General features: G+C 40.0%; 1 protein-coding gene and 4 pseudogenes across 1 annotated transcript; 1 reads left to right on the top strand and 4 right to left on the bottom strand.

The window, feature by feature from the left end:
• Positions 1–77: 77 nt before the first annotated feature.
• On the bottom strand, positions 78–800 carry LOC118522756 (large ribosomal subunit protein uL22m pseudogene; annotated as a pseudogene).
• A 24,835-nt stretch (positions 801–25,635) lies between these two features.
• Positions 25,636–25,848, bottom strand: LOC118522757 (26S proteasome complex subunit SEM1 pseudogene; annotated as a pseudogene).
• Positions 25,849–35,520: 9,672 nt separating this feature from the next.
• On the bottom strand, positions 35,521–35,967 carry LOC144381545 (M-phase-specific PLK1-interacting protein pseudogene; annotated as a pseudogene).
• A 41,785-nt stretch (positions 35,968–77,752) lies between these two features.
• Positions 77,753–273,379, top strand: LRP2 (LDL receptor related protein 2). Its single transcript, XM_078070026.1, has 80 exons — positions 77,753–77,831; positions 79,986–80,051; positions 113,056–113,163; positions 115,434–115,556; positions 121,547–121,663; positions 133,662–133,772; positions 134,103–134,216; positions 135,407–135,523; positions 137,599–137,751; positions 139,024–139,143; positions 144,836–144,964; positions 146,629–146,798; positions 147,806–148,023; positions 149,088–149,294; positions 151,488–151,690; positions 153,507–153,647; positions 155,321–155,524; positions 162,094–162,286; positions 164,142–164,267; positions 165,339–165,469; positions 168,001–168,138; positions 168,508–168,789; positions 170,024–170,263; positions 171,404–171,523; positions 171,630–171,746; positions 173,496–173,873; positions 175,074–175,322; positions 176,531–176,742; positions 177,494–177,678; positions 178,822–179,050; positions 180,603–180,780; positions 182,872–183,000; positions 189,096–189,262; positions 190,288–190,431; positions 194,727–194,836; positions 196,531–196,708; positions 199,769–199,982; positions 201,123–201,356; positions 203,303–203,491; positions 205,812–206,732; positions 206,865–207,030; positions 207,410–207,568; positions 208,685–208,974; positions 209,723–209,926; positions 210,829–211,071; positions 215,154–215,279; positions 216,831–216,950; positions 219,599–219,730; positions 221,241–221,442; positions 225,114–225,409; positions 226,443–226,959; positions 227,496–227,648; positions 228,179–228,349; positions 229,480–229,703; positions 232,135–232,312; positions 234,721–234,917; positions 235,607–235,852; positions 236,545–236,667; positions 237,665–237,784; positions 239,048–239,164; positions 239,874–239,990; positions 240,858–240,995; positions 242,723–242,845; positions 245,461–245,589; positions 250,379–250,510; positions 251,627–251,758; positions 253,411–253,554; positions 255,009–255,174; positions 256,804–256,932; positions 258,065–258,285; positions 259,047–259,223; positions 261,478–261,597; positions 263,841–263,931; positions 264,922–264,989; positions 265,179–265,296; positions 265,799–265,928; positions 266,928–267,029; positions 268,574–268,681; positions 271,529–271,600; positions 271,790–273,379. Exons 1-80 carry the CDS (start codon positions 77,753–77,755, stop codon positions 271,946–271,948), a joined length of 14,004 nt encoding a protein of 4,667 aa, XP_077926152.1. The 3' UTR covers positions 271,949–273,379.
• LOC118522758 (large ribosomal subunit protein eL8 pseudogene) lies at positions 213,590–214,392 on the bottom strand (annotated as a pseudogene).
• Positions 273,380–288,358: the final 14,979 nt, after the last annotated feature.

Raw genomic sequence — 288,358 nt, 5'->3', positions numbered from 1 at the left:
GCCACGCAGGCACCTGACCATGAAAATCTTGATCTTGGGGTTGTGAGTTCAAGCCCCACGTTAGGCATAGAGATTACTTTTTTTTTTAAATAAGCATTTGTCTTTAATTTCTCTTTGTTTTTAAGAAATAAATGGCAAAATATATACACTGTGGAGTCTGAATCCCCAATCACAGAGTGTGAATAATGGTCCGGTTGCGGAGCTCCTGAAAATACTCCTTGGTGTGGGTGATGGCCGCCTTTGGTGCCTCACGCGGAGGTGGGGGGGGGCCTTCCACCAACTTCACAAAACAATAGCAAAAAACCTTCTCCATGATCCCAAAGCGACCTCTGCCATGGTATTGCACGCATTTCAGGTACTGGCCTCGCCCTGAGGTCGACTCAGCTATATATAAATTGGATCTGAATTCCACATTGTTGTCTCTCACTGCCATATCTTGTGCTTCTAAGAGAATCTCTTTAATTATTTGGGCCCCCTTTTTGTCCCTGAATTCCAGTTGAGCCAAAGCCTGGTCAATGGACATTCCTCGTAGCAATTTTGCCAAATACCACATCTTATCTTTGCTGTATTTTATTTGCCTTTGACAATGGTAGATTTCTGCTGGTGTCTGAGGTTCTCCAGGCAATTGTGGAGGATAAACAATTTTATTCTTCTTTTCCTATCTTTGAGAAATGTCGGGAGACCCACTCGTGTGGATATGTGATTGGGGTAAAACATTATGAGATGAAAGAAGCCCTAAGGCCAGCTTCCCCTTCAGATTCTGTATCCATAATGCACCCATATGTTCCAGTATTGCTGCTGCCATCTTTCTCCCTCCCTCTAGGCATAGAGATTACTTAATAAGAAAAATTAAAAAGAAAACAAAATTCAAGTTTGCCCTCTTTATTTATGTTTTAGGGAACAGCTTTTTTTTTTTTTTTTCTTGGAGTTCCTTCCTTCTGGAAATCTAAGCAGACTTCTAGGACTACAGGACCTAGTCCTCTTAAAGACAGTTGCTGTCAAAACCAATAATGGTAACCCACTGTTGCCATCAATCATCTTAATGGCCCCTTTGCTTTGGGATGTGGGCAGGCAAATATCTTCCTGGTCATTAGTTCATGTTATCACTTCATTGGCCTGGTTTTGCTTCTCTCTCTCTTTTTTTTTTTTTACCTTTAAATAACTCTTTTTATTGTGAAATGTAACACACTAAAAGTGTATAGAAATACGCTTTTTATAAATTTCAAAACAACCAAACCAAAAGTATATGCTATTAATAAATACATGTAAGCATAATATAATTACATCCAAAGGAAAGCAAGGCAACAATGAACTCAAGTTTCGAGGTGAGAGGCAGGGGGATAGGATTGCTTCTCTCTTTCTTGAAAGTGACAGTGAAGTTTTATTATTCTGCTTTTACAGTGATGTAAAAGAGCTCTTGCAGGAGGCAACCGCTCTCACACCCTTCTCTTTCATCCTTGTAACACGTACTATTGCAATGCAGGCCAGAGCTGTGGTATTTACATAGAGTGGGTGGGGAAATAAGGTGCGGCAGACATTGTCCGGAGTGTGAACAGGGTGGTACCACCAATGTGCTCAGTGCACCAGGCTTACACATTGAGAGACATCACCTTCTGCAGCACTGTCAGTTCAGCTCCGGCCCAGATCTCCTAACTCTGCAAGAATAGAGGGTAAGCATAGAGAGGCATGGTTTTTCATCAAGGTCAAGAACTTTAAATCTAGGCAAATCTGGATTCTAATAATAGTAATAGTTCATACTTTTAAAGGGCTTTTAATATGCCAGGCATTGTTCTAAGTGCTTTAGGTACTAACTTATTTGAACCTTACAACCTCCCAGTAAGGTATGCATTATTAGTATCCCTTCCTTACAGAGGCCCACTGAAGCACAGAGAGGTAAAGGAACTTGCTGAAGGTCACCCAGGTAGTGTGCTGTGGAATTCAAGATTTGAACCCAGATAGCTTGGCTCCTGATTCTGTGCTTTTATCCATTATTAAACACTTCCACATACTAGGCATGTAGCCTCCCTTGGGTAAGTTATTGAATGTCACTGAGTCTCATGTTCTCATTCTTATAGTACTTATCTCAGAATTGGTGGGAGGAAAATGCCTAGCACAATACCTAGCACGGTTTTCTCTCAAGAACCAGGCGGGTTCTTGTCAGCTCATTCTACACTGTGGGCCTGGGTGGAGGACTTGGGTATTTATTTAAGGATTAATTAAGAGAGATAGCGGAGCTTTATAGTTAGTTTTTCTTGTCTCCTACTTCAGAATATAAGATAATAGGTATAACTCTTAGCCCACATTCTCACGGACCCATACTTAAAAAGTAATGATTTCAGGGCGCCTGGGTGGCTCAGTTGGTTAAGCGACTGCCTTCGGCTCAGGTCATGATCCTGGAGTCCCAGGATCGAGTCCCGCATCGGGCTCCCTGCTCGGCAGGGAGTCTGCTTCTCCCTCTGACCCTCCTCCCTCTCATGCTCTCTGTCTCTCATTCTCTCTCTCTCAAATAAATAAATAAAATCTTTAAAAAAAAAAAAAAAGTAATGATTTCAGAAGATGACTAATTTCAGCCACTTTTGTCTTGAGTAACACCAATTTCACTTCAATTTGGATGTATTGTTGAACTAATTCCCCAAAGGAGTTCATGATGAATATTATAGGAATTTATAAATTACATATTGGGCACTACTCTAAAAGCACTTTTCTGGAAGCAGAAATCTACCCAAACTATGGTAGTTGGAATAGAGATCAAAGAATTGCTTTCTTTTGCCATTTACAAACAGTTCCTGTATTATGACTCCATTTATATGAAATGTCCAGTATAAGTGAATCCGGCAAGACCAAAAGTAGGTAAGTATAGCCAGAGCCTGGGGAAAGGGTGGGAGTGACTGATAGTGGGCGTGTGGTTTTCTTTTGGGCTAACAAAAATGTTGTGGCATTAGATAATGGTGATGATTGCACAATTCTCTGCATGGGCAAATTTTACAGTATGTGAATATCTCAAAAATGCTGTTATAAAACAAAACTGTTCAGGGCGCCTGGCTGGCTCAGTCAGTAAAGTAAGTGACTCTTAATCTTAGGATCCTGATTTCAAGCCCCACGTTGGGTGTGGAGCCTACTTAAAAAACAAACAAAGCAAAACAAAACTGCTCATCTGAATGTTGTCTCTTGTGCCATCAGTGGTGTCCAGAGGGAGGAAGGCACGGGCCAGGAGGATATTTTACAGGTGTCTGCTGCTCATTTTAGCAGTGATGGATGGATATTACCCCAGGCAGCACTATAGGATGTAGGACTATTACTACATTTTTCAGGTCGAGTAACCATGAGAGGCTATTTGGGATGACCAAATTCTCTATAGGTACCCTGAACCAAATCCCTATCCTATTGCTACCCTAAGCAGGGGTCTAATCACCCCAAGCTATTGTGAAAGTGACCAGATATGCCCAAACCTCTTGGCATACTATGATTTACATGATGCATATCACATAGCAGGTAATAAATCTTTGATGAATGAGTAAATGAGCGATTGAGACTCCCCAAGGATCCTCTGGGTTGGAGTAAACTTTCTGAACCCAAATAGTGCTTTTTAATTTTTTTTTACACCCTGGACAGCTGCTCAGTAACCCCAAATATGTTGATGCAACATTTTTATAGTGATAATTCAAATGCAATGAATTGTGTTAATATTAAATTTTTAAAAAGCTTTTAGAATACAAAAGTAATGCCCTTCCCTGCCCCCTCCTCACCACACGGCATTACTTAGTTTTTTAAATTAAGGAGGTTGGGGGGAGGGGGGCGCGGCATGGTGGGGGGAGCGAGGAGGAGGGGGTTTGTATGCTCTTAAGTTTTCTCTAGAACAATAGTGACACCCTGTGGCAAATTCTTGTAATAGACTATTTTAAATCGAGTGGGTATAGATTTCCTACTTGAGGGCCAGAAGTACTATTAACCAAATTAATCAGACTTCAGATTAAATGAGAATTTATTGAGTGCCTACTATGCACAGGAACTATGCTAGATATTATTTATTTATTATTTTATATGTCTCCCAGATGACCAGGTACTAAACTAATTATACCTATGTCATAAAGCAGCAGTGGCATTCAGAGTACCTAAAATTGTATGCAAAATGTGTTTATGTGTGTTTATAGAGAAATGGGCCCTTAGCTTCCACAACACTTGACACTGCTACCTTAGAGCATGTTTCTTTCTTTTTTTTTTTCAAGGTTTTATTTATTTATTTGAGAGAAAGAGAGAGTGAGCCAGGGGAAAGACACAAGCAGGTGTGTGTGTGTGGGGGCGGGGTGTGGAGAGGGAGAGAGAGAGAAGCAGGCTCCCCGCTGAGCAGGGAGCACACTGTGGGGATTGATCCCAGAACCCTGGGATCATGACCTGAGCGGCAGGCAGACGCTTAACCGACTGAGCCACCCAGGCACTCTAGAGTACATTCTTATCAATACTGTTGTGATAACCTTTGGACCAATTTCATCAATCTCTTTTTCTCTGGAAGTTGCCATTTCTTTTGGCAAACATGTTCACCCTAGGTTAAAAAAAAAACTTTCAAGAAAAAAGGAAAGAAAGGCAAAGAAAACAAAAAGGCAAGAAGAATAGAGTTAGATAGCGTTACAACATTGCATAATGGAATGTGTATTGGAGTATATCAGTCTCAAATCCATTACTTCTGCCCATGTGAGCTTAGTCAACTTCATCTTTGAGTCTTGGTTTCCTCATCTGCAAAATGGAGGTAATAATATCAGAGAATTATTGTAAGAATCAATAGATGGTGATGAATTTTTAGATACAACCGAAAGAACAATCCATGAAACAAAAAAGTGGTAAATTGGACTTTATTAAAATCTAAAACCTCTGCTCTGCAAAACAGACTGTTAAGAAAATGAAAAGACAAGCCACAGGCTGAAGGAAAATATTTGCCAAACTCACGTCTGATAAAGGATTTGTATCCAAAATATACAGAGAACCCACTGAGAAAACTTATGCTGGGATGCCTGGGTGGCTCAGTTGTTAAGCATCTGCCTTCAGCTCAGGTCATGGTCCCAGGATCCTGGGATCGAGCCCTGCATTGGGCTCCCTGCTCGGCGGGAAGCCTGCTTCTCCCTCTCCCACTCCCCCTGCTTGTGTTCCTTCTCTTGCTGCGTCTCTCTCTGTCAAATAAATAAATAAAATCTTAAAAAAAAAGAAAAAGAAAACTTATGCTTATAGGTTTGAAAGTGCTAATGTAATATACAAACATAAATATTTATAGCATATATTTTTTCTTGATTACAAAGTAGTATTCAATTACCATAGAAAATATAAAAATGGGAGAAAAGGACAAAGAAAAAATGCAATTCATCCCATAGCTCAGCAGTAAAAATTGTTAGCATTTTGATATATTTCTTTTCTTTTTTGCTAAATACACATAACTAAAAACATACGGTGTCATTAGTTAACTGATGTTTAAAGTTATCTTATTTCTTCCACCTCAGAGGTCTGGATTTCTACCAAGAGAAGGAGGACCCCCTTTCCAACACTGAGGAGTAGAATGTCAAATCCTGGTCTGTAGGATGACATGAGCCAAGTCCTGGAGTTGGGGTCAGGGCTGGGAAGATAAGGCAAAAAACCTCCTCTGGTCTGTGCTTGCGGCCTCTTATGCCTCTGCATAGATCTTGTTTGTGTCTGGGTGTGTGCACATGTATGAGTAAACATGTGTGAGCAGGCACACACACAGGGAAAGAAAGAAAGAGGGCTGAGAGTCCAGGGCTCAGGCTGAGTGATTACACTGCTGGCTACCCAGGAGCCAGAGTGCCCTCAGGAAGCTGCTGCTCAGGGCTTTTTCCCTATCTTGGGAACATTTTGATTGAAGTATAACATAAATACAGAAAAGTATGCAGATCATAAGTACACAACTAGAATTTTCAATCTGAATACACCTAGATCAAGAAACATTACCAGCACCCCAGAACCCCCCACTATGCTCCCTTCCAGTGATTACCTACCCCAGTGAGTGACCTGACTTCCTATACCATAGATTGTTTTTGTCTGCCAAACGGACTTTTAATTCTATTGGACCTGGAAAGGGAAAGATTGTACCCTCAGGAATACCCTGAAAAGAGTAAAGTTGTATCTGACATAAATAATTCAGAACTAAGAGTTCCACTAAGGGAACGAGGCCATCTAGGCAGGCCTGTGGACTCTGATGTGGGAAGGCATCATTATAGCCTTGGACTTGGACAGCAAAACTTGGCTCTCTTGGAATCATTGGGGTGCCACATGATGTCTGATTGAAGTCCTATCTAAGTCATGCCTGATCTACTGTTTTAAATCTTGCACTTCCAACCTCAGATATACCAATACTGATCAGTTGGCTTGATTCATATCCCGCCAGATAAAACTAATCTCCATACCTTCTCCTTGTCGCAATTCTTGTCAGCCTGATGGCTGCTAAACCTGCCTTGGTGTTACCCACTGTGGGACCTTAACTAGGCACTCTTACTCCTAATTTGTTGCCAGACTTTTGGAAGGTTTAGCCTTAGATAGTTCATACTGAGAAAACTAGAGAGTCAAATATAAAGAGTAATATTCAAATAATGGAAAAGAACAGGAAACAATAGGGATATTTCTTTCTGCCTTTTGGTAAATTTTAAGACATGGAACTTTTCGGTTTCCTTTTCTAGACTAGAGCAACGACCAGATCAGGGAAGTCAAAATACGTCTCAAACCTCATTTTAGTCCATTTTTAGGAAGATGCAATAACTCATCAAGCATAAATAGGGCAGGGTCAAACATTCCCTATATGCGATTAGAAGTTATCCATTCTCTGCTCGAGTTTAATTTTTTTCACTTGTTCCTCTGCATATCTTTCCTGTTGCTGGTTGGAAATCATTAAAACAGCCTAGAAGGCTGTTTTGGGACCGTCAGTGTTAGGAGGAGTCCAAGGGGATTTTGTGAGCACTCTGTATCTAATGTACAATCTAATGAATTGTAGGGAGTTGGAGATACATGTGGGGGGGGCGGGTGACTTATAATATCCTTTATAATTTAGAATACAGGAGGTGGAGTTCAAAGAGACCCAAGGGGTTAAAGAGATCAGTCTCCTACTTGGTGAGGTAATCCTTTTGAGGATAACCTTGACAGATGGTTATTTAATATCTGCTTAAACATGTTCAATGATTTCCAACGATGGGAAGCTCAGTGCTTATCTAAGCAGGTCATTTTACTTATTCACGACTTGAATTATCAGAAAGCTTTCCCTTATAGTTGTCTAAGGTCTGCCTTCTTGCAACTACTTCCCAGGGAGCCAGTTCCTTCCTGAGGAGTAATACAGAATAAGACTTAGTAAACAATTGAGCAATTTTTCTAACAGAATAAGACAATTACCATGTCATTCCTTTTCTTCTCCAGGCTAAATATCTTCTTTCCACCATTCCCTATTCATCCTGGTCTCCTTCCTCTAGATAGTGTTGATTTTATCAGTGTCCAAATAGAACAGAAAACTGCAAGTGTGGTCTGATCAGTTTAAGGTCCAATACATCTATATCTTTCTTTGATTTGGATTTAATTCTTCCATTAATGCAGCCCAAGATGGTTTTGCTTTTGTTTTTTATGGGTTTTTTTGGTGATCAAGTCACACTTTTGGCATATATTGAGCTGTGGCCAACAAAAACTGTCTTATCTTACTTTAAAAATTTATATAGTTAAACAAATTAACATACAGTAAAATTAGCATTTTTTAGTGTACAGTTCTATGAGTCTTTTTTTAAATTTTTTTATTGTTATGTTAATCCCCATACATTACATCATTAGTTTTAGATGTAGTGTTCCATGATTCATTGTTTGTGCATAACACCCAGTGCTCCATGCAGAACGTGCCCTCCTCAATACCCATCACCAGGCTAACCCATCCTCCCACCCCCCTCCCCTCTAGAACCCTCAGTTTGTTTTTCAGAGTCCATTGTCTCTCATGGTTCGTCTACCCCTCCGATTTCTATGAATCTTAATACCTGTATAGATTTGTGTCACCACCACCACAATCAAGATACAGGATAGTTTCATCATCTCCCCCAAATTCCCTCCCACTATATCTTTGTAATTATACCCTCCTCTGACTCCTAAGCCCCAGAAACTACTAGTCTTCTTTCCATCATATAGTTTTATCTTTTTAAAATGTTATATAAATGGAATCATTCAGTATGTAACTTTTTGAGACTGGCTTTTTTCACTCAGTATAGTGCTTTTTTGATTTATTCAGTTGTTGCATGTATCAACAGTTCATTCTTTTCTATTGCCAAGTAGCAATCCCTTTTATGGGTACACCATAGTTTGTTTATCCATTCACTTGTTTAAGGGTATTTGGTTTTTTCCAATTTTTGGCAGTTTTGGTAGAGCTACTGTAACCTGTCATGTGTAAGTTTTTCTGTGAACATGGACTTCATATCTCCTAAATACTTTGGAGTAGAATTGTCAAGATACATCTAATTTTATAAAAGACTTCCAATGACTTTCCAGAGTACTTGTACCATTTTGCATTTCCGTCAGTGGTATTTGAGAGTTACAGTTGTTCTGCATACTTGTCAGCACCTGGTATTGTCAATATTTTTTATTTTCGTCATTTTAATAGGCATTGAGTGATATTTCATCCAGGTTTTAATTTGCATTTCCCTACTGGCTGAAGATGTTGGACTACACTAAGTTGCCTTCTAAATATCCTCTTTGGTGAAATGTCTATTCAAGTTTTTTTCTCATCTTTTAGTTGAGTTGTTTTCTCATTATTGAGTTTTGAGAATTTATCTATCTATCTATCTATCTATCTATCTATCTATCTATCTAAGCTGGATACAAGTCCTTTATCAGACATATGATTTGCAAATAATTTGTCCCAGTCTCTAGCTTGTCTTTCATTCTCTTAACAGTGGGTATTTTTTGTCTTTCATTCTCTTAACAGTGAGTATTTTTTATAGAGTAAAAGCTTTTAATTTGGATTAAGTCCAATTTATCAATGTTTTTCTTTTATAGATTGTGTCTTTGGTGTCGTGTCTCAAAACTCTGACTAACCCCAGGCCATGAATCTCTTTTTATATTTCTTCTTTTAACCATTGTATAGTTTTATATTTTACATTTAGATCTATGACCCATTTTGAGTTAATTTTTGTATATGGTTCAGGTATGGGTTGAGGCTTTTTTTTGGTGTGTGTGTGTATGGATGCCCAATTGTTCCAACACCCTTTGTTGAAAAAACTACCCTTTCTTCATCGAAATGCTAGGTCAAAATTAATGTATGTGTGATTTTATTTCTGGGTTCTATTCTTTCCCATTGATTTGCGTCTATTTCTTCACTAATAATACACTCTTGATTATTGTAGCTTTGTAGTAAATCTTAGAGTAGTGTGATTCTTTCAACTTTTTTTTTTCAAATTTATTGTGGCTACTCTAGTTCCTTTGCTTTTCCATATAAATATTAGAATCAGATTGCCTATACTACCAAAAATATTGCTGAGATGATGATTGGAATTCCATTAAGCCTATAGATCAAATGACATCTTTACTATGTTGAGTCTTCCAATTCTTGAACATAGTATGTCTCTCCATTTATTCACATCTATTTTAAAATCAGTGTTTTGAGGTTTATAGTATATAGTTTTCTTAGATGTATACACTGATATTTCATTTTTTGGCGCCATTGTAAGTAATATTGTATTTTAAATTTCAGTATCTAATTGCTTATCACTGCTATATAAAAATATGATTGATGTTTGTGTTTGTGTTGGCTGTTTAGCCTGCAGTCTTGCTAAATACATTTATTAGCTCTAGGAAATTTTTGAAATAGATTTCTTGGGATTTTCTACATATTGTGAGACAGTTCTAATCTGTATGCATTTTATTTTATTTTTTTCTTGCTTTATTTCACTGGTTAGGAATTCTAGTATAATGTTGCATTGGAGTGGTGAGTGTAGACATCCTTGTCAAGTTCCTGACCTTAGAAGGAAAGCATTCAGTCTTTCATCAGTTAAGTATATGTTAGCTGTAGGTTTTTTTGAGGATGACTTTTCTCAATAGATTGAGAAAGATCTCATCTATTCTTAGTTTGCTGAGGATTTTTATCTGGGATGGATGTTGATTTTCATCAAATATTTTTTTTGTATCAGTTGAGATGCTCATGTGGTTTTTCTTCTTTAGACTATTGATATGGTGAATTACGTTGATTAATTTTTAAGATATTGAATGAGCCTTCTTTTCCCACCTAATCATGGTGTATTTTTTATATTGCTGGATTAGATTTGATATTTTTTGAGGATTTTTGCATCTTTGTTCATGAAGGATATTAGTCTATAGTTTTCTTGTACTATCTTTGTCTGGTTTTATCATCAAGGTCATGCTAACTTCATAAAATTAGTTGAGAAGTATTCCCTCCTCTTCTGTTTTCTGGAAGAGATTGTGTAGAATTTGTGTAATATCTTTTTTAAACGTTTGGTAGAATTCTCCAGTGAATCCATTGGGACCTGGAAATCTCTTTTCAGAAGATTTTGACTATAGATTAATTCTTTCATTAGTTATAAGGCAATTTGGGTTATCTATTTCATTTGGGGTGAGTTTTGATATTTTGAAGTTAAAGATTAAAAAAATTTTTTTATTATTTTATTTTTTTCTCCCAAGTTTTTATTTAAATTCTAGTTAGTTAACAAAACAGTGTAATATTAGTTTCAGGTGTAGCACTTAGTGATTCATCACTGACATACAACACCCAGTGCTCATCACAAGTGTCCTCTGTAATACCCATCACCTATTTAACCCATCCCCCCATCCACCTCCCCTCCAGTAATTCTGTTTTTTCTCTATAGTTAAGAATCTGTTTCCTGGTTTGTCTCTCTCTCTCTTTTTTTAACCCATGTTCATCTGTTTTGTTTCATAAATTCTACATATGAGTGAAATCATATGGTATTTGTCCTTCTCTGACTTATTTTGCTTACCATAATACTCTCTAGCTCTATCCACATCGTTGCAAATGGCAAGATTTCATTCTTTTTATGGCTGAGTAATATTCCATGTGTGTGTGTGTGTGTGTGTGTGTGTATATATATATATATATATATATATATATATATATATATATATATACACACATACCACCTCTTCTTTATCCACTCATCAGTCGATGGACATTTGGGCTCTTTCCATAATGTGGCTATTGTTGATAATGCTGCTATAAGCATCAGGGTGCATGTATCCTTTTGAATCGGTATTTTAGTATCCTTTGGGTAAATACCTAGTAGTGCAATTGCTGGATTGTAGGGTGGTTCTATTTTTAACTTTTTGAGGAACCTCCATACTGTTTTCCAGAGTGGCTGCACCAGTTTGCATTCCCACCAATAGTGTAAGAGGGTTTCCCTTTCTCTGCATCCTTGCCAACATGTGTTGTATCCTGTGTTGTTAATTTTAGACATTTGACTGGTGTGAGGTGATATCTCATTGTAGTTTTGATTTGTATTTCCCTGATGATGAGTGATGTTGAGCAACTTTTCATGTACCTGTTAGCCGTCTGGATGTGTTGTTTGGAAAAATGTCTATTCATGTCTTCTGCCCATTTTTAATTTTTATTTATTTATTTTTTATTAAAAGATTTTATTTATTTGTCAGAGAGAGAGAGAGCACAAGCGCACAAAAAGGGGGAGTGGCAGGCAGAGGGAGAAGCAGGCTTCTCGCTGAGCAGGGAGCCCAATGTGGGACTTGATCCCAGGACCTTGGGATCAGGACCTAAGCCGAAGGCAGACACCCAACCGACTGAGCCACCCAGGTGTTCCTTCTGCCCATTTTTAAAAAAATATTTTATTTATTTGAGAGAGAGGGCCATGCTCATGAGCAGCAGCGAGGGGTAGAGGGAGAGGGAGAAGCAGACTCCCCACTGAGCGAGGAGCCTGATGTGGGGCTCAATCCCAGGACCCTGGGATCATGACCTGAGCTGAAGACAGACGCTTAACTGACTGAGCCACCCAGGCACCCCTTCTGCTCATTTTTTAACTGGATTATTTGCTTTTTGGGTGTTGAGTTTTATAAGTTCCTTATAGATTTTGGATACTAACCCTTTATCAGATATCATTTGCAAATACCTTCTCCCATTCCATAGGTTGCCTTTTATTTTTGTTGATTATTTCCTTCGCTGTGCAGAAGTTTTTATTTTGATGAAGTCCTCATAGTTTATTTTTGCTTTTATTTCCCTGATATTTTGAAGTTTTTAAGGAATTGGTCCATTTTGTCTTAGTTGTTCTATTTATGTGCATTGAATTGTTTGTAGTATTCCTTATTATTCTTTTAACATCTCTGGGATCTGTAGTGATTCCCTCTTTCTTTCCTGATAATTGGTAATATGTGTCTTTTCTCCTATTTTTCTTGTTGGTCTTGCTAGAGGGTTTTCAATTTTAATGATCTTTTCAAAGAACTAGCTTTTGGTTTTGTTTTCTCTAGTGCACCTCCCCTCCTTTTTTGATTTGGTTAGTTTTAATCTCATCGATTTATGCTTTTATCTTTACTAATTCTTTCCTTTTGTGATATTTTTGTTTATTTTACTTTTCATTTTCAGTTTTTCTTTTAAGATGGACACTTAGCTTATGGATCTGAGACTGTCTTCTTTCCTAATATAAGTATGTAATGACACGATTCCTCTATAAACACTGCTTTAGCTGTACATTACATTTTTGTATGTTATATTTTTATTTTCATTCAGTTTAAAATATTTTCTGACTTCCTTTGAGACTTCCTGTCTGATTTATGGATTACTTAAAAGTGTGTTTTTAAATTTCCATATGTTTGAAACATTTTTCTTGCTGTTATTGACTTTAGTTTAATTCCTTTGTGGTCAGAAAACTTTATACGAGTTCAATTCTTTTATATTTGGTAGGGTTTATTTTATGAGCCAGTTCTCTCTTCTTCTTTTTTTTTTTAAAGATTTTACCCATCCATTTGACAGAAAGAGACACAGCGAGAGAGAGAACACAGCAAGGGGAGCAGGACAGGGAGAAGCAGGCTTCCCACTGAGCAGGGAGCCCGATGTGGGGCTCGATCCCAGGACCCTGGGATCATGACCTGAGCCGAAGGCAGACGCTTAACGACTGAGCCACCTGGGTGCCTATTCTCTCTTCTTTTTTATTTTTATTTTATTATTATTATTTTTTAAGATTTTATTTATTTATTTGACAGAGAGAGACACAGTGAGAGGGGGAACACAAGAAGGGGGAGTGGGAGAGGGAGAAGCAGGCTTCCTGGGGATCAGGGAGCCTGATGTGGGGCTCGATCCCAGGACCCTGGGATCATGACCTGAGCCAAAGGCAGATGCTTAATGACTGAGCCACCCAGGCACCCCTCTCTCTTCTTTTTTAAAAAAGATTTATTTATTTATTTTAGAGAGAGTGAGCACGTGTGCACAGGGTTGGGGGGGCAGAGGGAGAGGGGTAGGGAGAGAAATCTCAAGCAGACTCCCCACTGAGTGTGGAGCCCCATGAAGGGCTCCATCTCATGACCCTGAGATCATCAACTGAGCCGAAACCAAGAATTGGTCACCAAACGACTGCATCACCCAGGCATGCCACAATAAAATATTTTAAAATTAATTTTTTTAGACATAATGCTATTGCACACTTAATAGACTACAGCATAGTGTAAATAACTCATATGCACCAGGAAACCAAAAAATTCATTTGACTTGCTTTATTGTGATATTTGCTTTATTGCAGTGGTCTGGAACCAAACCCACAATATCTCTGAGGTATGCCTGTGCCCAGTAGAATTGCTAGATCATATGCCTTGTGCTTATTATTTTTTTTGTCTCATGCATTTTTTGAGTATAGATTTAGTGATACTAAATTTTGTCATATTGATATTGACCTATGTCCTTTTCACCCATTGTATTTCATCTATTCATTGTTTCAATGTGTATAATTGCAGTAACTGATAATCCCTTTTTTTAATATATCTTCAACCAAGTCATTGATTAAAACATTGACTAGGTTAAGACTAAGGAAAAAACTTTGTAAGAATGTTATAAAAGACCTATAGGTTTATTCGTTCATTCATCACATTTTATTAAGTGTCTACTGTATGCCAGGTATTTTCTAATCCCTTGGAGATATGAAGGTAAATAAAATAAAATCTGTTGACAGAGATCCAGAAAACAATGTGCTTTGGGTATTGCTTTTCAGTCATCAGAATGCACCTAACTTTACTAAATCAACACAAATATTTTGAACCTGGGTCAGGATCTGTGATGCATAGAGAAGATATAGCAGTGAACAAGTCAATGACAGTCCCTGTCATCATAAAGTTGTCAGTCTTATCTGTACTATCATCTTGTCTTGGTTTCTCCATTTTGCCTACCAGGCTATTATGAAAGACTTTGTCACATGACTTTCTAAAATCCCTAAGTCGTATCAGTGATCTCTCCCTGCTCTACCAATGCAGACATCCTATTAGAAAAGAAAAAGAGGTTAATTGCTCTGAGTTATCTCTAGTTCCTTTCTAAGTGCTAACCAACTCTATGTTTAAGCCACTTTATATTTTCTAGAGCCTGATATCAGCAAATCTGCAGAATCTAGAATCCAGTTTTCCCCTTTCAAAAAAGCAAGCTTTTTGTTTATCTTTAATCTTAACTACTCTGCCAACTTGAACTGCATTCAACCCATTTTCCCTCTTGGTAGACCTTCCTGTATCTTCTATTGTCCATGTTTGCTCTGTTATTAGACTTTACCTTCTTTTTCTCTGATTATATTCCCACTTACCTCTCTTAGAAGCTTCTCTAGAGGGAGGAAGTGGATAACCACAGTTAGAGCAATTGATCTTTAGAAAAAGTGCAGGAAAGAGAACCACAGAGATGATGAATCCCATTGCTATTATCTGTGCTTAGGTCTTACTTTGAATATAGATGTTTGGTATTAGACCAATATTCATTAGTGGTATACACTCTCTTGGTTTGACTGTGTTTCAAGGCTAGAAGAGTGGTTGCATATGGAACTGTTGGCAGAAAGGGTTTACTCCAGGACAGAATGAGTTAAATAGAAAATATTTATATTTTCTAGATATGGTAGTGCCTGTTCCTATTATGGGCACTTTCTCGGTGCCCCTGAAATCCAGGTAAAACTCTAAATATGAAAGAAGTCATTACTATTAAAGCCAAAATCTTCTCTTTCCTCTCTTGTAATGATAGCATGATAATCTCCGTACAATGAGGGTTGATTAATGCCTAATGTTGGATTCTAGTGTAGTGACTTCAAAGGCTCTGGTAAATATTGTGATCCAGCTACCTTTCCATGACAGATATAACTATTGCCTTACTATAGGACACTTTAAAACAACACAAACAACAGTAATAAGAACAATAGTGCAACAATAAAACTCAGTCTTTAGCAAAACTCTGATTCCACATCTATGCTGTGCAAACTCAATACTTCCAAATAATTGCCTTATACTGTCCTCCCTTTCTCTCTCATTTCACAATACAGGACTTTCCCACTAAAATCAATCACTCTTTGTCTCAGCTCATGTTTTCCTATGTACAGGAGTTAGAATGGTTCTGGACAGTTAATTAGTCATAAATCCATCTCTAAAACACAGAACACGTCAGCTGCTTTTGTAAACTCTCGATGTTCCATTTTGCTTCAGTGCCTTTTTTATAAACCTAATTGTATTAATGCACTGGCATATTTATTGTTCACCTTTTCACCCTTTATGCTGATCCCTGGCTGCCCACGGGGTCCTTTCAATCGATCAAAACCACAATCCCCTTGTGTAAGAAAGGTCACATTTACTCTAACAATGGGAGCCCACAGCCATGTGTTGCCTCAGTGTGGGTCACCAAGGGGCACATCAAAGCAAAGGCTGTGACTTGCATGGATCCCTTTTGAGTTTTTACTTTCCCAGTTTCAGACACAGAGGCACAGAAATGGTTTTTTAAAAACCTTGACTGTCATTTCACACTCATTATGAGTTCTGAGAGGGAAAGTGGGAAGTGCTTATTAAAAAGAAATACGTCTTTTCTCCACTCAGGCTTAGACCGGAATTTTTCTGAACATGACCCCGGACAAGTAAAGAACAGAGTGGGAGGATGGGGCAGCTAAGAGAATTCAGCTGTCAAGCTTCCTGGACAGCAGGACACATGTGGAGGATGTGAGTTTTGCCACATGCTACGTTAGTTTGTTCATTTATCCCTTTTTTCCATCCATCCATCATCCATCCATCCATCCATCCATCCACCCATCCATCCCTTACACTGTAGAGATGTTAGAAGCAGAGACCCCTTTGGGGCATGAATGAGGTTTAAAGACTATACAAGATGGGAATTTGGGGGAACTGGAGGACACAGGCCCCATCTTAAAGAGGTGGCCACTACTCAGCCCTAGCATCTTTTAAACAGGAGTACAGGTCCAGTGTGAATTGAATTCAGCCCAGAGTGATCAAAATTCTCAAGAGAAGCAGGAAACCCAGCTTTTTATGAGAAATCGCCCAACTTTTAAATGTTGACAACAACTCTTTGAAAGTTCTAAAGTCACAGGGCAAAATGGATCTGCAGTCTAAATTTGACTAGAACTTCACGATGTCCAAAGCTCCACTGTCTCCCTGAAGTTTAGAGGGGAGATGGGGAGGCCAGAAGTGATTACTCTACAAAGTAGTGGATGGTGGGGGCCAAATGGGAGAGAAAATAGTGATGGTTTCAAGGAGAGAGATTAAACTCAGCTGGGACAATCAAGGCTTCTTGGAAAAGCTAAGACTTGATCTAGGCCTTAAAGAATAGGGCTTGAAGACCTTGAGGAGTTTTGATAGGCTGTGATGAGAGAGGATTAGGAACTGGGGGAGAAGGCACATATAAAAGCACAGACAAAGGCAATCTTAGAGTGAGGGTAGAGTATCGTATGTCATCAAATTGGGAGTTTGTGTAAATCTGGAGACAGAGATTGAAACTAGATTATAGAGGGCTCTGAAACCAGATTCAGATATTAAATTTTATTAACATTCAACTGGCACTGAAGAGGCTTTGAAGGATTTCAGAGAAGTGAAAAAGAGAAAATGTTTTAGGAAAGTTATTTGATATCTGTGTGTAGGATAATAAGAAATGGGAGAGACTAAGCAGAAAACTAGAGACAATTGTAACAAAGCAGGCATAAACTAGGAAGAAGCAGTGGTAAAAGAAAAGAAGAGGTGGATGGAGGAAAATCCTGAGAAGAAAGTATGAACAAGACTAATTGGTGTTTAAAATATGCCAAGTCTATACCTGGGATGTTCCTACTTCCACTGGGTTTCTGGCCCTCTTCTAGCCAAGGAGGATGTGTGATGAGAGTTCTATGGAGTGATAGTAGGAGAATGGGGACACCTTGTAAGGTAGATGAGTAGATGGCTTCCTGGTCCATAATCTTACTAATTCATCTGCTACTGATGCTTGTCCTAGGGCTGGTGGGAGTCTTGTAGGAGTCCAGGATTGGTGCCAAGTAGGGGTCAGGAGTCTGATGGAAAGGTGGGTGCCCTTTCCTAACCAGCAGGGGCCACCGATCACAGAAGCCAGGATTGCAGGGTAGATAATGCTGGGACGCAATGCTTTATAGGTTTCTGTCCTTGCATTCTTGGATGGATGAGCCACAGGTTAATCATGAAAGCACTCTATGTACTTTTTTTTAGTGTTTTGAGGGCTTGATTAGTCAGTCAGATTTTGAATGGCAGATAACAAAGTCAAAATGCACTTTGATGTGGGAAGGTATTGAATAGGATGTTCTAGAAAAAGGAGACAAATTTATATGCTTGGTCTAATATTATCTTGTTCAAAACACTGTCCCTATTTTTTTGTCCTCTCTCTCCTGTTAAATTCACATTATCATTCACAGTATATAATTTACATTATGTCATAGAATTCACCCTCTTAAAGTGTACAATTTAGTGACTTTTAGTATATTCACAGAGTTGTGCAATCATCATACTAATTCCAGAACATTTTCTGAATGCCAGTGGCTAGGTCATAAGATAGCTCCGTGTCTAACTTGTTGAGGAACTGCCTGACTGTTTTTCACAGTAGCTGCACTGTTTTACATTTCCACTGGCAACGTATGAAGGTTTTAATGCTCCACATCTTTGCCAATGCTTGTTACTGTTCTTTCTCTCTCTTAAAAAAATTGTTATAGCCATTCTAGTGGGTATGGTAGTATGTCATTGTGGTTTTGATTTGTATTTCCTTGATGGCAGTGATATTGAGCATTTTTTTCATGTGCTTATTGGTTATTTGTATATCTTCTTTCAAAGAATATCTATGTAAATACTTAGGTTATTATTTTTTTTGTTGGGTTATTTGTCTCTGTATTCTTGAGTTTTTTTTTTTTTATTTATTTGACAGAGAGAGACACAGCGAGAGAGGGAACACAAGCAGGGGGAGAGGGAGAGGGAGAAGCAGGCTTCCCGCGGAGCAGAGAGCCCGATGTGGGGCTCGATCCCAGGACGCTGGGATCATGACCTGAGCCGAAGGCAGACGCTTAACGACTGAGCCACCCAGGCGCCCCTGTATTCTTGAGTTTTAAGTCTTCTGCCATTTTTGCAGGCTTTACTTTTGTGGAAAAAAGGGTGGTCCTCTTGCATATATTGCCTCTAAATCCTTTCTTTTTTTTTTTTTAAAGATTTTATTTATTCATTTATTTGAGAGAGTGAGAGAGAGAGAGAGCACATGAGAGGGGGGAAGGTCAGAGGGAGAAGCAGACTCCCTGCTGAGCAGGGAGCCCGATGCGGGACTCGATCCCGGGACTCCAGGATCATGACCTGAGCCGAAGGCAGTCACCTAACCAACTGAGCCACCCAGGCGCCCGCCTCTAAATCCTTTCTTATGGTGAATTGACCAGTCAAACTATAATTGGTGTATTATTTGGGGTCTTTACACCAAGAATAGCCATTGGTTCCAGCCTCAGAGGTAACCTGCACCAACTAGGCAGTCTCTCTTCTTCAGAGAATCCCAGATCTTGGGGTTCCTCTTCTGAGGTTTTTTTTTAAATTTATTTATTTCAGGGAGAGAGAGAGAGCACGAGTGGGGTGAGGGGCAGAGGGAGAAGCAGACTCCCCGCCAAGCAGAGAACCCTACGTGGGGCTCGATCCCAGGACTCCGGGATCATGACCTGAGCCAAAGGCAGACGCTTAATCGACTGAGGCACGCAGGTGCCTCCCTCCCCTGAGTTTTTGATTTTTAATGGCTCCACCCTCTTCCTTTTGTGCCCCCTCGCTTTCAGGGTGATAGCTGCTTCCTGACACTGTTACAGTCTATATTACTTCAAACTTCTCTGTTTGCTTTTTCAGTTTTCCAAAATCTGTTTAACTAATTCCATGTATTAAATTCTCTCTGTGGAAACAACTGGTGTGGTTTCTGGTTTCCTGACTGATATAATTGTTTAAATTTGTTAAGTTACTCTCCAATTCTAGGTCAAGATTCTAATTTAGCTTCTGCTGGGCTAAGCCTCTAGCTTTCTATCAATGGTTATTTTTTCACAAAGAAAGTCAGTTGATAGCTACACCCGTCTTTCTTCCCAAAATAAAACACATCTTTTTAAATTTATTTTGGACAAGAATGTACCTTAAAATAAGGAATGTCCATGTCTAACATTCCTTAATACTTAATTAGTATTAAGTTCTTATTAGGTACCAGAAATGGCTTTGCTTGGAATGAAAAAAACACAAAAAGGCTAGAATCCCACTTTCAGCATGGGTTTATCCCAGTGCAGTTGTGAAGAAGACATTTCTCAAAGCACTTGATAGTTTCCCTGACCAAGAAAAATTCTAGCCTTGGGCTGTCCCAGTTTTGCAACTATGAGCCTAAGACCTGACAAAGGAGATTCTAGACACTGGTTACTTGCTGGCATCAGCCTTTGTTGACTGATAATTCCATTAGATCTAGTGTTTGTAAGTGTCTTTCATATCGTTGTATCCTTAGGATCCAGTAAGATTCTTAGTATGCAGAACGTTCTCCTGGACCCTAGGAAGAATATTAAGTTGTGATAAACACATTTCCTTGGCCCTGATGAGGATTCTCATTAGCTGCACCCTGATCTTTCTGTTCATGTATAATAACACGGTCTCTGCAAAGATCCTCTCCCTCCCATCCTGCAGCCACATCCCTCTCTAACCAATCCCCAGCAGCTATTCCAACTCACTGGCTTGTAGTGTTAAAAAGGGTTTAGGTTATATACTCATTGCTAAATAGAGAAGGGCGGCCTAGTTTTTCCAGAGCCAAAGGCTCACTGCAGTATATATGACAGGATAAGCAGCTTTTCTAGAGAAGGAGAATGCTATTTCAGACATACCTGATAACCAAATTTATTCTGTACCTCACACATAAAGCTAACAGGGAGGGATTCCTCTGTGTATTAGGAAAGCATAGAACTTAGCACTTTCTCCTGGGAGAGACCAGCCCCACATGCACAGCCTAGAACCCCTAGCACTGACCCAGCTGATATAGAAATATGTCTAGGGATGAGGCTCCAGGAACCTGAGCAACCTTGGCTGGGGTCTCCTAGAGTCTCCACTTCTAGCTCCAGTACTATCCTCTGGCACCCCGACTCCTTTTAGGTACCGGAGGAATTCTCCTGGCCCTCCCTTTCTTTGGCCTCTGGGTTTCCTCCAGGTTTCTCCTCCAGCCCTCCCATGCACTCCCATGTTTCACCATGCCATGGTGGCCTGGAAGATATCCCCCAGCTTTCCCTGGTTTCCATAGTTTCCCTCAGAAGCCCTCTCTCTAGCCTGAGAGTGGGGGGTGGTGTCCAGGGCCATCGTGCAGACCTGGAGGTACTGCTAAGCCTTTCAGCAAACCCTGCCCTTCTGGAGGGAGGAACCTGGGAGGTGGCAGGGCAGGGTTGGGGAGACACACCGGGCCTCTGGGGTGGGCAGGTGGCAGACTGAGAAAGGACTGGCCAGAGGTGGGGATGGGGTGTGATTTCATGGTCAAGAACAGCCTTTGCTCTGAGTATTTTTTTTGCAAATTTTTATTAAATTCTAGCCAGTTAACATATAGTGTAATATTGGTTTCAGGAGTAGAATTTGGTGATTCATCACTTACATATAACACCCAGTGCTCATCACAGCAAGTGCCCTTCTTAATCCCCGTCACCCATCTAGCCCATCCCCCGCCCACCTCCTTTTAATCAACCTTCAGTTTCTTCTCTGTAGTTAAGAGTCTCTTAATGGTTTGCTTCCCTCCCTTTTTTTCCCCTTCCCCTATGGTCATCTGTTTTCTTTCTTAAATTCCACATATGAGTGAGATCATATGGTATTTGTCTTTCTCTGACCAACTTACTTCGCTCAGCACAATACCCTCTAGCTCTATCCACGTCGTTGCAGATGGCAAGATTTCATTCTTTTTGATGGCTGAGTAATATTACATGGTATACACACACACACACACACACACACACACACACACACACACCCCACATTTTCTTTATCCATTCATCAGTCAATGGACATTTGGGCTCTTTCCATAATTTGGTTATCGTTCATAATGCTGCTATAAACATCAGGGTACATGTGCCCCTTGCTCCGAGTGTTTTAAAGGCACAATATTCATGCTCCTGCCTAGCCCTGTGCCATTCCACCAACTCACCAACTCACTGACAAGCCTACCTCTGCGGTTCACTTCACGCACACAGGTCCTATTTCCTCACATGACAACTTAGCAGACCATCAGTTTTCACTGGACTTATATGGGTGGCTACCTTTGCAATCTATCTGAAAATCTGTAAAATATGATGTCATGTGATTGTGAGATGGCTTTTAGCAGTCTCTGCCCCACTTCCTGCTTGTTCCAGTACTAGGTTCTTGGTTGCACAACTGAGAACTGTCTGGTGGGACAGAATACATACTGTGGACTCTTAATTTATCTCATCTGATCAAAGATTTGTTTTTAAAAGTATTTCATTTGAGTTTAAGGAATTGTGAGACTATTCATGCCTTAAGGATTTTCAGAAAGAATGTGGCTTTTTTTAAGGAAGTAGATATTTTTTAAGCTTAATTGCTTAAAATGATAATCAAATTTCTTAGAACTTTAACATTTATCCATTTTATTTACTAGAATATCATTGTTTCAGTTCCATTTAAGAGTATCTGTTGTCTGTCTAAAATGGGTTAATTTTAGACATAGTAAGACTTTAAAAAAAAATATATCTGTATATGTTGCAAAATGATCTAACATTGTATTTTTTTTAAGTTTTGAATCATTTAAAAATTTTTTATTGAGTATATTTGACTTATAATATGTAATTTAAGGCATACAATGTGTTAATTTGATGCATTTATATACTATAATGTGATTGCCGTTGCAGTGATATTTAGCACCTTTGTCACATTGCATAATTATCCTTTCTTTTTAGTGGATGGGAAATGACGTTTAGTTTCTTAGCAAGTTTGATGATTGTAGTACAATATTGTTGTCTATATTCATTATACTGTGCATTAGATTTTTATGTCTTATTTACTACTCACTGCAAGTTTGTCCCCTTAAATATTGATCTTATTTCTCCCACTCCCTAAGGGCATTTTAAGTTAAGGCTACTGCCTTAACTTTGAGAAGACTGACGTGGCAGAATCAACCTTTGCTCTGTGCCTTTTCAGCCTGGTCAAAAACTTCCTAAATTTCTTAACATTTAAAAAAAGTTAAAAAATATTTTTTATGGGCAACCCTCTTGGGTCCTCTCTCTCTTTGGGAGCTTTGTACTATCACTTTACTATCACTGAATAAACTTTGCTTTGCTGCCCCCCAATATATATATTTACAACTGATGTCAATATAAAGTTTTTAGGGTGCCTGGGTGGCTCAGTCGTTAAGCGTCTGCCTTCGGCTCAGGTCATGATCCCAGGGTCCTGGGATCGAGCCCCACATCGGGCTCCCAGCTTGGCAGGAAGCCTGCTTCTCCCTCTCCCACTCCCCCGCTTGTGTTCCTGCTCTTGCTATCTCTCTCTCTGTCAAATAAATAAATAAAATCTTAAAAAAAAAAAAAGAAAGAAAATCTTAAAAAAAATAAATAAATAAATATAAAGTTTTCAATAATGGGAGCCTGGGTGGCTTAGTTGGTTGGGCCTCTGACTCATGGTTTTGGCTCATGTCGCAATTTCATGGGTTGTGAGATCGAGCCTTTACACTCACTGGCGAGTCTGCTTGAAGATTCTTTCCCTCTGCTCCTCAATCCACTCACTTGTGCATATGTTCTCTCTCTCTCAAATAAATAAGTAAATAAATAAATACATCTTTAAAAAATAAAGTTTCCAGGGCGCCTGGGTGGCTCAGTTGGTTAAGCGACTGCCTTCGGCTCAGGTCATGATCCTGGAGTCCCTGGATCGAGTCCCGCATCGGGCTCCCTGCTCAGCAAGGAGCCTGCTTCTCCCTCTGACCCTCCCCCCTCTCATGTGCTCTCTCTCTCTCATTCTCTCTGTCTCAAATAAATAAATAAAAAATCTTTAAAAAAAAAAAAAAATAAAGTTTCCATAGGTCAATAGGTCCATTTATACAGAAATTATATATATATTTTAAAGATTTTATTTATTTATTTGACAGAGAGAGACACAGTGAGAGAGGGAACACAAGCAGGGGGGAGTGGGAGAGGGAGAAACAGGTTTCCCACTGAGCAGGGAGCCTGATGTGGGGCTCAATCCCAGGACCTGAAGGCAGACACTTAACAACTGAGCCACCCAGGTGCCCCTATATAGAAATTATATGTTAATATTATTTAAGTGATATATTACAACCTAAAAATAAAGTGCTACAGTACCTTATACATTAATCAAACTAGGTAGAAGCATTCTTCCTGCAAAATTAGTGATCTTAATAAGATACTGCTCACCTTTTAACTTTTACTGGAAAATTAATGGCTTTAGGTGGAGGTAGCTAGAAATGTTTTAATGCATTGACATTTTCTTATTCAACAGCAAATTTTTGATGCCAGGTTATGTTATTTTGGTAACAAGTTTCCATATTCTTATGACAGTTCTGTGGCTCAGGTGTACTTACACTCTGAAAGCCTCATTCAGTTTGGCAGGAGTTTAGCTGAATGCATATGGTGCTTGGCAGTTCTCTCACTTGGATTCCAGGCATATGAGATATTCTCTCCCATGCTATGCACTTTTTGACTTGTAGTCTGATAAAATTAGATCATCAGCTATGATGGTGCATCAACTAGCCAACAGTTGTAACTGTCTCACATAAGTCTTATTTTTCTTAATAACATTTAATGTTAATAAGATTTCTTAATAGCATTTAATTTACTTTCTTAATTAACATTTTTAAAAATAACATTTAAAACTTAATTGGAATTTATTTCATAAAATAAATAAGCATTGTATAATTCTTATAAAATGCATGGTCATAGAAATTAAATTAGATTTATTATTATGAATGAATGAATGAATATGGCTCCCACTTCAAAAGAGAAATGTACCTTCTATATTAAATGAAGGTGATTAGCTTATAGCTACTTTAGAGACTCTCCTTAGCAGACATTTTTAAAAAATATTTTATTTATTTATTTGATAGAGAGAGAGAGAGAGAGCACAAGCAGGAGGAGCAGCAGAGGGAGAGGGAGAAGCAGACTCCCCGCTAAGCAGGGAGCCCGATGTGGGGCTCGATCCCAGGACCCTGAGATCATGACCTGAGCCGAAGGCAGATGCTTAACCTACTGAGCCACCCACGCGCCCCAGGAGACATTTATTACCTGTCTCTGTTTAGAAAAATTATTAGTGATATAAAAAGAGACTTTTATTTTAAACAGAGACATATAATAAACGTACATTAAGGAGAGCATCTTTTTTTTTTTTTTAAGATTTTATTTATTTATTCCAGGGAGAGAGAGAGAGAGACAGACAGAGGGAGAGGAGGAGCAGAGGGAGAGGGACAAGCAAACTCCGCACTGAGTGCAGAGCCTGACGCAGGGCTCGATCCCAGGACCCCAAGATCATGACCTGAGCCAAAACCAAGAGTCAGATGGCTCAACCGACTGAGCCACCCAGGCGTCCCCAGGAGAGCATCTTCAAAATAATCTAAATAAAAATTCAGTCATCTTACATATTTATAATTGCAAACTGATTAAAAGAACTAAGTGAAGGGGCACCTGGGTGTCGCAGTTGTTAAGTGTCTGCCTTCTGTTCAGGTCATGATCCCAGCGTCCTGGGATCGAGCCCTGCATTGGGCTCCCTGCTCGGTGGGGAGCCTGCTTCTCCCTCTCCCACTCCCCCTGCTTGTGTTCCCTCTCTCACTGTCTCTTTCAAATAAATAAATAAAATCTTAAAAAAAAAAAAAAGATCTAAGTGGAAAGACTATCTGGTCTAGAAAAATATTCCTTCAAGAATTAGATTTTTGGGGCGCCTGGGTGGCTCAGTCATTAAGCGTCTGCCTTCGGCTCAGGTCATGATCCCAGAGTCCTGGGATCGAGCCCGCATCGGGCTCCCTGCTCTGCGGGAAGTCTGCTTCTCTCTCTCCCACTCCCCCTGCTTGTGTCCCCTCTCTTGCTGTATCTCTCTCTGTCAAATAAATAAATAAAATCTTAAAAAGAAAAAGAATATATAAACATATTTTTTAAGGTGTCCCATCCTGGGTTCTCTGTCCTAGAATTTGGTAACCAGTTCAAGCTTAGGTTGCTTCAACAATTCTGGATGCTATGAGGTCTCCATCTTATAACCATGTTTCTCTGGTTCACCTCAGAACTGACTGGAGAAGTTACCTTCTACATTGTCATCATCCAGGTTATCCTCCCAGAGGTTTGCTTCTTCATCTTCATCTAAACCAGACCAATCTTCCTCAGGGAACTCCCTTAACTTGTTATCCTCCTCCCGGAGACCCAAGGCCACCAGCTGCTTTTTCTCTGACATTGCAACCCTCCATGCCAAAAACCTCTTAGGCCAGTGGCAAAGTTGAAACCCTCACTTTCCCTCACGACTGCTGTCTCCGAGGAGGCTGGCTCTACCTTAGAGATGTGGGATATTTAACTCTCTTTATTGTATGAGTTTAGGATTCTTTTCCTATTTAAGCAAAATCACCATGAACATCCTTGTAGAGGTGTCTTTGAATAGAAATGAAAGCATAATGGTAGAATAAAATTTTAGATGTGAAATTGTCAGGTGAAAGGGTATATGTATTTAAGTTTTGAAATATTTTGCTAAGTTTCTTCCAAAGAGACTGCCAACCTATAGCACCCCCAACAGGGGCCATCTGGCACACTTCACTCTTATCAACAACACCGTGTATTATCAAAATTTTTTAACTTTTCAGTTTGATAAGTAGAAAATAGCATTTTATTGATGTTTTCATTTTTATTTATTTATGAGTAAGGCTGAACATACTTTAATATGCATAAAAACCATTTGTTTCCCCTTTTCAATTATTCATCAAATATTTACTGACCATGTATAATATGCCATGCATTGTGCTAGGTAATATAAAACTGAACCAAATACACACAACCTGTGATTCATGGAACTTACTGTCTAGTAGGGGAGGCAGACATGAAGCAATTCATTACAGAAACAATTATTTGATTACTGTTGTGATAAGGGTAGGATGTTATAATAAGAGGATGTAACAGGGGGCCTATCCTAGTCTAGGAGGATAAAGAGGATTCCTAGAGAAGTAAACTGAGACCTGAAGGCAGGCTGGTATTAACAATGCTAATAGCAACATCTCAATGCCTTGGTCCCTCCTCCCTAACTCTTTCAGATCCTAGGGAATGACTGCACTTCCTTCTTAGAGCAGACTCAGACACACCTCACCAAGAGGTGACCAGGGAACAAGATGGGAAAGCAAATCTGACTCATTTTCATTATTTGATCTGGTGAAAAGTTTGGTGGCCAAGTGGCTGAAATCAGTGACAAGATTTTGTTTTAAAATGTTAATTTTAATATCTTATTTGTTAATTTGTCAAAGATCAAGAGATAAATAAATTGAGTTCTATTTAATAGAATGACAAATTTTTCCTCACTCCAAAATCTTACATTTCTGTTGTTCTTTGATTATCAAAAATCAGATTCCTGTACTATATGTTGGCTAACTGAATATAAATTAAAAAAAAATCAGATTCCATCATCTGACCTTAATGTTGTCTAACAGTTGTAAAATCTTGGAAGTTTGCTGAAAAGATCTTTTTTTCAGTTATAGCCCTTTAATATATTGAGAACTTGAGAGTAAAATTTCATATTTGAATTATAGAGAAATGAGAGCTGGAAGACATTTTTAAAATAATAATAAAAAAAGGGATGAAATTAGCTGCCAGCAAATAACTTGGGGAAAGAATACTGGGAAGTCATGTGACCTCAACCTAGCCCTCATCATGTAACCTTGTAATCATATCCTCTTGTTCTAATCCTGTCTGAACCTATCTGAGGATTGCATTATGTAATTAAAAAGATTCAGGTTGCTCTCCACTATGAGCCATTGGTACCTAGCACTGTAAGATCTATGTGGTTATGATTATTATATTAGCTTCTTGAAGACCAGCTGGTTTGGCTTTTGGGGGATGTCAATAGCTACTTTGATAGCTACATGAGGTGCTCAACCTTTCTGTACAGTTACCTTGGAAAATCACATTCTTTGTTTTTGTTTTGCATATTTATTTATTTATTGTGATTACTTTTTATTTTTATCAAAGTAATCATCCACTAATTAAATGATATTACCTCACTTCTCTGCAACTCTTATTCCTATTCCTGAAAACTACCCACTATCTACTATTTTATTTTTCATTTTTAAAAAAAAGATTTATTTCTTCATTTTGAGAGAGAGTGTGCATGAGTGTGGGGAGGGGGGAGGGGCAAAGGGAGAGGGAGAATCTCAAGCAGACTCCCTGCTGTGTGTGGAGCCCGATGTGGGGCTCAGTCTCACCACCCTGAGATCATGACCTGAGCTGAAATCAAGAGTCAGACACTTAACCAAATGAGCCACCCAAGCACCCCAACTATCTACTATTTTAACTGTTTTCTCTAGTATTTGCCTCTGTGTTTCTAAATGTGGAATTTATACTGCTCTACTCTATCTTGATTTAATAATTTTAGATAGTATATTATATGTGTCCTGTTAATGGTAGATGTGGATTTAGCAATTTAGTACTTTGAGTATCAGGCTGTACATTCCTCCCTCTGCTTCCCACCCCCCCCAAAAACCCCAAAACAATTAGAATGCTTTCAAGTGAGGATTACAGAAGACCCTGACTTTACTGGCTTAATAAGGACATTTATTATTTCCATTTAACAGAAATCTAAAGATATTATCTCTGGGTTGCATAACTCAGTGGCATCATCAAAACCTGAGTCTTCTGATCTTTGCTTTACTATCCTTGGGGTGTTCACTTTGTCTTTAGATTGCCCTCATGATTGCTGGATGGAGGCAGCAAATTTAGTTGTCTTTAACATATATCCACAGAAAGAAGAGGAGACTGACTCTTCCTTGCATTTCTGTTTAAGAAGCCCCTCAACAGAATTGGACGTATGCGTCTTCCTAAAACTTTCATAACTGAAGGGATGGATGGGATTATCATGATTGGGACTAAATAGATTTATCTTCTGGGGCTGGTATTGGGATCAGCCTCCCCCAAAGGACATTGCCAGACAGAAAATGGTAGATACCCGAACAAAACCTAGGTGGAAAAAGATGGGACAGGGAGGGAAGGAATACTGGCTAGATAGCAACACTCCACCATCATAATAGAGTTATAATTTTTAGTTCAATTGGTAGTCATAGATAACACTATACTATATAAATATTGTTTATTCCTATGACAAATAATGTATTATGATTTAATTTTCTTGCTTTTACAGTTCTTGTGCTTGTTTTTCCTGGAGTTGATGATTGTAACATTTGTTTTACTTGCATACCTTTCAGTATTTATCTTTAATTTTTTCCATGAGATTTGTCTAACCCCTCCCAATAATTTCCCCAATGCTAAGCAAGTCAAATAGTTTATTAACTTTCTTGTTTTTCTAGGAACTTTCCTCCCGGAGACCTCCAGACTGGTTGTTCTCTAGGTCAGCTGTTATCCTGCAACTATTCTTTGACTCATTCCTGAATTAGATACCCTGGTTTTTGGAATCCATGATTTCTCTTTTTCTTGACTTATTTACTTATTTTGCTGGACACATAGTAATTTTTATGAGACAGGAAGTAAATTTATTTAGCCTTTGTGTGTTGGCAAATGCTTTTTAGTCCACTCTAAAGCCTAACCACGTAGAAATTCTAGGTTGAAATTCTAGGTTGAATGTCATTATCTTTCAAAATTTTAAAAAACTTCTGATCTTTTGCCTTCTGTCATTTAGGGTCATTATTGAAAAGTTCAAGGCCATTCTCATTTCTTTTATTCTCTCTTCTGAAGACTTAAGGGATTTTCAGTTTATCCCCAGTAGTCACTAATTGTGTGATGCAGTCCTTGGAATGGAACTTTTGAAATTAATCCTGCTGGTCACTTGGCAAGTCCTTTCAGGCTACAGACTTATGTCCTCAGCACCACTAGTTGTCTTGAATTACTTCTTGATTATCATTCTTTCATTTTGTCTTTTTCTCTTCCTGGTATCCAGACCTATTAGATGTTCCATGGCCAGGACTGATTATCCAATTTTCTTATCTTTTGTGTCTTTCTTCTATTCCCCTGCTTTCTTTTTCTCTACTTTCTGGGAAGACTTTATTTTCCAACCCTTCTATTTAATTAAAAATTTTCTTAGTGTATAGATTTTTAAATTCCAAGAACTCTTTCCTGTTCTTTGATTACCTGTTTTCTTTGCACCTATTCTTTTTTACAGGATACACCTTCTCTTATTTCTCTGAGACTATTCTTTGTAAGTTTTTATCTCTTCTCTGTATTGTGTCCTTTTCCCTCCCACCCCTCAAAATTTTCAAGTTTTATTTCTCCCTTTCTTTGCATATTGTTTGCTTGTTTAGGTCTCTCTCTTCCATGTTGTTGTTGTCCAGAAATATCTGATAAGTCTTGGGTGTTCATTATATTTAAGGGTGGAACCCTAAGCAGCTGGTTGGCCACTTCTTCTATGAGGTTTTTCATGATTCCTCTAACCTATGTGTTTTTACCCTTTTAATCCCCAAAGCACTCTGAATCTCTTCTACAGCATTCACATTCTGCTTTACATCAGTTTCCTCTAAACTAGCCCTATAAATGTAAACTCTCCTATGAGATATGGATTCATTCCCCTGGGATAAAGACTTCAGCCGAGGCTGGATAGCCCCGGAGCATTTTGTGTTTCTTCCATTTCACTGTCAGTGCTGTTTATCACTGTCCATTCAGGAACATGGTTGAAATTCCTGGATTATCCTTCCTTGCATAATCTGGTAAAACCAAGCATAGAATAGTTTGGTAAATTTACAAAGTAAAAGTTACAGGTATTTTCTTTTTGTATTTTCATTGATCTCTGGGCAGGATAGTTATCCTTTGATGAGTCGCTGAGTTTGCCAATAATCAGGGAGCGGCAAATGATACTCCAAGAAGCCATAAAAGAGGGCTTGCTAAAAATTGGAGTGATTTGTGTGCATTCATTATATCAAATTGTGGTGTATAATACATGCCTCTCAACTCAAAATGAAAATATGATCAGAAAGAGTGTTTCTTTGAAGGATGATGAAGAGCTTCTAAGCAATATAGTACTTTCTAGCAACAGTTTTGGTCAGGGAAGGTATGGCAGTTTTAAAAAATTGGCTGCAATTTTTTTTGCCACCCCTCCTATCAAGAGGGTATTAAAGAAAAAATGTTTCAAAGTGAATACGTTTTTCTCAACTCCCTTAGCAATAGTCATTGTTTACTTGGTTATTAAGAATGTGTGTGTGTGTGTGTGTGTGTGTGTGTGTGTGTATTTAATATATATTTTTTATTTTATTTTATTTTTTTAAAGATTTTATTTATTTATTTGAGAGAGAGAGGGAGTGAGCATGAGAGAGAGAGCAAGCACCAGCGGGGAGAAGGCAGAGGGAGAGGGAGAAGCAAACTCCTCACTGATCAGGGAGCCCTACACGGGGCTGGGTCCTAGGACCCCGGGACCATGACCTGAGCCGAAAGCAGATGCTTAACTGACTGAGCCACCCAGGCACCCCAAGAATATATATATATATATATATATATATAGTATATATATAAGTATATACAATATAAATATATTTTAGAGAAGATAAGAATGATTTCAGTACTAATAGATTAAATACTTAACTTCTCTATGGACTAGAAAGAACATTTACCTTGAAACATTGTTCATATAATTATATATCATGAAACAATAGCTAGTGTGAAATCAATGATATTTTAAAAAATTGCATCAAGTGGTGTAAAGGAGTTGATAGGGGAAAGCTTACTAAGATTTTCTGAAAGATGAACAAAATGAAAGGTTAATCTTTTTGATGGTGAACAGTTCAAGATTTGCTTCCCTTTGCAGTGGGGGAAAAAAAAAAAGGAAAATCAACTCTGACAGTTTTCCTGAATGTTAATGTTCATTTGCTTAATTAATTCCCTGAAAACTGTGGTGTGTACTCAGTGAGTGAGTATGTATGCTTATGTGCTTCTGTGTGTACTTGGCCAGGTTGAGGTGATAAAAGGAGAGGCAAGCAGAGTGCTTTATCTCAGAGAAGCCTTACCTTACTCTGTCTGATAACTCAAAATGGGGAAATGATAACAAAAATAAAAATAGACATACACTTGGGATAGTCGTGCATGTATTCAAGTGTTGGTCAGGGAAGGTATGGCAGTTTTAAAAAATTGGCTGCAATTTTTTTTGCCACCCCTCCTATCAAGAGGGTATATTTCCCTTCCCTTTGAATCTCAGCTGGCTTGTGATTCATTTGACCAATAGATGCAGCAGAAATGATGCTGTGTGACTTCTGAAGCTAGGCCAGAAAGGTGATATAGATTCAGCTTTTGGAAACCTGAGCCACCATGTAAGTTTCCATGCTGCCATGCTGGGAGAAAATCCAGGTCACACAAGAGGCGATGGGTAGGTGCTTTGCACCAGCTAAGGTCTGACAGGCAGCACCACCAGCCAGATATCTGAGTGAATATACCTCCAGGTGATTCCAGCATTTCTTTCCCTCCCATACCCTAGAGTCAATCCTAGCTGTTGAGTCCTCCCATCTGAGACCTCAAATATCATGGAGGTGGAGGCAAGTCTTATTCACTGTGCCCTGTTGGAATTCCTGATCCACAGAACTCATGAACTTAATAAAATGGTTGTTTTAAGTTGCTAAGTTTTAGAGTAATTTATTACATGGCAATAGTAAATAAAATAGAAGGGGTCAAAGGGAGTAGATTCATTAGATTCCAGGGGAAGAAAGCTGGGTTGAGAGATGACTACTGAGTGGAAGCAAAATTTCTAAACACATGGATAAGCCATGAGCAAGGCTTCATGTGGCGGTCCTTAATCGTTCTGCTACAACCCTGGGAACTCTCCTTCATGTATATTTAACAGCAACCACAAGAGTGCAAAAGAATTAAAATACTAATGTTCTCTCATTCTGTCCAGTTTTTCATGAGTTCCTCCAGCTTTCGTAGAATATTGCTGGGTGGTATAGATCCCCTTTCCTAGTGCCTTTGGTGACATCTGAAACAGTGTTTTTATTTATTTATTTATTTTTTATTTTTTTAAAGATTTTATTTATTTATTTGACAGAGAGAGACACAGTGAGAGAGGGAACACAAGCAGGGGGAGTGGGAGAGGGAGAAGCAGGCTTCCCACTGAGCAGGGAGCCCGATGCGGGGCTCGATCTCAGGACCCCAGGATCATGACCTGAGCCGAAGGCAGACGATTAAAGACTGAGCCACCCATGAGCCCCTGAAACAGTGTTTTTAATACTAACATGAAGTTATGTTAAGAAGATTAATAAATGGAACCATATCAAATATTAGGGGTCTAAGTTCACACAAACTTTGTGGGACTCCAAGCTGTACAACTCATTTATCTAATTTGCAAATCATACCACTTAACTCCTCTTATAGGTGGGTATTTAAGCTCATGGGCACACTCAGTCTTTGCTGTCACCCAGTGTTTCCTGAGATGCCCAGCAAGCCACAAATCTTGTAAATCAGAATATTTTCTTTCAAGTTCACTCCATTTTTTAAAAGTTTTTTTCATTTATTTAATATCTACATGTAACATGTGGCTCGAACACACGACCCCGAGATCAAGAGTCCTGTGCTCTTCCAGCTGAGCCAGCCAGGCGCCCCAAGCTCACTCCAGTTGAACCATCATTTCTCTTTACTGTTGCTCCTGATTTGGCTGTCTTTGGTTTTTTTTTTTTTTTTTTTTTTTGGCTGTGAGCATTTTTACCTCTTGCTTTCATTGAAGATACAGAGGGAGCAGTAGGGTATCAACTCACTCAATTACTCTCCATACATCTTTCTGGGGTTGCAGACCTATGGGTACACAAACTATTTTGATGTTGATGGGGGGAGAGGACACCTGACCTTTTTGCAGACGGTTGCCAGCTTGTTTACCCCTTCATTCTATTGCTTTTTCTCCAGAGAGTTGCTTTCTGTTTCCATTGGGTTTTTTTTTGTGGACCCCTGTTTTCCAAGCCTCTCTTATTACATGCGTGTATTATACTGAGGGTAAATAAGAATCAAGGTGGGATAACATTTAGTCATAACTTAAATGTGTTAAAATTTAACTTTCTTTTTTTCCCCACTCTATACTCGAACCTATGTTGCTCATGAGTCGTTGTTTCCTCTAGTAGTAGAAATCGCTTGTGTTTTTTTTTTTTTTAAAGATTTTATTTATTTATTTCACAGAGAGAGACAGCGAGAGAGGGAACACAAGCAGGGGGAATGGGAGAGGGAGAAGCAGGCTTCCCGCCGAGCAGGGAGCCTGATGTGGGGCTCGATCCCAGGACCCTGGGATCATGACCTGAGCTGAAGGCAGACGCTTAACGACTGAGCCACCCAGGCGCCCCTAGTAGAAATCACTTGTAATAGGATCCATAAATGGAAGTTTAGGGTTGGGATCCTAAAATGACAAATGCCAGATGGCAGAGTAGATTGTGAGATCACAGAGTAGAATTTGAAAAATTTCAAAGGAAGTTTCTAAACTTTTTTGGTATTGAAGTTCTAAAAGGATAGCTTTGGAAATGGGAAGAGAGGATTGGATAGAGGATGTCTTTGAAAAGAGTTCTGTTGTAAGCTCTTCCTGCCTTGTTTTTCCTCATCTCAAACCTGGCGAGAAGAGTTCCTTAGAAACCTTGATATGTGATTCATGCAGTTTTGCGGGCAGGAGGGTGGCAGTGTGGACTGGTGTTTGACTTCTGACTGAAAAATGTAAAAGGCAGGAATGTGGACTATCCAGCTGATCCAAGGTGGGAGCAAAGGATGCGTGTGTGTGTTTACTCCAACAGATACGGTCATTGGGAGAAAGAACAGACCTGGGGCTCTTTTAAATCTTGTCTAAGCCTGGACCAAGTGATGGGAACCCAAGGGAGAGAATGGGTTGTGGAATGCTGAGGTGGAGCAGCTAGGCAGAGAAAAATGCATCCACCAGGACTAGAAATGAAACTGAATATTCCCAGTGAGGATTTCTGAAGGGGCTCATAAAAGGGCCTGTAAGAGCCAGCTTTAGACATCTGTCAGACCAGAGGGCAAGGACCATTGACAGTCTTAATCAAGTACTAACTTTCCTGTTCCCCCTCCCTGCTCCCCTTTCCCTTTTCTCTTCCTCCTGTTTTGACCCTGGAGGAGTCAGAAAACACAGCTAGCAAGATAGCAAGGTAGGTATTGAAGCCTATGGTGGGGAAATAGCATCATGTTCCATTCTTTGGGTCTACCTACAAAGACCCCAGTTGAAAGAGGGGAGAAGTTGAACTGTTAAATCAAATTAAATTGGTAATTACTTGAGGTCGCACACTTTTATTTCCTGAATTGAGACTTTGTTTGCAACTTGATGTAACCATTTGGGCTTTTTACTATCTAAGAATGACTGGAAAAGTCTGAGACTGCCTGAATTTCATCCAGGGTGAAGGGATTTTTCATCATATCAAGTATTGCTGATATTAGGGAAGATATACAGTGGAATAATTTGCAATATTTAGCTCTTTAGAAGTACCTACCACATTTTAGAAGATTTATAGTTTCCAAATATTTAATGTTCATGGTTATATAATGGACATTTTTGGTTTTCAATGGTTTTCCAGTGTTTTAAAATAAAATATTTTGTCTTTTTAGAAAAAAATTAAAAAGCAAAGGGACTAAGTTGCAAGTGCTTGATAAGGTACAGTGATTGTTGCTTTTTTTTTTTAATTGCAATAAGGTTTGACTTGCAAGATATCAGCCAAAGCACAAAAGATTAAGCAAAGAGTTTTATATTAGCCATAGCAACAGTTCCATATAGAAAGTAAGGGCAGATTTTTACCCCCACAAGGATTAAAGACCTTTCTCAGTTGGGGAAAGGAGGGAAGTTCAAATACCAAGAAGATCCAAATAATTTATTCAAAGTCACCATCTTAGGGTTCAACTTAATTACACAAGTAAAAGTTTTGTCCAAGATGTTCCTGACACATGAAGCTTTGGGTGAATTTCAGAAATGTTAACGAAAGTATCTTCCTGTTTTGCCTGTGAATGTTTGGATATTGCTCTATTGTTGGTTAATATCCACTATAGATACTGGTTGTAGGCTGGCCCAAGAGTCTTCAAGCACTGAAGGCTTCAAATAACTTTCCACCTCATTAGACATTCTTTTTTCTCTACCACACCCTGAGCCAAATGGTGTTGATGTCCTTGGCGAACCCTGGGCTAGGTCTGCTGCTGCCCTGGGGAGTAGCCAAATGATGGCTGGGACCCCGTAGGGGACTTGGAGTAGGAGCCAGAATAGTTGCCAGGGGAAAGAGACCCGAATCAGGCCCCCAGGGAAGCTGCCGCCATCTGGTGGAGAGTGGCTGCTCTGGAAAGGCCTAGACCTGGCCCCTACCGCAGGCAGGCGGTGTGTGGTAGGATGTCGTGGAGTCTGGTATTGTCCTGAGGGGAGTGCGGCCATGGTCCTCGTCTGCCAGGGTACCCTGGAAGCTGCTTCCCTTAGTCCCTTTGCTTTTGCTTTGAAACGTGTGTGTCTTCTGAGAGCTGATGAAGCAACTCAGTTGGCCTCTTTGTTCTAGGCTATAGGTAGGAAGCCTCAGGGAAACTAAGAATTACTAAGGGCTATGAGACCAAAACAGCATCAGTTTAATTTTTAAAAATATGATCCTGCCACATGCCAATATTAGGCAGGCCCATGGCATATATTTCCACTGGTCTTCATTTGGCTTATAATGTCAAGGAAGGGCATGACATTTGTAAGGTTATCTTTGAGCTATATGAACAGGTGTAGAAATATCAGCTGATTCCATTTCAGCAATTCTGACTGGAGGGGAATTATTGCTTCCTTCACTTTGTGGTGCTGTGAGATCTGGGTTGGTGGAGCTGAATAGAATAGACTAGAATAGCATAGAATAGAATAGAAGTAAGTAAAATCAAAGCCAAATGACACTAGAGGAAATGGTGGAGGAAAATATTTATTGTCATTCAATATGGCAATTCTAAACATTCATCTGAACTTGGAACATTGTACGTAAGAGTCATCATTATCTCAGTTATGGTCCAGGAGCCAGGAGCTCTTTTTTTGTTCAGTTCTAAAGATCCTACTCTTGTGGTAAAAAAAAAAAAAAAAAAAAGAGTGGAGTGTAGGTGCAGATAGAGCAATGTCTCAAACAGTTTTGGGCTGTAGTTCCTCAAGGAACATGGACTAAAATGGTTCAACCAGCATTCTGGAACTAGCTATATGTACCATTAATCACATAATAGTATTTACTACTCTTGTTGAATATGGAGTGACATATTAATGGTATGAAACTGGGAAGTCTTACTGGTCAGGGTCCTTGAAAGATCATTGATAATTTGTACCATTCTTTCAGACTGTTTACTTGGACAACAGTTCCCTATCTGTTAATCTCAAGTTGGTATAAATATAGATGTTGTAGGAGCAATTTTGTACTTCAGTGAAAAACTACGGCTATGCAGGGGACACTCTTCTATGTTATCTGATTCTGATTGTATAGGAGCTTTTTTACAATTCTATAAATTGTAGGTAACTGATAGTCATGTAAACAAAAATTCTTGTCTATAGACATGTAAATTCTGTCTTATCTAATAGAGGTTCCATCGACTATCCTCCACACAGAAGCTAGTTTTGCCTTCATTTGCTCATTCATTTCTCATTTCTTTACTCCATGTAAATGTGTGCTGTTTTTGACTTCTGCTTTGAATTGGTTGTAAAACCTCCTCAGTTTCCTCACTGAATTAAATAAAATCTTTAATACACATTCATTTTTTTTTTAAAGATTTATTTTATTTATTTGACAGAGAGATAGTGAGAGCAGAAACACAAGCAGGGGGGTGGGGGGTGGGAGAGGGAGAAGCAGGTTTCCCGCCCAACAGGGAGCCCTGATGCGGGGCTCGATCCCAGGACCCTGGGATCATGACCGGAGCTGAAGGCAGATGCCCAACTACTGAGCCACCCAGGCGCCCTACACATTCATTTTTGTATCTATATGAGAGTCATAGTTTTACCTTGTTTTGAAAACGATCTTTTAACAGTGAATTGTCAAAATACTAGTATCTGGTAATCCATGTGTTGCTAACCAATGACATGAAGCTGTGATTATTGTAGCTGAGGTTTGATACAGAACTATGAGTTGTTTTTATTTATTTATTTTTTAAAAGATTTTATTTATTTATTTGTCAGAGAAAGAGATAGAGGGAGAGCACAAGCAGGGGGGAACGGCAGGCAGAGGGAGCAGCAGACTCCCCGCAGATCACGACCTGAGCCGAAGGCAGATGCTTACCCGACTGAACCACCCAGGCGTCCCCAGAACTATGAATTTTTAATCGAAATTTAGTGGTCATTTGCCTTGGAAAATCAGTGGCTTTGGTGATTATGCTGTGCAGCCTGTTATTTATGGGCAACAGGGCAAAGATTGTGCAGGTCTGGGGGGCAAGAGAATTCCTATGACTGCAAAACTACTATGGGATCCCTGAGCAACTTCCTCCGCTCACTCTCCCATGACTGAACCAGGGGACAACAGGAGCACAAAAGAACCAAATATCAACATCAGATTACGATAGGCCAAGGGCACCTGTACCTCCCTGTGCTCCAGGACATCCAGAATGACTTCCCTTCCGATAACATCAGTAGAGACCATCTCCTAGGGGCTCAGGAAAATGGAAAGGCCAGTTTCTATATTTAATTAGAAGACTTTGATGTTTTTTGATGGCAAATTAAAAAGAATCAGAGTGGTTCCTTGGCATGCAAATCTTCTCTAAACACACAATATTATTATAGCAGCAAGTCATGAAAAAGGCCTGATACCGGTGGACATCCATGACCTTGTCAACATTGATGGGCACTTGTGTGGAAACCAACTTTTGTCTTCTTTGAAGTCTGAGGTTTTGAGTCCACTGTTGCTGCTTTGCTAGGGCTCTGATGCTGATTAGTTCTGATCTCTACCCTTTAAGATTCTCTTAGCAATTTAGCTGCCACACAAGTGCTGCCAAGGGCATGTCCTGCCGGTCCTCACAAATAGGGTAGAGCGCTTGGCTGTGCGGTTTCTGACCCTGAAGGAAACAATGCCAGCCAAAGTGAAACACTGTCACTTGTTGAAGTAAAAACATATTCTAAGGGAGTGTGTTACCCTCATCTCCCTGGTCTCATGGAATCACTCTGCCTCAGACAAACGCCACTTTCCATACTTGATACTGGGTCAGTTACCAGACAGGAATGGAAAGAGTGTGCGTCTAATTAGAGCAAAGGTGTCATATGGGTCTGGTACATTGCTCTGGACACTTTTTTGGTGATGGGAACAGAGTTATTCCCATCTAACCTTGATGATAGTTGTATAAAGAATTGTTGCACAGTTGCCTCAGATGAAACACATTCACATTTTATATTTGAATTTAGGAGTGGAAGCCGCTTGGCAAGAGCCTTGGGCTTACCTTGTGCTATGGGTCTGAATTTCGTTAAACTGTTTCCTAAATTTATATAATTGGATCATAGCTAAAGCCCCAACTTTGGAGATAGCTTTGTTCACTAGAGCATGAGAGTGTAGGATATTTCCTTTAAATCAGGACTTTAAAGCTACAGTAAAGTGACCTGTTGCAAATTATGGCATGATTGCCGTTCTGTAAAATTTGCAAGGCTAACTCTTACAATATCAGAGTTAATTTATGCTTTCCATATATCTTTTTAAAGTGCATATAAAAATGGCATTGTGGTGCTTTTTCCATTTCTCTGAACTTGGAGAATTAGGGTGAGCTCATTAAAATTTCATGTGGATTATTGCCCTCTATTGAGGCTTTATGTCAATGTCTCTGAATTTTACAAAGCAAGGGAGGGGGGGAGCATCATCCCATTCCAATCCCAGTGTATCTATAGAGATTAAAAAGATTTTTGCTCTCTTGATATTCACAGATGTTTTCAATTCAAATGACTGTTTTGTCATTTATTTTTTATTTATTTTTTCATTCTGTATATTCTATATTTTTAATTCAAAAAATCACCTTTTGGGTTTAACATGATTTCTGATTTTTATTTTTGAGTACAAAGAGGGAGATAAATGAAATAGAAGATAATCAGCATCAAAGGAATAGTGTTAGTAATTATCTTCCAGATTAAGTGTAAATCATATACATTATTTAATTTTTTTCCTCTTTTTAAAAAAAATTTTATTATGTTAATCACCATACATTACATCATTAGTTTTTGATGTAGTGTTCCATGATTCATTGTTTGCGTATAACACCCAGTGCTCCATTCAGTATGTGCCCTCTTTAATACCCATCACCAGGCTAACCCATCCCCCCACCCCCCTCCCCTCTAGAACCCTCAGTTTGTTTCTCAGAGTCCATAGTCTCTCATGGTTCGTCTCCCCCTCCGATATCCCCCCCTTCATTTTTCCCTTCCTGCTATCTTCTTCTTTTTTTTTTTTTAACATATAATGTATTATTTGTTTCAGAGGTACAGGTCTGTGATGCAGAAGGTATATTGGAGCAAATTATAGCAGAGAACTTCCCTAATTTGGGGAAGGAAACAGGCATCAAAATCCGGGTGGCACAGAGAACCCCCTTCAAAATCAATAAAAAAAGTCAACACCCCGACATCTAATAGTAAAACTTACGAGTCTCAGAGACAAAGAGAAAATCCTGAAAGCAGCTCGGGAGAAGAGATATGTAACCTACAATGGTAGAAACATTAGATCAGCAACAGACCTATCCACACTGGCCTGGCAGGCCAGAAAGGACTGGCAGGATATATTCAGAGCACTAAATGAGAAAAATATGCAGTGTTTTGTCATTTAAAAGATAGCCTAAGGGGTGCCTGGGTGGCTCAGTCAGTTAAGCATCTGTCTTCCGCTCAGTCGTGATCCTGGGGTCCTGGGATCAAGCCCCGCATGGGGTTCCCTGCTCAGTGGAGAGCCTGCTTCTTCCTCTCCCTCTGCCACTCCCCCTGCTTGTGCTCTCTCACTCTCTCTGTCAAATGAATAAATAAAATCTTAAGAAAAAAAAATAAATCTTTAAAAAATATATTAAAAAAAAAAGATACCCTAAATATCTGTTGGGTTTTTTTTTTCTTAATGGTGAATCACAATTATCCATCCAAGGAGCCCCTGGCTGGCTCATTCAATAGAGCATGAGACTCTTGATCTCAGGGTCATGAGTTCAAGCCCCATGTTGGACATAGAGATTACTTTAAAAAAAAAAGGGTAATCACAAATATCCATCCAAATGAAATGTGGTATTTTCCAAGGTAGTGAATAATTTGTTAGTTCCTAAGTCATTATTTTAGGGAGATAGTAGGGTGCTGTGTGTGTTGCAACTAAGGCAGGCTTAGATGTGAAACATGCTGGGACCTTAGGAACATGGGCTGGCATGAAACAGAAGGAAGCTGGGATTGAGATGAGACAGAAGTGAAAGTATGCCAGTGGGAAGGCCAAGCAACACAATGCTCTGGGTCTAAAGGGTGTAGCAATATGAGCTTGTCAGGCAGTTAGTGAATTGAGGTACATGCATGTGTAGGAGAGTGCTTCTGTGGGCTCCAATATATGCTCTACTTAGTAAGTCTAGAAGCAGGAAGTTGTGTATGCCAGGCCAGTGGTTCCTGGCAGGACTCCTGCAAGCTTATAATAAACAGGATCCAGAATCTAGGGATAGATTAGGCAGGAACTAGGCAGGGAACCAGGATGTGAAATATTTTAGAAAGAGCATGTGGTTTGGAGCCAGACTGAAATGGTTATCCAGGCATCGTCCCTTCTTAGCTGTGTGACTTTAGCAAGTTACTTAACCTCTCTGAGCTAAATCTGTAAAGTGGAATAATAATCACCACCTCACAGATTGTTATAAGGATTAGAAATGCCATCTGTAAAATACCCAGCACAGTAGTAGACCCACAATATGGCATCCATTCTTAATTGGCTCTAAACAGTTGAACCAAGGCAGATGCTCAGTCTTAAGGACTGAGATGACTTGGTCAGGGAGAAGTCAGGTAGGAAATGCTGTGACCTGCCTATGTGGGATTCCAGGGCTCATTCCAGGCAAACCATACATCTTGTCTACAGGCTGGAGGGCCCGGGGCTGCTGATAAAGAAGGGCTCAGAATGGGCCTAGGACAGAGGCCAGCCCCTGTAGTGGTCAGAGGACAAAAAGGGTGATCAGAGAAGGCAGAAATGTCAATGTTTTTTGTTGGTAAAACCTGTGGCCTATGGAGTAGTCTATGGTCTTTGTCTCTAAAGGGACCAGATCTTTCTTTTGCTCTGGGAAGATACTGAGTTCTCGTGTGTGTGTGTGTGTGTGTGTGTGTGTGTGTGTGTGTGTGTTGCAATTTTACTGTTGTAGGAGGAGAGGGCATTAGCAATAACGATTGTTATTCATAGAATCCTTTCACTAAAAATCTATATTATCATTTATTGTATGCTATCCTTGCAATAAGTGTGAATATTACCATTTTTGTTTAATACGTGAGGAAAATAAGGTATAGAGTGATTGATTTGTTCACATCACAATTGGAACTAGAATCTAAGTAGCGTTGCTTCTAGACCAGAGCTTTTCCCCTTGTATAGATTTTAAAAAATGTTTTGGAGGGATTTTTGGCACTGGTAATAAGACATAGTTTCCTCTCTGACTTGTGGGCTTTTTTTTTTTAGCCGTATAATAAGAGTATATTAGTAATTGTACCTTTAATTGTACCTCTATACAGATTACAGGTGGGTACAATTTATGGGGAATTTTATGGCAGAATTTAAATTGCCAATCCCAGAGGAAACTTGCCTGACAGCACACTTTTTGAGGTAGTTAACAGCTCATTAAAGAACAAGATGATTCTGGATTTGTCTGTAGCTAGCCGTGTGGCTTTTGGCGTCTCCCAGACTTAAAAATCTGGTGGACTGTGTCATCCTAGTGTTAGTCTCCTAAGTGACCTTTGAAAGCTTCTTTCACCTCTAATTAATGATACTGTGCTCCAAGCACTGTGTTTTATGGACAGTCTCATTTGTGGGTATAATCACCTTTCTTTGATAGAAGAGGACCTGGAGGCTCAAAGAGAGGAAGAGATTTGCCAAGGCCACACCAGCCATAAATGGAAGAGCAGTTTCCAATGCAGGAAAGGATTGGGTCTTCAAAGCCCTTGCTTGTTGCATTGTGCACAGTTAATTTCTGTCCCCTTTACTGGTGAGAAGTCAGAGAACTGTTAGGGTAATGGCCTCCAGAGTAGGGGGTACTCTCCCAGGCATGTGCAAAACACTCCATTGTGAAATAGAAAAGAATATCTCCACTTTGATTTGTAATTATCTCATACTTTAAACATGTTTTATTTCGGGCATATTTTATAATGTACATAAGTAGTCAATAGTATGTCTATATGATTTATAAATAATTTACATATATCATGTGGGGAGGTTTATATGATATGCACTACACTTGTTTTTTTCCTTAAAGGAGAAAAGTTTGGAGAGCCCTGGTTTTCAATTTCATTTAAATGTTTGATTTAAAAAGTGATTGTGAAGGTAAATAGGCCATAAAAGTATTGTGTAATAGAAATCCACTTGTAAATGATATTATTTGGATTATTTGATCATTTGGGTTGTTTATACTTTCAGATTATCTGGGGCCACTGTTCACCGGCATCGAATCAGGTAACTGGAAAATTGATTCAAGGAGAAATACCTGCTTCACGTGGGTTTGCCTTTAGTCACCTTGCTGTTTCTGGTATTTGATAATAGTAATAGATACTGTTATATGTTTATGTGCCAGGTGCCATGACAAGTATTTCAAGTCGTATCTCATTTAATCCTCACAACAGCCCCGCCAGGCAGGATTAATAGCTCCATTTTATAGACAAGGGATTTGAAGTTTAGCAAAATGCTGAGACTTGCCCAGATTGCCTCGGTAGAATTTGGACTTTGATCTTTCTGACTCTTAAATTCATGACTTTCTTGTTTGGTAATTTGTGTTAAACATGTCATATCTATTTGCTAAAATATTAATTTCCTAAAAATCAAGGTTTTTTTCTCTCTCTTCTTTAGAACCATTAAAATGGATACCACATACACATTTTATCTAAACTGTATCACAAAACTTCCAAAGTGCTCATGTAAGAGATTGCTCTATGAAATTATATATTTATTTTATGCATTTTTTTTTCTCCTCTTTAAATAGAGGTACAATTCAACTCTGATAGGGTTCCCTAATTAGCATATTTTGTGAACAATTATGTCACCCTCAAGATTTCAAAATTAAAATCATTAATGTTTAATTATTTATAAGTAACTTACTAATCAGAATAGGTAATTTTGCTATTTGATACAGAAAAAGTTAAGGATATAAATTATCTTGTCTAATTAGATTTGCTATATAATTCTAATTTGTTCCATTAGTTTCTACTAGAAATTGAATACACTGTTTTGTCAAGTTGCTTTTTTTTTTAATTGAAGTGTGTGTTACATTGGTTTCAGGTGTACAACTTAGTGATTGGACAAGTCTATATGTCATATTATGCTGCCCACAAGTGTAGCTACCATCTGTCATCATACAAAGCTATTAAAATGCCATTGACTATATTCCCTGTGCTGTACCTTTCATCCCTAGGACTTACTCACTCCATAACTGGAAGCCTGTATCTCCCTCTCCCCTTCACCCATTTTGCCCATCCTTCCACCTTCTCCCCCATTGCTTTTTAATGTTAGGTAAAAAAAATGCAGCAACAAAAAAAAAAGGAGGGTACAGGTATAAATCTATTAATTATATGGGAAATAAGACTAATTTAATCTGGCTTTATAAGATACAATACACTTTCAACAAACAAGTCATAGATTTCAATAACATTTTCAACTGGAAACAGATAAAGGGAGATTTTAGAAAATGGCTAATTATACAAGAGAATTTCAGTGGAAAAAAAAGAAAGGATTAAATTTGGCCACTGGGTGTCAATCTTGATCCGTATTCACAAGCAGTTAGGGAAAGAGAAATAAATCTTAAATGACTTCAGATTTTCTTTGTAATTCTCTCTCCAGAGAATAAGGGGAACAATTTTATTTAATAACTAACACAATAACACGCTTTCTCTTTCACCACAATGAAGATTTTAATCTTCAGAAAATTGAAGGAGAAAATAAAGACTAAAAGCAAAAGAAATGGGTTTATTGAAAATGGACTGACATTTGCACTTTTAAAACCTTCTTGGGCTGAGCTTGACTAGCTGTGTAAGAAATCATTGGATGACTATTTTTGCACAGTACTTTGTGTAAAATTTCAAAGTCCTATTGGTCAAATATTGGTCTGGAAAATATAGCTCTTAATTAAATGTTGCATTTTATTTCATTATTACCTTTTCAAACTAGAAAAAGGATAAAACTACAAAAGGTAAAAAGGTATAGTGTAGGTGAGTATCTCAGTCCCACGATCCCCTTATCTTTACCTTCTAATGTATCCTTCTAGAATCTAGACATATGTATGCAAACAAAAACATTTATGTATACCTACCTCCTCCCTTTTAAAAATAAATATACAAATGCCACAGTATACATGACATTCTGAAACTTTAATTTTTTTCATGTTTAATAATGTATCTTGGCAGTTACTTCATACCAATTAATATAGATCTGCCTCATTTTGAATTGAAACCATCCTTTTAAAAATATAATAAATAGTGCTCTGATGTTCTCATCTCTTAGGATTTTAAAAGTGGCACTGAAGGCAAGAATTTGGTCAGACATGCCAATCCAGATTAGAGGAAATGGAACGCAGAGAAGTTGGACTTCCTCACCTCTGATGGTGTGCAAGTCTTTGATGCCCCTTCTCCTCCTCCTTCGAAACCTGTCCAACAACTGCAAACATACCACTGACTTCTGTTTATCTTACACTCCCTGATAAATCTCCTTAGAAGCTGGTGGTTCCCTTAAGCCAACCCACGGCCATATTATGGCTCCTAAGACAAACCATAGCAATGTTAGGGCCCAGAATAAAATATACCATAAAATTAGATAAAGCTGGATATTTGTGAGTAACATTTTGAGAACCTCATTTGGATTAAAACAATGCAGCTTGATTTCATTCATTTCTGAGCTACTGACTTGGATTGTGCATTATTTTCATTTGTTTGAATTTAGTAGTTTGAGACTTAACTCTGTCATCCTATAAACAGAACTGTCTCAGATGAATCTCTATAATTATTGCGGATTGCTGTGGCCCCAAATTTACCCTTCCATTATGTTGGACTGACACTGAAACCATTCTGGACAAAATGCCAGTAATCTTTCTGAAACCAATGCAGTCATCACGTGTTGAGATATGGCTTCAAAGAGTAGTCCATGATCCCTAACTTTCTGGAGTTGTTGCATTCTGCTGTGGGGTTCAACTTCCCCTCCCATCCCAAGCACTGTGGGAGGCTGTACCCAGGATTTGAACTCATTTGGGTTTGAGCACTTTTAGAATGTTGCTTATAACCTTTGGAATCATTAGGCATTAGAGATGCCCTGGGGGTTAAGTGCTGGGAGATACCTGTTACCAAGCTCTGTTCTCTTTCTCAGCATAGTACTTAGAACCTTTGCTTAGTAAATAGACCTTTGAAAAGCCTCAGGGCTTTACAGTTCTACCAACAGTGTAAAACAGGCCCTTTGGAGTGTCTGCAGTATTTCCTTCTAAGAATTGGGAGACATGGTCAGTGCTTGTTTTCAGCGGGGAGTGTTGGAAGTTTTATGCCCTGTTAGGATGTTCAGAGGCTGCTCTTGATTTGTAGCCCAAGTCCCTATTAGCCTCAGAAGCTTCTATAACACGTTGGCTGGGAATGACTTTAAGTCAGGGCTGCCCAGCAGGTTGATCTGTAGGCCCCTGGGAGCAGTATTTCAATGTACTTTCAGAATCTTGTGGCTCTTTAACTTACCAGGGCCTTCAAAGCATTAATGCAGCTTCTGAACGGGTCTAGTACAATGGAGGAAGACCAGAGTTGCCAACAGCACAAAAAGAGTGGCTGTGTTTCCTTGCCTCCCAGGCCTTCACCACCAATGATCCAGAAGAGTGAATTCTCTTCCTGGTACTGCTCTGGGGAACTTTGGCCTCTACTTCTGCCTTTGGCTGCTAACTGCTGCCAAACCCAGGGTCAGACTGGCCTTTCAGAAAGGCAAATGTGGGTTTTAGTGCCATTTTTTTTTTTTAAAGATTTTATTTATTTATTTGACAGAGAGAGACAGAGCGAGAGAGGGAACACAAGCAGGGGGAGTGAGAGAGGGAGAAACAGGCTTCCCGCAGAGCAGGGAGCCCAATGTGGGGCTCAATCCCAGGACCCTGGGACCATGACCTGAGCCGAAGGCAGACGCTTAACAACTGAGCCACCCTTGCGCCCTTAGTGCCATTTTTTATGGGCTAGGTACTAACAGGGTTTCCATCTGTGAAATACAAATGATAATAATGTCTGTGGAAATAGATGATGTATATAAAGAGCTTGGCACAATGTAGGCTCATTGTAAGCACTCAATAAATAGTGGCCACTAATATTAGGAGAGAAGGTTGCTTTAATGGCTACCTGAATAGGGTGATTTTAGTCGTTCCTTGTCTCCTGACTCTCTGATACGTGAAATTCTGTAACCAGAAATTCACTCCTTAAAATCAAAATGTCTTGGTCAGTACAAACACTTTTGTGAGAGAGAATATCCAGGCTTGGCACATTACATTAATTTGCACATTAAGGAGAATAAATTAATATTAATATCAGGTTTTGATAGGGAGAGATAAGGGCACTGAGCCTTTGGGGAAGAGAAGAAGGTTTCACTGAGTAGAGAAAAAAACAAAAATCAAGGCTTAGGACACTATAGGTAATTTTTTTCTACTTTAGAGTTCTATGTAGAGCTTTCTTTCTTTTTTTTAAAGATTTTATTTATTTATTTGACAGAGAGAGAAAGCACGAGCAGGGGGAGTGGGAGAGGGAGAAGCAGGCTCCCTGCCGAGGAGGGAGCCTGATGTGGGGCTCGATCCCAGGACCCTGGGATCATGACCTGAGCCGAAGGCAGACGCTTAACGACTGAGCCACCCAGGGGCCCTCTATGTAGAGCTTTCTTATTTCCTTGAATTCTGTGTCCCTTTGGGAAGAAATGAATATGTATTTAGTCCCAGGGTTCCTTCTCTTTGTTATTAATCACTCATTAATTTCTTTGCTTAATTTAGAGTAAGACTGGGAACAGCATGAGAGCAGGGACCCTATATATGTTCTTATTATCCATTGATACTGCCATAGTGCCATAATAAATATGTCTTTGAAGTAAGGTAAATAAGAACAATATTTTATAAATCTCTCTATATAAAATTATAAGTTATATATATAATTATATGTAATTGAATTAAAGTATGTATTTATATATAGTCACATATAATTGAATATATGTTCAATTGAGTTTATATGAATATTTGAATATTTTATATATATTTTATATATAATATATTTATTATATATTTCTATATATATTATATATATATATACATATACACACACTTGAAAGTGATACATGTTGAAAGTATATATCCATATTTCCATTCTGATGAATATATTCTTTCAGAAGAGACCTTGTACCTTTTCTAGTTAAGTGTACTTACTTTACGAAGAGGAATTTAAGGGCCAAAGGGAAAAGTTACTTCCTCTAGATCTCACGACTAATTAGTGGCAGAGTAGGGATGAAATCTGGGGTTTTTTGTTCCAGAATGGTATTTACTATGTAGTACTCAGTGTAGCTGAGTAGTCAATGAATGCTTAAGATAGCTAGATTGGTTCAATACATATCTGCAGATTCTATCTGGAGCCAGGTAGTCAAAAAGGCATAATTTAAGTGCATTAAAATATATACTTATTAAAATGAACCTATGTGGTTAGAAATCAGAATAGTGGTTACCCTTGGGGATAGAGAGTAATCAAAAGTGTCATGAGGGAAGGTTCTGCGATGTTGATAATGTTCTGACTCTTGATCTGGTGCTGGCTACATAGATTAATTTATGAAAAATTCATCTAACTGTATACTTAATGATTTTTGTATATATTTTACTCTTTTAATTTAAAAAGTTTACTTAGAGGGATGTAGATTGGCTAGCTGCCATCTATATGTAAGACCTTGAAGTGATATGTTTTATGGATATTAAAGTAAGAGTTGAAGCAAGTAGTGATAGGGCAGGGGTTCACACTTTAGAATGGTCATATTTAATCCTCCACCTTTGTCCTTTCATTCTCTCCTGGTTTTTCCAAATAAGCAAATTTATTTAAGAAATGTCACAGATAAACATCTATCCTGCGGGTATTGCCCAAATTATATGGAAAAATACAGGGGTTTGTAGGTTTCTGATTATTGCCATGAGCCCAGGGTTAGAAATGCCTGTCTCCTGTTTGGTCACTCTATAACCTTTTTATGTGCCCTTATCTGATGTCCTTTCCACCCCAGGCAGTAAAGGGGATGATCATTTTTCCTTCGGGCTCTGCAAGGACATTGTCCGGGGATGGAGGCGGGTGACAGATGTACAGCCATGAGTTGAACAGAGCTATTTCAGATGTTCGGAATGTTTCTACACTTCTGCTCCTCTCAGTGTGCAAGGCAGGTCCAAGCATATTTTTCTAACATTTTCATGTTAGCACAGAAGGGAGTGGGAATTAATGGGTTTTTATCAAGAAATAGGAGGAGGTGGCTGAATGCTGTTGATGTAAAACTGACTATAGCCTGCCACCTTTTTCTCATCCTTTGATCTTTTGCCATGATTTTCACCTTTAGAAGTTTTATTTAAGGCTTTGCCATGGAAATAAGGCATTCTTATAGGTCCACCGGAGCAAGTACAGCTCCGGCAGTTTTATAGATTTTTAAAATCTAAAATAATTATAGAAAATCTGGGCCATTTAATATTTTAAATAACTAACAGCTTTCTATAAATATAGTGGTAGTTGTCCCAAGGTTCTGTATTCCCATTCATTAGCTACTATTTTTTTTTTTTTTTAGATATGACAACTCACCATGTGAAGCTGCTCTTTTTCTTTGCATCCAAAGTTGCTAAAAAATTCTTTTGAAGTGCAAATTCCTTTGATTTCACTCTCTCTTTTCTGGTTGAAATAAGAAAAACATTAATTTAAAAAAGTATATGTGCCAATTTTAGCAATGAAAAATGTTCTCCTTACATAGTTTGAAGCATTCAAAAATGGTAAGACCCTTGTCAGTATTTTAACTTGGTTCATATAATCATTCACTGCCTTTGGCTCCCTATTTTTTTTTTTTTTCAGCTTTATACGGTATAACTGACAAGTAAAATTGAAAGATAGTTAAACTGTACAGTGTGATGATTTGATATATATATATATATACATTTTGAAAGTATTCCCTCCATGGAGTTAATTAATACATCCCTCACCTCACGTATTAATCTTTTTTTTTTTTAGAATATTTAAATTATACTCAGTGGATTTCAGTTATACAATACAGTGTTATCAACTAAAGTGATCGTGTTATACATTGGATCATTAGATCCTCAGACCTTATTCATCTTATAACTGAAAGTCTGTATTCTTTTACCAACCTCTCCCTATTTCTCTTATGCCCCAGCCCCTGGCACCCACTTCTCTGCTTTGTTTTAATGAGTTCAACTCTTTTTTGGATTCCACATATAAGTGATTCCATGCGGTATTTGTCTTTCTCTGTCTGGCTTATTTCACTTAGCATACTGTTTGACTCCCTACTTAAGGTGTGCTAAAACTCCTAGGTCTCAGCTCTGTGCATTACAAGCCAGACCAAAGATACCTATGAGTAAATAAAAAAACGGAAGTTCAAAGAGTAAACATTTTGACTTAATACTGTTTAAGATTCAGATTTTACAAAATATTTGCTATATAGTTGGCCATATAGTTCAGCAATTCCACTTACGGTCTACTCATTATGTATCAAGCTCCATGTTGGGCATTACATAAAATAATGGCTTTCAGAGTTGCATTTGTGTAGAAGGGAGGTGATTCTTCCTTGACTTGAGAATGAAATCATTGTATTAGATATAAACCCAAAGAGAAAATGGGTCTCTGAAACTAATTTTGTTCTGCACTTTTACTGTTTTGATCTTTTAGTCTTTCAGTACATATTATTTGAAAGCCATGTCTTCACAAATGCAATGATGCATCCATGATAATTTGAATTACAAAGCTTCAAACACAGCCACTATTTAAAAATTTATATGAGCTGAGAGGGGGAAACAAGAAGAGACAAATGAAAATATTATAGTTACTAATGTGAATGGCTGATATAAATGAAATGGAGACACAAGTACTTGCTCAGTACTTATTTTGAGGCCCAGAGATTAAATTTTTTTTTTTTTTCCATTGAGTGATAATGGGAAACTTCTTTTAAAAATTTTGTGCTTAGAAGCACATCCATTGAAAAGATTCTGGCACTACTACTCCCATCAACATCCACATTCCAGCCCTATCTCTAGTTCAGAGATCTGAGAGTCAGAGTTAAAGAGAGATTTTAGAAAATAGGATTTTTTCTTTCTTTTTTGCTGTAATTCAACCTGAGGGCTTTTCATTTAAGTTGTTGTTCCTGGGGGAAAACAAAAACCTACCACCAAACCTGATAATGCTCTCTTGGCTGGCTGCAGATAAGAGAGTTTTTGCCATAAAGGAATGAGTTGATTTGGATTTGGCTTAACATTACTCCAGTGAATTTGTTGTCAAAGGAGATATGCATACATTTAATATAATTTCTATATTTCCAGTAATTGGTACACAACATTTTTATATGTTTACCCTTTCTGTCAAGGAGTAAAATCTGATTTAAGACCACTAAAGGTTATTTTCATGGTGTATATATATATATATATATAGAGAGAGAGAGAGAGAGAGAGAGAGAGAGAGAAACTCCAGTGAATTAATGAGCTGTTTTTCTACTACCATGTACTTGTGGGCATTACTCCTTTCTCTTACTGTGTTGTTTAGAAAGTCATTTACTTTTACCTAAATCAACTAATGTCTATTAGCAATCAAAAGGTAAGAATATTGAACAAGTCTTCCTTTTCTCCCTGAATCATGGTGCACATAGTTTAGCCTATGCGTATTGTCCCATGTAGTGTTCTTTTTTTTAATTAAAAAATTTCTGGGACGCCTGGGTGGCTCAGTCGGTTAAGCGGCTGCCTTCGGCCCAGGTCATGATCCCAGGGTCCTGGGATCGAGTCCCACATCAGGCTCCTTGCTCAGCAGGGAGCCTGCTTCTCCCTCTCTCTCCTTCTGCTTGTGCTCTCTCTGCCAAATAAATAAAATCTTTAAAAAAAAAAAATTTCTTTTATTTTTTCATTTAATGTTCTTTAAAAACAAGTACATTCAGGGCACCTGGGTGGCTCAGTCGGTTAAGCGTCTGCCTTCAGCTCAGATCATGATCTCAGGGTCATGGGATCGAGCCCCACATCAGGCTCTCCTTTCAGCAGCGAGTCTACCTCTCCCTCTCCCTCGGTGCTCTCTCTCGCTTTCGCTCTCTCTTAAATAAATACATAAAATCTTTTTAAAAAAATAAATAAAAACAAGCACATTTATTGCCAACATTTGAAAATTGGGGTGTTTTTCACAAAAATCCAGATTACTGGCTTCCATTACAAAATTAGGGACTGGTAATACTAGGAATAACTCCTCTTAAGACAATGATTGACTGAAGCTGAATAGTAGCCAAGATATATACTGTGGAACAGTGTGTTTTTTTCTTAAATATGACCCATATTAACTCACTGGTGTTACCAGCCTGGGCCCTGTAGACTTTGAGTTTGAGACTCCTGTTGAGGGAGGAATTGGGTTAGGTCAGGTAAGAGTTTAAAGAGAACAAAGGGTTTTTGGTGCTGTTGCTCAGAAAGCGGGACTGACCCTAGAGCTTTGCTACTGAGTCTAGGCTTTGGTTCAGACAGATACGGGCTCCAATCCCTGCCCTACCCTTTCCTACATCTCGCAACTTGGGGCAAATTCCTTAAATATTCCTAAGCTGCTTCCTCTTGTGTAAATGTAGCTAATAACATCTCCCACTTAAGGTTCTTGTGAGGAGTATTAGAGAGCGATTATTTCCAAAAGTTTGGCAAATCAAGACATCCCCTTGCTATTTTTTAAGAAATTGTCCACAGACCATTTACTAAAATTCTGAGAAGGGTGGTACATTTGCATATTTTAGATGCTCATCTAAATATTATCTATGTTATCTGATTATCCCTCTTAGTCTCCAAGTCAGAATTTTATTTTACTTAATTTTATTTTTTTTGAAGATTTTATTTATTTATTTGACAGAGAGAAACACAATCAGAGAGGGAGCACAAACAGGGAGAGAGGCAGAGGGAGAAGCAGGCTTCCTGCGGAGCAGGGAGCCTGATGCGGGGCTCGATACCAGGACCCTGGGATCATGACCTGAGCGGAAGGCAGACGCTTAACCAACTGAGCCACCCAGGCGCCCCACTTAATTTTATTTTTAAAAAAGATTTTATTTTTGACTAATCTCTGCACTCAGCGTGGGGCTCAAACTCAGAACCCCGAGATCAAGAGTCACAGGCTCTATCGACTGAGCCAGCCAGGTGTCCCTCCAAGTTAGAATTTTAAACCATTTCCCCTACAATATAATTCTTTCCGGAGAGTCGTAGTGTGGCTTTTAGGCTGAATAAAGTTTTCTGCATTGTTTGGCTAGATTTCTGCATTCACAATAGCCATGCTTAAAAGTCACTGTAACTTCAAAGGTCATTCCTAGAATGGATAATAAGAGAAATGTTAAAAACAAAACAAAACAAAAACCCCAAACAAACCCACAGGGTAAGAGTAAGAATCCTGTGTGTGTGTGTGGCTGGGTGCATGTGTGCGCGCATGCAGGAAAGGGTTAAATCAATTTCCCTGGACTAGAAAAATAGACTTGACCTAGAAAAAAACCCTTTCATAGGTACATATTTTACAAAAGAAACTTATTATTCCTAATATTCATAGAACTATTCTTGCTGGCGGCAATGAACTGAGCCTTCACTTAATCTGAGTGAAGAGAGAGAGAGATGACGTTGGGGCGAGTGGTTAGTCAACACTCCAGCAAGTCTATCCTAAACATGGCTAAGGGTATCTGCAACAGTATAAAAAACATTTGAAATGCCCTTCATACTTTACTTAGTATATCTCATTTGGTTATAACAAATATCTCTGAGATGGATGCTATTATTCCCACTTAATGGATTAGTAAAGGAACCTAAAACAGGTATGAGTTTTTCATAACAACTTATCACATTGTTTTGATATTTAAAATAATATTGAATCTATTTCTGAATTCCTATTTGCCAAGGTCAATAAACAATTCAGTATAAATCACTCACCTGCCATTGGTTTGCATAAGAACTCTGGCCTTATGGACATGATGGGGAGGGCTGAGTCTTTGGACTATAGTGGTCACCATGATCAATCCACTTTTTCTGCTACCTGATGCCTCTGTCACAACCTGGTCCTTCACTGTTTGGCTCCAGATAGACCACAGAGCAATCCTTCCCTGAGGTCCTCTCTAATTTTTGCAAACTTGGCCATGGAGATCCCCACTGCTATTCCCAAGGCTCTTGTCTTCCACAGGCATCCCTGTATCCATCCACCTCCTTCAACATCTAAACCACTGCAGAGAAGCTAGTGGAGGTTTCCTTTCCTCAGAGAACCCCATCCGTCTCCCAGTCTTGCAAGAATCAAATACTTGGGAGTCCAAGCAAACCTTTTCTTTCCCTTGGAAGCATAGAAGCTTTAATATCATTTCCTTGCATGGGCCAAGCCTTCCCAAAAGAAAGCTTAGGAAACACACAAAACAATGTTATCCCTCCTGGGGCAAAGGAACCTAAAACTCAAACACAAAGACTTGGCCATATTTCTAAAATAGAGAAAGGGAGCATTTTTTTTTTCTTTTTGTTGATGAATTCATAGCAGCCCAAAAGACACAAATGAATGATTTATAATTCACACTGGTGCAGTACTAGAAAGCTTCAAAAGCAAATGAGACTGCTTTCTGGGTGCTTCTCTTTTCATCAAGATTAATCCATTGACCCTAATGAATCTTGACATTTCATGAATCAAAAAAAAAACACCATAAAACAAAAAAAAAAACCCATTGGTGAAGATATTTGAAATTAGACACTGTATTAGGTCTTTGATAAGTAAAGACAACACTACCTCGATCTTTAATGAAGCTCTTTTGAAACAGCTGACTTTTCAGACAATTCTTTGACAACAACCACCCTCCACTCCCGCTCCCCACTCCTTTACTCTTTTAGCTTTGTTTTTATGAGATTTCTTGAGTACTGAAAGTTAGTGGCCTTTGTCCTTGATTCTGATTCTATGATTCTAATAGTCACATATCTAACTTTTGAGCCAGAGGAAAATCTTTAGTCAATAAGGGCTTACAAATTTTGGGGGACCCTTGGAAGATCTGAGGGTATTTTTGGCCCCACTCTCAGCTATAAATTTAATATAATTCAGATAGTCTGTAGCTTGACTATGCACTAATAAATGGAGACCTCTAATAATACAGTTCTAGCCTGCTCGGCCTTTTTGCAAATTAAAAGGGCAGGCCTTTTCTGAGGTTGATGTTGTTCCCATCTCATAAAGGACTTCAGTAGGTTCTGATGAATGGTGGTGAGAAAAGAAGGTGCACAGAAATGGAAGTTTATACTATATGGTGAAAAATGTAGGGCCATTAATAGAATGAACCCTGGGGAAGACTGAGGACTCTGATAGGAAGAGAAGAGCGAGTCTGTTGATTCTCTGGAGAACTCAAATGTGAGAGCCGTTAATAATAACTGAGTAGAGGTGGGATTTGAACCCAGGCAATGTAGCTCTTGATTGTGATGGTTGCCTGTGATAGGCTCATCGGCTTTATTATTGGGAGGATCTGGGGGAGCTTGCTGAACATAATGTTTCTGTAACCCCAGCAAGGCTTCCCTGTGAAGTGCTGGCCGCATGTTGTCTTGCAAAGCTTGCCCATGAAGCCCCCCAACACTCTGAATGTGTATGAAGGCAGCAGCAAGAGCTAAATATTTCCTTCTCTGACCTCCCCCATGGTTTATCAAGTGAAACAGTTACCTTAATCATCCAAGTTCCAAAGGTTGGAACTTTGCTTTTTCCTGAGATGATTTTCTGAGAAGATTCCTAACTAAGTAAACACCTTGGCAAAAGGGTAAAAAATTGACTACTTAGTGACCATCAATCCAGGGAGCTCAGGACCTTTGGATTACTGACACAGTTCATCTACTTTGGCAGTCATATAGGATTTCTAGGGACTAGCACATTTTCATTAACCATTGCTTGAGCCACCAGACATGCAGTTGTAGACTTGACATATTAAAAAAGTTATAAAATTCCGGGGCATTTTTTTGGGTGCAGTGACACATCTGAAGAACACAATCATACGAGTTCATGTCTATTTTGTTCAAATCACCAGTAGTGTGGCTATTGAAGAATCCAATGTAAGTCCTTCTATTTCTTGGAATATACAATTTTTTTTAGCACACTTTGCTCTAATAGTTCTTACAATACACTGAATTCCAGAGAAGAGTGTAGAGTAAGAATTAAAGTGCTACCATATTTAAAATTTGATGTTTGTGATTGTGAATGATTGTAATAAAGAGGGAGCAACTGCTAAGCTATTCACATTCTTCGTTCCCAGTAATTCTTTCTGATTATAGAGTTGTGGTGTCTTATCTGCAAAGCCTTTTTTTGACTCTATACACTCTTCCCTTTGTTTAGAATTTTTTCCCCCTGAATTATCACTTGCTATTCTTCAAGGACCAGTTTGAAAGCTGCTTCTGTCCTGATGTCTTCTTTGATCACCCTGCTCTCCTTTGCAAGCTCCCTGAAATCAGCACCCGGTGGGTGTCACTCACATGGTGTTTACCCCAGCCTGCCTGAACTTGCTGTTGTTTCCATGTGCATTTCATGTCCCCTTCTAGAGCAGGGGTTGGCAAACTCTTTCTGTAAATGGCCAGATAGTAAATATTTCATTCTGTGTGGGCTGTGTAGTCTGTCAGAGCTGCACAACTCCAGTACTGTAGAGTGGAAACAGCCATAGGTAGTATGTAAATGAACTAGTGTTCTAATAAACTTGATTTTTGGACACTGACATTTGAATTTCACCTGATTTTCACATGTCATGAAATACTGTTTTCCTTTTGATTTTTTTTCAACCATATAAAATTGTAAAAATTCTCCTTAGCTTCTGTGCTATACAAAAACAGGCATCTGGTAGATTTGGCATGCAATTTGAACTCTGTTCAAGATTCTGAGTCCCTGGACCTATACCTCTGAAACAAATAATACATTATATGTTTAAAAAAAAAGATAATAGGAAGGGAAAAATGAAGGGGGGACATTGGAGGGGGAGACGAACCATGAGAGACTATGGACTCTGAGAAACAAACTGAGGGTTTTAGAGGGGAGGGGGTGGGGGGATGGGTTAGCCTGGTGATGGGTATTGAGGAGGGCACGTTCTGCATGGAGCACTGGGTGTTATGCATAAACAATGAATCATGGAACACTACATCAAAAACTAATGATGTAATGTATGGTGACTAACATAACATAAAAAAAAAAAAGAGAGAGAGATTGTTAGTCCCTGGAAGGCAAAGACAACATTAGACAGTTTTGTGTCTATCTCATACAATGCCTGCCACAAAACCTTTGAATAGCCAAGTCTATGCTATTTGTGGAATTAATGTGGGATAAAAAGAAGGCATATCTACATCATTGAGAGAATCAGAAAACTTGGATGGTTTTATGACCATTTCATTTATTCTCTTATTCTCTCCGCTACAAGGAAGTTTGGAGAAACAAAAAAAGTGATCGATTTTGCTTGTGAAACTTGACAGAAGCAGAGTCAACCACCGAAATAAAATACATAAAGGGCCCAATGGGTAATGTGGCAATCCCTTCACCCTAAGGTTTATTAAAAAAAGAAACAACACTGAGTTCATTTGGAGTATACGTGCTTTCAATTACACACTTGCTTTTGAAAAGTGGGTGTGGAGAGGTTTGTATCAGTGTGCAGAAAAAGAGCAAGAAATGCTCTTGAAAACATTATGCATAGTGAGGCCCCTCAGGAGGACAAAAACAAGAATGCCTGGCTGGCTTAGTTGGTAGAGCATGCTACTCTTGATCTCAGGGTTGAGTTCAAGCCCCATGTTGTACATAAAGCTTACTTAAAAAAAAAATTAAATATAAGGAGGACAAAAACATGGAAAGTTCTAAAGGTACTTTTCACTATATGTTGATTGCCAAACAGATTTTTACAAAAAGAAAGTAGGGTAAACTGGCTCTTCATCATTGACTTTCATTTCTTTTTCTCTTATTGTTTGACTTTTTTTATTGTAGTAAAATATATTTAATGTAAAATTTACCGTTTTTAATAATTTAAAGTGTACAATTCAGTGACATTAAGTACATTCACAATGTTATACAACCATTACCACTATCCATTGCCGGGATTTATCATCATCCCAAACAGAAACTCTTACGTATTAAGCAGAAACTCCTCATTCCTCTCTCCTCACAGACCCTAGTAACCACCATTCTGTTTTATGTCTCTGTGAATTTTACTACTGTACATACGTATCTCATATATGTGGGATCATATAGTATTTGTCCTTTTGTGTCTGACTTGTTTCACTAAGCATAATGTTTTCAAGGTTCATCCATATTGTAACATGTATCAAAACTACATTCCTTTTGGGGTGCCTTAGTGTGGAGACTGACTGAGACTCTCTCTTCCTCTGCCCTCCCCCCCAGCTCTCTCTCTCTCTCTAAAATAAATAAATAAATCTTTTTAAAAAACTACGTTCCTTTTTGTGGCTGAATAATATTCCATCATATGTATATATCACTTTTTTTTTTTCATTCATCTGTTGATGGACACTTGGATTGTTTCCACTCTTGGGTATTGTAAATAATACAGAAGTGAACACTGGCATACAAGCATTTTTTTGAGTCCCTGTTTTCAGTGTTTTTGGTTATATACCCAGGAATGGAATTGCTGGGTTGTATTATAATTCTGTGTTTAGCATTTTGACAAACACCATACTATTTTCCACAGTGGTTATGTTGTTTTACATTTCTGCCATCAATGCACAAAAGTTCTGATTTCTCCACATTGTTATTTTCTGTTTTTGTTTTGTTTTGTTTTGTTTACTATAATCATCCTACTATGTATTGAAGTGGTATCCCATTATGGTTTTGGTTTGCTTTCCCCTAATGACTAATGACATTGAGCATTTTTTCATGTGCTTTTGGATATTTGGATATCTTCTTTGGAGACATGTCTATTCGCGTTCTTTTCCTATTTTTGAGTTGCTAGTCTTTTTGTTGTTGAGTTGTAGGAGTTCTTTATATATTCTGGGTACTAGACATTTATCACATATATGATCTACAAATATTTTCTCCTATTCTGTGGGTTGTCTCTTCACTCTGTTGAGTGTGTTCTTTGATGTACAGGAGTTAAAAAAATTTTTTTAATTGAAGTATAGTTGACCTATGGTATATTAGTTTCAGATGTACAACATAATGGTTTAACAGTTCTGTGCTCACCACTATAAGTGTAGTTACCATCTGTCACCATATGTTATTACAATATTATTGACTAGATTCTCTATGCTGTACTTTTCATCTGCATGACTATTTACTTTCATTTATAAAATAAATAAGAAATTACAAATTTTTTTTTAAAGATTTTATTTATCTATTTGACACAGAGAGAGAGACAGCTAGAGAGGGAACACAAGCAGGGGGAGTGGGAGAGGGAGAAGCAGGCTCCTGGCTGAGCAGGGAGCCCGATGCAGGGCTTGATCCCAGGACCCTGGGATCATGACCTGAGCCAAAGGCAGACACTTAATGACTGAGCCACCCAGGCGCCCCAAGAAATTTCAAAATTTTTGATGAAGTCCACTTTATCTATTTTTTCTTTTGTTGCTTGTGCTATTGGTGTCATATTTTATTTTATTATTACTTTTTATTTTTTTTAAAGATCTTATTTATTTATATGAGAGAGAGAAAGCATGAGATGGGGAAGGGTGAGAGGAAGAAGCAGACTCCCCGCTGAGCAAGGAGCCTGATGCGGGACTCGATCCTGAGACTCCAGGATCATGACCTGAGCCGAAGGCAGTCGCTTAACAACTGAGCCACCTAAATGCCCCTGCAGTTTTCAATGTACAAATGTTTTGTCCCTCCTAGTTAAGTTTATTTTTATGTATTTTATTCTTTTTGATGCTATTATAAGTAGAATTCTTAATTTATTTTGGATTGTTCATTGCTAGTGTACAGAAATACAAGTGATTTTTTTAAAAAAAGATTTTATTTATTTATGTCAGAGAGAGAGAGAGCACAAGCAGGGGGAGTGGCAGGCAGAGGAGGCAGAAGGAGAAGCAGGTTCCCCACAGAGCAGGGAGCCCGATGCGGGACTCGATCCCAGGACGCTGGGATCATGACCTGAGCCTTGAAGGCAGATGCTTAACTGACTGAGCCATTCAGGCGTCCCAAAATACAAGTGATTTTTATGTGTTGATTTTGTAGCCTGCAACTTTGCTGAAATCATTTATTAGCTCTAATAGTGTGTGTGTGTGCGCGTGTGTGTGTTCTTTAGGGTTTTCTATATACAAGATCATGTCATCTTTGAACAGATAGTTTTTCTTCTTCCTTTCAATTTGGACGCTTCTTATTTCTTTTTCTTGCCTAATTGTTTTAGTTACGACTTCCAGTACTATGTTAAATAGAAATGGTGAGAATGGGCATCTTTGTTTTGTTCCTGGTCTTAGAGGAAAAGCTTTCACTTTTTTCATCACTGAGTATGATATTAGCTGTGAGTTTTTCATATATGGTCTTTATCATGTTGAGGAAATTTTCTCCTACTCCTAGTTTATTGAGTATTTTTTCAATCATGAAAAGTTTTTGGATTTTGTCAAACACTTTTTCTGCACCAACTGTGATGATCATGTGGTTTTTTTTTTTTGTTTTTTTTGTTTTTAAAGATTTTATTTATTTATTTGAGAGAGAGAATGAGATAGAGAGAGAGCATGAGAAGGGGGAGGGTCAGAGGGAGAAGCAGACTCCCCGCCGAGCAGGGAGTCCGATGCGGGACTTGATCCCGGGACTCCAGGATCATGACCTGAGCCGAAGGCAGTCGCTTAACCGACTGAGCCACCCAGGCGCCCTGATCATGTGGTTTTTATCATTCATTTTATTAATGTGATTATATTACATTAATTGATTTTTTTTTAAAAGATTTTATTTATTTATTTGACAGAGAAAGACACAGCGAGAGAGGGAACACAAACAGGGGGAGTGGGAGAGGGAGAAGCAGGCTTCCCGCCGAGCAGGGAGCCCAATGCAGGACTCAATCCAGGGACTCCAGGATCATGACCTGAGCCGAAGGCAGCCGCTTAACCAACTGAGCCACCCAGGCGCCCACATTAATTGATTTTTATATGTTAAGCCACTCTTGCATTCTAAGGATAATCCCACTTGGTCATAGTGTATAATTCTCTTATTATGTTGCTGAATTCAGTTTGCTAATATTTTGTTGAAGATTTTTACATCTACATTTATAATGGATATTGGTCTATAATTTTCCTTTCTTATAGTATCTTTGTCTGGTTTTGGTATCAAGGTAATTCTGGCCTCATAGAATTAGTTAGGAAATGAGTCCTCCTATTCAATATTCTTGGGAGAGTTTGAAAATGATTGGTGTTAATTTTTCTTTAAAGGTTTGGTAGAATTCACAAGTGAAGTCATCTGGTTCTGGGCTTTTCTTTGTTGGGAGGTTTTTAATTACTGATTCAATTTCTTTACTTGTTTTAGGTCTATTCAGATTTTTTCTTTCTTTTTTTTTTTTTTTTAAGATTTTATTTATTCATTCAAGACACAGAGATACAGAGAGAGAGAGAGCACGAGCAGGGGGATAGACAGAGGGAGAAGCAGGCACCCCACTAAGCCAGGAGCCAGATGTGGGGCTCGATCCCAGGACTCTGGGATCATGACTCGAGCCGGAGGCAGACGCTTAACAACTGAGCCACCCAGGCGCCCCTAGATTTTTTCTTTCTTCTTGAGTCAGTTTTGGTAGTTTATATGCCTTTTGAATTTGTCCATTTTATTCATTGCATTTTGTTTTTTCTAGGCCTAAGAAAATCTCACAAATTTAGCTAGAAGCTAAAATGACCATGATATAAAATCTTTAGGAGTCTTAAAGTTTTCCAATAATTTTTTTTTTTAATATCTCTTGAAAAGGTAGACAGGGGGCGCCTGGGTGGCTCATTTGATTGGGCAACTGCCTTCGGCTCAGGTCATGATCCTGGAGTCCCGGGATCGAGTCCTGCATCGGGCTCCCTGCTCGGCTGGGGGTCTGCTTCTCCCTCTGACCCTCTTCCCTCTCGTGCTCTCTGTCTCTCATTCTCTCTCTCTCAAATAAATAAATAAAATCTTAAAAAAAAAAAAAAAAGAAAAAAGAAAAGAAAAGGTAGGCAGGTAGGTAAGTTTTTGTCTAAGTAACATGCTTAGTGCATATTTAGGATATTTCTAGATCACCCTTTTTCTGAGCTATCAATTTCTAAGACACCTTACCTTTTAGGGTATGTTAAATATCTAGTATGTACTTTTATCAGTGAAAGAATTTTTATGAGGGAATCCATAATTTTGCACTTCAAAAACATACCTAAGACAAGAACTTGGATATAACTAATGGAAAGGAGATCCTGAATAGATAAAAATACCTATCACATAAGGTTGTTGGGAATTATAATGCATCAATTAAAGGATTTTATTATATTCCTTCTTCCTCATTTCAGCTATATGAATTCCTTATTTTTCATTATTCAACTTATAGATCATTTTATTCTCCAAACTTTATTTTTCCCTCCCAAAGGAGAATTAGGTGTGCCCTCCTTTCGATTCTATAGAAATACTTTTTTTTCTCTTTTCATAAAGATAACATGTGTTCATTATAGATAATTTAAACAACATAGAAAAGCGAAAAAAAGATCATCCCAAATCCCACCATTTGGAGCTAAAGACTAGTACTGCTTGAGTGATCATTCTTTCAGAGTGGAGTTCAATCTTGGTGTTGATCTCATGCATCTCTCTTTCTTTCTCTCTCTCTCTACACACACACACACACACACACACACACACACACACGAGCCTATGCAGCTTAACAGAACAGCATATAAAATACATGTTACTTTGCAAACTGATTTCTAAAACATTTTTATGAAAATAAAAATAATGTTTAATGTTTAAAATAAGCTAATCCTTTAAATTTCTAATAACTGAAGTGACAGGCTAATTAAATTAGAATCAATTTACAAGTAATGGGTTTTATGGAAAGCAAACTTGTTTTATTAATTTTAATTTGTAAGGTCCTATTTATAATACCCTTTCTCTTCTGTTTTAACTGAAGCAATTATCTAATTGTTGGTTGAAATAACCATATGAACAAGAAGGTACGGGCACCTGGGTGACTCAGTCTGACTTTTGGTTTCAGCGCTGGTCATGATCTCAGAGTCTGGAGACTGAGCCCTGCCTAGCACTTTGCACTCAGCCTGGAGTCTGCTTGGGATTCTTTCTCTCCCTCTGCCCCTGCCCCCCCCCCCAAATAAATAAATAGATCTTAAAAAAAAAAAAAAAAAAAAAGAAGGTACAGTAGAGAGAAGCCTTCCCTTGGCTGGTGAGTGAAGATAGAAGCCCAGATGAAAACCAGCCAACTCTGAGGCAGCAGCGGCAAAGGTACTCAGGTATGGACAATACCCTTCTCTTTATCTGCCCAATGGAAGGGGCTGTATTGGAAGAAAAGAATTTGCAGTTCTCTTTTCTAAAACCTGCGTTACAAAGCACCTCCAATTTTCCCATTTGAGAAATAGTAAGGATTTTTATTATAAAGAGTCATATAAGTAGTAAATCAGTTTTAAAGAACAATTCTTGGAGCTGTTCGGTCAAAAAGTTTTCTGTCAATTTATCCATAATTACCAAGATCAGTGGAATCAGATGGGAGCAGGGTCGATGTCTCTCTGCTACTCACCCTCTCAAACATTATTAATGGTAGGTTTTATTTTTATTTTTATTTTTTATTTTTTAATTTTTTTAATTTTTTTAATTTTTATTTTTTTAAAGATTTTATTTATTTATTTGACAGAGAGAGAGATAGCGAGAGCAGGAACACAAGCAGGAGGAGTGGGAGAGGGAGAAGCAGACTCCCCGCTGAGCAGGGAGCCCGATGTGGGACTCGATCCCAGGACCCTGGGATCATGACCTGAGCCGAAGGCAGACGCTTAATGACTGAGCCACCCAGGCGCCCCTATTTTTATTTTTATCATAATTTTTTTTTTCAATTTAGGGAACTTCAGCTGACTTGGGGGATGGGTAAACAAGGTTCATTGCAATGTGTTACTTTCCAACTTGTTTCTCCCATCAGCTATCTGCTTCCGTGTCACAAAATTCAAGTGGACTTCATCCAAATATAACCAATGACAGTGTAATTTAAATGGATATGGGGAAAAGTAAATGGCCTTTCATAAGATTTCAAAAAGACTGTAAATAATTGCTATACTTTTACTATAATTTAAAAATTTTTTCTTAGACAATCTTCCTTTCAGTTTGAAGAATTTCTAGACTTAAATATTATTTTAAAGTTATCACCTTTATGATGACCAAGTGTACAAATTCTGGAGTATAAATACATTTTTATTTATACCTTTTTGATATTTCATCCAAATGTCTAACAATATATTCTAATATAGTGAGTTTTTATTTTTGTGACATATTTGTTACTAAAGTGGTTCCTGTTAAAACAGGAACAGGGTATACTGCAATTGTTAGGCACACATCTTATGCTTTGAATTGAAAAATTAGGGGCGCCTGGGTGGCTCAGTCATTAAGTGTCTGCCTTCGGCTCAGGTCATGATCCCAGGGTCCTGGGATGGAGCCCCACATCGGGCTCCCTGCTCAGCGGGGAGCCTGCTTCTCCCTCTCCCACTCCCCCTGCTTGTGTTCCCTCTCTCACTGTGTCTCTCTCTATCAAATAAATAAATAAAAATCTTTAAAAAAAAAAGAAAAATTAGAATTTTGGAAAACTGTATCTGCCATTGGGAATGTGATAGCTTAATTATACTCAAAGACTTTTTTTTGTGATCAGTTTTGTGGTCATTTTAACCAATGTGATTTAAAATATATTCTATAATGAAATACATCAACATTTAGAAGAGCTGCATAGGGCACCTGGGTGGCTCAGTCAGTTAAGCGTCTGCCTTCAGCTCGGATCATGATCCCAGGGTCCTGGGATCAAGTCCCATGTCGGGCTCCCTGCTCGGTGGGGAGCCTGCTTCTCCCTCTCCCTCTGCCTGCTGCTCCCCCTGCTTGTGCTCTCTCTCTGTCTCTCTGTCAAATACATAAATAAAATCTTAAAAAAAAAAAAAGCGCTGCATAACAGTGAACTAATTTTTCAAATAACTAGAGCATAATGTTACCAAATCCATTCAAAGTTAAAGACCAATGGATTTTAATATAATTGAGGATGGGAAGTTCATTGATATGGTTTCAAATTTCTTATTGTAATGAACTCTTAGGAACAACTTGTTGAGTTTTGGTGTAGTATCAGAGAATAGTTACAATTATATGAAAAATATATTTTAAATTTTAAAATTTGAAATAATGGTTTAAAGGCATTGGAGAATAACAGCACATTCATTTGAGAGATGAAGATCCAAGAAAGAAAGGGAAAACACTTGGGAAAGCTGGAAATTTTCTGCTACTTTTTTCCTTACAGCATTGCCAATTTGTAAGCTGCATTGATCTGAGAAGTATAATATAAAGTGGATACTAACATGTTAAGAGTTTAATCAGAGCTTTTAGGAGTATCACGGTCCTGCTGAGATAAACACTGGAATTCAGAGCCACTAAGGAGAAGTGTCCTGGAAAATGTTCCACATTTTCTATTGAGATATTTAAAGGGCTTCATGCTAGTAGTAGGACAAACCAGGATTGGTTCAGACCTCATAAAGACTGAAATCCAGTCTTGAGACCCCTCATTCTGGTTGGATCAAAGATTTACCCCTATTCTGACTGCCTACTTGAGGAAAATAAATTCTCTTTGGGGGAGATAGCATCATTTGTTATACTCACATAAAGTATTCAATTAAAATTTGCCAGGCATACCAGGGGCTAGGATGAAATGACTGAAAAACAAAAAAAGATAAACAATTGATAGTGTCAAAAGATATAATCTATATATTGGAGATGATGAAATATAATTTCATGTGAGAATGGGGCTCTCGAAAAAAGATATGAATGGAAATTTTCTGGAACTGAAAATATAATGATGGAAATAAAAAATGTAATAAATGAGCTTGACAGTATATAAAACCCAAAGTCAATAGGAAGAAGGAAATAGTAAAGAAAAACAAAGATATCAATGAAATGCAAAACAAAAATAAAAATATAATTGATTTAAAAACAAACCCAAAGTCAGTTCTTTGAAAAGACCAACAAAATTGGCAATACTAATAAGAAAAAAAGAGAAAAGGAAGGTAATAATGAATACAGTAATAAAAAGAGGGATAATACTGCAAATCATGCAGATTCCAAAAAGATAAGAGGATATAATGAACACATTTATGCCAATATATTTGAAAATATGGATGAAATGGAAAAATTCCTAGAAAAGCAAAATTGCCAACAATGACACAGAAAAAAAAGAAAAATTAGTCCCTTGGTGGCATGTTGATTACATTGTATGCTTTACATATGGGGGAGGAGAAGTGATTTGTTCTTTCTAGAATCCACTGGTACCCTGAATGTGTTTTTTTTTTTTTTTTAAGATTTTATTTATTTATTCATGAGAGACAGAGAGAGAGAGAGGCAGAGGGAGAAGCAGGCTCCCAAGGAGCAGGGAGCCCGATGTGGGACTCGATCCCAGGACCCTGGGATCATGACCTGAGCCGAAGGCAGACGCTCAACCATCTGAGCCACCCAGGCGCCCCTGAATGTGGGTTTTGCCTTCCTTCTCACAGTGCCTCTGTCAGCACCATCATTTGAAGGCTTACAAAATGCCGGATATACTAACATGGGATCTTGAATAGCGATGCCTTCAGAACAAGCAACTCATTTACAAGTGAAGGAGGTTTGATAATGGGTATTTGACCTTGGAATGCTTTAGTTTTAGTACGCAGATTGTCCCCGACTTATGATGATTTGACTCACGATTTTTCAATTTTATGATGGTAGAAAATAGATATGCATTCAGTAGAAACTGTATTTCAAATTTTGAGTTTTGATTTTTTCCTGAGCTAGTGGTATGTGGTATGATGCCCTCTTGTGAAGCTGGGCAGTGGCGCCTTCAGCCCCAGTCAGCCACACAATGCTGAGGGCAAACAACTCATACACTTACGGCCCTTCTGTACCCAAACAACCATTCTGTTTTTCACTTTCAGTAGTGTCCTCAAATTACATGCCATATTCGATACTTTATTGCAAAATGGATTTTGTGTTAGATGATTTTGCCCAACTGTAGGCTAGTGTATGTGTTTAAGGTAGGCTAGGCTAGGCAATGATGTTCAGTAGGTTAGGTGTATTAAATGCACTTTCAACTTATGATATTTTCAACTTCCGATGGGTTTATCAGGAGGACATAACCCCATAATAAGTTGAAGAAGATATGTATACCTCATCACACAGAAGGAGCTACCCTAATAGTACAGTAGAATGACCTATTAAATTTCATTTAAATTACCAGCTCAAGGACCAAACTGTGGGGTTGGGATATTATCTAGGATGTAGTATGTGGCAGATATATGATGCTCTGTCCCCATGGAGTGGAAGAAATGCTGGTGCCTCTCATCATCACCTTAAGAATTTGCTAAATGACAAGAGTGTCATTTAGGTTCTGCTGGATTAGAGATCTTGATTCCAAGACAGAATGATTCTACTAGGGGACACAGTAAAAGTACCAGAGAACATTGAAGTATGACATCTGCCTGGTCACTTGACTCCTTATACAGGCTTCATCTTACCTTTTACTGGAATCATTATGCTTCCGGTGTCTGTGGCATATCTTTTACTTTGTGCCCTGGAGCTTCTCCATTGCTGTAGACTCCGGTGGGTTCAGCAAGCACACATACTTACTCCAGGTGACAGAGAAGGTAATGCCCCTGATGATAACTTTTTTTTTTTTTGAGAGAGAGAGAGAGTGCGTGCGCGAGAGAGAGCGCGAGAGAGCGAATATATGTGCGTGGACAGCGGGAGAGGGTCAGAGGGAGAGGGAGAGGGAGAATCTCAAGCAGGCTCCACACCCAGTGAGATCTCACAACCCCGAGATCATGACCTGAGCTGAGATCAAGAATCTGACACTTAACTAACTGAGCCACCCAGGTGCCTGCCTGATGATAACTCTTAACCAACAGGGGATGGGAGCTGAAAGATAAATACTTCTCTTGGTTGATCCAGGTGGATAATTCTTTTTTTTTTTTTAAGATTTTATTTATTTGACACAGAGAGACACAGCGAGCGAGGGAACACAAGCAGGGGGAGTGGGAGAGGGAGAAGCAGGCTCTCCGCTGAGCAGAGAGCCCGATGCGGGGCTTGATCTCAGGACCCTGAGATCATGACCTGAGCCGAAGGCAGACGCTTAACGACTGAGCCACCCAGGCGCCCCAGGTGGATAATTCTGAGACTCGTTCTAAATTCTCCTTAGAGGATCATGGGAGAACTAAGTGCCAGATACCACAGTGGTGACATCAATATAGCACACCCATATAGTTTTCCCCTCTTCTCTATCTCACTCTATCTGGTGCCTCAGTATTGCTTCCTGGGGTTCCTTCGTTCTTTCTTTTTTAAAGATTTTATTTATTTATTTGTCAGGGAGAGAGCACAAGCAGGAGGAGTGGCAGGCAGAGCAGGCAGAGGGAGAAGCAGGCTTCCTGCTGAACTGAGCCACCCAGGCGTCCCTCTGGAGTTATTTATCTAATAAATTACATGTACTCTAGTCTTTATTTCAGGGTTCTACTTTCGGCAGAAGTATAAGCAAAGATACTCTGGAGCTGACTGGGTTCAAATTCCAGGTCTGCTACTAACTAGCTGTGGGGCCTTGGGGAAATCAATTTCTCTGGGCTCAGTTTCCTTACCAGTGATTATAGTACTTATTTCAAAGGGTTGCTGTGAGAATGAAATAAGTTGAGGGGTGCCTGGGTGTCTCAGTTGGTTGGCTGTCAGCTCTTGGTTTTGGCTCAGGTAATGATCTCAGGGTCATGGGATCAAGTCTCCAGCTGGGTTCTGTGCTCAGGGAGGAGTCTGCTGAAGGTTCTCTCTCCCTCTCCCTCTGCCTTTCCCCCTAACGCACTTGTGTGCATGCGCTCTCTCTCTCTTTCTCTCCCTCACTCTCTCTCCTTCAAGTAAATAAATAAATCTTTAAAAAAAAAGGTAAAAAGAAAATTTACTGAATACTCACTATGTGCCAGATTTGAGCTAAGAATCTTACCAACATCAAGTAAAACTCCAGATAAGTAGTATGCAACTACTGATACACTTTGTTTTTAACTAATTGCCTGGGGAAGTTATTTTTATTACATTTTATTTTCATAATCTTGGGATGGGAAAGCATGCCTAAGTAAGGCACTGAAGCCTACAATTCAGAAGGGAAAGAATTGATAGTTTGTTGACATGCAATATTATGTTAGTTTCAGGTGTAGAATATAGTGATTCAAAGTTTATATACAATAGGAAGTGATCACCACAATAAATCTAGCTACCACCTGTCACCATACAAAGTTGTTACAATATTATTAACTATATTCCCAATGCAGCACATTGCATCACCCTGTCTTATTTATTTTGTAACTGGAAGTTTGTACCTTTTAAAGATTGATAGTTTTGTGTATATAAAAATCAAATGATTTTTGTAAGGCAAAAAAACAATAAACAATTTTGAAGAACAAATTGGAGAGTACTTTTTACATCTATGACCAAAAAAACTAATATAGAAAAGTTCTTAGAAACTAATAAAAAGTTGAGTACCCCACTAGAAAAATTATCTTTGAACAAAATAATAACTAACATTTGTGTAGTGCTTATTATGTGCTAGATGCAGTTCAAAGTGCTTAATGAATATCAACTTATTTTTTTAAAGGTTTTTATTTATTTATCTTAGAAAGAGAGAGTGCGCAAGCAGGGAGAGGGGCAGAGGGAGAGGGAGAGGATCTCAAGCAGACTCTGCGCTGAGCACAGAGTCCAACTGGGGGCTTGATCCCATGACCCTGAGATCTTGACCTTGAGATCACAACCCGAACCGAAACCAAGAGTTGAAGGCTTAACTGACTGGGCCACCCAGGTGCCCCATCAGTAAATTGTAATTACTGTTTTCAGGTCAAAGGGACATATGGGTCAACTGAAAGAGCTCCCAAAGACCAAAGCTAGAATAATTAGAGCAATAAAATAATGTAGTATTGGATTATAACCCAAACTATAAAATAAATATCCATAATTCTATATTGATATAAATAAAACACTGAATAAATAAAGATGAATGGATAAATCTATCCATGTAGAAGAATTCCCTCACTTTGCCCTTGAGGAGATGGAGTATAAAATTCCCTACTCCTATAGTGGGGCTGTGCATAATGACTTTCTTCTAGAGAGTACAGAATGCAACAGGGGAAAAGGAGTGATTACTGTTGAGAAACATGGCAAACACTTCTTCAGCCAAGTGATCCAGATTAATATCAACATGGTAAGTCATGTCGATAGTATTTACTCCTCAAATGATGTGAGGAGAATGACCCTTTACCTCTGTCATCTCGCCTCCAAAACCCATAACCCCAGTCTAATCATGAGAAAAACATCAGCCAAATTCCAATTGAAGGGCATTACACAAAATACCTGATCAGTACTCCTCAAAACTGTCCAAGTCAACAAAAACAAAAACAACGTCTGAGAAATTGTCACAGTCAAGAGGAGCTTTGGGAGACATGATGACTAAATTTAACGTAGTGTCCTGGATGGGATCCTGTAACAGAGACTGCAAGGCTCTCTGTGGGCGGGGTCTTTCCTCCCCGAGGGAGCTAACACCTGGAAGGGCTATCTGGGCTCTGTTAGTTTCTGTCTAAAATAAAAAACAAAACAAAACAAAAAAACTCAAAAAACAACAACCCTCAGATTTCAAAATTAATTGTAGACCCTAAAGACAAGTGTTGCTAAGGAGAAGTTAAAACTCTGAAATACCCTGAGGACGCTTCCTATAGTGCAAGATCTCAAGAATAAGTTGCATCTTGGGGCGCCTGGGTAGCTCAGTCATTAAGCATCCGCCTTCGGCTCGGTTCATGGTCCCGGGGTCCTGGGATCGAGCCAGGCATTGGGCTCCTTTCTTGGCAGGAAGCCTGCTTCTCCTTCTCCCACTCCCCCTGCTTGTGTTCCTGCTCTCGCTATCTCTCTCTCTGTCAAATAAATAAATAAAATCTTAAAAAAAAAAAAAAAAGAATAAGTTGCATCTTGTAAGGTCTCATTTGAGTGGAATACCAGAAGCCAAATGCAAAGTTTATGCTGTTTTATTCCATTCATTCCCCAAACATTTTTTGAGGACCTGCTATGTATCAGGTCCAATGCTAGTTCTGGGGATTTGGTGGTGAGCAAGACAAATCCAGCTCCTTTAATGGGGAACCTGGTTGAATTCTGGTGCAGTCCCCATACTTTTGTATATTGAAGACTGGATTTATGTATAATTATGATCTTGAGTCCTGACTTTATATAGGCCTTTTCTTCATGCATATACTGCTTCTTATCACATATTTTTCTACAACCTCCAGCTCTTTCACAATCCCTGAGATAAGAGATGGACTGTGGGACTGATGGAATTGTATTGGGCTTCTGGCTCTCAAGAGTCATTATCCAGGCAGATGTTTGCACTGACCTTTACCTGCAGGAATTGCTCCTAAGAGAGAGGAATTTAAAAGCAGTGAGGCTAACCACTTTGACCCTGCTACTGTATTCCTAGCCTTCCTCACGAGGCCCTATGAGGTACCCCTGCACAGGTTCTTGCCTCTGCTGGCTTGATCAGAACATTTACATGCGATCAAGTCTTTAACTCCTAACATTTTCAGCAAAGTCCTAATTTTATTGAACCTTTTTTTTTTTTTCAATCAGTGAGACTTGCTAGATTCCGTGTTGTTTCTTTCAAGCTCTGCCAAGACTTTTCATGTGACTATATTTGCAAATCAGGAGGATTCTCCTGTCGTATTCTATCTGGTGTCTCCATGTTTGTTTTTGGATACCATGGCTCCTGCACTTGTTGTCCCTTTAGATCTTGCTGTGTCTTTCCTGGCCCTGGCTACCCACAGGCAGACTTACGACTCAGGACCTGGTCCTAAGGCTGGCAAGTCAAAAGTTGTTAAAAAAAAAAAAAAAGAAAGAAAAGAAAAAAAGGTGGGGGGAGGGTCATCAATACAGCGTTCTTTCCTTTTGGATTGTAGTTCTTACATCAGAAGCATACTGGTAGGTGAGCTACCTTAAGATGTCTTTTTGGCGCTTTTTGATGGTTTCAGTCTGGCTCTGTTTTGCATGTGGCAGAGATGCACTCAAGTTGCTCAAGCAAAAGGTAGGTTAGGAGCTAGAACTGGAGTGGAGTCAGGAATTTAGGCAGCTCCACGAACCTCTCCTATCTCTCTCCTAGGCCTCTTAATCTCACCCTTGAGGCTGGGAAAGCAGATAATATGTTTGAGGAACCAAGAGGAGGCCAGTGTGTCTAGACTGTCATATGAGAGTCAAGAGATTGCCAGGGGCCAGATCATGCAAAGGCTTGTAGATTATGCTAAAAATTTTGAATTTTATTCCAGAATAATGTGAAAACTACTGAAATGTTATAACCAAGTGATCGATACAGTCTGCATGACTGCAACATATTATTCTGGTTGCAGAGGGGGAAGCTTTGAGGCAGTCATGGGAATACAAGTGTGATGAGAGCTGGGCTGAGGGAAATAAAGAGAGCTATGATGACATATAGAAGGGACTCCTAAGTCACTATGGGGGGTTTTGGAAGGCTTCCTGGAAGAAGAGATATTTTAGATGAGATTGGAAAGTTGAATAGGCATTAACCAGATGAAGGGATGAAGGGAAAGAATGTTCTAGACATAGGGAATAATAGGAGTAAACACAGGGAGACGAGAGGAACTGTTGATGTGGAACTTATGATTTTTCAGTTTCTCAAGCTTAAAAAAAAGTCACTTGATTTTAATATCATTTCAAATTCACACAAAAGTTGTAAGAATAGTGCAGGAAACTCCCACATACCTGTGGCCCATTTGCGCTCTCTCTCTCTTCCAAACACACACATGCATACATACACATTTTTTTCTGAATTATTTCAGAATAAGTTGCAAAATCATGTTTCTGTACCCCTCAATACTATAGGATATATTTCCTAAGAACAAGGACATTCTCTTTCCTAACCAATGTCAGACAATTTAACACAACAGGATACCATTATCCAATCTATAGTCCATATTGAAATGCCTCTGCTTTTCCCAATAACGTCCTTCAGAGCTATTTTTCCCCAGTCCAAGTCAAACCCAAGGCTGTGTGTTGCATTTAATTGTCATATCTCTAAAAAGTTCCTCAGTCTTTCTTTATATTTCATGACCTTGCCATTTTTGAAGAATACAAGTTGGTTATTTTATAGAATGTCCCTCCGTTTGGGTTTGTCTGATGCTTTCTCATGACTAGGTTGCGCATTTTTGTCAGTAATACCATGAGGCATCCTCCATGTTTACCATGTCTCTAGCTTCTGTAATCTTAAAATGCTTTAACATCTGCCCTGCAGGCATATACTGGATACACCTTGTTCTGGACAACCTGATAATATGACCCAGTCACCTTGCCTTGACCTCCTTCCTGCCTCCCTTTGTTGCCTCCCTCCTCTGAGAGTTGGCCCAAGGGAGTGCTTTTCAAATACAAACTGGCCAATCCTAAGCCTGTTTACCCTGTCTTCCTGTTCCTTCCCTCAGAAACCACAGTAAAGGTGCTTGTGCACATTTCCCCCTCTCCCTCCGGCAGTGCTCACTCTGATGCTTCCCTCTGTGGCCCCCCAGTGGTGTGACCTGTATTCCCTCTCTTGGGAGCTGTAAGTTTAATAAATTATCTTTCCAATGGCAGTCATCTCCTGATCTATTGACCTTACTATACCTGAATAGTAATAAAACCTATTAAGATATCTGCCAGGTTTCTCCATGTCACTTACTATATTCTCTTTTTAATTAAGAAGTAATTTGTGGAGAGATACTTCAAGCTTTTTTGACTGAGATTTATGTAAGGTGACACAGCACACACACACACACACACACACACACACACACACACACGAGAACCAGGAGTTTTGTGAAACAATACATATCCTTTCCACATGAAACTTTCTATTCTGTTTTATTTAATTCTTGTCTGAACTACTAAATTGATTTCTTACCCTCTAATTAGTAATGACCTCTGTTTGAAAGCACTAGTCTAATGCAAATATCACTTTGGATCATCTGATTGCAGAATGGAAAAGAGATGGACAGACAGTAGGGGGCAAAACTGACAACAAGGAACTTGTGAAGGCTCTTGCCATAATTCAGGTGGGAGAGTCTAGGTGGCTACTGGCAGTGAGTTTGAGAGAAATGGGTGGGTTTGAGATAGAAGAAAGTGGATTTAAGTTAACAGAATGTTGCATATTAACAGATTGACTGCATATAGGAGTGGGGAAGAGGGATGGGTCAAAATGACAATTCAGACCTTGGCCCCTGGGCTGGATGGTGGTGCCCCTTTCTGAGATAAGGAACATGGAAGGTTTATGGTTCAGGCTCCCCCATGTTGAGTTTGAGGTATTAAGGACATTGGATTGGAGCTGTTCAGTGGGCAGTTGGCTCTATGGCTCTTAGGAAGCAAATCTGGGTTGGATTAATAGCAAACGGAAGTTGAATTTTACTCAAGGAGGGACACCTGGGTGGCTCAGTCGCTTAAGCATCTGCCTTCGGCTCAGGTCATGATCCCAGGGTCCTAGGATCGAGTCCCGCATCGGGCTCCCTGCTCAGCGGAGATCCTGCTTCTCCCTCTCACTCTGCCTGCCGCTCTGCCTACTTGTGCTCTCTCTCTGTCAAATAAATAAATAAAATCTTAAAAAAAAAAAAAAAAGAATTTTATCAAGGAGATTTTACAACTTCATGCCCACTGCAGGAATCAGAAGTTGGTTCAACATAGGAACATCATGCTCTGAAAATATTTTTAGTAGTTTGTTGTTGACGCATAAGTAAAATAAATATACACAAGTCAAAAATGTATCAAGGAAGTCAGTTAACATACATTTACTAGGATAAAGTTCACTTTTCAGCACTTTCCTCTCTGTCTCTGGTTAACAGTAAAGTCTTCTATGCATATATGTAGAGAGAAATGTCAAAAAGAAATTACACTTTTGCATTGTACAGAAAAAAGGCTGGCTTAAGTCACAACTGTGTTAACTTGGGTTTTCCCAGATGCTGGTCCTTAGATTTAATCCTCTAAAACTAGCATCGAGTTTTCTCAGGTATAGAAACTGCAGATAAACAGGTGCATGGTACGGGCTGCAAAAGATGCTTTGTTTTCGAACGACATGAATTTGGGATTGCATTGAGAAAATGAGATTTTCTAGTGGAAAAGAGTGTGGATGTGTGAGTTTACATCCGCAGTGCTGGGAATGAGGGACCGTACTCCGTTAGTGGTCCCTCATTCCCATCCCCACCCTTTATCTGCTCCCCTCCCTCGCGTTCTCCCTCCATTCTTTCCCCCTTCACCCGCGTTATTCTGGGATTAACGGCGGGGTCGGCCTCATACACAAACGCAGCTGGCTCCTACGGTCAGCCTGAGCCCTGCTGTGCAACCACGTCAGGAATTCCAGTAAGTTGGCAACACTGGAGCACAAAGACAACAACAATGAGGAAAACCCTTCAGTGCAGAAAGGAATGTTTGGAACCCTGGCCGCTACAGTGAAAGGACGCGCGCGCGCACACACACACACACACACACGCACACACACACAAGCACACCCACGCCCGCCCGCGCGCCGGCGCTCACCCTCTTGCACCCCCACGCGCCCACGCGCGCACTGGGCGCCCCCCAGCCCCTCCCACGCAAGCCTCCGCAGCGCTCGCCGCAGCTCTTTGTAACCCGCGGTGCGGGGACGCTCATTGACTATGCAGCGCGGCCTGGGCGGGCGTCAGAGCCGCCTGACCCCGGCGCGGTCTCGTACCATCGCCCCAGCCGCCCGGAACCGGCATAAATCACCCGCGGAGACTGAAGTGCAGCTTCTCGATCCCTCGCCGCTTCCCTCCTCCCACCCGCCTCATCCTCTTCACTTCCCAGACCCCCCTGCCCCTCCGGTCCCCAATCCTGCCTCCTCCTCGGCGCCGGACAGCGCCAGTGTAGTGCAGGGGAGGCTAATAACGTTCCAGTGACTTCGGTCAGAGCAGAGAACTCTGGATTTCCAAATCCAGAAATCCCGAAAAGAAAGCCACGAAGTGACTGTCGCCCTTTCTCACAGCCCTGGTCTTTTTAAGTCTTAAGTTTTCTCTGTGTCTATTTCTGTTTCTCTTTTTGTCTTTCTAAAATAATACCTATCTTCCCCCATCCTCTTCCCCGCAAAGCTTCACCAACCACCAAAGCCCACGGAAGGTACGCGATCCGTACTGCCAGGGGTCGATCAGCAGAGCCCCAGACAGTCGGTGCTCCGGGACAAGGGGTGGCAGTCACTGGCAGGTTCTCGCCCCTGGGAAGGGCGAGGCGGCGGGACCCTGCCCAGGTCTAAGTGCGCCCAGGGCTGCCGCCTCCACTGTCATGGCCCCTCTGGCTGGGGGAAAGGGCCCCTGGGGTCCTGCTGCCGAGTTAATCCAGAGCCCAGGACCGGAGATTTGGGGGTGACCTCGGCCCGGGAACGGTCCCTGCTCACAGGGATCCCAGGGCCAGGAAATAAGTTGCTAGGTGCATCACTTCTTTCTTTCTTTTCCTCCCTCCCTCCCTCCCTTCTTTTTTTTTTTTTCCTTCTGTTGGCTCCAGTGTCGCGTACCGCCCGAGGACGATGCTCTGAGGATGAGTGTAGGTTCATTAGAACGGCTCTTGGGGGCCGGAGCCCCTGGCAGTCTGTCTAACGTTGCCTTATAGGAGGGAGCTGCAGGACTTTCTGAAGCCCTTACGTGTCTCCCTCCTATAAAGGGGCACCAGTACGAAATAGAAGACGTTCATTCTTTTCAACTTTGCTTCAAATTGAAGAGATTTGTAAGAAATGCGATCTGGCGGTGACACGTGTGTATGTTCTGCTTAAGAAAAGCTAAAGAAGGATCCAACCCCCCACCCCCACATGGATCTACCCCCCTGCTTTTGTAAAAACACAGAGCATCCCATCTCAGCGTCTCAACTCTATGGGAGAAACCGGGGTGTCCGAGAAGCCTAGGGATTTCAGACTAGAGAATGGTCACAAATCTCTTCAGCACGCTCTTACTCCTTTCATTTCCTTTCCCCTTCCCTTCCTTCTCTTATTTTTCTTCCTTTTAAAAGACTGTATCAGTGGCAGATTTTCCCGCGGACTGCCTCGCAAACTTCTGTGGGGAGGCAAAGCCTGCGGAGAGGCTAGAGCGGATCACTCCCGTGCATGTGTCAGGCGAGTGTTCGCATTTGAGTGTGAGACTGCGAGGAGTGTGTAAACGTAGAATGTGTAACTGCGAGGTGTGCGTGCACGTGTCGGTGTTTGTGTGACTGTGGACTACGCGCACGCGTGTGTGACCTAGGAATGTGTGTGCCGGCGCGCGCGTGAGCGTGTGAGACTGTCAGTTTGTGTGACAGTGAGGAGTGTGTGCGACTGTGTGTGTGAGACTGTATGAGGACGTGTGTGAGTGTGCGCGCGCGTGTGGAGTGTGCATGTGTGAGCGCACGTGTGTTCGAGTCCCTACTCCTCCCAGCGCTGCAAAGTGCAGGGGGCGGGCCGGGCGGCAGGGGGCCTGCCCCGCTGGATTCCCGCATGCTAGTTCCGGGGCGGTCGGGTCTCCAGGGCTTTATGCACCGTCTGGAGGGTGGGGACTGGCGCGGGTAGAAAACGGGATGCCTCGGGCTCTCGGGCCGGCTTTCCGTCTCTAGGAGCCTGCCGAGGTGCAGGCCTACCAGAGCGCTCGCGGGCAGAGGCGCGGCGGGTGCTGTGTGCTACGCGCGCCCACCTCCCGGGGAAGGAACGGCGAGGCCGGGGCCTCGGACGGCGGCGGGGATGGAGCGCGGGGCGGCGGCGGTGGCGTGCACGGTGCTGCTGGCTTTTGCCGCCTGCCTGGCGCCGGCCAGTGGCCAAGGTAAGCGCCCGCTGGCCGGAATTCCGCGCAGAGCTCCGGACTTACCCGGCAGTGGCAGGGGTCGAGTCCGTGAGCGCACTGAGGGGACCACGGTCGGGGTGGGGGGGCAGGGCAGGGCGGCGGCACTGGAGCGGCTCCCGCCGGGGCGCTCAGGTTGCTCAGCGAGGGGCGAGCGGGAGCACCCCTCCTTCGCCCGCCCGGCAACTGAGCAGCAGCAAACTTGAGAAAGTAGCTCCGCCGGTTTCGGTGACAGCGCACCCCACGGGGACCCCGCCTTTGTTCCCACGGGACTTTCTCCCGAGCCTCTCGAAAGCACTCTGCGGTTGGAACCCGGAGACAGAGGTTCTCCCAGCCAGTGCGCAGTCTGCTCCCCACACTGATTCGTTCTCTGGGGGGCTGAGAGATTCGCCGCGCTTCTCCGTGCGCAGTTTTCCACCTGCAGCGCTTAGCGGGGGAGATCCCTTCGCGGGCTAGAGTACCCCCCCTTCTCCTCCTCAGCGAAACTTGGTCCCGCGTTGACCCTCAAGAGACCGCATCTCGATACAGATCATTTACGAGCCGAGATAAGGCCGGGAAGCGGGATTGGACGAGAGAGCAGCAGATATACCGGGGCATTTTCTTTGAAGGGTTTTCCTTTTCAACAGGGAGGTGGGGGCTTTTGTGTTGATGAATGAGGCCCCGTCTGCGCGGCCAGAGTTTTGAGGGCTCGAATGGAGAAAGTTTCTGCGATGAAGCACTTAAAAATTCTCTCAAGTTGCTAGAGTTTACATTTTTACAGAAACAGAAAGAAAGGAAGAAATGGAGGGGATAAAAACAGTAAGGGGGAAGAGGAGAGAGAAGACAAGTAGGAATGAAAAGGGAGAGAAGGAAGGGAGAGAGGGAACTTGAAGACAGAGAGTAGCGCGCGGAGTGGGGTGGGGGGTGGGGTGGGGTGGGGAGACTGACCAGGGATGAATGGGAAGGGCGAGGAGGAGGCAGGGGAACCGGCGAGCTCTCTCCAGGCTTTGCGTTGCTAGGTAGCAGCCCGGAGCTGCGTGTGACCGACCACCAGACAGACAGAACGGACGCTGCTGCCTCCACAGGGACTAATCTGTCTGTGGGGATGGGAGAGTTCTCCCCCCACCCTTTTCCCTTCCTGCTCCTTCCTTCCCGTCGGACAACTTAATTGCCCTACAATGAAAATGAAACCCCTATTGTTGTAGGATTAGCCAAAGCAATACATTGATTTCCCTGGATCACATATTGGGGTTGACGGGTGGGGACTGTAGAAGCCCCCATTTATGGCGGAGAGAGGGAAAAGCTTGTGGATGGGCCGTAGCATGTATTCAAATGGTTAATCTGCTTTTTTTCCTCAATTCTTAGCGTAAGCTCCTTAGAGGGAATCAACTAAGTAATTATACAGCAACTCCTAGCAGTACCCATTTCAGACTTCCTGAGAAGAAGTTTGGAAACGCCAACAAACCCCACTGGTCTTGTAAAAATCTTTGGAGAGGGAGGGGAGGCAGGGGGAGACCGCTAATAATTCTTGCTTTGAACACTTTTTCTCAGTTGGTAACACAGAAAGAGGATTTATTATTATTGTGGAGGGTTTGCCACAGCGCTTAGGGTGATATACATCTTATGTCCTAAATGCAGCCATAGGATTTAATATATGTTCCTGTCAGTGCCCGGCAAAAGGAAATCTAGTCCGGATTCATCTGGGATACATCTGGATTGTCCCCATACAATCAAAACAGATATTTTCTCCCCTGGATTGATGGTTTAGTCACCAAATAAACTGTACTTAACTCTTCTTGGTAGTTTACATCCATCCATCTTCTATAAGAATATATAGTAATATTATGTACGGTAAGAGTTGCATATCATACACTTACATATGTGGCAGACCCTGTTCTTAGTGCTTTATACTTATTGATATTTAGTCTTTATAATACCCCTTTGATGTAAGTATTCTTACTGTCCCTACTGACGGGAAATGGAGGCACTGGGCAATGAAGTAATTTGCCCCAGATCATACTGCTGGAAAATGGCAGTTGTGAGGCCAGTCCAAGAGATTCTGAGTCCGGAGGTTATAATTTCACTGCTATAGTATGTGACTTTCTCCTCTACTTCCCTGTCTCTTTTCTTTTGTACTAAAAATGTCATGCTCCCTAGGTTACTACACATGTGTGAGGTTACTAAAGAAGCTGAGTGGCATTTTACAAGTCTTTGCCACAGAAGGTAAAATCTACCTGCTGTGCCATAACTCTGGATATTTTTTCAGAGATTCCTTTCAGGTTTCTGTCACCTGACCCCAGGTATCGTTACTCCCAGTGTCATGCTCCCTAGGTTGCTACCCATGTGTGAGGTTACTAAAGAAGCTGAGTGGCATTTTACAAGTCTTTCCCACAAAAGGTAAAATCTACCTGCTGTGCCATAACTCTGGATATTTTTTTAGAGATTCCTTTCAGGTTTCTATCACCTGACCCCAGGTATCCTTACTTCCAGTCTTCCTACTTGCCCTCTGAATATCCTCAGCCTGGAAGGTTAAGGAGATTTCTAGATTTCTGTTGTATTGACCTATCAGGTAAAGTGTGATGACATTGTAAATGTCCTTATTTTAGCGCACATTTTAGGTAAGATCTTCTTGCAGGTTTGCATCATTAGACATTGGAAAAGAACTCTGAGTATTTTATGGTTAGTCTTTAAAAAAATTATAGCATATCTATAGCTAAAATTATTTGTATTTTCTTCATATTTTGTATTATGCCTTTAAGAAAAATTGGGAGAGCCTGAACTCTGGAGTCAAGCTGTCTGGGTTTCAGCAATGGCTTTACCACTTTCTGTCTGTGTGACCTCAGGGAAGTCATGAAACTTTCATGGCTCAGATTGCTTATCTGCCAAATTGATATGATAACAGGAGGAATCTGTTCCATGGCATTTTACTGACATAAAGAGATCAAAGTGCTTAACGTATCCTATAGACAGTGATCATAACTAGCAGGTATTACTATGTTGACCAATACTAAAGGTAACATTTTTTTGGCTTACTATTCATATTTCTAATTTCTAAGTGCACATAAGGAAGTCTTAGGCATTTTCCCCTAACATTTCTTTGAAGAATTCCCAGATCTCAGGATATGACTGGAAGTTTTTTTTGAGAAAATGGTATTGATCTTAAACAGTTATATTCTTTCCTCCAGTAGAAGCTTGGTAATGCCTTTTATAGTTAGTATCAGCTTTATGACAATTAGATCTTCAGGTAAAGTCATATATTTAAAAGGATTCTGGGGCTGGTAACAAGCAAGCAACATTTTGATTCTATCGCATCTCTGATATCGCTGCTGCTTTTATTTCCTAGCAGTTGGCTTCTTTTTCTCTGCTTGAAATTCTTCCTAGCCAGTTTTTATAGGGCTTCTGCTCAGACTCCCTTATTCAATCTTGTGCCTGTCCTGTTCTAATAGAAACTTAGACTTTTACAGATGGAGGAAATCTTAGCTATCAGCTGGTCTACTTGCATTATTTTATAGATAAGCAACTAAACCCTGGAGGCAAGGAGAGGGGCCTGAAAGGAGTGAAAGGGAGGTGGTGAAGCCCTTTGCCTGAGGGCATGTGGCCGAGGTCAGAGCTAAGATCGAAACTCGAAACTCGATGTTAGAGTAAACCCCGGCTCCTCTTTGTGTCTTTCTAATTGATCATTTTTAGATACATGTTACTTGGAATGTCCTCAGCCTGGTTGGTTGAGGAGGCCTCTAGATTGCTTTTCTGTTGATCCTGACCTGTCATATGAGAACAAGTATGATGAAAAGATCACCTTGGTCAATCCTCTTAAAAAAAAATTGGATGGGTCACATGTCTCAGGTCTAAGAGGAATCTCAAGTCTAAGAGGATAGGTTAATTACAGCCATGCTTTCAGCTTGATCCAGAACTTATGTCACGTCAGTGCCCCAACTTTCAAAGACTGTACCTCCGGATCTATTTTTCAAAATCTTGGGCCATCAAAGCACATTCCTAAGGTCTCCGGGTTTCATAGTACAGACTGCTACATGAATAGGTTTTTAGTCTTAATTCAAGGTAATTGTTAGGTCATTGTTAATCATTGTCCATGTTCTCTAAGCAGGCACTCTAAGAAACACTGACAGGTTTTATTTTATTAAATGAAAATATTTAATTAAAAAACTTAGAAACTAGAACGCTGGCCAGGATCTCACCAATGTTAGAAAGATTTGACATGTTTCAGCCTGAGTTTTGGGCTGTTTCTTTAACATGATCAGATTGGTTGTTGTTTTGAAAATCAGAGACATTTCTTTGATGCTCCATGTGTTCTGTTGGGGTCCATGCAGATGTTCCCTAAGCAATTTTTTCACAATCTCAGCATGGTGAAATGAAGTGGGAAGAGTGTGAGATTTTAGAATTAGAGGATCTGGGTTTACTGCCATTTACTATGTGGGAAATTCAGGACAATGTACTCAACTCTTCAGGTCAGTTTTCTTATCTGTAAAATGGGCACATATCTACCTTATAGGGTATTATGCCAGTTAAATGAGATGAGTGTGAAATGTTTTATGGATTGTGAGGTCTTACATACATATTTCTATCCATCTTTATTAACCTCTTCAAGAATTTAACTTCTTTTTCAAACTTGAGAGGATACTATAGTATCTTTTTTTTTTTTTAAACACTAGTGGTTCTTTGATGCATCTGTGCATGCTGGTATAACATATTCGTGGCTACAACTTTACATATTAGTTTAGACACTTATGTTTGTAAATGACAGAAATCTAAACTAAACTGCCTGGAGCCAAAAAGGAAGTTTATTGAAATACATAATTGAAAAGATACTGCTATTAGGTTGGACCATATGGAATTGCTGTTTCTCTAGACAGCCAAATATTGGCAGTTTCTTTTGGCTCAACCTAATATAAAATGGGGGCTCAGACTATGTCAGGCTGATCTGGTTTCTCTATCTCCTGACTCTGAGATGACTCTGTTCTCAGATGTGTTCTTTAATGTTCTAAGATGGCCGTCATGGCTCCTGGAGCTACATCCTTTCATGTCATGTCCATTGGGAAAGAGCAAGAGTTTTTGTCTTAATTTTTCCTAGCAAAAGTCTCAGTTGCATCTTGGGCTCTGCTTAGGTCACAAACTTCATTGGAGAACCAATCACTGTATCCATGGCATGAAGTGTGTCCATGGCTTAGGCTTGGGTCATATGCTTGGTCCCTGAAGTCATGGACTAAGGTTGGACTGCAGAGGGAAATTGGGGAGGGCTACCAGTGAACAGAGGCTGGGCTGCAAAAACAACATGGGTCTAGGACACCTTATCAGGTAAAACCAACTGATGTTATTTTTATTTTATACATGATGACAGACTTACAGGGCTATAGAAATTTCTCAAGAGCATGCAGTCCTGGGATAACTCAATGAATTGAAGGGGGTAAAGTATTGAAAATATTAAGGCAAAAGACATGATGCCCTGTGTTCATGTGATCATGTTGCAACTTTAAGTTTAGGAGAACAGGAGAAAGAAGGACTTCTCTAGAAGGTTTACTTGTAGCCTAAAGGATTCTTATTTATTTATTTATTTATTTATTTTTAAAGATTTTTTATTTATTTATTTGAGAGAGAGAATGAGAGAGAGCAAGCACATGAGAGGGGGGAGGGTCAGAGGGAGAAGCAGACTCCCTGCTGAGCAGGGAGCCCAATGCGGGACCCGATCCAGGGACTCCAGGATCATGACCTGAGCCGAAGGCAGTCGCTTAACCAACTGAGCCACCCAGGCGCCCTAAAGGATTCTTATTTAGACCAGACTTGTGATGGACAAGAAAGTTCTGGAAAATGAGCTAAAAGAACAGAGTACAGGAGCTCTTGAGTACATTGTATGATTTCATTTTTTAGCGAATCCTAGGCCCTTTTTCCTTTCCCAACTAACTCTGCTCTCTTGTTTATATTCTTAAGACTTTGTCCCTTTTCCAGGCAGGAGGCCTTGGCTATGAGAATGGGGTGGAAAGAAAGAAGAGAGGAAGGTTTGGAGACATATTAAAATGCTTCTATGGAGACAGACTACATCTTGGTGCAAATCCAAGGGTCTTTAGCATTTAACCTGAGGACTGCTTCTGTAAGTGGTAGAGCAGGTTCTTTCACACCTCCCTGGATTAATTCAGAAATGCCAAATATATGCGCACTCTGCCAATGGTTATTTTGCTGGCCTATAAGTCTTATTCTAATAGCATGTGCTGAGAAACTAGAAACATTGTCATTCCAAAAGTAAGATGGGTACTTCTGACTTAGGACAGTGCCAAAACACAATGCAAGGAAATAATAAGTCTTTCCAAGAAAAGTGACAGGTTAGACAATGTGAAGTTTCATGTTGAAAGCTCTATGCTTTTAGTCATTAGCCCTCAGGTCATGCCTGACCCCCAAGGTTATTGGGAACAGGGAGAAATGAATGAAAGGAGGAAATGTAATTACCATTCTGTGCATTGAAAAGTTAAGCCACTGTTACCATGGATACAATGGCTTGTTTATTGTCCAGATCTTGAGATCCAAGTTTGTAAGCAATACCAGAGGTCTCCTTTAAGTTTATGTACTCTCAGTCAATAACACATGAAGATTCTTTCTTAGTAACTTTGACAATAAGCCTTTACTCACTGATCTACTGATTGACATTAAGTAACAACATAACCTACTTTTGACGGTCCAACAGGTGTTAAGGAAACCTGAAAAAGGGGAAGGGGAAGAAGATAGTAGCTACAATTAGGTTATGCTAGACTTTCTTGAATTCCCATATAAAAACATCCTGTCCTGTTGTGTCAGAGATTTGCTTGTCACTTTGGGCCCAATTTTTGGTTTTTATCTCATTAACAAGGAGAAGCTTTGCTGAGTAAAGGCTGAAAAATCAAAATCAATTATTTAATAGGAAAATCCTCAAATAAAGTTGAATTTAAGAATGGAGGTTTTTTTTTTTAATCTGAAATATGTCAATCTTACCCACATTATAATCTCATTAAAGGAGAGGAGAAAATGTCAGCATGTGCTTCCACACTGGTTTAATTTTGATGTGGGGAAGGGTGTGGAGGATACTTTTTGTTGTGAGAAACCAGAAACCGAAAACCTACCTCAAACCAGCTTAAACAATAAGGGGTATTTATTGGCTCATGTTAAATAGAAAATTCTGAGGCAGAGTGGGGTTCAGGTGAGGTGCAGTCAGGGCTCCAGTTCTCTTTCTTTGTGTTTTTCTTGACTCTACTCTCTTCTAGGTTTCAGCTTTGTTTTTAGTCTGGCTTCCCCTATTGTTACATTATAGCTGCCAGAGCAAATGGGGCTACATGTTTCCTTGATCATATCTAGGGGCAATTCACCTGTGAGAAATTTGGTTATGTTCTCAAAAGCATTATTTCATTACAACTTAATTTCTAGAGACCCTAGATAGAAGTCAACCAGCTCACCCAACTTGGTATATCATCAGAATACCTAGGGAGCTTTAAAAAGTAGATTCTTCGACCAGAACCCGTACTTACTCAATCAGGAGTATGGGCATCTGTTTTTCAAGAGTTTCCAGTTGATTCTGAAGGGCCAGACAATTTGGGAACAACTGATCTAGGTAGCCTCTCATTTTTTTAGTTTTGTAACTAAAGGTATACTAACTGCCACTGTAAATTTCTTCCAGTGGTAGTTAAAGTACACTCTGTTAAATCCGTACTTTCTTTTGGATGGGGATGTTACAAGGTAGTAAAAAGGAAAACTAGTCTTTCACATCTAGTACTGCCCCCATTCCTGGCCATCTCCTTTCCTGGCCGACATGACAATCTCTCCCTAGAGCCACTGTTTGTGTCTTAATTGTGTTCTTTGCTCTTTCCCTGGACACCCTTGAAGTCCTTCCTCCCACTCTAAGAACCTTAGATTCTTTGAGCTGAAGAACCTTAGATTCTTTGAACTGAAGAGCTATTGGAGGTCTTCTAATCCTTTCTTACCCAAATCAGACAGATTTCTCTATAACCACTGTAATCTCTCTCCTCCAATTTATCCCAGAGTATCCCGACAGAGCCTGCTGGCATCTAAAGCAGGCATCTCTCCCATGGTTGGAATGTGAGTATCGGAAAAACTTGCAGCTCATTTCTTTTACATCCTAAGCCCAATTCTTTGTTGACCCCACTGGGACTTAGAGTCCGTGATCCTACCACCTTTACACTGTCCCTTAAATCCTGCATTTATTTATTTCCTCAGCTTGTATTTTTATGACTCATCATTAACATCACTTCCTTGCCTATACTGCCAGCAGTCTGGCCCCTTTGTCTTGCTCTCCTGTGTTCTGCAAAAGCCCAGTCTTGGTTAATCTTATAGGCCACATCTGCATTGCTGTAGCTGAATTTGGCAGGAGAAAAACACAAAACTATGTTGACTGGTCTCACCATAAATTGAAACTAATCTCAACCTCAGACTTGCTTCCTGGCTAGGCCATTTGCTTTCCTACTTCCTTACATCTTCTCTTTCTTCAAACTTCGAACACCACCTGCTCAGATGACATTGCTTCTTATAAATGTGAAAATAGAAGCCATCAGAAGAGAACTCCACAAGCTCCCATAACTCAGCCATCATCACCTGCATGCATTCTGTCCATATATTCTATCTTCCCTCCTGTTACTGTGGATGAAGTTTCCATGCTCTGAAGTTCAAGCAGTTCATTCATGTTTTAGATTGAATTCTGTCTCATCTCTCACTAATTGTCTCCTCTCTTTTCCCCACATTCCTTTCTATCACCCTATTTTCTCTGTTCCTCTTTACGGCAAAATTCCTTCCCAGATTTGTCCATATCCACTGCAGTTTCTCTCCAATTTTTCTCAAATCCATGCCATTCAAGTTTTTGCTCCCACTTTTGATAGTTACATCTTTTGCCATGGTCAATAATGATCTCCATGCTGTTAAATCCAATAATCCATTCTCAGTTCTTGTTTTATTTAACTGATAACAGCATCGGACCCAGTGTATCCTGCCTTCCTCCACGAAACACGTAATTTGGCTTTTAAGAAACCACATTCTCCCGGTTTCCATCTTCCCTTGCTGGCCTCTGCTTGCTATCTTTTTGGTATCTCAGGCTTGTTCCTGTCCATCTCCCTGACTGCTTTTCATTTCTATGTACACTACTTCTTTGGAGACTCATCCTGTCTCATGGCTTTACCATCTGTATGTTGACAACTTCTAAATTTATGAATCTAATCCAGACCAATACCCTAAACTCCAGACCCACAAATCCAACTGCTTATTTGACATATCCACCTGGCTGTCTAATAGTCATCTTAGACTACGTCCAAAACTGAACTCCAGATCTTCACTAATGCCCTAAACCTGCTTTCTACATAGACTTTTCAATCTTAGTAAATGGCTGGTCCATCCTTGCTCAGATTCCAAACCTTGGACTCTGCTTTGACTCCTCTTTTTCTTTTATACCTCACATCCAATCCATCAGAAAATCCCATTGTTTTAATCTTCAAAATGTATCTGGAATCCAATCACCTTTCACCATGTTTTTTGCTACCACACTGATCCAAGTCATAGTCAACTTTTACTTAGATTATTGCAATAACTTCCTTACTGGTCATCCTGCTTCCCTTCTGTCCATCTTCTGTCTACTCTCAACACCTGTTTAGAACATCAGTCAGATCATGTTACTCCTCTGTTCAAAAGCCCCAATGGCTTCTGTTACACACAAGTTTGGTTGTCCAGAAACAGACACTGATGTTCATTACGATCATTACCTTTGAAGAGAAAGGAGGAAGCAGGAACAGCAGAGGAAGAAGTTAAACTGTGAGAAGGCCTCAGTCAACCTAGTGGGGAATCTCTGGAGCAAGAGTTGGCTATGAGTGTTCTGAGTCTGGCTGAAATGGTCTTCTGTGGTTACTAGATGTCGCCTGCCCCAGTAAGGGCATGACCTTGGGCAAGGTGCCCTTCTATAACTGAGGTGGACCCCAATGGAGCTGAGTGAATGTAGAAAGTCCTTGAAGGGGACTTTTGATGACCTAGCTGTGGGTCTACCATCTCTTCCCATCTCAGAGTCAGAGTCCAAATCCTTATGGTGGCCTACAATTCCCTAACCATTTGGCCTTCACATCACTTCCCTGACCTCACATCCTTCTCCTCTCCCCCACTCACAGTGCTCTAGGCATGGTGATAATTTTTGCCTTCTCCCCCCCCCCCCACCAACATAGTACCTTACAGCTTCTGTTCTAGTTTTCTCTCTTTCTGAACATTCTTGCCTCAGATTGTGCATGACTTGCTCCTTGCCTCCTACAGGTCTTTGCTCCTAGGTCACCTTCTCATTGTGGTCTTCTCCAATTCTTTCCTGATTAACTCTCTTCATTGTGCTTAGCATCATCTGACATAATGTATGTGACTTATTTATTTATTTCCTTTTGTCTTTCCTTCTCTAATACCTCAATTTCATGAGGGCAAGGATTTTTTTTTTTAAATGTCTTTTGTTTATTGCTTTATTCCTAGTATCCAGAATCGGGCTAAATAAATAAATATAAGTTGAACAAATGGATAAATGTCATCATGGACTCTCAAGTTAAGAAGGGGCATTGTCAGCTCAGGCCATGTCCCTGGTATTGCCAGCTCTTAATTCCCCCAGGCTCCTGGGGGCCCCATCGAAGACCCAGTAGAGAAAAAAAATTGCTATCTCTATCAAAACAAGTGGCTTAGCAACGCTGTTTCTCTCCATTTGACTCTCCCCTTTCCTCCGTCTCGCTGACCCCCAACTACTGATGATTCCCAATGCATTTGAGAGTAGCTGATTCTGCATCAGTCTCCCTAACTTTTCTAACTTTAACTGAGACACTTGGTTACCCTGTGAGAATCCCCTGTACATACAGAATGGGTCATTCTGCTAGTTTTAGGACAGATTTGATACAGTAGCTTTTACACAAAGATAAGGCAAAGTTTTTAGACATTATGTTAGTGGACTGTCATTCTGTGTTTAACAACACAAAAGAAAGCTGTCTGAGACCACAGCACAGTGAAAACAGCCTTGATCAGACAAAAGGGCCTCTTTGAAGAGGGGAGTGGTTTCCCAACTCAGGGAGGCGGCATGGACTATGGTGGAAAGAACATCACATGTCAAGCCAGGACATTCATGGGTCTTGTTCCTGACGAATGAAGGAAAAATGGGCTCAACCAAAGAAGGCCCAGACTGCTGAAAAATGCCCATGGCTGCTTGTCTTGTGGGCACATTTCTCATTCCAGATCCCATTCTTTTGAGGACTCCATATGCCACCATGACCAAATAAGTTAGAGGCAGAGGAATGGCTCAGTTACATGCATAAATGGGTAGTGATGTTGCAGAAATGAGCTAAAACAATTATGGATAAATATTTTGGAGTGCTTACATGTCTGAAACTATCCTAAGGGTTTTATAGGTATTAATTTACCCACCTCTTCATTAACAATCTGAATTTATGGACAAAGGGCCAAGGCAAAGACAGGTATGATAATTTGCCTAAAGCCATCCAATTACTAGGTGGTGGAACCAAGATTTGAACCCAAAGCCCTTATTCTTACATATTGTGACTGTGGATAAGTAGGAGCAAGTAGAAGATAGTGCCTCTGTACACAAGCAAACAAAGCCTCTTTTAATGGTTCATGTTATGTTAAGATGACCTCATTTCGGAAGCTGGTACCTTTGCAACCCAAAAGTGGACATTTCTGTGTTACTTTGCAGTCATTCATTCAATACGTGTTGATCAAGCCTTCTGCTTCAGGCATGATGTAACTAGTTATATCAGAGGATATAGAGGGGCGCCTGGGTGGCTCAGTCACTTCAGCATCTGATTTCGGCTCAGGTCATGATCTCAGGGTCTGTGCTAGGCATGGAGCCTGCTTAAGATTCTCTCTTTCTCTCTTCCTCTGTCCCCACCTCCTGCTCACTTTCTTTCTTAAAAAAAAAAAAAAAAAAAAAAAAAGGAATGGAGAGATTCCTGTGACATAGGCCTGTCCAAAAGAGCTTACTGTTCAGAAGAGTACATTTCTATTTTAACCTACTTTTCCCTCTACTCTGTAGGTACCCATTGATTCTTGCCTGCTGGCTTCCTCCTCTGCTACCATTCCTTATCTGGCAATATTCTCTTCTCTTTAATTACTTATCTTTTAACTCAAAAGATGACACCCAATTAGAGAGTTCTATTCTAACTTCCTTTTAGGGATGGCAGTGAAGTACAGATTTAAAGGTTGCTGTTTTTTAATATCAATGGAAAAAATTCTTACTAAGGTCTCTTATTCAACATCCTAGAACAAAGTAATGAACAACCAAGTGAGAATGGAGTCTCTATATATCTGAGGAGGCAGCTCTTGTAGAGATGTGGAAGGCATTTGCCTACGGGCTCTGGAGGTGCTGAAAGGTCTCTTGGCCCCCAAGCATCTCTCACCCTGGCCAAAGATGTCTGCTCTGTCACCATTACAACCAGTGCTTTGGAATAAGACATTGTTTCCCCCCTGAAACTAATTTTTATCCCTGTAGGGTAAAGGACTTAGTTGAGATAGCAATGCACAGTAAAAGTTTGCTAGAGCAAGGTTCAGTGAGAACGAGACCCAGAGCTTGTATGTTTTGATGGGGGAGAAAGAAAGGAAGAAGCTGCCAGAAGGTGAGAGAGAGTCTTGAAATTCAGGAGTCAACTTCATCTCTTAATTGGGTTGCTTAAATCAGCTTTTCTAGAAAAAAATGTATTATTGCTTGTGCCTTTTCTTAGGATGACTTTATGGGGAATTTCTGCTGTGAAACTGTCAAATGGATTTCAAAGATAGAACTTCTTACCTTCTAGTATGGCTCTCCTTCCTCAAGTTAGCTCTAGTTGAAATAGGATTGTTAGGAAAAAAGAAGAGGTTGACCCTAAAAGCAACAAAGCTGTAAGACTCTATCAGTCATTCCTTAGGGATTCATCAGTGCCGGGTAAGATGGAGAGGAGGCTTTTGGGTTTAATGTACATGGTAGTTAAACTTTTTCTAGGCCATAATGATGAGTATTGATAGGAAATTCTGGTTTTGTTCTCAGTATGTAATTAATAAAAAGAATTTGCAAATGAGTGAGGTACAATACACATATTTTCTCAAGTCAAATTACTAAATGGTTAATTTTTATGTACCAAAACTCTGAATTTTTTTTTTCCAGTTCACTTCTGCCATAAAAATTTACCTCTTCCCTAATATTTGGTGCAGTGAGGTGTTGAAAGAATTTGCAAAGTAATCATTGGAAGCAGAGATTCTGGAGAAAAACAAAATGCATGGTTTAAAAATTGAACGTACTAACTGGAAGACAGTGAAAGTTAGATGATTCTCGCTGTAAATAATTAAACCCAGCAGTGCAGACAAGAGAAAATGTGGGACTTGAGCTAAGCAGGGTGCATCTTGTATTGAATGCTTTTACTTCCCTGTAAGGGAAATCAAAGAGCTCTTTAATAGTTGTTGCTGATTGTGAATATGTGCAACAAAATCCTACTGTAATCCAGATTTATTTTTCAAACACTTCACTATGATGGAAGGAATGAAAAAGTGAGGGAAGGGGAACGGTGTTTTGCTCTGTTTCCCTTTAGCAAGTCTAAGCGTGATTTGTCATGGTGACCTGGGACTTGGTTCCCTCCAGAGCCCTCTTGCACTAAGGGTGCATTGGCAGATCAAAGACAATTGCCCCCCTCCGCCCCCCAGCCCTGAGAGAAGCAGTGGATCTACTAATTGAGAACTGGATAGCCACAAGAAACATGGGATGTATTCTTTCTGATCTTCTCTGACAATGTTGGTTTTCTTAGACTCCTCCCGGCCCCCTTTTATATTGAGGTGTGTGGGGTGAGTGGTTGGCCTTAACTTTTCTATCTGTAAAAAAGGGGATAAGGTTTCACAATTTTCACAGAAGTGGGCTTGAATATTGGCATTATGAAGTGCTTTGTTTTATTTTATCTAAAAAATTAACAGACTAAAATGGACTTTGTGTAGTATACAGTTCTATCAATTTTGATACATGAATATATTTGTGTAACCACCACCACAATCAAGATTAGAACAGCTCAGTAATACCGTGCCCCCCCATTCCCTCACACTGTTTCTTTGTGATCACACCCTCCAAATACGTTTTGAAGTTAATTTTTTGAAAACTCATTTTCTCATAAGAAAGTTTCAATTGGCTTTGATTTGTTCATTTTTATTCAAAAAGTGTTCTTAGCTCATTTTTTGAAGTAATTCAAAATGACACTGATGGTAAGGTTGCGAGGCTGCTTTTTCTTTATTATCCTTTCATAAAAGGAAAAAACTCTGGAAAGATGGCAGCTCTCTCAGTGTAGCTATATTAAAAAAAAAACAAAAAACAACAACCAAAAAACCCAAACTTGGCTTGTTGCTAGATTGGAATCTGCAAAGAAAACATGCTCAAGAAATCTCCCTTGAAGAGGGAGAAAGAAGTTTATTTTTTATTTAACGATTTACCCTTGACACCTGGGAAATGATTAGTTGATGTTTTCAAAGAAGATTAAGTCAGTGTGGTTAATTAACTGTGGTAATCAGGTGACTCAAATCAATTAACTCCTTGTTAACAATTTCCATCAATTTTGTAAATAAATTACTAAATCAGTAAATTGTACTCTTGAGATTAAAGGCTATTTCCTGATTTATTTTACTGATGACAAATTAGAGATTTTCTCCTTCTCATCTCATTTTCTCCCTGCCAACCTTACTTTTACAAATGAGAACTCTCAACGTAGCTATATTTTGAGAGGAACACACCAGGGTAACTTTTAATATATGGCTTTAAAGAAAAATCAGGCTGAACGACACCTTTGCTCCTTCATCTTAGCAGATTTTGAAAGAATCATTTAGGGAAATTTAATAAGTAAATGTGTACATAATAACATTAAGGGAGAATGCGAGTAGCAAATGATCGAACTCACTTTAGGATAAGCTCTTACTTTTAAGTTCTTCAATGTTTTATTTTCATTCCTTTTTCTAAGTTAAAACTGAATGATAGGTATAACAAGATGAAACAATTTGGCTTTTAGCTAGAAGTAACTGTTAATGGATATCTTAGGTGCTCTATTTAAAGGGAATTTATATAAATATTGGGATTTATCGATTGTATAATCTGTAAAACTTGATTGCAGTTTTAAAATATAGCAATATACAACTAAATGTTGTTTTTAGAATCTTTATAATTGAAAATTTTCTTCCCCACTTTCATGATTTTGTTGTCTTGGTCTCCAGTGAAACAAATGAGCTGGAACATTAAAAAATGATCCCCCCCGTGCCTTTAAATATGCCATTACATTTTCTGAAAGGCGTTGAATATTCTGGGGATTTGCACTGTAGGACAGATGATGTAGGGTTGCTTAGGATCGCTTCAAAAAGGAATATTTAGCATCTTGAATAAGTTCTGAGGAACTAGTACATATTTGCAAAAATTCTATGCTAAAATAACCCACATTTTATAAAGAGAAAATTCTTACAGTTTCCTTGAAGGTAAAGAAGGTAGCCTAAATTGTGGGAATGAACTGAAGCCAGTGATACAAACTTAAATCTCTGGCTGCTAAGTAAAACTTTGGGCTCTTCTTACCACTATAGAAGCTCTCTGACCATGCCCCCACTGCCCCTTCTCCGCCTACCCAAGGATCCTTAATCTCAGGGGCCTACCCTGGACATGGTTACCTGTGGCCAAATCCTTTCTGGTGCTGGGACACTGCCTGGTGTTGGAGTTCGGAGATTTAGCTTGGTCACTTTCCAGATGTGTACCCCACTTGATGGCTCTGAGCTTCAGTTTCCTTGGACTATACAATAGGTGTTAATAATTTCTCTCCTGCAGGCTCCTGAGAATATTTAAAGGACATTGTGAACATGTAAGGTCTTGGCACTTGGTGAGCATTCAGTAAACATTTGGCCCCACAGGGAGCCTGGTGTGAAATCATTCATAGTTGACCAGCTCTTGGTTAGGTCAGTGCAGCGGAACAGCCACCATGCTGTGGTCTTTTGAAATAAAGGAACCACTTGTCAAATACTCTATCCGTAGAACTTGCTTTTTTTTTTTTTTTTTTTTTTTAAAGGAGGTGAAACTATCAGACAAGGAAGCATTAGAAGATAGGCCTTATAACCTGCCTTTCTACCCCCAAAATGTTTGGTTCTTCACTTCTCAGGTCTTCAAAGCACAGATTGAAAGTGTCATGTTACAGAAAATTTCAAACTTCTGAATGGATCCAATATTTCCATTTCATGTGTTCTGTATATGCTTCCTGCAAACCTGGTCCCATGCAGAGTTTACTGATAAGGTCTTATAATTTTGAGGATAGAATGATGGAACCAGGAGGCTAAGTAGAGTCAGGTGTGTCCTCTGGGCAAAGAGAAGAATTTCAAGGGGGAAGAGTATATTTTAAGGTGAACACTTGTCTTTGTGAGGGGTTTTAGGCAGAATGTGTAAGAATCACAATTAATGATGTGTTTTTTCTTTTATAATAGTTTTCTTTTTATTGCATGAAACTAGAGCAAGGTCAGTGAGAAGTTCAAGGGAGTGAGAAAGCTATTAGTCTATCTAGATTTGATTGATAATCGGTGAATATTGTCGTTAATATATTTATTCCACAGACATTTAACTGAGGTCCTATTGTGCCTATAAGTGGAGACACAGATGGAGAAAACATGTAAATAAACAATTGTGCTACATGGCAGCGACAGGTGCTATAATAGAGGTTTGGGAGCACAGGAAAGGAGTGATGAAGTCAAGTAGGCCTGAGGGGGCCAGGAGCCAAGGAAGATCACAAAGATTGCTCTTTGAACTGAGTCTTGAGGAGGCTGTGTCAGCAGGAGATGGAATTGGAAGAGTGGAGTCTTGTAAGACTGTGGAGGACTTCCTATGTCAAGAAGTTTGGTACCTTTGAAGAAATGTTAGGTGGGAAGTGCAATGATCTGACTTTTGTTCTGTAGAGATAATGCTCGCTGCAGTGAGGGAAAGCAGATCAACCAGCTAAGTTAGAGGACAGATGATGAGGGTGGAACTAAACTTGTGGACCAGGAGGTGATGAGAAGGGTAGAGAGCCACTATGGAATATAGAGAAAGCTTTTATTTGTGGCTCTTTTTGATAATTCCTATTATTTGTGTTATAAGTTGAGATGCTTTATCTATGGGAATATTAGACATGTCTTTTTTTTTAGATAGTTCTTTTTTATTATTATGTTATGTTAATCACCATACATCACATCATTAGTTTTTGATGTAGTGTTCCATGATTCATTGTTTGTGTATACCACCCAGTGCTCCATGCAGAACGTGCCCTCTTTAATACCCATCACCAGGCTAACCCATCCTCCCACCCCCCTCCCCTCTAGAACCCTCAGTTTGTTTTTCAGAGTCCATAGTCTCTCACAGTTCGTCTCCCCCTCCGATTTCCCCCCCTTCATTTTTCCCTTCCTACTATCTTCTTTTTTTTTTCTTGACATATATTGTATTATTTGTTTCAGAGGTACAGATCTGTGATTCAACAGACTTGCACAATTCACAGCACTCACCATAGCACATACCCTCCCCAGTGTCCATCACCCAGCCACCCCATCCCTCCCACCCCCCACCACTCCAGCAACCCTCAGTTTGTTTCCTGAGATTAAGAATTCCTCCTATCAGTGAGGTCATATGATACATGTAGACATGTCTTTTCAATGTACATGCATATTAAATACATTCATAACTACTTGATAGTATTTTCTTGAATCCCCGTGTCTTAAGCAGTTCTAGCTTATTGGCCATCTGGGCATGACACATGTGTATGTCTTTGGTTTAGCTCATTGATTCCTGGTTGGTACAGCTCCCTTAGGGAGCATCTGGGAATGTGTAGGCTTGGTTGTCATAATGCCTGAGTGTCACTGCTAGCATTTAGAGGATAGAGGACAGGGATGCTAAACCAGCTGTTATATATAGGACAGTTCCATGCTACAAGGAGCTGTCTAGCCCCAAATGCCAGTAGTGTCTCTATTGAGGGTCCATCTTGGTTGACAGGGAGTGAAGGAACGAATAATACTACTAATAAGGGCATTTACTGAAACTTACTATATCCCTGTGATGTAGTCATCATAGCTCTAGGGTTAAATCCTCAGGTCAGTCCAGGGAGGTTCTATCCCCATTTTACAAATGAGCAAACTGAGGCTCTGGATCTTGCATGCTTAACTCTAATACTCTATTATTTCCACATGCTTTACTCTCTTGATTCTGTAACTTTTATTGACTACATACTCAGTTTAATACAATAAATCAATCAATTATAAGAGGAAAAGGAGAAATAACATTTGTATTGTGTGCTTATAGTTTATTAAATCTCAGAATACATCTCTTGGAAACATTTCATCTAGTTTAGTAGAATACTGGCAAAGTATCACCTCCAAGTGTTTTTTAAAATGTGGAAAATGTTTGATCACATTTACGGATTAGGAGAAAACTCTTTATGAGAAACTCTTACTTGACGGCAAAACAGTTGGTGCTCTATAGATGTCTTGTGAATTGAATTGATTCCATGGAGGCACTAAGTGGCTTTACAGGGTGCTATGATCTTGCAAATTTGTTTTTTACTTCACATAAAAGACCTCAAGCACTCAAGATCTTTGTAATTTGAAGGCATGTGTCAGTGATACAGAATGAAGAATGCGTCTCTTTCTTGGACATGCCTTACCCTTTCTGGCCTCTGTGGCTGTTCCAGCTTGTTTCATCTGCCAGGCATTCCCTCCCCTTGGACCCACGTATTGTAGCTTCTATGCTCCTTCCTCCACAGGGCCTTTCTCTATCTCCACTGAATGTTATCTGAACCTCTCTTAGAGCACTTATCATCGTACCATGAATTATAATTATTTATGTATGTATTTTATCGCTTCTTCTAGAATAGGACTACTAATGCTGAGTTGTGCCTGCCTCCTCTGGTATCCTGTGTCTGGCACAAAGCCATATGGAAGCAGGAACTCGAGAAATCTTTGTTTTAGTGGAAAGTTAAAAGAACCACCATGAGTGTAGTAAAGCAACTCCATCACCTAGGGGAGGTGATAGGACTGTTGTTGTAGAGAAGATTTTGTTTGGCTTGAACAAGATAAACATTTGTTTCTCTCTTACCTAACTAGTCGTAGAAGGCTGGTTTGGTACTCCTGTGGTACCCATCTTCCTGCTGCACCATCCCGTGGTGGTGGCACCCATCCCTAAGGTCACCTCATTGTCCAAAACAGCTGCTGTGGCCACAACCATCCTAGCTCCATGCTAGGTAGTGGAGATGGAGGAGCAGAAGGAAGGGTGTGTTTTCGGTCTTTAAAAGAGACTTCCTAGAAATCCTGGACAATACTACTGCTTGCATTTTTACCTCATTGATTAAGACTCAGTCCCATGACCACACTTCGCTGAGGTCTGGGAAATGTAGCCTTTCAGCTAAAGGCCTGTTCACCTGAATAAAATTGATACTCTGTTCCTGAAGAGGAAGGGGGAATGAATCCTGGGATAGGCTACTTTGGTCCTAGCCATAGATGGTCAGGGGACACTGGCATTTGTTCAGCTTTGCAGATCACATTTTGGGAGGGACAGACAATTTGAACTGAATTTGGGGGAGAGAAACAAGGATGATGAGAGAACTGGAAGCTACGTTATAGGAGGAATGATGGAAAAACTGGGGCTGTTTCTTTTGGAGAGGAGAAGAATCAAGGGAACAATGGCTAGCTCTCTCCAAATATTTGAAGGACCATCATGTGGACGAAAGATAAGCCTATTTTATTTTATTTATTTATTTTTTAAAGATTTTATTTATTTATTTGACAGAGAGAGACACAGAGAGAGAGAAGGAACACAGAGAGAGAGGGAGCACAAGCAGGGGGAGTGGGAGAGAGAGAAGCAGGCTTCCCGCTGAGCAGGGAGCCCAATGCGGGGCTCGATCCCAGGACCCTGGGACCATGACCTGAGCCGAAGGCAGACGCTTAACGACTGAGCCACCCAGGCGCCCCAGGGTAAGCCTGTTTTAAATGATTCTAGGGGATAGGAAGGAAACTAGGCATATAGCAGGCACCACCAGAATGTTGGAATTCAACTTTAAGGTCTTTTTTAACCTTCAGCCTTACATAGTAGAGATCTATTACTGTGCATATTCATCCGTGAGTCTCTGATTTTGAGGTTAGAAATACTCTTGTTCTCTGGTTTCTTTACATCAGAATCCCCCTTTCTTTTTTTTTTTTTAAAGATTTTATTTATTTATTTGACAGAGAGAGACACAGTGAGAGCAGGATCACAAGCAGGGGGAGAGGGAGAGGGAGAAACAGGCTTCCCGCGGAGCAGGGAGCCCGATGCGGGGCTCGATCCCAGGACCCGGGGATCATGACCTGAGCCGAAGGCAGACGCTTAATGACTGAACCACCCAGGCGCCCCCAGAATCCCCCTTTCTTAATGGTTGTAGTGGTGATACAGCCAGAAGCTCAGGATTTTTCCTCTTGTCAGACGTGGCCTCTGTTTACTTCATGCTTGGCTTTTTTCAAAATGTCATTGAGTCAGAAATGATTTCCACACATAGGGTGAAGTGAGAATTCTTAGACTGTAGACACTTAGATTTAAAGGATCAGAAAACACTTGCCTAAAAATAGTAACAATGATGAACATTTGTTGAACACTTAGTAAGGCTAGGCCAGGCTCATACTCCTTTTTCTGTCTTCATATTAACCTTAGAAGTAAGAGCTCTTATTATCCTATTTTTAGATGAGGAAACTGAGGCATAGATAACATGCCTGCCATAGTGTTGGTAGAGAGATGGAGCTGGGCTTTGTACCCAGGCCGTATGACTCCAGGGGATTGCCTCTGGAAAGTTCCTTGGCTTCTGAACAGTCTTCCCTTCCTCCCTCCTTTTTTAGGGTACTTTATCAAGCACACTTCTATCTGGTTATTCCGACTTTGTCTCTTAACCTTCTAAGGAATAGCTGTTGGCTTTTAGACACACTGGGCTGAACGGAAGAAGGGAAATATATACTCTTAGATTGGATTCCTTCATTAGCCAGCTTTGTAACACTGGGCCTCCTTGTGTGTATGTACGTGTATGTGTACACGGGCACATGCACACATATGTTCCACATTGGTGGAACTGGTAAATCTTGCATTTCCAGTAGGAGTTCTTTGAGTTACAAACAGTAGAGTAAGGGGTTTCAGTTTACAAAAGAACCCAAACAACAGTATTTCAATAAATCATGCTCATTTGTTATTTGAGTCTCTCTAGGCCTTTGGAATCATTGCTTTTGTAATATTTCTTTAGGACCTTTTCTTCAGCCCGGAGTAATCTAAGACAAATTCACTGATGCAGAGATGTCCCCAGATTCTCCTGGGAAGCCCTTTGACTGTATGTTAACTGGCCTGTGCGTTTATGGGAAAATGCTATCTCACCACTGAGATTTTTGGCACCAGTAAAGCTGGCCGTGTACACGCGCCACCACCTGTGTGGTACCATGTTAGGAGCCCTGATAAGGTATTTTATCCTCCAAAAATCTGCCCCACCAAGCTGGAGAGGCAGGTATTTGCACCATTAGAGAATACTTAAAATGCCACAGTTAGAAAATTCATTCCTTGAGGGCTTCCTACTTTCTGCTGAGAGTGCAAATACCCACGGAAGGGCTTTAAAAATCACTTAAACTTTGCTGTTAATAAGTCACTGGGAGCAGATTTGGGGGGTCAGGGTCGAGAACCATGAAAACTCTAGCCACATTATGGGGATCCAAGGGACAGAGAAGGAAAGGATTTTTAGACAAGAGTGCGGGAAATGAAGCAGAGGCAGGACCATTGAACTAGATAAGGCCCTAATTGCCTCATTCCTGGACTATCAGAAGAGCCTTTCAAGTTTAAGTTGCTTTTCCCCCTTTGTAACTTTACCCACCGAACTTAGTGAAGTGTTGAGTGCTCTTAGTAAACAGTGAACATAACGCTGCTCAGGAAAGAACTGGCTTCACTTAGTTTCTGGCAGGAGATGGGATGGTTGTGTTGGTTCGCTCGAAGAGAGCCAGATTGTTATGGGCTTGTTGTCTTTATGGTGGTGTCCGGACAGTTATGCTGCCTCCTTAAGAGCACACAGATTAATGGTCTACCAGAGCTTCAATACACGTTTGTTGGCTTGAGTTGAGTTTGGAGCCTCTGCTCTGTGAGGTGGAGAATACTTCGGAAGGTGGTAAGGTCTCAGGGAAGCCTAAGGATGGGGTCATGACACGGGGATATTTTATTCTTTTTTTTGGAAGGGTCAGATATCCAGCTTTATCTAAAGCCTTTCTCATTCAACTGGAAGGTAACAACTTTATCATCTTAAGTTTTCCTTTGAATGTAGTGTAAAGGAATGATCACAAATTATTTTAGTCAAAGAGTATATTTGCATTTTGTAGCATTTTCTATTATACAGGAGAAAGTTTAGAGAACTAGGATAATGAATATTTTAATACTTTTAGGAAGAATTTGAAAGATCCTTCTTTTGAACCTAGGACCTGGAGAATTTCTGAACTTTTAAATGGAAAGCTTTTTAGCTTAGTTTCAGTTGATTAAAATTCTGAATTTCTTTACGTCTTCAATTTCTTTATGTCCATATACAGAGGCATAAACTGAGGTCAGTAGGAAAGCTTGTATGACTCTGAAAAGGTAGGTCAATGTGTAGTATAATGATTCAAGGTCCACTCTGGGAAATCCTTTATTTTATTCATTCATTCATTCATTCATTCATTCATTCATTTATTTATAAAGATTTTATATATTTATTTGACAGAGAGACACAGTGAGAGAGGGAACACAAACAGGTGGAGAGGGAGAGGGAGAAGCAGGCTCCCTGCTGAGCAGGGAGCCCGATGCGGGCTCAATCCCAGAACCTGGAACCACGACCTGAGCTGAAGGCAGATGATTAACGACTGAGCCATCCAGGCGCCCCCTGGGAAAGCCTTTATATTTATCATCAAGTGTATGTATGTGTGTGTGTGTGTGTGTGTGTGTGTGTAAATTATACACTTAATAGTATTCCACATACAAACTCCAGAGGATCACCTGAAACAGAGTGATTTTTTTTTTATTATGTTATGTTAGTCACCATATAGTACATCGTTAGTTTTTGATGTAGTGTTCCATGATTCATTGTTTACGTGTAACACCCAGTGCTCCATGCACAACGTGCCCTCCGAGTGATTTTATTATTTTTATTATTTTTTAAAGATTTTATTTATTTGACAGAGACACAGCGAGAGAGGAAACACAAGCAGGAGGAGTGGGAGAGGGAGAAGCAGGCTTCCTGCTGAGCAGGGAGCCCGATGCGGGGCTCGATCCCACGACCCTGGGACCATGACCTGAGCTGAAGGCAGACACTTAACGACTGAGCCACCCAGGTGCCCAACCTCCAAGTGATTTTAAAATAGAAGAAATAATAAAAAAAAAATGCTCATTGTAGGAAAACAAAGATGCATAAAGAAAAACAGTGGCAGGCTTGGTTTTGGGTCTACCTTGACCTTTGTTTCCTAGAATAAATCTTGATTTTCAGTCTTGCCCTTGACTCCAGACTGGGCCAGTGGATGATTTGTTCTTGGGCAGGAGGCAAGGCAGCCACCATCCTCCCTTGCTTTCAATGCTGAGCTTCCTATAAGCAAGGTGGATCAGGGTTTGGAAGGTTTCTCTCAATCAGAACAAAGATCTCTTATCTGGTGGAGGTATTGATCCCTGAGTATTCTATTGCTTAGACTGTTTGAGTTGGATGATGGGTGGGAGTACCCAGGAGGGAACCAGCCTTCATGGAAGGACGGCTGTACCTCTAGCATTATGCTGGTGGTTTACAGGACCTCTTTAGTCCTCACCAGAACCTGATTTGTGGGTCAGAAATTTTGCAGGGAAGGAAACTGTGTATCAGAGAGTTTAAATCCAAGTCCACCAAGCTAAGCCAGTTAAGCAACAAATATTTATTGAGTGAAGAGTCAATAGTAAGACAAATAGTTCCTGCCCTCACGGAACTTAAAATGATGTGGGGACAGTCAGTACTATTGCAAGGGTTGAAACCCATGTGTGTCTGTTGGCTCTTAACCTAGTGTTTTCTCCATTAATACCTTATTTTAGCTCTTTTTGGTAAAATCTGAATTTCTTATTAAATTTAATTGAAATATTCTTTAATTATGGCAGTATCTAAGGAGTTATTATGAATATCAGCTCATTCATTGTCTCAGGACTGTAACCATAGATACCCATTTTCTAGAATTGAGACAGTCAACTAAAAACTGTTATTTTTTGACCAAATCCCTAATACCAGTTTTATTTTTTTGTGATTGCCTTTTAAAAAAGTGTAATATAGACAAAAATCCAATAAATGATGGTTTTAATTACTTGTATATCAGTAAAGGTTTTATTGTATGTACTTTCTAGTATAGTTTATTACTGGAACCATTACTTTTTTCCAGGATTAAAATTCTAAGATTTTATTTTAATGCATAGTTAAAAATTTATAATGACAGTAGGTTTTTTACTGTCATTACTTATGATATTTATCATACAGATTAGGTAAAATCTTAGGAAATACACTCCTCATTGTTTTTCCTGCTTCTGACAATCAGTGCAGATGGACTTATAATTTTACTTAAGCTGCTCTTAATATTAGGAGATTATAAATTCATCATATGTAGTCAGAAACCCGGACACAATTTTATTACACACAAGTATCAGTTGGAGACAATATAATAATGTTGGTTCTGTGTCAATAAGCTATTGAGTTGTTTCAAGTCATCGTAATCACATAATAACACAAAGTGATGACATTTATAGAGCCTGGAAGTGATTTGGAGATCTATAAATGCTCCTTGAGCCCAGGCATAACAAACCAGGGCCAGGGGACTGCTAGTATAACAGATAATCTGCTGGTGAGGCATATCCTGAAATTCTTTTTGCTCAATCTTTAAGATCAATATAGCAGAGGAGACAGGAAGTTTAGTTAATTCAAATGTGAAAGTCTTTGCAAATATAATAGATCCTATTTTATAGATTCCCAAGTTAACAAAGTCAGCCCTACCTTTGATTCTGTGTAGGGAGACTAAAATCATGACTCTGTTGTGTTAGCAAATCTTACAAGAAAAATTACAAATTTTGATTTGTGGAATCAGATGTTCTTACAGCCTTTTTTTTGGGGGGGCGGGGTGCAGAGTACTTTTTCCACTCCAGAGTAGTGCTGGATATAAATGTATGTTTTGTATAATGCGGGGTCCCATCCTTTACTGAATAAGCAGAGAATGACCCAAACATATGCATAGGCTCCCAAGGATTTGGGGTTAACTTCGAGTCTTTCTGGTCTCTCATGCCAGGTCAGTATGGGAGATGATTGTTGAATTGTTAACTAGACCAGAAGAAACAGTGACTCCAAACAGCAGGATCCATTATCAAAGGCCACAAATCATCAAGACTTCAAGCTTTTATCATTTTTTTGAAATCATCTTGGCTTTACCCATATATTCTAATGCGTCACATACTGTTAATTCATTGAGCATCATCTGGGTACTAGCAGGTACTGTACTGGGCACTAGGATTAAAGGCATTTTTTCCTTCCATTAGGAACTCACAGTTTAGAATAAGGGCTCTGTTCATGGTAGAATCTTAATCTAATCCTGCCACGTTGCCATCACTCTTCTTTCGGTCACTTAATCTCATCTACTTCTTCTGTTCTTTAGTTTTCATATATCAGGTCATGGTGGGAGAATTTTGAACTTCCGCTTATAAATTTCTTTCTAAGCTGTAACTTGTCACTAAAAGGGAAAAAATACAAAAATACTGTGTAAAACATCAACAAAACCATTTTTTTAAAAAAAGATATATTTTTATTAAAAATGTTGACTTCAGTTTACCAGATGATTAATTATCAGTACTTATTGCCTAAGAACAGGCTTTTAAACTTATTGGTAGAATTATTTTCACATTCTTGCTGCACAGTATTTAAGAGTTTAAGAAAATTCTTCTTGGCAGAAACCAGACATGCCCATAGCTAAGTCATCAAGGTTGAGTTATACCTGTGTGTACCCCAGGTGGTCTCCTAACATGTGAACTACGATAAAAGTCAGTGCTTGTGTAAATAACAGTGTAATGAGCCCTACAGTAAGCATCAACATTCCTGATCAGAGTTGTCAACACACTTGCTTTTTGACCTGGAAGCATTGGTTGCTTCAGCGTAAACTTTATATAAACTGATCTGTACTTTCTGAAAATGTACACATTTAGAATGAGAGGTTATTTAGTTCCTAGCATGAAATTTGTGACCTATAAACCCACTTAGCAATTATGTACTAGTCCAGTCTGGATTTGGGCCATAGCTAAATAATAATGAGTTCCATTTTGTACCAAATTGAGATTAGGGTGCAGGATGCTAGGTCTCATTAAATTCACTGTCTGGATGCTGATTGTTAACCTTAACACCCCTCCTCAGTGTTCCTAAATAACATGGAATAAGGGAGAAGGAATACAGCAAAATGTTTGTATGCTTCAGTCAAGAAGACCTATGTAGCAGTTAGAACTAATTCAGTCTGTGACTTGGAGAATCACTAAATCCACCAACTGGGAATCAATTTCTCCTTCTGCTGCTATTGTCATAATTTCCAGTAACAAGCCATTGTTCATTTGATAACCTGGTGATCTCATCTGCTTGTTAAAATGATGAAATTAGCATTGATGCTTGCAGCTTTAACACATCTCTATCAATTTGATTTATGGTTCAACACTTGGGCCTAATGAGTCAGAAAAACCCTGGTTTCCTGGTGTGATGCTGTCTATAAACGGTGGTGTTTGGGTTGAGAGCGGGTCTGTCACACCGTTTATAAGCCTTAGGCAGGAAAGCTGCCTGCCTGCAGGTGTGTGTAGTCCCTTATTTCTCACAAGTGCTTATTTTCTTTTTTAGTGTTTGATTCCATTCAGCCATTTTCCAGTAATTTACATTTGCTAGTCATGAAGCCATATAGGAATACTTTGGGCAATTGGGGTTGGAAATCAGCACTTAAATCAGGGTGATTTATAGGTTTTGTACAAGGCCTGTTAAATTATTAAGTGCTGAAGTGTGTTTTACTCTTTTCTTATGTATAGTTTGATTCATTAGTTCCTTACTTACCCGAGGAGACGACTATTTTAAATTTTCTTCTGTTTGGATAGTGTTCTTTATAGCATCCTGTAAGTGTTGCTCTTTGGCCAATAAAGAGGTAGATAACCAGTCAGTCCCTTGGGAGGGAGTGGGGATGAAGGTCTTAGGCTTAGTTTTCTTCCAGGTGGGGGAGGAGTCCATCCACAGGAACCTCAGTGACTTAGCTGATAGCGAAAGTACTACATGAATGATGTGGGGAAGTACAGAAAAGTGTAACACCAACACAGGGTCTGGGTTTTGGTACCGGCTGACAACAAGTTTTCATTGCTGAGTGTTCTTGGTAAAAGCTTGGAGATTCTTTTGAATGTTTTAGGCACTCATGTGATTGCCAGTTTATATTTTATTTAAAAAATTTTAAGTGTATGTGGCAGGGATTGGGAGAGGACATTTGAAGAAATTATTTTTTGTTATGAAAATTATACCAGTGGGGAAAGTTTGCCCCATAAACACGTGGGTCTATGACTTTTGTTTTTCATGACAGCGATCCTTTTACATTAATGAAGAACTGCTTGAGGCTTTCAGATTTTTGGCTTATTTTTTTTCTGTGGGACTCCCCCCACCCCTGAATGGATAAGCCTGTGGACCCACCGTGGAACATTCCAGGGTGAAGCAGGCCTCCCTGGAACTTAGATTCTTTATCACACTCCCAGGGGAGTTCATTTCAAGTTGCTGGTACTAGGAGCTGCAGCATGCTATTGCCCAATCCCAGGCTGTCTTATTGCTGGGTGGGAGGGAGTGGGATTGCTGTTTAAGAAGTTTTATTATCTTTAGAAGGAAAGAATTTATTATAGGAGTTTTCTTAGAAGATCTCTTTCATGTGGGTTAAGATGTTTTGAGCTCTGAATCTCCAAGCTGCTTACAGGTTCTAAGTTGTTCTCAAGTGGGAGTGGTACCGCCACTCTCAAGGGATGTTTGGACATGTGTGGGGCTGTTCTTTATTGTCACAGTAACCCCAGGGAAGGGCACTACTGGCATTTTACATAAGGGGGCCAGAGATGCTATACATCCTGCTTTGCCCAGGGCAGTTAAATACTTGTCCCACTCTAAATGCCAACTGTGTCCTCTCCAGAACCCCTGAGAAGTGTGATTTTATTTGTAATGCTCTGCAGTGTTGATGGTTAGTCCGATTGTCAGGACAGAAGGGGCTCAGTGAAAATGAAGTGGAACGTGAGAGACTAGAGGGCAGGGGAGGAAGGCAGGTAGCTCATGTTTACATGAAAATGGGGAGTTGCTCAGTTAGAACAGGTGGAAACAATTTCCCACTTCTCAGATTGAGAGGCTACTCTGATGGTGCATTGCATTATTCTGCTGGCTTTCGGTCATTGAAAAGGAACTTTTTAAAAATTATGAAGCAAATATTTCTAAATTCTGTAGGTTGCATGCTCAGAAACATTCAGCTTGGTGGGGAAAGGACGCTAGGCTACCTGTAGAACCTGCTGGTCATTTGTCATGCAAGTGGACCAGGCCTGGGCAGCTGGAGGGGCTGCAAGATGAGACCCATCTTTGCTAGCAGCTTCTTTTTTTTCTTGCTAAGATTTATTTATTTGAGAGAGAGAGAGAGCATATGAGCAGGAGGAGGGGTAGAAGGAGAGGGAGAGAATCTCAAGCCAACTCCCCGCTGAGCGTGACGGGAGATGGGGGCTTTTGACGCGGGGCTCGATCTGATGACCCTGAGATCAGGTCCAAAATCAAGAGTCGGAGGCTTAACCGACTGAGCCACCTGGTGCCCCATCTGCTAGCAGCCTCTTGGTGAACCACTGACCAGCTTACTCACTGAGCTCATTCATGCTGGGGCTCAGTTTCTGGGGAATGAAGTGGAGCCCCAAACCCTTCTCATGACCAAAGTCTGTACCCTCGTCCAGGCTTACATCTACCCAGAGCCACCTTTAGTTCTAACACAGGTACTGGCGTGAGCTCTAAGCTTTCCTACAGTCAACTCATTTGATCACCTCACTTTTTTGCTTGACACTTATGGTACTTTATTCTCCATCTCCCCAACCTTGTACTCCACTCACAAGAGGTACCTTGCACTTGTCCTGCGGAGGCCTGCCCATGAAGCCCTCACCTATGTTGGGCTTTCCTCAAATTGTTTGGTCCCTCCTCCTTGCTTACCCTGCTCATCCACAATGGCCCAGTGCAGTCTTACTCTCCATCATGAAGCCTTCTCTAATTACTCCAGTTTGTGGTGTTAGCTTTTTTCTCCTTGAGATGAGTTGATTTTTACTGTCTGTGCTGCATATTTGGAACCAAATCATCTACAGTCATATGGCAAAGCTTTGGAGCCAGACTACCTAGGTCTGAATCCCTGTTCCTCTGCTTACTAGTTAGTTGAGATTTGGTCAAGCCTCAGTCTCCTTATCTATGAAATGGGGCTATTAATACTATTTCACAGAGTTGTTGTGATGATAAGTGAGGTAATCTATGGAAAACACTTAAAATACATGGCTAATTTATATTATATAAATAACTTTTATTCCCAATAAATTAGTAAGCTCTATTAAAAAAGGACCGTATCTTAACTTTCTTTGTTTCTTCCACAAGACCTAGAACCATGTTCTGCACATAGTAGGTATAAATTTTTTTTGTGGCATTAGTGAGTCAGTGAATCTGACATCATATTCTTTTGGTTCTTTTTTTTTTTTTTTTTTACTGCACTTAAATGATGTGTGTACATGATCACTCATCAAGTGGCTTTGTGAGTTTTGCTTCAAAGTCCTTAAATTCCTGAAACGTCTTCTTAATGTTGGTTTGCTTTAATCAGACATCAGGGCTCTGAAACAGTAATTTGGAAAAAACAGTCAGCTCAGTGGTTTGTAAACTGGGTTAAAGAAAAATAAAAAAATTCTGGCCTCCTATTTGACAACCTGTTAGGAAAACCAGGCAGCTAGAATGTTGCACAGAAAGAGAATAGTAGGTTGGTTTGCTGCGTATATCTTGTTTCAGTTCCATCAATCGAGCCCTTGACTATTCCACCAGTTGGTATTAGGCAGAGCAGGGTTCCGCACAATTTGTCACGCTTGGCTGTCATGACTGCAGTGTAAAGTTTTGGAAATAAGCAAGTGACTCTCAGTCTTTGAAGGTAACAGGCCTTGTTGGTGTGGATAAGGTGTGAGAATTGTAGGGAATCATCACCCAACTTAGAAACATCAAAAGTATGTCAAGGGAATAAAAATCAAGTACAGAAAAAGTAAAGTAAGAATTATGGATGAATTAAGGAATTGCCTCATGTTACATTTGCTTCTTTGAGCTCAGTGAAGGCAGGACTATTAAAATGTTAGGTAATTTAATATGACATATCTTTAAAAAGAGCACATGCACCTCCTCAGGTAGACCAAGTGTCTGGGAGGACCAGCACATGTTAAGAGGATCTAACAGGAAAATAGGATTTGCCATCGAAATTACCTTACTCTGTTAACTTTGGACAATGTTCCATTGACTACGACTTGCCTTTCTCTTTTGAGAAAAGAATTTATGAGAGAAAAAAGAAACTCTCACTAGAAAAGGGTAAAAGAATCAAACCTTTAAATGTGACTCAGTAATTTTCTTCTTTTTTAAACTTCTGGGCATTCCTCTTTCAAGTAATTTCAAATTATTCCAGATTTCATTTTCCTTTCTGTGGATTTGAGATAGCAGACAAAGTCTTAATAAAGTGTTATAGTTTGCCTTGATGGTTTTATGTATGTAATGGTTTTATATATATAATGATACCAAGAGGCTGAATTTTAGGAAGAGGAATTTTCATTACCTGATGAATATGCATTGACTATCCCACATGTGCCTAGCACTGTGCTAGAGGCTGTAAAGAATACAGAAGTAGTGTACTTAATTCAGTACTGTTCCCTGTACTGGAAAAACAAATGACTTCTTCCTTCCTGTAGGCATTAACTGTTTCTCTAATATCTTAACACATTCTTAGTCCAACACTTAGACCAGGAAGCTTGGGATATGGCTCTTTACGAAGAAAAGATTACTCTTGTTTTTCTCCAGTTTGGGGCTTTAAAAGGTTGGAAAACAAGTTTATTCCTATGTCTAATATAATTTTTCTTGAAGAGATTGAACCTCTTTTTTTGATGTCCCTGGGTTGCTTTGGATTGTAGCAAATTTTCCTAAGCCCAAGAATTTTTTTTTTTTAAAGATTTTATTTATTTATTTGACAGAGAGAGAGAGAGAGACAGCGAGAGAGGGAGCACAAGCAGGGCCAGAGGGAGAAGGAGAAGCAGGCTTCCTGCTGAGCAGGGAGCCCGATATGGGGCTCGATCCCAGGACGCTGGGATCATGACCTGAGCTGAAGGCAGATGCTTAACAACTGAGCCACCCAGGCGCCCCAAGCCCAAGAATTTTTATGTGAATTATATGAGCATATGGGGTGGTATGGATTCCACACGAGCCCAGTTCACGAATTCAGTTAATGTGGATAGCAACTTCGGAAAAAAGTCAAATTTTTACATTCATTCTTGAGCTTCGTGAAATAATTTTTTTCTTTTCCTTTTTGCTTTCTCTTTTTTGTTTCTTTGGTGTAAGGGAAACCAGAGCAGTGGTCATTATAGCACAGGTGCCAGAACTAGAACTGTTAGGTCCAAATCTTTGCTTTGCACGTTTGCTGTTTGATCTTGGGCAAGTTACTAAACTGCTCTGTGTCTCAAGTTCTTTGTGAAATGTTCATAATAAGACATCTATCTCATAGGGTTGTTATGGAAGTTAAATGACTTGAAGTTGGCAAAATGCTTGGAATGGTGCATGCCATTTATGTGCCACATGAGTATTTTTCATCTTTGCACCATCTGTTTTGATTCTTGGAAAAGGCCAGGGCTAATGTGGAGGAAGTAGGGTGTTCATTTGGTCTTAATGGTTTCTTGTCAATGGCTGCCTGGTTCTTAACAAAAGTTTTTTTTTTTTTTTTAGGGTGGTGGGGGAGAGAGACAGAGAGAGAGAGAGGGAGAGAGAGGGAGGAGGGGCAGAGGGAGAGAGAGAATCTTAAGCAGGCTCCACTCCCAGCATGGAGCCTGATGCAGGGCTCGATCTCACAACCCTGAGATCATGACCCGAGCTGAAATCAAGAGTTGGACACTTAACTGAGCCACCCAGGCATGTTTGCAAAATTATCTCTAGGTTAAAACTGGATTGATTGGATATGGATGTTTAGAGACCATTTGTTGAAAAAAAATGTTAATTTTGCTCTATTTAGATTTTTTTTTTTCTCCACAAACTGTTTAGCTCCAGTGTATGAAATCCCTCTCCCTGCTTTTTTGGACTTCAAATTATTAAACAATAAGGTGTAGATACCTTTGGTGGGGTTGAGAGTAAAGGCTACTTATTTAAAACAAAACAAAACAAATACAGTGCATACAGCTCAATTGAAATCAGGGGCACCTGCAATTGTTATTAGATGTGACCCAGAGCTTTTTACTAGTAGTTGCTTTTAAATAGCACATACTCCCTTTATAATAAAATGAATGACAGGCTTCTGACACCAGTGGAGCATTTTGCTTGATTGCTGGGAGGCCACCCAGCAATCAGTTTGTTTTTTCTGGAGAGGTATTTCCAAACAATAGTCATTTGGGAGTTATAACAGGCATGGAAGGGAATATTGAAAAGGTGAATTTGACAGATGAATTATCATGGATCTGTTGATACATTGAATAAATTGAGTTTGATATATTACTATAGATAATTGAATATCTGGGAGATCAAATGTGAAAAAACACTAACTAGGAAGAGTTAATTGAAAAATTTCCCTTATCAGTTTCATTTTTTATGTGTTTTATGTAATTGACTTTGAAATAATTTAAAAAATGACTTTTGGGTATCTATTTTGTGTTCTTTTTATGATGTGTTTAACTTCATATTTTAGCAAAAATAAAAAAGAAAATTTGACTTGTAATAAAAGTTGCTTAAGAATTGAACATATGTTATAACTGGCAATAAGTTGTTTTGAGAATTTATTTTCTTCTCTCTACTCAGTTTCTAAGTTTATGCTTTTCTTTTTTTCATAGCAATATGAAACTCTTTGTAAGTAGACTGACCTGTAGATTGTTATAATTTTTCAACCAGAAATTATTCGATACTAAGGGAGACAAAGGTACTGAACTTACAAATGTATTATGTGGATTACTAACAATAGACCTAATTGATAAAAGTGATTTAATATATGTTGTGTTAATAGCTAAACCTCCAAAGCCCCTAATCTCCCATGGAAATATTGCTTTGTAGAACAAAATCCAATGAGAAGTTCTGGGATTCCAGAGTGAATTTGTACATTCCTTAGGGGCATTTTTGCAAGGGAGGTTGTTGTGTTTTAAAGGTAGTTGATAAGAGACCTGCACCACCAACCCCAGACCTGCACCACCAACCACCATCGTGCATTAGTCTATAGAAGGTATTTGGGTGTACGTATTCCTGTACCACTCGGTACCACCATTTAGCCAAGGGAAGTTTCTGACCATTTGCAGCATACATTATAAATCAGGATGTCACTACCAGACAATCAGATTTGAACATTCCATGAACAAAGTAGCCTATATCCCCTAGGAATAGATCACTTAACTATGTTTATGTCATGGTGTTGATATGCCTGCATTTACACAAGTCAGGATAGCACATTGTTTATTTATTTTAGGAGTAGATAATCGATCTGTATATTTACCTAATTTTGGGTTAATTAGCCAATAACTGAAATAGGTAATTTAGCATGATTGCTTAAATACATGGGGAAAATAAGTGTATTCTTCCAACCCCCCAGATTACTCCTCTACCACGTTGGGCTTGTGAAAGAATAATTTTGAGTCTTCTCCAAGTTGGGCTGATGGTTGGCTGCTCTCTTTAAAAAAATTTCCTACTTGGCACATAATACATGGGGAAGTCACTGGTCAAATATTTGGGGAAACTTGGAGGATTTCCAACTGCCAAATTAGTCCCCTGGGGAGACCTAGGAAAATTGCTGGATATATTGGTTGAATGAAATAAACGTATTTAAGTTATGTTCTCTTTCTGGTATCACTAGGAGATATCACTGCTACTTGGGAATGTAGTAACTTTGGGGGCCAAATTTGTGCACTCCGGTTGGGTGCAGAGATTTTTTTGTTTGTTTTTTTGGCTTAAAAATTTTTTGTTTGTTTGTTTGCAGAGATGAGCTGACAGATCTGGTATCTTACAGAGTAGTTAAACAAAAAGCCAAAATATTGGTCTGAATCTAAGAATGAAGAACTATAAATTGCTATATATGACTTAGTAATAAGAGGGCACTTAAAAAAATAAAGGGCAGGGAACTGAAAAAAATGAAAAAGCACAGTCAAGCAAATGAAAATTACTCATGATGTTATCAGAGATAACCACCATTAACATTCTGGTCTTTTTCTACACTTTTTTTCTCCATACGTAACTCTGTTATAGGTAAAATTATACATCCTCATATTATAAATTTATCTAAATCACTTAGAAGTTCTACATAACCATCTTAATGAGTTCTTAATATGTCAAAATAAAGATATAAGGAAATTTTATCCTTATTATTGAACATCTAGAAAGTTTGCAATTTATTGTGATGTTGTGATTAAAATCTCCATACATAAATCTTTGTCTAATTCTCTGATTAGTTCCTTAGGGGGAAAAATACCTAAAAATAAAAGAACTAAGGGATGCCTGGGTGGCTCAGTCGATTAAGCATCTGCCTTTGGCTCAGGTCATGATCTCAGGGTCCTGGGATCGAGTCCTGCATCGGGCTCCTTGCTCAGCGGGGAGCCTACTTCTCCCTCTGCCTGCCACTCCCCCTGCTTGTGCACTCTCTCTCCCTCTGACAAATAAATAAAATCTTTAAAAATAAAAGCACTAAGGAGAAGCACTCTTAAAAAGCAAGATACATGCTGTCAAATTTCTTTCTAGATTGGTTACAGTAAGGTACACTCTAGTCAGCCTTGTACAGAAATGACCTCTTCCTGCAGACTCTGAAATGGATAATACAATATTCATTATAAAAATGTTTTCCTAATTTTTTAAATAATCCACATTCCTTTGATGGCTAATTCATTGCATAATTTTTCATTTTTATAAAACATTTGTATTTCTTTGGTTAAATATCTGTTTGGGTAAGTTTTTCAACCGGTTTTCTTTTGCTTGTTGAGTTGCAGAATGTGGAAGTGAGCATTTCCGCTGTGAAGATGGGCGGTGTATCTCTGCATCCTGGAGATGTGATGGGACCAGAGACTGCTTGGATGATTCGGATGAAATTGGCTGCCGTAAGTGAGGAGGGGCTGGGCTAAGCTCTATTTCAAGTAACAGAAGTGCTTCCGGGTGAATCCAGCTGAACCAAAGACAAGGAGTTGTGCCTTTAGTGATAGATTCGGGACTGGGCTCATTTCTGAGATCTCTGTGGTTGAAGAGAACTGATGGCATTAATGATTCTGTTAGTCCCTTTTGAGGAAGGGGTTTGGTTCACATCAGTTTCTGTCTTAACCCTTAGCCCATGACCTTGATATTGAAACAAATTTGTGAGTAGTTTTCTGAAGCCTATAAGCCTATTTCAGATTATTCACTCTGGAAATTTTGTGCACCAACTGTGATTTGTAATTCAAGGAGGAGTCTGTTTTTGTATAAAGGATGTAGTGTAAGTTAGGCGAATTACACAAAAAGATCACAGAAGAGGCTAGTGTGGTTTTATATTTAAAAAACATTACAGTTCTCATAACCATAGGAAACAGACTGAGGGTTGCTAGAGGGGAGGGGGTGAGGGGATGGAATAACTGGGTGATGGGCATTAAGGAGAGCACGTGATGTAATGATACTGGGTGTTACATACAACAGATGAATTACTGAACTCTACCTCTGAAATTAATAACACATTATATGTTAATTAACTGAATGTAAATAAAATAAAATTAAAAAAAGAATGAAATCCATCGGACTTTTCAGAACCTCAAAAAATTATAGTTAAAAGCACAATAGTATTGTAAACCCAAAGTTTAACTAATTATAAAATCACTTTTACATGTATTTCTTCATTTAGTTCTCTCAGTATTCTGAGGCAGGTTTCAGATTAGGAAACAGAAGCATAGTGAAGTTAAATCATCCATTAAAGGCCTCCTTCCTGCACAAATCCCAACCCTTAACATCTATTGCTTTCTTAGCTGGCTGTATGTGATCAGTTGCACTCCTGCAATTTCATTCATTCTGATTTGTGAATGACAAGGGTTATCATCCAAAACCCAAGAAATCAGGTGAAAAATTAATTTGTTTTGAATTGTTGGCCATCCGGTGGCACAACGGAACAAACTTTGATGTGTCATTTGGATCACGATGCATTTGAAAATGAGAGAAGGATGGGGAATAGGTCTATACAGTACTTCTCAAACTTTCATGCACGCATAAGTGGAGCACCTGGGGAGCTTGAAAGTGCAGGTTTTGCATCCATGTTTGGAGTGGGACCTGAGATTCTGCATTTCTACACGCTCCCACGTGATGCTAATGCTGCCAGTCTGTGAATCACGTTTTGAGCAAGGAAATAGCTCTATTTGTAGAGACACGGTTATGTGCTATCCATTCACTTCCTCTGGGCTTCCCAAGTTCATTTTAGGTTAAACACTAGGAGCAGAAAAGCAAGAAATGGGTGTTCTGGGTTAGAGGAATAAATGAATAGTTACACCAACATCTCTTTAGAAACTGTTAATGTAAAATGTAATAACAATGTTCCAGAACAATGACAATGGCAATGGTACCAATGACAATAGAGATAGCAACTAACATTATACTGTACTTGCACATACATTATTTAACTGATTTTTTTAGCAAACTATGAGATAACTATAGTCCCCATTTTATGGTGCATACATGGGAGCTCAGAGAACCTGCCAAAGATCATAAGGCAAGAAAATTGTAGAAAAAATAATTATTCGATTCTGGGTCTTCTTTTCCAAGTCTCATGTTTTTTAATTTCAATTCATCATGATGCTTTGCAATTGGTTATTACAAAACATTTCAAATAATTTAACAATAACTCATGGTTAATTTTTATCTAAATTTAAAATTTAATATTTTTTTTTTTTAAAGATTTTATTTATTTATTTGAGAGAGAGAGAATGAGAGAGAGCACATGAGAGGGGGGAGGGTGAGAGGGAGAAGCAGACTCCCTGCCGAGCAGGGAGCCCGGTGCGGGACTCGATCCAGGGACTCCAGGATCATGACCTGAGCCGAAGGCAGTTGCTTAACCAACTGAGCCACCCAGGCGCCCAAATTTAATATTTTTTTGTCATGGCTTTCTATGGATGTGTTTTGGCTGTTTGTTTTATTTGTATTTTTGTGTTGCTTTGGATCATCAGTTTGTCGTGAGGCCATTGCTGAGATTATTTGGCATTGAATGCTGATTAGAGTCCACAGACTGTTGTATAGAATTACTGTTTGCCATCAAATATATTAAGCAGGAGTTGACATAGATTCTTTTGAAATAAGCATTGCTTGTTGGTATAGTAGGGTGGATGTTTGACATAATGAGTCCTTTTCTGGTTTATTGTAGCTCCGCCTTCTTGCAAGTCGGACCAATTCCTATGTCAGGGTGAAAGTCTATGCATCCCTAACTTCTGGGAGTGTGACGGTGACCAGGACTGTGAGGATGGCTCAGATGAACATCAGCATTGTCGTAAGTGTTTATAGAGGGATTTTGTTTTGGCCTCCTGGAAACCTAAAATCTAACCTGTTACAGATGCAATAACAATGGGATGATTTATAAATGCTGAGTTGGAACTTAAATGACAGGGGATCCTATGTCTAGGATACATTTATTGATATCTATAGGTGGGGTCTTCATTTGTGTGGTTGGCAGTGGGATGGCTCCTTTTGCACCTGCAGTGCACTCTGCATCGAAACCTTCTATCCCTTTGGCCTCAGTATTAAACTATCTTCTTTTTGATTAAGTGGAAATGGAGCTCATAGCTAGGTCTGTTGGAGGCAGTGTTGGTTGCTGCCTCAGTGACTGTGGGTACAGCCTGCATGGGATGAGCTGCAACAAGAAGGAAGATGGCAGCAATCAGGAGGACCTTGGCAGCTGCTGCATTCCTGGACATTGAGGGGGTTCAGGACAGTAAACTGGAAGAAACTCTTAAATTCTAATTTCTTTGGGCTCAAACTGGAAAAAGAGTTTGAAATGGGCTTAAATAATTTGGACGAGAGAGTCATCTTGGGGAAATGTAAGATGGCAGCATATGAGAAATATGCCATGTGTATCATTCTTTTGCTTTCTCTGTTAAGGATATTTATATAATTTAAAATTATTCCTGTATCAATGAGGATGTATTTGGCTGCAAAGAATGAAAAACACAACTCCAAAAAGTTAAGCAAAAGGGGAATTTATTATCTTACACAATAAGAAGCCTAAATGTAGTGTTGTTCCAGGGTTGATTAATTCCCAGTTCAATAACATCAGCCAGTTTTCTCCCACTTTTCTGCTCTGCCGTCTTCAGCCTGCTGGCTTTTTGTGATTGCATGAAGGCTGTAGAAGTCCTGGATTTCACATCCCTATAATCCTAATTTGAAGATCTAGAAGAGAGAACATGATATCCTTTCCCTGTGGTTTTTTTTTTTTTAAATGATACCCCCCAACAAAAAACCCCCAAGTAAAAAACCAAAGACCTTTTAGAAGTCTAGGTTGGACTGAGATGGAAATTGGAGAGAAGATATCAGACTATAAGGAACCACCTCAGGCTCCTGACCCCAGTTGTCCTGTGAAAAGAGGCTAGCTCTGATCATTGCATGGCAATTAACTTTGAGCCTCCCGCACATTCTGTTTCATTAAATGCACATCCCACAAATCATGGACATCTATCACCACTTTGTGTTGAGTTTTAAGATGTCAGCCAAGATCCTGTTGGCATTTTTACAGTCATTGCCCACAAAGATCAAAGAAGAAACAGATGTTTTTGATGACTACTTCATGTGAGAACTTGTTTAGTCACTATATGACTAGCAGTGGAGATTCCGTGGCCTTCAGTAGGTCCTGGATACATTTATAAAAGCTTGGAATTTAGCCCAGGACTTGTGAGTCCAGCATTGAGTGTGAACTCTTTTCAGTCAGGCCAAGGGTCTTTTGAGAAAGAGAATTCTCAAAATACCCATGAGTTCAACTTTAGTTTAAACTTAAAATGAAGACTGTATACTTAAACAGCCTGTTAGGGCTTGTCAGTGTTGGTCATGGTCTTTGGTCTTCCAGCAAAGGGATGGTGATATTTGGGACAAAGTGATTAGGGGGAAACTAGCAAACTATGTAGGGCTGTGGAGGGTGGTGGTGGTGACAAATGAAATCCCGAGGGAGGTGTGGATGGGAGCTCATCAAGGCCAACCAGGAGCATGGCATGTCCAGATGAGGTCCAGTTATGTGTCAGGATGTGAGGTGGAATGGCAAAAGGGGAGACCAGATCTGAAAGAGGGAGATGGGGGATGGTATCTCAGAAGTACTGAACGGTGGAATTAAAACCGTCAGGCATAGTAGGGCACAGGAAAAAACCTTTGTTTGTAGGAAATCTATCTGGCCAATACTATTTTCTCTCTAGCCCCTCAAAGGTCCTAGGGGAAAGAAGGGATGACCTGCAGATAGTGAGTACTCAGTGGGAACAGGATGGGGCTAGATTGTGAATCTCTGGAGAGCAGTGACTAGGCTTTATTTGGCTTAATCCCTAAGACTTGTTATTTTGTCTAGCAGATAGTAGGTTCTTGATAAATGGGTACTGAATGAATTAATGAATGATGGGTTATTTATCTTCTGGCTAGATAGGCCATTTTTGGTTCCATTTTCTCTTGCTTCCCACACAAAGTAGGAAGAAAGCTGAGCGGTAGATTGTGATACAGTGTAGTGGATGACCCCTTGCTAATAATAATACTTTGCAGAGGGGATACAAACTCCTAAGGAGAACTGCTTGGGAAAAGAGACTGGAGAAAACTTTATCACAGTAATTTATAAGCAATGTTACATACCATTTTAAATGACAATGGATTTCATAAGGTAAATCTTGCATTTTCTAAAAAAGATTTTGTATTTATTTGAGAGAGAGAGAATGAGAATGAGTGTGGGAAGGGGTAGAGGGAGAAGGAGAAGCAGACTCCCTGCCCAGCAGGGAGCCTGTTGTGGGGCTTGATTCCAGGACCCTGGGATCACAACCTGGGCTGAAGGCAGACGCTTAACCAACTGAACCACCCAGGCACCCCTAATTCTTGGATTTTTAATGATATAAAATTCTTTATTAGACATCCTTTAGCTACAGACCGTGCCACCACTATGTTCACTAAGGTCACCAGAGAACTTCTGATTGTCAAGTAGAGTGGACACTTTTCCTTTTTCATCCTTGGATGGACTTTTCTGTTGCACTTGACTCAGACAATCACTCTCTCCTTCTTGACACTACTACCTTGGCTGCCATGACTCCTCACTCTCCTGGTTCTTTTCTGAACTGCTTTGATCGTTCCATTTTGTTTTCCTCTTCTGCCTAGCCCGTGAGCTCAGAGCCCTGCACTTAGCAACTCCTCTTACTCTACACTTTTCCAGGATAATTTCAACCAATCTTATGACTTCAATAACCCTGGATAGGCTGATGATACCCAAATCTATGCTTATGACCCAGATTTCTTGCCCACACTTCAGTCTTGTATATTCAACTGCCTGTTGGAGATCTCCAGGATGCTTCAAATTCAAGGTGTCCCAAGTGGAGTTAATAATCTTCTCCCCTGACCAGGTTTTTCCTTCTATATTTGCTGGTCCACGTGAATTATCTTTAGAAATAAAATTAACTCACTTATATATAAGACACTAGCAGAAAATATAACATCAATCTCAAACTATTAGAAATAGGCAGATCAAGGCCATTTTCCTTGTTAATCTAGAATGTTAAGAAACATATTTCATAATGAAGGCATTTTATTAGAGGAAATATAAAGATGGCTGTCAGTGACATTAAAGATGTAATCAATTAGCAAGGAAAGGAAATCACAATCTCTTAGGCACTAGAGCTAGAAATTTGGAATTATTCTTGATTCTTCTGTCCATATTTAGTCAGCAACTCTGGCCTAACACCTCTAAAGTTCACCTCTTTCCCATTTATGTTGTTACTGCCAGCAATCTCTTATCTGGGTGACTGCAGCAGCCTCTGGAGTGGCCTCCCTGCCTCTAGTCCTGTGCCTCCTCAGGTTCTCCCTGACACTGATACTAGAAAGATTTGACTAAAACCCTGAAACTCTTTGGTGTATATCACCCCAAGAAGAAAGCTCCAACTCCTTAACATGGTTTACAGTGGCTTCTAAGATATGGCTGGTGCTTATTTTTCCATGTCTACTACTTGGCCATTCATGCCTTGAAATTGCCATGTGGGGTCACATCAGTGCTTGTAATTCCCTTGGGCATATGCTGTGCCCCTCTTTGACCTCTGTGCATGCTGCCTGAATGCTTGTTGCTAGACAGTCCTTTTTTTTGACCTAGCTTACCTAGCCGCTTCTCCTGTAAGACCCAGTGAGGTGTTACCTCTTAAAGGAAGCTGTTCCTGTTCACACTCTTAACCTCAGAGTGAATTAGGCATTCCTCCTTGATCCTTCTATAATTAGTTCCTTGGGTGCCTATATTGTTTTCTAATTAATTCTTGAAATGTTTCATAGAAAACTATGAGCTCCTTGAGGGTAGGGACTGTGCCTCATTCATCATTGTATTCCCATTGTTGGTGTACTTTGTGGCATGTAATAGGCCCTCAGTAGATGTTTATGTAATGAGTGAATAAGTGAATTCTGGCATCAGACTGGTTGATGGATCCATATAATTTTAATTTATCATTTCTCTATGTTTGAATGAGCTTTTAATTGCTCCCTCATAAACCCCTTTGAAATCTTAAGCTCAAAATAGAGAATTGCTTTGGGCTTCAGTTTAAGAAGAAAGCCAAGATACTTAAAATAATATTGGCACTTGATTTAGTTTTTCTTCATATTTTGTTTGAAAATACTCATGACTTGCCTTTTTTGGAAATAAAAAAAGTTCTTTAATTTTATGTGGAAATTGGCAATATATACTTAAGTAAATTATAGGGGAATTTAATGAGGAAGTATTAATCTTTTTAGCCTTAATTTAGATAAAATTGGGTCAGCTTTGGGCAGAACTCAGACATTTAAGTGACTTCTAGAAAAGTTGTTTCATTCTAATTTTATTAATATAAGGTACTGGGAGAAAATATGAAATTATACTGTCAGAGTGTCAGAAATTGACCGATTGGAAAAATCTTGTTTGCTGTTCAAGAATTACATAACACATTCATAATGAGATCATTTTATTAAACAGAAAGAAGGAACAAGATGACGTGAAAGGTATAATCAATTAAGCATGGAAAAGGGTGGTAATTATGGATAGTTTTTAATGTCTTATCACATGGTAACCTTTATATGTTTGAATCTTCAAGTGTCAACTCTATAAAGCTGTGATTAATTATCCACTTGTCTTTTAGAAAGGTTTTTCTTATGTTTAGATGATGGCACACCGCTTAACAGATACATAATTTCATCAGAAAACCAAATTTTGCTGAACCTAAGTATCTTTACTATATAGAAGTATAGGAAACTCTGTAAAAATTCAGGGGAAAATTTTTTTCTTCCATTTGATGATTATGATTATTTTCAGTCTATCACATTTTCCCCATTCCCCAAATGTTTTCTTTTTATGTGGACAGTTGAAAAATCCCATGATAATTTCTGCTCCAGGCTTACAGAATAGCATTCACATGATGCTTGCAGCATCAATTCCTTAGATTTGATCTGTTTTATCTAGAGGCAAATTTGATAAACTACTGATGCCTTGCTTTTACCTACTGTAATCAACAGAGGATAAAAACAAGCTAGTTTAAATTGTTTATAAAACTGATAAACATTCAATGTAGAGAGTCATATAATAGAGAAAACTCTAAAGAAAAAAATCACCCATATTTTTATCACTCAGAAATATCCACTGTTACAACCCTTTGGCATATATCCTTCTTGTTTAAACAAGTATTTCAATGAGGGGGAACCTTACCGATCCCTGGCTACTACCTATATCTGCAAAATTCTTATTTCATTCATCCCTTTTACCATGTAGGTTTCAGTCTATATTGTATTCTCCACACATGTTGATAATTGTCTACACTAACATGCTTGAGTGTTGATGTGATCCCATGAGCATTTTTAAGGGATTTTATTTATTTATTTTAGAGAGAGAGCACATGCGTGCGTGGGTGAGTGGGAGTGGGGGGTGGGGGGGGAGAGGCAGAGGGAGAGGGAGAGAAGCGACTCTCTGCTGAGTGTGGAGCCCCTGCTTTGGGGCTCAGTCTCAGGAGTCTGAGATCATGATCTGAGCTGAAATCAAGAGGTAGGGGATGCTCGACTGACTGAGCCACCCAGGTGCCCCGATTCTGTGAGCATTTTGATAATATCCTGATGATAATACCTTTGCTTTTGCATTGTGAGCTGTCTACCTTGGTGTAGCTGGGTAACTGCTTTCTGAGCCTATGAACTTTATGTTCAATATACTCTCTTGCCTTTGCTTTCAAATTTCCTCATTCATCTTTGGTAAATGTCAATGGATTGGTCTGTCTTTGGCAGTAATTATAAAGTAATATCTTTTCCCCTTCACAGCTGGGAGAACATGCTCAAGCCATCAAATTACATGCTCCAATGGTGAATGTATCCCAAATGAATACAGGTGCGACCACGTCAGAGACTGCTCAGATGGAACGGACGAGAAAGACTGCCGTGAGTCCCTTGCAGTCTTTGCACTGTTTTTGCTTTCACCTTTGTCCCTTTGGCATTTTAATCAATTTGTTAGATTTGTTGATGGACAGAAATGCCTACAATATGCCTCTTGTTATTGAAATCTCTTGGGCAGATTCTTTTGTGGATTAGAGGTGATATTCTGATATGAGACTATTTTTAGCAAGACATTCCAAGTGTGTCCTGCCTTAGCACATCAGATTTCTGTATTTTTTAACATTAACGTAGAATCCTGAACGACCGGTCATTGAATACATTGAATATAAAATCTGGTTTGGTCAATTATGGGTTTTATTAGATTAAGATGGTAAATTTCTGGGTCAAATGTCATTAATTTTTCTGCTCTTATGGACTCAGTATTTTCCTGTTTGGAAAAGAGTTACATTTTGAAAATGGCTTTCCCCAGTGGCAGCCTATTATATCAGTTTGTAACTAATCACCACATGATAAGACATAGAAATCACAGTATTCTATGTATAATGTTGAGATATTATCATAATCAAAATAAGAGAGTGCAATCATGGTGCATCGTGTACATCTTACAAATAAGTAAGGAGTAATCTGTCTCTCTTGAGGTTTATGTGGAATTGTTAGATTACAAGAATATAGGAATTATTCTACTGTGTCAGTCCTGTGGTCCACCTAACTGTGACTTTAGCTTCAGATGTATCCAGTTCTGCTTAAAAGCCCTTGTAAGCATATTCATTTATGAGTTTATCCAGAACTTCCTTGAGTTTTTATGTATTTTTTTCCTGAGTTTCTTTTGATAGGCTGCATTTTGTAAGTGTACTATGAGCTGAGTAAAGTTTCTTTCTTTTGCTCTTAAATTTATGCTCTAAACTTCAGGGGTTTGTTTTAATATTCTGGTATTCCAATAATCAGTGGATAGATTTTGTGTACTTTAGAAAACTTGATCATAAACTTCTTAGTTATTATGTCTCCAACTGAGATTTAAGTTTTAGTCCATTCTTGTGGGACACCTCCTCTACTGTTTGATCATTTTGATTTAATTTAGTTTTCTGGACTGTTGCTAAATTTCTTCCTTTGGTCCAAATGGTTTATTTTATGTTTCTTGATGAGAGGACCATCTTCTGTATATTTTGGTACATTTCCCAATAAGGTGCTATGCCCTTGGGTGGGAGCTAACATAAACTGGTTCTGAGCAAATCATTCCTATTTCACTACATTGTTCAAACTGTACTCTTTATGGAAGAAATACTAGCATATGTGAAAAGGAAAGATCTGGGTCCAAACAGGTCCAGATTCATGTTGCATCCGTATCATTATCACAGAGTGCATTTTATTTTATTTTTTTAAAAGATTTTATTTATTTATTTGAGAGAGAGAGAGAGAGTGAGCGAGCGAGTGAGCAAGAACTAGCGGGGGTGGGGAGGGGCAGAGGGACAGGGAGATGCAGACTCCTTGCTGAGCAGGGATCATGACCTGAGTCGAAGGCAGACGCTTAACCGACTGAGCCACCCAGGCGCCCCAACACATGGTGCATTTTAAGAAACACCTCTTCTCCTTCAGTGCTTTCTTTCCTTGGGACTATTTTTCTTTGGGAAGACGCTGTGCTATTTGTCTTTGTATCTCCAGAATTGCTGGTACAGTTGTGTTGTGGTGTAATTTCCAACTTAAATGTTCTCTTGGAAAGAGATTATGTTACCTCTAATTTGGGTCTCTTTTCACTTTGAAAATTGAGACTTAGTACTGGCAATTATAGAGATGGTAGTGTCTGTCTGATGTCACAAAATAGCAAGTCTGAGTCAGGGTCTCTCAGTACTTCGTAAAGCAAACAATAGGTTCTTCACTGTGGCAAGTGAAGAAAATATTTTTGATTAATACTAGTGATGGATCATATATTTTACAGTGTTTTGTAAACTGCTAAGTGTTATATAAATTTTGGTTGTTATTCTTAATTAGATTCCTCAATGAGGACAATAGGGCAGGTGTTAGTATACTCTCATAAATAAAGAAACTGAGACTGCAAAGAGTAGAATGGCTTGTTCAAGGTTGTACAATGTGTGGCGGTGCTGTGGCTAAATCCATCTTCTGGTTCCAAGTCTGGTGATTGCTTTTCATGAAGGACTTTATTTACAGAAGGAGAAAGTTCTAGCTTGTGCAAGTTTAAGGGAGAACCAGAGGCTGTGCCACCAGCCAGCCGTCTGTGTCTTTATCCCTAATTTACAAGTGGATGAAAATGAGTGCTTTGTTGGAAATGCAATGGGATGAAGGAAATGCTACTTTGGGGAAAATAAAAGGCAGCTGAAACAGACTGCTTGGATTTATTCCATGTGAACACCCTGCAGCCAAGTCTAAAGTCACCCGTACAACTGCCCCAAGACTTAGCCAATAGATCTTCCGGAAAAAAGCTGGCAGCATTCGAGCATACCAGCAGTTGGTATAGAAAGGAACGAAGGAAAGGAAGTGAGTGAGCTTTATAAAATATCTGAGCAGGGATTTTTTTTTTTTTTAAAGATTTTATTTATTTATTTGAGAGAGAGAATGAGAGAGAGAGAGCATGAGAGGGGGGAGGGTCAGAGGGAGAAGCAGACTCCCTGCCAAGCAGGGAGCCCAATGCGGGACTTGATCCAGGGACTCCAGGATCATGACCTGAGCCGAAGGCAGTCGCTTAACCAACTGAGCCACCCAGGTGCCCAGAGCAGGGATTTTTAATCAAGTTTTTATTTGTTTTTTTTTTTTTTAAGTACAAGGAATAGGTGAAACAGGATTTGTTGAGGAAAGAGAGCCAGATTTAGATGATACAGTTAATTGCTCCTGGAATCACACAAGTCATGGATTCTTCAGGGCTCGTAGCCCTGAGATGAGTCTGACACATGTAAATGGGTTTGATAATGACATATGCTTTCCTGTTTCTCTATGCCTTGTTTATTTGTTACTATGTGTTATTTATGGAGGAGTATTAAAAAAATAACAAATCAGGAAATTAAGAAAAGAATCCTCATACTTCTTTGTGCTGTGATCCCCTGGCGACAGCCAGATTCGTACAAGAAAGAGATGAAGGGCCTGGATCAAAGTCTTTAGAAAGTGCTAATATAGAGAGACAGATTGGCCTCCTTTTGTTTTCCCTCTTTGTTTGGAACACTTGTGGAAAATGGGAAAGGGAACTGCCATAAACTGGGCACCAGTCACTATTTTGTGCAATTTTTACATTAATACCACAAGGTGGGTGTGATGACCATCTCCTCTTTAAAAGGGCTATAAAGATTGTCAGGAATGGAGTGTGGAGGAGCCAAGCTTTTAACCTAGGTCTAAACCCTATGGCCATGCTCTTGGAATACTTTTCTTTGGTAATGGGAGTTTACAGAGTATTTATACCTGAAGATTACTTAGCTCTTTTATCATTTAAAAATTATTGTTTAAGGCTTTTTACTATGGAAGATTTTAAACAAAATCGAAAGCAAGGTGAATTGTATGCTCAGCTCCTTTGTACTCATCACTCAAGTTATATGAATTACCAACTCTTGGCTAATTTTGTCTTAACCTAGAGCTCTTTATTCTTCTCCCCATTATTTTGAAGCAGTTCTCACAAATCACGTAATTTTATCTTTAAATGATTCAGTATTTATCTCCAAAAAATAAGGACTAAAACCTAGCATAACATAACAGTATCATGACCATACCTAAATGTTAACAACTGTTCTTTAAAATAATCAGTTCTTAAAATTTCCCCAGTGGCTTGTTATTATTTTTTACAGTATCATTTAAATCAAAGTCCAAATAAAATTTATACATTGGAGTTAGTTGCTGTCTTTCAATTTGTAAGTTTGCCTTCCATTTCTGTTTTTTACCCCTTGCAATGTATTTGTTGAAAAAACCAAACTACTTGTCCTGAGTTTCCCACAGTCTGAGTTTTGCTCATCGCATCCCCTACTGTCCTTTAACATGTTTGTCTGTCTCTCTTTTTTTTTTTTTAAAGATTTTATTTATTTACTTGACAGAGAGAGACACAGCGAGAGAGGGAACACAAACAGGGGGTGTGGGAGAGGAAGAAGCAGGCTTCCCACTGAGCAGGGAGCCCGATGCGGGGCTCGATCCTCCAGGACCCTGGGATCATGACCTGAGCTGAAGGCAGACGCTTAACTGACTGAGCCACCCAGGTGCCCCTGTTTGTCTGTCTCTTATATTTTTTGGAAATTGGTAGCTAGATCTAGAGCAAGGTTTCTCAACCTTGGTACAGATGACATTAGGGGCCAGATAATTATTGCAGGGAACTGTCTTATGCATTGTATAATGTCTAACCATATCCCTGGCCTCTGTCCACTAGAAACCAGCAGCACTCCCATTTATGACAACCAGAAATGTCTCCAGACAAGACTAAGTGTCCTCTGGGAGCCAAATCTTCCTCCTCTGCTCTAGTTGAGAATAACATTAGTCTAGAGGCTTGAAAGATGCAAGCATTTCTCTCTCTCTCTCTCTCTCTGTATGGAGGGGCAACAATACTTTGAATATAAAAGTATGTATTTCCATTAGGAGGCACGTAATGTCTAACTCAGTCATTGATGATTATTGCTAAGATCCATTTAGTCATAGAGATACTTGGCTATTTTAAATGTCCCTTCAGATACATAGTAGCTGTTTATTAGTTGTTTTAAATTGGAATGTTACAATATGGTGGATTAAGCAACACTTGCTTGTTTCTGTAGTCATGATGCATGGGAACCCTACTTGTGGGCAAATGCAGGATCAGCCTGTGAGTGTGACTTTCATTTTTCTATTTCTCAGAAATTAAAAAAAAAAAAAAAAAAAAGAAATAAGCTTGTCTATAGGAAGGGGTCTAAATGTATTAGACACCTAGAAACCACTTAAATGTAGTAATGATGTTGGAAGAGCTCCAAAGAAGGACTTAATTCTTTCCCCCAAATATTTGAAAGGATCAGGAAGCTTGACCCTATAGTTCATAGTCCTGCCTGTCAGATCAGATCCCTAGGTTATGGTCCCTACCCTTTCAAACTTCTAAGATCAAGACATTGAGCTCCAACATAGAGCACCTTGTGTCTATTGCAGGCATTCCTTTTACAGAACAAAGAAAAGTGTGTAAGAGTTCTCTCAGGGAGGCAGGGGGAAGGGAAGGAAGAGAATGGGTGAGATGGTACGGAGGGCAAGCATAGTAAGATCCCACTAAAAAGATTATCATTGAGATAAATTTTGTGTTGTATGAAAGCTTCTTATTATGTTTGGTCTTTTTGTCTGCTGTGTTCCTATATGCATAAGGTATTTTTGATTATACCTTGTTTGAGAACTATTTCTGAATATGTATATGTGTAAGTGTGTGTGTGTGTGTACGTATATATTATAAAAAGCTGTGTAACAGGTAAAAGTTCATTTTCCCCAAGTTATTTTATTTTTCAGTCCGGCTATCTATAAAATGCACCTACTATTAAATAGCTTGTCTATTAATTTTTTCCCCCCAAGGAACAGGAGATTCAAAACTGCAGTCCATTTTACTTCTAATGGGATTAGCATCAAGGAAAAACCACTCATGCAGGGTCCAAGATAAACATCAGAACAATGCAGCAATTATGGGTTATTCAGTTAATATATTGCAGTGACTTTCGGTTGCTCAAAAATCGTACAGATTTTTCCAGTTAAGCGAAGCGATTATTTTGCTTTTGTTAAGTACCATATTAGAGTGATTTTGGTGTGAGTAAAACTATAGCTAATTATCATTGGTTTGCAGTACTTCTCTTTTGATACTTAGGAATGCCAAAGAAAGGGTAAATAAAATCCCTGTTACAATGAAGGCTTTCTTGCTGGTAATCAGCAGTATTTGGTCTGCCTGCAACTGGGGCTGCTTTGTCCATGAAGTTTTATTTCTATTGACTTTCTGTTCTTTAGAATTCAAACATTTGCCTTTATATATCTAATTGCTGAAACTCCAGCCAGGGAAACAGAGGAATAAAGAGTCATTCTGTGGACTATGATGGCTTGTGAAGAACATGCTTTTCCTCAAACTCAGTTGCACATTTATGCTGCCCAGTAAGCCTTGCTCCCAGTGTTCTCTCTGTACTCCAGGTGAGAAAGCAGAAGCAGAGAGACTGGCCCCATCTTATCTATCATATCACGTCCCACATGTACCTTTTTAGTGTTCTTACAGTTGAGATAGAAGTCGGAGCCCTGAAACCTTCAGGAAATAAGAATTTCTTGTTTAGATTGCCATCGTACAAGCACATTATATTTATTCAAAGACCCTAGGCCCCTCTCAGCTGTTTCCCAACTTCTTTGCCCCCTTGTATAATGCAGTTACATAGAGTTGTCTTTAATATCCCTGCCTCCATTTCCTCTCCTTTTTCTTTCTTGAACTCACTGAAAACAGCCCTTGCCCACCAGTCTCCTGAAAGCATTCCTGTCAGTGCCACCAGTGACCTTCGTTTTACTAAACCTAATGGCTCCTGTTCAACCCAGAGAGTGACTCCCCCCTGTCACTCTTATCATTCCACCCTGCTGTGTTTCCATAACATTTTTCTCTGCGGGACATTTATTTTAATGTCTGTCCTTCCATTCTCCCAAGGAAAATGTCAGTTCCATGAGAGCAGGGATTTTATGAAGTTTGTCACTTCTCTAGGACCTCATACTCCTATAGGTGTGCACTAATTATTTGTCGAATAAAACATTTTTTTAAAAAGCTGTGGGAATTTCTATTTCACTTCTAATTTTGTTTCTCTCTTTATCCAGTTCTTAGTAAAGTATCGAGGAAGGTGGACTTCAATAAATGTATGTTGGATAGAATGAAATCCTACTGGAAAGGAAGGTAGCACTCTGTAGGATAACTGGCTTTTAGCATAATGGCATTCATCCAGCAGTGGTTTGCCAGTGAGTCCTCAACTGAGCCACACCGTTTCTGGTTATGGTTTGAAAGTGGCCACTCTCATAATTCTATGGGGCAGGCATTAAAATTTGCCTGTTTGTTCTGCCCAGATGTGTCATGGGGGATAACTATAAGGAAGAGATAGGTGCTATGTACCCCAAATGAAAACCCATAGCTCCATAGCTCCTTTGTAGAACCAGTACCACTAAATCTGGTGCACATTATAAACGTTTGCTTACCCATGAGAAGACACCTTACTTCTTTGCACTATTCCTTGGAGCATTTGGTGCACAATTTTCTGTCTTGTTGCTCAGTTACTCCTACATTAGGGCTGAAGTGAGATTTTTATTATTTTTTTAAGAATTTAGAACTACGTCAGTCTTTACTTCCTTTTCAGATTTTGGTGGTAGTTCTGTGCATGGGAAGAAAGAGGTGCTGTAGATCCAAAATCTTTGCAGGGGGCCTCTCAGGCACATTTCTAATTTAGGTATAGATCAGGTCACCGTGGATAGAGACCAGATAGGGATTTGGGACTTAAGGTCCAGCAGTTCAAAGAGAGCAGGGTAAGGAAAACAAGGTAACTTAATGTGTTTCCTTTTTTGGCTTCAGTTTCCTGAAGGCTGCTTAGCCTACACTTGCTGTTAGTGCAATTCTACTAGCTCTTGGGATGACTGTATTTGCTTTTTCTTCCTAAGGTGCGGAATTGCTATTTCCATTTTATAAATCTTATTATGTATATGCCTTTTATTAAAAGCCATTTGAAATTATTTTTGAAAAGAGGCTTTTCTCTTGAAAAATGCTTTTCTCTTCTTGTATATTACTGTAGTTCCTCGGTGCTAGTCTGTGATGGCACTTGCTTCAGGGACTTGAATTTGACTGGGAAGGGGGTAGAGTGGGTCCTCTGCTATTTTGTGGTCTGTTTTTTTTTTTTTTTTTTTTTTTGGTACTGACTCTCTTGTTTGTTCTGGTACTCCCGGAAAGCTCCGTTTCCCAGCATAGGGTTTCTCATTCCTAGATCATACTGGATTAAAGTCCTTAGTGGAATATACCGTAAATCCAGAGTTGGCCTCACCTCTTCAGACTCCTGAAAGTGGAATGGGAAACTAAATGGAAGAAAGGAAACTTTGTTTTTTCTCTTGGGTTATTTCTCTTCCTTTTTAAACTATATTTTTAAGAGTTTCTGTTTCCTTTCATTCAATTTCATTTTGTTTCTGTAATCTTTTGCCTCTTCCCACTACTTACTCTGAAGCCCTATAAGCCCTATAGCCCTATAGTTATATCTACTCTAGTGTTCGGGACATGCACTGTGGAACCAGACTGCCTGAATTTGAATTCTGCCTCTCCGATTTACTGGTCGTAAGACCTTTTTTAAAATTACTTAACCTCAGAAAGACACATATGTAGAATCTATAAAATGAGAGTAATAGTGCCTACCTCATAGGGTTGTTATAAGGATGAAATGAGTTCATACACACCGAGTACTTAGACAAGTTTCTGGCACATAGTTTTCAATATATATTATTGATGACTATTATTGTAATTGCTTATTTTTGTGGGTAGTACCTGCAGCTAAGTGCTGGTCGCCAAACTGGCAAACTTTTTTCTGGCAAATCATTCTTTGACAGGATTAGCGCTCCTTAGACCCAGAATAACTTAAAAGGATGATGCTAGGACCTTGAAAGGTCTCAGGTATCTTGAGCAGGACTTTTATCAGTTATTTTTTGTTTTCCTTTAAGTCTTAGCTTAAGTTTCATAATCTACCTTCTAGATGCCTCCCCTTTCTTTGTAATCAATTTGTCTTCTTTTCTATGTGCTTTTTGGCCATTTTGCCAAATTCTGAGAATAGAATGTATTTATAGCCTTCCTGTCAAGATAATAAAGAGATAGCCTTCCTGTCAAGATAATAAAGAGTAGTGTTAATATTTATATCTTGCTCTGCTGTGAATGATTTCCATTCTGGGAGGTCCACGAGGTCTTCAAGTCACTTCGTCCTCCTTGATTATCTAAACAGAACTATGGCATGGAACTTTCTTGCTCCAAATAAAGTCATTAGCAGAGGAAAAATTTTAAAAGTCTTTAAGCACTCATATGTATATTTGGGGAAGTTCCCAATTGTCGGGGAGCAAACATGTACTTTTGGAATGTGGAGAAAGTAAGGAAAGGAGAAGGAAGAGGTGGTGTGATCAAGTGTGTTCTTGTATTTTGTGTCAGATAAACTTTAGAGGTCTGGGGCCAGTTAATAGTTACTTGTCAATCTTACCATTAAGACAAAACTTAGAAGGGCAAGTTCCTCTGGTGTGCGTGTGTGTGTGTATTATCTCTTCTGTTATACTTTCTCTTTACTTAAAATCTTGCAGGACATTTCACCTACATGATGGATTTGCTCCATGGGAAAAAGTTTACAAGGTTAGACTCTGACCCGCTCAGCAAATAAACCAAAAAAGATTTTAGGTATCTCCCAGTCCCAGAGTATTGTGACTTCTTGTTTCCTGGGGTAGATCAAAACTCATTAACCTTTTTGGTAATCGAAATCTTTAAGGGAAATAGAATCTGTCATTTCTTACTTTGCTCGGTGTGAATGATTTGGAACCATTTCCTCTGTGTGGGTGAACCATTTCCTCTGTGAACCCTTTGGAGATTTCCAAATATTTTCAGTATTCAGTGGAGTCAGGTAGCTCCATGCAGCATTTCCTGTGGGCATATACCTCAGTTAACTACGCAGAGAAGAGACCAGAAGGCTTGTGGGAGTTGAGGCAGGTCCTTGGCTGATTGAGAAGAGATTCATTATCAGCATGGATGGAGACAAGAAAGCTGTTCGTTCCTCATTCCGGGTGTCTTAACTGCTGACCTCTGACCATAACAATACTCTCCCTGATGACAAGAAGCTGGCCTTGTTGTTTGTTGCGGGGGGGGGGGGGGGGGGGGGGGGGGATGAGGCGTGTCAGTAAACTTTTAGTCCTGTCAGTGGAAACTGTTGTAGTTCTTCTCTTCTCAGTTTTATGGCACTGGCTTTCGAAAAGCAGAATGGGGAGAACAAGTGATCCGCTTTGTATATTTGTCCCAGATCCTTCATATCTACCGTAATCACTCCAAGTGAGGTAGTCACCATCTACACTCAAATAAATTTTCCTCCACACAGATACCTTATCTACTGCAAAGACAGGGTTTTCTAAGATCTCTTTCCTGCTTGCTGCTGCACTTTAAAGGCTAGACAACATACTGACTCTAGGAGCTATCTGGCTCATGGGGGAGGGGAACTGCTGGCCAGACTCAACTGGCCTCTTGGATCTCTTGAAGTGAGAATTCATAAACAGAGTTGTGTGACCCTTTGAAGCACATTTGTAATGCATACCATCTCATTGATGAAAAGATAGCAATCACCCTCAGCACTAGCTGGTTCTTGGACTTTTAAAAAATAAAATTCAGAAAAAATTTAAAATCTGAATCAGTTTTGTCTTAATGGAAAGATTGACAGGTAACTATTAATTAGCCCTAGACCTCTAAAGTTTATCTGGCACAAAAAGCAAGAACACACTTGATAACACCACCTCTTCCCTCTCTTTTCCTTACTTTCTCCACATTCCAAATGTACATGTTTGCTCCCCCAAATATACATATGAGTGCTTAAAGATTTTTAAGATTTTTTTCTCTGCTAATGACTTTATTTGGAGCAAGAAAGTTCCATGCCATAGTTCTGTTTAGATAATCAAGGAGGACAATTCAGATTCAGTATATGATTGATTAAATATAACTGGCAATTTAGGTATTTAAAGACACTTAGAGTCCAGTTTTGAACTTCTGGAGATGAGAATAATTGGGCTTCTTCTTTCACTACAAAAAATGGAAAAGTATCATTTGAGAGTCCATCTTTTATTAAAGTGTGAGTTAACACAGTACAAGTTTAATATATTTTCAGCACAGAATTTTATGCACTGCTCCTGCGTGAAGGAGTCTTTGGGACTATCCAAGGAATTACCCATCCATGTCTGTGAAACCTCAAAAAGTAGGTTCTTCAATGCAAAATTGAGCCTCAGAGTGGGACTCTACTGTCTAGTTTTTGAGACCTTATGTTAAGACATACCTTTTCCTTAGTTAGAGGAATTTGAAGATAATATGAGAATCATTATGAGAACAATCTTCAATGAAAAAGAAATTGGGCCAAGAAAGTATCAATTTGAGAGGAGGAGGATGTTAAACACCATAAAAGGCAGAAGTTCAAAATATTTTTGAAAGCTTCTTAACTAAAAAGTTCATCTGTGATAAGTCAATAGCAATATCTAGCATTTCCTGAGTACCCTGAGTAATGATCCAGTCCCTGCACTAAGGGTTGGGGACTCTAAAGTGGGTAAGGCAGGATCCTAGATCTTAGAGGGTGTCATTGTGTGGTGGGGGAAACAGATAAACAACCAACAGAATGAAGCCTTCATTTGGGATCATGAAAGATACGCATTTCAAGTCTGGGGACGCAGAGGGGAGGGACTTGAAAGGGGCATCCTGATTTTTCCACTGTGACCTAGAAAACCAGAGTTAAGCATCTGGTTGGTAGCATATGTGTATAATGTGGTAGTAGTTATTTATGCTCGTAGAGAACATTGTGCTTTTCAGAGTGCTTTAGTAGACATGGTCTTTTGAGATCCCTCTACCCTGTGAAGTGAATTACCCAAATGTATGGTTAAAGAAGTAACAGAGGATAAGCGGTTTGAGTAAGAGTAAATAGCTACTGAGTGGTGCCCCAGGTCCCAGCGCTCCTGACTTACAAGCCTGTTTTCTTTCTACAGCCCTCTAGCAAAAGAAACAGTGCTTCATTTCTCACAGCACGTGTGGTGGTACACTGGCTTCCTGGGATGTTATCTGCATTATGTAAAAGAAGGTTCCATTTTGAAATAAGTTAAATTCCTTCTCATTCTTCAGCTCTGAGCTCATAGGTCACTTCTTCAGGGAGACTTCCCTGGGCTCCAAACTCCCCCTACTATGCATTCTCCTAGAACGCTATGCTCCCCACATTAGCATACCACCCAGTCTGTTATTTGCAAAAGAGACGTGGTCAGTATATGCTCGGCGTTTAGTGTCTAGCATGTAGCAGTCACTTAAGCAGTGACTGCAGAAGGAATGTCTTGATTTAAGATTTGTGTGCTATGTCCATTCTTTTAGAATACCCAGCGTGTGAACAGCTCACTTGCGCCAATGGAGGCTGCTATAACGGCAGTCAGAAATGTGATGGGAAAGTTGACTGCAGAGACTTCTCTGATGAAAACAATTGCAGTAAGTAATGTGTACAAGATGTGCGGTGGTGTGCTGAGGCTCAGGTATGCTGGCCGATTACGCAATCTCTTCCTGAATTTGTGTTCAGTGAATTCATGTTGGTAGCTTGAAGTCAGCCACGGTGGGAGTATTTGCACCATGGAAATTGGCAAACACTTCAAGTCAGGGCCTTTTTGTTTCCAGAGAATTGGTTGTTAAACATTTACCAGCATGCTGCTTCATAATAAAAATCTCTTTTCAAACTTGAGACAGAATCTTCCTGTGAAATTAAATGGCTACGGTGGAACTGAACTTCTCTTTCTGCTTTCCCTTGCTACCCTTGTGTCGCAGCTAAGGTATGTTCACACCACGAGTTCCAGTGTGACAATGGGCTGTGCCTCCCTCATGCTTACGTCTGCGACCATTACCCTGATTGTGAAGATGGCAGCGATGAACATTCTTGCAGTACGGTGATTTCCTTATGCTGGGTCAGGTTGCTAGGAGTGTTGTTGTAGTTATTTTCTGACGAATGTACCACTCTTTTCAAACAAAAGGGTCACTATGTCTCATGGCAGATGGAGCCAGAAGATCATTTAGGGCCCATGGCATGAGCTTCAGTAGTGAAGCTAGACCTCGCCTCTTTTATCGTCCAAGGATCTGTGTAGAGTTGAAGGATTGCTGATGGACAGTGTGTATTTGTTTTCTCTTAGGCTACAAGGGGACAGGGTGAATTGTGTCACTTGGCTCTCAAATTACCCATCCTTCAGGAATGGGTCTGATAACCTTGATAGGAGACTGAGAGAAGGACTTTGAAGGGAGGGGAGGTTCCCTAATAGCAGTGGTCCCAGCTCTCCTCTTTACTTGGAAATTTCTTACATTGAAATTGGGGGGATAGGAAAGTCAGTGTGGTGCCGATGGCTTTCGTTGCCTCCGCTTTTTAACTCTGACCCTCCTTTTTTTTTTTCCCCCCCAAATCGTTGCCTGCAATGTAACCCGTCTGTCATTGTTGCCAACCCTGGACTCGTTTTATTGGAATATGTAGTTTGACGTCTCTGTGAGAGAGTTTTAACTAATTTCACAAAATTAGTTGGCACCTTTTTGTGGTCATTTATTTACTCGAATGTTACGATTTGTTACCACACCCGTTTTGATTGGTTGGCACCTATGTCTTGTTAAGTATTTTGGGTATCACCCTAACTTTTTATGAGCCATGCCTGATTTCCCTGCTGGCCCCTGGGCTTATTTCAGTGACTGTATTAAAGAGAATGTGACAACATGGAACGGGTGACTCATTTGGTCCTGGATAGCAGTTTCAGTGCTTGTGATAAAGTAAGGGCATGCTGGACACTGCCATGCCTGCAGGCCTTTATCAGTCGGCATTCTTTGTTCTGCATCAACCTACAGCAAACTGCCTTGTTTGTGATCTTGAGAAACATAGACTGGCACCTGACTTCATTTCCTTGACCCAAAGCTGCTGCTATGTTTTCTTCCTTTTCTCCCCTTTTTTCCTTCTCTTCCCCATTTTCTTTCCTGTATTTTTTTTTTTTTTTTTTTTTTGGTCAAGATACTTGACAGAAGTTTAGGCAGTGAGGTGAACTCTTTAATTTTTCCCAAGTGATTTGTGTCTTTGGAGTGCAGCTGTTGTTTCCTTCCAGCCTATGAGACCTGCAGAGGCAACCAGTTCACTTGCCACAGCGGCTACTGCATTAGTCAAAATTCGGTTTGTGATGGAGAGAACGACTGTAAGGATAACAGCGATGAAAACGGATGCGGTAAGGAGGAGAAGAGATTCTGAATGAAAAGCATTTTCTTTTCTTTTTTAAAAATGTATTTATTTATTCATTTGTCAGAGAGAGAGAGAGAGCGCACAAGCAGGGGGAGTGGGAGAGGGAGAAGCAGGCTCCCCGCCGAGCAGGGAGCCCGATGCGGGGCTCGATCCCAGGACCCTGGGATCATGACCTGAGCCGAAGGCAGACGCTTAACCGACTGAGCCACCCAGGCGTCCCTGGAAAGCATTTTCTTAAAGTGTTTTCCAGAACTTGTATTCCTACTTCCCTTGTTAGAAATTATCTGTGTGATGAGCAAGTCTCAGGATTGGCTGCGTGTTAAGTAACTTGGTGGGGAAGAGGAGGTGACTTCACTAGCTTTTCTTAAAAAAGACACTGAACTCAAATACAGTATAAATTATAATCTCTTCCCTCTTATCATTAAAGTAAAATAGGTGGGGCGGTCTGCCCCCCTTCTGTAACACATGCTGACCTTTTCCTTTGGAGACTGCTTATTTTAACTAGGTTTATTTGTATAGAAGAAGTAGGGTGGGGAAGGAAGGAAAGTAGGGGGAGATGTGATTTGCCTTGACCTTATAACCTTTAAAAATGACTTTGCACCTTGGTAAGAGTTCAGTTTTTTGTTTTCAAATTCAGATTTTCAACCACATGGGTCACTGACATCCAGTGGTAGAAGAGAGGCCACCTGGGGAACATGTGAGAAAGAAGTAGGGATTGGTAGTTGCAGGAAGGGCTTCTACCCAGGGAATTGTTTCAAGAGTCTCTGAGAAGGAAATTCCAGTGATAGCACCTCCCTCACCAGTAGTAGTCCCAACAGCTCAGAAGCTCCTAACACCCACACTGTAAAGCAAGTATAGTAAGAGTGATGCTTGGGGAAGAGCCATTGGTTTTGGTGTTCCAAGAAGTATTCTCCCTACAGTTCAGTCATAGGTTTTCTTACATTGTTGACATTGCGCTAAAGGAAAAAAAAATCAAATAGCTCCCCCCCCCCCAAAAAAAGACAAAAACAAAAACAGAATAAAAACTCAGGACTCTTGGTATTATCTAGTTCTGTAATTCATGATTTAAATAACAGAATTTTCTTCTAGGGGTTATTAATCTAGTTTGTTTGATAATTCAGGCCTATGTCTCTTCTTACTCTTAAAACCAGGCTGAGGACTGCCTACCTTAGAAAGAATGGAACTTAATTTGTCACTTCTTAAAATCCCAATAAAAGACCAGTAGTAGTGTTAGACATTACCAGTTGTTGGTAGGAATACAAGCTGGTACAGCCACTTTGGAAAACAGTGTGGAGGTTCCTCAAAAAATTAAAGATAAAGCTACCCTATGACCCAGCAATTGCACTACTGGGTATTTACCCCAGAGACACAGATGTAGGGAAAGGAAGGGCCATATGCACCCCAATGTTCATAGCAGCAATGTCCGCAATAGCCAAACTGTGGAAGGAGCCGAGATGCCCTTCAACAGATGAATGGATAAAGATGACGTGGTCCATATATACAATGAAATATTACTCAGCCATCATAAAGGATGAATACCCAACTTTTACATCAACATGGATGGGCCTGGAGGAGATTATGCTAAGTGAAATAAGTCAACCAGAGAAAGTCAGTTATCATATGGTTTCACTTATTTGTGGAACATAAGGAATAGCATGGAGGACATTAGAAGAAGGAAGGGAAAAATGAAGGGGGGGAAATCGGAGGGGGAGACGAACCATGGACTCTGAGAAACGATCTGAGGGTTTTAGAGGGGAGGGGGGTAGGGGGGTGGGCTAGCCTGGTGATATGGGTATTAAGGAGGGCACGTATTGCATGGAGCACTGGGTGTTATATGCAAACAATGAATCATAGAACACTACATCAAAAACTAATGATGTACTTTTGGTGACTAACATAAAATAATAAAATTAAATTAAATTAAAAAAATTACCAGTTTAGGTCATTTGTAGACTTCTCTTGTCCACCTGATCTGTATTCCCTCTTATCCATTGATTTTAAAAGACTCCACCTGGCTCCACCTCTCATGTGGCCTATGATTCTTTTACTCCTCCCCTGCAGAAAGCAGTAGTCACCATGTTCGTGAATGCTACCCAGGAGAATGGGCTTGTCCAGAGTCTGGAAAATGCATCCCAATTGTAAATGTTTGTGATGGGACTTTAGATTGTCCAGGAGGAGAAGACGAAAACAATAGCACCAAAGGGCGATATTGTGGTGAGTATTGAAATTTATCTGGGTAGCTTTCAAATAAAGATGTTTCTGTTTTTCTATAATAGATTCCCAAATACAGAGAATATCAGTGTTTGCACAACTATCCCAAGGCGTACTGGCTTACACAAACAAATATTTATTATTTCTCATAGTGCTGTGGGTTGGCTAGGAAGTTCTTGCGGCCTAGACCAGCTCACTCAGGTGTTGAGGCTGTTGCAATAAAAGCTCAGGCTAGTATTTTTCCACATGATAGTAGAAAAGGTGAACCCTAGTGTGCAAGCTCTTTTAAATCTCTTCTTAGGTCAGGTTTGCTAAATGTGTTATTGGCCAAAGCAAATCATTTGGCCAAGTCCAGATTCAATGGATTGATGAAACAGACTCCATCTCTTGATGGGAGGAGCTACAAAATATTTGTGGTGTTTTTTTCCTTCCCCCAGGCAGAATGGTTTTAATGGCAATTTTCATGATTTTAAAGATGTTCCGGAAATTTTATTTCCTGGCTTATACTTAAGAAAAAACCTGGCTATACTCAAAAAAGAAGCTTCTGGTTTCTGGGACATGTACCTTGAATTAGTTTTTCTTTTTTCTTTTTCTGTGACTGTAGAATATCCCTCCACCATTACTCTCTCAACTATGTGGACAATTGACTGTCCTGTAAGGGAATACAATTTATGACCTTGACTTCATCAGTAGTGTGCTCTATAAATTATCTAGTAGTTGTTTAGAAGTTGCCATGGTTAACATTTTTTTTTAAAGATTTTATTTATTTATTTGACAGAGAGATAGAGAGAGAGCACAGATAGGCAGAGTGGCAGGCAGAAGGAGAGGGAGAAGCCGGCTTCCGGCAGAGCAGGGAGTCCGATGCGGAACTCGATCCCAGGACCCTGGGACCATGACCCGAGTCGCCGAAGGCAGATGCTCAACCGACTGAGCCACCCAGGCACCCCTAATGTTATTCTCATTCCAGTCACTTGAGAATTCTTGACTTTCTCTATTATGTAGACAAAAAGATAGACTTATGACCTGATTTTTCTGTAAACAGCACTTAAGATGACTTATACTTGCACAGTTATAATTTTAAAAGGAGTTATTAAAAATACGAGTTGAGCTTTTCTTGCATAATAAAGCAGTAAGGCTTGAAGGCTAATAATTTCTGTGCCTCTACTACATGCTTACTTAGCTTTTAGGTTTGATAAAAGACGCTCTTCTGTTATAGGTACATCAGTCTTGTCCAGAGGTCACCATTCACTTAACAAAGTGTTTTTCTCTGTTTAGATGTGAATTTGTGTTCTCTACTGAGCTGTGAGTACCAATGCCACATGTCACCAAATGGAGGGATGTGTTACTGTCCCCCAGGTTTTATCGTTGACCAAAATAATACCCGCAACTGTGTCGGTAAGTGACAAGTGGGAGTGTCTAGTGTTTTGTCACAGTGCTGCGGCACTCATGGCTTCTGTGATCTCCGACATCAAGGCGTTTGTGCTTGTGGATGGGAGTGGCAGTCTTTATAACAAAGAGTAACACAGTTGCCATAGAAAACCTGGGCAATACGAAGTTTTAACTCAGAGTAACTTTTGTGAGGTGCACAAGGCAAAAGAGTAGTTCTTTTGAGTGAGTTGACTAGCTCCATGGATACCTATCTCCACCCAGATGAAGGACGAAGTCTTTTGTGTTTTCTTCTCAAGTATTCGGAAGCAGGGTTGGTGTGGCCATACTGGTTGTTCAATACTGGAATACATCCATGTGGTTGGTAAATAACCGCTGTCTGAACCCATCAACTACCCTACCCTGACCCCCCGGCCTCTTCTCAAGGATCTCAAACCTCTTCAGGATCCAGCAACTAAAGAGTGGTCACCGAACAGCAGAGGATCATCAGCTCACTGCCCCGCTGACCACAGTGGCCAGTCAGTGCCCATGTCAGGCTGGTTGTTAATTCCATTTATTTTCACCTCTACTTGAAGCTTCTTGAAGCTTTGTTCAAGGACAAACACTATCATTTTCCCTCATTTGGCTGGCATTGAACTAGATGCTGGTTCACCAAATATTTCTCACATCTCTCTTACCTGAATTATAAGAATGATTTCTCCCATTAGGAAATTTTTGATTCTGATGTGAGCTGGCTTTGCATCCTTCTGTGATTAGGATGGGATCTTATGATGGGAGACTACTATGGCCAAGTATCAATTTTCAGTTTTTTAGGATTTGAAAAATGAATTTTTAATGCTCTTTCTTTTTCCTTCTTTCTGATTTTTTTAAGAGGTGGGGGGAGGGGCAGAGGAAGAGGGAGAGAGAGAATCTTAAGCAGGCTCCACGCCCAGTGCGAACTGGACGTGGGGCTTGATCTCACGACCCTGAGATCATGACCTGAGCTGAAATCAAGAGTCAGACTTTTGACTGACTGAGCCACCCAGGTGCCCCTCCTTCTTTCTGATTTTTGATACATAAACAATAAACCTATTAGCAGAAAGTGTCCAAAGGGGTTTTAAAAAACAAAACAAAACAAAACAACAACTTTGTTTTTACTGGTGTTGGCAAAAAGGCATCTGGAAGGCAACTGTAATGATTCATTAAAATTAAATTTGGTAGGGGTGCCTGGGTGGTATAGTTGGTTAAGTGGTGGACTCTTGGTCTCAACTCAGGTCTTGGGGTCATGGGATCAAGCCTGAGCATCGGGGCTCTGCGCTCAGTGCGGAGTCTGATTGAGATTTTCTCTCCCTCTCTCTCCCCCGCCCCCCCCCGCCATGCTCTCTAAGATAGATAGATAGATAAATAAATCCTTTAAAAAAAATTAAGTTTGGTAATCATCTAGATCTCCAAAATATAGATGATTCAGATTTTTCCCAGGATATTTGTGTTCTTTTGATATTCCTTAGAAATATGGGATTCTTCAGGGCTTTCTGAAAAAAAACAGACATGGCATACATAATACTTTTTACAAAAGTGCTTCTTCTGAAGTAATTTCCAAAATATTAATATAATTTGGTCAACAGTATTGAATTTGGATAAATGTTATTCAGTCTTTAGTCTCAGCTCACGGCTTCCAACTTGATTATCAAACATGGTTGATCTTAAATTTAATGCCACAAATTTGGTTTACAAATTTGGAACTTTTGAGAAAATCTATTCCTCGGTGTTATTGAGAACCATAATAATGGGGCTCATTTATGTGTCATATGTCAAGAAAAACAAGATTTTTAGATCTAGTAAAGCAATCCAAGTGAAGTTGTCCTTGGTAATTTTAGGAGGTAATTTTAGGTTTCTGGTATCGGGACCATGCCCCAAAGTTTGCCCACTATCTGATTGCTCCTCTTAAGTAACAGTATAGTTGCTTGTTGGATAGAAGACGTGTCACACAACAAGACATGAATATGAGACACGGCCTGTGCTTTATGCAAGTCACCCCAAGAGATTCTGAAACCTCAGAGACAATTCTGAATTACTTAAGCCCCCAAATTTCTAATCATTTGAAAGCTTCTCTAAATAAAAGAGTGTGATCTGCAACAGGCATTAAATGAAATCAGGACACTTTTTGTGTTTTATTATTACCAACGTTATCGTTATCATCACCATCATCACATTGGGGATGCATTCAAGTGATTTTAAAATACTTTTCACATGAACATCCTCAATTGTTAGGTGGTTTTCCGACTTTGGAACCCCTGGCAGTGCTGCGAAGGCAGCGTGCCCTTTTCTTCAGAGTGGTGCTCATCCGTGGGTGTGAGCCTGCTCCTTTGTCTTTGGCAAATGTCAGGCTCCTCCACCATTCCCCCCCGCCCCCCCTTATTGCCACCCAGCTGCCAATTCGATTTCCAGGCTTTTAGTTCTCTAGGCATTTCTCTTTTCTCTTAGTAGAAAAGGAATTCCAATAGAAATACCAGAAGCCACATTCTCAGTATTTCATCAGCTTCTCCTTTTTTCCTCTCTCAACCCCCAAAGAGGAGATGGGGCTGGGCTGCCTTGCATTTGGAACTTGATAGGCCGTGAAGTCTTTTCAGTAAAAATGATTGCTCTTTCAGAATCCCTAGTTTAGTCTTGTGATGCCTGACAAACTGTTCTTAGGCTCCCCCCCCCTTTTTTTTGGGCACTCTAGCATCTAGATAGCACATTTTCCAACACTTTTTTCCCCCAATATCTAAGTCTGTGATGAACTTTGGGTTATATTTCCAAGTGTCTAAGGCTACTTGTATGTCAGAGGTCTGGGCCACTTTGTTTTGCAGTCTGAAATAAATGAAAAGCTGTCATTATAAGGTTTTTTACATTAAGCCTATTAATAAATGTAATATAGAAAATTCCAGTATTATCCTGTGGCACAAGATAATTTCAGGATTTATAGAACACACCCAATTCACACTAGAAGTGGTGTGGGCTGATAACTGCGTCACTAGTTTTAAATTCCATGATGAACATTTTTAATCCCTGCAGTATGTGCCTGGGACGTTAGTACAGATAACTTCATTTGGAGATGAGCTCAAAGTCTGCAGTGGAGGGCTTTTGTGTTAGGCCCCCTGCCACCTATAGAGATCTTTTCTGTGATCTTCCCTGTTTTTCAAGGATGTGTTCTTTGCCCCTGAGTTTTGAAGATCTGTTAAAATTTATTTCACAGAAGATACTTTGTTCTTTGTAAAGAGAACTCGTTAATTTTAATACGTGACATTATAAAACCGGTTACACTTGTTTCAGCTGAGCTTTTAGGGAAATTGTTTTTGTTTGTTCTTTCAAGCATTTCAATTCAACAAATACTCTTTGTACGGCTGTAATACTCTGCATGGCTTCAGGTGTTGGAAACCTATGCAACATTTATCATCTTAGACATGGCTCCCCAGTGAATGCCTCGGTGGTAATCAAGAATAAAATTGAGTAATCCCGACACGAAATCTTGTGTCCTTCCACCATTCATCTGCCTCTGGTAGTCTTGACCTGGCTCTGGAGCCTCTGAGGCGTGTTGAAGCAGTTTACCCAGGGTTATTGTTTCTGATTGACGGGACATGCTGTTTGGCGACAGAATGACATCGTGGTGCAGAGTTAGGGCAGGGAGGTCATTCAGCATGGTGGGATTTCAGGCAGCCAGAGGGATCAGAGGGTGTCCAAGGGGGTCTAAGCTAAAAAGGAGTTTTTGAACTATTTTCAAAGCAGGATCTGTTGGTACGAGGCAACAAAGAATGAAAAGGCAAGAAAAATAGATAAAGGTAATGTGGTGGGAGGTGGTATTATAAAGTAGTGTTTTAGGGATTTATATAGTTTCCACTACTTTCCTATTCTCATGAAAAGCCTCAAGTCTACTTTCATTTTTCTGGTTTTCACTTTGGTTAATGATGGATATTAATTAGCCTTCATTTTCCTCCGTCATGGAGACTATAATCTTATTCAGTCATTAAAAGTGACATTGATTTTATACACTCATTCAAACGTTAAAGTGTTTGTAGCCCAGGTGATAGGAAGGGCATTCACACCCACGAATTCCTAGTTATGACTTCTTCACCTTTGGTTTTCTTCTGTTTGACATCAGAACTCCTGCTCCCGGGATGACTCCAGACCCTTACGCGTATTTTCATCGGTCTTGCATTCAAAATGAGGTCATGACATTCTGGGAATTTGAGGGCGAATATCCTGTACTTTTCATTTCTACTGAGGCGAAGCCTCAGGTGGTACTGTCTCAGGGCTGAGGCAAGGACACAGAAGAGATAAATCATGAAGGGCCTTTTATTCATACCCACATGCCTTTCACCTTGTCATGTCCAAATTGGATTAATTTTTTCCTTTGGTTAGTCACAGTTCTTGGAAAGAAAGATCTGCAGGCCCATGTTGTTATATTTGGTCTTGAGGGAAAATTGGAAACATTAGCTTGATCCCAGGAGGTTCTCGAGCTTTGTAACTGGGGAGTTGTGCGATGTTATGGTAGAACCCGAGTCCCAGCTCTGATATTTGCTGCAAGTGTAATCAGATCCAAGTAATGTGGAGAATTCTAGACCTGAGGGTCCAATGCTTTCAGAAATTATAATTTACTGAGAACCTGTTGGTATGGGCTGTGATGGTTTTCCTCCCAGGGAAGCACCGCACAGGGTGAAGGAGGGTGAAGTGTGGATGTGAACTTGGAGGGTCAATGAAATATTTGGCACCAATCTACCAAGATAGGACAATTTTTGTGCCCCTTAAACTGTACGGTCTTTGAGAAAGACCCTTTATATCTTGTGTTGTTCCACCCACTCCCTTCCTCCTGTGTTGTATTGTTTATATGTCAATTTCATTGAATCTCTTTTTACACAGTAGAACTAGGACTATGGTGACAATAAAAAGCTCTGTCATGTGATGAACACTTATTAAATGAATGAATACTAAGTTAATGAATAAGGAGAAGATATTTTTCATGTCTTAAGACTAATTTAAATTTAATTTTGGTTATAATTTTTGACATCAGAGGAAAGGCAGCTGGGTAAATGGATCTTCCCAAATACTTTATTCAAGTTACAGTTTTGTGTCTTTTTGAGGGGATGGTTATAAGGCAGGTCTTACTTTATTCTGCTAGAGCACTGTCCAGTAGAACTTTCTGCAGTGGTGGAAATGTGCTATATCTACATTTCCAGTATGGTAACCACTGAGCCCATGTAGCTATTAATCACTTGAAATGTGGCAGGACTAAGAAGCTGAATTACTAATTTTATTTCATTTTAATTAATCTAAATAAATTTAAGAAGCCATAGTGGGCTAGTGCCTACTATACTGGAAAGCACAGTTTTGAAGGGAAGAATTTACACCAAAATTCAGATGGTAAACCAACATTAGTAAATTAAACGCAATACCACGGGGCAGTGAATCTAAGCAGTGCTGTGCATCTTCTGTAAAAGTATCCTTTGTGTAGATTAAAAAAAAAAAAACTGTTTAAATGCTTTTGGATTTTCTGTAGTATGAAGACGCCCGTTCTGAATTCCTATTTTTTATTGTATGCCTAGAATCTGTGCTACCTCCAGAGGGTGCTTATTTAGATATGGGCCTCACCATATTCTTGTATAGCCGGCCCAAGATTTTTGTCAGAGTGTGCTCAAAAAATGCTGGTAAACAAGATTACAAATGTTTATTTCCCATGTGGCAGATTTTAATGATTGCCAGATATGGGGAGTTTGTGACCAGATGTGTGAAGACCGAGTCGGCCATCACCAGTGCCACTGTGCGGAAGGGTATGTCTTGGAGCATCACCGGCATTGCAAAGCTAATGCTTCCTGTAAGTAAGTTAAGGACACTTCTCTGAACAGGAAACTTACGACGAATATCCTCCTTCCATAACAGATGACAAAAGAAGTACCAGCGTTTATGTGGACAGCAGGGTTTTATCATCACAGATTAGGAGTGGGTCTTGCTGCCAGAAGAATGGGTCCACATTAATTTTGTATTTTGAGTATTAGGACCAATTTACGGATTAATCATGACCATTAGTCACTGTTTTTTGTTTTTTTAATTGGTTGCTTGTACACTTTGTGTCAGAGCTTTTGTGTCGGCTACCACATTTGATTGTGGAATACACTTTTTGCCTATTTTGGATTACTTGGACATTTAAATTTTAATTAATTTACCACAAACATGGGTGACAAGTATCTATAGAAATAATTTTGGCATTGTTTATGAAAAATTTAGGAGTGATTGAAGATGGACCTCTGAAATTTGGATTGGAATTTTGGGGAATGCACTCATTCGGGGTGTTTTGTTGGAATTAATCTAAGTACTGTAGTACTGAAAAGTCATGGGGAAAATCTGTTAAAAAATGATACCTACCCCCCACCCCCAGCCATTTTGTCACCATGCATTTCTGGATAAGAAGATCTTTGTTCCTTTTTTCCAATTGTTTTTTTCACACATGATCTTGAAGTTCCTTTGGTGGCCTTCTGAAATACATCTACTCATAGAAATGATAAATGGCCCATTTCCAGGTTATTTTTGTGTAGAAATATCTGATTTGCTGTATACTAACTTTTTGGTACAGCTGATTTTTAACAATTAAAATGTATTTACTTTGAAAGGATAATAAATTCATATGTTCAGAAGTTCTAAATTATAAAGATGTCTTTCTCCACATCTCTGTTCCTCTCTGACCAGTCTCCACTTCCCTTCTCCCATAATTGGTCATTGTTTATTTTAATTCTAGAGACTGTCAAATACATAAATAAGAATGTACAAATACAGGTATCTAATTCTATTTTTATGGATTATGGTAGTAAACTATACATGCAGTGTATCAACACAGAGACTTCTTCCTCATTCTTTTTTTTTTTTCTAGTGGCATAATATTCCATTTTTTGATGTACATTATTAACTAGTCCCCTACTGATGGGCTTTTATATCTTTTTTTTTTTTCCTTTGCTATTGCAAACAAGACTGCAGTGAAAACCTTGATATTCATTTGTCATTTTGCATGCTTGTGAGTATGTAGGTAAAGCAGATTTGGATCCATCATTGGCATGTTTTTCACAGAGTGATTTCCCAGTAATCCATAAAATATGTTCTGTGCTTTACACAATCTGAAGTTGCTGGGTTAGATGCCAGTATCATAGAGGATTCTTGAAAATACCTGAAGTAGTCCCCTCTGTGTCACTGAAAGTGCATGGAACTAGCAGTCTGAACACTCGAGTTCTTGGTAGACTCTGCTCCAGACTTACTGTAATTTTGGACACTTCATCAAGCATTTTTGTGCCTCAGTTTGCTTATCTGTAAACTGGATAGAATGACACCTATATGCCTGCCTCAGAAGTTTATTTTAAAATCAAATAAGGTAACATAGAAGAAGTATTTGAAAAGGCAGGAAGCATATCAGTTGTAAGTTTGCCTGAAAGGGTGAGATGCGTAGGTTTGTTCACTTGAAGGAGTGATAATGCCTTCCTTCTTCACATTTAGCTGAGCAAGCCTCCATTATCTTCTCCAATGGTCGGGATTTGCTGATTGGTGATATTCATGGAAGGACCTTTGCGATGTTGGTACAGTCTCAGAATCACGGAATGGCTGTGGGTGTGGATTTTCACTATCACCTACACAGAGTCTTTTGGACTGACACTGTGCAAGATAAGGTAAATAGAAATTTCAGGAGTATAGCTTGGGAGCTGATAGAACTCCAAACACAAAGTGTTGATAGCTTTTCATTTTTGGGGGAGTGGAAGGGAAAGTTCTTTTGTTTTCTAACAAAAAAGGCCCTTGAGATATTTTATGTTAATCAGCACCTTTTCCATGCTATACTATTACATGTGACCTATTAAACAAAGCAGTCTATTATATGGATTAGCCTTGAGCAACTTTTAATTTTATTCGAAATGGAGTCCAAAAGCCTAATTAAAAGAAATAGTAGACATTCTTTCAAAACTGGATAGATATTTGGTAGTAATTTTTGAAACTTGATCATTTAAAATGTAAAAAGGATTCTGCTTCCTTGGATGATAAAAATCAGATTTTACCTGCATCTTCTAAATGGAACTGTAATTGAAGATTGGGTAACAAATATTGACAGCATTTTGTTTAACAGCCAAAATTTCATTATGCTGTCTTACTTGGAAAGTGTGATAGATTTAATTGCAACTTTGAGTGATGGCAACAGAGATTTTTAAAACATAAATTTTAGAGACCTCTAAAGAGTTATGACATTTTATTTCTTCCTCTTACATTTCCTTGTACTATTAATAAAATTTTAATTCAAATAAGTGGTAACTTGCATAAAATTTCTAAAAATTGCAAATTTGGATTATTAACAATTCTGACTCGATTACAGCTAAAAATCAAAACAAACCATCACCACCACCTCCACAAAAAAATCCACATTCCTTAAACTTTCAATAGCTACCAAGAATTAGAAATGCAGGATTAAAAAAAAAAAAATCCAACTTTTTATATTTGCCTTACATATACTTTTAAAGAAACTTTTTTTCTCCCCAGTAGCCCAGGATATAAAATATTTTAACAAGTATCAGTGATTTTTTTTTTTTTAAGTCTAAATGACTGATTGGTACAACATAGATATACTGAATGAATATACGAAAAACAGTGCCCACAGTTTTAAGAAGTGTAATTTTGGGTGTTCTTTCAGGTTTTTTCAGTTGACATTGATGGCTTAAACATCCAAGAAGTTGTTTCTCTTGATGATCCAGAGAATCTAGCTGTGGACTGGATTAATAATAAACTTTATTTGGTAGAGGCCAAGGTCAACCGCATAGATATGGTAAATTTGGATGGAAGCCATCGGATTATCCTTATAACTGGAAACTTGGGGCATCCTAGAGGAATTGCTGTGGACCCAACTGTTGGGTAAGTGATGTGAAAACATACTGATTTTGGTATTTTTGAAGCTTTATCTCTCCCTATAGGTAAAAGATCCCCTGGATTAATTAAAGGTTAGTTCTGATTTCTTATAGGGTCTGTACTCTAGAACCCATGTTTATTTTATATCTCCATTCATATAAGCTTTAAATGAGTATACCACTGGTGTACTAAGAATATGTGATTTTTTGGGGTATGAATTTTATTTTTAGTGTTTGCCACATTTGCCTGGCAGAGAGACGGGACTCTGTGTTCTGACTTAACCTAATAATATTGTTAAACCTAAATGTTCCTTGTGATTCACCATTACCAGATGATCATTCTAACATGATTTAGCTGCAAATTATTTTAAAGAGGGGAAAGAAGATTGGGGCTATCACTTTAGCACTTACTTGTTACAAACTGGGATTGAGATGACAATGCTAATACCTCATTACAAGTTGTTCAGTGTGAATCACTACATCAAAACAAATGCTCACTCGTCTCCAGGTGTAAATTCAAATTTTCCTAATGTCCATGTTTGAGTGCAGTTATAGGGGACTTCGCTTTCTCCTAGATTTTCAAAGTTGGTTCTTAGAATGCTTGCATGAACTTCAGGCTACTGAAACGTTGGTGAATGGTGATTATTCATTCCTACTTGATGATATCTTGCTATCTTTCCTTGAAAATAATGGATATGTTCTCTAGACTATGTCTTACAATGGGGAATTAGGGAGGGAAATGATTTGATAGCTTATTTTAAAATGTAAGTTTTCCTGGGTGTAAAAAAGAGAAGTAAAAGGCAGAGCCAGGAGTCAGGGCAGAAAGTTAAGAAGATGGATATGAATTTTGAGGCTGCCGTATTAGTGCATTTTCATAGTTGCTATTTGGAGTTGTTGACTCTCCTGATTGGCCCCCATAGTTTCTGATTTTTTTTTGTTATTGTTCTATACTCCCATGCTCTCTAATCAGCTAGAGGAAATTTCCATTGATCCAAACATGCAACCAAAAACAGTATTTTCCAGATAAACTTGTAAAATAACTGACTTTCATCTTTTATTTGTCTTTTGTAGTTACTTATTTTTCTCAGATTGGGAGAGCCTTTCTGGGGAACCTAAGGTGGAAAGGGCTTTCATGGATGGCACCAACCGTAAAGACTTGGTAAAAACAAAGCTGGGATGGCCTGCTGGGATAACTCTGGATATAGTATCAAAGCGTGTTTACTGGGTCGACTGCCGTTTTGATTACATTGAGACTGTAACTTACGATGGAATTCAAAGGTAAGAAGTATTTTTTTATAGCTTCATAAGTTTGGGGGAAAGTACATAAAATTTATGGAGAGGGATACAGAGGGACCAGAATTACATCTTGAATGACCTTTGTGTTGACATTTGTGTGAAGTGACATTTTTGCCGGGGAGGGGGGGTGGTTTGTTGTTAACTTTCCTCGTGTTCCATGATAGCATTCATTTAATGTTACTTAGAGCATTTATTCTTTGATTTCTCCTCCCCAACTTCTCCCCAACTCCCAGATGAAGCACATTATTTTCATTCACTCCTGAGTCCATTTATTTCTCTGGGTCCCTTATGGTTTGTCTCCGAAGATCACTTTATCTTTTAGCTTACTAATTTTCCCCCAGTGAATAAATAAATTTTATTATTTATTTAACATTAGCTGGTGGGAATTAATTGGACTTTACTCTGCCCTTATGTATTTCAAATTTCAAAGAGAAATTCTGGCTTGTATTTTTACCTGATATACTTCAAAGATACTTAGAATATTTGAACATAATATGGCATACTTTTTATTTCATCTTCTTAGTCTGATGAGAGTTAACTATAAATTAAATTGTTAACTAGTTTCTCTGCTTTTGGTATTTTCAAAAACTGGTTAAAACACGGTTTTTAAATTTGTCAAAACTACTCTTTGTGGATTCAGAAAATAAGCTGGCCAATTTAATTTTTCCAAATTACTTGATTTTATTGTATTGTTTTCTCAATGGAAGGAATATTATAGTTTTGTTTTCTCCTTTATCTCTATTTTGTAAGGATGGTATCACAGTCTGCCACTGGATTTCATATTCTTAGAACAAACTCTACTTGGTTAAATAAAGTGATTGGATATTGATACTATGACTTCTCATCATTAAAACTGGTTCCCATAATGAAAATGTGAATAAATTTAATGAAAAAATATCAACCAACCCAATAAGTCATACAAAAACAATTGAGAAATTGCCTATTTTTTTTTCTTTTTCATAGGTGTTTTGACATTATTAGATAGTCTAGATATTTTTATGCTAAGGTTAAAGTAAAATATAAAAACATAACAATCAATGGAGTTTCAGAAATATTTGAGGGCTTTGCTGGCTGTGAAGAAACATCAAAGAGCTACTAAAGCTCATGAGTACAGCTGAAATCATAAAGTCACTGCCCGTTGCTTTGCCAGCAGGTGGCATTCAGGGTTCTGGAATTTGCTAACTGAAAAGGAAAAACCATCCTCTAATCTTAATGTACCATGTCATTATTGAGTGTTTTAAAGTGCACGCTAACTTGCCACCTTTGGTTTCAACCCCCCCACCCCGCAACCCATGTTTTTGGTGTGTTTCCAAGCCTTAGTATCTTCAGTTCTTTTCTTAGAGTCCTGTTGTGCTTTTTAGTTTTCAGCAGTGTTAAAAGATTTTTCTTTAAGGTCTTTCTATTTTGCAAAGAGGAAAAAAAAATGAGTTTTCCCTCACGAACCATCCTCTACCTCACTTTCTTTATGTGACCTAAGTGAATTATCTTCTATGCAGAAGTAGTTATGACAGACACTGTTGATTTTCTTTCCCTTGCTTGGCACCTTTAACTTCTTTTTCTTCTACTGAAGCAGCTCTGGTCACCCTGTGCCTCCTCTGCAAGTATGATGAGCAGACAGTTTATCAAGCAGAGGCGGGGAAGTGGTAGCACTACTCTTTGATTTCCCAGAGTGACATCAGGAATAGGTCTGCATGTTTGCTCTGGGTTGAACTGTTCTGCTCACTATGCTGCTCCCTGATGCTAAGAAATGGTTAATGGTACAGTGTGAAGTCCATTGAAGGTATCTGCTACCACATTTACATTCCCTTGTTACACTCTTTCACCTGTGGATTACAAAATGATATTTCACATTGTAGGGCCCCCCCTTTTTTGTGGCACAACCTTAATAGAATCAGAAGCATGTAAAAAACGAGTAATTTTTCAAAAAATCTAGAACAAACTAGGACTAGGACTGGAATTTTATTTTCGAGGGTCTTTCCCAAGAGACCACATGAAAATCCGGAATTCTATCAAATGTAGGTCAAAATATACCCACATCTTAAAATGTATTTTTCTATATATCCTATGTTTGTAACAAGAAATTACTTAGCTTTTTAGGCATTTACTTGAACTAATTCCACCTTTAATCGAAATGAAGGTAAACAAAAAAATTGTGATACACATCTTTTGTAACAGGAAGACAGTAGTCCAAGGAGGCTCACTCATTCCTCATCCCTTTGGAATAAGCTTGTTTGAAGATCACGTATTCTTTACTGATTGGACAAAGATGGCTGTAATGAAGGCAAACAAGTTCACAGAGAGCAGTCCACAACAGTACCACCAGACTTCTCTGAAGCCCTTTGGAGTGACTGTTTACCATTCCCTCAGGCAGCCCTACGGTATGCCCCAGAACAATGGAAACCCTGCTTAATACTGGTCTTGGTAGAAAGGTTTTCTCAATGGTATGGAAGTTAATGATGAGTGATCTCATGAGATTTGGGTGACATTTTCAAATATATGATGGGTTATCTAGAGAGTTAAAACTCTCTGAAATTGGCTCTGTATATCATGGGGGCTTCTGAAAAAATTGATGTATTTCAGAGTTAAAATGCCAAATCAACAGGAAACTTAGAGATGTATTTTACAGATTTTTATTGGTACCTGCAGTAACTGCTGGGGATAGACAGCAAATGAACCAAACCAAACCAAAATACATATCCTCATTTTACTGGGAGAAATCTTGTATTCAATCCATTAATATTAAAGTTGAGGAAACTGAGGCCTAGCAGAAGAAACTAACATGCCTAAGTGTTCATTTGAGGTAGTGTCAGAGCCGATTTTTTTTCTTCTCCGTTGAGTATGTGTGACACCTGTTACTTGGTTTGTGTTGGGTCTGTCATAGGCCACTGGTGTTTGGTGTCTCATAGGCTGGTCACTTCTCAAAGAAAAGAAATATTTTGATTCAGAAACCATTTAGTCTTCTGTTATTTTATAGTAAGTCTTGTTTGTGTTTCAAGGTTTTAAGGTGACAGAACTATTGTGACTGTATATGGCTCTTTTCTGTATTTGCTTGTGCATCAGAAAAAAAAGAAATATGATAAACTGTGTGCATAGAAAGTTTAGTATCAGTGAACAGTAATTTAGGGAAAGGCAGATTTTACTTTAAAACTCCCACGTCGAGTGGTGGGTCTGATTTTAGGATGGAGAAAGACCATAAAGTAATTAGGTTGATTTTTTTTTTTTTTTAAACAAAAAACCAACCGCTAGAACTGATACATTGAAAGATATTCATCTCAATGTAGTCATCCTGGGATAACATAAACTTTAGCTGAAAATACGTATTATATCTGAAAACATTTTGGAAGTCTCTATTTGGAATGGTTAGTTCATGAGCTACTAGATTCCTATTTGCCTTTGACCAAAAATTTACCCAATTTCATCATCCAAATTAATTTGTTTGTTGTTTCCCCAAACCAATCCACCTGAGAAGGTAAAGAGACAGTTTTATTTTATTTTATTTTATTATTATTTTTTGTAAAGAGACAATTTTAAAGACTAAGTCAAAGGCTACGAAGACAATTTTCAAAGCAGATGTGACCTTTTTGGCTATGACAGGCTTGTATACAATAAGCTTTTTGAGTCACAGCTTTGAGAATGGGTTTTAGAAGTATAAACTGGTTTGTATTGCAGGCTTGTAGGGTTTTGGAATCAGATCTGGATTTGACTTCTAGTTTAGTTGCTGAATAATCTTGGGCAAGTTGTGTTACCTTCCGGAGCTTCGGCTTCCTCTTTTATAAAATTGGGATAATAATACTTAGCTCTTAGAGTCATTGATTTTAAGTTGGCTTGCTTAAAAAGCATGCATCCAGTGAGTTACAGTTAATGTATTATATCTTACGAATGGTCAAAATAACACTCAAGCTTTTTTGTGGGGGGAGGCAGTTACTTTTTAATCACTGAGGCTAGCAGACGTAATTACCTTGGGGAGAAGAACTCCCAGAGTTATGCAGCTGTGGGAATCCTGTGTGTTGCCACTACCAGTTTGAGGGTAGGTGGGAGAGCTTACATGGGGGCGTATGCAGCAGCAAACAGCAGTGGTGTTTGTGTTCCGAGCCCGTTATTTTGTTGCACGTACCTGGCTCAAAGTGGTTTCACATGTCTCGGGTAATCATACATCTCTAACTGAGATTTAACCCTGTGTATTTTTTCCTCTAGTTAGCAATCCATGCAGAGATAACAATGGGGGCTGTGAACATGTCTGTGTCCTCAGCCACAGAACAGATAATGATGGTTTGGGTTACCGCTGCAGGTGCACCCTCGGCTTCAGCCTGGATGTGGATAACCGCCACTGCGTTGGTAAGAAAGCACTTCTGGGCCGTCTTTCTGGTTGGCAGCATAGCGGTACATGCTGCCTTTGGACTGGGTCAGCTTCCTGTCATACTCCATGGTGAATAAGCATTTGGTAGCTGACAGAGCACCTTCCTCAGTAGGCACTGCTCCCCTTACACACAGGGTTTGAAGATGTAAATTTCTGTTCTTCGGGCCTTGCCTTTAATTGCACATCTAGGGTTTCCTTGGGCTCCCTTTCCCCTTTTCTCCTCCCTGAAATTGTTGTCTCCTTTTAAAATTATGCTTTTGAAATGCCATACAATTTTGAGTTTTCTCTGCTGTGTATACCTTTCCCACTTTAGATGTTAGCCTTCGCTTTATGCGGGAGTACCTACTGTCCCCTTCGTTGCCCTCTCCTAGACCACTGCTTCTGCCCCTCGAGGGGGGTGGTTGTGCCTCAATCCCACTTGGCTTTATTGCTGTGTCCCCAAAGCAAACTAAGTGTTGGGGCGGCTCATTTCCTCATCTAGGTCTTCACTTCTCAGTTCAGAGTTTCTCTTTATATCTGCCTCTGTGCTCTGGGATTCAGCTCCCTCAAACACTTCTTTTCTTCCTCTTTGGTTTTCTACACACCTACTTAGAAGTAGGCTGCTGCCGCACCTCTGCTGGTGATGAAATGCACATCCTGCAATATTTGGTTTTCTTCTCTTCCCTTGAAAAGTCTCCTTTTTAATGCCTTTGACAAATTCTGTCTCCCCAGATGGTACTGCTTTGGGCTTGGTATGTAAATTTTCTAATTCTAACTGAGACAAATTTGTTCACTTTGTAGGTGATCCTAGATTCAGATAAAAAGCACCCTCGTTCAAAAAGTCATGTGTGTCTGACTATTATATTGACACTACACTCTGTAATAATTTTGCTCTTAAACTCCTGCAATTTTTATCTTTGTCTTGGATATACCTTCTTCATTTCTCTTTTTGATTTCCTGACATACTGTTCTGTCTCCTTCTTTGATTTTAAAATCGCTCCTTTTTCCCTATTTCCTCTATTTTTCCCTCCTTTATTTATTTCTAAATAACTTACCTGGTTGCTGTTAATTTTTTTAAAAGATTTTATTTATTTATTTGACGAGAGAGAGAGAGAACACAAGTAGGCAGAGTGGCAGGCAGGGGGAGAGGGAGAAGCAAGTTTCCCGCTGAGCAGGGAGCCCAATGTGGGGCTCGATCCCAGGACCCCGGGATCATGCCCTGAGCCGAAGGCAGCTGCTTAACTGACTGAGCCACCCAGGCTCCCCTTTTAATTCTTTTCTTTAACTAGTCTTAATACCTTAAAAACTGCAGTAGGATTCTTGGTGTAGATCTCTATACAAAAGTTAATCCCAATCAAGAATTTTGATGGAATTACTATGCAGTTCAGTTAATACTGCTTTAGAATTCATCATAGGGGACCGTGTTTTATACAAATAAATCTTAAGGATAAATTTCCCAAGAAGAAGTAAGATTGTAATAGTTGTATCACCTTCATAGCTGCTTTTTTCCCTCTCTTCCCATTATTTCCAACAATGTTTTCCACAGATTTGTTTTTTATGTTTATTTCAGAATTGTAAAATGTGCTTTATGGTTGTTTAAATAATTTCTCTGGAATTAAGGGAGGACAAGAACCAGGCTGTGGCCAGTTGTATTGTGTTCTTCTTCCTACAGCTGTTAAGCAGTTCCTGATGTTCTCATCTGAAGTGGCTGTTCGTGGCATCCCATTCAACCTGTCTGCCCAGGAAGATGTCATAGTTCCAGTGACAGGAAATCCTTCTTTCTTTGTTGGGATTGATTTTGATGCCCAGGAGAACACTATCTTCTTTTCAGATACATCAAAAGACATGATTTATAAACAAAATATCAACGGCACAGGTGAGAATACATTAAAAAAGTTTTTTGCATGGTTTGTCCATTTTTTAGTAATAATACTAATAATTTGCTCGCTAGAACTTACTTTGCTTGCTAAATACTTACAGTTCAGGAAAAGAAATCCATTGCTTTTCTCATGACTTTAGTTAAAACAAACACTTCCTTTAAGAGTGTATTTTTAACAATGAGAAATATTAACATTGAAGAAGCTGACATTACATAAAAGGAGAGTCAAGTGTATGAAAGTCAGTAATCGGTTAATTGACTAGAGGGTGTTCCTCATGTTCAAACAGCCAGATGACACCTTTTGAGGGATGTGGGGCTTGAAATAATAATAATTAAAAAAAAACCCCATGAATTATATGGAAATATGGATTTACTATGTTTTCAGTTGATTGGGATTCTGTTAATATCTTCATAATCATCACAGAAAGGTAAATTATGGTCACACTTTATACTGGATACTTTACTGAATGATGGCACAACTCAGTATTTTGACTTTATAACCTACTGGAGAATTTTACATTGAAAGAGGAATTAATACGGGTTCTTTTCAGACGGGGGGAATACTTCCAAAGTCATTCTATGAAGCCAGCATTACTTTGATATCAAAACCAGATTAGGATACCATAAGAAAAGAAAACCATAGACCAATACCTCTGATAAATATCGATGCAAGAATTCTCAACAAGATATTGCAAACAGAATTCAAGAACACATTAAAAGGATTATACACTATGACCAAGTGGGATTCATCCCTGGATGTAAGGATGGTTCAATATATGCAAATCAATAAATGTAACATATCACATCAGTAAAATGAAAGATAAAATCACATAATCATCTCAATAGATGCAGAAAAAACATTTGACAGAATAAAACATACTTTCATGATAAAAAAACTCTTAACAGAGTGTGTATAAAAGAAACATACCTCAGTATAATAAAGGCCATGTACAACATACACACAGCTAACATTATACTTAATGGAGAGCAATTGAAGGCATTTCCCCTAAGATCAAGAACAAGGCAAGGATGCCCTCTGTCACCACTCCTATTCAATATAGTACTGGAAGTCCTAGCTAGAGCAATTAAGCAAGACAAAGAAGTAAAAAGAATCCAAATCAGAAAGGAAGAAATAAAAAAGTAGTTATTTGCTGATGATATGATCCCATATATAGATAGAAAATCCCAAAGGATCAGTCAAGAGCTTTTGGAATTAATAATTTCCATAAAGTGGCAGGACACAACTACAGAAATCAGTTGCATTTCTTTTACACTAAATGATGAATCATCCAAAAAAGACATAAAGAAAACCATTCCATTCACAATAGCATCAAAAACAATAAAATATTTAGAAATAAATTTAACCAACAGTGGAAGATCTGTACAATGAAAACCACAAAACTTAGATGAAAGAAATTGAAGACGACACAAACAAATGGAAAAATATCCCATGTTCATGGACTGGAAGAATTAATATTGTTAAAATGGTCATACTACCCAAAGTCATTTACAAATTCAGTGCAATCCCCATCAAATTACCAAAGGCATTCCTCACGGAAATAGAAGAAACAATCCTAAAATTTGTATGGAACCATAAAAGACCCTTAATAGCCAGACCAATCCTGAGGAAACAGAACAAGGTGGGAGGTATCGTACTTCCAGATTTAAAACTATACTACAAATTAAAAAAAAAAACCAAAACTATACTACAAAGCCATAGTAATAAAAATGGTATGATATGGGCACAAAAATAGACACATCGTAGAAGAGTGGCCAGAAGTAGTGGAAAATAGCCCAGAAATAGACCCCAGCATATATAGTCAACTAATATTTGAGAGGAGATTCAAAAATAACCAATGGGAAAAGGATAGTCTCTTCAACAAATGGTGCTGGGAAAACTGGAGAAATACATGTAATACAATGAAATTGGACCCCTATTTCACATAAGTCACAAAAAAATTAACCAAAATAGATCAAAGGCTTAAAAAACTGATACCTGATACCATAAAACTCCCAGAAGAAAATGTAGGGAAGAAGTTCATCAACACTGGTCTTGGCAATAATTTTTTGCACACGATGTCAAGCACAAACAACAACAATAACAATCAACAAATGAGACTGCATCAAACGCTTTTCTCACAGCAAAAAAACAAAATGAGAAGACAGCCTACAGAATGGGAGAAGATAATTGCAAACTATATATTAGATAAGGGGGTCAATATCCAAAATACATAAAGAACTCAGTCTAGCTCAATAAAAACAAAAACAACAACAAAAATCTAATTAAAAAGTGGACAGAAGAACCAAATAGACATTTTCTCAAATGGGACATCAAAATGACCTATAGATACATGAAAAGATGTGCAACATCAATAATCATTAGGTAAACGCAAATCAAAACTATAACAAGATATCACCTGATACCAGTCAGAATGGCTAATATCAAAAAAACAAGAAATAACAAATGTTGGTGAAGATGTGGAGAAAAGGGAACTCTGATGCATTATTGGTAGGAATGTAAATTGGTGCAGCTGCTGTGGAAAATAGTATGAAGTTTCCTCAAAAAATTAAAAAGAGAAATACCATATGATCCAGTAATTCCACTACTAATATTTGCCTAAAGAAAATGAAAAAATGAAAAATAATTTGAAAAGATACATGCACCCCTATTTGTTGCAGCCTTATTTACAATAGCCAAATTATGGAAACAGCCCAAGTGTCCATCAATAGATGAATGGATAAAGAAGATGTGATATATATATATGTTACATATATTTATATATACACACACACACACACACAATGGAATAATATTTAGCTATAAAAAGAATGACCTTGTGCAATTTGCAACAACATGGATAGAGCTAGAGAGTATACTGTTAGGTGAAATAAGCCGGTCAGAGAAAGACAAATACCATGTGATTCACTCATATGTGGAATTTAAGAAACAGATGAACAAAGACAAAAAAGAGACTAAGTAAAAAATAGACTTTTAACTATAGAGAACAAATTGATGGTTACCAGAGATGGGTGGAGGGATGCATAAAATAAGTGAAGGGGATTAAGAGTACACTTACCTAGATGAGCACTAAGTAATACACAAAATTATTGAATCACTATATTGTACGTGTGAAATACAACAGTGTCTGTCAACTATACTGGAATTAAAAAAATTCATCTTCCTCTGTTTCCTTTTTCTTCTGGTTCCTTTTTTTTTTTTTTATTTCAATCCTTTTTTTCATGATGGAAGCTTTTTTCAAATTTCTGTGATTCTTGTTTAATTTTAAGGGCAAGTCTTTAAAAAAGCTACCAAAAGGTCTGTCTGTATGTATGAGCCTCATCATCTGGTGAACTTAAGCAGCTTTTCTGTTGGGGAGCTCCCAAACATTGATACTAGTAAATCTTTTTCTAGAGTTAGTCATTTGTTATTAGTAGAGGTCTCCATTCTCCTTGGTGTGGGGAGTAAGACGTGGTCAGGGTAGCTTGCTGTCTGTGTTCTAGGAGAAGTACAAGAGGACGCTGGGCCAAGGACCCTTCAGTTAATGAGTCACACAATCCCCCTGTATTCAGTTCTGTTCCATCCCAGTATTCCCATGTGCATTGTGGTATCCTTGAGCCCACAGCATCTCTGCAATCAGGTCCTTCAGAGAAGACGATCTCTGATCTATTACAGAGGTAGATGGAGGGGAGTGGCATAGATGCTCAGGATCTGAGAGGGACCTGGTGGTCTAATTGCTCTGGATACCAACTTTTAGCTAAGCCCCTTAGTTCCTCACCCCTGCGTTTCTCCTGGTACTTCTGAGAGCCAATATACTGAGGCTTCTGTGTGTGTATGTGTATGTGTGTGTGTTCGGGGGGGGGGGGTCTTCCTTCTGCTGGCACTGAGTTTGCAGCTCTCTACCCCCTCTACCCCTCCAATCACTTTGTTTTCTAAACCATGGAAATCTCTTTTCTGCTGTCCCTGGACTGTCATTTTAAGAGTTTGGAAGGAAGAAGAGAAAACATGTGTGGTCAGTCTTCTACTTTGAACCAGAATGCATCTTTTCTGGGGACCTAGCATCTTTTCTGGGGACCAGAGTTAGGTCCCCAGAGCTTGGAGAACTCCAGTCAGTCTTAGTTCTCACCGAAAGGCAGTCTTGGGCCTCCGAGCCCCACATAGGCTTGGTCTCCTACTGGCGTCTCACAGGTCAGCTCCCTTCTGCTTTGTTAAACTGGAATGCTCATCATGCTTTTTGTCAATGTCAAGTCTACATATTGAGCAAGTTACCTTTTAAAATATTCTATAGTCAGTGGTTAAACTTTCTATGCTTTGATGAGGGAGGTATTACGTTGCTGTTTTCCAGGGAGAGGAAGAAGTGTCGGTGAGCACATGTGTAGAAAATGAGTTGTCAGAAATCGGATTAAAGTCAAGATCAGCTGAATGAAGTGCTCAGGGAACTCAGATATGCTCAAATCTCTCATTCTAAAAATTCAACCCACCTGCCAGTCCATGTGTCTCTCTAGTTACAGCTTGCTCTCTCCTTCATTTCATGGTTGGACTACATGTTCCTATTCTCACTTCTACGTTTGTACTTCTCACTTATTTCTCATTCCATCCCAGTTCGCCAACTATGTCACTTGAAACCCTTCTCATCGCGGTCACCTCCAGTCTCATTTCCTTCTCTTTCTTGGCCATTCTTTCTGGTGTCCTTTAACAGGTCTTTCCTTTTTTGCTTGTTTCCTAAACAACTGTGTTCCCTAATGTTCAACACTGGTTCTCTTCTTCTTCATCTTCTGCATAACTTTGTGCCTTCCGTGTCTTTGATTAACTAGATAGTGATTTATAAATCGCTGTGGGGAGACTTATGATAGGCATTTACTGAATGATTTTCCTCCTAATCTGGGGAATGAGGGAAAGATCAGGGAAGGCTCTTCAGTTGATGATATAAATCTTCTAAGCTCTCTAAGGTTCAGTCCCATAATGCCAACTGCCTTTTGGATATCTCACCATATATCCCACCACCACCTCAAAACCAGTAGGTCTAAGTGGGCATCTGTACCCCATTTTTCACAGACCTCCTGCCTTAGCATAGAGCATGACCACTCTCCCTTCCCCTCTTATGCCCCCATTCCTCCCAGGATCTGGTGGTTACCTAAACTTCTCCCTTTCTTTTAGCCTCTATCGTTAACTCATTAACCTCTGAAACGTGGAGTTCTCAGTCTGTCTCCCTCTCACTTCCAAGCCTTTGCTTTCCTGTAGCACCCAATTCAGCGCTTCCTTTGGGAAACTTTTGCTCACCTTCACCTTGCCATAGGATTCATTTGGACTCTGTGTTTCAGATCATTCTGTGCATACCTCTCTCCTAACACCCGTTACTCTTTGATTTTGCCCCTTGGCCTAATTGCCTCCTCTTCTGTCTCTCACTTCATTATAAATCCCTTGAAGGCAGTGTCCACACTTCTTTCAGGATGCTTCACTTTTCTAGGACTCAGTTTCCTCATATGCAAAATAGGGATACTGATAATACCTTTTTTTTTTTTTAAAGATTTTATTTATTTACTTGAGAGAGAGCGAGAGCGCATAAGCAGAGGGAACTGCAGGCAGAGTTAGAAGCAAGCTCCCCACCGAGCAAGGAGTCCGATGCGGGACTTGATCCCAGAACCCTGGGATCATGACCTGAGCCGAAGGCAGATGCTTAACCGACTGAGCCACCCAGGTGCCCCCTAATAATACATTGATTGAACTATTGTAAGGGTTAATGAATCCATGTAAAATTCTTGGACCAGTTCCTGGCTTATAATTAGTATTCAGTATAAGCTATTATTATTAATACTATTAGCAATATTATGTTTCCTAAGTTTCTAGTATGGTGTCTAGCACAGAAAGGACTTTCTCTTTATAATTCACTAAGTAGATGAATGGAAAAAGCACTAAGATTGATTTTCCTACTTCAAAAAAAGTGTTATCTTTTACTGTGACTCAGATTTTCTTTAGCAAAAACTAGGAAATAGAGAGGAAAAGACATAAAAATTTCACAAAGAGGAACGAGGTCTTTTTTTCTCCTGTACCCAGCTCTGATTTTCTTTTGGTATCTTCACTGGTCTTTTTAAAATGTGGCAACGTTGAGGTTTTTGAAAGGCTGTTGATGAGAAGGTTGGGTCATCACACCTCAGAGATGCCCCCGCCAGTCGTACCTGGTGGTGTCAGCTTATCAAAGCTGTCTGTGGGTGGTGTTTGTGAATATGTGAACTCAGGTATCTTCTCTTCAGATGTTCTGCAATGAGAATTTCTTTTTTTTTTTTTTTCCTGGAAGGTTGAACAAGGGAGTAAATATAGGGCATACCACTTCTGGTTCTGTTTATCAGAATCATATCTGTTCTTTGAGATCCAAACTTTTGGGAATGGATAGATTCTAGGTTTATCTCATGTTGTTGCTCGGCAGTTTAGTTTTTTTTTTTTTTTAAAGAATTCCATATGGGTTACTGAAATATGCTGTAACTCTGACACAATTTAAATATGCAGTAGTAGGAAAATGTATGTCATGAAGTATGCATAGTTTAAACCTTGTCCATATTTCAACTTACAGGAAGAGAAATTCTCACTGCCAACAGGGTGGAAAGTGTTGAAAGTTTGACTTTTGACTGGATTTCAAAGAATCTCTATTGGACAGACGCTTCTTACAGGAGTATCAGTGTCATGAGGCTAGCTGATAAATTGAGACGTGCAATAATCCAGAATTTAAACAACCCACGATCAATTGTAGTTCATCCTATTGCTGGGTAAGTGTGTTCATGTTTTCTGAAGAGCTTGCAACTCTATGTCTTTTAAAGTTATGGAAAAGTGATGCCACAGTTATTTGGCAAGTTCAGCAAATGTAAGATTGAACTATATAAATTGAAATCACCTTAAATTTTATCCCTTTAGCATAAGCTTAAGTAATCACTTTATCTCCTTGAAAACACTTTCTCCTTAGTTTCGGCTTTCCCAGTCTTCACTGAAGTGTGGGTTTTTTTCACTGAAGTGTGGGTTTTTTTTTCACAATTGAAGAGGACCAACAATGTGATACAGATTCAGTAGAGAAGGATTGAATGTGCAGTGGAATTATCAGGAAAGGCTCAAATTCTTTCCCTGCTTTAATGTATTGATATAAAGCTTAGCAAAACTTGCTTAATCATTCAGTAGTTTTCAGAATAAAAAGTCTTTCAGACTACAGAATAAGTTTCATGTTTAACCATTCCATGATTGGTAGTGTCAGACAAGAAAGAACAGTTTATACTATTCTTTTTAGGTTCTTACCTTTCTAATTTAAATATGGTTAATAGCTAATATGTTTGTTTGGAACAAGTCTCAGCTGGGTAGTTGTACTTGAGTGGAATAAAAAAAAAAAGAAAGAAAATGAGTGGGACTTCACTGAAGCCTAATTCATGGAGGGCACATAGTAAGCACTTTATATAATCTTGTCTAATTCAAAAGCTGGTTTGTGAGCCAGGTAGATAGACTACCTGTTAAGCAACAGTTAGGATTCAAATTCCAGGCCTACTTGACTACAAGAGCCTTTGTGTCAAAGAACTCTGTATGAGGCCTCTAGAATGCTTATTTTGTATTTAAATTTTCTCCCTGTGAAATAATTGTAAGAAACATTTAAAAACTGGTGATACTGGACTGGTGATACTATTAACAAGAAATTTTATTGCCCTGTAGAGAGTTGATTTTCTAATGAATTTATGTTAAACTAAGTCTTTGGCATTTGGTTTTGAAAAAGCTGTTAAATTCCTTTCCTACTGACTCCTTCATTTAAAAGAATATTAAGTAACATTTCAGAAAGTTAGTTTTGGAAAAGACTAATTTTAGTTTCTAAGGCTCACATGAAAGAGAATTTTTTTTTTTCCCTAGATTTTTCTTTTTGTCACTCCTCAGAATAAAAAAAACATGCCTTGGGTAGAGATTGTACAAGAGTTATGTTGATTTGGGTGCATTCTTCATCAGAGATGAAATGCTTTCCTGCAAATTGATCAATTCCTTGTGGAAGATGACTGAAGAGCTATCTAGTGTGTCCTAGATGTTTAATCCAGAGAGGAAAGAGAGATTAAAATCTGTTTTCTTGCTCATAGTATATCATTTCATTTGAACAACTTTGGAGTATTTAAAATGTAACCCAGGGGTGCCTGGCTGGCTCAGTTGGTGGAGCGTGTGACTTAGTGTCGGGGTTGTAGGTTCGAGCTCCATGTTGGGTATAGGGATTCCTTAAAAAATAGAATCATAAAACTAACCCGAATTATGTCTTTTTAAAGAATCTACTTGGTGACAACAGTTTTAGGTCCTAGGTCTAGCACAGTGGTTCTCTCCTCTGGATGCCCATTTTAATGCCATTTGTATTTGTGACTTTGGTTATATGTTGATAACCAAACTTTTAATTAAAAGATCAAAAAAATAAGAGTTAGATCAGTTGTATACTCAATCTGAATCTGCTTATTAAGGAGATTTTACTTTTTCTGTATAAGCCCGATAGCATATACAGAAAATGAAATTAGTTGTAGCAAGTCTCTGGAAAATCTGAGTTTGCGCTAAATCTCTCCAAGTCATGTATACTGTTCCAGTGTTAACATGTTTGATTTATTACCTCTTTTTTTTTAGGTACATATTCTTCACTGATTGGTTCCGTCCTGCTAAAATTATGAGAGCATGGTGTGATGGATCTAACCTTTTGCCGATAGTAAACACTACTCTTGGATGGCCCAATGGGTTGGCCATTGATTGGGGGTAAGTAGGAATCATCCCAAATTACTGAGTTCCCCACTTACTGTGAAATAATTATGAAACAATGTGATGGAGTAAGGAAACAGGTACTACTTGCACTCAGATATTTTTACATCGATTGGTGCTGGGAGAAGGCTATAGAATGATACAAGGACACAAAGAACACAAACATAGTTGCCAACTTCTGCTGGGATGAAAACTAATGCATTCATGAATATTCTGAGGAAATCGATAGAGGAGGCAGAAGGATAGGACCTTTGGAAGGTAAGTATAGAGGAGGCAAGACCCACATCCCAGTAGAAGTAGGATAGGGATTTGATGAAGTTCAGGTCATGTGTAATTTTCATAGAGGGCATCTTGAGGATAGGAAATCTTGGGTGTCAATCAACAAATGCATATTTGCATACACACACACACACATACACACACACACTCTGGGAGAATTTTGAAGTATAAGAATTCTCAGGAAATTAATGATGTATCTAGGAATATAGGAAAAGGTAATGGTAAAAAAGCTTACAGACATGAAATGCCAAAGTAGTTTATAGGAGAGACGAAAGAAATGTATTTAGCCTTTTAAACATGGCTTTCTTAACTTGTGGACTTAACCAGGAGAAAAATAAAATACCCTACTTGAAGAGAAACATTTTAAGTTTTCTTTTTCTTTAAAGATTTTATTTATTTATTAGAGAGAGAGAGAGAGAGCATGAGCAGGGGGGAGGGGCAGTGTGAGAGGGAGAAGCAGACTCCCCACTGAGCAGGGAGACCCATGTGGGGCTCGATCCCAGGACCCTGGGATCATGACCTGAGCCGAAGGCAGATGCTTAACCAACTGAGCCACTCAGGTGCCCCCATTTTAAGTTGTCTAAGATAAATAATTAAAACTCACTTATCAAAGTACTGTATCTTTGGGGGGGCATAAAACTATTACATTTTTAATGAGTATAATTTAATTTTTAAAGAACTTTGTTTAATAAATGTTTCAACTGAACATACCATTTATGAATGCCCTCAGTGTAAAGGGTGCATTACTAGTTTCTGCATAACAGATAACTAAGTATTTTATCATTTTAGTGCTTTACGGTTGTACTGGGTAGACGCCTTTTTTGATAAGATCGAGCACAGCACCTTTGATGGTTTAGACAGAAGAAACCTGGGCCACATACAGCAGATGACTCATCCATTTGGACTTACTGTCTTTGAAGGTATGCTTTGAAGCAGCGGACGTGTGTGTGTGTTGCTTCCATACTCTGCGAGTTGTTAACAGTAGACTCATCCTCATTTGACAATCTCACACTTACAGAAAAGTTGGTTACTTTAGAGTACAAAAGATGAAAATGGTACTCTTTTGTATAGACAAAACATTTGTTTTTTTTGACTGAACATTTCACTTTTAGAAGTGTATTTTTTTCTTTTAGATGCTTTTAGATAATAATTGACAACTTATATAGGTATAGCATTTTGTAGATTGCATGTATTATAAAATTTAACTTCCCAGGTGCTCTATTACATAAATATCCCGCAAGGAAATAATAAACTACTGCTTTCATCATTTTCAAGAATAAAACAGCAAGAGCATTTGTGGTAACTCGTAGTGTTTTGTTGTTTTCTGTAAGAATGTCCTCAGAATCCTTGTGGAAAAATTATTACAAATATTTATCAACTGCATAATCACTGAGTGGCTCTGAAGCTTTTTAGACATACGTTGGGTAACTGACATCATTGTTATATACAAATGTTAGAGTATGGCTTGTGAAAAATAGCAAGATGTACTTGTTTCTTCATCAACCTTTCCAACAATTTACTGCTGCTAGGAAGGATTGCTGGGGACATGGAATTCTGGGAAACTATAGCCTTAGGGATCTCACACTGATGTATCAGTTTCCCTCTTGAGTGGAGGTGTGGTGGTGTGGGTTGAGTTGCTGGGAATAAGAATGTAGCTTGGCACTTGTGAAACAGGTGGTTTGTCTAGTCTTGAAAATAAGGTTTCTGTGAATGATTGTATAGCTTGTGCACTGCACAAAAGTGCCAGGCCAAAAGGGTGAGGAGAGACTAAAATCTACCCTGGTTCTGTTTGACAAACCATAGTTAGTCCAGTTAGAGAAATGCCATTTTGTGATCCACCAAAGGCCCTCCCAAGCTGCTAGTTGTGTCCCTGGTTGAAACTTCTTACTCTGAATATCAATCAGCCAGGTGCTTTAAAAGACTAGACACTGACTGTAAATCAAAGACTTTCTCCCACACATATAGTGTGGAATGAATAGCTAGTAAATATATTGCAAGTTCCATCCTGCTGTCTGTTTATCTGTGCAGGAGGGCATGGTATTTAAAAATATTTTAAAAATGCTCTTTAAAGAGTAGTATTTTTGATGAGATGAGTCAATTATAAATACTCATCCCTTCCTCTTTATGCCTTCCCGTTTATTCACTCTTTTCATTAATGATGTCAGACAGCCATTTGCTGTTACATCCGAACATTGTAAGAATGTTAAATTTTCTCTGCTCTTGATGAAATGCTTTGGGATTGAACAAAAATGCAGTTTCAATACCTTTTGGTTTTATCAGTATGAAAAAAATTTTAGTGCATACTTCTGAAAATAATAAGTTTCTCTCAACAGTGCCCTCATTGTAAATTTCTTACAGAAAATTCTTTGATTGCACACCATAGAAATCATCATTCTTTTTAATGAAAGGCTAGATCTGCTTGACTATCTGTGCACCACATAGGAGTGAAAGGTTTATTGAACTTCTTATCTATTCTTTAAGTATAGTAAGATACCTTCATGAGTGGTGGGACTCAGTCTAGATAAGATTTAGTAAGTCAGTGACTGATTAGCCATTGATTAGGCCACAGATAAGGAAAACTGGTCTAATGATAAAATTTGTGGCATTTTAGGCATTTTTTGGTTAGCTGGGAATTTTAGTTAAAGTATTGTTAAAGAGAAAAATCCACTGATTCTATTAAAAACGTATATGTTCACTTCCCTGCTTCGGTAGCTAGTGTAAAGTGAACAAGACTAGATTTTTGAAGTTCAGAATCTTATGATGCCTCTGTCTTACTATTTTGAACTTCATGGAATATGACTACAGCTGTAGGGGTAGACACACATCTGTGGATAATTTTATTGATCTCCAGAGCTACAGCAAAAGTTCCTTTTTGCACTAGATCTGTACTTTTCCTTCTCAACAGCTTCCTAGTAAAGTTGAGTGTAAAAAAAAAAAAAATTAGTGTCTTCAGTTAAGACATGGGATATATAGAATGGTTGATCTGAAAGGGAGCTTAGAGATTTAGTCTATTTCCTTAATTTTACTAAAAAAAAAAAAAAAAGAACCCTCACACAGTTAACTATTTGCCTGTAAGCACTCAGAAGTTTAGTGCTTTAGCTGGGCTGAGAACTCAGTCATATGAGGCACATCTAATGCTCTGTCAAATAATCCAAAATTTTATTTTTAGCTATGGAAGTCTAAACCTAATGGCTATTAAATGCCATCGCAATACTCCATACACGCCTGCCTGAACCGGAACCCTGGTATCATTAAATATATTGCTTTCGCCTTGTGAAGAGTCATTCCTAGAGAGTAACAAGTTGCAGAAAATGATTACAGAAACATATTACAGATATTTATGGGAAAATCTTCTCACATTTGCAAGAAGTGTTTCAAGCCTATTGCATTTTCCAAAATGATTTATAAGTGAGTTGTGATGAAAATGCTGATCACTGGTGTTTCTTCTTAGACCATGTATTTTTTACTGACTGGAGACTGGGTGCTATCGTTCGAGTCAGGAAAACGGATGGTGGAGACATGAGGGTTATCCGAAGTGGTATCACTAATATAATGCATGTGAAGTCATACGATGCCAACACTCAGATTGGTGAGATTGCCACGTTCTTTCATATGTTTGTATTTATTTAACATGGTGGCTTCTTTTCTCTTTAGTACTTAATGATTTAGTATAGCTCCTGATTGTTATACATTCCTGTCACCCAGATAGTTAAATAATGTAAGACTTATAATCTGTTCAATTCTGTTAACCCTAAAAGTATTGTTGGGAAAAACACATTTTAAGGACTTTTTCTGTGCTTAAACTGAATGTTATATTTGGCATGTTGATTTCCAGAAAGAAGCTACTTTGTAGTGTTGGGTCTGAATGTTCTTTTCCTATTTGTTTTCCTTCACAAACTAAACCTATGATCAACCCAGTGGAAATGACCATAACTCACCTCAGGCATTGCTTTTTCAGGTTCTAACTACTGTAATCGACCCACACATCCAAACGGCGATTGCAGCCACTTCTGCTTCCCAGTGCCGAATTTCCAGCGCGTGTGTGGCTGCCCGTATGGAATGAGTTTGACTTCTAATCACTTGACATGCCAGGAAGACCCGTCCCGTGAACCACCCATGGAGCAGTGTGGCTCCTTTTCCTTTCCCTGTAGCAATGGCAGATGTGTGCCCAGTAACTACCACTGTGATGGAGTAGACGACTGTCATGATAACAGTGACGAGCTCCTATGTGGCCAATTCAGTAAGTAACTTACACACAGAAGATACTTTTTGCGATGAGTAGAACAGAGAGAGGTGGGCCTTTTTTTTTTTTTTTTTTTAAAGGTTGGGTTATCTCTTTGTGAAAAAATCTTTTAGAATTTCAGATTTTTAATATGTACCCCAAGGCTTTAGGAAGCTAGATAATAAATATCATTAATAGATAATGTTACCAATGATTTCTACTATTGATCTGGACTGTATTCACTAACAGTATTTTTTCTCTGACATTGGCTGTCTGGATCACCAATACAGTCATGACATCTTGGCAAGGACCTCAAAAAGTCATATCAAAATAAATAGGTTATATAATCTTTAGTATCTGAGAGAATAGTATTTCAGAATAGGTACTTGGAATAATTGCATTTGAAAATCCATGTGCTGTATTCCCTTTCCCCCACTTTGGAGTAAAATAGGGGTGAAATGGTGGTCTTAACATTTATATTTTTGTTTCAATGGTAATCCAGTCTATAAAGTCTGGGGCCTAATGAATGCTATTGCAGAAAACAAAAGCATTCCATTAAAATTAAAAAAAAAATAGGTAAAGAACAATTGAAATCTAAGAAATCTCTACCAAGGTGAGATCAATAGTAATAATAACCTGTCTTTTTGGAGAGAAAGAAGAGGGTCAGATTTGAAAATAAAAGTGCCCACTTGTACTTTTCTGAAATTTCTAAAATTTTCTCTTTGGTCTATTATCTTTCTGTTTCTAAAAGTACACATTTTTACCCAAATATTTTATCAATTTGCATTTTTCAAATGGCACATTTTAAAGGTTTCTCTAAGTGTGAAATTGTGATTAGAGGAACTAGCTTAGAAGTAAGGGATGGGCCTCAGATCATACCAACTAGAGATTGAATATGGGGCAGATTCCTAAATCTCTCAAAGCCTCAGTTTCCTCATCTGTAAAATGCAGATAATTCTATATACTTCACAGCATTCTTGTGAGGATTAAGAGAGAAAAAAAATATGTGAAGCATTTAGAAAAATACCTGGTATATGATAATTGCTAAAGAAATGTCCGCTAGTGATGATGATGATGATGAGAATGACTTGCACATTTCTTTTTTTTTTATTAAGTTCAGTTAGCCAACATACTCTTCTTATTTTATACATTGCTCCTATTGAAAAATAAGAACTGGACCTTTACAAGGTAAGAACTCATTTAATAGGCTGTAAAAACAAATGTCTTCGTGACCAGTTTGTTTTCGTTGTAGATAATTCCTGTGCACCTTCAGCGTTCACCTGTGGCCACGGAGAGTGCATCCCTGCACACTGGAGGTGTGACAAGCAGTACGACTGTGTGGATGGCAGTGATGAGCAGAACTGTCCCTCCCAAGCACCCACTTCCTGCCCTGCTTCCTTCTTCACCTGTGGTAATCATCTGTGTATCCCAAGGAGCTGGCTCTGCGACACAGATAATGATTGTGCAGATGGATCTGATGAAAAGAACTGCCGTAAGTCTCGTGGTTGGTCAGCCTAGTGAATAGATTTGAACAATCAGTGGGCCTCTCACACTTTCCTCTAAGGCTCACACAATTTTCATCGTATCGTAGTCACATCTGTTCCATCCGTCAATTCCCATATCCATAGGCTTATAAGAGCAAAGACACAAGAAGCATAGACTCCTCCTGAGCACTGAGTTAATCCTATGGATGCAAAACAAGGACTGTCTCTGAGGTCTAACATCCAGACACAAACTGGGGAGAAAATTCCTCCACTGACTTTTCATATATTTAAGGCAAATTTGTTTTTTTCTGAATCATATAAATGATCCGGACATTTCGCTACTGGTTTTTCTTTTCGTTTCATAGAAGCAAAGAGGGGATAAAATACAGAGGCATGGAAAATTAAATTTCCATTAGTACTGTCTGCCTGCTTTTCATCTTGCTAGTTCTGATTTCCTTTAGGTTATTGTTTGTTTTTGTGTCTGTAATAATGGTTTAGGGTGGAGTTCCCTGGATGAAGGCCTAGTCCTGGTTGCATGACTAGGCAAGTCACTTTCCTCCGTAGCATTTGGACTTTAAGACCTCTTCTAGCTTTCACATTCTGTGAGTCTATATTTAATACAGCTTCATGTTGTGGATGGGGCGGCCAGCACATCTGACTCTAAGGCTATGTCTCTTCAGCAGGGTGGGACCCTGGTTTCTAGAATTAATTGTTCCGCTTAGACTTTGGATTAAATGCAGTTGTGGTCTGTCTGTATACTGTTGCTGCTAGGCATGTGAGTCATGCCGACCATGATGCCTAGTTGGGTTCCATTGCTTAGCTTTAGAGTCACAGACTTCAATAATAATCCTGAGGTGTAGTCCAGTCCAAGTTCATGATGCTCACTATGAAAGCATAGTCTGTTTTTCAAAGTGTAGTCACAGATTCTGACTCTCACATACAATCTTTTTATTCCTCTTTCCAAAAACTGTCCTGGCTTTGCGTGCTCTTGCTGGGCTGACTTTGTCAGTGTGGCCGATTTGAAGGAATTTTGAACACACGTACAAATGAGATGACTTGTGTATCTCCTTAGCGTTTTGCAGTTTGGTTCTGGTACACACTGAACAAGAAATAAACTGTTACTTGGTTTTGTTTTTGAATGACATTAGAACTTACAGAGGCATGCCTACCTAGTCAGTTTCGTTGTCCTGATCATCGATGTATTGACCTATCTTTTGTCTGTGATGGGGACAAGGACTGTGTTGATGGATCTGATGAAGCTGGTTGTGGTAAGTAGATTGCTTTATTTTTATTCATGATGTTTAAAAATAATCTCAGTGTTTAGTGGTTTTCTCCTTGAGCTAATTTCTAATGCTTTTTTTTTTTCATTCTTAGTAATTAATTGCACTGCTTCTCAATTCAAATGTGCCAGTGAGGGTCGGTGTATTAGTAACATATATCATTGTGATGGTGTTTTTGACTGCAGTGATCACTCTGATGAGATAGACTGTCGTAAGTACCATATATCTGCATGTTTCATTTTCCTTAAAAGATTTTATTCATTTTGGGGGGAGGGAGAGTGCGAGCAAGGGGAGTGGCAGAGGCAGAGGGAGAGGGAGAGAGAGAATCTCAGGCAGACTCCATGCTGAGGGCGGAGCCCGGCACAGGGGCTGGGTCTCAGGACCCTGAGATCTTGACCTGAGCTGAAATCAAGAGTTGAATGCTTAACCGACTGAGCCACCCAGGTGCCCCTGCATGTTTCAGTTTTACTAGCATTGATATTACTGCAGGTTTTCTCTAATTTGGATAAACTTTGGAGGGAAGACAGCCTGAATTACAAACTATTATCAAAGGAATGCGGTATTGAACATACAGTAAAGTTGACTAGATATTTCCAAATAATGACTTATAATTTGTGAATCCAGTGATTGTATAAATGGGCACTTTCCAATGGTCCCTTAGGTAGGTTAAATATTCTTAGATATTTTTGTTTTTACTATTAATTTTTCCTAGGATATCCCAAATTAGTGGGTTTCAAGTTTTTGAGGCTTCTTATACATAAAGTTGTCTTAATGGTTTCTTTTAAATCTCAATAGAGAGATCAAATCATGGTATAGATACGGTGTGAAGTGGTATTTGATATTGACTTGAATGAATTCACTTCAACTATTATTTGTTGAATATCTGCTAAGATGTTCCTTAAAGTAAGAAAAATTATATAACCTAAGAGATAACTGAAGCAAAGTACACAGTTATAAGGGCCTTAGAAATGGTACAGATAAAATTCAATTGAGTTTCACAGAAAAGAAATTCTTTCTAGTCATAGGATTCAAGGAGCACTTCATGGAATATAAATCTGATGGATCTATAATCTCCATGGGCTGGAGACCTATGGTAGATGGGATCTCTTCTTGCTCACTTTTTGTGTTAAATGGATTTTAGACTTTAAAAGATTGTTAGTAAGGTGATCATTTGTTAGAATTAATGGTGTTTTGGATCATAAAAAGTAGGTTTTTATTAATTTTCCTCCCTAATCAGAAAAAAAGTATTTAAATCTATGGATAAAAAGAAAAGTCAAATAATGCTTAATACTTTATAGATGTTTACAACACCCAGAAATTCTTAATCATTGATTTTCCTGGTTCGTGTTGAAAGTATGGAATTCTTCTGTGATAGTTTGTGGTTAAACTGCCAATTGCCACTGACTTGCTGTTGCCTTACAAGGCCCCTGGGAGGAAGCTTGGGTTTACCCCTGTGAGATAGGGAAGCAACTCTTATCTATCCAGGATTGCTCAATGAATAGTGGAAAGTTTACGAAGAAGTAAGGATTTACTGTCACCTTTTGTTTACTTAATGTGTGCTGGTTTCATTGGGTATAGTTTGCTTGAGGGAAAATTAATAACACCCAAATATATGATATTAAACACATGAATTCAAAGTAACAAATTAATGGCTGTTTAAGCTCTATTGAAATGCACTGGTGATTATTTAATAAAGAGGCAGATAAATTTTATTTAATCTGTAATTGAATGAACATTAAAAACATAGGAAACAGAATTTTCTTTTGACCCAGGGACTTGTCAGACACGTATAAAGATTTTTCTTTACCACATGTTGTTTTAGATTTTAATATTAAATTTGTCATAGTCATTCTCTTAAACGTACCCTTGATCCAAAATCATTTCCTGTGAATCTAGGAGTTACATAAGAAGGATTATGAATTGCATTCACAAGCCCATCTCCCTCATGCATTTCTCTTAGCAACGAGGCCTCCCGGTATGTGCCATCCAGATGAATTTCAGTGCCAAGCAGATGGTGTCTGCATCCCGAAGAGCTGGGAGTGTGATGGGCATCAAGACTGCATCTTTGGATCTGATGAGCACCATGGCTGTGCCCCCAGGACCTGCCCTCCATCTCATTTCCTGTGTGAAAATGGAAACTGCATCCTCAGAGATTGGCTCTGTGATGGGGACAATGACTGCAGGGATCTGAGTGATGAGAAGGACTGCCCCACGCAGGCCTTTCACTGTCCCAGTTGGCAATGGAATTGCCCTGGCCATAGCATCTGTGTGAATCTGAGTGCAGTGTGTGATGGCATCTTTGACTGCCCCAATGGGACAGATGAATCCCCACTTTGCAGTAAGTTTCCTGACCACAGTTTAATGGCCTTAAATTCATTCTGAGCACACAGTGGCCTGCTGTGTGCATCACCATTGTCTCAGTCACCATGTAGCTTTAAGGAAGGGATTTTGGTTCCTCTATGAGTTCAAATCTGTGTAGGGATAAGCATCCTGGAATTCAAATAAATCACCACTGGATGATATTTCTCATTAAATCCTTTGCACTTGGTTCTGTGTTTTTACTTATTTTTTAGAAAAATGAGACAAAATGAGGCCATTAGATTGTCAATTTTTTGGGGGGGACTGTGGTCCTAAGGTTTTCTAACTTCAGTATTTTCTAATTTCAATCAGAACTTGCCACAAAACAAATGAAGTCCGGGGATTTGTGTTTGCTGTGATTAAAATCCTTTGATTGGCATGTAATCCTAATTGCTGTCCTTTCTTTCTTTCCTCTTTAATCAATGCTCACTCTCAGATGAACCCCGGCCAGGTATGATCGCAAAATATTTTAGATTCTTATGATTTTAAATGGGTTATGTTTGTGCTGAAAATATTCTAATCATTTTGACTGACTTCCCCCTCTGGAGCATGTTTCATATCATGACTCTGAAAAATAAGTTAGAGTATACATGGCACTAGAGGGCATTTGCATCCCAGGCATATGAAGTGACTTTGGGTGGCTTCAGGCATTGCTGTTTTGGCCCTGAAAGGAAGGAATGGTGGCATGCTGGTGGATCTGTGCCCTCTAGTGTTCCAGTTGCCTTTCCCTTTCCATTTATTCACTTTCATAGATCTTCTAGCCCTTGCTGTTGAATGTCAAAGTCTTGTCTTCCATTTCTCTATAGGTGGAAGAATGTCAGGAAGCAAGTGGGAAGTCATTTAAGTCTCTTTGCATGCTTTATCAATGACAGTTGTGTTTCCTGATGCCAGCAATATGTCCTCAGTTTCTCTCACAGCACTAAATGGATTTATAATAGAGGGTTATAGTGAAGAAAGCGGTTTCAGTCCTGTGATTGTGAAGGACAGTAAGTCCCTGAGCAAATTAGAGCAGACACTGATGAGCCTATGGAGCTCATCCAAGTGAATGCTGCTCTTAGTTCTTACCTGGGTATTACGTTTAAGGTAGCATCAGATTGTATGACAAATATTACAATAGAGTGAACCAAAAAAGCAAAGATTCCTGACTTTTCCCCTTTGTGATTCTCTTTCTTTATTCTAGACCAGGATAGCTGCTTAGATTCCAATGGTGGTTGTACTCACCAGTGTGTTCAGGGGCCCTTTGGGGCTCAATGCCTGTGTCCATCAGGATACCTGCTTGCCAATGATTCTAAGACCTGTGAAGACATAGACGAATGTGATGTCCCAGGCTTTTGTAGCCAGCATTGTTTCAATACGAGAGGTTCTTTCCGGTGCTGGTGTGATGACGAATACACGTTAGACACTGACAGAAGGACTTGCAAAGTTACAGGTAATGACTGAACTTGAAAGTGAACTAACTCCAGCCAGTATAACAGTACACTCCAGAGTTTAAGATCAAATGTTGCATGCGGGCATTTGACAACATTGGAGTCAAACGGACTTGAATCCTGGATGGGTTATGTAACCTCCTTAAACCTCAGTTTGTTATGAGGATTAAATAAGTGAATACTCATAAAGATCTTGACATATTTTGGAAAATAGAGGTTTAAGCATAAATAGATGATTTTCTATTTAAAATAATAGCAATGGTTTTTGTATTATTTAAAAATGATTTCTGTATCACATTTAAGCATCTTCATACAATGCTTAATTGACTCAATTCAACCAATATTAATTCAGTTTCTATAATGTGAAGGTGATTATACTATGTATTAAGATATTGATTTGACTGTTTCAAAAGTGACCAAATAAAGATGGGTAACACAAAATAGACAGTTCCTTTCTTTTTCAAGTAGGAGTGTGGATGGTAGACAGTCCAGGGGATAAAGTTGGGGGTGAAGGCTGTGTGCCATGCTAAAGCTTGGCATCATTTATTACTAAAAAGGAAGTGGAGAGGGGATATTGAGAAGTAATTAATAGTCTCTGCCACAGCTGCAAAACAAAAAGAATTAATTCCCATTATTAGGAAGCCTACATTGTAGGAAGGAAGATAAGCAATATTCAAAAGTAAGTACAAAAATAACAAATAGTAACTGGAAAAATGCAAGTATAGTTCGCTCCAGATTGATAGTGAGACGAACATTGGAGTATAATTAAAGGAAGAAAGCTATTTTGGAAAAAGCTTATATTAATAAATACTCAAGAAAATCAGCTAACTATTAAGATGAACATGAAATGAATAAATTCTTTTTATAGGGACTTTTGTTTGTTTTCCCTAGTACTATAATTTGGAGTTAAATCTTCCTTCTGTTATCAAAAGTATTGCATCAAGGGGCGGCTGGGTGGCTCAGTCATTAAGCGTCTGCCTTCAGCTCAGGTCATGGTCCCAGGGTCCTGGGATCGAGCCCCACATCGGGCTCCCTGCTTCTCCCTCCCCCACTCCCCCTACTTGTGTTCCCTCTCTCGCTGTGTCTCCCTCTGTCAAATAAATAAATAAAATCTTTTTTTAAAAAAAGTATTGCATCAAATATTTAAGAGATGTTTTAATTGTGGTTTCTCCCACGTTCATTGACATTTTTGTATTTTCTTCTTGGACAGGATCTGAAAGTCTGTTGCTACTTGTGGCAAGTCAGAACCAGATTGTTGCTGACAATATCACCTCCCAGGTTCACAATATCTATTCAGTTGTCCGGAATGGTTCTCACATTGTAGCTCTTGATTTTGATTCAATCAGTGGTCGTGTCTTTTGGTCTGATGGAAGTCAGGGTAAAATCTGGAGTGCGTTTCAAAATGGAACAGACAGAAGAGTAGTAAGTACATTTCTGTTGATATTTGGCCTGACTAGTCCCCCTGTCTTGGGTCTAATACTCTTATTCATCAGGGAGAACAGGTCCTACCTCATCCTGGGTAGCTCTCATATTCCCCTCTGGGCCACATTGCACCCAAGAGGCCTGGAAGTTCGTAACTCCCAATACATGGGTGTTTTAGATAAGAATGTGGCCTCTGAAGGCAGATCCGTGATTCTGAATTCCAGGTCACATGATGCCGAGACTTCACAATTTTCTTTTTCCTAGTGGATGAGAGCAGAGGAAAATACAGGGGAGTTAGGGGTTGTTTTTCCTTAGCTTTAATCTAGTTAGGTTTCTCAGTCCATCTCCCACAGTTTCAGTTTCTTGACCCTTAGTGGTTGTGTTTCCTCTGCCCCTTAGGACTTTATTTTATAATTGTTGGCATTTAATCAGTAAAGATATTATTTTGGCATGTGAACATTTTATAGTTTTGTAGGGTTGCCAGTTTAGCAAATGGATGGAGCTTTTGTTTAAATGCAAAAACTTTAAACAGTAGAGGTATCCTAGAGTATTCAGTTCTACAAAATGTAGTATATTTTTCCTGGAAAGCCCTACTGTTGATTTGGTGGTTAGCTATGCGGAAGACAAAATTTTCTCATCCTCACAAGCAATCATAGGACAGGTTTAGTTGTTTTATTCTAGATTTTCATATAATTTCAGTGTTTGCATTTATTGTCTTTAGAATTCACTTTTTATTCACTTTTGTCTTTAGATACTTAACAGTGGTGTGACTATGACTGAAAGTATTGTGGTAGATTGGGTAGGTCGCAATCTTTACTGGACAGACTATGCCCTGGAAACAATTGAAGTATCTAAACTGGATGGTAGCCACAGGACTGTGCTGATTAGTAAGAATGTATCAAATCCAAGGGGACTAGCATTAGATCCCAGAATTAGGTAAGACTTTTTTTTTTAATGATACTGCTGTGACACGGTTATGAGGGAAAAACAGTAGTAACCTGATGTGGCTGATACGCATGTCTCAAAATTTGAAATGAAACTTTGTTTAAACATCTCTATAGAAATGGTAACCAACCAGGTGTTATTGGTATCCATCCTTTATCTTTTTAGTCTTCTTCATATAGTGCATGAGAGCACTTGGTTGTTCACTTTAAGAACACGTTGATTCGTTATGATTCATTGATTCATTAGCTTGGTAACACAATTATTGAACTGATTGTTACAGAATTACATAATTAGGTCTCTAATGAATGTACACAATAGTATTCCATAGATGGGCCAGTTTGTAACTCATTGATTCATTAGCTTGGTAATATAATTATTGAACTGATTGTTATAGATTTATATAATTAGGTCTCTAACGAATGTACACAATAGTATTCCATAGATGGGCCAGTTTGTAACTTTGATATCTCATGGTTATACAACAACAAAAAAAGCAAGATTTTCCTGCTTTAGTTTCATGTTGTTTATTAGGGTTCCCTTTTATGTCATGTAGGGAAGAAAATGTTTGCCTGCTGGTCCTGAAGGGAAGGAGAAATTCTCCCAGATGCTTTGAAACCTTGGATGGCTTCTTTCCTTGAATTTACTTAAAATTCTCTAACTTAGATTCTTTTCTGTAGGATCATGAGTTAGGCAAATTATGCTCAATGGCAATGAAGACTTCCTAGATATTGTAAAGTATTACACACCAGTGAAATTTATGATGGATCTCTAATGATGAACAAGTGACTCTCTTATCTTAAAAAATGACAGGGTAGATAAACAAGGCCAGATGGATTTTTCTAGATGAACTATTTGTGGATTGTACAGAAACATGAATAGGCATTGGGACATTTCATTGTCATAATGTTCTGCATGTTTTATGAACATTTTAGAAACACCCAGATGGCTTATGACTGCATTATGATTACAGTTTTACTTTGGGACACTCAGAGGAAATAATAAGCTCTGTACAGACATTCTGAACTGGAGATGATTTATTTTAAGCAGAACATAAAGATGATGTCGTCTTAAAATGGCAGTTATTTTCAGATTGAACTATATCCTTTCCAATTGGTGATGAATTTCTTTTCACAGTGACCATGTGATGTTCTGGTCTGACTGGGGCCATCACCCTCGTATTGAGCGAGCCAGCATGGATGGCAGTCTGCGCATTGTCATTGTCCAGGAGAAGATTTTCTGGCCCAGTGGCATAACTATTGACTACCCCAACAGACTGCTCTACTTTATAGATTCCTATCTTGATTACATAGACTATTGTGATTATAATGGACAGCATCGGAGGCAGGTGATAGCCAGTGATTTGGTAAGTTGGTATTGAGGAAAACTAAACTGAACCCACAAGAGTGGCTTAGTCAAAAGCACATACAGTAACAAGAAAACTAAGAAATTGATTATTGTGTCTTAGACATTACAAGGTCAATCCGGGAAGTGGCAACAGGAGTGAGGGTCAATCCATCTTTTCTAACAGAAAATATTTTTATTCCAGTTCATGATCAGATTGTGCCATGTCCAGGAATGATTAATAGTTTGTGTGATTTAGTTGATCTGTAGATGCTAATCTGTTTCTTCTATGAATAACAGACCTGTACCTCTGAAACAAATAATATATTATATGTTAAAAAAAGAAGAAGAAGAAGAAGATAGCAGGAAGGGAAAAATGAAGGGGGGGGAAATCGGAGGGGGAGACGAACCATGAGAGACTATGGACTCTGAGAAACAAACTGAGGGTTCAAGGGGGGGGGGGTGGGGGGATGGGTTAGCCTGGTGATGGGGATTCAAGAGGGCATGTATTGAATGGAGCACTGGGTGTTATATGCAAACAATGAATCATGGAACCCTACATCAAAAACTAATGATGTAATGTATGGTGATTAACATAACATAATAAAATAAAAAAAAAAAATTTAAAGTTTTAAGCAAAAATTAATAATTTATATTTAGATTTCTCAATTAAATCACAGCCTGTTACATATTTCGTATCTTTTATTGGAGTATAATTGATATATAACGCTATATTGGTTTCAGGTGTACAACATATTAATTAGACAATTCTATATGTTAATCAATTTTTATTCAGAAAATTCTGAATTTGTTCTCACAAGTTAAATGGGAAGATATAGGAAATATGTATTTCACCAAAGAGCTGTTACTGACTTCTATTTAAAATTGTCATTGTTGGGGCACCTGGGTGGCTCAGTCAGTTAAGGTCTGACTCTTGATTTCAGCTCAGGTCAGCTCCTGAGATCAAGCCCCATGTCAGGATCCGTGCTCAGCACGGTTTCTCTCTCCCCCTTTCCCTCTGCCCCTCCCCCTGCTCTCTCTACCTCTAAAATAAATAAGTCTAAAAAATAATAAAAAAATACTACAGTTGTCATTGTTGATGGTTCTGTGGCTTTAAGGGACCCTGGCAGGGCCTCCCTACCTTGAGGGAATAGGCATCTAGGCTCTTATCAGATTTACATGAATCTGTGAGTGGCAGAGATAGAACTGGGTAAAGAGTGGCAATAATGGGCTGGGGGCTAAGGCTTGGGAGTAGGGGATCCCGATAAGTCATCTTACTTTCTGCACTTCAGTGTTGCTTTCATTCGTAAAATGGATGCCCAGAGTAATTACCAGAGTAAAAAGGAAGACTAAATGACACACATAGGTGAAAGAATTTGGGGCGGTATAATGGGATATGTATAGGTCAGCAGTGCATTTTTGTATCTGTCTCTTGACAGTGACTTCCCCATGTCTTTATTAAATAATTAAATGCTAAAGGAAACATGTTCTTGGGCAGTTATCCTTTTCCTTTTCTATATTACTCACCTTTTTTATTTCTGGGCAAAGTCTCATTGTTCTCTTCGGCTTCACAGATTCTGCGACATCCCTATGCCCTAACTCTCTTTGAAGATTCCGTGTACTGGACTGACCGCTCTACTTATCAGGTTGTTCAAGCCAATAAGTGGCATGGTGGGAACCAGTCAGTCATAATTCGTAATGTTCAGCAGCCTCTTGGGGTTGTTGCAGTTCATCCTGTGAAACAACCAGATGGTGAGTGATGCAGAGACATCTGCCTGGGAATAGCTTGGAAACCGCTTGTTCTGGGAACACTGAGCGTACAGTGTTGCAGACCTGTTTGTTTGGGCGGTACATTTTCCTTTCCTCTTTACCAACCACCCCAGTCCTAACCTTTCCATTACTTTTATTTACCACGGTAGACGAAAATCTTGTGTGTAACAGCAGATCTAAATTGTGTCATTTTATTCAGCAGTTGGCTACTGTCTCTGTGACAGTCTCGGAATCCCAATTTCTTTGGCTGACAAGTGGGGCATAGACCAGACAGTCCCTTAGATCCTTTCATTGCTGCCACTCTGTCGCTTAGAGCAGCTTATTCTTAGGACTCGTTTATTACGGCACCGGTGCCCTGTAGGTGTGCTACAGCCACCCCAAGTCGTCCTAGATGTGTGGTGTGCATGGCTAGGGGATTTAAACATTTGGCATTGGTGGTGTTCTTTCTGGTGGGAAGAGGGATAAGTCGCTTAATCTTCACACAAACAAAACCTGTAGTGCTTTCTCACTATGCCTCAGAATCTGGCCCTTTTTCTTCCTTGTCTCTTCTTCCATTTACTCTTGCCACGCTGGACTTCATTTTGCTCCAGAAGCATACCAGGCTACCTCCTACTCTGAACTTTGGTACCAGTTCTTTCTACTGCCTGGAACAACCCTTCTCCAGATTTCTGCTTGAGTTGCTCCTTCAGTGTCATTTAGGATTCTCTCAAATGCTCCTTGGTGGCCCTTGACTGCCCTATCTAAAATAGCTTACCCCTCTCATAATTCTTTTGCTCTTTACCTACATATCTTGAAATCACATAATTTATGAGTTTAAGTCTGTCTCCCTTTGTTAGAATATCTGCCCCATGTTTACAGTATTCTCAGTGCTTAAAATGGTGTTTGGAACATGGTGAACATTTTTTGAGTGAATGAATCTAATGCAGTATACGTAATAAGAACATTAAAGATCTGGAGAACATCCTGTGAGTTTGGGATGCACACAGGATCCCTTATTTATTTTAAAAAGCAGAGACACACAAAGATGTCATCAATAGAAAAATAAAAGATTACTATCTAACCAAAACTTGGACAACAGTGGGTAAGTGTCAAGGTCACAAAGGGAACGTGCACGTTGGTTTCATTTAATGTAAAAAGATCTCTTTTAGCTCGGGCAAGGAGACACGTATTATTTGGCATCATATTTCTATTACTAAGCTCGGGGTTACTCAGTGGCTATTTGTTCATAGTCTGGTTATAGACAGGATTGTTCTGTGACCTTGGGGAAGTCATTACCCCCTTGTTTCTCTTTCGAATTTTGTGTTGAAAGCATAATGCTAGGGAAGAGTAATGTAGTTTAGGGGAAAAAAAAAGCCAAACTGACAGAGGTAACCTAATGTACTTGTGTCTCTACTGGGCATCTCTGGGAGGACAGTAACAGCATGACTGTGTGTACATTTTAAAATTTATTTATTTAAATTGAGAGAAATTTGACATATAACATTATATTTTTAGGTGTACAACATGATTTGATATATGTACGTATTATGAAATGATCATGACAATAAGTTCAGTGAATATCCCCCATTATATGAAGTTACAAAATTTTTGTGTATGTGTGTGATGAGAATTTTTAAGATCTACTGTCTTAATGACTTTAAAATATATAATACAGCATTGTTAACTGTAGTCATCATACTGTACATTATATCCTAGGACTTACTTATCTTGTAGTTGGAAGTTTTCACCTTTTGACCACCTTCACCCATTTTGCCCACCACCTACTCTGTGCATCTGGCAACTGCCAATCTGTTCTATGAGTTTGGTTTTTCTTAGATTTCACATACGAGTGAGATCATGTAGTATTTGTCTTTCTCTCTCTGACTTATTTCACTTAGTGTATGCTTTCAAGGTCCATCCATGTTGTTGCAAACAGCAAGATTTTCTTCTTTTTCATGGCTGAATGATATTAATTGTGTGTGTGTGTGTGTGTGTGTGTGTGTGTGTGTATCACTTTATCAGTTCATTCTGTGCACTTTAATGTGGGAGGTCTTCCATTCACCAATGTTTTCTTCTTTTCTTTTTCTATTACAGGTGAAAATTCATGCGCTTCTTCCTCCTGCAGTCATCTATGCTTGCTTTCCTCCCAGAGGCCACACCTTTATTCCTGTGCTTGTCCTTCAGGATGGAGTCTTTCTCATGATTCTGTGACTTGCTTGAAAGGTACAGTATGCCTTTTAAGTGTGCCCTGAAAGTGGAACTTGCCATAGTTTAGCAAAGGAATGTCAGCTCTAAGCCACTTGCTAATGGAATGTGGGTTGTGTTCACCCTTCGATTCAGTGAGTACCTGGAGTACGTGCTGTCTGGGGTAATTGACATGAGCACCTCGGCTGTAATATAATTTCTGTATGTGAAGCTCATATGATGTGTGCATGTGATTCAACAATTCTTAACCTTATATTTTCTCTTACCTGGACACAGTTAGGCAAGCTATGATAATAGGAAGTTCCAAATTCTGCACTTAAGAATTCTTGACACTTGTGTATGGCTTTATTTTTCAGGCTCCTTATCTTGTTGTTATTATAATAGTCAATGATGCGTGTCCCAGCATAGGTCTTCTGACACCAATTTCAGTAATTAATATCTGGTTATTTTAAAAATGAAAGTTTTCTTTGTGTGATAGATCATAAGTGACTGAGCAATTTAATCTTCATCTCACCCTAGATAGTTTTGGAAATGTTTGTGGAGAATTATACTAAAGTACTTTAGGGAGTAAGAACAAAAAGGAAAGATAGAGTCAATCCACCAAAGAGATTTCTGCTGGAGTATGTACTAGATATAATAAAGTCTTTTTAAAAATCATTCACCTTTCGCTTAAAAATCTAGAGAGTTACTCTAAATTCCAGTTCTTTTCATTTCTCAGTGGAGTGAATGTGTTTTGGTACTGACAAAAATGGTTGCAGAGAAGTTAAATTAAATATTTAATGATAAAAAATTCTTAAACTAAGAGAAAATAGAATCCTACTCTAGAGGTAAAGTTAGTTTTCAAGTGGAAAATTTCTGCTGAATCCAGGAAATTAATGGTGTTTTCAGATTCTGCAGATGTAGGCTTACTGAAAATTGAATTCCATCAAGATATAATATTTTGCAATGATATTTTCATGATGAAAGATTTTAATTATTGGTAATGCTTACAAAGGGATTGGCATTTGCTGTTTTTCTTCAGAGACTTATTATGCACCTAATCCTTGTTGACATTGTTTAATTTAGTGTGTCCTCCGAGTCTTTCAGCAGAAGATTAAATTGGGCTATAGACATTTTGGATACAAAGCATTCTTTCACCACACAAAGATTGTTGAACTGTGCATTGGGGATTGGTGTAATCAATATTACTATCTGATGGTGATTGATATCTAAATAGTACCTTTTGTTGTTTCTAGAATAATTCCACTAGTGGTTTTCCATAGTTTGACTTTACTGAGGTGGAATTTTTTTAGTATTTCTCAATTGATTTCTGAGCACCAATTGGGTAACTTAATGCCAATATATGTTAACTAAAAAAAAGAATTCCACAATTTTTTTTCAGTAAGAAGCTTAGAAGACTTGTTAACATTTATAGATGAAAATATTTTACTTGATTTACAGGTTAAATAGCTTTTAAAATATTGTTTACTAAGTATCTGGAATATCTTTGGAAGTGCTTGTGTAATAAGGTTAAGTGAAAAAGCAGATACTGTTCAGTATTGGCCATAGAAAAATATGCATTAAAAAGGTCTGGAAGGGGCGCTTGGGTGGCTCAGTTGGTTTGGCGTCCGACTCTTGATTTTGACTCCAGTCCGGGTTTCAAGGTTGTGGGATCGAGCCCTGTGTTGGGCTCTGCACTCAGCATGGAGTCTGCTTGGGATTCTCTCTCTCTCTTTCCCTCTGCTCCTCCCTCCCCCACGTGCTCTCTCTTTCTCTCTAAATAAAATAAAATAAATTCTTAAAAAAATAATAAAAAGGTCTGGAAGACACACACATGAGCACCAATAGTGGTTACAGTTGGGTAAGGGAATTAATGAGCTATTTCTATTTTTTCCTAATTTTATTTTATAAAATTTAAAACTGAGAACTTTCTCTGCGTGAAATAGCTTTTTATTCTTTAGAAAAACATGTTCTCCACAATGCTAAAAACAAATAAATAAACAAAAAGCAAACCAAAACATCTCCCCACCATCCTCTACAATAAACAACCTGAGACCCAAAATAGGTTTCTGGCTCAGACTGAGGGACACACAGAAATTGTTTCAGTGATTATGTGCAGCATAAGAAGAAAACACTGCTTGCACACACTGTTGGAAAGTTTGCAGTGCTGATCAGTTAGTGCAAGGTCTGAGTTAAGGAGGACCTTGTTAGGGAGTAATAAATGTTGCTCTTCAATTACATCATCAGTTTCCCATTCCTGACTGCTCTCTCTTTACTTCTCTGCTCTGCTAAAACTAATTGTAATGGGATCATGACATAAAGAGTAAAATGAAGAAATGATTTTTTTATTTCAAAAGACTGAGACAGGTGTACCTGGGTGGCTCAGTCGGTTGAGCATCAGCCTTTGGCTCAGGAAATGATCCCAGAGTTCCAGGATCAAGCACCGTGCCTGGCTCCCCCAGTAAGCAGGGAGCCCAATTCTCCCTCCCCCTCTCTTGCTCTCTCTCTCTCAAATAAATAAATGAAATCTTAAAAAAAGAAAAAAAAAAAAGACTGAGACATGCTGTCCTAGTATGGCTTGAATGTCACTTCCTCCCGAAGTCCTTCCCATACAACCCCAGGTGCTTCTGTGCATATTCCTTCATGGCCATTATCATTGGAAATCTAAAGGGTCCATGTACTTGCCCTTGTTCTGTAGACTCTAAGTTCCTTGAGGATTAAGCCTCCACCTGATAGATGCTCATTGCCTGTGGCACACAGGAGCACTCAGTAAATGCTGAGTGAATGACAAGCCCTCCAGTAATCGTTTTTGCTCCTTCTTCAGTCCTGTGTTTTTCACCCATTTGCTCCTTTATAGCTGTATAGTGTCATAAAATCACTCCTTTTTTCTGTCCCACAGAGCACTTTTCATACACTCCCCTATGCCACTTGTCTCAATGGTCAGTCCTGTCTAGCGCTTCCCTGGCATCATCCTTCACCTTGGCTCTCACACCTTCACCAGTGCAGCACTGAATGACACCCCACCCTCTGGTGGATTGCCCATAAATATTCCTGAGTGATCAGCCTTCTCAAATCCAGCAGGAACCATCAGATCAAGGGCCTGAGACACAGCCCTGTGAGGGAATAGTGGCCAAAGGAGTAGATCTGGGTAGGGCTAGAGAGGAGGAGCTTCTTAGAAGAATCAAAAAGGCCCATGTTTGATGGATGAGAAATGCAGTTTTTTAGGCCCTAAACGTTGCTTTAGTTGAAAGTTCCTCCAATTAAACAAAAGGAAAATTATACATGTAAAAGAGCAGTATTAGGTTCTGAGTAAATAAAATTTAAAATTTCCTTGTGAAATTGGGGAACATTTCTTGTTTTTACTGAACAAATGAGCACTTACATAATGAATAAATAATTAAATATCTCAGTATAATTTCAAGGTACATCTGAACTCATAATATAGCTTTCACAGTATATTACTGCAGTTAAATGAAGTTAAGTGGTAATTTGATACTCAATAATTTAGTACCCGGCCTGCACTTTTTGCAGAGTAGTGATTAAGAACCTAAGTTTTGGAGTCCGAGGATCTGGCTGTGTGACCTTGGTTAAATTGCTTAATTTCTTTGTGCCTCATTTGAAAGTTGGGGGTTGGGGAGGGGTAATGACCTAACAGGGTTATGAGGCTTTAGGGAGATAAAGTAATGAAATAATATTTGGTGCATACTATGTGGCACACATTCCCAATAAATAGGGGCGATTATTTATGGCTATTATATTCAGAAGAGAGGCAATGTGGGGCAGGTGAGAGAGGACAGGCTGGTGAGTTAAACTCTCACATTAGCCCCTGCAAGTTGTATTGGCCTCAGTTGAAAACAACTTTGCAGGTTTATTGGGAAAGACTAAAGCTGTATATTGTAGGGCTTTGTAAAAATACAGCATTAATAGTTGCAATATTACTTTAAATGTTTACTACATTAATAAATGCTAAGTTATTTTTAGTAATAGAAATGCCAGGAACAAGGAAAAGCTAATGAGGTGTTAAAATCAGTAAAGAGCCAGAATAATCCCTTGGAAGGGGCGCCTGGGTGGCTCAGTCGTTAAGCGTCTGCCTTCGGCTCGGGTCCTGATCCCAGGGTCCTGGGATCGATCCCCGCATCGAGCCCCACATCGGGCTCCCTGCTCGGCGGAGAGTCTGCTGCTCTCTCTCCCACTCCCCTGCTCGTGTTCCCTCTCTCCCTGTGTCTCTGTCAAATAAATAAAATCTTAAAAAAAAAACACAAAATAATCCCTTTGAAGATCTAAAGCTTTCCAGATTATTAAAAGAATGAAAACATCATTTTTAGCAGATGAAAATTATACAGTGATAATCATTTTAATTTTGCTTACTATGTGATGTATCTTATGTAGATGTCTTCATACCACAAAACCCATAGTCCAGTTTTCCTTTTCTGAGATAATTATAAATAAAACCCCATTCTTGAATTTCATCAGTTTAGATTTTTTTGCTAAAAGGACTATAGCTAGGATAAAGATTATCTTCGAAAAAGGACCTCTTGTTTCCCGTTAAGGAGATTAAGTGAACTGATAGTTTGAATAAGATATTATGAGTTTGTTTAAGTTGCAGTATACAGATACGTTTGAGAACTTTAGAAAATCCTATTTACATATTCATTTATGTATCTATCTATTTTTAAAAATTTTTTAAATTAACATATGATGTATTATTTGTTTCAGGGGTACAGTTCTGTGATTCATCAGTCTTACACAATTCACAGCGCTCACCATAGCACATACCCTCCCCAGTGTCCATCACCCAGCCACCCCATCCCTCCCACCCCCCTCCACTCCAGCAACCCTCAGTTTGTTTCCTGAGATTAAGAGTCTCTTCCATAAGAGACATAAACCCTACCTGGTTTCATCTTGTTTCTTTTTTCCCTCCCTTCCCCTATGATTCTCTGTTTTGTTTCTCAAATTCCTCATATCAGTGAGATCATATGATAATTGTCTTTCTCTGATTGACTTAGGTGTCATTTTTTGATGGCTGCATAATATTCCATTGTATATATATATACCACATCTTCTTTATCCATTCATCTGTTGATGGACATCTAGGCTCTTTCCAGAGTTTGGCTACTGTGGACATTGCTGCTATAAACATTAGGGTGCACATACCCCTTTGGATCACTACATTTGTATCTTTAGGGTAAATACCCAGTAGTGCAATTGGGACGTAGGGTAGCTCTATTTTCTTTTTCTTTTTTTTTTTTTTTAAAGATTTTTTATTTATTTATTTGAGAGAGAGAGAATGAGAGAGAGCAAGCACATGAGAGGGGAGAGGGTCAGAGGGAGAAGCAGACTCCCTGCCGTGCAGGGAGCCCGATGCGGGACTCGATCCAGGGACTCCAGGATCATGACCTGAGCCGAAGGCAGTCGCCCAACCAACTGAGCCACCCAGGCGCCCAGGGTAGCTCTATTTTCAACGTTTTGAGGGAACACCATACTGTTTTCCAGAGTGGCTGTACCAGCTTATGCATCCATCTATTTATTCATTTATGTGGTCATTCATTTAGTTAGCAAATACTTATTTGGCAACTATTACATGCCAGGTCTGGGGACATAATAGTGAGTAAATCAGACATAGTCACTGCCTTTTGGGAGTTAAAATCAAGTGCAGAAGACAGCTGTTGATCAAACAATAATTGTAGAGATTGTACATTGGATTTACTTAGTAATTAAAGTCTCTAATAAACACTAGGCTACACTTGGTAATATTAAAACTCACCAAGAATAGTCCATATGTTTTCTTCAAATTTTTTTTTTCCAAATCCAACTCTCCTTTTCTTGAGTTACTGGGTATTAGTGAGGTTTGTCTATGCGCACACTGTGATGCTTAACAAACACAGATGCTTTATCCATGTAAGCAAGGGATTCACGAAGAGTAAGGTGGTGCCCGGGCAACCCGCTGAAACCCGATCCAAGGCCCTGGGTTGCCTGATGAAATACGTAATGTGTATGATATTTATTGCTGCAAAGCTGCAAGGGCATTTTATCCTAGGAGATGATAACAGTCCACTGCCTTCCATTACTCTACATGTCTGGGAATAGTGGGATATAATTTTGATTGATATTCTGCTATTCTGCTATTTTCACAGATGATCAACCTTTCTTAATAACTGTAAGATACAGTATAATTTTTGGAATCTCCCTTAATCCCGAGGTGAAGAGCAACGATGCTATGGTCCCCATAGCAGGGGTGATGAACGGTTACGATGTTGAGTTTGATGACTCAGAGCAGTTCATCTATTGGGTTGAGAATCCAGTAAGTTTTGAATAACATTCAAAGTGTATAACTTGTTCTTGAAGAGTCGAACTGCACCAATGCCTTCTTATAAGCAAACTTTTGCTGGGTGGATAAAAGAGACATGGTCCAGGAGTAAATTAATTTACCACTAAGTTTTAAAAAATTTTTATTTTATTTAAATTCGTTTAATTACCATATAGTACCACTAAGTTTTTTTGATTCAGTGAAGGATGTAGATAGGAGGCTGGCCCGGAACAAAGACCAGATAATAAGCCCATTTAAGCTATTGGGTATTATTTATTTGTTCATCCAGCAAGTATTTATTAAGTGCCTACTATTTGCTCTGCACTGAACTAATGACTTTCTGCTGTAGAATACACACCAGAAGAAGCAGTAACAAAGCTTGCTCTTAAGGAGTTTTAAGCTAGTAGAAGATATTAGATGAATATAAAGATGATCATAACTCGACAAAAAGCAGTAGATCCCTGAGGAAATTCCAGGAAAGCATTTGATGTGGCTGCTGGGGTCCTCATCAGCATCTTTGCCTCCAGGATAAAAAGAGTACTCCTTCAGTTCTCTTCATATGGGAGCCCACCCTTTAGAGGAGAAAGCTGTGAGGATGGGGAAGGGGCAGCGAGATTGCAAATGAGGAAGAGAGGGAAGATCTTTGTGTTTAATGCTTGTCACCTCTATGTAAATAAAATAGGATTTTATGGCTATATTGGCCTCCTGATTTTCACCTATGACTTGGGTTATTTTTATGACTGTGGCCTGTGGTAGTTAAGAAAGAATCTCTGTAGCCAATCTCAGAGGCAACTCGAATGATGAGCCTCGGACACACTTAAAAAATCATTATTTTCAAAGTATTGCTGGTGTTAGCATTATACACGGTGAGCCCACCCAGTGGCGCCGCACCTTTGCCTTGTCTCCAAATGCGAGGTGTGTTCAAGAAACGTAGCAGGCGGTGGTAGCTGCGGTGAAGAAAGTGCTTCCGTAGAGAAATGTGGCCTTGAAGCAGCTCACGTCTCCTCCTTTCTTTCCAGGGTGAAATTCACAGAGTGAAGACAGATGGCACCAACAGGACAGTATTGGTTTCTCTATCTAGGTTGGGGTCTTCCATGAGCCTGGCCTTAGATTGGCTATCAAGAAACTTGTATTACACCAATCCTGGAACTCCATCAATTGAGGTAATGATTCCATAATACTATTTACACGAACACTGGTTTTTGATGCATGTAAAATCTGTTCTCAGGAAATGCTCTCCTAGATTTTGAAATTATTTTTCATCAGGAAGCCAAAGGGAGGAGCTATCAGTATGAACTATCAGTCTTAGAAGTGAAGGAGTAAAACCACCTTAGAAATAAATTACTGGAACTTTCTACTGCCCTATTTTATTTTCCTCCTAAGCATCAATACTAACTGGTTCATATAAAAGGATTTTAGGCAATCTATAAAAATATATAAAAAGATAAATGAAAAATTACATAAGGAATTCAGCATTAAGTATGGAAGAATATAGTAGGTAGGAAATTTTCCCTGTCTTTCCTCATCAAGTCTAACGCTATTTCAGTCCAAACCAAGTTTATAGGTTACCTCTGTTCCAAGATGGAAATCTTTCTATGGCTCCATACAGTTTTTCTAACAGTGAAACAGAAAGTAGAAACTTGATTCTAATTCCTTTGATACTCTCCTCGTTGCGATAAGTGTTCTTTTTACTTTAATTTCCAGAAGAAATTTTAGATGGGGTACCGGTATGCAATCACATGAAGTAAATCAGAGTTGACTCAACTAGTATTGGTTACTCCATTCTGGGACAAGGTTAAAACATGTAAGGGATTATTAAAGATTTTTATTTATTTATTTGTCAGAGCACAAGCAGGGGGGAGTGGCAGGCAGAGGGAGAAGCAGGCTCCCCGCCGAGCAAGGAGCCCGATGCAGGACTCCATCCCAGGACCCTGAGATCATGACCTGAGCTGAAGGCAGATGCTTAACCGACTGAGCCACCCAGGCGTCCCTGTAAGGGATTATTAATTCATAATAATTTTGAAAGTGAAAATTTCTAAAGCAAAGGGAGGGTCTTGTGAGCGGGGCAGTTAGCAAGGCTGTGTAGAGTGACAGCTCACGGCCCAGGGTGAGGCACCAGCTAGTCAGCTGGTTCTCTGTGGAGCATTCAGAAAGATAGATGCTGAATGAAGGGGAGGAAGGCTCATAGCAGTCAAGTGGCTAAGTTAGAGCGGATTGGAAAGGGGAAGTGCTTGCTTACAGTTTACAGAGGTCTTCTACAAACAGGATCTCATTAAATTCTCACAACATTCCCGAGCGCAGGCGCCAGTAGTACACATTCACAATCAGAGGGACATTTGCAATATGTACAAATGCTAACCTCTGAACTATCTCAAGCCAGGTAGAATCGTCAGCTCTTAACATGAGGGGAATCTTGGAGGCTCATCTGGTTCAAGCCCTTTGTTGTTTAAATAAGAACCTGAATTTTACATAATTTAAGAAACTGGTTTAAACAGCTTCACTGCCCTGATGCGCAGGCAGTGTTCTGACTTTGCCTTGTTAAAAATGACAACTCCAGCAATCCAGCCTGCTGTAACCCCTTTTGACCACGACAAAAGGTGTCTTTTCATTATCTCAACTAAAAATACCACTCTCCCATCAAAACATTGGCACAATGGACTGCCTAAAACCCTTAATTCCAAACTCACATCTGCTCAGTGCTTCATTCTGAATGACAGTATGTTCCTACTCTGTTTTTTGGTCTCTTGCTTTGTAAATGGGGGTCTTCCCTTTTAAACTGATAGTTTTCCAAAAGCAGGGAACATGTTTCCTCCATCAGTATGAGGTAAAACGAAAAGGCACCAGCTGATAAATACCATGCGAGTGAGTGAATGAAATGTGTGTCTGCGCGCATGCAAATGTTATATTGGTAAGGCCACTCTAATCATATAAAACCTAAAGTTTGTAATTGTGCCCGAATGCAGTGAGGCACAGAGGAAAGATAATTTGCTTTGGAGTCCGAAGACCTGCTTTGAGTCTGGCTTACTTACTGAACACATACTAGTAAACACATCCGTCCCATTGTTAGTCCTGGATCTTCAAAGATGAATAAAGTATTTTTTTTTTCCTGCTTTTAAGTAGTTCTGAGACTTAGACATGCAAACAAATAGCTTTGTTCCAGAGTGCTAAGTGTGATATGAGCAGTGACTGTAAAGTGTTCTGTGACTAGGGACAGAGGTAAACGTGGGCAGAGGTAAACGTGTGGGGAGGGAGAATGGCAGGAGAACCAGTTACCTGTGAGCTGCATCCTGAAAGATGACCCGTACTTAATTTCTGCCAAATGAGTAAGTAAGGAAAAGTCACCCCAGGCAGAGAAAAGCACTTGATAGACTGGGGACAGTACTGTATTTCCTCCACTCACAGGGTGTTTGACCTTGGACAAATTACTTCTCTGGCCTCTGCTTCCATAGCTGTAAAATGGGATTATAGCTCAGTAACTAAAAGTACTTCTTGACACTAAGGTATCTTAGTGAATACAGAGTCCTGTTTCCCTCAAACTACCAGTATATTTAGAATAGCCACAGCAGACCTATGAGAATAATGGTCCAAAGGTAAATTGCCCTTTTAGTGTTTTTTATTGGTTTTCTCCTTTGTTGATGTCAATGGTGACTCTGTCAGGGGAATATTAGATTGCAGTAAGGGCCCAGAAATAGTGTTTGCTTACTGTTTACATGAACAATGTCCCTTCCAGCATAAGAGTAACTCATATTTAATTCAAATTTGAAAATAAGAGAAATACTGAATAAGTTGTTTTCCACTAGGGGTAGCTGTGTGCGCATTCACTAAATGCGATATTGTCGCTGAAGAGTGAGGCACACAGAGTGGTTGTGTGAGAGAGAACTTGATAATATGCTGAAAAGCAAGGAAAAAGAGCTTTCCTTTGAATTAAAGAGATCCTTAGGCCCAGGAAAAGGAGAGAAATTTTGACAGAAAGAGGCAAATTAAAAAGAGAGAAAGATACTCCACAAGAGAGAGAAAAATTTAGAAGAGTGAGGGATTAAAGAGAGGGGCGTGTGTGTGTGTGTGTGTGTGTGTAGAAGAGGAGGGAGGAAAAAAATACATATAGAGACAGAAAGAAGGCAGAGATAGAAACATAAACACTGATATACAAATAATCTATTTGCATTAAAAAGCAACTTTATAGAAAAACCTTCATGCAAATCAGCAATCACCTTCTAATTTCTTACTAGCTGCTTCTCCTGTCAGGCTGTCTCAAGTGCATATTAGAATAGCCTCGTTCGGGGCGCCTGGGTGGCTCAGTTGGTTAAGCGACTGCCTTCGGCTCAGGTCATGATCCTGGAGTCCCGGGATCGAGTCCCGCATCGGGCTCCCTGCTCGGCAGGGAGTCTGCTTCTCCCTCTGACCCTCCCTCCTCTCATGTGCTTGCTCTCTCATTCTCTCTCTCTCAAATAAATAAATAAATAAATCTTAAAAAAAAAAAATAGAATAGCCTCGTTCGTATAAGAAACTGCTTCTCGTGTAGTAACCCATACTTTTCTGTGATGTTTTAGGATTCTGTTAACATTAGTTTTCATAATTACAGCGATAATAATTAAAAATAGATAACACTGAGAAAGCCACTAAAGGGCCCTAGGCCTCTTTCATCATGTGTAATACGGGCATCCATAATATGGGTATCTATCTCACAGAATTATTGTGAGGATTCAATCCAACAATGCTTAGTATAATGGCTACTACATAATAAGTGTCCAATAAATGGACCATTAAAAAAATAGGAAACACACTTACACTGGGTGCTGTGTTAAGCACTTTACATGTATTATCTCATAGCTCTGTGCAGAATGTCCCAGTATTGTCCACATTTTACTAATAAAGAAACTAAGTTCAGAGAGGTGAATTTACTTGCCTTGGTCAGATCTAGAAGGTCAGGGATTTGAACTCTTGCATTTTAACTCTGGCTGTTAACCTGGCACAGAATTCACTTCAACTCTGAGTAAATTTGGACTGTTTGGTCAACTGTGTTTTCAGTGATGGGCCACTGGGTGCCATGGCCAAGTCACTGGGATGCCGGAGAGCTGTGGGGCTCCTGTTTGTCTCCCAGAGTTTTCTCCTGTGTCTTTTTCTGAAGACATTTTTTTGTAGTTTCTCTCAGTCAATGAGTCTGTGTGTTTACCCATTTGAATCCTTCTTTTATCCATATAAATTTTCTCTCCTGAAACTTGAGGCAAATTGAAATAGGAATTTGAGGGGTGATTTTGCTTTTCTTACTCACTTTCTATTGAGCTGATTTCCTCATAGCCCTGAAATGCAATTAGAGATTATCTGAATCTCACACAAACCCTCCCATTCATCTCTAATCAGGCTCTGGAATTTGTTTTGTGTGTAAGTTCTCCTTCATCTCAGCTTTCTTTGTTTCCCCTTATGAAGCTCAGTTCTAATAAGTGATTTTGTGCTATAGGTTTTGAAACTCCAGGGAGATGTCAGATACAGAAAAACACTGATTACCAATGATGGGACAGCTCTTGGAGTTGGTAGTCCAGTTGGCATAACTGTTGATCCTGTTAATGGGTGAGTGTTCATAAATGACAGGTATCCTCTATGGAGCACCGTTCTTGGTAATGTTATGGCCTGATAAAATGGAAGATTTCGAAGTTAGGACCTTTTCTGATTTCATAGACCAACATTTTGAAAAGTACAGATCTCAGTGAGAAAGAGAAATAGCTCTGAGTTACATTTAACGTGAAGGATATAATTTGTGTTTTGTTCTGTGTTCTTTAAGTTAGCAACACTAGACTGGATAACACTTGAAATAGGACTTGAAGGATTTGAAGGCTTCCCATAGGTAGAGAATGGGTTGGAACTGGGGAGTGGTTCTTGAGGTCAAGCGAGCAGTGAAGGCGCAGAAGCATTGCAGGGTTTAGCATGATCGTGTGGAGGGCTGGAACCAGAGGTTTCGAGTTAGAGATGGTTGGCAAGATGGGAGTTAAAGGTATTTGGGGACAAATCCTGGAAGGACTTTAATGTCATCATGCTAAGGAGTTGCACTTTATTCTTTTGAGAAATAAGGAGTCAGCTGGGAATTTGGAGGAAGGGAATTATGATAGAATCACAGTTCAGGAAGATAGGTCAGGATCAGAGTGGAAGAGACCAGAGGCAGGGAGACCAGTTAGGGGAAAGTGTTCAGCTAAGGAAGAGAGTTCTCAGTTAAGGTTAGGTGGTTAAATTTTTAGTGAACTCAGAATTCACAAGTTTTGTGACTTTGTCCAGCAAACTTTTGGTAGCCTGGAATTTGAGAGGAGAAAGAAAATTATGACAGGAACTCAGGGCCAATGATTAGCAAGGTAAGCACAATGGGAGATCAAGAGAATAAGTAAGGATGTTGCTAAAATGGTTATGTATAAGGTCCAGGCAGAGAGGAACCAAAGGTTTGGAAGCTCAGTCAAGTTTCAAGGGTGAAGAACAGGCTCAATAGAAGAGATAAAATAGGAGCAGTGAAGAGATGGGAGAGTTTGGTCAAAGAAGAGGATATGAGAGTTTGAGAACTTAGAAGTAGGGACGTTTAGATTTGAAGATGAGGTTCATGGGATGGGCATATCGGCGGCGCAAGAGGTTTGCAAATAAAGATCGGAATGAAGGGGTTTGAAGACTTATGGGCAAAGAGTGTAAGAGGATTGTCTCCTGAGGCTATGGCAGCAGATGAGATGGAAAGGAATGGAAAGTTGTATTCAAATCTAGAAGATATGTCCACAATGGACATGGAAAGCAACCCTTCATATATTTTAATGAAATTTTATATATTCTGGATTTGGCAGTTCTGTGTGGTGATTAGGTTTGTGTGTAATACTGCATTTTTCATCACAGAAATCAGAAAAGAAAGTAGCTGAGGTCTGAGAGGTGAGCAGGGAGGTACTGGACAGCGTTTACATCAGCTTTATCTTTCCCAGTGCATTACACATGGCGTGATTCTTGGAAAGGGATTGACCGTTGATGTAGGCTCTTTCTTAGTCATAAGCTTCCAACCTGTCCGACCAAGGTAAACATTTTAAATGGCCTCTACCCCAATAATAACTAGGAAATATACAGACATTGATAGAATGCCGGCTAAGTACTCCTCCACCTTGTACATGACAAGATATTAACGGTTCAGACTTCCTCCACTGAATTATGCATATCTCGAGGACAATAAATACACATTTTTTCATTTAAATATTTAATGAAACTGTCTTGTTTTTTGAAATGCTGGTGTTTTTTCCTTGTTGTAGGAAACTGTACTGGTCAGACCAAGGAACAGACAATGGTGTTCCTGCCAAGATTGCAAGTGCTAACATGGATGGCACATTTCCAAAAGTTCTCTTCACTGGAAACCTTGAACACCTGGAGTTTATCACCCTTGATATTGAGGAGCAGAAACTCTACTGGGCTGTCACCAGCACGGGAGTGGTATGCGCACCCTGTTGGTCTTTATTGCTGAGCTTGTGTAGCTGATACTGATTGTTCCTTGTCTGGCTATGGTTCCTGAACAATCTCACTTGGCCACTTGGACCAGTGTTTTATTGCCCTTTCTTCCTAATAACTTTTTTCCCTACAGCAAATATTGCCCTAGTTGAAGTCCATTTTTTTCCTAGTATGTGCATAGTATAGTTCCTTATAGAATAATGTTCATTTCCTTTTCCCTCATCCTTTGCTTTTCTTCAAGATAAAATATTTTCATTTCTCATTTCTTATTTGTCCTTTAAGAGCCATTTCTTTCATGTTTTAGTGATTTCAATGCTTTTCTTTGAAAGTTCTCCAGGCTCTCCAGTTGTAGAGATTAAGAAAAAAAATATGTAAATACCAAGCTTTTGAGCACGGCATCCCTTCCTAGCTGCATGCTATTCTCTAAGGTCTTAATGTAGTTGATGCATATGGGAAAATTCCCTTTAGTGGTAATTTTAAACTCCAAGGTTGAGTTCGTTATTTTCTGCAATAAGAAGCAGAAACTATATAATTACATCCATTCACAGAAATAATGTTTGATCATCACTGTTGTGCTTATGCAATTGAGCTGGGACAAGGCACAGAGAAGGTGTTCAGTAATATTGATCAATTAAAATATTGCTATGGATGTTGTATGGAATGTGTGCCAGTCTCTTCCCTGCTTTTTAATATTTTAATTTTTTTTCTAATTTAAAATCACCTTTTCATCATTAGTATATATCTGTTTTTTCTGAAGAGCATGCTGTGATCCAGTCTTTGCATTGGTCAATTGATCTTTCAATGTTTGGTGGTAAATGAATCCCTGTAAATTATTATTATTATTATTTTTTATTATGTTGTTAGCCAGCATATGTACATCATAAGTTTTTGATGTAGTGTTCAGCAATTCATTAGTTGCATATAACACCCAGTGCTCATCCCAACACATCCCCTCCTTAATACCCATCACCCGGTTACCCCAACTCCCCCACCTGCTCCCTTCTGTAACCCTCAGTTTGTTTCCCAGAGTCCAGAGTCTCTCATGTTTTGTCTCCCTCTCTGATTTCTTCCCATTCAGTTTTCCCTCCCTTCCCCTGTGGTCCTCTGTTCTGTTCCTTACATTCCACATATGAGTGAAACCGTATGATAATTGTCTTTCTCTGTTTGACTTACTTCACTTAGTATAATCCCCTTCCAGTTCCATCCATGTCAGTGCTAATGGTGGGTATTCATCCTTTCTGATGGCTGAGTAATATTCCATTGTATATATGGACCACATCTTCTTTATCCATTCATCTGTTGAAGGACATCTCGGCTCCCTCCAGTTTGGCCATTGTGGACATTGCTGCTATGAACGTTGGGGTGCATGTGCCCCTTCTTTTTACTACATCTGTATCTTTTCTTCCCTGCTTTTTAAATAGTAGTGATTTCAGATCTGTTTTCAACATTGATGGTCTCCATAATACTGTGCAGTAGGTTTGATGTTCAGTTTGTTTTCAGTTCGACAGTGCCAATTTCACTCCTGATATGTACTTATAATGGTGATAAACTTAGAGGATTAAAAAGAAGGAATGATGTGGGAAAGCACTTTGTGGACTTTGATGTCTGCGTGCAATGATGAGGGAGCTCTTGCCATATGGTATGATTTCTGTACACAACTTAGCATGTCCCAGACAGTGCCCACCACCTTTCTCCCTTACTATTTTTGCATCTGCTCTGCCCTCCTGAATGTGTGGGCTTGTTGGTGGTGTGACTCTCCATCTTTTCTCCCAGGTTAAAATGCTCATGTTTCCCCTCACTCTAATAAGCATGTCCTTATTTAATCATCACAGAATCCTGGCAGTTTGTCTTCTTCCTCTTTTCTCAGGTCCAGCCTTTCTCTGCCACCTCCACCATGCTGAGCATTGATCGGATGATGGCTGTTATTAATAAACCTTGCTTTCGTGATGGAGACATGTTGTCTTCAAAATGCACAACAAATAGGTTCGATCACTGCTCAGCCTAGGGGAGTAGCTCCAGACACTTGAGTTGAGCTTGGCCAGCTAATCTGGTCCTGATCACTCCTCAAAGCTCTCCTCCAAGCTTATCTTCCCTCTGCTCTAGCTTTCTGGAACTTCTGTCAGTTTCTAGGGCATAACCTGCTCTTGTAACTGCTGAGTTTGCTTGTCCAGTGAGGTAGTGAGCCAAACCTCATTTGTCTCTCTCTCTAGTACTCAGCTCAGATCCGGGCACAGAGGAGGCATTTGAGACAGGTTTCTGGAGTGAAATCAAACCAGCTATGTCTACAGTTTATTTTTCTTCCAGAAGCAGACTTGTCATTTCCCATTAGGAACTTCATTTTTGTGAGTTCTTTTCCAGTTAATCAGAGTCATTTTGACTAAGACTTGTTACCTATTCTAATAAAACGGCACCACCCTTTGCCCCATTCAATCTTGCTGTCTTGTTATTGAATGAAACATGTTTCCTAGTCCCATTGCAGAAATTGTTGGTGAAGATGTTAATGCAGGGTCAGTCAACTCCTGGGTAATGGTCTACAGTTAGACACTAAATGTGTGATCCTGTCCAGAATATCACATGGAGGGACTAAAGAGGTTTAGTTCCCTTTTCTTCACCATGCCATCTGAGAAAGTTGGTTACTTACTTGAGCTGCAACTTCATTATCAGTGAAATGGGCATAATGACATTTGCCTGATCTACTGCTCCGTGTAATTGTGACTATCAAATCAGAAAACAGATGTGAAAAATCTCTGTAAAGGATAGAGTGCTATATAGATGGGATGTATTATTATTAAGAGAATGTTAGTGTGCTGGAGGGGAGGTGGGTGGGGGGATGGGGTAACTGGGTGATGGGCATTAAGGAGGGTCCATGATGTGATAAGCACTGGGTGCTATGTCCCCCTGATGAATTACTGAATTCTACATCCGAAACTAATGATGCAGTATATGTTGGATAATTCAAATTAAGTTAAGAGAGAGAAAGAATGTTTTAAATGTTTTTCTTATTTCACCATGAATCAGTCAATAATGACAATTTTGATCTTTTAGATCGAAAGAGGAAACGTGGATGGTACAAATCGAATGATCCTGGTAAACCATCTTTCCCACCCCTGGGGAATTGCTGTCTATGGTTCCTTCCTTTATTATACTGATGAACACTATGAGGTCATTGAAAGAGTTGACAAGGCCACTGGGGACAACAAAGTAGTCTTGAGAGAGAATATTCCAAATTTGAGGGGTCTTCGAGTTTACCACAGACATGGTAAGTATTTGTCACTGAAACATACGCATTCTTGAATGTACGATGTATATTCACACATCTACACATTTACATGTATAAATACATGCCCACGCACAGACCCATGTACATACACCTGCATGCAAATTGAAATTACCCAAATTCAAATTCAAATATCATTTGAATGATATTCAAATATCATTTTTAAAATGATAACCCTGTCATAAGGTTGGGTAATTGTCAAAGACTAGTCTGGCATCTGAAAGGCCAGGTTGACTTCAGAGTAAGCTTATTCCCGTTCTTTCCCCATCATTTTAAATTCCTTACTTTGCTTTTCTTCATAGCAGTCCCTGACATGTTATCTATCAGTTTGTTGTCTGTTGTTTCTTATTAGAATGTAACCTCCATACAGACAGGCATTTTGTCTGTCTTGTTTCTTGCTCTATGTCCAGTAACTAGATGAGTTCCTGGCACATCGGTGGTCAGTAAACATTGGTGGTGTACCTGCTGGGAAAGTGTTAACAGGATAGAATTTTTAATCTTAAAAGGAATACTTACTGTTTTCAACATTTTTTTCATAGATAATATAACTTTTGATTTGCCCCTTAAATTAGCATTATGATCTAGAGATTATTTTTTAATGTTTTGACATATTTTACAGCTTTTAGTCTCTAACCAAAGTTTATTAAACAGTTTGTTTGGCTGTCTATAACCTAGGTTTGTCACTTGGCCATTTGTTTTTATTGCATGTGGAAAAAAACCTTTAAATGTTCTTATTTAATATATTCTAAATCAAATGGCCATCACATTGTTGATCATGTAATTAAACTAATGTAATCTTAAATACTGGTACATAAGTCAAAAGGATGAAAAAAATTAGAATTTGCATACTGACCTGCCTAGTTCTTCTAATTCCTGTATGATTTGTGGAAGAAAAAAAAAATTGATGTTCCATTCTCTATTATATAATAGTTGTGGTACCTTTTATGTGTTAGTTCTATAAGCTGTAGTCTCTTCAATGATGATTTTATGTCGTTAACCCAGGTACTGTATTTTGTTACTGATTTTTATAGTGAATTATTTGGCAACCCGATACAAGGTATTTGAGATGGAGTGTCAGGTGTGTGAGGTCAAAAGTTATAAACTAATTTTGATTTCATTTAGGTGCATCCTCCAATGGCTGTAGCAACAATGCGAATGCCTGTCAGCAGATTTGCCTGCCTATACCAGGAGGGTTGTTCTCGTGTGCCTGTGCCAGCGGATTGAAACTCAATCCTGATAAGCGGACCTGTTCTCCGTATAGCTCTTTTCTTGTTGTTTCAATGCTGTCTATAGTCAGAGGCTTCAGCTTGGAGTTTTCAGATCACTCAGAAGCCATGGTGCCAGTGGCAGGCCAAGGTATGCCAATCCAGTAGAAGTAAGATTTCACTCTGTCTCGTGCCATGTTGAGTTCGTGGTGCCATAAAGCATTTCTCCATGTTTGGGTTCAGCATGTGATGAAGCTTGTCTTTCCCTTGAGATAAACTGGCTCTGCCTTGAATTGTTCTCAAATGTTAGTGTGCATCAGAATTGGAGAGCTTGTTAAAACCCAGATCTTGGCCCTATCTCCAGATTTTCCCATTTAGTAAGTCTGGGGTAGGGCTAGAGAATCTGCATTACTTTTTTTTTTAATTAAGTTCAATTAGCCAGCATATAGTACATCATTAGTTTTTGATGTAGCGTTCAATGATTCATTAGTTGCATATAACACCCAGTGCTCATCAGATCACGTGCCCTCCTTAATGCCAATCACCCAGTTACCCCATCCCCCCCCCACCCTCCTCCCTCCTGCAACCCTCAGTTTGTATTCCTAACAAGTTCCCAGGGCATGGTGATGTCACTGGTCCATGGACCACACTGAGAATGACGGGCCTAGGGCAAGATGAAATGTAGCATGGGATTGCAAGAAGTATACAGAGTTGGTGTTTAGAAGCACAGTTAATGGAGATCTGGGATCAGGGTTAGACTATTATTTAGAATAGTAATGAAGTAGTCCATCATCTGGTTTATTAATATGTATTTGATGAGTTGAAATAAATGAGTTGAGTATTAGAATCTCCTTACTAACTATTCTTGGAGTATTTTATGTCTGTATACTGTAACATAGAAAATGATCACTTGCTTCTTAGATGACCAAGAGATTTCTAGATGTATGTTACCACAGGGGGAACCAGGTGTTAACTAGCATTACAAGGAGTATGTCACAGGATAATGATAGAAATAAAAGATAGAATGGGAAGAAAAAGGGTGAAGGGAATGGGAGGGGTAAGACATGGTCGGGAGAGATGACAATACATAGAGTGAAAGGAGTCAGGGAGAGTCTGGCACCACACATGCTCCTGACTGATGATTATATTCACAAGTACTCATGACTCCTCTTGGTTTTCCCCTATCTAAGTTACCATCTTGTAAAGATACTATAAAATCAATTATTTTTTCTCCAACTTTTCATTTTGAAAAATTTCAAATCAAAAGTTGAAAGGTACAGTAAACATCCTTATGCTGTTCACCTAGATACAAATATTGTTAATATTTCAAAACATTTGAACTCTCCATCTGTGTGTGTGTGTGTGTGTGCACATACATACATACATTTAGTGTTACTAGTTTCAGGTGTGCAGTGTAATCATGGATTCAAGTTTTTATTCCTTTTTTAATTCAGTGTGTTACAAACATTTACCACAATTACTCTTGATGTTCTGTTGGATTCATTTTGGCCAAGTAGATGCCCTATTGGATTCAACGACTACCTGTATTCTTTTGACGTGATCCCATTAGTATTTGAGTGCTTCCTTGCTTCTGGGTATAAGATCTTCTAGGCTCACCTTGTACCTTCCCTTCCCAAATTCATAATCAACTGTTTTTCTCAGGAGACAGTTCTCCTTATTGTGGGAAATGGCTTTTAAAGCTTTTTTTAAAAGATTTTATTTATTTATTTGACAGAGAGAGATACAGAGAGAGAGGGAACACAGGCAGAGGTAGTAGGAGAGGGAGAAGCAGGCTTCCCGCTGAGCAGGGAGCCCGATGCGGGGCTCGATGCGGGGCTCGATCCCAGGACCCTGAGATCATGACCTGAGCCGAAGGCAGACGCTTAACGACTGAGCCACCCAGGCGCCCCAGTGGGAAATGGCTTTTAGAAACCAAGATCTGAGTGCTGGGTGTGCTCATTGCAACTGAAAAGCAGTTTTATCTTGTAACGGGGGCATGGTCAGAGCAGGGGTTTGGGAATGATGGTTTGAGAGGAAGGGCAGGAATGTAAAAGCTCTCAGAGCATCGTTTACTGATCTTTTCTTGAAATGTTTCAGGACGAAATGCACTGCATGTGGATGTTGACGTATCTTCTGGCTTTATTTATTGGTGTGATTTTAGCAGCTCTGTGACATCTCGTAATGCAATCCGTAGAATCAAACCCAATGGGTCTGGTTTTACAAACATCGTTACACATGGGATAGGAGAAAATGGAGTTCGGGGTATTGCAGTGGATTGGGTAGCAGGTAGGTAAGCTGTATAGTAATTTTATTGAGAAGTCCTTTTGTGTTTTTGCATTTTATTTTATGCTTGAAAGTTTAATCTAACACTATATGTGCTACAAACCTATTTTCCTAGACAATTATTGGTATTATTTAAGATAAATTGAATTATTATTATTATATAATTTTATTTCTTTTTTTTTAAATAATGACATACACAGCATGCATATATTAATATTGTAAACAACTCTAGGAATACAAATAAAATCTCCAGGTAGTAACAGAACCCCTCATCACTGACTTACTCCCTGCCTCTTCATGACCCCGTCTCTCCTTTGATGTGCTAAGACATTGAATTGGTAATTATCCTCACATATGACTTGACATGTTCCCACTCTTGCATAGCAAAATCACCTGGTGTTTTTTTATTTTTATTTTTATTATTTTTTAAAGTTTTTATTTAAATTCCAGTTAAATACAGTGTAATATTAGTTTTAGGTGTCGTGTACTTAATTTTAAATTACCATTTGTTTTTATTTAATGATACACTGAGAAACAAATGTATTAAATGTATTATAATTTTGAGAATATGATCCTATTCTATAAAAATAGGTATCATTGTGTGTTAATCAAGTTTGGTAAGTAGACATCACTTAGAATTAAATTTTTATGAAAATCTAGGTACTATAATAAGAGTTTATTGTAAATATTAAATATCGTAGATAAGGCTTTAATTGGATTCCTAAATCCCATTTCTGATTACAAATTACTATATTACTTCTGAGAATATAGCTAAAGCAGGGGTCAGCAGTCTATGGCCTCTGGACCAAATGCAGCTCACTGGCTGTTTCTTCACCCACAGTTTTATTGAGAAATAATTGACACACATCACTGTGTAAGTTTAAGGCATACGGCATCATAGTTTGATTTACATATATTGTGAAATGGTTATCACAGTAGACGCAGCTAACATCCATCATCTCATATAGATACAATAAAAAGGGAAGAAAGAAGAAAAGAAAAAAAAATTCTCCTTGTAATGAGAACTCTTAGGATTAACTCTCTTAACCACTTTCATATATACCATACATTAGTGTTAACTATAGTCATTGTGTTGTACATCCTCAGTACTTATTTTTTTATAACTGGAAATTGTACCTTTGGACCATGCCTATTTTTGTAAATACGGTTTTACTGGAACACAGCTGTGCCCATTTGTCCATGGCTGCTTTTCATGTTTATAGTGGCAGACCTGAGTACTTGTGAAAGAAACCATATGCTCTACAAAGCCTAAAATATTTACTCTCTGGCCTTTTAGGGAAAAGGTTTGCCAAACCTGGATGAAAGGATTTGAATATATAAAGGGTAGATCAGTAACATACTGCATATTGGCCTGATTTCTCCGGAGCAATTTTGACTCAGACCTAGGAACAAAATAGATGTACCTTGGTAGCAGAATTGACCATTCAACAATAGGCTTTTGGCTACGTGCAATCAATATGGGATCACTCTCTACTCATTCTACGGTCTTCACACCATTGTGTTTTTATTCTAGCGTTTACATCATTCTGTAATGTCCAAAGAAGAATGGGTTTTTGTTTTGTGGCTTTAGAAGGTCCATGTGATGAAAACAGCTACACTAGTCGGACTAGACTGTTAATACTAAGCACAAGGAGTGCTTGATGACATCGATAATAAGCTGAGAAGCTGCTGGCTTTCCCTCTTTGCTCCTTTCATCATGTTGGGAATAGAAGTTATGCCATGATAATGTGTATTAGAGTGTTTGGAGATTTAGATGTTAAACATTCAGGTGAAAGAGGAAGGACATTCTGAAAAAAAATTTTTCAGTAGCAAGTGGGTTATGACGTTTGCTATGAATTCTAATCTGCTTTAGAAGCTGAGGATAGGCACTTTTTCTTTAAATTTGAAGAAACAATTTTTTAAAAGATTTATTCATTTATTTGAGAGAGAGGAAGAGAGCGTGTGAGGGTTGGTGAGGGGCAGAGGGAGAGGGAGAGACTCTCAAGCAGACTCTGCACTGAGTGTGGAGCCTCACGCGGGGCCTGATGTGGGACTCATCACAGGGCTGAATCTCCCAACCCTGAGACCATGACCTGAGCCGAAACCAGGAGTTGGATGCCCCCCAGGCACCCCAAAACAATTTCTTTGGTTCCTAAGAGTAAATATTTTTCTAAGTCTAAACTGAGACATTTATTATCTTGTAAAAGATAACCTTTACTGACCCAAACCTCAGCCTTATATATTTTGTTCTGAATTTGAAAAGGTTCCCTCTTTTTCGTTCTTGGTTTTGCATTTATCAGTATGTTCTTTCATTTTCTTGCAGGAAATCTTTATTTCACCAATGCTTTCGTGTCTGAAACACTGATAGAAGTTCTGCGGATCAATACCACTTACCGCCGTATTCTCCTTAAAGCCACTGCAGATAGGCCCAGGGATATTGTTGTAGACCCCAAGAATAGATATCTCTTCTGGGCAGACTATGGGCAAAGCCCAAAGATTGAACGTTCTTTTCTTGATTGTACCAATCGAACTGTGCTTGTATCAGAAGGCATTGTCACACCACGGGGCTTGGCAGTAGACCATAGCAATGGCTACGTTTATTGGGTTGATGATTCTTTAGATATAATTGCAAGGATTGGTATTGAGGCAGAAGAATCTGAAGTCATTCGTTATGGCAGTCGTTACCCAACTCCTTATGCCATCACTGTTTTTGGAAATTCTATCATATGGGTAGACAGGAATTTAAAAAAAATCTTCCAAGCTAGCAAGGAACCAGACAGCAGTGAGCCACCAACAGTGATAAGGGACAATCTCAATTGGCTAAGAGATGTGACTGTCTTCGACCAGAGTGTTCAGCCCCGGTCACCAGCTGAGGTCAACAACAACCCTTGCTTGGAAAATAATGGTGGATGCACCCATTTCTGCTTTGCTCTGCCTGGATTGGACACCCCAAAATGTGGCTGTGCCTTTGGAACCCTAGAAGGTGATGGCAAGAGTTGTGCCATTCCAACAGAAAATTTCCTCATCTTTGCCTTGGAGAATACCTTGAGAAGCTTACACTTGGACCCTGAGGCTCATAGCCCACCTTTTGAAGCAATAAGTGTGGACAGAGTTGCTGTAGACCTGGCCTATGATGGCATAACTAACAGAATCTACTTCACACAATCTTTAGCATCTGGAAATGGTCAGATTTCGTATGTCAGTCTAAATTCAGGGACCAGGTCTCCCACTGCCATTATTTCAGGTAAGGGCACTCCAGGAGCAGCTTATCTTGGAAGTTGACACAACATAATCGACACATGTGGATGACCCAGTGGTTCTAAAATGCCTTTTGAGACTCTAATGCCTTTGTGTGTGTGTGTTGGTATATATCCAGGTAGAGGGAATCCTGATGGCATTGCCTTTGACTGGATCAACAGAAGAATATATTACAGTGACTACAGCAACCAGACAATTAACTCCGTGGCTGAGGATGGGTCTCAGCGCACTGTGATAGCCCATGTTTCAAAGCCAAGAGCAATTGTATTAGATCCTTGCCGAGGGTATGCCATGGTCTTATTTATCGTGTTTCTATATGCTTATTTCTGGAAGGATTGGGGCCTGAAATTAGGTTATGTTCATAGACAGCCAACATTTCATGGGTTTGAAACTCTGTAGCCATATATTCAAGAGTGAAAAAATATGAGTAATTTTGAAGGGGAAGTAACTCCTATTGTTGTTAGAAAGGTTGGCTGTATACTAGGAATTAATGCTCTCACTCAGTAAAGCCCTTTTGGGCAAGTTGTGTAGGTGAGAATGGAGTGGGTTTCATTTGCCATATTAATATGAGATTTGCAGTTAAAGAAGGCTACCATTTTTTAACTAAAAGGTATTATGATGTTCCTTGTGGTGAATTAATTATGACTCCTTTTGCATGACTAGGTACATGTACTGGACTGACTGGGGTACTAATGCCAAAATTGAGAGAGCCACACTGGGAGGAAATTTCCGGGTACCTATTGTGAACAGCAGCCTGGTCTGGCCCAATGGGCTCACTCTGGACCACGAGAATGACCTTCTCTACTGGGCAGATGCCAGTCTGTACGTTCTTTCATTATTTTTTGTGGGTGTTGATAAGGAGAGTTCCTGCTTTCACTTTCAGAGGAGGGATTTGCATAACGTGATGAAAATATAAATATGCCAAATAGATAGGGCCAAAAATGTAGGATCATAGTTTTATGAACTATATTCTAGCTTGGTAAATGTACCTGTCAAAATTGATCTATCATAAGATTGAGTAATTATGAACTAGAAGGCATCTAAAGATACATTACTAGATGAGTTAATTTCAATTATAATTACAAATGTAATCACTCAATTTATAATCTCCAGGTCCCATGTAACTAACATAAAATGTGGATAACTTTTAAATGCACATTGATATTAAGTTTCCTCTGGGCTTTAGCCTTCAGTTAAAAACATTTTCCTTTAGTCTTTGACTATTGGTCATCTTCTCAAATAGATTTTTCTCAGCCAATTTCATAGTGTTTTCCTTATAAACTTTTGTCAACTCTAATTTTACACATAACTTCTTCAAGTAGCCCCGAAGTTACTCACATTCCAATCATCCTAATGGAATAGTTGAAAAGATGAGATGATTTCATTTATTATTGCTGGTGTCTACATGTCAGGAATCTTAACTTACTTTGCTTATTTTCTTAAGATTTTCATCTTCTGCTTGTGACACTAGCACCTAACAATCTCATCTTTATCTTCTCATTTGAAGCAAGCAATGATGTTTAGTGTCTAAACTTGGATCATTATAAGTAAATACCTCGAGGTACTGGGTAAATGACAAATCAAGGTCATTAGGGGAGTGGGAAGGAAAAAGTAATTCACATTTTATTGACTACTGTGTGCCAAACACTGAGTTCCATGCATTGTGTGTATTATTTCATAATACTCTCCATTTTCTAATTTTGGTCTGGTACCCTTTGTAGGATTACTTATAGGTTCTATTAATATTTGGAAATCAATGATTTTTGTAGGCCATTGTTTCATAAGCAAATGAAGACCTCCCATCATCAGCCATATGCTGCTTTTGAAAAGAAAGTTGGGGGTTTGTATAAAGGAATGGTTAGGCCCAGGCATTGGGCTGCCATTTGAGGCACTTAACTCTTTCTGGATTCCAACATTTTCTTTTTTACTTCACTTTAGGCAGAAGATTGAACGCAGCACTCTAACGGGCACGCAGCGTGAGGTCATTGTCAACACAGTCTTTCATCCTTTTAGCTTGACTCTCTATGGCCAGTATATTTATTGGACTGACTGGAACACGAAAAAAATTTACCGAGCTAACAAATATGATGGGTCAGGTCAGATGGCAATGACCATGAGTTTTCCCTTCCGGCCTAATGGTATTCGCGTTGTTGTGAAGAACCATCAGCAACAGTGTAGCAATCCTTGCAGCGAGTTTAATGGAGGCTGCAGCCATATTTGTGCACCAGGTAAGGCATTGCCCGTGAGGACTGAATCATGTAGAGTAATAATGATGATGATTCGTAGGGAAGGCTGAGGGATATTCAGCTCTAACAGGGAAAAAAAAAATCCAAATTCTCTTTGATTTTAGGGTAATTCATAAAATAGATTTGGGAGTTTGTAGGTTTAGAGGAAGACTTTGACAGGTTTCTTTTCTATTTGCTATGGAGCCCTCTTATGAAGGCAATTTTAACTCAAGCTTGGTGGAAGTAGAAAGAAAGATGGGGTCTTTGGCTGCCAAACTTCATGACCTGAATAGAAATTCCATCAATGAGCTTACCTCCCATACAAAAGGATCTAGTTCTTCCACCTGGGAGGTACTATTTATAGCTTGAAATATTTCTCTTATTTTCAGTGTGATACTATGTATTTCATAGAGTGTTTTATAGATAGCAACAGAGTCCCAGGAAGATGTATCTTTTGATAGTATTGCATTGCTTTACAGATGCTGCTAAGAAGGGAGAATCATTTCTATTGTTTCAGTGTAGGCAAGAGCTGGTTGTTAATTTAGGGTGAATTAGCCACATTTATTAGAGTTGGTGGTTGGTCTTCATGGAAAAATGACGCAGAGTATAGTTGAGAGGCTGATGGGAAGAGTTTCTATGGCTTGTCTTAGAGTACCTTTAATAGAGAAATACAGCCACTGCTGTTCTGGAATAGAGACTATGAATGGTTGCTCCACAGATCTTTTGCTTTTTGGGCCAACTTTTTTTTCAGGTCCAAATGGTGCTGAGTGCCAGTGCCCACATGAGGGCCACTGGTATCTGGCCAACAACAAAAAGCATTGCATCGTGGACAATGGTACACGGTGTGACAGTTCCAAGTTCACCTGCCTCAATGGGCACTGCATCTCGGAACAATGGAAATGTGACAACGATAATGACTGTGGTGATGGTAGTGATGAGCTGGAAAGTGTCTGTGGTGAGTTGGACTCTTGGAGCTTTCGTCAGGCGGTAAACTTGTCTTCACGCCAAGTGTTTCGTACAGAATCCTGCTGTGTGTGAATCGGTGTGAATTTTGTGCCTATGTGTCCTGTTAGAACTGCAAACATTTAGTCCGAGAACGCAGAGTGTTAAATCACATATAAGCTGATATACATGCCAGGGAGTAGTGTATGATGCTTTATTAGAAAGCACCTCTGTAGTGGTTAAGAGCAAAGGTGCAGGATTAAAATCCTAGCTATGCCGTTTCAGTCTGTGCAGCCATGGGAAAGTGACCTAACCTATCTGAGCCTCAGATACCTCATCTGTTAGGTGGAGCTGTTACTAGGATTTTTGTGAGGAGTGAGGGAAACAATATATAAAAAAGCACAGCATGGGGCTTGGTGCATGTCCAGCATGACTTAGCATGGAACTAGGAGCTCTAATAGGTGATTGTTACCATTTTATTAATTTTCATAGCAGAAGGATCATTCGTAATTTACTGAAATCATTCAGTATTCAGCTTCCATCTGGATGGGGTGAGGAAAACACTAGCAGTTAGCGACATTTTTCCAATAGACTGTGTAGGGGCTAAGAGTTTTATTTTCCCCAAAGAAATTGTATTTGCATGCTTTTCTGGGATTGGGATAAAATTCTAAATTGAGATGGTAGAGAAGTGAAGCGACTCTGACATTTGCCTAAAATACTTAATTTACTTAAGAAAAGTAAACGTATTTTGTTTAATCTAATTAAAAGTTTATCTCATTTGCACGCAGTCCGTTTTGCAGCCATTTTTGCTTTAGAAGGTAAACTCAAAGTATCCATTTTATTTATTGTACTTTTTTAGAAACTAGGAGGATGCTTTAATCAAGAAGTCTCTTCAATGTTTCTTCTTCCTCTTAGCGTTTCACACCTGCCACCCGACAGCCTTCACCTGTGCCAATGGGCGATGCGTCCAGTATCATTACCGCTGTGACCACTACAACGACTGTGGTGATAACAGTGATGAGGCAGGGTGCCTGTTCAGGGACTGTAACGCCACTGTGGAGTTCACCTGCACTAACAGAAGGTGCATTCCTCTTCAGTTTGTCTGCAATGGCATTAACAACTGCCATGATAATGATACCTCAGATGAGAAAAATTGCTGTAAGTTCATCAAGTACTTATTGTGCTTAAACCAAGTACTTACTGTGCTGAAATCTTTTTTTGTTTGTTTTTTGTTTTTTATGTTTTGTTTTTTGGAGTCTCCTTTACCTCATGGGAGATAATTCTTATGTAGAAACAAAGGCTTTCTGAAAAAAAAAACCCTAAGTATTCATCTAGAACATGAATTTCATTTTAATATATTCTGCTAAATGGTTTTTAAAAACAAATCTAATGTATTTGAATCATTCACCTAAATGTATGGACCCACACGACCATTGAATATTTTAACCTCAAATATTTTATCCTTGGTTTACATTATCTGTCAGACGAAAAATTCACTTCATAAAATTTTTGATTGTTTTAAAACTTTACCAGTAGTTACTGACAAACTATTGCCTAGATGTGTTGTGGTTAATGTTTGTTATGCACAAAGCTATACAGTGTGGTGTTGACTGAAATGATTTCTTTCTTTCATTTTTCTGGTAAATTGTTTTTATTGATTTTTCCAAAATTTCTGGGATTTGCTCTTTAGCATCGAGGGAAAAGAAAAGAGCAATGTGTAAATTCAAATACATTTTCAGTTTGGATATATCTGCATGCTCGCTGCTTTTGTAGGTGGAGTTACATACAACATTTATTTGGATATGCCTTTTAAAAAAAGAACTCCTTCTTACGGAAATTTCAAACACACACCAAAGTAGAAAGAATAGTAAAATGTATCTATCCATTACCCAACTTCAGTATTTATCAACAAGTGGTCAGTCTGTTTCATCCATTTCCCCTGACCTTCCCCCCCTTGAATATTATAAGGCAACTCTCAGACATGCATGTCATTTGTGAAGACAGTTTGAAAACTAACTACCATACCATAATGACGCCTGGCAAAACTGACAATACTTGAATACTCAATCCGTATGCAAATTTTATCATTATTCCCAAAATGTCTTTATGCAGTCGCTCTGTTCAAATTAGCATTCTGACAAGGTCTACACATGGATTTTGATTATTATAACTCTTTAATCTCTTTTATGCCTCAGCAGTGCCCATTTTCTTCATGCCATTGATTTGTTTGACTAATTGCTCAATTGAGCCGTTTATTTTGTCCCTCTTATATCCTATTAACTGGAATTTGTACCTAGAGGTATGATTACATTAGGTTCAATTCTTTGAGTAAGAATTTTCCATAGGTGGAACTGTGTATTTCCTGTTGCATCACATCATGAAGCACGTAATACTTGGTTGTTCCAGTTTAAGTCATGATAAAATTAATTAGTGGATTTAGAAGTCAGCCTGAATCTTCCCTTAAGCACTTCCCATCAACCTGCTACCCAGTGGTTTTAGCATACATGGATGGTTGTTCTATAAATCCATTATTTCTTTAAGGGTTACAAAATAAGCATTTAAAAATTCTATTATTTGTTCTACATACATTAGGTAAAGTTCCATAAAGAAGAAATTTTCCTTATCAACTATTTTGTTAACCTGAAGTATAATTCTGTAGGATAAATGCTTGAATCTTTCCCTTAGCTAGTTTTCATAGTAATGAGTTGGTGACCAATGAACACTAATTTTTTGTTTTGTTTGCTTTTAGTATTAGACTGATGGATTTTTACATATTTGATGAATTTTAGCGCAGTAAAGTCATTTAATGTTTTTGGTGCTCAACTTCCTTATCTTAGGCCAGTGGGAGCTCTGTTAAGTTGGCTCCTCTGTTATTTTGACATGGCCCATTCGGTCCATTTCCTGTCTCAGACCTGGAAAGAGAGCTCATTCTTTTTGTGGATTTAGAGATTACCACAGTGTCAAGTTTCCCATTTCTATTTGGCTCTTATTGCTTCCAGAGCTTTTTAACGTATAGAGCTAGGAAATACAATTTTTAAGGAAAAAGTTTATATTGGTTTTTCCCATTTTAATTTAAGATTATGATTTTTTTACATAGATTATATAATCCTGTCTCTCTTATGCTTAAAATATTGGTTTCTGATGACATTTACATATTTACTTATTTGCTTTATTTTACCGTAATTTCAAAATGCCTATTTAAGAATAACCACACAAGTAATAGTACTACCAATAAATCTACTAATCATAATTTAAGATTTTTAGGTCCCTCTTGTTCTTAGATTATGTCCTGCTATGTAGTCAAAATACTGGTTTTAAAGTCACTTGATTTTTTTTTCTCTGAATGGTTATGCTATTAACCTGATGTAGTATTTGCTTCTGTTACTATTTCCAAATATTAAGAATTGCTTCCCTTTTTCCATTTTTATTTCATCATTTTTATTTCATCATTTTTATTTATACAAAATAATGTACATGGTTCCATAGTCAAAATTATATAATGAGGTATATTCACAGCAGTCTTTTCTCCCTGTCTTCTCCATCCCACTCACTCCGAACTATTCTTAATCTATCCATAGGTATGACAACTGTCATTATTTTTTCATTATTTCTTTGACACTAGCTGAAAGAGAACTTTTTATTACTTTTATGTACAGAAAATTCAACAGTGTTCACTTTAGCCCAGTTTGGTGGCCAGTCCCTTAGCCTTTGCCTTTTCCAACTTGACAGTGGGAGCCACCGACTTTGGACCCAGGTCATTGCTTCCCCAGTGACTGTGGATGTCCTCATATCTGTCATTGTAATTGGTCCTGATAGCTTCCACTAGCTTAGTCAGAGCTCCTTTGTCTTCTGAGTTAACCGCTGTGAAGGTGCCAGTGGTGCAGGTCTTCCTGTGCCCCAGACGTCCCAGCCTGGCCTTCCCCTTGATAATGCAGTAGGGAGCCCTCATGTTACAATACAGGGCGGGCAGGAAGACAACCAGCTCAGTTGGGTCCACAGCATGTGCAGTCACTACCAGCTGAGGCTTCTTGTTTTCCACCAAGGTGGTGACAGTAGTAACCCCAGCTCCTAGGACAGGCGGCCTCCTAGTGGCTAGTGGGGACATCCCCTTTGCCAGCAGCTTTCTCTCAGCCTGGGCCAACATTCTCTGCTTCTTCCCTTGCTTTGTCTCTGGTCTGTATTTATGGGGCAGCTTAAGCAGTTGAGAAGCTGCTTTGCAGTCCAAGGCCCGCATGAAGCGGGTAGTTGAGGGAGGCACTTTCAGACGTTTATGGAGACTAGCCCTTTGCCGCTGTAGCCGGATGTAGCCGGGCCATTTGACAAAGTTAGTGAGGTCTCTTTGGGGCTGGATGTCCTGTCCGATGCCAAAATCTTGGGCCTTTTCTTAGACAGGGGAATGACTACCTTCTTGGCCTCCTGCTTTTTCACAGAAGGGGCCGGGACCACCTTCTTCCCCTTAGCCTTCTTTCTTTTTAACATCTTGGATGGCTGGAGGAGAGATTCATTATTGTTTTTTAATATAAGCATCTCTCTCTCGACACACACACACACACACACACTCACATTCATATTGTTTTTCTCACACAAAAGATAGCCTGTGGTTTTGAATCTTGCTTTCTTTCTTTCTTTCTTTCTTTCTTTCTTTATTTAATTGACAGGGAGAGAGAGAGAGAGAGACAGCGTGAGAGGGAACACAAGCAGGGGGAGTGGGAGAGGAAGAAGCAGGCTTCCGGCTGAGCAGAGAGCCCGATGCGGGGCTCGATCCCAGAACCCTGGGATCATGACCTGAGCTGAAGGCAGTCGCTTAACCAACTGAGCCACCCAGGCGTCCCTGAATCTTGCTTTCTGTCTGTTAACAATATATGCTGGAGATCATACCGTCATTCCTCATCAATGTATAGAGATCTTCTTCATTCCTTTTTATAGCTACATATTACTCCATTATGTGGATATACCATAGTTTATTTAACCAAGAGTTGGGACTCTTGGTGGTGCTATTAAATAATTAAAATAGATGACTTAAACTACAAAGTAAGCATGCTCTCCCCTCCGCCTCCCCGTCAGCTGGAAATAGCTCTTTTTACTTTAGAAGTGATGGTGAAAAATAACTGTCGTGGATGATGCCTCTGTGAGAGCTTTAAACATGTTTTGAGTCCAGTAGCTTTGTTAGCATGGACATTTGTGGTGCTCTGTATATGTGGTGGATCTGTTCCAAAGGTTTATCTGCTGTCTTTTCCAAGCTGATCGCACCTGCCAGCCCGGCTATGTAAAATGTCAGACGACAAACATTTGCATTCCTCATTTTTACTTGTGTGATGAAGACAATGACTGTGGAGACATGAGTGATGAAAGCCCTATTTTCTGTGGTAAGAGAAACATGCTGTTCTTTCTGTGGCTCCAGGGATGCATGTCTGGAGCTAATACACAGATAGATGGCCCAGGTGTTTGGGCTGCTTGTCACCTCAAGTTGGCTGGATAAGTAGATGCAGTAGGCACTTACTTTAGGATGTGATTAGAGGAGCATAAGCAGCCCCTCTCTCTGTTCTCTGGATGGATCCCCCACTCCAAATATTTCTTCCAGAGACCTCCTCTGATACCTGACCTTTTATAACTGCAAAGTCATTTTGCCCAAAGTCGAGGGCCTTTTGTCTTCAGGAACCCCAGGCAGAATTTGCTTGTCAAGCCCTTATATTTACTCTTAATATGATTAGAGTTACCATTAGGAACTGAAAGAACTCTTCTATCTTTTTAATATGCTTGAATTTCAGAAACTTTTATTTCATATTTAGCAATTTGGTTCAGTCAGGCATTTTCCTGTATTTATAGATCGAATTAAAAGGCCTTTCTTAAGCTCGATAACTTTGAGGCTATTAGTATAATAGGTACATAATTTAAGAATTTCGTAATTATCACCAGAGCAGGGTATAGGCCAAGAACAGGCATCAGTTGTAACAGCAGCAGCAGGAAGAAGCAGAATTCAGGATGCAGCCATCAGATAGGGACATAGAGATTAGAGACAGCACTGACCTTTCAGGGACCTCTGCTTCCTTATCAGTTTTACCCCTGGAAAATCATCAGATATCTTGGGCCAAAGCAAGGGGCCTTATAGACCGGAAGAATTATAAGACTTGATTCTAGTTTGTACCCACATAACAATTTAGAAAATACATCTGACCCAGAGCTACCTAAGATTACATGAGACAAGAATCAGTATTCAAACATAGGTAGTGTCATTTACTCAAAGAAGAATCCCGTATCACAAGGATGAATAAGAGCACAACTGTCTTTTTAGAACCATGTGGGCTGAGCTCAGATATGGCTGTATGTTGGTTTTGCTTTTAATATTTCCATAGAATTTATTTATTATTTTTAGGTTATAGCAGACAACGTAGAGCCAAGTCTTCTTATCCATAACTTGTGGTTTCATGTATCAAAAAGATATTTCTTTTTTTTTTTTTAAGATTTTATTTATTTATTTGACAGAGAGACAGCGAGAGAGGGAACACAAGCAGAGAAGTGGGAGAGGGAGAAGCAGGCTTCCCGCTGAGCAGGGAGCCCGATGCGGGGCTCGATCCCAGGACCCTGGGATCATGACCTGAGCCGAAGGCAGACGCCCAATGACTGAGCCGCCAAGGCGCCCCTCAAAAAGATATTTCTTTGATATTTCTAACAAATACAATTTATTGTTGGGCTTTTAGAATCTAGAAAGAAAAATTCTGGAAAACTGGAACAGTATTGCCTTCCTTCTCTCCCCCACCCACCCCTTCGTCCCCATGGAAAGCTTATATAAAACCCTTTTCCCAGGCCTCAGCCTTCCTTCCCTGGCACCGGTTACCTAGTTCAGAGAGATGGGCAGATGGTTAAGACTGATGGGAACAAGCTTGTGTTTTACTCCCGGGTTTTACCTCCGTCCTCAGCTTCTCACACGTGCAGCAGCGACGAGTTTCCCTGCACATCTGGACGTTGTATCCCTAGACACTGGTACTGTGATGAGGAAGGAGATTGTCCTGATGGCTCTGATGAACCTGCCAGTTGCGGTAAGAGAGTAAGCAAGCATGACAAGCATTACAATGCAGCTAGAGAAACTGTTCCACTACTTCCAAATACAGACTGGGATCACGGCTGGCCACTCTTTGTGCTCCCTGCTCCTGTTGTCAGCTAAGAGGATGAAACCACTCAGCAGACAGCCATTGAAAACCTGTTCGTGTGGGGAGGGATCAGCGTATGGAGGCTGCCGACCGATGCCCATGAAATGAGATTATGTTGGTGATGCACCTAATACTGTGCCTGGCTTGTAGAACTCAGTTAATTTTAATTGACTGTGAATTGGAATTTCTGAATTAGGTTGAGTTCTGGCCCACAAGGCTTTTGGAGGATTCAAAAGTGATTGGAATGATCGTATATATGGGGACGGGGCATTTTATGGGCACACATCCTCCACCTGGTCTGTGTACCAGCTTATGAGGGAAGGTCCCGTGGCCATCTGAGTTTCTCAAGAAGTTGCAGGGACCCTCTGGTTGTATTCCTGGAGGCACTAGTACCTGTTTGTATTTGGAGGCTGCTGTTAACCTTTACAAGTTCTAATCTATATCCATGCACTTTTTTTTTTTAAATGTAACTGTCACTGCTTTTTTATGTTAATAAATCAGTCTGCAAACTATGGCCATGGCCAGCTGCCTGTCTTTATAAAGTTTTATTAGAATGCAGTAGCATACCGTCTATGACTACTTTTGTGCTACCGTGGCAGTGTGAGGTAGAAGTGACACAGAACCTATGTCCTGTAAGCCCAAAACACTTGCCGTCTGGTTAAGAGAAAGTTTGCTGACCCTTGTTACGCAGTCTTCATACTCCTTTTTAATGGCAGTATAATATTCCACTGAGTGGTTGTATTATCTTTGAGTTAACTGCCTCTATTTTAAGCATTTAGATGGCTTTTATTTTTCCTCCACTGTAATATAATCATCTGCAAAACAATCATTATATAAAAAACTTTTTATGTGGGGGGGGTATTTTCTTAGTACCATTTTTATAGTTTTACAGCTGAATTTCGACTATTTTCTATCCCTAGTCTCTCTCAGGAGAGTGGTATTTGAAGCTCTTTGCCAAGTTCTTTTTCCCCAATACTGAAAGTTTTGTAGACAGCAAAGGACATGTAGAGTTTTGAGGATCTGTAATGGAAATACATAACTGTTAAGTGAGTCGAATAGTGTTAGAGCTCGGTTTCGACATATGAATGATTGGTTCAAATATGTGAAGAGTAAGTATAGTTTCCAAACTCCTCCATGGGAACCAAAGTCAGTAAGGGGTACCAACTGCCTGTCATATTTATGAGTACATTCTCATAATATGCAGGAGTATTATTTTAAAGAAGTCATAAAATGTATACAAAAAAGCAAAATTTCCATTTTCTCAGCCTTCTCTAATCTCACTCCCCAGAGATGATCAATGTGAAGGGTGAGTGTGAGTTTTCCTTACGTTTTTCTGTATATCCTAATATGTAGATTTTAAAACACAAATAGAGACCTTACTATACATATTTTTCTGCAGTTTTGCCCCTTTCAGCTTAACAACACTTGTCCGCGTGTTAGCGAACACAGATCTACATATTCCTTTGCACTGCTGAATATTACTCTGATGTATGGACGGCCCAAGTGTCTTTTCCTTTTCCTAATTGATGGATGTTTAGGTTGTTTTCATTTTTTCACTATGAAAAATTATGCTGGAATGAACACCTATTTATTTATTTATTTATTTATTTATTTGAACAAACTTCCTTTTAGAAACCTCTTTGTGCATATGTGGGAAGATTGTTCTAGGCTAGATTTCTAGAAGTGGTGTTTTTATGTCAGAGGGGCTATGTCTCTTAAAAAAGGTTGTGGTGCTATACACTCCTTTCTTAGCAGCTTGTGAAAGGAGAAATGTTTCTCCTTCCTCATATTACTGTGTTGTATTTTTAATGGTTAAAATTTAATTTACTTTTGCCTGAGGTTAATTTTGAGGGGACCCTGTGTGTATGGGCCTATGACAAATGGTTGATAAGGACATGTGGGGTTATGAGGAAAGAATTTGAGTCAGTGATGACTAATTTAAAGCATAAGGGTGTCTTATCAGTTTAATTCAACAAATATATATTGAGCACTTACATTCTAGGCACTTTGGGGCTATATCAGTGAATAAGTCAAAGATCCCTGTCTATATGGGGCTTATATTCTAGTGAGGGACACAGGCAACAAAACAGATAGTAAATTGTATAGCATGTTGAAATGTGGTAAGTGCTATGGAAAAAAGCAAAAAGAGAGCAGGGAAATGGGGATCAGGCATACTGGGGGGATAGTTTGCATCAAACAAAATGTTTTGGGATGAAAAGTAGACTTAAAAATGAAATAGTAATTTATACCCTCTTGGGAAAAGACTGTTATTTCTCTATCATACCTATAAAGAAATACCGAATCACATCCTAGTAACAAAAAGTAATGAGGGCTTTGCACCATCAATCAACTACTTCAGTCTCGGACCACTGGTCACTGGGACCAGCCTCCTTGGAGGACCCAGCATAGCTGTACATAGCTAGCTCATGCTCTGAGTCAGGTTTTTTGGACAGCCCATGCAGTAGCAGGCTTCTCCTAAGACTTTTTGGACTGCAAACCACTTTTTTCCCTGAGACTTGTTTTTTATCTTTTCTCAGAGTACCTTGAAGCTACATGCTTAAGTAACGAGTTCAAGTGTGACAGTGGGAGGTGCATTCGAAGGGAATGGATCTGTGATGGGGATAATGACTGCGGGGACATGAGTGATGAGGATGAAAGGCACCACTGTGGTAAGAGAAACCATTCATTCCTCTGCAGAGTGACATTCCAAGGAAACTTGGGAGATGATTTTTGTGCCTTTGGAGAATATGACTGTCAGGCAGATTCCTCTTTAATTGATTGCATGCTGATAAAATGTTACCTTTATTTTTCCACTCCAAAATTGTTTGATAGCATCCACTTAAACACTTTAAAATCTGATAAAAAATGATTTTAATGTTTATTGTCTTTCTCTTGCATTTAGCTAACAGATAATGTCCTACACTTCTGGAGCAGATAAAGAGAACTCAATTGGCTAAGCTTAATAGCCCCTTTAAACAGTGTAGCAATTAACTGTGCCTCCAGTTTCATCTCTTGCCTTATTGCTGTTATTTCGAGGAATAGGTAGAGGGTGGGCTCTTCCTTTTGAGTGGTTTGTGGACCAGACCATGGAACACCATTTTCCATTACCAACAGAGCATGGAACTCTTAGCTAAGATGTCTTAGAAGAGTGTCTTTCCAAGGTCAGCAATAAAAACAATGGCTCCCTGATGTTTGCATTTCACTGTAACCCCATATGTCATTGACTTTGGTGGCTGTCTATAGCTCCACATGTACTCTAAATTGAAATGGGTAGTTGGCAGCTGCACAAACACAGACTGTACTTCTCCCACCTCCCCTCACCAAGACATCCCCTCTCTTGTCTCCCATTCATCCACAATGAGATTGGATGAAATGCCAGTTCTTTTATTCTGCAGGCATTAATGATTATATGTTAGCATCTCATCTCTTTCCTAACACTGTCATGGTTTCTGACAAGTCTTGTTGCCGTATTCCCCTCCTATATATCCTAATTCTACTTGGGTGGTAGCTGTAATGTAGTTGAAAAAGCCTAAATTTGGAGAAAAAAGACCTACGTTTGAAGCCCTAGGTCTTTAGAAAGTTCTGTGACTTGGAGCCACCTAGTCTGAGCTTCAGTTTTTATCTGTAGAATTGGCATAAAAATACCTATCTCACATCGTGTTTTTGTGATTACACTTTGTTAACCAAAAATTTTTACCAAGTGTAAGGCATTTTTGGTATACAAATAACAAAACGGGAGTTGTTTTCTGAAGCTCTAAGGGAAAAATATGATTTTACATTAATTTTATGGAAAACTAAGTGAGGGTTTTTTGTTTTTAAGATTTTATTTATTTATTTGACAGACAGCGAGAGAGGGAACACAAGCAGGGTGAGCAGGAGAGGGAGAAGCAGGCTTCCCGCTTAAGGACTGAGCCACCCAGGCGCCCCTAAGTGAGGTGTTCTATTATGTTTATTTCTTACTTCCAAGGTCCAGAGCAATTAAAATGGAATTTTGAAGGTATTTTTTATTATAATCTGTTATTATGATAATAATGCGATTTGTCTACCTGTTGTACTCTAATTTCCTTTCATCCCTCAGACTATTAAGTACTGTAAAGCAAGGGAAATGGTTCAGAATGAATTTGACTACTAGCCTGAGTTTTCATGTGGTTTCTGTTTCTTGTGTGCTTTGGGTTTCAGACAGTCACAACTGCTCAAGTTCTGAGTTTCTCTGTGCAAATAATGTGCCTCCATCCAGGAAGTGCATTCCCCAGTCCTGGGTCTGTGACGGTGATGCGGATTGTACGGATGGCTATGATGAGCATCAGAATTGCACCAGGAGATCTTGCTCTGGACATGATTTCACCTGTAGTAATGGATTGTGTGTCCCACACTCATACAGGTGAATTGGGGCTTAAACAATTTCCCAGTAACCTCAAATATCCACAGAGGCAGGGCTAACTTATCCATTAGGCATGGCGGCCACAATGCCTAGGATCCATTGTACTTTTAGTGGCCTACGGAGATGAGAAAGTTTAGATCAAAGAGAGTATTTTAATATATAATATTAATATATCTGCCTTTATATCAATGTGATCATTAAATATAATTTTTAATATGTTCGTGGAGGAGAGGGCCCATGATGGTAAAAGGGCTTATGGCTCATGCAAGGCATACTGTAACCTTGCACAGAGGGCCACGGAGATGAATGAGGTGTGCTTGATACAAGAAAATTACTTCTTGAAGCAGGTGACACTCTTGGTTTTCCACTTGGAGTAGAGGCATGGGTACAAGATATACTTCATTTTTTTCTCTTTGCTATAAGAAAAATAACAGTACAAGCATGATCATAAATGGAGCTTGGCGCTTAGGCTTAGAGCCAGTGAGACAATGGGGAGAAGCAGGTGAGGTGAACTGAGAGAGCATGTTCTAGCTAAGAGATATGAATGCCGTTCAACGTTGCACAGGAGCGCTGTTCTATTTTGAGAGAAATGGAAATCTGGATTTTCATATTAAATACTCTGATTTTATTTATTATTTATTTTTTATTTTTTTGAGGGAGACAGGGGAGGGGAGGAGAAGTGGAGGGACACATGGAGAGGGAGAGAATCTTAAGCAGGCTCCATGCTCAGCATGGAGCCCGATGCGGGACTAAATCTCACAACTGAGATCACGACCTGAGCTGAAATCAAGAGTCAGATGCTTAATCAACTGAGCCACCCAGGTGCCCCTAAATATTCTGATTTTAAATGCTGGAAACAAAATTTAAAATTCTAAGAACACTGCAGGTCAAATAGATCTAGTGCACAGCCTGCCAGTTTTGGGGACCTCTCCTGTAATATTCTGTTGCTTGATTTCTTATCATTTTCTCCAAATGGGCCATTCCAAAGGTTTATCCCTTTTTTTTGGTGCCCCACCTTCTCACTATCCCCACTTGGCAAAAATTTGGATATATAGGGAAGTTGGGAAGAAAAATGATGTGAGGTTTCAATCCTGATGGACTAGGGGCATAGCAAGAACATTTGTAACAAAAGTAGGGGAGCCCAGGAGGGAGTTTGCTCCAGGCAGACAGTGAGTTTGATGTATGGGACTTTCTGCGGTGGAAATACGTATTAGGCACTTGGACGCATAGAACTGGAGCTAAGAAGAGATAGCGCACATGCCAAGGACTGTGAAAGGACGTACATGCGTACCGACAGCAACAAGACCTGTCAGCTTATTGCCTGCTAAGGAAAGACATGGAAAAGCTATATGAAGCAGCAGAGCTTCTGGGACCATCGGCTGAGGGGCAGGCGGCCCCTCCACAGGCCCTGAGGTGCTGCTGGAATCCAGTGCGGTGCAGAGCTGTGTGTTCATGATGGTAGTCCTGAGGAAGGCAGAGAAGGTTACGTCATGTTCTGTGAGTGCTACAGAAGGCACAGGGACTCGGCATTATGACCAAAACATGGCAGTGATGAAGCTCAAGCAGACACTGCTGTTGGTGGTAGTATTGACACTCGAGACAGTCCGGAGACACAGCTGTCTCCTTTTGTAGTGAAACCGTATTTCACTCTGCTTTGTCTGTATTTAACTGATAGGGATGTGTCCTGTAGATCGTAAGTTTTTGTAAGGGAAAGCGCATAAGTCCTTATCTGTATTTTCTCCCTACTTGCTCAAGGGTTCTAGTATGCTCTACTGCTCTTTGTTCTGCTGAATTCAGTAGATATTTAGTACCATCAGTTTGAGATACGTTCTGGAAACCTAGCCTTAGGAGCTACAGAAGAGATCTGTATCAGGTCTTAATTTTTATCAGATTCTAGGTTATCTCTACTTCCTTTCTGAACTTTCTGAGCTCTTTCTTCATTATTCCATGATTACTGTGAACTTGCAGCTGACTTAGCCCATCCTACCAGACTTTTATTGATTTCATCTTTTCCTTTCTTTGTTCCTTCTTTTTCCCTTCCATCCTTCCTCCCTCCCTTCCTCCTACCTTCTCCCTTTCTCTCACCCCGTTTTTTGTTTGTTTGTTTGTTTTGTTTTGTTTTGGCTGAGCTTTCTGAATTGCTTTAGCCAAGGGCTATGGCAGAACAGAAAAAATACTGTTTCTCTGGAAACCTGAGCTATAGAGTCTAAAATAACTCCAGATTCTGTTTGCTTGGGGTGCCAGTAGCCGCTACTTAGAGCCCTGTTAATGTGCACTTTTGCTTGCTTGGCAGAATGTATGTTTCCCTATTTGGTAGGTGGTACAGGGGATCATTTTTCCTACTGACTTTTTTCCTCTTGGCTCATTACTGAAGCTGCTGAAGAACCTGGATAAGACTGAGTTGTGAGCAGCTTGCTGGAATATTGATGTTAATTATGTCCAAAAACTTTCTGATTTGCTTTTCTAACTGACTTCTTTTTTTTCCCTTTTGAGTTGGATCTAAACTAGAGGAAAGAAAGCATTGGTGTTTCAAATCATTTGGAAATGAGTTAAACAGCTCCCAGGAGACCAAATAGGGCTGAACCAGCTTGCTCTGATCGCAACTTTCTTTACAGTTACATGCACACATTCTGTTATAAGTCACTTTGCCAGCACCCTAGGTTTGTGGATGGCATTGCTGCTTAGTGACCTGACCATAGATCAGTCGTAAAATTGACCACATTCAGCTTTGGTACCTTGACATCTTTTAATGCCGTGCCTCCAGCACCTGTGCCTTCCATGGTAAATCCTTTTATTAATTGTCAAACATGAGCTTTGCCAATCCTTATCCAAGATTCCTTTGTACTTAATTCCTATATTGTGAATTCTGTGATTCCTTTATGCTTATGTTTTGTTACTGTCAGCAGGAACCCCTTCAGTAATCATAATTTTCAGGGGATTTTGGAATAATGTAGAGAAGAAAGAGCAGTCTGGCTTACAGAATTTCAGGGAACTATATTGTCCTTGTGATGCCTGGGAGTGTTAGGTCCCCAAATAGGACTAGGAAATGCCTTGTTCCTTGGTCAACAGCCCATGCTGTCCTACTAGTTTTCCCTCTTTCCCAGCACCATGACTACTCACATCGCATGGTAGGTGGCAGGGTATTGTGATTAAAGATGGAAGGAACAGGACAATGCAAACATTACTCCGATCGGAAGGTATGCATTCTTAGAGGACACATAATGATCTTATCATGTATAATATATGTTCACTTGGGTATGGGCACTTCTATCATCTGGCTGCTGAGGATATTGCCTGTGCCCATAAGTCATCTCATTGTCTGATGAATAGATCTGATAAACACCAAAACTATAAATTTGTGTTTAATTAATTTGTCAACTGCTTAGAAATGAATGCAGTGATTTTTAATATCTCTAGATCAACATTTCTAATGGTAGCAACCAGCACCTGGGGAAATCATATGGAATGCTAAATATTAGATTCTTCTAGAGCTGGAGATTGGTGGGGTGGATAGCGATTCTGGGAGAGCGGGAACTAAGGACATGGGTGATCTTGTTACTGAAATGGTTGGCTTGACATTCAGGTAGATGGAGGAGGTAGCAAAGCCCTAAGTGGGTGATAGTTGAGACTTGTCTGCCTCTCCAAGAGTGGAACTGGGTCTCATTACACAGGTGTGACCGGCGCAATGACTGTGGGGACTACAGTGATGAGAGGAACTGCTCCTACCCCACCTGCAGCGAGAACCAGTTTACCTGTCAGAATGGGCTGTGCATTTATAAGCAGTACATGTGTGATGGGGAAAACGATTGTAGAGATGGGTCTGATGAGCTGGAGCACCTGTGCCACACTCCAGAGACCACGTGTCCCCCTCATCAGTTCAAGTGTGACAATGGGAACTGCATCGATATGGTGGAAGTCTGCAACCGCCTAGATGACTGTTTAGATAACAGTGATGAGAAAGGATGTGGTGAGTATAACAGAAGATTTGGGAAAAGGAAAACAGGGAGACCGAACGTGGATTCTCAACCCTTTGTGACTCACTGGGACTTTCTAGTCTGTCCTTTAAATAGAATATTCCCAGAAAAGTACTATTGTTTGTCTATCAAAAGGCAAGTGTTTCTTAGTATATAAGGTTAGTACACAAACATTTTTAGGCTAATTCATCAGTTAGGCAATGATTTGAAAATAAAGGATGAGCAAATTCGTACCATTAGGAGTTAACACCACTGTTAAAAAGGACAAACAGTGTGAACCCTTGAAATGACTTGTCTGAGCTCTCCCTCTGCTAGGATTCCTTTGCTTGTTCATTTTCATCTTCAGGTGATTGAAGGGGAGAGTCAACCTCTGTGGGTAAACCAGTTGAGCATTTATAAAATATGGAATTAATAGGAACATGTTCTCTTCCCTGTGTAGATAGTTTCTGGGTAAGCTTGGCCATGTGTCACAGGACCAGCCAGAAGGACACCCAGTGGACTGCTGGGCGGCTCATCCTATCTTGTGAGAGCCAAATGTATGCATCTCTTCCCGGCAACATGTCCAGTGAGGTTACCCTGGTAACCTGAAATTGGCCCTGGTATGAGAGTCGCACTGCCGAAATGGAAGATGCTACAAATCACAGCATCCCCCTACCCCTGAGATCTGTTTTACCAGCACACCACTGGCCAGGCTCTTTTCTTTTGCTCTTCTTTCTCCGCTCCCCTGCCACGTTACTTTTTAAATTATTGGTTACAAGGAGATTGGCGGGTGTAGGATTAGAAGTCAAACATAAGCTTGTTCATTATATTAGTTGTTAAAACCACTGGTGAATGATTAAGTTGGGGAGGAAGTTGAAAAATAGGGACTTTTGAATATCTGTGGCCTTTAGAAGACCCTATTGTCTGTCTTCTTTTAGCATGATTCATTAAGAAGTAGGCTGTCCAGTGGGAAGCTTGACTTTGGACCATTCTGGTGGGTCTGTTTTGGACATTTTAGCTTCTCTAATACCTGTCTTTTACTTACAGGCATTAACGAGTGCAATGACCCTTGGCTCAGTGGCTGTGACCAAAACTGCACCGACACCCTCACCAGTTTCTACTGTTCTTGTCGTCCTGGTTATAAGCTTATGTCTGACAAACGGAGTTGTGATGATATTGATGAATGCAAGGAGACGCCCTTTGTCTGTAGTCAGAAGTGTGAGAATGTAATGGGCTCCTACATCTGTAAGTGTGCCCCAGGCTACATCCGAGAACCAGATGGAAAGAGCTGCCGGCAGAACAGTAACATCGAGCCCTATCTCATCTTTAGCAACCGTTACTATTTGAGAAATCTCACTACAGATGGCCATTTTTACTCCCTCATTTTGCAAGGGCTGGGCAATGCTGTGGCCCTGGATTTTGACCGAGTAGAAAAGAGATTGTATTGGATTGATACAGAGAATAAAGTCATTGAAAGAATGTTTCTGAATAAGACAAACAGGGAGACAGTCATAAACCACAAACTACCAGCTGCAGAAAGTCTGGCTGTAGACTGGGTCACCAGGTAAGAAAATACTGAGGAGCTTTTAAAAGTTAAAATGGTTTAAAAAAAAATATTGTAACCGTGTTTTTATCTTGATAGAGAATTGAATCTAAGCTTGTGGACATAATTCAGAGTTCCTTCGTGCAGTCTCAATAATTCACTTAGACAAGTCTGTTTCCTTGGCTCTACCATTTAAATTGCTAATTGCTCTCCCTTCCATGCCCTTACTCCTCTAAGCCTTTACATTGTCTGGGCAGGATGCTTATGCTGCATTAAGAAAGCAAAGTCAGAATCCTTGTGTGAGGTGTGGCCCCAGAATTCCCTATGTGACAACCCCTTTAAAGTGGGAATTGTAGCTCACTCTTGAATCTTCTGTTGCTTCTTTGCAGGAAAGTCAATTTCCTGTTTCCGCATGCCCCTGTTTTCGTGGGGGAAAGTGCCTTCTAACAGCTATCTTTGTGATTCCACCATAGCTTGGATAGGAAATTTGGTGGCTGACTATATACTGTTTCACAAGCAAAACGTCTGTATTCGTAACTCCTGGCTCTCCATTTCAGAAAGCTCTATTGGGTGGATGCCTACCTGAATTGCCTCTCTGTCTCTGACCTTGATGGTCGATACCGCCGCAAGTTGGCCGAGCACTGTGTGGATGACAACAATACCTTCTGCTTTGATCATCCCAGAGGAATTGCCCTTCACCCGCAATATGGGTATTGTCTCCCTGTAATCTTGGGCTCTTCTCTCATGCCCATATTCTGCCTCTGTCACCAAAAAGGCTGTTCACATAGTTATCTCAAGGCCAATATCTTGCTGGGATTTGACTTCTGCTTTTCCTAACTGGTAAATGGTTTAGTTATAATGGGTAGAAGCATGGTGTACTCAAATGATATTCATCAGCTGTTCTGTTTTCTTTGCCATGACACACCATTTCACTTTTCAAGTCACCTATTTTGGCTGCATGCAGAGAAAATTATGGTTAAAAAAAACAAAACAAAACAAAAAACCCACCTTTCTTGGACTCTACATGTCAAATCCACTGAAATCCCCAGTTAATCATGTTCATTCTTGAGCATTTCCTATACATCATTCCTTTTTAGATTATTTTCTGTTTTTTTTTTTTCCCTTTCTGAGAGACTCTGTAGAATATAAATTCTATTTCTCTAATTGGAGAAGAGCTATGTCTTTTGGCTGCTGACTTCTTTTGGCTTCAGGGACTGACCCTTTGTGTTTCTTCCAATAGGCATGTCTACTGGGCAGACTGGGCTCACCGAGCATACATTGGGAGAGTAGGCATGGATGGAACGAATAAGTCTGTGATTATCTCTACCAAGATAGAGTGGCCCAATGGCATCACCATTGATTACACCAATGATCTACTCTACTGGGCAGATGCCCACCTGGGTTACATTGAGTATGTACATAGAAAAGGATAAAGTAAACCAAGCAACCATTTATTCCAAACACTAGGGCTTGTGTTGCTAGTGTGTTATTCCTACGTAGCTTCTAACTGGCATGTGTGTTAGAAGTCACTCTGAAGTCATTTCTAACTAAAACTGCCTATAGGCAATTTGCTGAGCTCTGTGGTTATGGTATAGTAGAAAGAGTGTGAAATGTTGAAGCTGGATTCATCAGGTTTTTGTCCTGGTACTTTCACTTCTTTTTATTTTTTTCATCTAGAAAATGGAGGTAGTAATCTCTCTCCTATTGTAGACAGCTTAGTGCTCAACTCATCTTAATTTCTTTATCCCCTTTTTAAACTTTTTGTTTCTAAAACTGAGATGTAATTAACCTGTAACATTGGCCAAGAAGGTCTTGAAGTTTTCCTATGGTTTCTATAAGTTACCATAAATTGTCATATTTTGGAGAGTATTTTTAATATTGTATGGCTAACATCAGACTTCTAAGCAGCTAACTCACTCCACCTCCTGTTTGAGTTTTAGGGTCTACTCTAAAATTGTAAAATATAAAAATACCAGTATTTTGATGTAGACTCATAGTAATGAGGGAGACATTGGAATTGGAAGGACTAGAAATCTGGCTGTGGATGCGCTGTGATACTTTGAAATCAGAAAACCTCTTCTGGAATTTTATTTGTCTGGAAAAGTATTGATCAATAGGGCCGAGGGCATGATTAATAATAAATGTGCTGCCACGGTAAGCAGAGTGAAACCCGCAGGCCTATACTGTATCTGAGTTAGTATATTATAATATATATATTAATACAATATAATAAGAGCTGAACCAGCTCTATCTGCAGGAAAGCAGCCATGGTTAGGAATTAGAGATTATTGAACTCTCTGTGGCTTTTCCTATTTTTTAAGCATGGCTTTTTCAATTTTTACATCTTTTGTTCAGTCAAAATATGTTTTAAGTTTAGTTTTTGTTTTAATTAGAGTCTAGGAGTTTGGGGGAGGATCTGGACTTTAGTTACCCCTAGAAGGTAGAATTTTATTAATTGATTTGTCAGTGCATCTGTCCTTAAAGCCATTGGAAGAAAGGAGTTAGCTTGATTTGATTGAGTGACTCTTCCTTCTACCCCAGGTACTCTGATTTGGAGGGCCACCATCGGCACACGGTATACGACAGGACGCTGCCTCACCCCTTTGCTATTACCATTTTTGAAGACACTATTTATTGGACGGATTGGAATACAAGGACAGTTGAAAAGGGAAACAAATACGATGGATCAGATAGGGTTGTGCTGGTGAACACAACACATAAACCATTTGACATCCATGTGTATCATCCATACAGGCAGCCAATTGGTGAGTATGTGATTTCGGAAGTTTGGCCCAGTTGCTTTAGGTTCTCTGCATGCCATTCTTATTTCTTTAAACATCATTTATAAAGAGACTGGTGTTACTTGGTAATGTTTTCTACAAAACATATGGGAAAACCTGCTTATAACTTTTTTCTTAACACCTGGTTTATTCTTAAAGATCAATCTGGGTTTTTGTTTTTGATAAGAATTAACACTTGTTGGGGCGCCTGGGTGGCTCAGATGGTTAAGCGTCTGCCTTCGGCTCAGGTCATGATCCCAGGGTTCTGGGATTGAGCCCCACATCAGGCTCCTGGCTCAGCGGGGAGCCTGCTTCTCCCTCACCCTCTGCCTCTCCCCCTGCTCATGCCCTCTCTCTCTCTCTGTATCTCTGTGTCTCGAATAAATAAAATCTTAAAAAAAAAAAAAAGAATTAACACTTGTTATGTTGCGATATTTACTGAGCTGAAGTATTTGGTGGGAAGACTGAAGTATTTTAAAGTGGGCTAAACCAGTCAGAATGGCTAAAATCAGAAACACTAGAAACAAGTGTTGGCTAGGATGTGGAGAAAGGGGAACCCTCTTGCACTGTTAGTGAGAATGCAAACTGGTTGTAGCCATTGTGAAAAACAGGATGGAGGTTCCTCAAAAAGTGAAAAATAGAACTACCCTATGACCTAGCAATTGCGCCACTAGGTATTTATCCAAAGGATACAAACGTAATGATTCGAAGGGACACCTGCACCCCAATGTTTATAGCAGCAATGTCCACAGTAGCCAAACTATGGAAAGAGCCCAGATGTCCATTGACAGATGAATGGGTGAAGAAGATGGGGTATATATATACAATGGAATGTTACTTAGCCATCAAAAAGAATGAAACTTTGCCATTTGCAAAGATGTGGATAGAACTGGAGGCTATTATGCTAAGCAAAATAAGTTAGAGAAAGACAAAAACCATATGATTTCACTCATGTGGAATTTAAGATACAGATGAACAAAGGGGAAGGGATGGAAAAATAAAATAAGCTGGAATCAGAGAGGGAGACAAACCATAAGAGACACTGAACCCTAGGAAACAAACTGAGGGTTGCTGGAGGGGAGGGGGGTGGGGGGAAGGGGTAACTAAGTGGTGGGCATTAAGGAGGGCACTTGATGTAATAAGCACTGGGTGTTATATACAACTGATGAATTACTAAATTCTGCCTCTGAAACTAATAATACACTCTATGTTAAATTGAATTTAAATAAAAAATAAATTAAATGGGTTAAAAATGTCATGACATTTCACTCCTAAATACTTAAGATAACACCTTTGAAAAATAAGGACATTTCCTATGTAACCACAATAAATTATAACACTTAAGAGATTAACAATCATTCCCTAATACCAAGATCAATCCATTAAAATGATTGATTAAATAGAAATGTTTAAAAGAAAATTACAGTAATTATAAAACATACTTTATTAAATTCCTATTTGCATATGACATTTTGTGTGTTAAACATATGTTATGCTTGTCATCAGGAAGGTAATAATGTTAAGAGCAACACAGTGTCTCATTATAATTTTTTTTTTTCTTGTGAACTTATATTCCTCCTCATGTAGTTAAAGCCATTTCATGATTTATAGATAATCTAGCAAAGGTCTGGAATTTACTTTGGGAATAGAATGGATTTTGTGGGCCTGCTTTGTTGTGGTGTTTTGTTAAAACATGATAAACTTAGAAGTAAGGAAAAATGAGAATTGGCAAAATAAAGATATTCGGGGCTTTTTTCCCCCCCTGGAAGTTAATATTCTTGATATTATTTTAGCAAAAGTTCAAATTAGGGGCACCTGGCTGGTTCAGTTGGTAGAACATGTGACTCTTGATTTCGGGGTCCTGAGTTTGAGCCCCATGTTGGGCATAGAGTTTACTTAATTAAAAAGAAATATATATGCACATATATATATGTGTATATATCTATCTATCTATAAAAAGTTCAAATTAATCTTCACCTCCAAGTGGTGACCCAGAAAATTAGTAAAGATGCTACACAGTTCACCTGTCCATCTCATTCTTGGCCATACTTCTGTTGCCTGTATTCTTAAGAATGAGAGAATACGGCATCTGCTAGAAATTAAAACTGCTGGTTCTGGGCACATGAATATAAGCTAAGTTTCCCACCTGCTGTCCAAAGACTTTGAGAAACACATCTTTTCTAGCCCAAAACACCAGTGGGTATGCCTCACTTCTGGTAGCTCATAGATCAGTTTTCTCAAAGCACAGCATTGCTTACAGTTCTACCATCTGTCCTATTTATGAATTTTTGGAAAAAGCATGAAACTTGGATACGATTTTTCTTACTGAGCGGTGACTAGTTTGATGAGATGGGCAATCAGCTCACCTGTGTTTGATATTCTAAGTGAACTAACTATATTTTCCTTCTTTTACTAGTGAACAATCCCTGTGGTACCAACAACGGTGGCTGTTCTCATCTCTGCCTCATCAAGGCAGGAGGAAGTGGATTCACCTGTGAGTGTCCAGATGACTTCCAAACCCTCCGTTTTGGTAACGTCAGCCTCTGCCTGCCCAGGTGCTCCAGCACCCAGTTCCTGTGTGCCAACAATGAAAAGTAAGGCTCTCTCTTCCCTCACCCCACTGCCTCTCCATCCCCTTGGATGGACACATATTGACCTTTGAGGATCCAGGGGATGGGAGTTTCCTAATGAATTAAGATTTTGGGTAATTAATATGGTTCATTTGGAATGCACCAAGAATCTCAGTCTCCAATCTCAGATAATTTCTTCCATGAATAGAAGCAGTTTGTTAACCAAAATGTATGCAGGTATTTTTCTGTAGAGAGGAAGCTAGAAACTATGTGTTTTTTATTTCTAATAAATTGTCCTAGGTGTCAGGGCCAAGATTGTATATCTGTACATTGAAAAACAGCCCTCAAGAGTGGTAGAATTTCTCTGATAAAGGGTCAGTATCGAAAATCTATTAACTTACAAAACTCAACACCCAAAAAACAAATAATCCAGTTAAGAAATGGGCAGAAGACACGAATAGACATTTTTTCCAAAGACATCCAAATGGCCAATAGACAGATGAAAAGATGCCCAACATCACTCATCATCAGGGAAATTCATACCAAAACCATGATGAGATACCACCTCCCACCTGTCAGAATAGCTAAAATTAACAACACAGGAAATAACAGGTGTTGGTGAGGATGCAGAGAAAGGGGAGCCCTCTTACAATGTTGGTGGGAATGCAAATTGGTGCAGCCACTGTGGAAAACAGTATGGAGGTTTCTCAAAAAGTTAAAAATAGAACTACCCTATGACCCAGCAATTGCTCTACTAGGTATTTACTCAAAAGATACAAAAATACTGATTTGAAGGGACACATGCACCCTGATGTTTATAGCAGCCTTATCAACAATAGCCAAATTATTGACTGATGAATGGATAAGGAAGATGTGGTATATATACAATAGAGTATTACTCAGCCATCAGCAAGAATGAAATGTTGTCATTTGCAATGATGTGGATGGAGCTAGACTGTATTATGCTAAGCAAAGTAAGTCAGAGAAAGACAAATACCATATGATCTCACTCCTATATGGAATTTAAGAAACAAAACAGGTGAACATAGGGGAAGGGGAAAAAAAGAAAGGAAAGCAAACCACTTAAGAAACAGAGGATCATAGGGGAAGGGAGGGGAAAAATAAAACAAGATGAAATCAGAGAGGGAGACAAACCCCATAAGAGACTTAATCATAGGAAACAACTTGAGGGTTTCTTGGGGGAGGTGCGGGTTAGGAGGCTGGGGTAACTGGGTGATGGGCATTAAGGAGGGCACATGATAAAATGAGCACTGGGTGTTATATACAACTGGTGAATCACTGAACTCTACCTCTGAAACTGATAATGCACTGTATGTTAATTAATTGAATTAAAAAAAAAGACTTTTAACTGTAGACAACAAACTGAGGGTTGCTGGAGGGGTGGTGGGTGGGGGATGGGCTATATGGATGATGGGGATTAAGGAAGTCAATTGTGCTGAGCACTGCGTGTTATATGTAAATGATGAATCACTAAATTTTACTCCTGAAGCCTATATTACATTATATGTTAACTAAGTAGAATTTCTTTTTTTTTTTTTTAAGATTTTTAAAAATTTATTTATTCATGAGAGAGAGAGAGAGGCAGAGGGAGAAGCAGGCTCCCTGTGGAGCAGGGAGCCAAATGCCGGACTCGATCCCAGGACCCCGGGATCATGACCTGAGGGGAAGGCAGATGGTTAACTGACTGAGCCCCCCAGGCACCCATTAAGTAGAATTTAAATAAAAATTTGAAAAAAAAGAAGGAAAAAAAGTGATAGAATTTTTCTGTCTTCCCCACTCATATACTAGCCTAGCTTCTTAGTTACTATGCCAGAGGATCCAGGATTACACATTTAAATCCACTTTTGATTATTTGTATCTGTTACAAAACACGGCCACAGATGATTTCCCTAACCGTGGCCACAGACCATTGATGACTAGGGGGACTGAGTCAGAGAGCGAAGTCAGGAGGAGACATCAGTCCAAACCACAGCATGTAAGATCCAGTGGCAGATTGTTTTGATGATTAAATAAAATATCTTAGATCAAGAATCTAGCATGTATCCATCTTGACCTAGGCTTTCAATAAGTGTAAGTGCCCTCTACCTTCCCAACCAATACCCACTTGTCTGTTACGTCACCCCAGCAGATAGTCCCAACCAGTTCCTGCTACCAGAACTGTAGCCCTAAACACACAGTCCACTGTTTTCTGTGGCAGGAATTTAATCATTAGGTCAAAGCATTTTTCCAGCATGAATTTGGGTCTTAACAAACCTGGTCCATCTCATCTAGTTACGTTTTCTCCGAAAATACACCATGGTAAAGGAACTCAAGCGTGTTACTACGTGGGGTTCAGTTTTGACGCCTTCTCTCCAGGTAGCCTCTACCACCCTGTGCTTTGCTCAGAGAAGTGCTGTATTTTCTCTGTGCAGGTGTATTCCTATCTGGTGGAAATGCGACGGGCAGAGAGACTGCTCGGATGGCTCTGACGAACCGGTCCTTTGCCCACAGCGCTTCTGCCGGCTCGGCCAGTTCCAGTGCACGGACGGCAATTGCACCAGCTCCCACTTCCTGTGCAATGCTCACCAAGATTGCCCCGATGGCTCTGACGAGGACCAGATTCTCTGCGGTGTGTTCGATGGCTCGAGACCACCTTTGGCCCACTTCTTAGTAGATTGTGTACAACCATGATTCTGTGGGGATGTTCTGCAAGTCATAACCCCAAAACCAGTCCAGAGTCCTAGGAGAAAAGTCAAGAAGCCCATCCTATAGTTTTATAAAGTTCTTGAGGTAGACTAAGGTCTCTACAAGGCGAATGGTTGAGGTAGATGGTGTGTTGTCTGTATTGGCGGTTTGTTACCATGTGCTATGCATAGAATCCTCCTTGAGAGCTAACACTGAGGGCAAAAGGAGGGTTTCCCACTCTCATTTTAATATTGTGTAATATTTATTTGTGTTTTCATTTTTAAAAAGCCAAGGAAAAAACCCTCCAAAACCTGAAAACAAAACAACACATTAACAACAACAGCAAACACAAAGTCCATTAGGAGAACAGGGACAGGAGAAGGTGAATTTCATAGGCCATCAGTGACTCAGTCTTTACTCCCTAATTCTGCATGCAAGAGAAAGATATTTAAGAATTTAGGAGACAGTAATCGTCAAGAGAATAACTGACCCTGTTGTGGTACTGGCAGATAATAAGGGCACTGGGACGGAAGTTCTCTAAAAAGAAATTATGATCAGGCTCTCCAAGATCCCTCAGTGTAAATTAGGAGCTTCTATCCCTAACACCTTGCAACCCAATGCCCCTGCTTGCAGAGCATCACCGCTGCGAGTCCAATGAATGGCAGTGTGCCAACAAACGTTGCATCCCTGAAGCCTGGCGGTGTGACTCGGAGAACGACTGCGGGGATAACTCAGACGAAGACATTTACAACTGTGCCAGCAGGATCTGCCAGCCAGGCTATTTCAAGTGTGCCAATAGCCACTGCATCCCTCAGGACTGGAAGTGTGATGTGGACAATGACTGTGGAGACTACTCGGATGAGCCCATGCCCGAATGCAGTGAGTTCCTGCGGGAGGGACCTGTGTGAGCAGAGCGGGAAAACAGGAGAACCTGCGGGGATTGAGAGAGGACAGGGAAGGCCCTGCTTCAGCCCCACGGCACACTCCCTCTTGGCTCTCCCTGCTGACTCTGGCACTACAAAGCAAAGCATAGCTGTGTGGTTTGCAGGTTGAACCAGACCCTGTTGCGAAAGGGGCTGATTCTTCCTCTCCATACCCTGGATATCTAACCCTCCAAAATAGGATCACAAGAACTTGTATTTGTGTATGTCTAGCACTTTCTCATTTGAGCCTCAGGGAAATACTGTGCGGTAGGGAATGTGCATGTTACCAATTCCCATTTTCCAGATGAGGAAACTGAGGCTCACCTTAAGTAGTTGGTCACATTTCTATTTAGTGGTAGAGCTGACACCCGGGTATTTTTTACTTCAAGCCCAGTCCTTCCCCTCCCCCACTCCCCCGTAGTTAATCCTGTAACACAAATGAATGATACTGACATAGGGAGGAAACTGAAGATGCTTTCTGCTCTTGGTAAATAGATCACACCTAAAACAGGCACATGTTGCCAGAATCAGTCCAGTTGGTAAGATGGTAATTGTTACTCCTCAGCACCATGTCCTTCATATGATAATGGGAAGGTGTCTTTTGGACTAGGAACTCAGTTCTGACTTTGCTCTTTCCTCCCTCTTCAGTGAGCCATCGCTGTGACAACCATACAGAATTCAGCTGTAGAACGAATTACCGCTGCATCCCACAGTGGGCTGTGTGCAATGGTTTCGACGACTGCAGGGACAACAGTGATGAGCAAGGCTGTGGTAGGAGGGGCTGCAGGGGTGTGGGGGAGGGGCAAGAACACAGAAGTGTCAAGTGCCGTCTGGGTGATGAGAGTGCCTTTCCCATGTCCTTGTTCCTCTGTTTACCTCTGAAAAAGCATCATCTATTGATTTTTCTAGTAACATGCTACATTTTTTTAGCATTTAGTGGGCTGTTGGGGGAGTTTAATTTATATCATCTTAAATGAAATCCCACCCCAAAGGATGTTGTAATTGGGGAAGATGTTATTAAGATACTAGGAACTTACATAATTTCTCCTAAATGTAGAATCCTTATTCATACTTGACAATTTTATAGATTGACTGAAAGTGATGGAAGGGGGCAGAGAAAAGATTTGATACCTATCTCTAAAAAGAATAATTCAAAATCAGAATATTTCTTCTTTGGAGATTTTCATATTCTGAATTTCTCTCTGTCCATATCATCTATTAGAAAGCTGTAAGTCACTTTGGCAACATGGAAAGAACTTAGGGACAAAAGGCCAAATGAATTAATAGAAGTCTGTCAAGATTAGCCATATACTTGAACTTGAAACCTGAATGTCTGTGAGTGCATGTGTTCGGTTTAGTTGGAAGAGAGTAAGGAAGATAATGGGTTATTTTAACGCTGAATTTAATAACACTGAATTTAATCAACTAAAGGAATGAGATGGACATTTTTTTTTTTTTTTTTTGAGATGGAAATTTTTATTTGCTGTTGGCATCACTTATCTTTCCAGGTCTTTGTTGCAAATTAGAAGCCAGATGCCAATTCATTTTTTGAGCAGTTTCTACAAAAAATGAATCTAGTTTAAAGCAGTTTAAAGTTGAAGTAGGATAGGTTCAGGTTAGCCAAAAGAGGAATATTGACAGTGAATGCTGCTAGCTTTCCTCTCTCTGGGAGCTTTGAGAATATGGTAGCATAATTCTCAAATTGTCTCACAAGAAAGCCAGTGCTACCTCCAGCTTCTGAAGTCTTTGCAATGACTGTGCTTTGTAGAGGAAAGGACGTGCAAACCTTCTGGGGAATTTCGCTGTAATAATCACCACTGCATCCCTCTTCGTTGGAGGTGTGATGGGCACAATGACTGTGGAGATCACTCAGATGAGGAAAACTGTGGTGAGTGTTCAGGGTTCTACCATCTTTATGTGCCACCAGCGTTGTGCTGTCTGTTCTTTGTCCATAATTCAGTTGTCTATGCCATTCATCCTCAATGGGTAGGATGACAATTACCTGATCTCTTGCATTCTGCTGACTGGTACGTTTCCACTTTTTCTTTGACTAAAGACAGAAGCATCTCCCTTTAAGATGCTTATAATGAAGTTTGGGGAGAAGGATTTTTACCCAAGTATATGTTTGGTTTGTTGAATTTTTTTATATTTAACTTTTTTTCTAGGTGACTTGTAATAGAGGTCAAATATAATAAGATAAAGAATAGGAAGAAAAAGTCAGGACCAAGAGAAGTTCAGGAAAGAAAGATGCTAACCCAAAGACCTTGCTTCTTAAGTGCTTGCCTCAAGATGGTCTTAACAGCAGAGGGAAGAGATCTTGTATTTAGGATTGTGATCACCCCTGGAATAGCTGACTATTTTTAGGAGGGCTAATGGTTAAATGACAGGTCAGGTTTTAGTTCCTCTCTCCCAGTGAAGATGCTGACTATAAGGAATTGGATAGGGAGTTCAAGGAAAAGAAGCCAAAGGTTTGGATCACATCAAACTAGATAGTTCTGAGTAACTGGATGTATTTTGAAAACAACTTTAATGAGACCCTGCCCTGAACATATGTCATTGATTCATGTATATGTCAATTTCAGATAGACTAACACGGAATACATTCTTCTTTTTTTTAAGTAGGCTCCCCAGTGTGAGGCTTGAACTCACAAGCCCAAGAGTCGCGTGCTCTACCAACTGAACCAGCCAGGTGCCCTGTAATATGGAATACATTCTAACTTTAGTCACTTTTTGGAAGTAAGAAGTGATTGCCATTTTACATAGGCAATCGAGAGAATCAGGATGCTGATTGCACCTCCAGATATCAATTGGCTAAAACTTAAGACAAAAGTGTGATCCAATAAAATTTTAAATTTGAGAAAGTTCATGTTTAATCCTACAGGAGGTTACTTAGACTGTCATGAGAGCAACAATTATCTTAAGATTAAATCACCTTTGAAGAAAACTCTTAATAAAGGCCATTTTTTACATTCTTAAAATTGAGATAGAAGGTCTAGTTTTGGGGGACAGACAGTCTGCCTGCCCAAGCAGATGGCTAGGATTTGGGACACAGGAGTGCCGGGCACGCTGAGGGTACTCAGGCCACTCACAAATCTGTCTTCTGTGTATGATTCCTGGTTCCCACTAATGGCTGGGTGGCTTTCCTTTGCAGTCCCCCGGGAGTGTTCGGAAAGTGAGTTTCGATGTGATGATCACAGCTGCATTCCTTCGCGATGGGTCTGTGACCATACCAATGACTGTGGCGACAACTCAGATGAGCGGGACTGTGGTAACTGTCAAGAGTTCTTTTAGAGGCTTACCATGGGGTGGAGTACTAGAGTCAGCATGTTGGACAGAAGAAGGGACTTCCAGTGAGAGTTTGGATGATTTTTTTTTAGAGTAAAACAATTTTTGTATAATTTATGTAATATATAAGCCTTAGCATAACACAGTACCTTCTGCTCTGTATTTTCTATGCTTTGTTCTTAACTTACAGCAGTCTTGATTAGTAATAGGGGAAAATGGCAAGAGATTTTTGAAAATCTCATTTTAACTTAAATATTTCCTAGGAGCAGACTTTAATCTGCATTGTCCTTATAAGCAACAACAACAAAAGCATTCATTTTTCCTACTGTTCCCCAGAAAGTGGCCCTGAGGGATATATTTCTGTAGCTCTCTGGTGTAAAGATCAGGGCGTTAGACTAGGAATCATAAACCCCAAATGATTTTGATAGCTCTTTATTCATTAAAGGTTGGGTCTGGGAATTCAGATTTCTGAGAAAATGCTGGAGACTATATGATAGGGGAGAGATAGGTACTTTCATCTCCATATGTTGAATGTGAAAGTGTATTTTTGGAGAATTTATTCACTCGCTAACCACAGCTGTGCGTTTGCCATGCGCTAGTCACAGGGTGTGGATAGGAATGTGATGAAGTACTTTATTCCACGTACCTGTCTGAGAACAAGGCCTACTGGAATGACAGTCTTTTCTCTTCAGAGATGAAGACATGCCAACCTGGATATTTTCAGTGTCAGAGTGGACACTGTGTGCCTGAGCAGTCGACATGTGATGGAATCGCTGACTGTCTGGATGCCTCTGATGAAGCCACCTGTCGTAAGTGTCGGGGCCCCCATGGCACTGTTTGTCTTGAAATGTGCGCATATGGCCTTGTAGACCCCACCTCTCCATCAGCCACCACTTCTTAACATGAATAGGTTATAGGGATTTTCTATTCAGCGTTCATTGGTAGTTATCAGCTCACTTGGGGTCTGAGTCACCATACCCAAATAGTTTCTAGTATTCATTCAAGTGCATTTCACTAACAATATTTTAAATAGAGAATATATTAAATATCTGTGCTAACAAACATGCTTGCATATTATCACCTCTGATACAAATCATTAACTGGAAAAAAAAAAAACCGCAGGCAAACAAGAATATTCGAGCAATGAATAGATGGGTATAAAGAACTTGGATTGGGTATTAGAACATACTGAATTTACAGCATTAACATTTTTCTAAATCGCATTATGGCATACAAAAAGCTTAAAAATGAAGGTCAACATGATCAGTCACATTTTAGTCTTTATGAATCACTGAATAAATATGAACAGTTGTTGATTATCCATGATGGGTATTATTAATGATGTGGTTGCCACATCTTAAAACCTGGTTTCAGAGAAACTATATAAATGGATGATGGGTAAGGCCAGTGCTGATGCAGCTGAAGATTTTCCCTTGTCTATAAAGAGAGAGTCCAGTACCATCCACAGAATGACTCATGTCTTTGAAAACTGGGATTGGACAACAGTTGTTATGAGGTACTCCATCATAATTTCAGACAGTAGAAGGCGACAGTATGTCTTGAATAAGGAAGAGCAGGCTATCATGGAAAGAGCTAAAGGACAAATACAGCAGGCTACCTTTTCAAAACTAGTAACTTTTTCTAATAATTTGAATATGTCTCCTCTCCACCAACAGCCACTCGCTTCCCCAATGGTGCATATTGCTCGGCTACTATGTTCGAATGTAAAAATCACGTGTGTATCAGGTCATCTTGGAAGTGTGATGGTGATGATGACTGTGGTGATGGTTCTGACGAAGAGCTTCACCTGTGCCGTAAGAGGGAGACCGAGGGCGGGTATGGGAGTGGTGTCTTCTGGCAAAATCTCAACGCTTTTTCCGTGGAGCATGTGATGCCAGAGGGCAGTTGGAGAGTGTTTGAGTACTGGATGCATGAGCAGCATCACTGTGGTTTTACTTGGTCTTCTTTCCCAGTTCCCTATTTGGAACATGGGAATGTTAGACAAACATTCATCCCTGTTCACTGTTAGCCCAAAGATTTGACAAAAATGCCGTGTCAGTATCTCCTTCCCTTCAGAGCACTTCAATTAGGCTACGTTATATTTTCACAGTGGCATCTCCACATTTTTCTTGCCACTTCTTTTCTTCTTAGGAACGAACCATGTTTTGTTTTGCTTTTAACTTGATGGGTCTTGAAAAATACCTTAAGCATGTGTAACTTTCAAAGAAGTCCTTAGGAAGTTGCTCCCTCTATGAGATAAAGTGCCCACAGCCCCATTAAGAAGTGGAGAGGCAGGGACACAACCACATTAAAAAGTGACCAGCACTATTTTATAATGTTGCACATCTTTCACAGCAAAGAATTCCTGCAACAGTTCTGTTAGCAGTACTTCTTTTTTTTTTTTTTTTTTAAAGATTTTATTTATTTGACAGAGAGAGACACAGCGAGAGAGGGAACACAAGCAGGGGGAGTGGGAGAGGGAGAAGCAGGCTTCCCGCAGAGCAGGGAGCCCGATGTGGGGCTCGATCCCAGGACCCTGGGATCATGACCGGAGCTGAAGGCAGACGCTTAACGACTGAGCCACCCAGGCGCCCCTGTTAGCAGTACTTCTAAGAATCAGCTCTTGGATCTGACTTTTTTACCCCCGACCGACCTTATTACAAGTTTCTCCTTTTGCTCCTGTGTGTGATACAGAGGCAGAAGGAAAATCAAACAGCCAAAGCCTTCCATGTGGAAGAAGAACACACGTGTGTTGAGTTTACCCAATTTCTGAGGGCCATGCCTTCTTTACCAAACAAGTAAGGGACCTGGGTTCTACCTTTGGGTTCCTCACAGGTGCATAAGCATCAGCTAGAAGTCTGACTCTGGACAACAAAATGAGTCAGAGTTCACTTGTGAAATAGCAACTTTAAATGTAAGAGGTGAGGAAATTCAGGAAGGAAAGTCTGTCATGGTATGAAATTTCATGCTCTGGAGAGTCAATGACAACTGCAGTCAGAGAGACAAAGAGTGTACTCCTTACTATTAGGATAAGAGTTCATGTATGGTCCTACCAGCGTCTCCAGCGTCATGGCTTGTCATGGTCACCCTCATTCCCTGCTCTGGCTACAGAGACTTTGATTCAGGTCCAAACACTTGCTATGCTCCTTCCTGACTCTGAACCTTCCCCAGCCTCTTCTGATCCCTCCTCCCCCTGATCTCTATCAGGTCTCCCCAGTAGATGCCATCATAGCAGGTCTAGCTTGTGGCTCTTCTCACAGTTGTAATGGAATGGTTAGTTGGCAAAGTCTGTTTCTCTGTTAGAATGAAAGTTCTGTGAGGACAAGGACTATGTACTTTCTTGTTCTGCATTGTATCAGGCTCCTAGCACGGTGCCGTGGGCTGTGCTAGAAACTCAAGATGTATTTGTGGATTGGTTCATTGAATGAGCAGATGAATGGATGAATGGGGCAAGCCTGGTGCTGGCACGGGAGCATTTTAGATATTGACGCTTACGTTCTACTCTCAACTTGTGCTTTTGTTTCTCCATCTTTCCTTTCAGTGGATGTTTCCTGTGAGTCACCGTACCGGTTCCGATGTGACAACAATCGCTGTATTTATAAGCATGAGCTGTGCAACCACGTGGATGACTGTGGAGATGGGAGTGATGAGAAAGAGGAGCAGTGTAAGCAAAAGTGAAAAAGAAGAAGGAAAAACTTAAGGGCCCCAAGTTGTCTGCAGTTGGCAAAATGTACCTCTGGGATTTCAGTTTGTTCCGCAGAGGCTTGAGCTGGACCTACAACTGCAGATCTCTGTTGACAATTGTTTACAGACCATATACACACAATTATTCAGATGCATCCCTTCCCTGCTTATTCCCATCTTATTGGAGCAAGTCCTCTAATTTTTTAGTCTTTGTTTAAATATTCAATAAGCTTTTTTTCGAGAAAATGAGAACAAAGACTACTAGTTGACTCACGCTTCACAAATTAATGGTTTATTTGTTTCCAAAAATGAGGTTTGGTCATTCTTCAGCATTGAGTTACTAATTGTTAATGTAGGCATGTGAACTTCTGAATGCTCAGTTGAAATGATCACGTTCAAAAAGGCAGCACTGGTGTTAACAGAGCTGGTCTTACATGCATCTTTAAAATGGAAATTCATTTCCCAGAAGAGAAAAAATAATGGATTATTTTAAGAAAGAAGTTTCAAACTGGTGGCATTGAATGTTTTAGATAGTGAAAAAAAATCTGTGCTTTCCCCTTGTGAGAGTGTTCTAAAATCTTTCCATTGAAGGGGAGAGTTGATTAATTTTGGGGGTAATTTACCTGGAGAAAAGTCAGTGAGAAAAATGATTTCCCCTGACTCCAATTGCTTTTTTTCCTAAAAGGATACTCTCTGGGAAAATTTAGATAAATGGCTCATTTTCTATTTTCCATCCCTTGTATTGATGTGGCCTTAGAATGCTCATCGCCAGCCCTCAGACTGGGGGGACTGTGTGTCAGAGAGGACTAGGACACTATGGCAGTGCTCAGGCTTGTACTTGTTTTATGGTTTTTTGGTTTTTTGGTAGAGGTGAACCTACGGTTATAACATTGTTCCTATGTTCATTTGAGGTGTGGCACAAAAGGATGAAAACCAAGAAATAAGACATTTTTTTAATTATGTTAATCACCATACATTACATCATTAGTTTTTGATGTAGTGTTCCATGATTCATTATTTGCATATAACACCCAGTGCTCCATTCAATATGTGCCCTCTTTAATACCCATCACCAGGCTAACCCATCCCCCCTCCCCCCTCCCCTCTAGAACCCTCAGTTTGTTTTTCAAAGTCCATCATCTCTCATGGTTCATCTCCCCCTCCGATTTCCCCCCCTTCATTCTTCCTCTCCTGCTATCTTCTTCTTCTTCTTCTTTTTTTTTTTAACATATAATGTATTATTTGTTTCAGAGGTACAGACCTGTGATTCAACAGTCTTGCACAATTCACAGCGCTCACCATAGCACATACCCTCCCCAATGTCCATCACCCAGCCACCCCATCCCTCCCACCCCCCACCACTCCAGCAACCCTCAGTTTGTTTCCTGAGATTAAGAATTCCTCATTTCAGTGAGATCATATGATACATGTCTTTCTCTGATTGACTTATTTCGCTCAGCATAATACCCTCCAGTTCCATCCATGTCGTTGCAAATGGCAAGATTTCATTCCTTTTGATAGCAGCAATGTCCACAATAGGAATTTTCTTCAAGTTTTTTTTTTTAAGATTTTATTTATTTATTTGACAGAGAGAGACAGAGAGAGGGAACACAAGCAGGGAGAGTGAGAGAAGGAGAAGCAGGCTCCCCACCAAGCAGGGAGCCTGATGTGGGGCTCGATCCCAGGACCCTGGGACCATGACCTGAGCTGAAGCCAGATGCTTAATGATTGGGCAGTCATTTCATCCAACTCAGAGGTTTTACTGGTTATTTGTGTCTCAAAGCCTTCTAAATTTCAGAATCTTACTGTTTGGGATCTAAATGCAGTCAGCTTCTCCCACACATCAAATTTCTGGACTTTATTTCATTTCTGCTTATAAATCAATCGGCTCTTCCCTGAACTTTTCTCTGATTTTTATTCCCTTGCCAAACTCAGGTAATGGCAAGCAAGGCACACTACTAACATTCTGTTTTCTCACCTCTTTCCCTAGATTGACAGGTTCAATAAGCAGGTGGTCAGCCTTCCAGTTTTTCCAAAGTTGACACTTTTACCAAATGCTTTGCCTTTGCATAATATGAGTCTCCATCTGTCCTGCCTCCAGTATCCCTTTCCTCATTGCTTGCCTCCTGACTGTGAAGGCAGTGCCACATAATTTAGGTTTTTGTTATGGAAGTACCTTATATATATACTATTCAGGGTAACTCATACTACCTCTGCGCCCAACAAATTTCAAACTCTCAGTGGTGGTATCTAATGAAGACTTACTTCTCACCCAAGTAAAGGCCAGTGCAGGTTGCCCAGCCCCTCCATCTTGTAGCTAGGCCACCTGAAACACATGGCTTCCAAGGTTGCCAAAGCAGGGAGACACATGAGCTTTAACTGCTTCAGTCCAGAAGTGACACACATCACTTCCTACTCATAGCCCATTGGCCAGAACTAGTCACATGGTCCCATCGTAACTGCAAGGGAGACTGGGAAATGTAGGGAAGCACAGGCTTATTTGTGAGCAGTAACTATCCACCACAGAGGGAAGCATCTTGTTCCACAGAAGAGAAAGTTTTGACTTTGACTTTAACTTTTGTTCTTAAATTACAGGTTTAGCTTCGACCTCTAGACCTTGTACAGAAAATGAATTTAAGTGTAGCAATGGACATTGCATTTCACAGTATCTTGTATGCGATGATGTCGATGACTGTGGTGACCATTTTGATGAAACGGGTTGCAGTAAGTAAATATGTATTACTGTATTTCATGTAGTAACTCAGGTTTATCTAATAAAAGCATGCAGTAACATCAAGTAGATGATAACCACATATTTCCCTTTAATTTATTTTGTGCTCTGAACTGCAGTCAAGCCTATAGCTACCCATTATTGAGCATTTACTCTGTATCAGATACTGTGCTAAACACTACATGGATTATCTCATTTTATCCTTGTAACAATCCTATGAGCTGGGTATTATTCTTTCTCTCAATTTTTTTATTTTTTATTTTTTTTAGGATTTTATTTATTTATTTGACAGAGAGAGACACAGCAAGAGAGGGAACACAAGCAGGGGGAGCAGGAGAGGGAGAAGCAGGCTTCCCGCTGATCAGGGAGCCCGATGTGGGGCTCAGTCACAGGACTCTGGGATCATGACCTGAGCCGAAGGCAGGTGCTTAACGACTGAGCCACCCAGGCGCCCCATCTGTCTCAATTTTTAAAAAATATTTATTTATATGAAAGAGAGAGAATGGGGGTGGGGAGAGGCAGAGGGAGAGGAAGAGAGAAACCCAATCAAACTCTTATGCTAGGTGCTCTAGGACGTGGGGCTCCACCTTATGACCCCGAGATCATGACCTGAACTGAAACCAAGAGTTGGACGCTTAGCCGACTGACTGTGCCACCCAGGTGCCCCTCAAATATTTTTTAATGAGGAAACGGGCTTACTAGTGTGAAAAAACTGCATGTCTTTTTGCCATCAAGAACCTGAGTAAGGATTTGAACTCTGATCTACCTAACTCCAGAGCACCTCCTCCCAGTTAACTAGGTGCTTCCCATCACCTTAAAGCTATGTATTTTGTTTGATTAGTCTGCATATTTTTTCACCTTAAGCCAAATGCAGTATCCTTTGGTACGTGGGGGAAAAACTTCTAAGGGGAGTTGATAAAGGTGGGGATGTCACAGGGGACCTCGGAAGGAACATTTTTAAAGTAGAGGGAGGACTTTGTGTAGGAAAAGGATGATGAACACAATCAAGGGGTGGTTCTTGTTCAATATTGTGATGGAAATATTGGAATGACATGTTAATAATAATTCACACCTTTTTAGTCCTTTAGAGCTCTTATGAAATCCTTGAACATACATTATCTAATTTGTCACTAAAGCAAACCCCATTGGGTTGCTATTATTATGTCTATCTGTATAATAAATCTCAGAGAGCTTAAGGTCATACAGAATGGCAGAGGCAGAATTTGAATAGTCCTGTGACTCCAGATGAGGAGAGCTGGCCTCTAGTTTCCTCATCCACTAGCTGTGTCCCTTTGGGGCACAGCTGACCTCTCCAACTGACCTCTCCAAGCCTCAGTTTCTTCATAGGAAAAAAAAATTATTCAAATTCTAGGAGCCCATGACTTAGTCATTTTAGTTAGCTCCACACATTTTCAACTTCTTGGGCTTTAATCACTTTTTTCCTGAGGCATCCCAAGGATTTCCTGGCAACTTTTCTCCTGTGTGAGTTAGAAAGGAGGGTAAATAATTGGTCATAAATGAATTGATTTGCCCTTTATTTCATACACTTTCCTAGTGCGGCTTGGAATTTTTGACATAACAATGTGACTTGATTACATATTTTAAAAAGCATGAACATGACAGGATTTGCAAAACTGGGTGTTAGATTTTCTGAGTCTGCTGCTGAGACTGGTAAGTGAACTGTTCCAGGAGTTTGGAGTATTTTCTAGTTGGGCTTGGGTCAAACCTTAGTTCCTCTTTTAGTTGACATTTAAAAAGCTTACAGTTGACCACAGTTCTTTTAATTCAAATGACATTTGATTAAAAGCAGGGTTTATTTAAAGAAAATAAGTAGCATAGATAGTAATTTAGGTACAGAAGCAGCATTTCTTTTAAGGTATTAAGTGAATATACGATAGCGAATCAGTCTTACTGCTGTGGGTAAATAATCTGAGACATAGAATTCTTATTTATTTATTTGGTTTGTGGATTCCTTTTTTATTATTATTATAGAATTCTTATTTAAAATACCAGTTCTTGGGTGCTACTGATCTACTTGCCTTTCTTTTCTTTTCCCTTTCTCTTCTCCTTCTCCTATTTATTTTAAACAGGATCTCTGAGGTGTTCAGGGCATATGTTTCCTTTTTATTTATTTATTTTTAAAGATTTTATTTATTTATTTGACAGAGAAAGAGACAGTGAGAGAGGACCACAAGTAGGGGCAGTGGGGGAGGGAGAAGCAGACTTCCTGCTGAGCGGGGAGCCTGATGTGGGGCTCAATTCCAGGACCCTGGGATCATGACCTAGACACTTAATGACTGAGCCACCCAGGCACCCCTATATGTTTGCTTTTTATATTTTAAAATCAGGAAAGACATTAGTATTTTTAGAGTGTTAAATGTTTGGGTTGGAATATATCTGTTTTTTGTGGATTAAGATGGTGATTGTTACCAAGAAGTTATAAGTTCCTCATATTTGTGGAAGAATCTTACAATGTTTCTGCTCTTGTTTGAAGGACTCTTGCTTCATAAGAGTAAAACTCACTCAGGGGAGCACTTGGTCCAGAAATGTTTACGTCCTGGGACCTTTAGTCATGTTATAGATTTTAGAGCTGAGAGGAGATTACAGAGTCTAATTATACACATGAGACCCAAAGAGGTTATGTGATTGGCTTAAGGCTATCCAAATTAATAAAAACAGGTCACATTTATTAATATTATAGAGGAGACATCACTACCAACCTTACAGAAATATAAAAGATAGTAAGGGAATACTATGAGAAACTTTATGTCAACAAATTAGACAGGTGAAATGGCCAAATTCTTAGAAAGATAGAAAACAATGAAACTGACTCCAGAAGAAATAAAAAATCTGAATAGACTTATTTAGCAATGTGTAGTTCTTAAGAGCTAAACTGAGTCTTTCATGTATATAGCTTTGAAGTATGAACTCTAAGGGCAGCATTCCATTGAATGCTGTTGTGCTTTATTTTGTAATTATTTTTCTTTTTTGAAACTCAATGTTTTTAGTCTATTCAAACCACAGATACTTAGTCATCATATTCTTAAGGGACCCTCATTTACTACTGTAGGAGACAGATAGATATAAATCTGTTTTCCTTTGGAAGAATTGAGCCAGGAGATACTACAGTCTCTTTGGCTAAAATATTCAGAAGCTTGTGACCAAGAGACATTTCATTTGAAACGCAGATAAAACTTAAATGCTTTATGGAGATAATCACCACCCTTCCCACGCCTTGGCCTCCATTATCACTCATTAGGTATGTTCATCTTTGTCAGCTTCCTTGTAAGATCTAGGTTTGAGGGTAGATGGAGACTCAGGATAAAAGAAGCAAACTTGCAATAATAACAAAAATGAAAGCCAGATGGCTTTGACAGATATTGGCAGAGATAAGAACTCATTGATGAGCAATGAAGTGTGAGGATGGAGTCTGAGCTGTTAAGTCTGCCTGTGAGTATCTGGTCTCCAGAACAGCAGGGATAACAAGGGTCATTCAAATGAGCCCTATAAAAATGAACTATTGTTGAATTTTTTGGTTTTTTTTGCATTATGAAAGCTATAAAACCCAGAAAATATATTAACAATCAAAAGTAAAAATCACTTGAATCCCATAACTAAAAGAGAACTAATCTTAAGTTTGGTGTACTTCATTGTCTTTTTTTACACATATGTGCAAAAGTAATTTCTTAATATTAAAAAATCTAAAGACATATTCTATATTTAGCATTCCTGTCTTTTCCTCCATTTTTGTTATATTTTCCATGCCAAAGTATCATTTGAAATCATGAATTTGAATGATTGCCTAGCAATCCATCATGTAGATAATCATAACTTATTGATTGTAAGGTGCATGTTTATTTTCACATTTAAACATCTCTGAAACAAGGATAATTCTTCAATTGATAACATGCCATAGTGTAAGTCCCAGAGTTTTTCTATTTTAGCATTACATAAAATGGTGCATCAATGGTGTCTTTCTTAGATTTGATAAAACACAGTAAACCGTAATTGTTCAAGTTGTTTTCAAAATTTGATTTTCAACAACTTATAATCCTTAAACATAAATCATAGTGCACATTTTTTATTTTTTGAGGAAAAATGTATTAACATGGAATAACTGGATAACAGAGTATGAGTATTTTTAAAGTCATTGGTTCATACATGTTGCAAAATTCCTTTCCATGTGTGCCACTTTATGGTTCTTATAGCAGTTGTATGACTAATAACTATATGCATTTTACTGTGCTCTGGCCAACATTTGATACATATGTGTACATATATCTCAACTGGTCTTCTTACAACTTTATAATTTTCTCCTATTTGTTATGTTGCTCTAAAATGTATCAGTGTTCTTTATTACACATATAATAGGATATATATTACATATATTACATATAATATATTACATATATTATATATATCTTAATTCATATATATATATATATATATATATATATATATATATATATATACTACATATATATATATATATATATATGAAGCAGATGGTTCCATTTGTAAAGAGCCCCTGACTTATAGTTCTGGACTCCGGAAATGGATGCCCTGGGAAGCCTGGCAGTGCTGAGTATAACAGGAAGATTAACTCAAGGATCTAACATTATATACAATTGTATAAATGGCATTCACCCCATTACCAGCTATCTGAATACAGAGGCCTTCAATCCTCTACACTTATGGAAAGGGGTTATCTTGAGGTGTCCTATTAATAGGCTAAAGATAGGTTTATACCTTTCATTTGTAATGCTAAGATTGTTTTTCCAGATACAGGAAAAGAAAGATCATGTGCGGAGAATCTATGTGAACAAAACTGTACCCAGTTAAGTGAAGGAGGCTTTATCTGCTCCTGTAGACCCGGGTTCAAAGCCAGTATTTTGGACAGAAACTCTTGTGACGGTAAAGTATATTTCCTCCAATTCCCATTAGGTGATCCTCATACTCTTTAGGTTCTCCACTCATTCCCTTTTATTAAACCACTGTTTAATTCCCTTAATGGGGCTAAACTCTTGATTCTAGCTCATTAAAATACTTAAGTGCACAAATAATTATATTGTGAGAGGGTGATGATCAGTTCTGAATGAGAGTGTAAGCTCTACTTTCAAGATGTATATAACCAATGATAACAAATGTTAAGATTTTGCTTGTTAATTTCTTGGGTCATGAAACAAACAAACAAACAACACTTGGGGGTGCCAATTACCTTTTTTCCATGCTCTCTTGCCAGTCCCTAGGAGATGGGTAAGCAGGTAGTTCATCCTTAGTAATGTCTGCGGAATTGATAAGATTTATGAATTCTTCAGGAATGATGACTGCTTATTGTATCAGTGTGGGAGATGAAATTTTTAAGTTTAACTTTAAGAAAGTTTTACTTTCTTCATTGAAGTCCAACAACACGTATTTATTACACACTTACTTACGCCAGACATAAGTGAGAGCTAAGGTATGGAGTTGGAAGGTAGCTTATCAAGATGGTAAGGATTGAGTATGATTTTCAGTGTCCTTCATTTATTTGAATTTGCTGTTTCTAACTCACGATGTGTCATACTCAGATGATTGAGACAGTTCTTTTGGAAGCTGAAGCTTAAGAACTCAATGAAGAAACCAAATGAATAAGTCCCTTTCCTGAAGCTAGTTAGGCCAAGGGAAGTGCTACCAAACAACACCAACACACAGCTGCTTTCCAAAAGTGAAAATTTTGTTCTGCTATTGCACAGAGTCACTCTGTTGCAGTGGAACCCTGTCTTCATTGCTTACTAGCTTTGGGACTTTGGGTTTAGGAATAGTCCATATTGCAGAGTCATTTTGGAGAATTAAATGAGGCATGAACATGAAAAGCATGTGAAACAATGTCTGAAGCTTAGGAAGTGCTCCACGAATGATGGCATCATTGCCTATCTTCATCTGCAGCCTTCTCAGGCTTCATTGCTTATGACTATGGATTTAAACAGAAGCAGGGCCTCGAAGGAATGGTTGGGAGCAGATGCTGGATATTTGCTTTTATTTTATCTGCAGACATCAATGAATGTGAAGAATTTGGGGTTTGTCCCCAGAACTGCCAGAATACCAAAGGAAGTTATGAGTGTTCCTGTGCCGAAGGCTTCAGGTCTGTGAGTGACCAGTATGGAAAACGATGTGCAGCTGATGGTATGATGGGTTCATGTTGGGATTAATCAGTTGACTTTCAGAGAAATAAATGCTAATGAGTACAGTATACCAGAAAGTAAACCTTAGACTCTCAGAGTCTTATTTTTAATTCACCAGCTACTTCTCTTCCAACACCCATCCAGGCTCTTCTGTCTCCTCTCCTGCCAGATTAAAACAGTAACTACAATCCCACAACAAATATGCAGGAATTAAAATAGGAGTCAGTATTATTTATTATTCTGGGCTTAGCCTCTTGTCCACCTTGATAAAACTTGAAAAAGTGGACAAGATGTCGCCTTCCAGAATATTCAGACAGCAAAAGCTTGCCTATAGGGTGGTGGTCAACGGAAGGAAATAAATGAAGCCCTCCAGCTCCCACTCCAAGATCAAGGTTTGAGGCCCTATGAATCAAGATGGATCACAAAAAAGAGTCACATTCAGTCCGGGCAAATCAAGGACATTGTGTTGATAAATCTTTTTTATTGTTCATGGGCTGCTGATCACAGATAGAGTCTGGCTCATTTATAACTTCAGTCATTAGTTCTACATTTTAGGTTAATGTTGGTATCTGAGAGTTGGACCTGATAGAAAGCAGTAATAAGTACTAGATAGAAATGACAAAAGAGAAAAACTATGTGGCAGAAGTATTATATAGTCTAAATTTCCAGAGGTCTGATCTAAATAGGCATATCCCTGTCAAGGGGTATAGGTCTTTACCAGTCTTACAGATTTGAAGTTTGTACTAGAGTTTAAAGAACTTGATAAAGAAATAACATTTTACTTTGCAAATTAAGGGTAAAATGGCTGTTCAATTTCTTCATACAAATGGGGCTTTTAAAGTATACATCTGACTAGCATACTTAAATATTTTTACCCCCCAAAAATTTTTGACAATGAAAACTAGGGTAAAGGCATTTGAGCAGTTGGTCTGGTAATTAGGCAGCAAATTAAAAACTATTTAAGTCTTTTAACTAAGGAGATGACAGAAATAAATGCTCATAGTCATATAAAACACAATGTCAAGACAGAGGAAATATATAACGTGAACTTTCAAAAGTTACTTAAATGAGATTCGATTGACATTATGCAAGTAAATTAAATTTTAAAAATTCTAGACAGTGCATCTCGGGATGAGTCACCATAGAAATAGCTGCTTTGGGTAAGAACAAGAACAAGCTGTTTTTGTCATTAGCTAGAAGATAAATTGAGTCATGGAGCTGATTACCTGCTAAAAGAATCATAAAATCTGTCAATAAAGAGTAAGGAATGAAGACATCCTGGTAAACTTTATTAGCACTATACATACTGTATTTCTTCTGTGAGATTGTCTGCAATCTTGTCTGTTTTGTCAGTGAATAAGGAAAAAAATCAGTGGAAAAGAGGACACTATCTAGGGGTCTCAGTCTTGTCTTATTCTCAACCATTACCCACAGAGGACAAAGAATAAAGAGCTGATAACATCCCTAACAGAAATACTAGCTTTCCACTAGTTGGATAATAGTTAGTTCTATTGATTAGCAGAGGTAGCCAGATTCCTATAAACTTAGGTTTTTTTAAAGGTGGGAGGATACTTGCTATTTTATATCTACTTTATTTAAAAAAGAGTTCAGATAGAATTCAAACAGATAAAGCAGGCCTTGTCTTTTTTACAGGTAGCCCTCCTTTGTTGCTACTGCCTGAAAACGTGCGAATTCGAAAATACAATCTCTCATCTGAGAAGTTCTCAGATTATCTTGAAGGCGAGGAACGTATTCAGGCTCTTGATTATGATTGGGATCCCGAAGGCTTAGGTCTCAGTGAGTATGAACTTTGGCATTTGTCATTAATATTAATTGAATTAATGGAATTAAAAGGTGTTAAACTTTGGGGAATCTGTTTTTTAATGAGTGAATTTTGTTGCATGAGTGGAGGATAGAGCTCCTCCTATCCAGCATGCTCTGGACACCTTAGCCTGGCCATGTGTCCCAGCAAAACTTCCTCAGCTTTTAGCCAAACCTTCACCCATCTCTGGGGATTATCCTTTTAGGACCACCTCATATTCCTTTGTTTAATATCTCTTTCTCTCTGCTCATGCAGGGATTGTTCTTCCCTATCTCTGTACCCTTCAAGCTTTCTACTCAAACATCGAAGACCCAGTTCAAATGTCACCTCCTCTGATGTTTTCTGTAATCCTTCTTGGGCACAGTTCCATAATTACTCACTCGTGAGCCTATAGGGTTTTATACATGCTTTTACTAAAGCACTTGTTAACACTGAGTTATAGCTATCCACATAATTTTCTCCCTGCACCTTAACCATGAACTCTTCGGAGACAGGATTGAATCTAATTCAACTCCGCATGCCTACCATCTGACCCAACATCTGACCCAGCATCTGACCCAACAGTGTATGTGATGGTTGCTTTAGAAATTTAGTTCAATGAATGAAAATATGAAAAATGTTTATTGTTGAGTCTCTCATGGCTCTGGCGGTGTGTGGGAGATGGTAATGGGGCAGGAATCTGAAAACTCATCTTCTTCTATGCCTGCTTTGCTCATCTCTTAAGCTTTATAACTTTAAATCATTGTAACAATTCTCTGGTTCTCCATTTCTTATCTGTAAAACAAGAACGGTAATCTTGTCTGCCTGGCTCCCTCCGAGAGTTCTTTGAAGATAAGATGAGATAACAGATATGAAAATGCTTTGCAAACTATCAATCACTATGCTATGTAAGATTTATTATGGCTGTGTTTTCACACTTAGGTGACACAATAAACTTTTCAAGAGTTGCAAACACCTAGGAAAGAATATGCCTTGAAAGTTGCAGTCTTCCTATGCTTTTTAAGATGCTTGCTGTCCACTGTCCTTCAGTCTATACACAAAATAGGACTTCTCATCTACATAGCTCCTTTACTGCAAGTTATTGAATAGCCTGCCCCTGGTTTATCTATACACTTCATTTTGGAAACTAGAACTTGATCCTAATGAGAGCAAATAGGTTCTTGGCTGAAATATATTTTAGTAAGTTACCTTGAAATAGAGACAACCAAGTCAGTATCAATAAGCTATCAGCTGAAGTATTTGTAGCTAGTAGCTCAAGTATGATGTCTTGAGGTTGGATCAGATCAGTGTAATTGAATTATTAGTCTTATAGGAACAATGAGGAAGTAGAGATGTCAATAAATGAACAGTAGTTCACCTGATTAGACCCCAGTTCCTCCCTTACCTGATGTTCTTCACATGAAACTCAACTGTGTGTCTTGCCTTGCAGGTGTCGTATATTACACTGTGCTAGGGCATGGCTCTGATTTTGGTGCTATCAAACGTGCCTACATCCCCAACTTTGAATCTAGTACTAATAATCTCGTGTCAAAAGTTAACCTGAACCTGAAATACATAATGCAACCAGATGGATTAGCAGTGGACTGGGTTGGAAGGTAAGTTTAGCTACATTCCCCTCTTGTCTATTCTTTTTTCCTGGCCAGACCTCCCTACTGCTTGCCATGGTGCATGAGTTAAGCTGGTCCAGATAAGGGTAGCACTCAGCACTGGTGCAGCTGGGTGATGCCTGGGCTTGCCCTGTCTAGCCCCCACAACCACCTCTGCTTATCCCGAGATGTCATATAAACATTATCATTTCCTATAGTCTTATGTATGCCATGAAAAAGTTTGGGAAAGCACCGAGGTCAAGATTTTATATTATATCTAGGAGAGCATTCTTGCCAACAGAGTTTTGGATTCCCAAATTAGAACTTTCAGTATGGCAGCACTATTCATTTTGTGAAGAAATGGAACAGCCTCCCCATCCTACCAGCAAGGCAGTTGAGATGAAACATTTTTCTCTCTGGTAATTACTTTGAGGAGCAGCAATCCACATCTTGTGTTTTCAGCAGGCTGTATTGTCTGAACAGATTGGAAATTTGACTTTCCTGTGTAGTCTTTGGTGTGAGTTAATAGTGGTGTCAGCTTTGTTCTGCTCTTTTAGATTTTCTAGAACCCCAGGGACCAGAGCCAGACATTTTGTGTGATCCCTAAATATGAACCTTAAGTAGGTTTATTATCAGGGAGATGTATGAGATGCAAACCGATGTGGAAAATTTATAAGCTCCTTCTTCAAGGAAGAGCCTTGCATTGGGAGTGACATTTATGGGAAAGTGATTACATTAGGCTCAGAGCTCAAACATTCATCGAATTCCCCATGTCCTTGAAAATGAATGAATAATGAAAAAATGTTAGAGAGGGAAGGCTTGGGGGCTTGTTGCCCTCTGGAAGAATGGAGAGTCATTTGCAGCATAAATCAATTTTCACCTTTTAACAAACTTGTCTGGCACTCCTGGAAGACTTGAACATCTCCGAAGAAGTTAATCAGGTCCCCGCTGTGCCCACAGGCTATCGGGACACTCAAGTCAGCATTTTCTGTCAGGAATCAAGGCCTTGGAGAGTCAGTGACTTGAAACTCTAGACTAGCACTTCCTTCTGAAAACCCACCAGGCGATTCATGTTTGAAGTTTTACTTCTTTCTCAGCCTTCACGAACAAGAAGAATCTGATGGAAATTTCTGCTCATAAGGGACAGAGACCTGCCGGATAGTGGAATAGGGCAGGATGGCCTTGCTGGGTTTGTTACTTTGGAAAGGCTATTTCCAGTCGTCCTTGGAGCTGATGCTGGATTGCTGTTCATACCAGCAGCGCTCTTGGCTGAACAGAAGCAGACTCGCAGGGCAGTCGGAATTAAAGGGCCAGCTAAACAGTGCCTTAGGACTTACCTGGAAGCGCATGTGTCGTGGCAATGCCAGCTGTGAGGTCCGCCATCCTCACTGATCCTGGCTGATCAGGCAGGAGTCCCCCTCTACTCCTTACTCTTTCCCTCGTAACTTTCCAAAGACCCTTGGTGGAAGAGATCGGGGCATTCCTGAGAGAGGGAGACTCTGCTCTGATCCCTGGCATCTAAGTAGTTGTCTTGTTGGCCCCAGCTGCCAAACTGAAGGCTCTCATCTTCAAACCCGTTCCCCCGAAGTGACCAGTGGAGGCTTTTTTAGATGTTTAACCTTGTCCCTTTAAATTCAGGCATATTTACTGGTCAGATGCCAAGAGTAAACGGATCCAAGTGGCTAAGCTTGATGGGAGGTACAGAAAGTGGCTGATTTCCACTGGCCTGGATCAACCAGCTGCAGTGGTTGTGAATCCCAAACTAGGGTGAGTACTTGAAGGAGTCTTTCACGTTCTAGATATTTTCCAGTGGATTGTCAAAAATTTATATCTTAATTGTTTTTTTCTAATTGTATTGAAATTGTCCTTGGACTATTTGTAGTGACATCTGTGACTAATTTAAAGAATTATAGTATGCCCTAAAGATCATTTAGGACCATCCAAGCTTCATACCGATACTGCATAAGGGGAAGGCCTCTGGCCACATTTTTTCCATAGCCCAGTTTGTCTAAAATCTGCACATTAAGGGTTGGTCTCTACCTGATGAGTGGTTTAGACTAGAGGCTGCAAAGTGGTGGCTGGTCGGCTCAATATGGCCTACAGACATACTGGACTTGAACTAAACAGAGCTTGAAGGTTTTTAAAACTTAGTTACTAACATTAAAAAAAAATTTAAGCTATATTTTTGGCTTGAAAAATCAGAACAACTGATAACACTAGGTAGGTATGCCTTTCTTTTCTTGTTTTGGAGAGAGTATGGGAGAGGGAGAAGGAGAGGGAGAGGTTTCATGCCCAGCGTGGAGCCTGATGTGGGACTCAATCTCACAACCCCAGAGACCATGACCTGAGCCAAAGTCTGCAGTGGGACTTGTAACCGACTGAGCCACCTGGGTGTCCCAGTAGGGATGCCTTTCTTGACGCAGTACTGCTTGGAACTTCTAGACAGGGCTTTGCTCTCACCATCACTTGATGTTGGTAACTGCTGTGCTCCACTCATTTATCTTGCCTGCCAGGTCCTTTCCAGGTATTGCCATCCGTGGTCTGTGCAATTCTTCTATAATTATTAATTGGATGCAAAATAATCCATTTTAAAATTGGAATCCTTATTTTATTCTCTGATACATCTCAAACACAGGACAGTGCTGCTAAAGTGTCTGAATATATATACTCGAACAGGGCTGGGCAATTTCTATGGAGGAAGTTTTCAGGAAGGATAGACCACAGATGCACTGGCTCTTCCTTTTCTCACCCTGTCTTCTAAAGTGAAGTGTAAAAACAGGCTCACTTAGCACCCAGACCTCCATGACAAACAATTGATTTCCCTGCTGGAAGTTCATGCTCTGCTTCAGTGGAGAAGCCTCACTAGATGATATGTTAAAAAGAAAACCTTCTGTTACAGGCTTATGTACTGGACTGACTGGGGCAGAGAACCTAAAATCGAGTCTGCCTGGATGGATGGACAGCATCGGGAAACCCTGATTCAAGAGGACCTTGGTTGGCCAACAGGCCTTGCTATTGATTATTTGAACGATGACCGGATCTACTGGAGTGACTTCAAGGAGAACAATATTGAAACTATAAAACATGATGGGACTGATAGGAGAATCGTTGCAAATGCAGGTTAGAAATGGGTTATATTTTAATATGTTATATAATCAAGAAATATATTTCTAGTGTCTGCCCATTTTCTCCAGGAGGAACCTGATCTTAGGTTGATACAGTTTCTTAGACACCACTCCCTCCAATCCCCAACTGCTGATTTAAACGCAAATGAATCCATTAACAATAATTAAGGTTTTTTTTTCCTTTTAACATAATTTTTAAAAGGTGCTCTTAGCAACAGATACTGAAATAACTGAGTTTCCTGTTAAGTTGGCCTGATAGAGTGGCATTTCATGTGTACCAGTGGAAATCCATGTCTAACCGCTTCTAGGCCCATTTGTTTTTATTATGCTCAGTTGTTTATTATGTACAACTGGAAACATCTAGAAGGAGAGAAACACTTTGTTTTCTTATCCAGATTTCTACAGAATTGCAACAATCCAGTACCTACTAGCTTTATGTGATAAGTGGTGTCTTAAGTTCAAAGAAAAAAAAATAGAATCTCTGCCATCCAAATTGTCCAAAAATAAAATTAAATCAGCAACTTGAAAGTGAGCAGGTTCTCTATAATTGCCATCAACCAGTAGGCATTAATCTAGTTTAATGTCTGCATCTTGATCTCCCAACATAGCACACTTCTGTGGTCACGTGTACAGAATGTCTGCCTGATGTTGTATTAGGGATTAATTCAAGCATAATGACATCTGATATAAAAGAGGGGTAGGGTATTTTCTATGCATAACCTTGTTTTGTTTTGGTTTTCCTCTGTGGGTAAGCAGCAATGAACCCGTATAGTCTGGACATCTTTGAAGGCCAGTTTTACTGGATATCTAAGGATAAGGGAGAAGTATGGAAGCAAGATAAATTTGGGCGAGACGAGAAAGAGAAAATGCTGATGGTGAACCCATGGCTTACTCAAGTTCGAATCTTCCATCAACATAGATACGATCGGTCAGGTAACACCAGCCTTGGAATAAAATGTTCCTTATTATCTGGAAAACTTATTTCAAATTAATGGCTATATTGTTGGAAAGTGGTAGTGGATTATTACAGTCTGATCTCTTGGTACATGAAAGGTGTGTGTGTGTGTGTGTGTGTGTGTTTTAACCATTTTGACCAAAGAAAGATAAAATTGGAGGTCAAATGTAATTAGGTACATCACCAGCAGATATGAAGTAAAAATATTTCAGTCCTCGTTGGAGTTACAGGTATATACTTCCAGGCCACAGAATCTGGCAGGCATCAAACCCCTGCTAGGTGTCAGGTGGGTTACAACGGGTTTCCTGGATATGGTCAGTGTCACACCCTCTTGCAATTCCAAGGCTAGGCTAGTCAGCTTATCCTGAGCTATGTGAGCCTCAGTTTAAAATTGTCAGTCATATGCATTTCTACCCCCTCCCCTCTTTCCCATTTTCTTTGTTGTGGGTCCTGCTTCATCAGGTTAGCTGTGTTCTAATTCACCTTCACCATTGAGTGGATAAGGTGAAAGGGAAGGGAAATTCTTTTTTTTTTTTTAAGATTTATTTATTTGAGAGACAGTGGAGAGAGAGAGAGAGCACGAGATGGGGGAGAGTCAGAGGGAGAAGCAGACTCCCTGCTGAGCAGGGAGCCCCACTCCAGGCTTGATGCCGGGACTCTGGGATCATGACCCAAGCTGAAGGCAGACATTTAACCGACTGAGCCACCCAGGCACCCTGGAAGGGAAATTATTGAAGTGAGGAAAGGAAATCGACTTTTATTAAGCTCTATAAGTCAGGTTCTCTCTTCAAGTGTTAACTCTGATAGATGGTTACTTCAATTAATCTCCAAAACTGTGTAAAGAGGTTTTATTTTCATCTCACATATAAGGAACCCCACTGATATAATAGCTCTTATGTCCTCCATGTTCCTCGTGCTGGGCAGTTTTAAAGATAGGAGGGGAGAGCACAGTACACATGGTGAGCCCCCTCTGGCGTTTGTAGAGAAGGCTACCTAGGAGTTAGAGGAAAATCTGGAGTCAGCTGGTCCCCCTTAAGAGAGTGCTGATTACTGTGTAGGCCAGAGACCTAGTCCAGCTGTGCCAGATTTGCATTTACTCTGGACCAATAGTTCTCACATTTGAGCATGTGTCAGAATCATCTAGAGAGCTTGTTGGGCCCCACCTGAGGGGTTTCTGATTTAATAGGCCTGAGGTGGCCTAAAAATTTGCATTTGTAGTAAGTTCCCAGCTGATGGCGATGTTGCTGGTTAAGGAACCACATTTTAAAAGTCCTGCTCCTGGCCCTACTCAAGTGTGGGCTGTGGACCAGTAGCACTGGTATCTTATCAGAGTTGGTGAGAAATGCAAGATTCTCAGGCCTCACCCAACCTTTTTGAATCAGATTCTCTAGGTGATTTGTATTACATTCAACTTTGAAAAGTTCTGCTCTAGAGAGCTGAAGAAATGGGCAGATTTTGAGTGAGACTTTGGAATATGGTTTATTATTTTATAACCATGCCATGTCTGTGGTTACCTATTGGATGATAGAGAATCAGGATCACAGAATGTTAGTCTGAGAAGGAATTTAGAGATCATCTATGCCTTGGAGAAATCATAATATAGGTTAAGGTAGAGTTCAGAAGACTCCAGAATTACTTGAGAAGCTTTTAACGGTAACACTTGTGTTGGATCCTAGACCAATTTCTGTGACGGGGCATCAATAGTTGTGAATAGCTCCCAGGTGATCCTGATACTCACAGCTTTAAATTCCCTTGTCTTGCACGTAGGAAAACCGAAGTCCAGAAGAAAGTCTTCCTATGAGGGTGGGGTGGAAATCCTATCTAATGTATGATCTGGACACATTATGATCTATGGTAATGACAAATCTTGATATGATAGGGTCTTACTGGTCTTCTGAACAGTCTCAGATTGCTTTCCATTGATTAGTTTTTGAGGTCACGCAGTGGACTGGACACCTACCTTCCACACCTGCCAGGGCAGGGGAGGAGCTAAGTAACGCCAGTAGGATATGTGAGTGGTACAGGAGTAGAATGGAGGGACTGTGCCACTTCGGTGGGGCGGCACGGGAGATGTAGTGTAGATGAAGTGAGTCGCCAGGTGGCATGTGGCCTAGCGGTGCTGGGACGCTGCCTGGGCTCTGCTGTCACCTGGTAGGGCCACAACTCAGTGTCCGTGGTTGGCGGTCTCATTTCCTCCTCAGACCCTAACCGCTGTTCTCATGTGCTTTCCAGTGCCCAACCGCTGTAAAGATGTCTGCAGTCACCTCTGCCTCCTGAGACCGGGGGGATACAGCTGTGCCTGCCCCCAAGGCTCCACCTTCATCGCAGGGAGCAGCACCGATTGTAACGCAGGTAGGGCCACCCCATTCCCGGGGGCCTGGGAATACTCCCTACCAGTTTCACCCTCTGCAGGAGCCTGAAAAATCCCCATGTGCTGTGTCCTTTGCAGGATAGAGTGGGGGTGGCTCGAAGGAGGGATGAGAGAGCGGGCAATATGAACAGAGCTGAGTGGGACTTAGGGAGCCAAACAGAACTGGTGTTCCAATGATTGCTGAGAATGATTTGCTAGGATCTGTATAGATCCAGTGCCCCCAAATCTATGGCTGTGTTGTTTTGTAAAGATACCTGGAAGAGTGGGTTTTCTAGAAGGCCTCTACCGTATCGTTTCTCTACCCCATACTGGATGTCTGTTGCTCCAGAACCCGTTCGGCCTTAACTGGAGTTTCTCCAGTGGGGAACTAGGTTCCTGAAGTGGGGGGCCAGAATCCAGTACAGATGGGAGGGCAAGAGGAGGCTCACTGTTTTCCTCACATGCTCATTTAAAAGTTTTGACAAGTGAAAGTGGGCCACATTTTAAAAGGTACCTTACATTGTTGGGAGATGGAGGCCAGAATAAGGAAGCAGTGGTTTAGTTCTCATCCCAAATGCTGTGGATGATTTATGCCTGGCAAGACCTTTCTTCAGTGACTCTTAATTTAAGGAGTGTATAAACCATGGGTGTCCACTAGTGACCCTAACTAGTGTCCAGTTCTTAATATGCACATTTAAAAAATCATCCTGCAGTTCACTAGTGGCCCATTTTGTGGCTCACATCCTTGTTCTTATGTTTTAAGGACCCATTTTATGGTTCCCATCCCTCAGTTTTAGGGGATGGGGATATGCTTAACCACCTTTGGCCACCGGGGGGGGGGGGGTAAGTGGTTAAACAAGGCACCACTTTTGACTCTTCCCAGCCAAGCTGAAAAGTTGGCAGGTTTAGAGAATGAACTCAGGGAGAGAAAACTGCTTCCCCTGCTTCCCTTCCCCTATCCCCATTCTCTTCCCAAGGCTACTGGAGAAATACTGGCAAGATTACAGTATTTAGCAATATTTTGAACCAAACAACGATTTCAGGCTTTTGACATTTGTTCTGTACTGTAGACGGATGGTTCTGACATTTATTGCAATTTCACACTCAGGAATAGTGTTGTCCAAGTTGTCACCTCGTCTGCTACTTTCCTCATTTACATTTTTTTCCAAGTGCATTATAGTAAGATTCTTCTTTAAAAGAACTTAAACCAAGTGCGCTAGTGGTGGTAGTCATTCCATATGAGGTCTTGGTTTGGTATATTAATTAGTTAATTTGATACAATTGAGTACCTACTGTGTGCTAGGACCTAAGTGCTGCAGATAACGGAAATGAACAAAACAGATCCTTTGCTCTTGTTGAGTTTATATTCTAATAGGACAGTAAATAGAGCTCCCCCCACCAATATATAATGTCTGGTGGTAAAAGCAAAAGGAGAAAACTAAAGCAGGGTAAGAGGGATGAGGGTGGGGTGGGAGTTGGGTTGCCTTTAGCTAGAGTTCCGGGAAGTCCTCTCTGATAAAGTGAACTCTGAGTAGAGATTCAGATGGAGGGACTGAGCCAGGACGGCATCTGAACTGCTTAAATAAGCACACATGTGATTAATATTCACTGAGCATCTTCTAGGTATGAGACATGGGAACACTAACAACCCCATCAGGCACATCTAGGGAGTACGTGGGGGCTGAGCTGGGGCGGGGGCCCAGGGCAAGGGCAGTTTTGGAGGACTTAAAAAATAGGGTATCTCTAACCAGCTGTCCATCAGGCATCTATGCATCTGCATTATGTGCCTGTCAGTTGATCAATGGGTCCCTGATGCTTTGGAGCCTTCAGCTGAAGTTTAGAGGTGTGCCCAGATTGAACTCTTGTGTTTAACTGGGCTTGCAGAGGAGAATTCTGAAAACTTCAAATGAGAATGAGAATGTCCTAAGAGATTCCTTTACCATAAGTTTCTTTTAAACATTAATGTATGTTCTGGAGTGTAGCATCTCTCCACTGTTTGGGGAGAAAAATGCTATAAATGGCCTCTTTCCTTCCACCAAATGTATGTTACTTCCCCAAACCTTATTATCGATAAGGAAATTCATCTGACTTGAGTGGAAGGTAACCTTTTGATAGGGAGACTAATTAGCTGCCCCTCCCCCATCCGGTCCCCACTCTGACCCTGGGCCTGAAGCAAGATTTGCATGGTTTGGGTGCTCTGCTGAGTGTGGCTGACTAACACATGCATGGCTTTCCCTTTCTGCAGCCATCGAAAGTCCTATCAACATGCCCCCCCCATGCAGGTGTATGTACGGAGGAAATTGCTATTTTGATGAGAATGACCTCCCCAAATGCAAGTAAGTCTGAATGTTGAGGTCCAAGCTGTAGGCCTTATCTCTTCTGGGGGAATTTGAGACAAAGTAGCCAGAAAAACAAGTACAGGAACCTTGCCAGTTCGCTAATTTTCACATCGTAACCAGCTTCTCCAACTGTACTGTGCGTAAGAATCATCTGGATCAAATGCCCATCTCCTTCACAGGGATTCTGCATTTCCAACACCCCCCCCCCACCCCAGGAGATGCCACAGGATTGTGGGCCAACTCTAACAAGGGGTTAGAGAAGTGACAACCCCATTTTTCTGCTCACCTAGTGGTGTTAATGATGCTAGGATTGTGGGAGACCAGCTCTTAGCAGTGCTACTGCTTCAGCCCAAGCACTCGTGATGAGCAGAGACTGGGCCAAAGATTGGGAATAAAGGGAATTATGGAGAAAGCTCTAACATGGAGCGAGATAAGATAAATGGAGGTCTCTGAAAGTACTTAATGAATACGTGTCAGAGGAAAGAACACAATCATGGCTTCCAGGTTTATTCTTTTTTTTTTTTTTTGAATATTTTATTTATTTATTTGACAGAGAGCAAGAGAGGGAACACAAGCGGGGGGAGTGGCAGAGGGAGAAGCAGGCTTCCTGCCGAGCAGGGAGCCCGATGCGGGGCTTGATCCCACATGACCTGAGCCGAAGGCAGACGCTTAATGACTGAGCCACCCAGGCGCCCCCCAGTTTTATTCTTGAAGGGAGAATTCCGTAGAGTCGTGGAGACACCACGAGGTTTATTTGATGACCTATAGGTGTCATGGCCACACCACTGAAAGTGAATTTCAAAGTCAGATTGCCATTTTTCTGCTCATCACCCCTTGGCAGAGTAAACAACAGTCATGCAGGACACATTGACTGTTCTACACGTAATTTGCTCAGTCAAACCTCTCTCTACCTGAAGATGTGCTTGTAAAGAGCTAAGGAAGCCTAGGGAGGCCACAGCTTGTGAGCAGTTCTTCTTTTACTTCCAGGTGTCCCAGTGGCTACATGGGAAAATACTGTGAAATAGGGCTTTCAAAAGGCGTCCCTCCAGGAACAAGTAAGTTTTAAGACCACGAGCAACCCGGAAAGGCCGCACAGCTCCTACGTTGAATGCTGTTTATATTCTGTTTAACTCAGTCTCCGAAGAATGATTGGTTCTGCCCCCAGCGTCCACCCTGAGGTCTTCCGGTTCCTTTCCCTTTCCGTCTGCTCATACGGCCCCTTCTTCTTCCCTCTTTGACGGCAGCAGTAGCCGTGCTCTTGACAGTCATCCTGATCATCATCGTTGGAGCTTTGGCAGCGTTAGGATTTTCCCACTACAGGAGAACTGGCTCCCTTTTGCCTTCTCTGCCCAAGCTACCAAGGTCAGCTTCATTATGGGGAATAGTGATTTTAGAAGCCTGGGTGATGGGACCATGTGAATAATTTAGGTGTTGTTTCTTAAGTTAAAAAAGCACAGCATGCGGCTTACCTTTTCTGCAGAAACAAAGTAGTGAACTTAAAGCTGTCATTTCAAATCACACTTCTTAATCAAATGCTTCTTTGAAAGCCTGGGTGCAGAGCACATTTTATAGTTTAAATGGTTGTGCCCACTGGTGGGCCTTCAGGTCCGACTGGAGCAGAGTCTGTGGGATGGACCAGACTCTATTCCTGCAAGTGCCAAGTTGGCTCTCTCTTAGAGCTCCAGCATTCAGGAATGTGCTTTAACACTTCCATGTAGGTGAGGCAACTTCCTACCATATTTGAGGTGTAAATTCAGAGTGGGAATCCAGCCCTTCATTTAAGGAAGAGTTCACAATATGGAGGAGAGGGTACTATTGCAAAAGGTTGTTTAAAAAATTGCACATTGTTTCAATTACTTTTCAGCTTAAGCAGTCTAGTTAAATCCTCTGAAAATGGAAATGGGGTGACCTTCAGATCGGGAGCGGATGTTAACATGGATATTGGAGTATCTGGTTTTGGGCCCGAGTCTGTTATTGACCGCTCAATGGTGATGGTGAGTGGGGTTGTAAATGATGGTTTGAAGGTTGCCATTTTTACTATTTTATAAAAGAAACACTTTTTTTTTTTTAACCTAGAAAAAAAAATGAAACAATATGCCTCTCAAAATAGTCTTTACAAAATTAGGAAACATTAAGTTTGTTGCAGAAAGGTCTCTAAAAATATTAGTAATAAAATTGAACTCTACCCCTGCTCTAAGTCACAGTTGAATCCTAGATGGGGTTAAGTTTAATGAGAATCTTAAACAGTCTTAAGTTTTTTGGGAGAGGGGAGAAAGAGAGTATGTTTTTATTTGGTGACTCTTTGTATGTGAAAGGAAGGGGTAGGGAAATATGTTTCCTAGTCTCATATATTTCCCCACCAATGTAAAATATTGACAGAATAAGCAGTGATTTTAGAGTCAGTGGTTGGTTCAAATCACAGTTCTGCTGCCCTCTAAGGATGTAATGGTACGCATGAGCTTGATCACTTTGACCCTCACTGTCCCCATCTGTAAAATGGGTACAGTAATACCTCTTGTGAGGACCAAATGGCTACTTTATGAGTGGACTAGTACAGTCTCTGTAATCAGTACTGGAAAATCATTTTCAGTATTCTGCCTTTCCCCCGAATCTTTCATGTTTGCACCTGCATAAAAGTACAATATTATCCATTCTTTCCTCTTTCCCATCTCCCTCTTCTCCTCTTTGCTCTTCTTCCATCAGCCACTCTTTTCTCTGTTGTGCAAACCCAATCCCCAAGTGAATTATTTGTATTAAGGAGCCAAAGACAACGTGGATATAGGGAGAGCGTTTCTGTTTTCTTGATCTGCTAAATGAGTGCATTTGTTAACTTTGTGTAATGGGTTGCCACATGGAGGCCTTGTGTCTCCTGCCTTTTTTTTTGGTAAGTTCTTTTTGGGTAAATTTGGCGTAGTACCTGGTATTTCTCCAGGTATGAGGAGGGCACCTTCCTTTGTGTATAAACCAGATATATATATTTTTTTCTCCATCAGAGTGAAAACTTTGCCATGGAGATGGGGAAGCAGCCCATAATATTTGAAAACCCGATGTATGCATCGAGGGACAGTGATGTCAAAGTGGTTCAGCCAGCCCAGGTGAGAAATCAGCCCTTTCTTTTAGGTGCTGCTGCTGTTGGATCTTGTTCTATTGAATAATACCCTCTTAGGGTTCTCCCAACTTACCCTCGAGTGGAAGGAAACACCGTGTTCCATTCTTCAGCTTGGCTATTTGCAGTCACAGGACTGACCCAAGGATATGACACCAACTTGTTGCATAGTTGCCAGGGTTTAGCAACCCTTCTTGGGGTGCTGACCAAGAGCCTTTTCATTCTGAGTGGTCAAAGCAAGAATTAGGAGTCCATTCAGGGGCTTGGCAGTCAGTGCCTGGCACACACAGCTCTCTGTAAATATTTGTGAAATGAACAAGTGAATGATTGTCAGGTCATTATGTAGAGATTTTGGGGACTGGATATACACTCTGGGTTCTTACTGGTATCACAAGGGTGTTATTTGAGGTGACCTCCCTATGCTTGCCTTCCCCATACTTTTCTGAAAAGTACAAAAGTCTCTAGAATTGATAGGCAGATCTCTCAGTTTACTTCGGTGCAGTCCTATTAAGAGGAGCAGGGAGATGACATGGGCGTATAGAGAAAGGAAAAGAACTTTTCATGGGATCTGGATCAGTAGCTCCCACGCCACTTCTACTGCCTGTCAACTATTAGTCTGTCCTTCCTTTGTCCAAACAACTAGAGCCTTTGTGAGATACGGTTTCATTGTTAATGCCTAAACTTCTTTTGAAATCATAAGATGCAGTACCTTTTAAATATCGAAGTGTTTATTTTATGAATAGCTTTCCTAAGATCAGAAATAGTTTCATCTTGAAAGTGTTTTGTCTGATCCTTTGATATCCAGATAGCAAAAATCTAATCACACGATATAATAGATGTGGCATCTTATTTGGCATTTTCACTTAAAATGAGGCCATGTTGACAAACATATCCACATTTGAGAAGAAATGAAAGAGTGAATGTAAAAATATAGGAAAAAAGAGTGAATTTTTTGCCTTGTAATTTAATTATATATTCATAGTAATAATTAAGAGGGAACCTTGGAGTCACATGAATGTTACAGAAAAATGTCTAGAGGGGTATTAATTCCATTATGCCTCTTGCTTCAAACATTCAACCTCTTATAAGCAGTCCTCTCAGATTATTAATTTTAGGATAAAATTAAGATTCTCAGTTCTCTGAGTTAGGGAATAATTCATGCTCTTCCTTTAGGATTTGGTTGCCAATATACAACCAGAGTTGTTTATCTAAAAATATGGTCAACAGTGGGAATAAGGGAGCACAGAGAACACAATAAAATTGTCATTACTAAGTGAGAGTGTAACTGTGATGCGTGTTTTTGCCTCCCAGGATTAAGGCATGACATAGATGACCTAGTGATTGGTGCTCCTGATTTTGGGGAGATAGGAATGGTGTTTAGTACTGGGCCATGGGATTAGTCTCATAAAAGAAAAATAGTGCCTGGCTATGTCTGTAGGAAAGCAAGGCAGTAAAGAGAACCAAAGAGTTGATCAGCAACTTCACAGCCAAGATTCTTTCAAAACTGGAGAATGTCCTTTAATATGCACACAGGTGACTGTATCTGGAAATGTGGATAACCAGAACTATGGAAGTCCCATAAACCCTTCTGAAATAGCTCCAGACACAAAGCCGACTTCCCCTAGTGCTGATGGAACTCAGGTAACGGTGGCTGGCTACGGAAATGATAACGGGATTTGCAAAGGGCTTAGGAATTGCTGGGTTTACTAATACCAGGGGAGACTAGGGAGACCCTAATAGGCTCATGGACTCAAGATATGTAGGCAGTTAATAAAGATAATTTTTAAAAAAATAATAAATTGAAAACTTTCACATTTCTAATGTTGATTGAACAGGAATGATATTCCTTGTGACATGGGAGATCATACAGAAAACCAGAGGTGCTTGATTTTAGAGAATGACTTAGAAGAAAGGGCTCACTGTGTCAAGGATGCATGTAGAAGACCGTTTCCTTTTTTATAAAGTAATGCAATTTTTCTGTAGTGGACATCTTTGTTCCCTGAATAATGTCCTGTGTTCCTAGCTCTACTGCTGTTACCTATATTCACCACGAGATGGCAGTAATTTATACTCTTCATCTAGCCATCTAGCCATCCATCTATCCATCCAACCAACCAATATTTTTGCCCTCAGTGTGCCAGGCACAGGGTTTAACACTGGAGATTAAAAGAAAAAAAGACCGCTAATGGAACTTCTCTATCATGCCTTCAGGCGCTTTGAAATTTTCAGACTATGTGGTCTACAGAAAGTCAATAAATATATTTGATATAAAATTCTGTGTTAATGTATAATCTATCACTAGTTTTAATAGATACATATGAAGCTAAATAAGATCTAGCTGTCTGATTCTGCTAATGAGGGGCGCCTGGGTGGCTCAGTCGGTTAAGCCTCCCACTCTTGTTTTTGGCTCAGGCCATGACCTCAGGTTCTTGAGATCAAGCCCTGCATCGGACTCCAGCGTCAGGCTCCGTGCTGGGCATGGAGCTTGCTTAAGATCCTCTCCCCTCCTCCCTTCACCCCTCCCTCTCTCTCTCAAAAAAAAATTGATGCTAATGAAGAGCTTGTAACAGAGATCTCTGTCTACCTTTTTATATTTTATGTACTAATTCCTTCTTACACACAACCAGACACATACAAATGTTGTCTTAGAAAGGAATTTTCAGCTTCATATTTTTCAAGGGACTGAATTTTTTTTCTTTAGGCCACATTTAAAACTGGATTTTGGAGATAAATTTATCACAGACCCCAAAATACTTGAATGTCACAAGTCTTGAACGTCACAATGTCATGTTTCTTGAATGTACCCTGAGCCTGACTCAACCCCAAGGCAATGCCAGATTTATTTTATATTCTCTGGTTAATTTTTTTCCCAGTCCTTTTACAGTCTCGTGATCCTCTTCACTGGACAGAGCTCTGTCCCCGCCTGAGCAGGAAGGGGAATGTGGGGGGGGGGTGCTGCAGCCTCCCACCTGCTCATCTATCATCAGAAGCTAAATGAACACTGAAAGACTTTCAAATGAGAGTGGATCTTCACCCATTGTAGTCCCTTTCTTTCTCATCTTCATCTTTGCAGTGTGTCAGCTCTTCCTCTTACTTTTTTTTCTTTTTATCATTTGAGGCTGAGACCCTCTAAGGTCTGTTCTGCATGGAATATCCAGTGATCTCCCTGTATCGGTTGTCTCCTGGGCACTGAGAAAGCAGCTTAAAGCCATGGAGGCACTTGGTTAGGATCTCCCTAGGTTAACGTTAATGTACCAAAGAGGCTCACAAATCTTCCGTCAGTAAATCAGCTCAAAGGACTCAAATCTAAGAACATGAATTCCTGTGACTCAGTTCTATCATTTTCCAGAAGTCCTGTTGATATTTCCCAAGGAGAGAGCAATGAAAATCACCACAGTTCCTCTTGTTAGTAATTGCTTGCATAAGTGTAAGCTTCCCAAGGCCAGGCTCTTGACCTGAATGTGTTCATCTTTCTCTTGGTGGCGGTCATGTACGGAGTACGTGCTCACTTACATGTGAGTTACAGTGAATGGTCTTCTGTGGTCATGTGCCCTCCACTCCTTCACATGTTGGCCCCCTACTTTGGCAGAGCAAGAGATACCCCTAAAACATATGGGCTACCTTAGCTACCTGCTGGAGTAGGGTGTCTGTTCCCTTGCTTTCTCTTCCCTTGTCTCCTTCCATTGGGCAGCCAGAGCTGTGTCCAGCATGGGCACCACGGGCAGCTTTTCAGCAAGACCCAGGCTACTCACCATCGTCTACAGTGATTTCTCTTTGGCTTCTTCAGTCTGATGGGCCTCAGAGTCCTATAACCATTGCCTACTCTTCCACCTACAATTCAGTTATATGAGCTTGCTGTGACTCTTGTTTCCTCATCTGTAACATAAGAGCACCTACCTCACAGAGCTGCCAGGAAGGTAAACTGGGAAACTTGTAGACTAACCCCCGATATCTAATAAACTCTCAAAAATGCTTATTTTTGTTATCACTATGGTATTTTGATTATAGGAGGAAATGATGAAAGGAGAAGGGATATGCTTGTTTTGACCAAGGATCAAGGGATCAAGGATCAAGGGATATGCTTGTTTTGACCAAGGATCAAGACCCCATTTTAGGAAATGGGAGTTCCAAGCTGGCTTTTTTTACATTTTCAGTAGCCCCCAAAGAAATCTTGCCTCTGTCAGAGCTTCTAGATTGTAGAGGCACAGATTCTGTCAACTCTACATGTCAAATCAAGGAAATGTTTTGAAATTTATTAGATGAAAAGAGCCCAAAGACTTTTCAGTTTCAGTTTGTTTCAGTTTGGGGACCATCTGAGGAAGAACTGAACAATTTACTGCAGGGGCAGGTCACATGGTCCCAGGTCCAAATTTGCTTTGTCCTTTATGAAGAAGACATTTTAAAAACTTATGCAGGGGGAGGGGGTATCAAATCCATGCCAAAAAAATTCCATTACTGAAGGTTTTCTGTTTCCCCTTTTTCATTTAGGCAACAATATGGAATATCTTCAAACGAAAACCGAAACCAACCACCAACTTTGAAAATCCAATCTACGCGGAGGTAATTGTTGACCATTTGTCTTAGGACAAGCATTTGGCATTCTTCCTTAGCAATCTCTTGCTTGGCTAAATGGGATATGCACTCAGATGATCCTGAGGAAACCGGCAAAGATTGGTTTTCTTCGCACAAAACTGTTTCTAGTCATGTTGGGGGAATAAATGGCTGATCCGTGTTTCATTGTGGTCTTAGATGGAGAATGAACAGAAGGAGAGCGAGGCTGTGCCTCCAACTCCAGCCCCTTCTCCTCCCGCTAAAAGTTCTCCGAGAGGCCCAGTGCCAACCTACACTGCGACAGAAGACACTTTCATAGACACCGCAACCCTTGTTCGAGAAGACTCTGAGGTATAGCTATGCCAGCTAGGTAGGGAATAATTAGAAACACATTTTTGCACATATGTTTTTTACAAACAGATGAAGAGAAAGTTAACATTCAGTACTTTATTAAAAAAATATATATATTTTTTTCCCGGTTCGCCTATAGTTCGAAATGTCCATGGAAACTCTGCCTTGTGTGTCTTTTTTTTTTTTTTTTTTTACTTACGCCGTCTCCTATTTTTACAAATAATTATCACAATGTACTATATGTATATCTTTGCACTGAAGCTATCTGAAGGTGATTCTATAAATATATTGTACATTTGTAAATTTTGGAAAGATTATCACATCATTAAATTTGCTGATAAACATACTGCTGAATTGGTTGGTGATCATTATAGAAAATGATCCAACAAGGAAAGGAATTGCCTTGGGGCCTTTAGCCATGTCTAAAGAAGGATTACCACTCCTATTCCCTATAGGGTTATCCAGGAAAGAAATCCAGGCCCCACTCTTGGGTCCATTTTTTTTTTCTATGCCTTGGCACTTAATGTTCAACATTTGTTCAACATTACCTGTAACCTGAGTAGCAGGCATATTGCTAGCGGGTGCTGTGTGTTGTATGGACATCTGGATCTGACGGTAGCTGCCTCAGGTAATGGGGAAGGTAGAAAACCAATTCAGTGGCACCCTTCTGCATGTATGTGCTGTCTAGCCAGAACAATCTCGTATGTGTTACCTCACTAGCTGCCAAGTCCACGTTTTTATTTGCGACGTTGGTGAGAAAGTCATGTGTCATGAAGTACAGTGTCCTGCAAAGAGTTTGCTATCTAGTCGCATGAACTCTTTTGCCTGATGGACCCTAGGGTGATTTCCGTCCTTCCTGGCCTCTCAGGTGGTTACCTACCCCGGACACTGGAGCTCGGCCGCTGAATCACTAAAACCAAATCTGTGTCTTCATCAAGTATGGTGCAAAACAAATACCAGTTAAGAAAAACCTCAGCTGGGTTTTCGTTTCTGTGTGTGAAAATATCATTATAATGACTATTTATTTCCTCAGTTGAACATGAATAGAAAGGGAAACCGTTCTTGTTGAGCCCTTTTTTTCTTTTTTTTTTAGGTCCTTTTGGCTAAATCGTACATTTGTACTGGAATGTACTGTAGAGCCTAGATTTTTCTCTTGAATAGTGGGTATAGTGTCCACAATGGGAACCATGGCAGGAATATACAATTTCCATACTACGTAGCATTTCTGTTTCTCTGTGCTAATATTGCACATTTTTAAAACCATGAATGAATGGATGGATGGATGGATGAAACATGTACTACTGATTATTTTATTACTGAGTTCTCAAAGTATTTGTGGCTCATATTTTGGGAGCTTATTATAATTTTTTTGAAATGTACTTTGATTAGAAAAGCAAATGGAAATGATGCTGCTGAGAAATTTCTAATAAATGTGTATTTTATCAGACTTCTTTGGTGTGCTTCTTAAGACCAGCTCATGAGTTGTATTTCACTACGCAGAGAGCTTGGGGCTTTGGATGCTAGGCCACCTGAGAACTAGGGTGCCCAGGGTTTGAGGGGGGAGGAATCCACAGCACATCCAGCCCTGACAGGCCTGGTGGGGTAATGAATCTCAGGAGTAAGCTCCTTAGGTTCCCACCTGAACTCTGGGTGGACAGCCCCCTTAATTGCCTTTCAAAGTCAGTTTCCACCTCCTCTTTTCCCTCCTTATATTCTAGGCCCTGAGCCAGGTCTCCCTTTTCAGATCTAATTGTGTTCCAGAGCTCAGTGAGAGTACCCCTCCCGAGGGATCTCAGAGCTCCTCATGCTGAGCCGGACGGAAGAGCAGTGAGGATGGTAGCAGCTGGAGAGGGTTTTGTTCCAAACTGGAATTCCAGCTTCAGTGGGGGTGTATTTGGATGCATTAACTCTGGGATGGTGGCATCAGCCAACAGAAAGTGTGAATACAAGCGTAAAAGGAAGCCAAGAGAACCTGCGCTTGGATTTGCTTGTAATTTCCAGCTTTGGTATTTGTCTTGGGCATTAAGCTCAATATGAAATGGGTCTTGGGAATTTATGAGAATTGGTTTTCTGTTCAGCTTCATTTCTGGGTGTACCCCAGAAAGGAATGAGAAAGCCTGCTAGTGTCTCGGGGAAGTCTGCATACTTTGGCCCTCCCGTCGCCCCTCCTGGTAGGCTCTCCCGGTGCCCAGTTCTGACCCTGCCTCCTTCTCCAGCCCAGGCAGCTGTTCAAAAGCTAGGTGGTGTGGGAGTCCCCGGGGGGCAGGCACTGTTTATGGGACTCAAGTTGATGTTGCTCACTTCATCACATGAAGCAGGGGCCATTTTATTAGCAGGCATGCATTACACTGCATAGTACAAGATCGCAACCACAGCGGGTGTGTCCACAGAAAACTGTCAGATCATACTGGTCACCCATTTTTAGGGTTTCCCAGTAAGTTTTTTACTATTCGCTCGCTTGCTCACTCACCCTATGTTCTATCGGCACTCAGTTGCAGACAAAGGTTGATGCAGAGACCGTGGGTTTCAGGAAAATACGTGAGAGGAGAACTTTAAATTGAGAACTCTATCCATTAAGTTGTTTTTTCTCTGAAACGGAAAAAGACCATTATTTGACTTCTGAGGCGGCATATCTCAGGGTGGCTCAAAGACTGTGAAGAACTACGTAGGCTCTGGGGTGAGGGAGGGTTCTGAGGAGGCCGGTTGGAGATGCACAGCTTTCCCAGGCATCCTGGAAAGAGCCCTGGGCTGCAGCCTGGAGCCCTTGGCTGCCCTTGGCCCGTCATCCTCTGTTCCTCCCCCCTGCGCGCATCGTGGTCACAAGCCATTCGTCCTGATGGAGTACTATATAACCATGTATTTCCTCTTGGAAAGTACCCTTAAGAGCATAAAGCATAAAATTGTTTCTTCACATCTGCGTTTTGCTTTGAAATAAACCAGCATGCGTGCTGGGGAGAGAGGGAGAAACAGGATGGAGATACAGAAAGATTGGCCATGAGACAATATTTGTACTTGTTGAACCTTGGCATTGGGTCCATGAGGTTTATCATACTGTCCTCTCTATTCCTGTGTATGTCTCAAACTTTCCTGAGTGAGCTAGGAACTCAGATCCTTCAGCTGTACTTGCTGTCCTCTCCAAATAATACACATTCACGAATTGTCAGCATAGTACGCAGTGTTCTAGGCACCAGGGATGTGAATACTAATAACTTGTGGAACATCGATGTGGCAGGTTGGGCTCTGAGTACTTTTACGTGTTTTATCTCATTTCATCCTCATAACAATCCTGTGAGGTAGATACTATTATGCCCATTTTTCACTTGAGGCACAGAGTGGTTGAACACCTTTCCCAAAGTCACACAGCCAATAAGTGGCAGGGCTAGAATTCAAACGCAGCTCGGGCTCTAGAGCTTGTGTTCTTCAAGATGCTGCTGTGGCCACTTTTCTCAGGCATCTGTGTTCATGCTGTGTCCATGATATTCTGGAATCAGTGATGAGAAACAAACAGGTCTCTAGAAACTACTAGATGTCATCGAGTCCCACTTAGATGACAATATTGCCAGTCACTGAGTGCCGTCCCCGCTTATGCTGACTGGAGAGACAAGGGGCACTGACTGCTGTTCCTTTGGTAACCAGTGTCCCCTAGCGGTAACTGTTTGCCAGGAGGACGATTTCCCAACCAATGCTTTCGTCACAGGGGCTGGGCCATCCTGCTGTCAATCTCAGCCCCAGAGGCTGCTTCTAGAAAACTGGGAGTCCAACGTGTAACGAACGTGTGTAAAGAAGGTAGTCAGCCCACTGCCTGGCACAGAGTGAGCCCTCCATCCACAGTAGCCATGCTTACGGTTGTTCACTGAGTGGAGGAGAGGGGAAGAGGTTTTTAAAAAGGAAATAAATTTTTAAAAGCTCAATGGGTGATTTTAATGTGCAGCCAGCATTAGAACAACTGATCTAAATAGAAGTGGCTAATCTTTAATTTTTAAATTTTTTTTTTATTTTAAAAGATATTTAGTGAGTAAGCAGGGGAAGGGGCAGAGAGAGAGAGAGAGAGAGAGAGAGAGAAAATCTCAAGCCGACTCCCCGGTCTGAGTGCAGAGCCTCACAAGGGGCTCAATCTCAAAACCCTGAGACCATGACCTGAGCCGAAATCAACGGTTGGACGCTTAACCGACTGAGCCACCCAGGTGCCCCTAATTTTTTTTTTAATAAAGATGTTATGGGGTGTTTAAGATTTTATCTGAGCCTTTGGAAGAATTCACATATCTTGTCTGTAATGAGGCTGGAGTGGAGATGATAAAATTGGGGTCTCATTTTATTGTTATTTAGATGTAATAAGAAGGCAATTAATACCCCTGGGCATGAAAGATGGGAAAACCAAGGCTGAGAAAGTTAAAGTGCATATTCAGGTCCAACGTTCAGAACCACATTTCTTCTTCCAGCAAGACAGGGGTAGGGCCTTCCACAAAATTCCCAGTGTCTAGCACCCAGACCTTCACTGGATGGAAGGACAAGTTGATGTAGAAAGTTACTCTTTTATCCCTTTCCATGTTTCCAGACTTAGCTCCAAGAGACTTTTTCTTTCTTTCTTTCTTTTTTTTAAATAGCCTGGGTGGCTTAGTCGTTAGGCGTCTGCCTTCGGCTCGGGTCATGATCCCAGGGTCCTGGGATCGAGCCCCGCATCGGGCTCCCTGCTCAGCAGGAAGCCTGCTTCTCCCTCTCTCACTCCCCCTGCTTGTGTTCCTGCTCTCTCTCTGTCTCTCTCTGTCAAATAAATGAATAAAATCTTAAAAAAAAAAATAAATAGACTCTATTTTTTTAAAAAACATTTTATTTATTTGACAGAGAGCACAAGCGGGGGAGCAGCAGGGGGAGTGGGAGAGGGAGAAGCAGGCTCCAGCAGGGAGCCCAATGCGGGGCTTGATCCCAGCACCCTGGGATCATGACCTGAGCCACCCAGGAACCCCTCCAAGGGACTTTTCTTTTATTATGTTCTATTCATTAGTTTTCCTCAGCCCTACTGTGGCTGTGATTTCCTCAGGAGGCCTCTTAGGGACCAGGGAACAGGACACTTCAGAAAAGTCCTGAGCCTTCTTGACAGGAACGACACTTCTACGGCAAGTCAGGTAGGACGTGGTCTATTTCCAAGAGTGCAATTGTGTATTTACTGCTTCTAGGTTTCCATGGTTTTATTTTTGGGCAACTTCTTTTTTTTTAAAGATTTTAGCTATTTATTTGACAGAGACAGCGATAGAGGGAACACAAGCAGGGGGAGTGGGAGAGGGAGAAGCAGGCTTCCTGCCGAGCAGGGAGCCCGATGCGGGACTCGATCCCAGGACCCTGGGATCATGCCGAAGGCAGACGCTAACGATTGAGCCACCCAGGCGCTTATTTTGGGGCAACTTCTAAGAATAAAGCATTTCAGAGCGATACTGCAGTTTTTTTAAGGTAAGCGAACTCGAGTTCTTGGCACAGAGCTTTGCTGCCATTTTCTGAATTTTAAAGCAACCAAACGCATTCGGTGGAGGGCAGTGGAGACTTTATTTGCAACAGAAACTCACATTATGAAGATAGCACTTGGGCTTTGTGTATGTGGTGGGGGGGGGTTGTCAGTTTATCTGTCTTTGACCCTTGTCAAGGGCCTCACATATATACGGCTGACACAGACCTCAGGCACACTGGAGGGACCGAAGCTCTAATTGGCCATGTGACCATGGGTAAGTCTTTTCACCTTCCAGCTGATTAGTAGCTTTCTCTGGAAAGTGGAGGGGTTGGACACAGTTCTCTAAGTTCTCCTCTAGCTTTCAAGTGCCATGGTTTCAATGATTTATCTGTCCTTGAGCCTTCATGTGGAGTTGGGTTCATTTCAAACTCACTGTAGCTGTTCCAGTAAGTTCTAAGCTTGTTACAGCAACTTCAAAGAAGGCAGATTCAATAATAGCATCTTAATTTTTACCCTCCAATCCTGTCTCTCTCTAGGTGAGCTACCAAAGAGATTCATTGTGGAATCCTTTTTTTTTTTTTTTTTTTTTTCCAGTATCTGAAAGCCTGCCTGTCAATTTCAGAGCTGGAAGTTGCCATGAGGGGTTCCTTTCTGCAGGAAACTCCTATGATCGTTTATGCATCCAAAGCTGCGGGGGTCTTTCATGAGACCCCGGGGCCCATGCCAAGTTTCCTAAGGCACGTGAAGGGACCCTAGCCAGAGCGAGGCTGCTGGTGGAGCAGGCAGGCACCTGTGAAGAACCAAGAGTATCATGCTGACTTCTGAGGAGATTCGGGGCCCGTGGGTGGTCTCTGGATTAAAGAACAGATGAACCTAGGAATAAGATAAATTAATCATGTGGTTTCCGTTCTTTGAAAGTTAAACTTGAATTTATTTTTTAATTGTGGTAAAATACACACGACAAAATTTTAAACTTGAATTTGTAATCATCAACCTGGTATCTGGGGCCTTGTTTTTGTTTTCCAAGATGGCCTTAAAAGGCTGTCTGTAATGTCTGAAAATCACTGAGTCATGACACTTCCTTCTACAGTTCTGTGTCAGAACCCATGAAAAGAGATGGGGCTCAGCCCAGTTCAGCCCAGGAGGAAATGCTCTAGTCAGCTATGATGGCCACGTGGGTTACGTCTCAGACTGGGTTGAGCTGTGGTGTTCAGAGTATAAAGCCACCAATGTTAATAACTTAGGCAAATGGGCACCAAGCTGCGGTGTAGGAGTCAGCTTTGGCATCTCGGAAAGTAGAGTTGGAGGGGTGCCTGGGTGGCTCAGTCGTTAAGCATCTGCCTTCGGCTCAGGTCATGATCCCGGGGTCCTGGGATCGAGTCCAGGCATCGGGCTCCCTGCTCAGCGGGGAGTCTGATTCTCCCTCTCCCACTCCCCCTGCTTGTGTTCCCTCTTTCACTGTCTCTCTCTCTGTGTCAAATAAATAAATAAAATCTTAAAAAAAAATTAATCTGACTTCTTCTGTGTCCCACCATGCAAGGTGGTTGTTCCCGGGAAACAAAGACACAGGAAAATGTGAAAGGCAGCTGCAGTGATTTTTCTGAGCTCTGCCTCCAAATGTATGGCGGAGTCAAACAGCTCAGACGCCTAACCCTAGACTAAAAATTCTATCTGAAATTTCCTGGTGGGTCTCTCTCTAATCAAGTGGGATGCACAGTCCTTTCCTGAACTCTCACGGACCTTCCCAGCTTGCCTCCATTCTGGTCTTGCTGCAGTAAGACTACAATATAATTTATTATAATCAGTCCTTTCAGCATCTCGCTCCTACCCCATGTGAATGTCTTAGGGATGACGGCTAGCTTTCACTCCAACCATAGCCCCTCACATTGAACCTGGCACTTAATAGGTACTCAATAAATGTCAGCTAAGTAAATAAATGAAAAAAGGTAAAGGCTAAGGCAACAAAGAAATCTGCTGAATGCCGCACCCCCAGTGAAAGATGAATGATCTCACGGGTGCATATTTATCCCGCCTACCTCACAGGCTGCTTCAGAGGAGTTAATGCTTATGAGGTCACTCTGGTCACGATAAGGGGCCATTTAAATTTAAATCTTGGCTTTTTTTCTTCTAATCTCCCGATAAAGGTCAAATGTTTAAAGACATCTGAGGAGGAGGGGAGGGGGTTGGGAGGATGGGTTAGCCTGGTGATGGGTATTGAGGAGGGCACGTTCTGCATGGAGCACTGGGTGTTATGCACAAACAATGAATCATGGAACACTATATCTAAAACTAATGATGTAATGTATGGGGATTAACATAACAATAAAAAATTAAAAAAAAAAATAAAGACATCTGAGGAGTTCACCTCCTGCGCTGGCAGGCGGTTTACTGAGAGGAAACAGGCTGTTACTACAAGTTCACCTGATGTAGGGAAAGAAGCTCCGCCCCCCCGGGTCACTTGATCCTGAAAACTTGACAATGCTCTCCGACATAGCAGGATGTAGAGGACCACGCCTGAAACCGCCCTGGGTTTCTGGACTTTTGAGACCAGGCTTGGTAGGAACTTGGGTCCATAGCTGGTGCTGAGGAGCAGTTAGCCTATGCTCTTCTGTACATAGTTTTTATACATAGTATCCCATTTAAAGAGTCTAACAACCTGAGGGAGGTACTATTACTAACATCCTCATTTTCTGGAGGAGGAAAATAGAATTAAAATAGGCTGCTCAAAAAAAAAAAAAAAAAAAAAAAGAGGCTGCTCAAAACTACACAACGAATAAGTAGCAGAGCCAGGCTTTGAACCAGGAGGCTTCAGTCCAGAGCCACATCTCTAACCACGGTCAGCACCGGTTTCTGGCCCGGTCTGTGATTTGAGACATGATGTAATGGAAAGATCTCTGTTCTAGGCAGGAGAAGACTTAGGTCTTGGTCAGGTTGGCCAGAAATTAGTAATGTGATCAAGTTGCCTGTTTTTTTGTATTTCTTAAATGGGGGATTGAAGATCAGTTTTTAAAAATCTTTCATAGGGGCACCTGGGTGGCTCAGTCAGTTCAGTGCCTGCCTTCGGCTCAGGTCATGATCCCAGGGTCTTGGGATGGAGCCCCACATCGGGCTCCCTGCTCAGCGGGGAGCCTGCTTCTCCCTCTGCTTGTGCTCTCTCTCTCTCTGACAAATAAATAAATAAAATCTTTTAAAAAATGAAAAAATAAAATCTTTCATAAAGGAAGACCCTCTTTTATTAATTCCATGAGACTCATTCTTTGAAAAGTATCACTTATCAAAAGAATTATATTTTACTAACAATTACTTTGTGTTCTAGTTTTAATTAATTAAGTCACATCAGAGTTATCAGTTTCAGCAAGGTCCCATCCATCCCACTTTACCTAGCTTCTACCCTCTGTTTTTCTGTGTCACATCACCAGCTATTTTTGTTTCTTAGTCCCAGCCACCATATTTTATGTACTAAGTCTGTTTCCTAGTTTTGTCTCTCTCTCCCTCCAGAATGTAAACTTCTGTGTGGGCCAGCAATTTATTTGCTAATTTATCTCTGGTACCACCAGCTCCAGACAGGGTAACCGTCAAGGCCAGGTCACATAGCAGACCTGTATTCATGAGGGAGACACTTCTGTGGTAGCAGAACTTCTCTAAAGATCCCAGTTGATGGCAAACCTATACCCCTTCTACTCAGTTAATGGGCAGGTTGAAGGAGTTGAAGAAAAGACTCTCTTCATCTATCTATACATCCATGAAAGATACTTGGATCCATCCCTTTATGAAACTAAATATTAACATGAGACCTCAAGAATGTTCTGGAAAGCTATTCATGCAGCTGTAAGGATGGGTGGGACAAAGGCAGGATGGGGCAAAGGGAGAAGATGAACTCTGATACAGTTGTCATGAAGGCCTCAGTCAACCCTACAGGATGCTCTGGAGCTGGGAATGGTCCTGCTAAGTTGTCCCTAATTGAGTCTGGGACCAAGCCTTTGATTAGCCAGGCATTGGCCACCAACCTCCTGTGCTAGTCTGTTCGGGCTGCTATAACAGAATACGAGAGACCATACCACATCATAGGGTGGTTTATAACCAATAGAAATTTATTTCTCACAGTTCTGGAGGCTTGGAAGTCCAAGATCAAGGTGCTTGGAGTGTCAGTGTTTGGTGAAAACCTACTTCCTGTTTCTCAGACACTTGGCTGTCTTCTTGCTGTGTCTTCATATGGCAGAAGGGATAAGGAAGTTCTCTGGGGCCTCTATGAGAAGGGCATTAATCTCATTCATGAAGGCTCCACACTCGTGACAAGATTACCTCCCGAAGACCATACCTCCAAATACCATTACATTGGGGATTAGGTTTCCACACATACATCTCAGGGAACACAAACATTCATTCTATATCACAGCCCATAACCTTGGGTGAAGCAGCATGCTAGCTGAGGTCAAGTCCATCAAAGGGCATGGCTATGAGAACTTAGCAGCTGGGGGATGGGTACATAGGCCTCAAAGAAGGATCTGGAAGGTGTACCGGGTAAGTCTTTAACTTCCATCTGATGCTGTCACCATACTGTAGCATACTTGATTACCAGAATGGAATGGAACAGAAAAATTTGCTCACCCAGGACTGTGTGGCATTTAGCAAAAGATGAATCAACCCAAATACAAAAATGTCCTGGCCTTCCACTTGCCAGATTTCTGGACAGAGTGACCATCCCAAGTAAGCACTAGAGGAAGGTTCCTAACCCTCCTCTCTCCTCCCCTATTTGCTTCCCCTTTCCCTCTTCTCTCTTCCCTTTATTTTCCAGCTAAGCTGACAGAGGCAGCCTTTGAGGGGCATGAAGTTGGTCCTCTTGGCCTTGCCTTGGAGAAGAAGGCTTAGGGGATGGGGAAGGAAGGGCCTCACCTCCATGTGGGAACGGGGGGGGGGGGGTGGAGCGTGGCAGGGGTGAAGGGATGGGAGTGGAAGCCCTCTTTCTGGGTTAGAATCCTTTTGCTGGCCAGAACTACACATGTCATAGCTGTTCTAAATGGAAGGAGATGGCTAACAGTTTTCTGAGAATATGCAGCTAAAACTGAGCTAGGTGAAGCAAAAGTTCTGCATTGCACAAGAGAGGTATTCCGAGCTTACAGATGTGAAGGGCATTTCTCGGAGATCAAATGTTAGCAGAGGAAGTGTGTCCCAGGGTTTTGTTCTGTTTGTTTCTGAAGAACACTGAGTCACTGAGTCACCCTAAAGCACTAAACAGGTATTCAATTTTAGAAAAGTCAGGGGTGGTCAAGACTTCTGGCCTTGACTTAATGTACCTACTCTCAGACCTCACGAGAACCCTGGTCCCTCTAGGGACCTTTATTTACTTCTTTAACTCACTGACGAGTGAGTGTGCATGTCTCACACTGGATTACAAACAGAGTTTATATTTCTAAATTTTTTTTGGTGATAAAATACACCAATCCTTTAGATCCCAGGTAACGGTTTTTGAATGAACCTGGTATTTTTTATGTTTTATTTCAAGATGGAACTCTCTGTACAATGACTCACTCCTTTGACAATGACCTGTTCTTGAGGCTTCAGGGAGGCTTGAGAAAACCTCTAATAAGATCCAGGGAGGCCGTGGTCATAAAGACAGCCCCCAGTTCACATATGACCCATGGCTCCCAGCCTTCCTGTCCCCTGTCCCCTCCCCTCAGCTTGGGGGAAACGTGTAGCCTCTTGGAAGTCTGTGGGTTCAGAAGACAAGAAAAGGAAGAGGCTGACAAAAGCAACGGCCTGGGGCCCTTGAACCCAGGTTCTTGGCCCCGTCTGTGGTGGGGGTCCAGGAGTTGGGAGCTCAGGCTTCCAGCTGGCTGTGCCCAGCGGTGAAGACCTAGAAGCAGGCATCACAGAGCCCGGCTTGGAGGCCTAGTTTCATTGCCTAAACCAGCATGTTCTTGTGCAAATTGGATCTCCAGGCACCTCAGGTTTTTTTTTAACTGAATAACATGGGGGCTATGACAGGATCAGGCTTCTCGGTTATTATGAAAACTACACGAAATAATGGATGAGACTGTAAGCTCCACAAGGACAGGACATTTGTTTCAATTGTGCTATCACCCGAGTCCTCAGGCTCACACCATTGTTCTGGGCGCTCAAATATTTGCCGGCCAAATGAAGGAGGCAGACCACTGAGCCCGGGGCCTGCAGCACGGCCAGTGAGCAGAGCATCGCAACTGCTGTGACTCTCCTGGGGATGCTGCTTCCTGATCGGACCATCTTCCAGGAGTTCTTGTGTGGGCTCACGGGGCTGCTACGCTCGCTCAGCCCTCCCACTCTAGTATAAGTCGAGTTTGCCAGTTCCCTTGTATGACTCAGCAAGATGGCAGATCTATGCAGTGGGGCCTGTGGGCTTGGGGCTGCAGGTCTACTGCTGGGGCCTTCGGCCTGCCGAGGATGAGGCCAGGCCTGGGCAGGGTGCCAAGCTGAGGCATTTCAAACAGCAGGAGTCCTGGAATGCTTGAGGCCAGGCTGTTAGGTGCTGAGGAAGGGGTCCAAGGGGGAAGTGGCAGGAAGCCAAAGGCAAAATGTGCCTGGTTTATTTTAGGAACTTTCCCAGGACCAGTCCTGTACCCACAAAAGCAGAAAGACATTTTTCTTTTCTTTTTTTTCTGTATTCTCCTCCCTCCTGATTGTGTGAATTCTATTGTCCAAACACGGAACCAAGCCTAGTACCGTTCGCTCTACAGCTGAGCTATGGTTTGGATTTCCTGGGCTCTTGCTATTTGGAGAGAAACCTGAACCGCCCATTGACCCATTGTTTCCATGAGAAATTCTTTCTCAGTTCCAAACAGATGATTAATGGTGTAGGTCTCAGAATGAAACCCCTTCTATACCCTGTCCTGGAATCCTGACAAGTCAGGGCTTGATTTCGGTGGCAGGCACTGGGGACTTGTGTTTGCATGATAAAGATGTTGCAGGCCCTCAGGGAGAGTGAAGGCAGACTCGGGGCTATCAGCTCCAGACAGATAATTCTCGAATAAACTGAAATGATCAAACTGGAGGCCAAAGGCATTTCTGCTGCTTCACATACTAGAGAGTGCTCTAGTAGGGTAAGAACTCAACTTGAAGAAAGAGCGCAGATGCATCTGCTGGTCCGGAGGGCGGCTGAGTTTCCGCAGCAAGGAACATCTTGACCGTGGCCATCTAAGTGTTCATAGTCTCTCCCAGACAGGTTCCCGAAGGGAGTCTGGGGCCCGTTCCTGGGACAAGAAGCTTAGTGAATGAGCAGAGAAGGCCATGGAAAGATGTGCACCACTAGGAATGTGATGGAAACCCAGAGAGGGGAGTCCTTCTGGAGGTACCTCATCAAAGATTTATCATGCTGGTGAGAGAGCCGTGACTGGGGCTGCGTCGGGGTTGGGGAGGGGGAAGATGACCAGATCACTCTTTGGCAGCCAAGGACTGACCCAAAGGGATGTGGGCTGCCGGGAAAGAAGCCCCTGGGTAGCTGGCAGGACTGTTGGTACCCACCGCCTCCTGGCTGCCACAAGTGCCCCGGGGCCCCGCCCCACCCCGCCTGAATGTAAGCTTCTTGGCTACTATCAGAACCAGAGTTACGTTTATAGAGACTTCTGGAATACGCAAGGTTTGGAATTAGGGGATTCAACCAATGCATTTCAGCTTGGGGTCTCCTCCCATCTTCCCTCTAATGGGAAAGTGTAAAGGAGGAATATGAGGAGCTGGCCAGATGGGTTCAAATGTTAATGGACCAAACAGGTTACCTAAGGTGTTTCCAGTTAGTTCCCTGCCACCCCTTACTAGCTACAGCAAACTGATTTGACGAAGCTTCACCCAAAGGGCAGCCAGATGGCTTCCCGCTGCCTCTCTCCCCTCTCCCTGCCCACAGTAAGAATGCTAGGAACTGTGGCCAAAGGATTGGGGGAAAAAAGAAATAGGACATTGGGGATTGGTCCAATGCAATAGAGCTTTTCACGGGCCATCCGGATGCTGTGTTTCTCTGGATCACTGCCGTTCCCTTCACAGCTTATAAAATATGATGGTCTGTCCCAGTTACACTCAGCAGTGAAGGCTGAGGGGGAAACTGTGTAAGAGGAGTTAGAAGGAATTCCTAAACCTAACCCTCACCCGTGGTGGTTTCCACCTCACCCATATCCCTGCCCTCACCCCATCCAGGAGAGTTGCCAGAGAAGAGCCAAAGTTTCCACTCCCTAGTAGAAGCTTCCAGGCCCCAAGGTGACTCAGTGGATCTGCAGGGGGAGGGAGCAGGACCAAGGGTGGGAAACACACGGGCGCATCCATTCAATCCAGAGGTAACCTTGGCGCACCGGGTTGGCGGAGGAGATCTTCACGCTCCAGCGTGGCGCTGATACTCTGCGCCCCGGGGAGGGCATTTGTGGTCCCAGCACCTCACTTTCCCCATCTACAAAACGTGGTTCCTAATCCCTGCTCCCATCTCAATAAGGAGATAAAATCCAACAAACGCTGAAAGGTGTTGAAGGCTTGGAGCAGATTTCCACAGAAGGAGCAAGCTCCTAAGTGTTTATGTTTCAGGCCACAGGCCAAGGACAGTCCTCACAAATGGGAGGGGAATCAGGGGCTCGGGGCTGGAGAATGTTGTTGGCCGTGGAGGGATGGGGGTGGCGGTCATCTTCTCCTGGCCTACAGGGGTGGAGCCGGGGAGGACTCTTTTAAATCCCTGTTGGTGTGTAGTAGTCACGTTCTGCCTGACAGAAAGGCCACCTCATCCTGCTTCAGCACCGGCAGGTAAAACCTAGTCGGCCCGTCCCCTGCTCCACAGCTCGCGACTCTAGCCCCGTGGCCAAAGCCTGAAATCCCCCGCTCACGATGCTACCCAGGCAAAGAAATGTCCCCAAGCAGATTCCTCTCAAAGGGTGCCAGGAATTTGGAACTTGGGTGTCATTCATCTTCCAAAGACTGAATAAGTGGTTTTTTGTTTTGTTTTGTTTTTTGTTTCTTTGCCATTCAGCTCTTTGTATTAGGTTTGGTTGGACCTTTGTTTCAGGCTTTATTGAAATTTGTCTCCCCCCCCCCCCCCCCCCCCCCCCCCCCCCCGCCACGGGCAGGGTGGGTCAGTCAGTCAGTCAACACTTGGGACCGGAGAGCCTTACCACGCACGTTCCTGTCTCAGAAAAGGGATGGATAATGATGCAAAATTCTTCTTCGTAATTATGTGTAGCCAGCGAATTCCCCAAACCCGTTGTCACATCTAGTTATAAAGACACGCCTTGCTCGGAGGTGCCTCCCTCCAGGCCCACCTCCGGGGAGCGGGCGAACAAAGAAAGAAGTATGGAAGCCAAAGATTATTGGGACCGGAGTGACAGGATGGAGAGACTGTAAGGAAATGATACGCACAATTAGTGGCCTGGCAAGTTTACAGACATTACTCAGTAAGCCCCCCCATGAGCTCCCTGAATGCACTGATGGGGGCTTTGTAGCAAACGGGAGCTTTTTATACATCTTAGTGGCAATGAAAATAGAGCAAGTGCAGTTGATTGACGGAACTGAGTAGAGCCCATTTATCCATCCGCAAGCTTTTGTTAGAGAGGGGAGGTGAAAACGGCTTTAGCGCTCCGTGGTCTCTGCTCCTCGTGGACACCCCGCCATCTTTCTCTCTCGTCTGAAAAGTGCTTTGGCCCTGGCACAGGGAGGTCAGTGGGAGAAACCAAGTGAAGGTCAACCTTCTTCTTTCTCCCTTATTTTGTGTTCGTCATGGTTAGTGGCTGAATTTTTAAAAGGATCCAAAAGCATGAAGTGGGCAACTTGAGTATTCTAATTTGCATATTCATGTCAAACCTGTGTTGCCCGCGCTCAGTCATTTCAAAGGCTGTTGCCAAGGGCCCAGCTTTGAAGGGCCTCTGCATGGAGGGGGGCACCTCTTCTCAAAATGAGAACACCCCACTGCTTCCCTTCTTTCCGCTGTGCTCTGGGCTTCCCCCAGTGGAATGAATGGCAGCTTCTCCAAGTGGCTGACTTCACCCATCCGTGCTCCTTTCTCCATGAAGGCATTTCAGCACAGTGAGCTGTGGGCACAGGACTTTGGGGATGGGGGTGATTTTTCTTTTATGCCTGTGTTTTTCATCACTTGCTTTTCTTTTAAAAACTACATTTATTCATTGATTGATTGTGTTTGGTGTTATTCTCGGTTATGCTAGGGGCTAGTGATAGCGGGGAGCACGATGGTTTGCCATCAGACCCAGGGGACCTGCTCTTTGTGTTCTCATAGCAATAAACGAGCAATGCCAGATTGAGATGGTCTGAAAGGAAGAATTCTAGGGTAAGAAAAAGCTATTAAACAAAGAAATGAGTTTGTTTCCAAGCATGGTAGATTTCGATCCGTTAGAAGTGATAACTTCTTAGGGGCAGAGGGACAGACTGTGGTCCTTCCCAGTCAGAGCAAACTGGAATGGCAGGACTCTGCCTGGAATCCCAGGGGTTTTATGAGCATCAGGTGCCCCCTAGCGTCCAAATGGCACCACTGGGTTTGCATGCTTTAATCTTGACAAAAATGGAGCACAGGTGAGAGAGTGAGGAGGGGGAATCTCACTCCTTTTCCATTTGTTCCCTGGGGCCTGGGGTGTTGCAGGGAAGGAATAGGGGAAGGGAGGGGACCAGCTTCAGGAAGCAGCCGTGTCTTGTCCCCAGACCATTCGGAGAAAGGGCTGACCTCGTCTAGGGCCCAAGTATGACCAAGAGAAGAACAGGTCCATGCAGTGAAAAGAGGCTGGATTTGGAAATTAAAGACACTAGAGCTCAACTCCTAATTTAACCACTAACCAACAGTGTGACCTTGGACTAAGTGCTTAATCTTTTTGATGGTGACACCTTCTACGTGGTGGCAGGATTAAGTGTATTTCAGGATTAGGAGGAGAATGAGACAAGTATGAGAGGTACATGCTGCCTCTCAGGAAACCCTGACCCCCTTTGTGTCTTGCCTGTCCCTCCTCCCCAGTTTGAAACAGCTTCCCAGATCC

The sequence above is a fragment of the Halichoerus grypus genome, chromosome 4 (genome assembly GCF_964656455.1).
Source record: "Halichoerus grypus chromosome 4, mHalGry1.hap1.1, whole genome shotgun sequence".
Classification (NCBI taxonomy): domain Eukaryota; kingdom Metazoa; phylum Chordata; class Mammalia; order Carnivora; family Phocidae; genus Halichoerus; species Halichoerus grypus.
The sequence above is the reverse complement of the archived record's forward strand: the minus strand, read 5'-3'. Positions and strand labels throughout refer to the sequence as shown.

Bases quoted from the DNA above. Each gene is read 5' to 3' on its own strand.
- LRP2 (XM_078070026.1), top strand. From the start codon at position 77,753: ATGGAGCGCGGGGCGGCGGCGGTGGCGTGCACGGTGCTGCTGGCTTTT. The intron at 121,664-133,661 runs GTGAGTCCCTTG...CCATTCTTTTAG, and splicing joins AACGGACGAGAAAGACTGCC to AATACCCAGCGTGTGAACAG. The intron at 225,410-226,442 runs GTGAGTATAACA...TTTTACTTACAG, and splicing joins CAGTGATGAGAAAGGATGTG to GCATTAACGAGTGCAATGAC.